The 285,035-nt window shown below is 42.5% G+C and overlaps 5 protein-coding genes across 16 annotated transcripts; 3 read left to right on the top strand and 2 right to left on the bottom strand.

Moving 5' to 3' along the window:
• Positions 1–2,492: 2,492 nt before the first annotated feature.
• Positions 2,493–20,527, top strand: YEATS4 (YEATS domain containing 4). The gene is made up of 7 exons (XM_041757460.1): positions 2,493–2,791; positions 5,806–5,925; positions 9,229–9,295; positions 9,429–9,523; positions 13,888–13,980; positions 14,071–14,158; positions 19,872–20,527. The coding sequence occupies exons 1-7, from the start codon at positions 2,741–2,743 to the stop codon at positions 20,039–20,041; spliced, it is 684 nt and encodes a 227-aa protein (XP_041613394.1). The 5' UTR covers positions 2,493–2,740; the 3' UTR covers positions 20,042–20,527.
• Positions 20,528–87,385: 66,858 nt separating this feature from the next.
• Positions 87,386–200,650, top strand: FRS2 (fibroblast growth factor receptor substrate 2). 8 transcript variants are annotated; one of them, XM_041754919.1, is made up of 10 exons: positions 87,386–87,515; positions 139,205–139,300; positions 140,213–140,255; positions 177,376–177,476; positions 184,924–185,018; positions 190,605–190,696; positions 191,941–192,127; positions 193,006–193,164; positions 193,551–193,714; positions 195,500–200,650. In XM_041754919.1, the coding sequence occupies exons 6-10, from the start codon at positions 190,631–190,633 to the stop codon at positions 196,448–196,450; spliced, it is 1,527 nt and encodes a 508-aa protein (XP_041610853.1). In that variant the 5' UTR covers positions 87,386–87,515; positions 139,205–139,300; positions 140,213–140,255; positions 177,376–177,476; positions 184,924–185,018; positions 190,605–190,630; the 3' UTR covers positions 196,451–200,650. The 8 variants fall into 8 exon arrangements, with proteins under 8 accessions (XP_041610853.1, XP_041610850.1, XP_041610851.1 ...); XM_041754916.1 differs by having other exon boundaries at positions 140,159–140,255; XM_041754917.1 differs by lacking the exon at positions 177,376–177,476.
• A 4,725-nt stretch (positions 200,651–205,375) lies between these two features.
• Positions 205,376–223,934, top strand: CCT2 (chaperonin containing TCP1 subunit 2). Its single transcript, XM_041756412.1, has 16 exons — positions 205,376–205,524; positions 206,687–206,761; positions 206,884–206,949; positions 207,953–208,064; positions 208,574–208,650; positions 208,766–208,878; positions 209,676–209,878; positions 211,475–211,575; positions 211,778–211,905; positions 214,377–214,480; positions 217,420–217,539; positions 217,931–218,059; positions 218,252–218,355; positions 218,637–218,736; positions 219,892–220,033; positions 223,650–223,934. The coding sequence occupies exons 1-16, from the start codon at positions 205,522–205,524 to the stop codon at positions 223,678–223,680; spliced, it is 1,608 nt and encodes a 535-aa protein (XP_041612346.1). The 5' UTR covers positions 205,376–205,521; the 3' UTR covers positions 223,681–223,934.
• Positions 223,935–228,308: 4,374 nt separating this feature from the next.
• On the bottom strand, positions 228,309–230,973 carry LRRC10 (leucine rich repeat containing 10). Its single transcript, XM_041754075.1, has one exon. It carries the CDS (start codon positions 230,943–230,945, stop codon positions 230,106–230,108), a length of 840 nt encoding a protein of 279 aa, XP_041610009.1. The 5' UTR covers positions 230,946–230,973; the 3' UTR covers positions 228,309–230,105.
• Positions 230,974–244,744: 13,771 nt separating this feature from the next.
• BEST3 (bestrophin 3) lies at positions 244,745–283,351 on the bottom strand. 5 transcript variants are annotated; one of them, XM_041754012.1, is made up of 10 exons: positions 283,179–283,351; positions 281,463–281,632; positions 278,239–278,333; positions 277,534–277,767; positions 265,504–265,658; positions 264,165–264,242; positions 263,920–264,072; positions 260,406–260,486; positions 258,752–258,903; positions 244,745–247,538 (listed from the first exon to the last, which is right to left on the bottom strand). In XM_041754012.1, the coding sequence occupies exons 2-10, from the start codon at positions 281,612–281,614 to the stop codon at positions 246,626–246,628; spliced, it is 2,013 nt and encodes a 670-aa protein (XP_041609946.1). In that variant the 5' UTR covers positions 281,615–281,632; positions 283,179–283,351; the 3' UTR covers positions 244,745–246,625. The 5 variants fall into 5 exon arrangements, with proteins under 5 accessions (XP_041609946.1, XP_041609951.1, XP_041609947.1 ...); XM_041754017.1 differs by having other exon boundaries at positions 281,463–281,558; positions 283,179–283,200; XM_041754013.1 differs by lacking the exon at positions 278,239–278,333 and having other exon boundaries at positions 277,534–277,679.
• Positions 283,352–285,035: the final 1,684 nt, after the last annotated feature.

Genomic DNA, 285,035 nt, shown 5'->3' with positions numbered 1-285,035 from the left:
TTAATATACAATATGATACATGTTCCAATCCATAGTTCGGCACTATGGGAACTAACCACCTGGAAATCAACTGCTAAAGAAACAAAAGAAAAACCAAGAGAATGGACACCTCAAAGGGAGGCAGTGGACAGCAGCATTCAAATCCTGCCAAGGAGTTAAATGAGTCAAGGGACAGTCGTTAATGTATTTACTAATAGAGAAGTCAGCAACTCTGGTCAGAGAGTCTTCAGTGAGCATGAAATTCAGAAGGTGATAGGGACACCTGGGGGGGCTCAGCAGTTGAGGGTCTGCCTTTGGCTCAGGGCGTGACCCCGGGGTTCTGGGATGAGTCCTGCATCGGATGGCTCCCTGCATGGAGCCTGCTTCTCCCTCTGCCTGTGTCTCTGCCTCTCTCTCTCTCTCTCTCTCTCTGTGTGTGTCTCTCATGAATAAATAAAATCTTTAAAAAAAAAAAAGTCATGGACCGAGGAGCATCTGGAAATAGATAGGAAATGTTGACAACCTTTTCAAGGTCGACTTTTGATGATAGCCCAAAAATAAGAGATATGCACAATCAAAAATGGTTTGTTGGTTTTTAACAAGAAAGATTTTTAAATTATTTAATACGGTGTAATATTAGCTTCAAGGATAGAATTCAGAGATTCCTCATGCAAGCGTCATACACACACATACCTGATACATATAGTACCCAGCACTCATCACAAGCGCCCTCCTTGACACCTATTACCTGTTTAACCCATGCTCTCACCTCCCCTCCTATAATCTTTAGTTCATTCTGAAGTTGAGAGTCTGTTTCCTGATTCGTGTCTCCCCACCCCCCATGCTTATCTGGTTTGTTTCTTAAATTCCACACATGAGTAAATTATATGGCATTGGTCTTTCTCTGACTTATCTCACTTGGCATAATACTCTAGCTCCATCGCAGTCGTGGCAAATGGCAAGATTTCATTCTTTTTTTTAAGGCTGAGTAATAGTCCACTGTGTGTGTATATATACCACATCTTTTTTTTTTTTTTCAAAGATTTATTTGAGAAAGAGAACAGGTGCACAAGCAGGAGGGGCAGAGGAAGGGAGAGGGAGACTCTGAAAGCAGACTCCCTGCTGAGCGTGGGGCCCAATGTGGGTCCTGAGCTGAGATGATGACCTGAGCCGAAATCAGGAGTCAGAGGCTTAAAGGACTGAGCCACTGCGGTGCACTGTACCACATCTTCCTTATCCACTTATCAGTTCACAGACATTCGGTCTCTTTTCCATCATTTGGTTACTTTTTTGTTTTTAAATATTTTATTCATGAGCGACAGAGAGAGAGAGAGAGAGAGAGAGAGAGAGAGAGAGAGGCAGAGACACAGGCAGAGAGAGAAGCAGGTTCCATGCAGGGAGCCTGATGTGGGACTCCATCCCTGGAACCTGGGTCACGACCTGGGCCCAAGGCAGGTGTTAAACCGCTGAGCCACCCAGGCTGCCCTCACGGGGCTACTATTGCTAACGCTGCTCTAAACAGCGGTATTTTTGTATCCTTTGGGTAATACCAAGTAGTGCAATTGCTAGATCTAGCATAGTAGGTTTTTTTTTTTTTTTTTTTAAGGAACCTTCATGCTGTTCTTAATGAGAAAGATTTAAACGTCATTCTTCTTATGGGAAAAAGCGCAACGTACAGGGAAAGCTGCAGGAAAGTGGATGGGAAAACACTGGGGAAACCGAAGCAGGCCCGGTGGTCTGTCTTCTGAGTGAGGTTCCCCGCGACGTCGTCCTCTAAAAGAGTGGGAGGGGGCAGCTCGGGTGGCTCAGCGGTTTAGCGCCGCCTTCGCCCAGGTCGTGACCCGGGATCCAGGAACCGAGTCCCGCATGGGGCTCCCTGCACGGAGCCTGCTTCTCCCTCTGCCTGTGTCTCTGCCTCTCTCTCTCTCTGTGTCTCTCATGGATAAATAAATAAAATCTTCAAAAAAAAAAAAGGAAAAAAAGGCGCGAGGGCTGACGTCATAGCCGGGCTTTGAGAGCCGGGGAGCCTAGCCCACAGGGGCCGGGCCGCAGCGACGAGCGCCCGGGGCATCTCAGGCTGCAGCCGACGCGCAGGCGCCTAGCGCGGCCCCGACCCCTGCGGGCGCAGCGAGGGAGCCCGGCGCCCTGTTCTGCGGCCTGCGGCACCGCCTCCGGGAAAGAGCAGGGAAAGGGAGAAGCCGGTAAATAACAAATCGGCGCTTCATGCACGGAGGGCTGGCTGAAAACGACGAAAAGCTGCAGGCGGGCCAGCCGGGTGGGCGAACTTGACCTCGGAATCGACCACGGACGAGCTCCGAAAGCCAACCTCTGGGTGGCTCTGTAGGCCCCGGGCCTGGGGGCGCGTCAGGACCACCGCCACGCCCCCTCCCGCCTCCAGCCACGCCCCGCCCCGGCCCCGCCCCGCCGGCTGGGCCACGGTCTGCGCCTGCGCACTCGCGCCGCCAGCTCCCTGCGCCTGCGCACTCGCTCCGCCTGCGCTCCTGCTTCCGTGGGGCTCTCAGCGCGCGGAGCTCCACGCGCTTCCGGGACGCCGCCTCCCGCCTCCCGCCGCCCGCCGCCCGCCGCCCGCCGCCCGCCGCCCGCCAGGACTTGGCCGCTCGTCGGCGCCGCGCCCTCGCTCCGCCAGGAACCAGCCGCCTGGGCCCCGCGCGGGAGGAGCGTGGCCTCTGACGGGAGCGGCGACCCCGCCGGCCCCGGTCTGTTTCCCTGGCGGCGGCGGCGGCTTCTTCCGTAGGACAATATGTTCAAGAGAATGGCCGAATTTGGGCCTGACTCCGGCGGGAGAGTGAAGGTCAGTGCCCGGCTCGCGCCGCCGTCCGCGTGGCTCTCGGGGCGGGGGTCCCGGTCGCGCCTCCTCGGCCGGGGCGTGAGCTGCGGCCCCCGGGCGGAGCGCGAGGCAGCGGCTGCGCGGGGGGGATGGGCAGTCAGTGGGGTTTGGGTTACGTTTCGGCTACGACTTGACCGGCTCTGCGCTCGCCTCGTCCCGCGGATGGCGTGACGGGGGGCGTGGACGTTGCTGATCCCGGCCCCGCGGCGGCCTCGCCAGGTGACCCCCCCGTGCGTGTGCAGGTGGGGCCTGAAGGGCGGGCGGGGGGCGGGGAGCGGGGTCAGAACCCGGGCCCCGCGGCCCTGCGGCCCCACGGCCGCCGCCGCCCTAGCATCAAGGCTCGGAGACGACGGTCACTACGGTTCCTTTTCTTTTGCAAGTTGGTCCACACGGACACATTAACTCTCCCACTTTCTTTAAGATTTTGTTTATTTATGCATGACAGAGAGGGAGAGGCCGAGACACGGAGGGAGAAGCAGGCTCCGTGCGGGGAGCCCGACGTGGGACTCAATCCCGGGACCCCGGGTCACGACCTGGGCCGAAGGCGGCGCCAAACCGCTGAGCCCCCCGGGCTGCCCACCCTCCCGCTTTCCTACATTGCCTGGCATGTTGTCGTTTTTTTTTTTTTAAAGACTTTTTTAAAAAAATTATTTATTTATTCATGAGAGACACACACAGAGAGGGGAGCGGGACAGAGACACTGGCAGAGGGAGAAGCAGGCTCCATGCAGGGAGTCCACGCAGGACTCGATCTCGGGACTCCAGGATCGAGAAGGAAGGCGCTAAACCGCTGAGCCCTCCAGGGATCCCCTGGCACGCTGGCTTTTAAGGCAAGACTGACTATCTGGTTCATGATGGAACAGCTGTGTTTACAACCCTTCTCTGATTTTCGACTTATTGCAGAAAAGGAAATTTCTCTTTAAAATGAAGGGAGGGGAATCCCCTGGTGGCTCAGCAGTTTAGCACCAAACCGCCTGCAGCCCAGGGCATGATCCTAGAGACCTGGGATCGAGTCCCACATACGATGTAGGGCTCCCTGCATGGAGCCTTCTCCCTCTGCCCGTGTCTCTGCCTCTCTCTATGTCTATCAGAATGAATGAATGAATCAATCAATCAATCCGGGGAAAAAAAAAAAAAGAAGAAGGGAGGGGGAAATCCCCTGGTGGCTCAGCGGTTTAGCAGCCCGGAGTGTGATCCTGAATACCCGGGATGAGTCCCACGTCGGGCTCCCTGCCTGGAGCCTGCTTCTTCCTCTGCCTCTCTCTCTCTGTTCTCTCATGAATAAATAAAATCTTAAAAAAAAAAATAAAAAGAAGGGAGCCCCGTTTGCACCAACCTCTGTACTCTCAGCTGTATACAACTGTATCATGCGTGGTGCTTTAATATCACCTGCAAAGTAGGAATTGTTGGAAAACTTAAGAAACTACCAACATTTAACATTTAGTACCAGGAACTTTGTAAGTATATCTTTTGTCCAAGCTTTGGGCAAGTCTTTGGACGAATAGGAAAGTGCTATTGAAAGCTTTTAAAAAAGTTAGCTTTGGAGAACTTAGAACTTTCTTTACTTGGGCCAGCCCCGGGGGCTCAGCAGTTTAGCGCCACCTGCAGCCCAGGGCATGATCCTGGAGACCCAGGATCCAGTCCCATGTCATTGGGCTCTCTGTATGGAGCCTGCTTCTCCGTCTGCCTGTCTCTGTCTCTCTCTCTCATAAATAAATAAAATATTTTTTTAAAAAAAACAACAAACTTTCTCTACTTGTAATCCTGTAAGGTTCAAAAAGTTAAGTCCAAAGTGATTTGAGAAAATTAGGCTTGGATTCCTCACACACGTTTCCACAAAAGAGTGCATGTCATGTAAAGCTTTAAAATTAAGGATTTACTAATTGTTCTTGATGATTGTTTTGTAGGCATCTTTTTCCAATTTCAACAAATTTCCTTTGCTGGGATTTGGCTGTTCAATTTAGAGAAATTTCCTTCAGCTAGAAAGTCTATTGACAGATGAACCCCTTTGCATCACTGAGGAAATCTGCAAGTTTTAGCAATACAGTAACAGCTGCAGCATCTGTAATCTGCGCCCCACGCCAGTGCTTCTTGTGCTCATTTTATTCAGGCGTTGAACCTGATGCCCCACCTGTCGCAGGCGTCAGAGTACATTTACTGAGATTATTTAAATTCTCATACAAACTGCTTGCCTTCTTCTGGACTATCTTGAGGCTAATAGAGATTGGATTTTTAATTATCCAGCTTTTCCATTTGTTCACTGCTTTTCCTCGCTTCTTATTAACTGTTGACTGCATTGGCACAGCTCTTTTCACATGTGGTCTATCTTGCTCTTTGACTTTCAGATACATTCTTACTGTTGAACATAGTTTCATGTGCAACAATTCAACCATTTCTCCTCACTTGAAACCTATCTCTCCTTTCCATAATAATATGGCAACAGTCAATACCTCTACCCTTAACCAGATGCGATGAGAAATATGTACCTACATCTTAGAACTTAACACATATGTAATAAATAAAAAAAATGTTTGTCCTAATTCTACCTAAAGTCCTTTCCCAGACAGCCTTTAGTATTTGTACTGTGCTTTGGAAAACACTGCCATAAGCTGGTAAATCAGGACATTGTTCCCATCAGGTGATGGCAGTCAAAATTGGCGGTCTTAATTCCGGAGGCTCACTTTAAAGTTTGTGAATAAAGAGCACTTAACCTTTCTTCAAAAAAAAAAAAAAATTTTACATGATTTAAATTTACATTTTCAAAGTGGGAACATTGTAATTAATCTGGTATTTAGTTACTTGTGTTAATATTAAATGATTATTATCTACAGTTGATTTTTTGAGAGAAATCCATGTTATAGGCAAACGCTAGGTATTTAGATTGCCTGCCATTCCTTAAAACAAGTTTTCAGAGCTCTTATTCTGTATATTTGGGTAATGATACAAAATTAATTGGTGTTGAAATTACTTTTCTTTTAGGGGGTTACTATCGTTAAGCCAATAGTTTATGGTAATGTTGCTCGATATTTTGGAAAGAAAAGAGAAGAGGATGGGCACACCCATCAGTGGACCGTGTATGTAAAACCATATAGGAATGAGGTAGGCACTTCTTTCTTCTATAACTTTTGAAACCACAGTTTGGTTTTGATTGAAGATAAATTGTAATATTTTATAGTCACTTTTAAGTTATGGTAACAAGAACCATGCTATAAGCAGAGTATATGTTCCAATCATGTATTAAGTTAGCCCAGTATTTAATCAGGTGTTTCAGGAAGAGTAGTTAACACTTTTTAGGAACAATTTTTTTTTTTAAAGATTTTATTTATTTATTCATGAGACACACACACACACACAGAGAGAGAGAGAGAGAGGGGGAGAGAGGGAGAGAGAGGCAGAGACACAGGCAGAGGGAGAAGCAGGCTCCATGCAGGGATCCCGATGCGGGACTCGATCCTGGGACTCCAGGATCACACCCTGGGCTGAAGGCAGGTGCTAAACCACTGAGCCACTCAGGTGTCCTGGAACAATTTGTTAATAAGACCATCAGAGGAGGTGAAAGACAAAACACTGTATAATCTGGCTGCTGGTAATTTTGTTTTGCTACTGAATCTCTAATGCCTGGAACATAGTCCATAGTAGGTATTCAGCAGATACTCATTGAATGAATATTTCTCAATATAAAACCCTTGAAAATTCACACAAAAACTTGTGTATGAATATTTGTAGCCGCGTTATTCATGATAGCCAAAAAAATGGAAACACCCCAAATATCTTTCAGCTGATGAATGGATAAATAAAATACAGCACATCCATACAATGGAATATTATTAGTAAAAGAAATAAAGTACTGATATATGCTACTACCACATGGAATAAATTTAGAAACATTATTGTAAGTGAAAGAAGCCAGACCAAAATCATATTGGATGATTCCATTTTTATAAAATGTCCAGAATAGGCAAATCCATAGACACAGAAAATAGATTAGTGGTTGCCAGTGGATGAGGCAGGGAGAGACTTAGAATTGAGTGCTGTTGGATGTGGGATTTCTTTTTGTGTGATAAAAATATTCTAAAATTGATTGTGGGGATGGCTGTACAATTCTGAATATACTAAAAAACCATTGAATAGTCATTATAAATGGGGGAATTGTGTGGTATGTGAATATCTTGATAAAGGTCTTATTTAAAACAATAACCCTTCAGTGACTACCTGTTGCCCTCAGGATAAAGTTAAAACTATCATATTTTAGGGGTGCCTGGCTCAGTCAGGCAGTCAGTAGAGCTTGTGACTCTTGATCTGGGTTTGTGAGTTCAAGCCCCATGTTGGGTATAGAGATGACTTAAAAATATAATCTTTAATTAAAAGAAGATTTTAGAAAGTCTGCCGTGGTCTTTCCTAATTCTGTCTGTATTCTTATCCTTTGCTGTGTTTGCCTCATCATTTCCGTATACTCTACATTCATTCCATCAATACTAGATTACTCTCTGTTTCCCAAAGGGACACTCTTAAATATCTTTATTCATTCCTTCCTACCTACTCCATTCTTAGTGTTTCTTTAGGTCTTAGCTTAAGTGTATTTCCCTTTGAGCTACTCTCTTGATCTCCAAAGATCTAGATTAGATGCCATTCCTGCAAATTTATACATATTGCCCTCCCTACACAGGTAACATTGAAATGCTGGTTTTCTTGTCAGCTCCCTACCCTAGGGATAAGAATCTGTTATTTACCATTGTAGCATCAGGTACCCAATATTGGTAGTCACTCATATTTGTAGAAAATAATGAATGTTTTCCCAAAGAGTCTTCAAACGTGCTTATGAAAATCTGCTGCAAAAAATGTTCATAATATAAAGTGATGAAAGCAAGTATCAGGATATCATTATATGACCTCAGTTTTTTAAAAATGTGGATAATAAGCACATAAAAAATGTCGTGAAAGCAAATAAAAAGATTAATGAACACTACTGTCAAGTGTGACTGATTCTGTTTTGCATGTTCTTATTTTTCTACAATGAATTTTTTTGAAAAAGCCACTTTTCCTAGGAGAATCCCTTTTGCGTGCCAGCACTAGTGAATATGCTCCTGTGCTTCAAAATAAAATTGAGGAGTTTTCTGTCTGATGGTTCTAGGTTGCTTAGTTTAGTTGACCTTAGCTTTGTATAATAGAATTTTGTTCTTTAAACTTGCTTAGTTCGGGATCCCTGGGTGGCGCAGTGGTTTGGCGCGCCTGCCTTTGGCCCGGGGCGCGATCCTGGAGACCCAGGATCGAATCCCACGTCGGGCTCCCGGTGCATGGAGCCTGCTGCTTCTCCCTCTGCCTATGTCTCTGCCCCCCCACCTCTCTCTCTGTGTGACTATCATAAATAAATTTTAAAAAATTAAAAAAAATAAACTTGCTTAGTTCTTAGATGTGCTTTAATTTATATGCTTGTTTCTATAAAGTATGTTGGAAATGTTTTTATAGAAAATAAAAATTAATCTTCCCATCTCTCTGCTCCTCCCCCCAATAACAAACAAACAAACAAACAAACAAACATAAATAAATAAATAAATAAAATCTTTGGGGCACCTCGGTAGCTTCGTTGGTTAAGCATCTGCCTTCAGCTCAGATCATGATCCCAGGGTCCTGGTGGGATCCATCAGGCTCCTTGCTTGGCAGGGAGTCTGCTTCTCCTTCTTCCTCTGCCTGCCACTCCCTCTGCTTGTTCTCTCTCTCTCTCTTTCTCCCTTTATCTCTGCCAAATAAATTTTAAAAAGAAAATCAAAATTAATTTAGAGCATTGTCTGTAGAGATATATAAAAGTAGGATTTGCAAAACAAGTGAATGAGTGGGTATATTCCCAAATGAGTTCTGAAAGAATTCAACTCAGGTGTCCTTTGTTTAAAGTAAATACCAAGGGCAGCCCTGGTGGTTTAGTGGTTTAGCGCCGCCTTTGGGCCAGGTTGTGATCCTAGAGACCCGGGATCGAGTCCCACGTCAGGCTCCCTGCACAGAGCCTGCTTCTCCCTCTGCCCCGACCCCTCTCTTTCTCTCTTTCTCTCTTTCTCACTCTGTGTCTCTCATGAATGAATAAAATAAAATCTTTAAAAAAAATAAAAAATAAATACCAAATCTGGGTATAACTCATGTTTTTTAGAAAATTAGGAGTCCAGTGGGGATTAAGGAGTGCACTTGTCATAGCAAGCACTGTGTAATGTGTGGAATTGTTGAATTACTATATTGTACACCGGAAACTATGAAATGTTAACTGTACATAAAAGTTTAAATAAAAGAAAATAAAATTAGATTCCATAAAATTTGAGGGAAAGTATATTTTATAAAATTAGGTACAATACTCAGTGTATTTTACTCCTATTTTTATTGTAGATGGCAGAACTAATTAATTCCTCTGTATTGTAGGATATGTCAGCATATGTGAAGAAAATCCAATTTAAATTACATGAGAGCTATGGCAATCCTTTAAGAGGTACAGTACAGTTTTTTGATTCATAATAGAAAATTTAACAAATTTAAAAAGATGTAGAAGACTGTATCAATTATTTATAATTTGTTTTTTTTTTATTTATAATTTGTTTTTTTTTGTTTTTTTTTCTCTTCAGTTGTTACTAAACCTCCATATGAAATTACTGAAACAGGATGGGGTGAATTCGAAATAATCATCAAAATATTTTTCATTGATCCTAATGAAAGACCTGTGAGTAATGATAATCTTTGCATAAAATAGATTTTTATAATTGTGAAAATGTTATATACTTAATGAATAGTTTGTTATGTGTTAACATTTTTTTTTTTTAAGATTTTATTTATTTATTCATAGAGAGAGAGGCAGAGACACAGGGAGAGGGAGAAGCAGGCTCCATGCAGGGAGCCCGATGTGGGACTTGATCCCGGGTCCCCAGGGTCACATCCCAGGCTTCAGGCAGCAGCAAACCACCGCGCCACCAGGGCTGGCCCTGTGTTAACATTTTTATTCAGATAAACTTTATGTAAGCTTTTAGCATGATGTATGTATCTTGCCATGAGTTAAGTAAGGTTTTTCATTTTTATGGGGAGTGCCTCTGGAAGCTCAGTTTTCAAGCATGGAAAGAAGGGACATAATGTGGACATTTCTCAGAAAGAAACCATGGAATCATGTGATTACTATAGCAAAAAAGCTTAAAATTCATTAATAATTATTTGGTTATCAGTAATAAGACTAATCCATTTGTTGTCTGGAATGAGAGTATCCAACTTTTTATATAAAAAAAACCCCTAGCAACAGTCTTTCTGCTTTTTCAAGTTGCTATCAGTACTAGCAGCTTTACTTTCTATTTTATTCATGAATTTTTATTTATAACCACTGATTTTTTTTTCATCTTTTGATCTCTTATTAGATTATTGCTTGGTAATGTAAAAAGTCCCTTAAAACTTTCACTTTGATCCCTTAGGAGTTTTGTGAGATTGATGCTATCATCTTAGAGATGAGGATTCTAAGGTTTGGGGATCAAGTCATATGCTCAAAAACACAAACTGTGGCAGAACTAGTTTTGATCCCAAGTTATTTGCATTCAGACCTCACATTCTTTCCATTACCCTTTCTTTTGCCTAAAACCACTCAACTTGTTCTGTTTGTAAACCCATAGGGTCACAACTCAGTTATGGCTCTCTCCTTCCACATTGTTATTGTTATTTAACTCTAGTTTCAGGTCATCACCATTAATTTTCATCTTGGTAGATTGAGTTCATTCCTTTAGCACCAAACATTTACACTTTAGTAATCAGGTTGCATTTTGAAAATTGTATGTGCTTCTAAAGGAGCTGTGACTTGGGCCTGTAGTTCAGAAAATTAGTTCTTAGTGGACTGCACCAAAGATATCAGAATTTTTTAAAAATTGAAACTATGGATCCCATCCCCTGGAGAGTCTGATTTAGTAGGTTGGATTGGGGCCAACACCCCGGGTGATTCTGGTGCACAGTAATATTTAGGACCAATAGATGGAGGCCACACTCTTCCTACATAGGAATTCAAAGTGAGAGTCTTATTTGGTCTTCTGTCTCCAGTAGAGAGACTATTGAGTTTTGTTAAGTGAAACATCCTATTCATATTTAGGGTAGTTCAAGTGGTAAGAAAGCTCTAGTTTATGTTAAGCTTCATTCAGTTTTTTACTGATAACTATTCATACATTTGTTTTTTTTTTTCTCCTAAATAACATTTATAATCATTTAACTATTTTCCATGTAATGAGGTTTCCAGATCTCCTATCTTCCTTTTGTCCTTCTAGAATACTCTCAACAGGGCACCTGGGTGACTCAGTTAAGTATCTGCCTTCGACCCAGGTCATGATCCTCAGGGTCCTGGGAGTGAGCCCCGCGTTGGGCTCCCTGCTCAGTGGGGAGCCTGCTTCTTGCTCTCCCTGTGCTGCTGCCCCTGCTTATGCTCTCTCACATTCTGTCAAATAAACAAAATCTTAAAAAAAAAAAAAAAAAAACTTTCAAAAGACATTATATTCTACCTGGCAAGAAATTATTAATGTCCATTATTTACCAATATACTATTCAAGGATACAGGGATGAGATACTGCTCTTGTCCTTAAAATAGTCTGTTAGGGAGAAAACACAGAAATACAGCAGATGTTGAGAGAGAAGAAAAATGTGCTACTGGGGCAGAAATTCTTTTTAACTTTGTGAGATTGCGTAGCCTTACCTGGCTGTCCTTCATCTGTCTTACCCACTACTCCCAGTTGGAAAATATACCTCTGAAAGAAGTCATTGTGTCATATAACTTCATTATGAAACCATTCTCAAAGTCCACTCTTGGAAAGAATGGTTATTGTACTTCTGCAGTAATTAATTTATTGAATACGTTTCCATACAGATCTACACAGGCCTAAATTTTATTACCCAAGAACTGGTGTCATATTCTTTTAGTACGATGATACCATTATACTTTAGTAATTGTTGGCTCTTTAAGTCATGAAGGCTTATTTAAAATATAAAAGAAAGACAAAAGTAATGTGTGATTTATTTCTGTTACCCAGCAACCTATTATATATATCAAACCATTCTAAAAGGAATGGTTATTCCTTAAAAAAAAAGAAAAGCTAAAATTGGGTTTTTATCCCTAGAAATATTTTCATGGCTAGCATAGGCATTTTCATTGCTCTGAGAATCTTCAAACACCTGTCAAAATTAGAGATATCTGTCTTTACATTTTTCATTGTCTTTATCTATATGAATGGCTTTAGGTGTCTGAATAATAAAATCAAGGAAGGACAGTTTTATCATAGTTTTAAGTTCTTAAATTGTAAAACTAAGATATGCACATGGTTTTAAAAAAGATTTTAAAAACAAAAAATAGAAGTCTCCTGTGTCAATTTCTTAGGGCTGCCATAACAAAGCATCATAAGCTGAGTGGCTAAAAACAACAGGTATCTCACAGTTCTGGACACTAGAAGTCCAAAATCAAGGTATTGATCATGCTCTCTCTGGAACCTCTAGGGAAGGATCCTTTCTTGCCTCTTCTAGTTCCTGGTAGCCACAGGTGTTTCTTGGCATTGGTGGCATAACTAAAATCTTTGCCTTCATTGTCACCTGGCTCCTCTTCCTCCTTGTCTCTGTGTCTCTTATGGGGACATCCGTCATGTTGGATTAGGGCCTAACCTGAGAACTCCCATCTTAAGTTGATTACATCTGTTTCAAAAGAAGGTCACATTTACTAGTACTGAGGGTTAGGGCTTCGGCATATCTTTTAGGGGGACACAGTTCAACCCATCACATCTTTATCCCATCTCTGGCCCCTTCCGTAGGAAAACTACAGTGATTGTTTTCAGTTTCTCTAGAAGTTACTCCCATGCATCTCATATATTTAAATCTCTGTGTTCAGATTTTTCAGTTTTCAATAGTACCTGTCATCATCTCCTCATGTGATGACAGATGATCCTTTTTCTTCATTGTTCCAGGCTTTTTTCATTTCACTGGAGGAATTTCTTTAGAAAGGATGCCTGAGAAATAAACCTTCAGAGCCATTGCTACCTGAAAATATCGTTATTTTTACCTCATACTTGATTGTTTGGGTAAAAAAGTCTAAATTTCACAGGGGGATATGCTCTCTTGTCTTTGAGTGATTGGAGAAAGGAAGGTTAACAGTCCCAGCCACCGCAAAGCATTCTTGACTTCTGTACTTGGCAGCGTTGGGCTTGAAGCCTCCCTGTCTCTGCTGGCTCCAACCTCTGCTGCTGTTTTCTCCCTTAACTTTTCATGTTGTGAATTTCTTTTTATCCACCTGTGTGGTCTTACCTCCTTTTTGTCTACTTGAGAAATTTGTCAGATTATCTTTAAGTATGGCGTAGGATACATGCTCCTTATAATTATTTTAGCTAACCGTTTGGAAAATTCTTTGAGGCCTCTGAATTGGTTTCTACACCTTCAACATCAACTCTACTGTTTTACTAGCCAAGTTTTATTTTGCTCAAGTAATCACGCATTGTGCTGCAAAGCTTTTCCTTTGATTTCGTGTTATACATGTTTTTATGTATTTTCAAGACCTGTTGCTTCTACCAAAGTGAATTAACATTGACTGACTTTTGTTTATTATGTTATAGACCACCAGAGAAAATATCTTGGCATCACTGAGCATTTTAGTATTGGTTATTTATTTTGAAAGTGTCAAATCTTTTCTCCCTCTGTAAATTTGTAAACTAATCTTCACAGAATAACTGTCAAAATTAATCTGATTTCACTTATGGAAGTGAAAAAATTCCCATCTTCATGATTTTCCAGCTTAGTTTCTATAGCTGTATTTCATGTTATTTTTCTACACAGTCTTTCTGTAGAGATGTTTTATAACATCCGTACCTACCCTCTTTAAAACACTCAGCTTTAGTAGATGTGGATGGATAATAATACCTAATAGAAAAACAGAAGTACAGAATTTGATTTGCCACACAGTAAGTTGTAGTTAAGATAATTCTGCATTTGACATGTTAACTAATTCTACTTTCTAATTCAGTTACAGAAATCATGATGTCTCACGGTGATGAAAACCATTGCACAGATGTGACATCTGTTTTTATTTCACAGGTAACCCTCTATCATTTATTAAAGTTGTTTCAGTCAGACACCAATGCAATGCTGGGAAAAAAGACAGTGGTTTCAGAGTTCTATGATGAAATGGTAAGAAGATTTTATAATGAGAATTTTAAAAGCATTTTAAGTTATAGAACTTTGAAGTTATTGGGCTATTTTTTCATTCTATCCCATTAGATATTTCAAGACCCAACAGCAATGATGCAACAATTGTTAACAACATCTCGCCAGCTAACATTAGGAGCCTATAAGCATGAAACAGAATGTAAGTGCCATGAATTCATAATTAATCCTAAAAAATGATGTATTCTATAATGGTGAAAAGATTATGATTAGTGACTATTATTGTTTTTCTAAGGATATGTAAAAGTAAATTTTTTAAGAGTTAAAAAATATACAGTATAGTACTGTAAATGTATTTTCTCTTCCTTTAACATTTTTTTCTAGCTTACTTTATTATACAGACTAAATATATATAATATTCAAAATATGTGTTAATTGATTCTTTGTCAGTAAGGCTTCCCGTCAACAGTAGTCTCTTAGTAGTGAAGTGTTTGGGAAGTTAAGTTATATACACAGTTTTGACTGTCACCGGGTTGGGTAAGGGAGAGTGGTCAGCACCCCTAAAGTCTGTGTTGTTCAAGGGTCAACTGTAATTGTGTTCTGCAAGGTTCTTCACACAGACTTTATGACCAAAGACTAGTAAACAGAAAATGGTTGAGTGACAGGTTAAGCAAGATTAACAAAAAGCTATCTTTAAATGTAATTAGGGAATAAAAGACAGTATTTCAGAGAATGTGAGAGGCTGTCTTTTACCTTTCTTTCTTTTTTTTTAAGATTTATTTATTTATTTATGAGAGAGAGAGAGAGAGAGAGAGAGAGAGAATGAGGCAGAGACACAGGCAGAGGGAGAAGCAGGCTCCATGCCGGGAGCCCAACGCAGGACTCGATCCCAGGACTCCAGGATCGCGCCCTGGGCCAAAGGCAGGCGCTAAGCCGCTGAGCCACCCAGGGATCCCCTGTCTTTTACCTTTCTGAAAGTACATATACTTTGTGAATAATTTAAAACATCCTTCTTAGGGGTTTCTATAGTAATACATATTTTTTTTCTTGTCTCTCTCCTACCTCACCCTAGCATCTGGCAAAGTGCCTTTCACTCAGTATGTGTTTGTTAATTGATATGGAGAGAGAGGGAGCAAAGGAATAAAAATTTTTACATAGTAAAACGCTCTAAACAAAGTCTAAAGGCAGACAAGCCACGAAAAAATATCGTACTCCTATCACAAATGACTAGTTTCTTTAAGGTATAAAGAGCTCCTACACATCAGTAAGAAATGCCGATAACTAAAAAGTTTCTGCACAGCAAAGGAAAGCACCACCAAAATGAAAAGGCAACATAATGGGAAAAAAACATAGTTATAGATTATATATCTGATAAGGGGTTAATATCCAAAACAAAGAACTCCACAACTCAGTAGCAAAAAAGAAGCAAATAATCCAGTTTAAAAATGAGCAAGTTTAAAAATGAGATCATTTTCCAAAGAAGACCTACAGATGGCCAACAGGTACATGAAAAGGTGCTCAGTATCACTAATCTTCAGAGAAATGCAACTTAAAATTAGAATGAGATATGACCTCACACCTAGAAAACGGCTATTATCTAAGGGACAAGAAATAAGTGTTGGCAAGGATGTAGAGAAAAGGAAACCCTGATGCACTGTTGGTAGGAATATAAATTGGTGCAGCCACTATGGAAAACAGCATGGAAATTCGAAAATTTCAAAAAATTAAAAACAGAACTACCATATGATTCAGTAATGCCACTTCTGGATATTTCTCTGAAGAAAACAAATATTAATTGAAAATTGAGGTGCTAATAGAGTCCCCCATTTTAATTGCAGCATTATTTACAATAGCCCAATATGAAAACAACCTAAGTGTCTATTGATGAACGAATAAAGAAAATGGGGTGTATACGCAACGGAATATTATTCAGCCGTAAAAAAGAAGGAAATCTTAACATTTGTGACAACATGGATGGACCTTGAGGGCATTATGCTAAGTGAAGTAAGTCAGAGAAAGACAAATGCCAAATGATCTTACTTCCATATGAAATATTAAAAAAAAAAAAAAAAAAAAAAAAAAACCACAGTGCCTAGGCAGCTCGGTCAGTTAAGCGCATCTGACTCTTAGTTTTTGGCTCAGGTCATGATCTCAGAGTTGAGATCAAGTATCACATTGGGCTTCACACTCAGCAGGGAGTCTGCTCCTCTCTCATCCTCTCCCCCTATTCACACAGGCATTCACACTCTTTTTTTTTTTTTTTTTTTTTTTTTTATTTATGATAGTCACACAGAGAGAAAGAGAGAGGCAGAGACACAGGCAGACGGAGAAGCAGGCTCCATGCACCGGGAGCCCGATGTGGGATTCGATCCCGGGTCTCCAGGATCACGCCCTGGGCCAAAGGCAGGCGCCAAACCGCTGCGCCACCCAGGGATCCCATACACTCTTTATCTAAAAATAAATAAATCTTAAAACAAGCTCATAGAGACCAGATTGGTGATTGTCAGAGGTGAGGGTGGGAGGTTGGTGAAATGGCTGAAAGGGGTCAAAAGGCACAAACTTCCAGTTATAAAATAAATAAGTCATGGGGATGTAACTAGTTAGCAATACTGTATCGCATATTGGAAAGTTGCTAAGAGATCTTAAAAGTTCTCATCACCAGAAAAAAAAATTTGTAACTGTGGTGATAGTGTTAACTAGACTTACTGTGATGATCATTTTGCAGTATATACAAATGTGGAATCATTATGTTGTACACCTGAAACTAATATGTCGGTTCTACCTCAATTTTTTAAAAAGTCAATGTGTTAGAAAAAATAGCAAAGGAAAGACAGACAATCCATAAAAAGGGAGAAATGTCTCTTCTAAACATAAAAAGATTGGTCAGCCTCAGTAGTAAAAATAGAATGCAAATTACTCTGAAATACCATTTTTAACCTTTTTGGGTAACTGAGACCAAGGAGTTGATGCAGTAGGGAAACAGACATACAATGCCAGTGGGATTGTAAATTAATAGAACCTTTAAGAGTCATCTGCCATTCCTTCAAAGTTACAAATACATATATCCTTCGACCCAACAGTTGTACTTGCAGGAGTTTATCCTACTAATGTGCTGATTTTCCCGCAAGTATACTGAAATAATTTTGCACAGCACACACATATAGCATTGTTTGTAAAAGAAAAAATGGAAATACTCAATGTACATCAAAGGGGACAGATTAATATCCATTAGGTGAGATCATCTGTAGCCATTAAAAGAATGAGACAGCTGTATGGTAGATACAGAATAGGCTTTTAGACATAAGCAAGATGCAGTGCAGTTTGTCGATAGTGTGATACCACTTGTTTTGGGGGCGAGAAGAAATCACACTTAGATGTGTGCTGGTCTGTGGACAAATTATTTCTGGAAAGATACCAAATATACCTAAAACTGATTGTCTCCAGGAAGAAACACTGGTGGGTGGGTGGGGCAGGAGTGAAAGGAGACATTTTTTTCATTATCTACACTTTTCAGTCTTTTAATTTTTGAGCCTTTAATTTCTGTTTCAAAAGCAATTTCAAAGTTAAAAGCAGTGAAAGAAATCACAAAGAAAAATAAGGATCATTTTGACAATATAAAATTGCATTATTGTATTTTAAAATGTATCGTAAAAAGAAAGTCACCAGCTGTATAAATATTGCATGTTTTTAATGTGCTAGATGCTTTACATTTATTACTTAATCCTCAGCCTCTGAGAAATACAGTTTTAACTGTACTAAATAGAAACCAGATTGAGGGAGACTTAGGAGATATCAGCGTTAGCTAATAAGGGGCCAAGGTTGTATTTGAACTAAAGTGTTTTTGATTTCAAAGGATTTTTGTCCCCCACCAAACCATGCTGCTTCGAGTTAGTGTTCATTTTATCAAAAGTACAACCGTGGGACGCGTGGGTGGCTCTGGTTGAGCGGCTGCCTTCGGCTCAGGGTGTGGTTGGAGCCCCAGGATTGAGTCTCACATCGGACTTGATCCCTGTGAGGAGCCTGCTTCTTCCCCTGCCTGTGTGTCTGCCTCTCTCTCTGTCTTTCTTGAAAATATAAAATCTTTAAAAAAAAAAAAAAAATACAACTGTGCTTTAATAGCAGCAGCAGTTACCTGAAATGTCCACAAGATGGAAATGCTAGACAAAAGTAGGCATTTTTCTTTGTAAAACAAAATGCTGCACTGTCCAAGTGGGGTATTTAAATAGGTGTATTCTATTTTGCAGGAATGATATTGTCTTTAGTAATTTGTTATATAACAGGCTTAGAAAGTTAAATATCATTTAGTGTTCCTCTACCATAATGGTAGTTAGGATGGCTTTTTATGTGCCTGACCGTATTCTAGATACTTTATATACATTAATTCGTTTAAAATTTTTGAATAAAGTTTTACATATGAACTTCTTACATAAAAGTTTACAGGTCTGCTTTCCTAAGATGCTAGCTGGTCATTAATACCAGTAGGAATCATTCCACAAACACCAAGAAAGTAGAAAAACTAAACTAAGGGCACATTATCTCCCAGAATTTCTGCAAAACCATTAAGACTAGTTTGGGGGAAAGAAATAGGTTGCAAAATAAACTAAATGAGACAATTAAAACTAGAAGTTAGGTGCACCTTGGTGGTCATTTGGCTAAACATTTACCTTTGGCTCGGGTCATGATCCCAGGATACTGGGATTGAGCTCTGCAGGAGCCCACATCCAGCTCCCGTGCTCAGTGGGGAGTCTACTTCTCCCCCGTCTCCCCCCCTCCCACACCCCTGCTCCTTGTCTTGTGCTCTTTGGCTCACTCTCTCTGGCAAATAAATAAAATCTTAAAAAAAAAAATCAGATAAAACTTCAGAGAGGTGTACTGTAGGCCTATGTTGGGAGGTTTTAAATAAAACCAGAAGTTAAAATTTTTAAAAAATATTTTTCACATAATATGAGGTGTTCATTATGGTCTCATTATAATATGCATCATTATAATGGGAAGTGGGCATAGAAATAACAACAGTGGCACAGCTAGTAAATGGTACAGCTGGAATTTAAACCTAGGTGGTTATTGCTAATCTTTTTCTTAAAAAGATAAGGGTTTGTTTTACTGGTGTGATTTTTTTTCTTTTTTTAACTAAGTTTTTTTTTTTTTTAAGATTTTTATTTATTTATGAGAGACACACACACACAGAGAGAGAGAGAGAGAGAGGCAAACAGACACAGGAAGAGGGAGAAGCACGTTCCATGCAGCGAGCCCCATGTGGGACTCCATCCCAGGCCTCTAAGATCACACCTTGGGCCAAAGGCAGGTGCTCAACCGCTGAGCCACCCAGGGATCCTCTACCGGTGTGATTCTTTTTTTTTTTTTTTAAGAGTTTTTTTGTTTGTTTGTTTTAATTCATTCATGAGAGAGACACAGAGAAAAGCAGGCTCCATTCAGGGAGCCCGATGTGGGACTCCATCCCAGGACTTCAGGATCATGCACTGGGCTGAAGGCGGTGCTAAACCGCTGCGCCACCAGGGCTGCCCTACCAGTGTGATTCGATGTAAGTTTTACCTGTACATATATTGAAGAGCGCTATTTAGTTAGCTCTTACTGGCTGGGTGTCTCTTGGATTGTATGCCACCTTATTTCCAAATTAACATGGGTATGGGGAGAAAAACTAGGACGTTATATCTTAACATCTTAATTGGGAAAGAAAATGTGAATGGCCATAATTTCAACCTTAGTTGTAGAAAACATCTTGGATTCTCTTGTAAGAGTTTAAACTTTCTACCCACTTCCCTGTGTTTAATGTGTCTTAAGTTTACATTTCATCATGGAAACTGACCTAAGGAAATGCCATATTTATTACTCTCTGACATACTTTAGACATGTGAGAAAAATGAAATAGTTCAATAAAAATATGTTTTCCTTAGTTGCAGAACTTGAAGTGAAAACCAGAGAAAAATTAGAAGCTGCGAAGAAAAAAACAAGCTTTGAAATTGCAGAGCTTAAGGAGAGATTAAAGGCAAGTCGTGAAACTATAAATTGTTTAAAAAATGAAATCAGGAAACTTGAAGAAGATGATCAGACAAAAGAGATATAAACAGTTCTAAGAGAACTTGCTAGTAAGCTAAACTGAAAATAAGATGGACTTTAAGGGAGAAATGGACTGCAGATGCCATGGTGTTTCTTAGAGAAACCGCACATGTAGTTGTTGGCCTCAGATTTCCCAGCAAGGGGATCAAAGGATTTGTACTTTTCAAGCAATCTTTAAGGTAAAATATATGTATGTAATAAGAAAGAATGCTGTATAGGCATTTTATCAACCCATTTTAGGGTAATTCTCATGTTAAGCACAATGTAAAAAATTTTTTTGCATTGTATGTATAACTTATCCTTTTGACAGGCATCACAATTTCATATTAACGTGTAAGTTGTACAAATTTTGTATTTTCCTGGTAGAATTAGTGGGTAAATTAACATGTATATTTAATTTTTAAAGTTCTTAACCTGTCCCCATCCTACCTCTTTTGTATCTGTTGTGCCCACTGCCCAGTAAGCACTCAATAAATGTAGTTTATAGATCTTGTGTCTGCCTCTTGATGTGTTTCTTCCTCTTTAAATAAGCACCTGTAACTCTCTCATTACAATTAATGTATCTCCATTGTATGGCAAAGATCATATTCTAAGTGTTGTTCTGCCTAAGTACCGCAGTGTCATTAGTTTTCACTTAGAAAATATATAATCTTTCATACATTTTCCAAAGATACATAGGAAGCAACTATGTATCAACTTCACATATGACCTCTGATTTCTCCACTTTCTCCTCAGCCTCCTGTTCAGGTCCACATAGTGAGCCCTGTACTTTTGGACTCATCTAATTGGAACATTTAGTAGTACTTACATCCACACGGGCTGATCTGTCTGGGAAACCTAGGAACAACAATAGGTAGGAAAGTATTTTGGAAAACATGTAACATTAATATTAGTTAATGGCAGCCATGCCTATATTTAATGTAAGAGTCTGTATTCTTTGTATAGTATTTAAGATCTACTCTAGCACTTAAAGTTAGTTTTTATCTATCTGTCCTATAGGTTAGTTACTTTGTGTACTTTGTTGCTTTATTTTTAAGTTGGTGCTTATAGGCATTATGAGGTTGTACAAAGGTCTCCGTAGTCTTAAAATTTCTGCCAGGCACTGTGGGATTGGAAGTGGCACTTCTGGTCGTGCCAGGCATCATTCATCTTTCCCCTACCTCCTATCCAGTGCCCACAGTATAGGGTGGGGTCTGGGGATTGACCAGAAAATCTAATGAGGGAGAAGTCCCATTCTACTTGAGGGACCCTGACATGGGAGATTATCCCTTCATTATTCTAGTCCAATTAAGCACCAAGAATGTTTTGGTTCATAGAGATAGGTCTGACTTTATGCATGGAGTCCAAAATAGATCATCATGGCTCAGTCTTGCTGCTCTATCAGCTCTTATTTCTGTGTGTCGTCTTTATGCAAACTTTCTAACTCAAGACCACCCAATTTTAAAATGGACAAAGGATTAAATAGACATTTCTCCAAGGAAATACAAATAGCCACTAAGCACATGAGATGCTCAGTATCATTAGTCATTAGGAAAATGCAAATCAGAACCACAATGAGATCCCACTTTTATCCCAACCAGGCATCTATAATTATAAACAAAACAAAAAAAATTGATGAGGATATGGAGAAATTGGAACCCTCATGCACTGCTGGTGGGAGTGTAAAAAAGTGCAGCCCAGTTAGGAAAATAGGCAGTTCCTCAAAACGTTAAGTTTGGTTATGCTAATGATCCAGTAATTCTGCTAGGTGTGTACCCGAGAGAAATGAAAACATGTTCGTGTAGAAACTTGTACATGAATGTTGATGACGGAATTGTGCACAGAAGCCAAATAGGAAACAACACCCAAATACCCATCAACTGATGAATGAATACATGTGGTGTATCCACACAACGGAATATTATTCGGCCAGAAGGAAATAAATACGGATTCAGCTGCATCATGAACGAACCTTAAGAACATGCTAAGTGATAGAAGTCAGACACAAAAGCCTCGTATTGTATGATTCCATTCGTATGAAATTGCCAGAATAGGCAAATCTGTAAAAACAGAAAGTTGATTAGTTGTTGCCAGGGGATGGGGAGAAGGGGATTTCTGTTTGGGGTGATAAAATGTTCTGGAATTAGTGATGATTGCACAATCTTGTGAATATACAGAAACAGTTGTACATTTTAAAAATAGTTTAAATGAACACTATAAATTTGATCTCAAAAATGTTTAAGCCTTTAAGTGGCAAATTTTGTTGAGAATTATACAAATTTTAAAAATATTCTATAAGATCTTTTTATTTCCCCATTCTTCTACAAGTGAAAGAGAATATTTCTTTGCCAAGGATTCATTCATTGAGCTAAAGGCTAAGAACAATTAAAAGAAGCACAACTGGGAATCCCAAGGTGGCTCAGCGGTTTAGCACCTGCCTTCGGCCCAGGGTGTGATCCTAGAATCCCCGCAGGGAGCCTGCTTCTCCCTCTGCCTGTGTCTCTGCCTCTCTGTGTCTTATGAATAAATAAATACAATCTTTTAAAAAAATAAAAAATAAAAGAAGCACAACTGGTTAGGCAGTTCACTTTTTAAAAGAATATCAAAGCACAAGTTTCATTTTTCTAAATAGTGTGGTAGATAGTGTTGCTATCCAAATTTTATACATAGGAGACTAAGGGACTATAACTAGGTGTCAACCAAAAATGTGACTCAGGTTAGTAATAGGCTTTCTGCCTCTATAATACTTAATTTTTATGTTCAGAGCATTGGCACTTTTAGTTATTGTTCATGCCTAAATCTTAAATTTCCTTTCTTTAACCAATTGGAGTAATTGAAGACAATCAGATAGGAACATCAGATGGCAAGAATGCAAAGCATTGAGATAAAAATCTTGCTAGCTATTAGTAATATTCAAGAAAATTCTGGTGTTAAGCTCTGTTGGATGGAATATTAAAGAATCTCTTGATCTGCTTTAGAATCTGGGGAATGTGAGATGGTAGAGGGAATAGGGCATATAGATGAAACAAGATTGGCCTTATGTTGATAATTTTTTAAGTTGAGCAACAGGAATTATTCTTTCTACTTTTATATATGTTTGAGATTTCCACAATAAAAATTTTTTAACATCAGATGGAAGAAACCACTAAAATTCCACTTTTCTTCTCCCAGAAGTCCATAACTGATAAAGAGTAAGTTATTTTAATCAGAATACACTCCCAGATGACAAGAGCTTCCAATTGCATAATTTACATGTTTACTTCTGTATTTTTTATTTTAATAATTCTAACAAATTCTTCACTGTTGATTGAATATGATGAAAGTCTGGAAGGATGAAGGTGCCTCGCTGGCTCGGTCAGTTTAGTGTCTGCCTCCTGATTTTGGTTCATCTTGTGATCTCAGGGTTATGATTTCCGGGTCATGAGATTGAGCCCTATGAGGGGCTCCGCACTGAAGGTATAGCCTGCTTAAGATTCTCTCCCAAACCTTAAGAATATGCAAATTTAAATAGCAGCTATTTCTCATCCATTTAGGATAACGTAAATGTTTCAGGTAAGTATTGATAAAGATACCGCTAATGATACAAAAGGATAGACCAGAAACATAGGCCATCTGGTAGATGGAGATGGGTAATATTTATTTTTCGTGTATCTGAAATTCAAATTTTACTAGACGTCCTATATTTTTACTTACTATTATCTGACAATTCTACATCTATCTCAGATAGGAAAGGTTTTCAAAAAACAAAAAAATAAGACTGCCCAGTGCTAGCAAGAGAGTGGGGAAACAGCTTACTCATACACTGATGAGATCATGAATTGGTTCAACATTTTGCGAGGACAATTTGGCATTAACTACTAAAATACTCTGAGTCAGAAATTTTATTCCTAAAATTTACATTTGTTTAATTTTATTGAAGTAAGTGATTAGACTTTTAAGAATAAATATATTGCTTAGGAACATTTATCCAAATATGCAAGATACATACAAGGATCGTCACTGTAGCATGTTTGCAATATCAAAAAAAAAAATTGTAAAGAAGGTAAATGGCATCAATAGGATCTGCATAAATTATGCTATAGTGATACAATGGATTCCTCTGTGGTTGTCAAAATGAATAAAGCAGATCTAGGGATGCCTGGCTGGCTCAGTCAGCCTGCGACTCTTGATCTTGGGATTATGATTTTGAGCCCCATGTTGGGTTGTAGAGATTACTTAAAAATCAAATTTTAAAAATGAATAAAGCAAAAAAGAAAGCAGTTCTCTATTATCTGACATGAAAAAATACCTGGATTATATGTGTTAGGGAGATAAAAGGCAGTTTGCAAAACTTTATAATTTTATTTTTTGTAAATAATATGTTAGAGTATGGAGAGAAAAATCGCTTGGAGGAGTTTTTACCAATCGTAATAGGAAGAGGAATTATAGGGACTGTCGCTATCTACATTGTATATGTGTATGTTCGAATTTTTGCATTAAGAAGTATATATTTCATTTAAGTGAAAGGGAATAACAAAATAGTTTAAATGAAAAGGAAAAAACAGATGTCTTGATTAACGGAACATTGCCTCCTGTGAGCCAGATCATTAAGAAGTGTCATGTGGCAGTTCAGAGAAATGAAACATGACTTGTGAATGATTCGAGAAGCTGAAGGACCAAGACTTCAGAAACTACTGGAGAGACTCAGGTAAGATCCTTGTCCTCTGTGCATCAACTAGTGAACTGGGATAAATAACATCATGATCATGATATAAAAATAGGTGGTTAAAAGTAGGGGTTTTATCTGTCTTCTGTCCCAACCTGGACTCTCTGGTCTGACTTTTTAATTATTTGTAGTTATTCTTAATTATTTGTAGCTATTTTTAAATTACTTTGTGTAATATGCCCCATGATATTCTTAATTCCGGGTAGCCTCTCCTCCCCACCCCAGCCTGTTTACTTTCCTACTTTTGCTGGCTACCCAGCCTGGCTTAACTGTTCTCTGTCCTCTACTAGGCTTCACTGCTCTTCAGTAATTCCTTAGTCTACCCTTAGTGAATTCATCATTGCTGTTTGAAAATTTCCAGTGAACTGAATCACTGCTCCCCTTATTCACTAAATAAGAGTCATAAAACTGGGAGTTTAGAGAACATCTAATTCAGTTCCCCCATTTGATGAGAGAATACGGTCTTGCAGAAATTAAATGACTTTCAAAGTCACACAATCTGTTGGGGCCAAAGGTAGAATTTGAATTCAGCATTTTCTAACTCAGCAGTCATCGTACTAGAGCATCAGAGTACAGCTCCATCAAGGCTTAGACAAAATTGTATGAATTGGCAGTCACCTTGGAAACTAGCTTTATAAGAATGAAGGAAGGATGTACTATCACTGATACTCAAAATCCCTATCATCAAAACTTTGGTTTATTCTCCTTCCAGCTAATCTGGTCAAATCATGATCTCAAAATTAATGAGAATTGTCATCCCTACTTGGTTTAATTACATGCATGAATTGAAACCACAAGTCTGTTTACTCTTATTGCGCACATCAGCAGATGACCTCAGTTCTTACATCACTGAGATCACTGATGCCATTCAAATTGACCCTGTTCATCTCCAGCCAGGCAAAGTTTTTCTTTGTTCCTACCAAATCGTGCTTTCTTTCATCGCCCTCATGTTCTTCCCATCTGTAGTTTTGATTCCAATCTATACTATCTACTATTGCAAATGTATAATTTGGGGGAAAATCATTTCACTTTCCTGAGCCTCAAGTTTGTTTTAGTGAATATGAATATACTGCCCACCTCATAGAATTCTGGTTAAGGGAAAACGAAATAGCATATGTCAAGGCACTTTGAATGATAGGAATAAAGAATAATGATTCTGTCAAGCTGTTTGTAAAAATTTTCAGCAAAATACTCACAAACCGAATCCAGCAACATAAAGAAAGGATTAAGTGATCTCATGATCAAGTGGGCTTTATACCAGGAATACAAGGTTGGCTCAACATGTGAAAACCAATCTGTGTTACAGGCTGTTATAGGTTGAATGGTGTCTCCTCAAAATTCTTATGTTGAAGTCCTAACTCCCAGTACTTCAGAATATGAGTATTGGAGATAGGGCCTAAATGGGATAATTAAGTTAAAAAGAGGTCATAGGGTGGGTCTTAATTCAATATGACTGGTTCCTTATAAAAATACTGGGAAGACCATATGAAGACACAGGGAGAAGATGGCCACCTGTCTACAAGTCACAGAGAGAGGCCCCAGAAGAAACCAACCCTGCTGACACTTTGCGATCAGACTTCCAGGTTCTGGAATTGTGAGAAAGATTTCTGTTGTTCAAGTCACCCAGCCTATGGTATTTGTTATGGCAGCCCTAGCAAACTTTTAATAAATACACCATATTAAAAGGATAAAGGACAAAAGCTACATGATCAAATTTATAGATGCAGAAAAAAATTTTGACAAAATCCAACACCCTCATGATAGAAATCCTCAGCATACTAGGAATACAAGGGAACTTCCTTAACCTGATAAAGGGTACTTCTGTGAAACTCATAGTGAACATTATGCATAATGGATGCTTTTCCCCTGACATCAGGAACAAGACAGGTATGTTTGCTTTGACCACATCTATTCAACATTGTGCTGGAGATTCTCGCCAGGGCAACTAGGCAAGAAAAAAAAGGCATCCAGATCACAAAGGATGATCTAATTAAATTATATCTATTTGCAGATAATATGATCTTGTACTTAGAAAAATCCTAAGAAACCTACACATACATAAACTACTAGAGCTAATAAATGGGTCTAGCAGGGTTGCAGGATGCAGGGTCAGTATACAAAAGTCAGTTATATTTCTCCACATGAGCAATGAACTTCAGTTCATTTGAAGATAAAGTTAAGAAAACAATTTTTTTATAACAGCATCAAAAAGATAAAATACTTAGGAATATGACACCTAAAGTTCAACCAAAGAAAAATAGTTAAATTGGGCTTCATCATTAGAAACTTTTATACTTCAAAGAACATTATCAAGAAAATGAAAAGACAGTTCACAGAATGGGGGAAAATATTTGCAATTCATACATTTGCTAGTATCCAGAACATAGAAGAACACTTACAACTCAATAATAAAAAGAACCAATTAAAAATTGGGCAAAAGATTTGAATAGACATTTCTCCCAAAGAAGAATTATAAGTAGACAATAAGCACATAAAGAAATATTCAACATCATTTGTTGTTAGGGAAATGCAAATCGGAACCATCGGGAGCCACCACTTCACTGGAATGACTGGTATGAAAGAGGCAGACAATAGCAAGTGTTTACAAGGATGTGGGGAAACTCATTGCTGGTGAGAATGTAAATCAGCAAGGCTGCCACTGAAAACAGTTTGGGAGTTCCATAAAAAATTACACCTAGGGGTTGCCTGCCTAGCTCAGTTGGTGGGCGTGTAGCTTTAGATTTCAGGGTCGTGAGTTCAAGCCCCCGGGGCGGGTGTAGAGATTGCTTAAATAAATAAACTTAAAAGAAAGTTAAACATAGAGTTACTATGTGACCCATCAATTCTACTTCTAGGTATATATCTAAGAGAATTGAAAACATATGTCCAAGCAAAAACTTGTACATGAATATTTGTAGCAGCATTATTCACCGCAGCCAAAAGTAGGATCATGCCAAGTGTCCGCCAGCTATTGAATGGGTAAATCAGAGGTGGTATGTCAGCACAGTGGATTATTCGGCAATAAAAGTGAATGAAATGCTATAATATATTACAGCATGAATAGACCTCCTAGACATGCTACGCGAACGATGCTGGGGCGCCTGGGTGCTCAGTCAGTTGAGCGTCCGATTTGATTTCGACTCGGGTCATGGTCTCAGTGTTGTGGGATCAAGCCCCATGTTGAACTCTGCGCTCAGCACACACAGTCTGCTTGTCCCTCTCCCCCTGCTCCTGCCCTCCCTGTCCCTCTTTCCATCTCTAAATAAGTAAACTCTTAAAAAAAAAAAATACCAGACACCAAAGGCCATACGTTGTAGCATTCCACATATATGTCAGGATAGGCAAATCCATGGAGATAGAAAGTGATAAGAGATTAGGGGCACCTGGCTGGCTCAGTAGAGCATTTGACTTCATCTTGGGGTCACGAGTCCAAGCCCCACATTTCAGCATAGAACTTTTTAAAATAATTTAAATTTAAAAAAAAAAAGTGATTTAGGGTTGCCAGGGATGGAGGTGGGGAGTAACTAGGTACAGAATTTCTTTCTGGGGTGATAAAAATGTCCTGGCACTGATAACAGTAATGGTTGATGACTTGTGAATACACTAAAAAGTCACTGACTTGTACACTTCGTGGTATGTGCCTTACGCTTCAATTTGAAAAAATAATTTTTTAAATGGTTAAGTGTCACCATTTACTGAACATTTTATGTCCCCAAACTCAGCTAAAGACAACCCAGTGAATATATATTATTATTCTCCCTTTAATGAGTAAGAAAACTGAAGTTCAAGGAGATGAAGAGCTTCGCCCGAGGACACATCCCAGGAAGCACTGGAGCTGAGCAGGCTCAAGTCTAAGTCCAAAGCCCCAGGCCTTAATCACCCCGGCACCAAGCCATCTTGATCCAAATCAATAGTTTTCGTCACATATCTGACAATCCCCGAATATTTATGTGTGTGTGTATAAACAACACTTCAATATCTATGCCATTCTATGTGTAGCATATAATACACATATAGCCACATAGGTAGGGGCGCCTGGCAGCTCGGTCAGGTGAGCAGCTGACTCTTGATTTCAGCTCAGATCGTGATCTCAGGGTTGTGAGGCTGAGCCCTGCCTTGGGCTCCACGCTGGGCTCCGTGCTGGGCATGGAGCCTGCTTAAGATTTTCTCCGTCCTCTCCCTTTGCCCCGCCTCACCCTCTCTAAAAAAAAAAAAAAAAAAAAAAAAAAGATAAGGTGTATCTATGGAGATATATATATCCCACAAATAAACAAAACCAACTCAATGGAAAAAGTGGGCAAAGAATATGACCAAGTAATTCACAGAAGAAAAAATACAGTTTTTAACAACCATTTGAGAAGATCTGGAAACTCACTAGCAATTAGGGAAATGCAAATTAATACAAGAGCATTTCTCATTCATTGTAACAACAAAATTTAAAGATTTCTAATCAGGGGATTCCGGTGTGGCTCAGCGGTTTGGCACCTGCCTTCAGCCCAGGGTGTGATCCTGGAGTCCTGGGATCGAGTCCCGCTTAAGGCTCCTTGTATGGGGCCTGCCTTCTGCCTGTGTCTCTATGCCTCTCTCTCTCTCTCTCTGTGTCTCTCATGAATAAATAAATAAAATATTTTAAAAATAAGATAAAGATTTCTAATAAGCAGCGTCACAAAATGAAGGGCAATTGGTACCCCTACACTGCTGGTGTGCATGAAGGTTAATAGCAATTTCATGTCCATCAGAATTTTATATTCATTTATTTATTTTTTTTAAAGATTTTATTAATTTATTAATGAGAGACACAGAGAGAGAGAGGGAGCCTGATGTGGGACTCGATCCCAGGTCTCCAGGATCAGCGCCTGGGCTGAAGGCAGTGCTAAACCGCTGAGCCACCCGGGCTGCCCCTATATTCATCATTTAATCAAATAATTTCACTGCTAGGCAACACTGTCATATGTACATGAGGTTGTTCACTGCTTGCTTGTAATAGTGAAAATTTGGATATAAATTACATACCTACCAATGGGGACACAATTTTCTGTGAATTCCTAAAAGTAATTAACAGGAGTTACCTTTGGAAGAAAGCGCGGAAATTGGAGCAGGTGTTGGGGAGGAGGAGTAAAGGGTTAACCAGACTTTTCCCCTAATGCATGAGAGTGTGACCCTTGGTTTCTCCGTGTGTGTCGCGGTAAAGGTGGTCCCTGATGGTCACTCCACCTGGAGACAGAACTATCAGCCCTGGTAGGAAGTCACCTCTTGGACTTGGTGAGGGCTGTGACTTGCAGAAATCCCTGGAAGCTCCCTGTGACGTTGTTGCGAGGGAGCTGGGCTCCTGCGGGGAGTGAGGCCCCTAAGCCCGCCCATCTAAGCTGCGTGCTCAGTGGCCTGCTGCAAGGCCTCCTGGGGTTCCTGGGCTGTGGCCTTCCGGGTGTCGAGTGGGGTGCAGAGCAGAGTTTGTGCACCAAGCGGTCACCGAGCCCAAGGTCTTCCCTGCTGGGCACAGTCAGGAGGGCCCTATGGCAGGTTGAAAATAAATGTATAAAGTCAAAAAAAAATTAGCTAACACGCACTCTCCAGTTCCGCCAGTAGCTTCATGCTGCTCCGTCCTCCGGCCTGTACCCTCTGCTCCCGCACCTGCGTCCCCGGGGAGACTTTCCTTTCCTTCAGGCCCACGCTTCCCCGCCCAGGCCAGCTCGCCTCCTCCCAGCGGCCCTAGTGTCTCGCGTCCTCTCTGCTGGTGTCTCATCCTGCTGCGAAGCCGTGACGCCCTTACCATCCTTCAGCTTTTCCTCACTCCGGGCAGAAGAGGGGTTGTCAGTCTGGTTTACCTTGGTAATTGTATGTAAAGCCTGGGGTGGTCAGCAAACAGTCACTGGCACTTCAGTGTCCAGTGTCGCTTTGCTTTCAGTACCTGCCTGACTCTGTGCTACACCGAGGCACGGTGCTGGTCGCAGATCTGGGCTCTTCCTTCGCCTTCTGCAGCCTGTCCCAGCATCGGGCACACGGTCCTGCCCGGCTGTGTCCCCGGATATCACAAGCACAAACAAGTCAGAAGTGCCAAAGGGAGTTTGGCCTAAAATGTGCAATTCCTGTGGGTCTAATTATGACCACTTTGTTCAGACTTAAGGCTTTAGGAAACTTAGGGGTGCCTGGCTGGGTTAGTGGTGGAGCACGTGACTGCCAACTTCACGGTCATGAGTTGGAGCCCTACGTGGGCTGTAGAGATTACTGCAAAAAAATAAACAAACTTAAAAAAAATAAAGGAAAATAAATAAATAAATAAATAAATAAATAAATAAATAAATAAGGGGCACCTGGGTGGCTCAGTCAGTTCAGCATCTGACTTTTGATTTCAGCTCAGGTCATGATCTCAGGATCGATTGTGGGATCGAGCCCCGTATCGGTCTCCACTCAGTGGCAGGTCTTGAGATTCTTTGCCTCTACCCACCCAGCTCATGTGGGCTCCCTCTCTCTTTCAAATAAATAAATCAACCTTTAAAAATAATAAATGAGAGGTAAAAAGACTCCAGGAAATTTGACAAGTTCACAGTATGCTTTTATTGAATTTGGTGATGAGAACTAAGCTATTTTTATATCTCTAAGAGCAACCTAAAGCCCTGCGATTGCCCTGTCTCATCTTGTAGGGTAGGAGCCTGCATTTGTTTTGCAAAAGGGCCGGACAGTATTTTCGGCCTCGTGAGGCTCTACGTCCTGTCCCCATTCCTCACTTCTGCTGCTGCAGCGTGGGAGCAGCCACGCCAACACGGATGAGCGCTGGGCCCTAATGAACATGTGTGGAATGACACGGGTTTGAACATCATGTTATTTCCACATCACAAAATATTTTCCTTTTTTTTTTTTTAACCATTAAGAATGTAAAGAAACATCCTTAGGTCACAGGCCACCCCGAAAACCGGCCGAGGCCCGATGCAGCCGCAGAGCCACAGTCTGCGGGTTGTTTCCAGGAATGGCCGAGAACAGCCCACCCCAGGAGGGGGCTCTGGGACCTGCCCTGTGAATTCAGAGCCCAGACCTCAGCTCGGGCCTTTGACGTCCCCAGCGGACTAGCTGAGCCCGGTCCCCGCACCGAAGGATGAAGCACAGGGACACGGGCTCCTCCCTTCTCTTCCACCCCACGGAGGCTTGTCACCTCTGCTCCGTGAGTGACCGCCGAACCTGAAATAACGAGGGCTTCCTTTCCTCACCTCCTCGACTATTGCATTTGGTTTCTTCCTTGGCTCGGACGCCCACATCATCTAACCTTGGGGTCATATCCAACTGGGCATTTTCAGGGTTTATCTTCTCTAACTGAACCAATCGCTTTCTTCTCCTTGAAACCTCTTCTCTCTTCTCTGCACTCCTCTCTCCACTGATTTTTTCTGTTTGTTTTTTCACCGGTCCTTTTGGCCAATTTCTCCTCATCTCCCTTAGCATTCCCTCTTCCCCTCTGCTTATCCTATAAATATATATATTTTTTAATTCTCCAGGGTTCTATCTTGAACCAGCATTTTTTTTTCTTACCTACCCATGGCTCCAAAAACTGTCTATGTTAATTGTCCTAAGCCTAGATTTCCAGCCCAAATTCCCATGCTGAACTCCGGACTGCACATTCATTTACCTCCAACACAAGGTAGAGGTAAATGTTTAGACTTTCTGTGGGCATCTCAATTGAACGTCTCCAAAACCTAAGTTCTTATCTTCTGTTCCAGTCTTTCCCCATCATGAATCCCCTACGTTGGTTGATGGCATCAGTACCAACCCAGTTTGCCACGTTGTCAACACTACCCAGGACCTCCCCGGCCGAGGCTCCTCTGGTGACAACTCCAGTCTCTGTTCACAGAGGTAAATCATGTGGCACCTCCCCCTGGCCAAAGATGATTGGATTTGGGTGGATACTTAACCCAATGTGGATCAATCAGATGATGTCCTGGGATTATCCTCAGCCGTTGTGGGTGCTTGAGCTAGAGCTGGTGCGGCTGTGTGCATGGAGCATAGAAAATTGGTCTACACACAGAGATGGAAGTCGATACTCAAGGAGAGGGGAGAGTAGAAGACGTGGCCCTGGAGGAAGTCATCTGGACTCTGCCTCCCCAACCCCCAGCTGCCCGAGCCTCGCCTGCAGGGCCGCCTGTGTCCTCGAATCACCACCCTCAGACCTAAAATATCTTGCCTCTATACATTCATAATCAATTACTATATTAAATTTTTTCTCTATTGAGTTATCTAACATGAAATTTGTGTTCCTGGCTGGACCCTGACTAATGTAAATTATCTTTGCAAATGAGCATAGAAGTTGACATCATTTATTTTAAGAGCTGCTTATGTTTCACTGTACAAATTTCCACCATTTATTTCATCATTTGGCTATTGATGAAAACTTGTTTCCAAGTTCTTTGCTACTACAGTTAGTGCTGTGATGAACATGTCCATGAACACGTTCTATGTGTTCCTATAGGACAAAGCAAAATTGCTGGAAGTAATATTGCTAGGTCCTAAAGGGGGAAGTATGGCTCTTTGTATTTTAATGATACTCCCCAAATTTCTCCCAAAAGTTTGCACCAATTTATACTATCAACCGTTGTGCGTTGGAATGCCTGTTTGCCCCCCTGGCCAACTCTTGGCTGATCTCATAGGTGAAAAGTAGTCCATTATTTCCATTGGCACTTCTTTGCGTCCTGAATGAGAATAAGTATCTTTTCATACATTTACTGGCCCTTTGTATTTCTTTTTCTGTGAACTGTCATATAACTGGTTTTATTTTTTGCTTTCCTTTCACTAAATATTGTATAACACGAACTTTATCTAGAATAATAATAAAACAACATCATCAATACAGAATGCATGTTGTTCCATTCTGACTATGCCATAATTATTCTTTTATTATTGGCTATTTAGATCGTTTCAATTTTTTTTCATAACACTTATAAATTTTTAGATAAGGAATTATCACGACGTGTGTGCGCGCACACGCGTGTGTGTGTGTGTGTGTGTGTGTTTAAGGCTTTTGATACACATCCCCAAGTTGCCCAATGAAAAGCTCATCCTAGTTTGCGTTCCCACCAGCAGACTATGAAGGTGTCCGCGTCCCCATACGGAAGTGTTCAGCCAAGAGGTAACTTCTGGAGTTTGTATCATGAACCGTGCATGCAAGATACTCGATCCCCTGTCCTGCGGCCCAACTAGTCAGTCTCCAGAATTGCAGGTTTGAGGCTTCTCAGATCTCCACCATGAGCAGTTTCCTTTATCCATCACCCTGGACTTGAAACTACAGACCAGGTGTTTTCAATATGTTCTCATTCGTCCCACAACTATTTACTGAGCATGTATTGTGCTGCGAGGCTTTTTCTTGTCCTGGAGGTCTCCCATCAAAAAGGGTGAGAGCCACCATTATGCATAATTAGAAATACCATGGGTTTAGAAAATGCTTGGGTTTTAGAGAAAGCCCAGTCATCGACTTGTGTGGATTTGGGCAGGATGCTTAATTTCTCTGAGCTTCAGTTTTTTCTTACATATAACTGAGATTATGAAACCAGTTTTAGAGGATTGCTTTAAAAGGTCCTGAGTCCCTGGCACATGAAGATGTTAGCATAGGAATTGAAAGTGTGGGCTCTTGGAATCCCTGGGTGGCTCAGCTGTTTAGCGCTTGCCTTCGGCCCAGGGCGTGATCCTGGAGTCCCGGGATCGAGTCCCACATCGGGCTCCCTGCATGGAGCCTGCTTCTCCCTCTGCCTGTGTCTCTGCCTCTCTGTCTCTCTGTGTCTCTCATGAATAAATAAATAAAATCTAAATAAAATAAAAATGTGGGCTCTGGAGTCGGGCTACACGGATTCAGTCGTGGCTCCATTGCTGACTGGCTTTGTGACCACAGGCAAGTTATATCACTTCTCTGTGCTTCTTTCCCCAATTTAATATGGGCATAAACATACCTCATACTGTTATCGAAAAGATCGAATGAGATGATACAGGTAAAGTACTTAGCCTAGTACCTAGGACCTAGCAAATACTCAAGTAATACAAGTTATTTTAAAACAGTTTTATTAAAAATAAATAAATAAAAAAATAAAATAAGTTTTATTGAAGTGCCCATTTACCCACAGGCATACTTCATTTTATTGTGCTTCAGTTTATTGCATTTCACAGATACTACATTCCTATAAATTGAAAGTTTAAGACGTTAGTGGAAGGAAGAAGCTGTAGATGTGGTGGAAATAGCAAGGGACTTAAGATTAGAACTGGAGCTTGGGGGCGCCTGGGTGGCTCATTGGCTGAGTGTCCATATCTTGATATCCGCTCCCGTCAGGATCTCAGGGTCATGAGATCGAGCCCAGCTCGATCTGGGCTCCATGCTCAGTAGGGAGTCTGCTTGGAATGCTCTCTTCCTCTCCCTCTGCCCCTCCCCCCACTCAAATAAATAAATAAATCCTTAAAAAAAAAAAAAGAAGTGGAGCCTGAAGATGGGATTGAGCTGCTGCAACCTCATGGTAAAATTGAACAAACGAAGAATCACTTTTTATGGATGAGCAAAGAAAGCAGTCTCTTGAAGGGGAATGAATCTACTCCTGGTAAAGGTGCCCTGAAGGTGGTTGAAATGACAACAAAGGATATAGATTATTAAATAAACCTGCTGATAAAGCAGAGGCAAGTTTTGAGAGGATGACTCCAATTCCAAAGAAGTTCTTTCAGCAAAATGCCGTCAAATGGCCTCACGTGCTACAGAGAAATCATTCATGGAAGGAAAAGTTGATTGACGCAGCAAACTTTGTTTTGATCTTATTTTAAGAAATTGCCACATACACCTCAACCTTCAGCAACCGCCACCCCCATCAGTCAGCAGCCACCACCGTGGAGGCAAGACCCTGTGCAAGAAAAAAGACTGCAACTCACTAGGAGCTCAGATGATGCTTAGTATTTTTTAGCAATATTTTAAAATTAAGGGGAAAAAATAAAATAAAATTAAGGTAGATACATTGATTTTCTTTAGACATAATGCTCTTGCACACTTGATAGTCTATAGTGTAAACATGACTTTTACATGCACTGGAAAACTAAAAAATTCATTTGATGTGCTTTATCGTGATAGTCACTTCATTGCGGTGGTCCGGAACCAAACCCACAGTATCCCCAAGCTTTGCCTGTAGTGTTGTGGCCTGAATTGTGTCCCCTCCCAAATTCCTGTGTCACAGTTGTAGCCCCTGGTATCTCAGAATAGAACCTGCATTTAGAGATTAGATCTTTCAAGTTGTAATTAAATTAAAAAAAGGCCATTCGAGTAGACCCTAATCCACTAATGACTGTTGTTCTTAATTAACTAGAGGACGTTTGGACACACGCATGGATGGAGTGAAGATGATGTGAAGATGAAGGGAGAAGATGACCACTTAGAGGCCATGGAGAGAGGCCGAGAGCAGATCCCTCCCTCACAGCCCTCAAAAGGGACCGACCCTGCCCACATCTTGCTCTCAGACTTCCAGGCTCCAAAACTGCGAGACGGTACATGGGTATCTTGTGTGTCGTTGCAGCTGCCCGGTCTATGGTGTTTTGTTACAGGGCCCCTAACAAACGAAAACACGTGCAGTAAAACTCACCCATTTGCCTGTAGAGTTCAATGATTTTTAGTAAATTAACAGAGTTCTGCAATCTAATTCTAGAACATTTTCTTCGCTCCTGGAAACCTTGCTGCCATGTGCATTCACTCCCCCTTCCCACCCCAGCCCCAGAAGACTACTGATTGTCTGTCTGTCTGACTTGTCCCTTCTGGTCATATACGTCATCTCCAACAATTAGGACATCTCCCATGCCATGAGTCCACACTTACCTTATCCAGGTTTTCTATCTGTTGAAACATCTTACATTGAGTTGGCACGAATGGCTCTATAACTTGCACACGGTAACGTTCCTGTTATAGTTCATCTGTAACGTAAGCAAGACAAAAAATATCACATGTTCTGCAGAAGAGTTGGAATGGAATTGAAGTATTCAGTCAAAATGACCATCATGATCATACATCACGAAAATAGGGCTTGTTTTTAGCAGTCGATGAGAAAAAAAACAGACGCTGAGGGAAAAATACTCTCTTGAGGTTGGGGAGCAGAGAGAGAGCCCACGATGGGCTGCTGCCAAGACCTGGATGGACACGCTACTCCGCAGAGCCACTCAGGCCCATCTGGGAGCCGAGGGGGCCGTCACCCAGGCCTACACGCGCGGGGCCAGGCCTACATGTGCAGCCCCCTGCGGCCCAGACACAGGCCTTTGTGCAGCACCCCCATGCTGGAAAGATCAGCTGGGATGAAATCCATCTAGGCCATTAAATGGAAACCACATACATGGAGAAGTCTTTGCTTTTCTCGCCTAGAGGAGTTGGCCCTTCTGCTCACCCTACCAACCCACAGTAACAACTGAAACTACATGGTAGGTGCACATCTGGGTGCCTATGAAACCGTTTATCCAAGACTATTTATTAAGTGCCTTCTGTGTGCCAGGTACCTTTCTAAGGGAATATGTCCATGAGCAAACAAAGGGCCCTGTGCAGGTGGCGCTGGCATTCTAGAGGACAAAGTTGGAAAATAAACACTGAACGTAGTAATAAGAAGTTAACAAAAGTGTGAAGTCGAAAGGTGTCAAGGTAAAAAGAGATTAAAGCGAGGGAAAAGGATTGGGAGCAGGAGGGGTGAGCATGGACAGGGTCGCAACTTTGTTTTTAAATTATTTTTCAAGCCCCTTGACCCATGTGTGATTGATATACAAAAAGCTGGACATATTAGATACCAACCTGATGAGTCTGGAGATGCATGTACGTCACCACTCTGTGTGCCTTAAACAGATCCATCACCTCCCAAAGTGGCCTCCTGCCCTCTTTATTAGTCTTTGCTTTTGTCATGAGATTGCAATTTTAAATAGGGTCATCTACGCAGACCTTATTGAGAAGGTGGTATTAGAGCAAGACAGAAAGGAGGGGATGGAGTTGGTTAGCAATTAGCTCTGGAAAACTCGGTGTGGGCAGCAGGAACAGCCAGGATACACTCTCCAAGCAAAAGCGATTCCTGGCATGTTCCAGGAGCACCGAGAGGCCACCGTGGCTGGAACCGAGTGATCAAGGGAGGAGCAGCCGGAGGTGAGGGACTCCAGCTTGTACAAGGACTCCAGCTGTTATTCCAGGTGAGATGGAAAACCAGAAGAGCAGTGTGATCGGACTTAAGTTCGGAAAGATCCCGGTGGATGAACCGGAGGAGAGCAAAGAGACGCTTTTAGGAGCATCGGTTAGGCGCCTATTTCAGAATCCAGGTAAGACACGATGGTGGTTGAGGTCAGGGGCGGTGGACACTATGTTTGCACAACCGGAGGTTCATTTATCCAGCAAATATTCATAGGCCCCGGGATCTGCGCTGGGATGCTGTGGCGACCAGCCTGGTGACAGTCCCTCCCCGGTTACTGCAGACGATGGTAACAGTTAACACAGAGAGGGGGCTTGCTGCAAGTCAGGTTGGCTTTAAAAGGTTACAGGGTATTTTCTCAGTGAACCTGGAGCTCCTCGTGAAACTCAGGTCCGCTCTTGTTCCCATTAAAGGCCAGGAATGTCCAGGTCTGAGGGCGCTGGTGAGTAGCACAACAGGCAAAGGCAAAGGTCCAGCGCGGCGGGTTGTGTTCCAGAATGCCGCCCTTAAAGGGGGCAGCTGCGACAGGGCTCTACTAGGATGATATGGGAGGGAGGGAGGACACCGAAGCTGAGGTTTAACGCTTTGCCAGGGTAAGGGTGGGTGTAGGGAGAGAAGGCAGGGGAGTGTTCCAGGTACAGGGAAGATCATGTAAAAAGACAGATCTAGAAGTGAGAAAGCAGGGCCTTGGAAGGGCTGAAAAAAAAAACAACCCAACATGTTGTTGGATCCCCAAATGCATGAGGAACAGGATATAGAACAAATCAGAAAAACAGGCAGGGAACGCAACTTTGGGTTGCGTCTTATATTCGTCTTTAATATTTTCTTCCTGGGGATCCCTGGGTGGCGCAGTGGTTTGGCGCTTGCCTTTGGCCCAGGGCGCGATCCTGGAGACCCGGGATCGAATCCCACGTCAGGCTCCCGGTGCATGGAGCCTGTTTCTCCCTCTGCCTATGTCTCAGCCTCTCTCTCTCTGTCTCGTGACTATCATAAATAAATAAAAATTAAAAAAAAAGAATCATTTAAAAAAATATATTTTCTTCCTGGGATCTCACATTGCAAATATATTAATTGAAAGGGAGAGGATCTGGGAGTCAGCAACGGCAGCCCAAGAAGCAGCTTGCCGTGGGGAGGCTAAGGGCCCCAGGCCCCCCTCTCCCCTCCGTCTAACCCAAATAAATGTACTAAGTAAAGCAATGAGCTAGTCATGCAAACACAGCTTCGGGAAAAGTCCTCTGCCTGCATTTCCATCTGACCCTTTCTGAGCCCCTGGTACAGACAAGCCTAACCCAAGGAACCCTGCTCAACCTTTTATCAGCTTTAACAAGAGTGATTTCACATCAATAAGCTTCGCTGTATCTATTCTATAAAACTGACATAATAGGGACGCCTGGGTGGCTCAGTGGTTGAGCGTCTGCCTTCGGCTCAGGGCGTGATCCCGGAGTCCTGGGATCGAGTCCCGCATCAGGCTCCCTGCATGGAGCCTGCTTCTCCCTCTGCCTGTGTCTCTGCCTCTCTCTCTCTCTATATATATATCTCATGAATAAATAAATAAAATCTTTAAAAAAAAACTGACATATTACCCATCTCGGGATTATCATCACTCTGAGCTCATGCATACAGATTGCATGTTTGACGCTTCCTGTTCATTTGCAAAGTTCACATATCTAAATAACAATTCCACTTTTTTGTTTTTGTTTTTTTTAAGATTTTATTTATTTATTCCTGAGAGACGCAGAGGGAGAGAAGCAGAGACACAGGCAGAGGGAGAAGCAGGCTCCCTGCAGGGAGCGCAAGGCGGGACTCGATCCCGAGTCCGCAGGGTCACACTTTGAGCCGAAGGTAGAGGCTCAACCACTGGGCCTCCCCGGTGCCCCCCAATTCCCTGTTCTGATACAGAGTGCGTTTTGATTATCCCACAAATTGGGTAAATGACTTAGCCTTAAGTGATACAGGAGTAAATGTTTAAGTTCCACAAATTCTATCCACTTTAGTCCAGAACTTTCTATGTATTTCAAAGTAAGCTGAGAATTTCTTGGCATGCGATGTCTAGAAGTAGGGGGATGCACTGATTTGTCAAGCAGAGAATCCCTGGGACTCCAGGGTAGGAGCTGGTCGAGCCCCCTGAAAAGTGCCCAGACTTTGTAACCAGACTAATGTGGGACGAACTGGGGCGCCGTGGTCGACTGTCCATCAGCGGCATCGGGAATGCATCCTCACTGCCTTGCCCCTACATGGCTTCTTTCTTGGGAGAAATGTTGCCATCAGTTGTTTCCTGAGACATCGATAACTTGGCGAGGAAGAAAGTCTTCCACAAGCCAGTGCAGTCATCAGGAGGCCACAACTCTGGGAAATCCCACTCAGATTCTTGTGGGACGCGGCCAGACATCTGCAGAGAGCATAAGCAGGGCGATGGGGAGCCCACCCGTGCGGGGTGGTGGCACGAGCTGTGGGGTCCCTGTGGAGCGGCAGCCCCCGGGGAGGGCTGTGGGCCTCGTGTGACAGGGCCATGGGGGGGGCCACATGCATGGAGAGCAGTGAGCCCTCCAACTTGCTCCCCACTTGGCCTTTGTACCCCTCTGTTCTAGTATTTCTTTCTTCTTCTTTTTTAAAGATTCCTTTGTCCATGAGGGAGACAGAGAGAGAGAGCAGGGAGGGGCAGAGGGAGAGGGAGAGAGAAATGTCAGCAGACCCCTCAGTGAGGTGGGAGCCTGACGCAGGGCTCGTCCCACGGCCCCGGGATCCTGAGCTGAGCTGAAACTGAGGGTCAGACGCTCAACCGGCTCCACCACCCGGGGCCCCTCTAGTGTTTCTAACTTAAGCTGTCAAGCGGGCCGAGGTCCAGTGTCCTCGGTGGCTCCAAATCAATATTTAGTCTCACGACAGCATTTGGGGTTGGTCGCGGGCCCACAGAGAGTGACAGTATCAAAGCGAGTATGGTCCCCGCAATGGGAGGGCTTGGCCCGTGTGCAGAAGCCGAGCGGCTGTGGGGTGGGGACCTGGGGCAAGAGTCGCACGGGGGAGGGCCCCTGGGGCACAGGTGCTGGGCAGGCCGGCACCGGGGCTCCCCGGGGCCCAGGCCCACGCAGCAGCACCCCAGGGTCCCGTGCGCCACCTAGAGGTGGCCTCTCGCAGTCCGGAGGGTCCCCGTGAGGATGGAGAAGCCTTGAAGAACACTTTTGGGAGTCAGGTCACATGTGTTCTCTAGCTGTCGCCTGGGCCTCAGCGCGCGGGGATCGCCAGGCCGCCGTTGGCCTCGCCTCTGGCCGGCAGCACAGAGAAGCTCTCCCGAGTTGGTTGTTTTTTTTAAGATTTATTTATTTATTATTCATAGAGACACGGGGTGGGGGGGCAGAGACGAAGGCCCAGGGAGCAGCAGGCCCCCCCGCAGGGAGCCTGACGCGGCCTCGATCCCGGGACCCGGGTCAGCCTGGGCTCAAGGCGGCGCTGAGCCGCTGCAGCTTGCGGGCGAGTTGCGGGCACCACGGGCCCAGAGCCTGGCCGGGGCGGGAGGGCAAAGGTCAGGCCGGGCCGGGCGTGGAGGCCCCCGGGGCTGCGACGCCGAGACCTGCAGGAGGCAGCTCACAGGGCCTGGGCGGTGTCTGGGCCTGAGCCCCCCCCACCCCCCGCGGGGCCGCCCCTTCCCTCCGACTCGGTGCCGAGGGCCAGGGCCACCGGGCAGGGCAGGGGGCCAGGGCACTGCCGAACCCATGGCAAAGGGTGGCTGTGCCCGGAGGCCGACCCCCGTGACAGAACCCCGCTTCCCCAGCCCGGCCGCAGCACGCTCCCTCCGGCCCGAGCCACCTGGGACCCGCCTCAGGATGAGGGGACAGTCACCTTGTGGGTCACCTTGGGTCACCTTGTGGGTCACCGTCCCCGTGCGGGGTGGTGGCACGAGCTGTGGGGTCCCTGTGGGGCGGCAGCCCCCGGGGAGGGCTGCGGGCCTCGTGTGACAGGGCCTGGTCGCTGGCCGCCCCCCGCAAGGCGCGACCCCAGATTGTCACAATAGGAAGGAAAGGCCATGACAGCTTTTGAAGCCATATGTCTCTTTAAAAAAACCAGTCATATTTAACGTTTCTGGCTTCTTTTGTTGTCTATCTCAGTCAAATAAAGCTGCGTGTTCTATTGAAGAAGCCAAAGGTCAAAGGCCAAAGACGGCATCCAGCGACCGCGTGGCATCAGGGAGGCCCGTGTCACCGTGACTCCAGCCGCGGCAGGTGGCAGTGCTGTTCGAGGCGTGTCCGGGGCACAGAAGGGCCCCAAACCCGAGCCGGTCCGGGACGGCAGGTAGCGTGCTTGCGATTTGGAGAAGGCACTTTTGACCAGTGCCCTGGCCTGGCCTCCATCCTGATCGCCAGCCCTCCACCCCTCTTTGTTGAATGTCAGTAATGAATAACGCTAGCCCAAAACATTTACCTGTCAACAGGGTATGTTCTGGAGAGAGTCAACTCCCAAGAATTAAGGGGACGTCAGCTAGTTTCCCCCACTGCTAAAGTCCATCCTTATGTGGGAGTCGACGCTCGCTTATTTGTTTCACACCAAACTAAAACCTGGACACATTTGGGCTCATCCCTCAGCCTGGCCACTCGACCACCGTCATCACCGCCAGTAAATCTGACGTACTGTTGACTTACACCGCACTCCCAGCATTTCTCCTGCCCCCCTCCGTCCTTTCTTCCTTTAGTGCCCAATTCAAGTGCCGCATCCGCTGAGCCGTCGCTTTCCTATTCCCAGTCGTCCCTCCATGAATGAACTCTTCCCCCACTTGGCATATTCCTCCGCTGCTCCTCCTACTTCACAGCCACGAGTTCGTGTGTCATTCTCGCCTGCTCCAGGGAGCACCCCGCCAGGGCAGGGGCCGTGCCTCATCCGTCTGCGGGCGCCAGCATACAAGGCTTGTCCAGATGTTTGTCGATTACAGGGATGCCATGTGCTGGGCACTCTGCTGGAGCAAAAGATGGAGAAGGAGTCAGTCCCTTTTCTCAGGGAGTGTACAACGTAGTGGGCCAGAGAAGACCTGGCCATAAATACAAGATTACATGTCACCGGTGGCATTAGCAGCGAGATATCTGAGATGGGACTCAAAGGATGTTGGGAGGACCTTCCAGACAATAGACCTGCGTCTGCAAGGGGAGAGAGCACGAGGTGTCTAAGTTGCCTGGTGCATTTCAGGTTGTCCAGGTGACATTCGGAAGGTGTCAGGAAATGATGGGAGGTCGGGTTGGAAGCCTTCAGATGGCCGAAGGTCCTAAGTTTGGGATTTTCTTCTTCCAATGATAGAGGACTACCAAAAGTCCCTGAAGCAGCGAGAATGGTGTGGGAGGGTGGACTGTCATTGTTTTGAGGCTTAGTATGTCATTGTTTTGAGGGTTGCTGAGAAGAATGTGGACAGGAATCTTGACCAATTTTAGGTCTCATTCTTTTAGCTACTGAATGTAGCTAGTAGAAAGACATTATCAGAGCATTGGTTTAGGAGGAGGATTATGTCAAGGTGCAAACAATGAGATCTGGATGAGGGGAAGGAGGTCAGTGAGGCCAGTTGGGAGGCCAGGGGTTTTGAGGGCCTAAAGAAATGCCTTAGAGGTCAAAGAAAGGAGTAAATTGATTTGCAGCCTGGGCCACTGTGAGAACGCCATCAACAGCCGGTCATCAACCTGTTTTGGTCAGGGGGAGGAGGGCAGAGGCAACACGACGAATTGCATTTCAGATGTATTCAGCCTCAAGGTGCTGGAAGCACATCCTGGAGGGTATTTCCAGCAGATCATGGGAGATGTGTGAAAAGGACAGGAGGAAGACAGGAAGATACATTTAGAGCCAGAGAAATCTGGAAGCTCTTCACGTGAAGGGATGAGTGGCGAAAGCCACATGACTCAGTGAGTCCATGGAAGTGAGTGGGGTCTTAGATAGAAAATTCCAGGGAAAGGTCTCATTTAGGGGCAGGAGGAAAACAGCCCACAAAACCCTCCAGTATTAGGGATCTAAGAGAACAGGAAGGTAAGGGGCTAAGGAAGCCAAGCTGGGTGTGGTTTCTAGAGCGGTGATAGATGCAGAGAGTTCACTCACAAAGAGGAGGGAGGAAGCACCCGTGGACCTGATAGCTGGAAAATAATTGGCAACTCTCAAGAGGGCACCTCCAGGTGAAAGATAGGAAGAAAACCAAAAGTCTAGCAGGGTATTGTAACCCCAAGTGTTTTTAAGGACCAGAGAGGGAACAGAAGTAAGCAAAGAGATGCGATGACCTGGTGACCACATGTCCCACCCGAGGTAGTGGCCATGCCCAGACCATTGTTGCCGTGGGGAAAGGGTGGCCCGGGACAGCCAGCTATCTGACCTTCAGAGAGAAAACTGAAATTCTTATATTTAAGTGAAATTTTCTGATCTTAATAATATTGTGAGAGTCAAATGAAGCACGTCTCTATGGTGTACCTGGTATTTGAGTCACCAGTACTAGCGCCCTCCACGAGGTTTGATGAGAGGAGAGCAATCTTCTGAGATATAACCAGTCTGCTCGGTGTTTTTCTTTTTCTTTTTTTTAAGATTTTATTTATTCATTCATGAGAGACCCAGGGAGAGAGGCAGAGACACAGGCAGAGGGAGAAGCGGGCTCCCTGCAGGGAGAGCCCGATGCGGGACTTGATCCCACAACCCTGGGATCTCGACCTGGGCCAAGGCAGATGCTCAGCCAACTGAGCCACCCAGGTGCCCTGGTCTGCTGGGTGTTTTAGAGCCTGGAGTGGTAGCAGGTATCAGAGAGCGGATGGATAATTCCGGAAGGAAAAGTCCAAGGGAGGAAGGGGAGGTCATGAGATCCATAGGAAGAAGAGATACCTTTTCCTTTCACAGATGAGGATGAAGAGGGTAAGAGAGAAGTGTTAAATACCAGGAATGAGATTTGGGGTAAATAAGGGAAGATTAAGGACTTTGAACTGAATGTCATCTGTGAACTCCAAGAGGTAGGCACTGAGATTTCCTGCTGAGAAAGAGGGAGGCAGGACAGCCCCTGGGCCGTGGGAGGGTGGGAGTGTTTGCAGTCGTCCCCAGGGTTAGGGTTCAACAAGTGATAAATCAAACAAAGATGTGATTGAGGTTGATAGCATACATCTATAGGGATTTTACCTTTAATTAAATAAATTATTTATTTATTTATTTATTTTTGGATTTTACCTTTAATCAGCACTTTTTAAGTGGCTCCTGCGTTCTGGGCAGCCAGGGACTTGTAGTCAAGTTAAGGAGCTAGATGAAGAAATAAGTAATCATCACAGACTGTAAATGTCACAGGGGGATGCAAACAGGGTGCTTTGGGGAAAAGAGAAAAATCCCAGAAGGCTTTCTGAGGAGGGAGGATTTACGTTTATGTTTGAAAAATAAGTTGTAATAGAGAATGAACTGGTGGTTACCAGAGGGTAGGTGGGTGGGAGGCATGGGTGAAACAGGTGATGGGGACTAAGGGGAGCACTTGTTTTTTGTTCTTTAAAGATGTTATTTATTCACGAGAGAGAGGCAGAGACACAGGCAGAGGGAGAAGTAGGCTCCATGCAGGGAGCCCAACGTGGGACTCAGTCCCGGGTCTCCAGGATCAGGCCCTGGGCCGAAGGCGGACACTCAAACGCTGAGCCACCCCGGCGTCCCTAAGGTGCCCTGTGCTAAGCCCTGGGTGAGGTATGGGTTGTTAGATCACTACGGCAGCACCCGGAACTGCTATAGCACTCTGTGCTAACAACACTGGAATTCAAATAAAAACTTAATAAAGAAAAAGAAATTGCAGTCGCTATGAAGGCAATGGTGAAAGTCAGAAGAGACACTACATCCAAGACATTAGAGGCAACGGCAGGCGTGGTGCAGTCTGGGATTCCAGCTAATTCCCTGCGTCTGAAACGGAGTGCCCTTGGCAGAGAGGGTGAAATGGAAGAGTTAACATGAAAAAACACGAATGCTCATGGGACTGGGACTTGCCCTACGGACAAGGAAAACCCATAGAAAGAGTTCAAGCCTGGCAGTGACCTCATCAGTTTGTTAGAAAGAACACACCGACTAGAACCAAGAGGGTGGAGGAGGAGGCCCGATTTGCTGGGCAGTTACGTACCCAGCCACAGACGACTCATCTCCGCTGAGTGGAGTTAATGGCAACAATCTTTTTTTTTTTTTTTTAATTTTTATTTATTTATGATAGTCACACAGAGAGAGAGAGAGAGAGAGAGAGAGAGAGAGAGAGAGGCAGAGAGGCAGAGACACAGGCAGAGGGAGAAGCAGGCTCCATGCACCGGGAGCCCGATGTGGGATTCGATCCCGGGTCTCCAGGATCGCGCCCTGAGCCAAAGGCAGGCGCCAAACTGCTGCGCCACCCAGGGATCCCTAATGGCAACAATCTTAATCTGTTTATCCACTGATTGATCCAGGGCTGGGACGTGCGGCCCACTTTAGGATCCTGGGGTAGAAGAGGCTGCGCCCGTAGCCTCTGGGAAAGTAGGCTTTGGTCAGTCGGCAGTACCTGAGAGGAGGGCCTCCCTTGTCCCCTTTCTTCCTGTCCTTCTGAACGTCCTGGGAAGCTGCAGGAATCGTTTGGAGGTTATGAGGCAAGGAGTCTAAGGATGAAGGCAACAGGTTGAAGATGGAAGAACCCAAGGCAGACCCTGGGCTCTTGGTGTTGGAAGAGCTCGTCAAGAGGATGTGACCCCCTGCTAGCCCACGCACCAGGGCCACGCGGTCAGGGCTTCTCGCCGTCTTCCCCGTCCTTGGAGCATACCATTCCAAGGGCACGCCATTCCAAGGGCACGACTCGAGAAAGTAATGTGGTGTTGAGACCACCTGTGGACCATGTAGAGATGACTTACGTAAATAAATTAATTAAAAGAAAAATCAAGTCCCGGTGTCTTGGCATTATATGAAGCTATAGTTAATCATGACGCCAAAGGTCTTGTTTTCTTCATCTGTGTGCCCCTGGCACAAAGGCTGGCAAATAGAAGATGCTCAAGAAATGTGTTGGAAGCGGAACTTTGAGGTACAGGCTTTAAATACCAGTAGAGAGTCCTGGCCCTCTTTCCTATGTTTCCCCGGATTTGCCTCACTGACCTCACGCTGCTCACTGGCATGGAGCCCTGACAGTGCTTATGTCCCCGCGTGGGAGCGTCCTAGGCACGGCCTCCATCAACCCAGCAAGAGCGTCCAGCCAGCCCACCCTGACCCTGGAGCCCCGACTGCTCCCACCACCTCCAGGCGCAGGGTAACGCTGGGCCTCACGCAAGCTCTGGCTCCCCAGGGGCTGCCCAGCAGGGCCTTGGGTTACGTGGCCCAGGACTGCAAGGGGCTCCTCACCCCGTCGGGTCCACTCTGACCAAAGAAAGCCAGGAGGTGAAGAGGAGCCGGGACATTAACCCTTCTCCCTTCCTCCCTGATGGAGCACCCTGGGCGCCAGGATCGCACATGGCACAACCAGCAACTCACCACGATTCTCATGGAGCCGTAGCTAATCCCCCAATGTACCCACTTTGTAGGTCTTGTTCTTCCGTCCCTGACTCTCTGCTCACTCCTCCTGCTCCGGGATTTCATCTCCTTCTTTCTGGTTATATTAGCATATACCCTTGCCTTGACTGTTATTTTTTAGCCTAAGACAAAGATTCTATTATTCAGTATAATTTTCATATCGCGTCTCTAAACCATACTGTGTATGTGTGAATGCCACATCGGTGGATCCTCCTGCACACCCAGGCAGCCAGGGGCGCCAAACAGCACAGGAGTCTTAAAACCCCTTTTTAAGGAAACCATTACCCATGGGAGGCATTTCTTAAAAATTAGTCTGTCCATTTTGTAGACATTCTTTTTTTTTTTTTTTTTTTGTAGACATTCTTAAAAGGACGGGGAAACAAAGCCTACAGGGCATCACGTTAATGCCTGTGATAAACAAATATTTAATTGTCCTTGATTTTAAACACAGAGTTGTCAGTTTGAGCTTGATAATCACTCCTTTAAAGTGGCATTTATGTCTCAAGGCATCAAGCTTGTGTTGACAAGTTTCTTGAAAGTTGGAAGAATAATTGAAAGATAAATAATTAACTTTTGCTTAATGTTTACCTTAATGCCATCCACTATCAACATAAACTACAGCAAGTGATCAGAGTATCTGAGCTATTTTCTTTTGACAAATGTGGAAGACTAGATTATTTTTTAATCATTATTCTGTTTATCACAGACATCTTTTTTGACACAGTTAAATGTGTTTTATACTGAATACACGGAGGAGTTATGTATAATTAATGGCAATATCCTCAGGGGAAAAATGAGGCTTCAATCTCAGTGGCAGCATAATCATCCTGAATTTATGGATGTAACTGTAGGGGTCTGGAATCATTAGCCAAAGTAAATGGAAAACATAATTTACAATAAAAGATATTAACCTACGTAATTTTATCTGAGATAACAAAGTCTGAAATTTTTAGCATATTGCTAAGCCACCCAGAACAGAAACACAGATACAAAGGAAAAAAGAATAAACACTGGGTCAGCTCCGGGAAGAACCCAACAAAGGAATTATACATAAGTTGAAAGAGACCTATCGAGAAAAAAAAAAAAGGAATACAATAAATCTGGCAAAGATTACATTCTTGGTAATTTGAATTTCAAATCACTCAAGCATACATTCTTTTTTTTTCCCCCAAGCATACATTCTTAAGAATAGAAAAGCCTTCAGAACTACCCTAGCTGAGATTGGAAAATAATAGCATTAATACTAAAATATGTACATATTAAACACACTCAACTCTCAGCCACCCGACTAATGGATGAGGGCACAGAGGGCCCAAAATCAAGCAGCAAATGTTTGTCAAATGCTAACTGCGCTGACCTGTCCGGAGACGGCCACCTGCACACTCCCAGCTGCGTTCCCTGGTCAAACTGGAAATTGCCGGCCTCGACTCCCACCTGCTTTATCACTGAGCTCAGCTAATCACCGGGCCCTCTGGAGGGGAGCAGGTGAGGGCAGACAGGCAGAGCATGGCCTAAGGTGCCCCCCGAATGTTGCCACCATCTCAGGACACTAAGGAAAGGCCCTCGCAATGACTTGGAAGCAATCACTGCTCTCCTTCAAAAAAGCAGTTTCCGACCCTCCATCTCCTGGCCACGATTGAATAACTGCACCTGGGATTAACCTTGAACAACTGGGAAACTGGACAACATATGGGAGACAACTGTTTTTTGGACTTTGGCCGACAGGTAGCGTGGGACTGGGACTGTGATCCCTTGAAGAGGGCCTCCCTCTAAGAGGCCATGGCTTTCTGCCTGGAGGCCTCTGCCTTGTGTGGACAAGCAAGGGGGGTCCCACGTAAAACACAATAGTCTTACTAAGTGGAGGTGACAAAGATCTGAATCCAGGAGGGCTGAAGCTGCTGGAAGTTTGCAGGCCAGAGCTGCAGAGAGAAGGACGCCACCTAGGAAAGGAGTTCCAGAAGTCCGCATGGGCTTCTTTGGAGTCCTGGCTGGGTGCAGTGAAGTTCCACGGTTTGGGTAGAGAGAGGCTGGGGAGCTGCGAACTATACAGCTCATGGGCTTGCACGGGGCCTGCTCAGGTTGTGACAGGGTGAGGTGGGAGTGGGGGTGTCCTCCTTGACCACCAGCAGTGTTCTACAGAACCCTGGAAAAGCCATGCTTCGGTAATGGTACTGAACTATTCCTGGAATATGAAGCTCACTTTATGTCCATCCTAAAAAGGCTGCAAAGCAAAGCCCCCAAAGGATCAAGAGCCCTTACTGCCCGGCATCCCAAAACATAGTTCTTAAAGGAAGACAGCAAAACCCACACAGACACTCAACAATGTAAAACCCACAATGTCCCAGCATCCAAGAAAATTTTACTAACTGTCAGGAAGCAGGAACATGTAACCTGTAACCAGAAGAAGAATCACCCAGAGAGGACCCGGAAATGATGAAGGTGGCGAGGATGAGCAGGCGAGAGCTTGAAGCGGCTCTCCTAACCGGGCTTGGCTACTTAAATGAAAACATGAACAAAGTGAGGCGAGGAATGGCAGGTGTTTTCAGAAAGTGCAGTTTCAACAGAGGAGTGGAGAGGGGTGCCAGGGACAGGGGACGGATGGGGAGCATGACACAAACGTGTCTATTCCAGAAGGGGAGCTGCAAAGACAGAAGATGGCAGCAAGGCCTATCAAAGGTTTGGATTCTTGTCTTTCCCTGGGGAAAAGAAAAAGAGAAGCTACAAATGAAAGCTAAAGAGAATTGTCAGAAAGAAGGAATTGTGTGAAGCTAATGGTTCCAGACAGCTTTGGGGAGAAAACTTTAATCTCTAAGGAGAAGAGGAATGATTTTTCCCTGAGATAATGGAAAGAAGCTGAATATAAGATAGAGACAGAAAGTTCAAGGGAATTAAGCAAAGCCTGGGTAATTAATGGAGTTTCGGTAAAGAGGAGGCAAAGTCATTTATGAGAGGCCATGGGATTGAGGAATCCAATGAGTAAAAAAAGAAAAAGAAAAAAATGAGAAGGAGGAGCCTGAATCAGAGAAAACGTAAGAAAGGAATAAAAGGACTACAAAGGGGGAGCCCCAAACAGCCCCATCTCCCCAAACGCTGTGAACTGAGTGGCCACCAGAGTTGGTAAGAAGGAAATAATAAAATGCGAAGGAGGAGGGTTTGAGTTCAAATATGTAAAAGGAAAATGATGTCCTGTTTTATTGTAGTATATCCTGACCCCAGTGAAAACTTTCTGGGAGGATAACGTTAAGGGGTCAGGATGGTGCAGACACTGCACTGGGCGAGAAGGGTGATGTGAGGTGCGAAGAAGGGTATGGGTAGGGGCGCCCGGGGGCTCAGCAGTTGAGGGTCCGCCTTGGGCCCAGGGCAGGACCCCAGGGTCCCGGGATATAGTCCCGCATCAGGCTCCCGCAGGGAACCTGCTTCTCCCTCTGTCTCTCTCTCTCTGTGTGTGTGTGTCTCTCGTGAATAAGTAAATAAAATCTTTATTTTTTTTTTTTTTAATGAGACAAGAAAAAAATAAGTAAAATAAAAATGAGACAAGAGTAGAATGGCTGTAATCTTCAGGCCACGAAACGTTACCGTGGAAAGTAGGTTCGTAAACTGGGATAATAAAAGCAAACCTAAGTGACGCTGGGCAGCAAGACAAGCCCCAGAGCTACGTTTCTGAGCTGCGTGTCGAGGTGGAAGCGTCAGGCTGGGAGTCAGAGGACGTGATGTTGGGTCTGGTCTCGCAGTGACCGTCTTCCTGGGCTACTTACCTCCTCTCGCCGGGTCTAGTTCCACGTATGTCAAATGGGCACAAGGCCAGAGACACCTACTATGGGTGAATCTGCACAAATCAGACGAGATAATCCGCAGAAACACTGTGTTCCTTGTTCAGTGCTGTGAAACCCAAGACACGTGTAGGCCTTTTTGGGGTCACCTGCGCAGCTCACAGTGATGCATCTTTCTCTGAGGTGCCTCCCCGTCCCGCAGGTGGATTTCCTGCATCATTCCTGCATGACCCTCGATGGTTGGACCAGGATCGAGCAAGCCATGCGAGGTAGGCCAATCGGATTATCCTGGGAACTCAGAATTGGGACCAAATCTATCCAATCTGAACTGATTATTTGAACAGAAGTGTAAACGATGGAGCAATGGGTGGGTCATCTGCTGCCTGCTGAGAGCAGGGAGATGGGAAGAAAGCCTGTCTAGAGAGAGGATGAAACTGATGGGCAGCGGGGAGCAGAGATAAGAGTGAGAGAGTGAGAGAGCGAGAGAGCGAGAGAGCGAGAGAGAGAGAGAGAGAGGCCTAACACTTCGGATAGCTGCACAGTTCTGGGTTCTTCTCTCCACCTGTCTGCTTCACTGGCCTGGGATTCTATATGTAAAACACTCCTGTGTCCTAGAAATAAAATCCTTTTTTTTTTTTTTTGTTAATATGGCTTGTGTGTTTTTCTGTACTTTTCAACTAAAGAATCTTAACTAAGGCAATATGGTAGGTTCAGTAGTGTCTGTCCCTCGATCCTACCCAAAATTCATGTCTACCCAGAACCTCCGAACGTGACCTTATTTGGAAATAGGATCTTTGCGTATGTAGCTAAGGTGAGGTTATCCTGGATTCCAATGGCTTTTAATCCAGTGGCTGGTGGTGTTCTTATAAGAAATGCACAGAGAGGAGGCCCTAAGAAGACGAAGGTAGGCAGACATTGGTGCTGTGCTGACAGAGGCAAAGGGATGCTTGAAGCCACCAGAAGTTTGAAGAGCCAAGAAGTCTTCCTTAGATCCTTTAGAGGGAGCGTGGCTCTCGTGACACCTTGATCTTGGGCTTCTGGCTTCCCAAGCAGTGAGAGAATCCATTTGTGTTGTTTTAAGCCGCCTAGCTCATGGTGCTTCATTACAGCAGCCCTAGAAAACCAACACAAGGAGCATTATAGGACAATCCACCCCAAAACTGCTGTTTTCAGGCTGTGCTGTCGTGGAAAGGGTGAGACTCTGTACCAGGGAGGGACCCTTGAAGCTCTCAAGGTCTTCTGGGCCCGCAGCCCCTTTCTGAGAAATAGGCCCTTCGTGGTTTGTTCTGCACAAAGTTGTTATATTTTTTTATCATGTGAAACCACTGCTACTCCTCCAGCCACACCTGACTGGAATCAAACTTTCCCAGGAATGAGCTAGTCAGAAGGAGGCCAAGAAGAATTTGGTGTCAAACTACCGGATAGGGCTCACTCTGCGTCAGACGGTGACAAGTCAACTCAACCAGGAAATACAAACCCTAACTAAACAAAGAGTAGGCAATATCCCAATCTATGCTGAGTTTTTGATATCTCCCCGAGCCTAGCGATACCCCTGTCTGGGAAGCTCTGTGACCAAGAAGGCTGCTACGGAGCAGAGGACACCCCGCGGTGCCCCAGGACTCCTAGCAACAAACTCCCATTATTAGAGAGCATCTGGGCGCGCATCCTGTTTCAACTTGTTCTACTCTGCTCGGGCTTCCATAATAAAATACTATAGGCTGGGTGGCTTAAACAACAAAACTTTATTTCTAATACTTCTGGAGGCTGGGAAACCTAAGGTCAAGGTGCTGGCCAGTTCAGTTCTTGATGAGAGTTCTCTTCCTGGCTTGCAGATGGCTGCCTCTTGCTGTGTCATCAAATAGTCTCTCCTCAGTGGGTGCACAGAGGGGAGTGGGAGAGAGAGAGAGGGAGAGGGAGAGGGAGAGAGGGAGAGGGAGAGGGAGAGGGAGAGGGAGAGGGAGATCTGTCTCTTCCTCTTCTTATAAAGCCACCGATCCAATCAGATTAGGACCCCAACCTTACGACCTCGTTTAATCTTATTAACTCCTAAAAGCCCTATCTCCAAATATAATCACATTGGGGGTTAGCCTTCAACCCTTCTCCCTAATACCCTGTTAGGATCTTTTCAGCAAACAACTGGCTCATTCGTGATTCTCATGCAGGGGTTACACTGAAAGATAATCTCAGATGATTTCTGTTGCCTCACCAAGATACAACGTGCTTCTAATTACATAAATGAGAACACACACACATACATATATACACACATATGAGTATACATTTATAGTATATATATTCATAACGTCCCACATGCCAGATGTTGTGCTAAGTGGTGTATGTAAAATATATATATATTTCATTTCATCCTCACAACAGTCTCATGAGGCAGGTCGTGTTATTATGTTCATTTAACAGTCTAGAAGATCAAGGCACAGGAAGGTTAAATAACTTGTCCAAGCTCATACAACTGGTATGTGCTAATCCTGGGACTCAACCCACACAATCTGGCCTCAGACTTCATGAATTAATAAGCCATAGTCCCAGCTATGAGAGACTGCTAGTATAGTGGCTGGAGTAAGGGAAGATTGAAATCAGAAAATTATGGGCAGCGTACTCCTTTGGGTGAATCGTCTCTCAGCCTTCTAGTCCCTATGGACTTTGATGGCCGTGGGGTAACTGGCCATACCAGAGGTAAACACAACTTGCCTTGGAATAAGACGTGCATGGCTCCACGTGTTTACTTTATCTATCTCTGCACATTGGGCAAGCCATCCAGTGTATGTGGAAAGGGATGCAAGATCTTTCTCATCACATTCTGTATGTACTGAGCAAAGAGCTGGTCGCTCTCAAGTTTTGTCCCCTGGGCAGAAAAGGAAGAAGATTGTGTTCCTTCCCCTTGCTCTTACTAATCAAGTGCTCCTGTGTGCTCCAACAAGACGTTCTTCTTAGTTGGATGAATGGATGTGTAGAGAGGCAAGAGGCCAGGACTTATGGGCTCAAGAATGTGTAAGATTTATTGGAGCTGCTGGTTAGAACACTGCTGTTTTCGTGAACTGGACCAAAATGCTCTCACACCAAGCTTGCACCAATAAAATAAATAGCCTCAGGTGTCTATCGACCTAAGAGGACCTGCCTGGAGTTGATATAATTGCCAAACCACTCACTGGGAACTTGACAGATGAATCCTTTAGCTTTCAATTCACGATGAGAATCTGCACCAGAAAATAAGACTAATCCTTTTTAAGGAGAAATACAAATTCCTATTTTCTTAATCTTTCATTCATTCAACAAATGTTTATTGAATGCCTACTACGTGATAGGCACTGTTCTTGGAGATTGAAGTAGATCGAGCAAAACAAAGATTCGTGCCCTCATGAAATGGGTATTCTAGTGGGGAGAGATAGATAATTAGCAATAGACATCATGAATAAGTAAGTTATATAGGGTATGCTAGGTTATCAGTGGTATGGGAAAAGAATGAAGAGCAAAAATAAGAGGAATTGAAACTGTTGGGGGCTGGTTGCAATTTTAAATAGAATAGTCAGGGTAGGCCGTGTTGAGAAGGCAACACTTGAGGAAGGACTTGAAGCAGGTGAAAGGACTGGCCAAGTAGATATCTGGGGTCACAGCACACCAGACAAGGGAAACAGCAACACTGGAGTGCTTGGTATGTTTGAAGAATCTCGGGAAGACAGGGTGGCTGGAGCAGTGGGGTGGGGTGGGGGTGGGGATTGTGGAAATCGGGAAAGGTAACAGGAACCTGCAGACCACTGGAGCGACCTCTACTTTTACACTGTAGGATTCCTATTCTGAATGATATGGGACCCTATTTAGAGGGTTTTGAGCAAGGAGTGAATTGTTCTTTCTTCTGTTGTAACCAGGTCTCCTTGACTGCTGTACCGCAAGCTGGGCGTGTGAGAGCAAGAGTATAGAAAGACGGAAACCAGATAGAATGCAACTTCGGTTATCAAGACAAGAGACAATGTCGGCATAAAGTAGGTTGTAATAGCAGAAGTGATGAAGAAGGAGTCAGATTTGGGGTCGCATTTGTGGGTAGAGCCAATTGGAGTTGCTACGGATTGGATATGGTGTGTAAGAAAGGAAAAAAAAAAACATATGAGTTAGATGAGTTAGATACCTATGACCATCAAGATGGAGAAAGGCTGCAAGTTGTTGGCGGTACAGATCTGAAGGGCAGGGGGAAGAACGTCTGGGCTGGAGTTATGGATGTGGGAGTTGTTGGCCTACAGATGGGGTGCAAAGCCAAAGGCTGAATGAGATCACTAAGGAAGGGCATGTGGATAGAGAAGAGGTCCGGGCTGAGCCTCTGAGCGTGCCAAAGGAGCAAGTTGCGGGGGGTGGGGGGGGAGACGAGGACTCAGCACAGGAAGGGCATCAAGATAGAGTAGTCTTCCTGAGGAAGGGGAGAAGGCTGGAGCGACGTTCTTGACCAGGCGAGAAGGGGTGCGGGCTGGTATGGGGGGCGGCTGGCCCTGGCCAGGAGCTTGGGGAGCCCTTCTGTCCTGACCCCACTCTCTGGCCCACCGAAGGCCCATCCGTATCCGGCGCTGTCTTCACACAGTGCAGGTAGTTCTTGCTGATGCCCTCCCCAAAGCAGTTGCCCGTTGGCCACTTGGTGAAGGGCAGTTCCATGAGCGGTCAGTGCTCCCCGGGCGCGTCACTCAGATCTCATTGTTGAACACGACGCATTTTCTGTCCTTCTGCTGAGATGGCCCAGGTCGGAGGAGCTAGAGTGGGAGCCCAAGGGCCCCACGACCGCGCCGGGAACACAACCAAGGTCTCTGGGGCCTGGTGGCTGTGCTGAGATTCCACAGACCGAGCACCCTAAGAACAGAAACGTGTGGCCTCCCGTGCTGGAAGCTAGAAGAGAGAAGTCAGGATGTCGGCAGTGTGGGCTCCTCCCGAGGCCGGGAGAGAGAATCGTTCCGGCTTCTCCTCGGGCATCTGGTGACTGGTTGGTGGTCTCCGGCATTCCTCCCTCACAGATGCGTCACCTTAAGCTTTATGTCCACACGGTGTCTCCCTGTGAGCTCATCTCTCTGTGTCTAGGCTTCCCCTTTTCATAGACACCAGTCGTATTGGATTAGAGGCTCACCCTACACCTGTATGAGCTCATCTTAACAAATTGTATCTGTAAGGACCCTATTTCCAAATAAGGTCACATGCTGAGGTATTGGCAGTGAGGACTTGGCCATGCGAGTTTGGGAGGGAGGGAGGGGGACACTCAATTCTACCTATGACAGTCTTCCAACGTCACATTTAGTGCCAGCCTCAATGGTAGAGATCAAGTGGTCGCAGATGAGGAGGGTTTGGGAACAGGGGGATCAAGGGCTTCTTCCTTGCGCAGCTCTCCGATGCCAGTCCTGTTGTTTGAGTCTGTCGTCTGTGATGCGACTCTGACGTGACTGTCTTGGCCTGTTTTAGAAAGCAGGACCTTGAAGAGTAAGAGGTAACAACTGAGAAGGTGAAGAGCGCGGGGATTTGTAGGAGTGGGTGTTCCTCTGAGGCAGTGGCCACGTGCATCGAGTACACGTTTGCCTTTTACCCAAACAACCAGAAGCACCCAGCGTCCTCGGGCATCCCTCCTGAGATTCTGATTCTGTGGGCCCCGAGCCAGGAACAGGCATTGTAGCACGCTGGAGGGTGATCCCGGTGCCCCCCACCCCGACACACCAGGGGGTCATGGTGTGACAATACTGGGGCACCAAGACCCTTAGGTTGGAGCCAGACCAGGCCTTGCCATCCAGACAGTGGGCAGCACTGGGGAACGCCTGCTCCCAGGGCTGCGAGGGCCAGAGGAGACCATCAAGGCCACCTCTTCAGGTGGCACACCCGCCCCGAGGGGGGGAAGCCAGGGCACCTGGAGGGCTATGGGCAGAGGGAGAAGCAAAAGCAGGACTTCGGTATAAGAGAATTGCAATGAATAAAATGAAGAGAGCAGAGAAATGTGAGCAGCTGCCCCTAAGCCAGGGTCTAGACCAGTCAATGTCTCCTTTCTCTTATCTTTTTAAAGATTTTTATTTATTTATTCATGAGAGACACAGAGAGAGAGAGAGAGAAGCAGAGACACAGGCAGAGGGAGCCTGACGTGGGCCTCGATCCCGGGGCTCCAGGATCAGGCCCTGGGCTGAAGGCGGCCCTAAACTGCTGGGCCACCCCAGCTGCCCAGTGTCTCCTTTCTCTTCACCAAGTCACCGAAGCTGTCACGCTTCAGAGCAGGCCACCTTCCTGCTTCTGGGGTTGCTCTGGGTTCCCCAAACAGGTACTTTGCCACGAGACCAAGGGCATGTCTGTTTTCGGTAGGTGGTTGTTGCGGTCCTCTGCTTCTCGCGGCACTGCCTTGTCCTCTGCATCCGGACACAGAATAAGAGCCCGAGGAAAACCCCGGAGTGTGTGATTGTGCGGGGAAGCCACCGGGATCTGCAGTGAAGTAGGGTTAGACTCTGCTAAGTGCGCTTCCTGAGAACCCTAAGTAGAAAGATCCGTGTCTGCATCATTTCTTTACTCTTCTTTCACCTTCTTGACCTCACTGAGTGTTCACAAGAACCCCAGAATACATATTACCCTCACTGGACAGATATTTTAAAGATGAAAATATGGGGCACTTGGGTGGCTCTGTCGTTGAGCATCTGCCTCTGGCCCAGGCAGTGACCCCAGGGTCCTGGGATCGAGTCCCGCATCCGGTTCCCTGCATGGAGCCTGCTTCTCCCTCCACCTGTGTCTCTGCCTCTCTTTCTGGGTCTGTCATGAACAAATAAATAAAATTTTTACAAAGAATAAAGATGAAAATATGACATGCCCTTTTTCTGCTTATAATCCTAAGTGAATCCTCATTGTTCACCCATTGGCTCCAGCCTGGGGGAAGTATGTTCCAAGGAAGTAACCTAAAAAGGGGGGGGCGGGCAATTCGTACAAGGGTGTCTGTAACAGCTTTATCCACGACATTAAAAACTGAGAACAAACCAAAACCCAGTCATGAAGGGCAAGGCTAAGCCAATCCTGTCTCCCAACCCGCTGGACCACTCTGTACCTGCTCCAGGTGCTAGGGCTGCGGCCTACCCGGCAGGAGGTGTGGGTGGGGCTCAGGGTCTGTGTCTACAGGTGCCCAATGTGCAACAGGTTTAATGAACAGCATGAGGAACAGCCTGATTTCAGGTCTGTGCACACGCTCAGGGCCAAGAGCAGGCGCCAAGGGGGGCGGTGGTCATGAAAGGTGGGGCGCCCCATGTGCCTCCCAGCTGCTGCTTAGGCCTGACCCGCACAGTTCTTTTTTCTTCCTTTTGTTTTTTTGGTTTTTTTTTTTAAAGATCGTATTTAATTATTCATGAGACACAGAGAGAGAGGGAGAGAGAGAGAGAGAGAGAGAGGCAGAGACCCAGGCAGAGGGAGAAGCAGGCTCCATGCAGGGAGCCCGGTGTGGGACTCGATCCCGCGACCCGGGGTCACGCCCTGAGCGGAGGCAGGTGCTCACCCGCTGAGCCCCCCAGGCGCCCCGACATACACATTATTTCGGTGGGGAAACCCATTTGTCCCCGAGGACCGTCACAGCATTTCATCCTGAGAAGAGAAAGCGAGACGCGGCGGGTAAAACCTCAAGGCCTCCCTGCGCAGGGGGCGCGCGGGGCAGGGGCGGCTCAGGGTGGGGTCGGCGGCGCCGACTTCGGGGACCCCCCGGGCGGGCTGCGTGTGCCCCACGCACACCCGAGCACTCGGCAGAGCTCACCCCGCGTCTGGCCAGTGGGGGGGGGACGAGGAGGGGGACGAGGAGGGGGGCGGGGGGCACAGGGCGGGGCAAGCGCGGTCCTCGTCCCGCCACCCAGGGGAGACCCGGTGACGCCGAGGCCGTGGGGGGGCAGGTGGGGGGGGGACCCGCTCGGACTCGATGACCCCGAGGGCGGGGGGGCCGGGGGGGTGAGCGCTCCTGCCCCGGTGGCCGCCCCGGGCCTGGCACGTGGGCCTCGCTCAATCCCACCATCTCCTGGCCTGACCCCGCCCTGGAAACACTCATGTGACCCTGGTTTGTGTCCGAAGATCAAGGCCATCACTTACAGGGAGGAATATGGGGGGGCGGGGGGCAATATTCCTGTTGGACAGTCCGCAAGTTCTGCTCCCGCAGGTGAGGCCAAGCCCAGGTCGGAGGCCGAGCGCCGGGGCCCTGGGAGCCTCCCCACCCCCATCGGCCCAGAGCCCCCAAGGCCTTTGGGCGTGTGCCCCCGTGCGGGCCCCAGCGCACGACCCCTTTCTTACCCTCCCCCCCTCCCCCTTGCGACAAAACACGGCCTCCGGCCCGGCCACCTTTACTCTCCAGCTGTCACAGCCCCCTCGGCCCTGGTGGCTCTGGGCGCGCCTGTGTCGCCCGCTGTCCCCATCAGGCCCGGGGACTCGCTCCTCCGCGGGGCTGCTCACCGCCCAGCACCTGGCGGTGCCCCAACAGGGCCGCTGACCCAACCGGCTCTTTCTCCACCTGCTCTAACAGCCTGGCCTGCCAGGGTCAGTTTTTGTTAAATAGAGGCAGGGAGATATCCATCAATCCAGAGAGAGAGAGAGAGAGAGAGAGAATCCTATTCCCGGACTATGACCTGTCCAAACGTTATACCCCCAAAAGCCAGCCTTAGGAACACTCGGGCCTTGGTGCTCTCACCCCCACGCACCTGCTCATCTGATCCTTCCATCCTGATTCCCTAGCCTCACCCTGTGCCCCGGCTTACACCCGCCTTACTCTGCCTCCTTACTTTGCTGACCAATGTGACCCCTTCCACGAGCACATTGATTTGGATTCTCCGAACCACTCCCCCCACCCGCACCGCCCTTTACCCACCTCAAGGCCCAGAAATGCTGAATCAGTCTGAATTCTTTTTTTTTTTTAATCATTTTTTTTTAATTTTTATTTTATTTATATATATGATAGGCACACAGTGAGAGAGAGAGAGAGAGAGGCAGAGACATAGGCAGAGGGAGAAGCAGGCTCCATGCACTGGGAGCCCGACGTGGGATTCGATCCTGGGTCTCCAGGATCACACCCTGGGCCAAAGGCAGGCGCAAAACCGCTGCGCCACCCAGGGATCCCTGAATCAGTCTGAGTTCTAACATGGACTGCAAGTGACTTGTATACATGCCAGCCCTGGAGAAGCTCTGCTGTATTTTTTATTTTTATTTTTTTTAAAGATTTTATTTTTTTTATTTGTTCATGAGAGACCCACAGAGAGAGAAGCTCTGCTTTAAATCTGTAGGTTCCGGGATCCCTGGGTGGCGCAACGGTTTGGCGCCTGCCTTTGGCCCAGGGCGAGATCCTGGAGACCCGGGATCGAATCCCACATCAGGCTCCCGGTGCATGGAGCCTGCTTCTTCCTCAGCCTGTGTCTCTGCCTCTCTCTCTCTCTCTGTGTGACTATCATAAATAAAAAAAAAAACAAAACAACAAAAAAAAACTGTAGGTTCCTTGCTCTCTTGTCTCCTGTCACTCTTAAGACATCAGCATCCACCGTACTAGTTTTCTATGGTTGCATATAAAATCACCTCAATTTATCGGCTTGAAGCAATACTTACTCTCTCACAGTTACTGGGCATCAGGAATCTGGGCAAGAATTTTTTTTATTTTATTTTTATTTTTATTTTTTTTAAATCTAATTTTGATGAGATATTGTAGTCTTTTCCTGTGGACTCCTATTAGATGCGTTTGTGGGTGGATCTCTGGGCAAGAATTTTTAATTTTCTTTTCTTTCTTTTAAGAGAGAGAGCTGGGTAAAGAGAGAATCTCTGAGGTGGAGGAGGAGGAGCAGAGGCAGGGGGAGAGAATCCCAAGCAAGCTTCTTGCCCGGCGCAGAGCCAGACATGGGCCTGGATCTTATGACCCTGACATCATGACCCGGGGGAGAAACCTAGAGTGGGATGCTTAACTGGCTGAGCCACCCGAGCACCCCTGGGCAAGACTCATCTGGACGTTCTGCTCAGGAACTCACACGGGGTGCAATGATGTGTCAGCTGGACTTCAGTCCTCCCAGGCTTGGCTGGGGAGGAGTCACTCCAAGCTCACTCATGTGGCCGTCGGGGGACTCATGTCTCCACAGGCCGTTGGATAGAGGCCTTCCTGAGTGCCTTGCCTGGTTGACCTCTCCACCGGGCCGCTCACAGCACAGCAGCTGGCTTCACATACAACAAACAAGTGAAAAAGCAAGGAAGGGCAAGTAGGACGGAAGCCAGAGTCTTTGTGACCAAATCTCAGAAGGGATAGCCCATTATTTTTCACCTTACATTATTTGTTAAAAGTAAGTCCGTAGGTCCAGGCTACAGTCAAAGGGAGAGAGTTAGACAAAGGCATGAGCAACAGGAGGGGGGTCTTCAGGGGCTGTCTCAGGGGCTGCCTACTACACCCACGTTCATTGTCATCTACTACCTTGGCTGACTTGTTTTCTACTCAGTTACACGTCTGGGTGGCCATACATGGAACCTCAACACCCCTGGGAGTTTGAGAATCTCCAAACTTCCCCCCACTGTGCTCTCTGTCTTTTTTTTTTTTTTTTTTTTTATGATAGTCACAGAGAGAGAGAGAGAGAGGCAGAGACATAGGCAGAGGGAGAAGCAGGCTCCATGCACCAGGAGCCTGACGTGGGATTCGATCCCAGGTCTCCAGGATCGCGCCCTGGGCCAAAGGCAGGCGCCAAACCACTGCGCCACCCAGGGATCCCTGTGCTCTCTGTCTTGACTACAACTTTTAATTCCCTCTACTTGCCCTACATCTTTACTCCCCTTACACCATCCTTGACGGCAAACATGATTTCCTATCCCTTTCCACCTTTCTCGTCCTCATGTACTAACACTCTTCCAGTCTCACTCAAAGCTCCATACGAGGTCGGGGGGAGGGGGGGAGGCTTCCAATGCAGCCAGTTATGTTTGGCCTTACTAAAAACCTAAAAGCACCCACACTCACCTATTTGACTTGTGGGATTGTCACACTTTCCCTTCTTCCACTTTAGGGCAAATCTAGGATTCTCTGCTTTTTCTTCCATTCCCAAGTTGATGAGCATCCCTGAGGGAAATCATAAAAACCACGCCAATTTGTCTCATTTATGAATGGATACTGTCTAACTTCATCTGGGTAACAACTCCCTGCAGGGCTGCATCTCTACAGAATTTACCCAGCATCACCTCCAGAACTTTCTCATTCTCCTCAAGTCCCCACACCCTCATTCACCAGCCTTGGTCTATCCTGAGCCTTCCTCTAGTGGAAGCCTATTCCCATTGGCTGTCTCCACTTTAGAATGCTCTCATCTCTTTACTCATTATTTTTTGTCCTCGTCTCAGAGGAATAGGTGCTGGTCTTCCCTTGTGGGTCTAAACTCTTCACATACCCCTACAATCCATTCTATCCCCCTTCTTGACTTCACTCCATCAGTTCTTCCCTGTCTGGATTGCCTCCTCCCCTTCAGCTTACAAACATGTCCACAGTAAAAGCGACCTTGACTCAGTTACTCCCCCAAGCTACAACTTCATCACTTTCTTTATTTCTACCTCTAATTTATTTTCAGTTTTATTATGATTTTCAAATATAAAGAAAAATAGAGGGGTGCTCGGCTGACTCAGTCAGAAGAACATGTGACTCTTGATCTCAGGGTTATAAGTTCAAGCCCCATGTTGGGTGTAGATATTACCTAAAAATAAAATCTTAAAAAAGAAAAAAGAAAAGTAGAGTATCATAATAGCTACCAATATACTTGCACCTTGATTGAACAATTGGCCATGTCTTCATCTTTCTTTTCATGAAATATTTTAAATTAAATTATAGACTTCATGACATTTCATTCCTACATACTTTAAAATGCATCCCTTAAAAACAATATCAGGGATGCCTGGAGGCTCAGTGGTTGAGCGCCTGCCTTCAGCTCAGGGTGTGACCCCGGGGTCCTGGGATCGAGTCCTGCGTCGGGGTCCCTGCATGGAGCCTGCTTCTCCCTCTGCCTGTGTCTCTGCCTCTCTCTGTGTCTCTCATGAATAAATAAATAAAATATTTTTAAAAACCCAATATCATTATTATAATTAGCAAAACTAATAATAATGCCTTCATATTATATGACAGACCATATTCATATTTTCTCAATGTTTTCAAAAAATGTGTTTTACAGCCTTTTTTTTCAAGCCAGGATTCAAATAAAAACCACACATTTCCATCGAAAGATGAAATGGATAAAGAAGATGTGGTTTATGTATACAATGGAATATTCCTCAGCCATTAGAAACGACAAATACCCACCATTTGCTTCAACGTGGATGGAACTGGAGGGTATTATGCTGAGTGCAGTAAGTCAATCGGAGAAGGACAAACAGTGTATGTTCTCATTCATTTGGGGAATATAAATAATAGTGAAAGGGAATATAAAGGAAGGGAAAAGAAATGTTGGGAAATATCAGGAAGGGAGACAGAACATAAAGATTCCTAACTCGGGGAAACGAACTAGGGGTGGTGGAAGGGGAGGAGGGCGGGTGTTGGAGGGGAATGGGTGACGGGCACTGAGGTGGACACTTGACGGGATGAGCACTGGGTGTTTTTCTGTATGTTGGTAAATTGAACACCAATAAAAATTAATTAAAAAAAAACAAACCACACATTTCTCAGGTTGTTGTATGGCTTAATTATCTTTTGATTTCAGTAGTACTCCCCACCCTCTTTTTTATGCCATTGAATTGTTGGGTTGGGCCCCTTGTCCCTAGCTTTGTCCCACCTTCTGGATTTGTCTGTTTCCTTTTTGGTGTCATTCAACATGTTTATCTACCCCTTTATTTCCTGTAAACTGGAGATGGAATATAAAGGCTGATTTCAATTTAAGTTAAACATTTTTGTCAGGAATATTCGTGGCTTATGTTATGTACTTTATATTGCGTCACATTTTAGACACATTACTTCTGACTGTCTCACTTTTAGTGATGCTAACATTTATTACTGGGTTAAGGAGGCCACAGCCAGATCTCCCCACTGTTAAATTACACTTGCAATCAGCAAATAATACATAGAGTGATATTTTAGTACCATTTTTGGCAAATCTGCCGATTGGAAACATCCTTTATTTTGTAAGAATGAGTAGTGTATCAGTCATGGTTCATTAGAGGAAACCGAAACCAATCTAGATTTTTTTTTTCATCAGAAAGATTTAATTCAACTAATGAGCTCCCAAATTCATTGGAAGAGCTTGGAAAGGAGGCGAGGCTAGGCCTCCAGGGGCTGAAACAGAATAAATTTAGTGCCTGTGTCCCAAGGCTCATGAAGCCACCATTGCCATGCTGCAGCTATATCTCTCGAATCTAGGACCTAGAATTTAGCAGAAAACCTCATTGTCTCCACATCCATGCTGGCCAGAAGCAATGGTCAAAGGAGCAAGAAGATGGCTTGCACCTAATTTCTACTTTCCAGGTCTAATGGAAGTGCATTTCATTTTTGGAACCTAATTCATATCCTGAAGACTAGATATAAAGGAGTCTGCTGGGGATCCCTGGGTGGCGCAGCGGTTTGGCGCCTGCCTTTGGTCCAGGGCGCGATCCTGGAGACCCGGGATCGAATCCCACATCAGGCTCCCGGTGCATGGAGCCTGCTTCTCCCTCCGCCTGTGTCTCTGCCCCTCTCTCTGTGACTATCATAAATAAATAAAAAATTAAAAAAAAAAAAAAAAAAGAAAGAGCAGGGTCTTTGGGATTAGACCTTTATAAAAAAAAAATAAATAAAGGAGTCTGCTTTTTTTTTTTTTTTAACTTTCCCACCAGCCTCTGCACACCAGTAGATATCATGGATTATCATGACACCTATTCACCATAGGGCAACGGCAGGAAAGGGGGTATACCTGGGACTTCTCAGGTTCTGCGGCAGCAACGAGAATCATTCTCGGCTCCCCTCCCTGGGCATGTTGCAGAGAAGATAAAGGCCAACAGTTACTGCTTCTCCATATGCCTTTCATCTGTGAAGATTCTGTTAATACCTCTCATCTTCTCTTGCTTCATTTTACATTCTGTTGTACTTAATGGTTGTAATTTTCAAATTCTCATTTTTATTAGAGTTTTGGGAGAAAAAGAAATAGCAACCTTTTCAGATCTACTAGATGATTCTCAAACTGTTCCATAGACACGTCTGAGTGATAGTCTAGGCTGTGTCCTCATGTGGAGGATTTGTGAGATGTACCAGCCTACCAGAATGCATGTATTAATCACTTTAATTTAATGTAAGCCCTGCCGATACCACCGTTTTTGTATTACCTCCTCATTTCTGTATACCACGTCACTCTAAACTTAATGGCGGGTAACAATGAACATCTCACAAACAACAAATATTATCTCACAGTTTCTGTGGGTCAGGAATCTGGTCTTCATGTTCTTGTTTGGCTCTAGTTCACTCATTTTCATTGCTATAAACTGCTCCATGGCTTGCGTGTACCAAATTTATGTATTTATCCTTCTATTAATGGACATTTGAGTCTCTAGTTTAGGGCCATTGTTAACAATGCTGACATGAAAAATCTCTTACATGTCACTCATAAAAAGACTTGTTAGCACAGACTTCTTGGCTTTATATCTAGGACTGCAACTGCTGGCTAATGGGTATGTGTGTTTCCAGTATTTACTAGGTATTTTCAAATCTCCGAAGTTGTACTAGCAGGTGCGTGAGAGTTTCTGATGCTCCTCATCCTTACCAATGCTTGGTATTGTAAGGCTTATAAAATTTTTGGCAGTCTGATGGTTAGGAAAAGATATCTGACCCTGTTTAACTCACTGATCCCTTGAGGTTGGGTCCCTTTTCTTATGTTTATTGATTATGTGTTTCTTCTGTGAGGTCATTGTTCATATCATTGGTCAACATTTCAGTTGGTTGTTTTTTGTGGGATTTCTTTTTTTTGAGAGAGAGAGTGTGCCCGAGAGAGAGAGAGAGAGAGAGAGAGGAGAGGAGGGACAGAGGGAGAGGGAGAGAGAGAGAGAGAACTCTAAGTAGGCTCCACACCCAGCACAGAGCCCCATGCGGGGCTCAATCTCATGTCCCTAAGATCACAACCTGAGCTGAAATCCAGAGTCAGATGCCCAACTGACTGAGCCACCCAGATGCCCCTCAGTTGGTCATTTTTATATTTCCTCTGACATGTGAGAGCACTTTATACATTCTGGATATTACCCATTGTTAGTTACACTGATTCTATCAACGAATATTTATTGAGCACATCGTGCACTTAGAGGATATAGCAGTGAACAAGACAGATCCAAAAAAAAAAAAGACAGATCCAAAAAAACCTCATAGTTCACAAGGCACACATTGTAGTGTAGGGAGAGAAACAATAAACACAATAAAAAAGCCAAGTTTATATGTACGTTAGATTTTACATACCCTGTTATAAATGCTATAGGCAGAAATGAAGCAGGGAAGAGGGATGGGGGTTGTGGGGAAAGGCTACAGCTTAAAATAGGGTGGTCAAGGAAGGCTTCACTGAGAGACTGACATTTGAGTAAAACCTGAGGAGGGTAGGGAAAGTGGCCTCTGAGGTATTTGGTGGAAGAGCATCTTAGAGAGAAGAGCAAGTGCAAGGGCCTTGAAGTTGGAGCATCAGTGGTCTGGGCAGGGAACAGCAAGGCGGCCAGTGTGGCCAAAGGCGAATGAAGAATATGAGTCACAAGAGATGAGGTTTGAGCTGTAAGGTGGGAAAGGTGCATGTGCAGAATGTAAAAGATGTCATAGACCATTGCAAGGACTTGACTTTTTCCTCTTAGTGAGGTGATAAGCCATTTGAGAAAAGGAAAGATTTGAGCAAAGAAGTGACACAATCTGACTGTTTATTTAAAGATTTTATTTCTTTCGAGTACTCTACACCCAATGTGGGGCTCAAACTCACAAACCCGAGGTCAAGAGTTGTGCGCTCAGCCAGCCAAGTACCCCGACTGACTGTTTTTTTTTTGTTTTTTTTTTTTTTTTAAATTTTTATTTATTTATGATAGTCACAGAGAGATAGAGAGAGGCAGAGACACAGGCAGAGGGAGAAGCAGGCTCCATGCACCGGGAGCCTGACGTGGGATTCGATCCCGGGTCTCCAGGATCGCGCCCTGGGCCAAAGGCAGGCGCCAAACCGCTGCGCCACCCAGGGATCCCCCGACTGACTGTTTTTTAAAAGGCCCACTGTAGGGTGCGCCAGCAGAAGAAAAGTGAGTGGCTTTCAAAATAATCTAGGTGGGGGATCCCTGGGTGGCTCAGTGGTTTAGCGCCTGCCTTTGGCCCAGGGCGCAATCCTGGAGTCCCAGGATCGAGTCCCACATCAGGCTCCTGGCATGGAGCCTGCTTCTCCCTCTGCCTGTATCTCTGCCAATCTCTCTCTGTCTATCATAAATAAATAAATAAATCTTAAAAAAATAATCTAAGTGGAAGATCATGGTGCTTGTGCTGAGGTGATACCGAGGTGGTAAAAAGTGATGAGAAAAAATGGAAAGATATCTTATGAGTAACTGTGACCCAGATGAGGTTGGGTAGTGTTTGTTGGGTAGTTATTGATTAATTTTTGTTTTTCTATTCTAGAAGAACTTTCTCAAGTGATGCTTAGGACCTGAGACTGTGGATGGAGAAAGGGTAACCAATCCTTTGGCGGGGATTGGTATGACGATAACAGTAAACAGACAAGAATGGTAATAGCATGGGCTAAGGTGGTACCAGTAAAGGTGGTGAGAAGTTTTCAGAATCTAAATCTATTTTAAAAGTAGAACTAATAGGATTTGTTGATAAATTGGTCATGGAATATAAGCAAAAGTGAGAAATCAGGGATGACTTTAGTTTTTTGTTTTTTTTTTAATCCTAGAAGGTTAGAGTTTTTATTAGTTAATAATGAAAACACTTCAAGAAGTTTTGGTAGAGAAGATTAGGAGCTCACTTTTGGATTTCTTGAGTTTCAATTGCCTTATCAACATTCAAGTGGAGGTGCCCCGTTGGCAACGGGACATATGAACCAGGCATTCAGGAGAATTTAAAGGGAGTTTTATTAGTCAATGTTGTTTAAGTAACAAACAACCCCCAAATCTCAGTGGATTAGAGTAACATTTATTTCTTGCTCTTGTTATATACATATGGGTGGCAGATTGATTACAGCTCCACTCTAGGCTGCGAGCCAGCTGTGTCTGATTCAAGCATATTCTAATTTGAGCCCTAAGCTGAAGAAACAGCCACTATCTGGCACATGCCACACTCGTGGCAAAGGGCAGAAGCAAGAGAGGCCAAACTAAACAATGCAATCCAATTTAAAGTTCCTCTTTGTATGTGGTGTACACATGCCTACCTTCTATTCCATTCCTTGGCCAAAGAAAGTCACATAGCCCAGCCCTGCAATGAGACAAAGATGTATATTGTGCACTGAAGAGGCATTTCAAGACAAATCCAAAAGTGCGGATGTACAATCTTCATAGAAAGGAAAGAGCAAATTGTTGTAAGCCATAATTCAATCTACCACAAAGTGAGTACAGACAGTGAAGAGAAGAAATCCAAAGACTGAGATATTTCAATGTTCAGAGGTCAGGGAGATAAGGAAAAACCAACAAAGGAGCCTGAGAAGGAGCAAAGAGTAAAGTAGGGAGAAAACTAGGCTGGAAGTCAAGTAAAGAAAGGGTCTCACGAAGGAAGGAGGGATCATCTGGGGCACACATTGCTAATAGGTCAAACAAGATGAGCACTGATGTTGACCAATAAATTTAGCCACGTGGAAATGTTTGGAGATCTTGACAAGAGAATTGATGACACAATTGTGTGGGGGCAAAAACTTGATGAGTGTGGATTCATGAAAGAGTGGGAGGAGAGAAGTTAGAGATAGGGTATAGCAGACTGCTCTTTCAAGGACTTCTGCTGAAAGGAGAAGGAAGGAAATGAAGGAGTAATTGGTGGGAAAAGTGAGGTCAGTGGTAATGGGTTTTTCTTAAAGATGGAATAAATAAAACCATAGTTCCATGATGATAAGAAAGCTCCAGTAGAGAGAGAAAAAGTGATAATGCCAGAGAGAAAGTAGACAAGTGCTGTACTGAGATTCCTAAATAGGCTGGAGGGGGTGAGGTCTGGTGTACAGCAGAGGACTGGTGTTCATAGAACCATAGACAGAGTCTGTTCATAGCATCAGGTGACAAGACTGAGCAAATGGACAGAAGTGCAGGTAGGTGAGTAGATGTGATGGTGGGAGCAGATGGTAATTCTCTTCTGATTGCTTCTGTTTTTCAGCTAAATAATGTACAAATCATCAGCTGAGACTGAGAATAGGGAGAAATTATCCCTATTTGAAAGACTTGAAGATTAGAAGAAAGTATGAGTAGTCTAAAAGACTGGGAGACTGCACCAGGGGAAGAATAATGATCGGTGGGTAGCATTAAGGGCCTACTTGAGGTAAGTGATAGCTGTGTGGGGTTGTTGTTTTTTTTCCTTTCCCACCCACAGTCAGCAGCAGAGGTGTGGGTGCAGAGTTAAGTGGAGAATTGGACTTATCCAGATAACAAACCGACAGAAAGTTAGATTTAACTAGAATTTATCATGTTAAAAAAAAAAAGTAAGAGGGACAAGGTAGTTTGAGATGCACACAAGGGGATGTGCATAATGGTTGATCATGGAATTTGAACAGGATAATAATGGAAGTAGAACATGGCACAGGAAAGAAACAATAAAATGGCGGAAGTTTCAATAGATTATAGGTCTTAATATATTTGAGAAATCGTTAGAGTCAGAAATAAGCTTAAGAAGTAGAAGGCCTCTGTCAGAGAGGGTGATGCTTGGTATTGACATTATGGAGGAGACTTAGTGATGGGCAATAAGAAGATCTAGAGCAGTATTGTTCAATAGAACTGCTGTGGGGTTGGGCCTCTTCGTGTCCACCGTCTAATATGGTTGCCTCTTGTGGCTACTGATCACCGAAAATGGGCCAACTAGGGAAATGAAATTTAAATTTTGTTTAAGTTTAAAATTAAAAGCAATTTGTGAAGCGAGTAGTTACCGGATTGAGCAGTGCAGTTCTGGAGTTGTGACCATGCTAGTGCATGGCTGAGCTGAGAGACAACATCCTTGGAGAAGAGGAGGCCAGACGCTCAGAGGCTAGATGGTTGAAAGGACCATATCAGGAAATGGCTATTGAAATCATCGAGAATTATGACAAGAAGAGCGTTGGGATGACAGCGAACTGGCAGCTAAAATCTTCAAGGAAAGACAGGTGTCTCAGGCTAGGAGGATGGATGGGTGTAAGAAGGTGCAAAGTGAGGGGTACAGTCAGATACCATGTCCATCCAAACAGAGGGTTTTAGGAAGGAAGGAGGGAAGTAGAAACATATTATGAGCAATGCAGTAAAAGGACACCTACCCCTTTGTCTACATCTGGTGGTATAATTCAGGCTTTGAAAATACGTTCTTTCGTTGTAAAGAGAAGCTTTTCGATGGTCTTATCACTTATTTATGGTGTGTTTGGTTGAATAAAAGTTTTCCTTCTTAAATTTGGAGGATGTATTCACTTTTTTAAAATGTATTCACTTTTTTGATGACTCTCATTTTTAAATCTTAATTAAGAAATCCTCCCCTACCCCAAGGTCATAAATATATTCTCTTAAATTTTCTTTTAAAAGTGTTATAGGCTTGCTTTTCACATTTAAGTTTTTAATTCCTGTTAAGCTTATTTTTATCTATGATATGAGAGAGAAAACTAATTTTTCCACGTAATCTATTTTCTGAAGTAACTCAATGAAGCTCACTCTGTCTTACGGTGTTACCACCATCATATCAATTCTGTAACAGCTTTTGAAATTGGCTCTTTATCACAGGTGATGTGTATTTTATTATAATGTGTATAGTCGTAGATTTATGCTGCTTAGCACTTTGTGTGTGTTTTAATTCTATAATTACTTGGTTATTATTTCTTCAAATATTATTTTCCCGCCATCCCTCCATTCTTCTGGAACTTATATTGAATGTAGGCTGGAGCCTCTCAATCTGTTTTTCATGTCTCCTAAATAACTGCTTTTTCTCTATCTACCCTAGCTAGCCCTTTGGCTGTCTGTGCTGCATTCCAGATAAATCTCTCAGCACTATCTTCCAATTCAGTTAAGTCACTCCTCAAACATATCTAGTCTAGAGTTTATCCCATCTATTAAGGTTTTAATGGCTATAAAAGTGTGTAAATTCAAATCCTCTTAAGTTGCTCCATTTTTATATCTGGATTTTTAAAATTTTTCTATATGCTCATTTTTATAACTTGTTATTAAAATTAATAGAAGTCATTCCTCGATTTATATTTTTAAACATCCTAAACACATTTATTTAAAAATAATTGTCAGATTGCTCTATACAACTGGAGTCAATCCACATGCCTATGGTTTACTATGACTATGTGTACTTTTCCCCTTAGCATTAGTGTTATTTCATTTGTTTTAGGATTTTGATTTTCAGACTCATTCTGAGCAAGAGGTTTTCTCTTGTCTGTGGTTCGCGTATTTTTTCCCATACTTCCTGTGCTCATTTCTCCTTACCCAGCAGTTCTGTGGCTGCTTCCACTCCAACTCTGTTCCCCCGATCCTACATCATGCCCTACAGTGCCATTTCAGGTCCCTGTAGTGCCTTTGGGCTCTCTGGGATGCTGCAGCTCCAGTCATGGAGAGCAGCCCACATGGCTTGGTTCCTAACTGCTGGGTCTTTGTCCTTCTCCCTTCCCAGGTCCACAGCTCTCCATGATGCCCCAGCTGCAGGAAGAGGCTTGGCATCAGCTTTAGCTTTTTAACTCTTATCGTAAGTGGGTGAACTGTAGATCTGGAAAAGATGGGGTGTATCCAAGTGTCATTCTCACCAGAAATCTGACAGTTTTATAATCTCATTATTTTAAAAAACCCAACTATGCACATATTTAATTGGCCTGGAATTTATTTTGATGTAGTTTGTTGTTTGTTTGTTTGTTTTTAAGATTTTGCTTATTTATATGGGAAAGAGAGCTAGAGCAGTGGGGAGGGGGGGAGCAGACTCCCCACTGAGCAGGGAGCCCAACACAGGACTCGATCCCAGGACCCCAGTGGGATCACGGCCTCACCAACTGAGCCATGCAGGTGCCCCTATTTTGATTCAGTTTTGAAGTTGGGCTCTAACTCTTCCTCTAAATAGCTAACCATTTGTCCTCCCATCATTCAGCAAATTACTTATTGAATTGCCAGTTTCTGGCCTTGCTATTTTATTTTATTAATATATATTTTTAAAGATTTTATGTATTTATTCATGAGAGAGAGAGGCAGAGACACAGCCAGAGGGAGAAGCAGGCTCCATGCAGGGAGCCCGACGCGGGACTCGATCCCAGGTCTCCAGGATCACACCCTGGGCTGAAGGCAGCGTTAAACTGCTGAGCCACCGGGCTGCCCTGCCCTTGCTATTTTAAAAATGGTCTCCAGGTCTGTTGTATTCTTTTTTTTGTTTGTTTTTTTGTTTTGTTGTTGTTGTTTTAGTCCTCATGTTCCCACTGTTACTGTCACTGTCACCTGCCGACTGTCCCTGAGGTTACTGCCACAGGCCCCCTGCCCCTGCTGGTCTTCAGTTCCTCCTACCTGGTGTGGTCAAAGTGACCTTTGTGCGACACAGAGCTGATCCCCACGTTACTCCCTGCGTGAATCCTTCCACCGACCGCCCTACTCCCTCAAGATGCAGTGAAAACGGTTTAATGAAGCTTTTGCCCTTATAACACCTTCCTTCTGCAGCTTCATCTCCTGCTGCTCATTCTGTCCACCCCCAGTCCCTCCTCCCACCCCTAAGGTAGTAGCCTCCCCAGTGCCCAAAGGTCTGCCTCACCTCCAGGCACTTGCTAGTCTTTGCCTGTGCCCTGCCCTGTGGATCCCTGATGACTGACACATCTACCCAGCAGGGGTTTCTGCAATGTCACGACCTCCAGGTAAGCCTTTTGTGATTGGCCTAGAGCCCAGATTAGGGGCTTCTCCCAAAGGAAACTTTCCGTTTCAGCGCTACCCAAGCAGACTTACAATGGCTTATTTGCTTCCCTTCTAGACTGTAAGCCACTTGAAGGAATCTGGAGTTCCACTTCTGAACCCCTTGCGGCCAATATGTAGTAAATGTCTACAAATTGTTCTTGAAATTGATGAAAATATATTGATAATATGGTTTATAACAGACCCCATGCTGAGCCATGAGGATGAAAGAGAAAACCAGAACGACAAGATCATTCCCCTCATAAGGCTCATACTCTAGCGAGAGGGACAGGCAATAAAACAAAACAAAATAAATAAGTAAAACCATTGCAGCTTGTGTTAGGAGCAATATGAACAGTCAGCTGGATAGGGAATAATAGAGGGTCCTACTTAGACGGGATGGCCAAGAAATTCTGCTTTGAGGAACTGACATTGAAGCTAAGAACCGAGGAATGAGAAGGAGCCAATCACGTGGAAAGCTGAAAGGAGAGCATGGCAAGCAGAAGGAAGGGCAAGTGCAAAGGTCCTGAAACAGATAAGAGCTTGGTGTGGTCTAGGAACTTGGGCTGTGGAGTCATAACAGATGGGATAAAGTTTATGACGTGAAGTCTGAGGCCTCGGGCAGGTAGCCAGATCATGCAAGGGTCTTTTAACCATAGCCAGGCATTTGGATTTGTTCTAATAGGCCATAAAATCATGGAAAGGTTTTAAGGGTTTTGAGGAAGAGAAAGTCATGCTTCAGTTACCTTTTAAGGGTTCACTCTGGCTATGTTGATAATGCAACGTCAGGAGGTCCCCACGGATGCAGAGGGGCTAGTTGGAAAGCCATTGCGGGGTCTAAGAGAGGGAGAAGGGTAGCCTGACCTGGCCTGGGCACAAGTAGAGATGGACACAAGTGGATTGGTTCAAGGTATATTTTGGAAGTAGAATGATTTGAACCTGCTGATGGGTAGACTGTGAAGGGTAGGGAAAGGGAGGAGGCTAGGATGTCAGCCAGGCTTCCAACCTGGGTGACTGAGCAACCTGGGTTATTTGCAGAGACAGGGACAACGGGGAGGAAGGGCTTGGCCGAGAGCGCAGGGAAATGAAACACTTTTGACTATGCTGAGTTTGAAATGTCCATGAGACAACACAGCAGAGAAGTCACATTAGCAGTGAGAGTATGTTGGGCACGTTGACCATCTGGAGCTGAGGTGCGAGGTCTAATCGTGGCACGGGCCTCAGCGCTGAGGCCTTAGGGCGCGGTTGAGCTCCCACAGACCAGTCTATGTGGAGAAGAGAAGGCTCTGTTTCGACTCTGGGTCAGTTACCGGGTGTCCCCTCTCCCCGGCCTCGTCATTGCACTGAGCTAGGGAATAAATGTATGTGTGTACAAATGCACAGAAATAATGTATTTGCGTACATACACTTGTGTGTACATGTATGTGTATATATGTATAAATACACCTTTACATCTTTCGTTCTTTCTTTTTTTTCTTTCTTTCCATTTATTTTTTTATTTATCTACCTATATTGAAAACGGTGAGTTCACACTGACATGTTCCATTCCAGTCCAGTATCGCAGGACTCATTCTAGCTTCCCCAGCCCACATTTCTACTACTCTCCTCCCACGATGAGGAACCTGCCTGTCATTAATCTCAGTGTTCTGCTGATTTGCCTGATGTCCCCATGTGTAGCTAATCTCCTGACACCTGTAGGCGGCCATCAGGCCACAGTACCCTCTTTGAGCAGGTCCTGTCCCTCATGAGGCTCTTCTGCCCCGGAAGAAAGTTCATTTTTTAAAAAATGTAAGTTCTACAGGTCTTATTTTTTTTTAAAGATTTTATTTATTTATTCATGATTTTATTTATTTATTCATGAGAGACACAAAGAGAGAGACAGAGACACAGGCGGAGAGAGAAGCAGGCTCCCCGTGGGTGAGCCTGATGCAGAACTCGATCCCAGGACCCCGGGATCATGACCTGAGGCAAAGGCAGATGCTCAGCCACTGAGCTACCCAGGAGACCTTCTCCATGTCTTATTATGTATAGCTTTTGGTATTTTATTTGTTTTGTTGGTGTTTTGAAAAGGCATTTTTAAGGAGTGACATTTCTTTTTTTTTTTTTTTAAGATTTTATTTATTTATTCATGAGAGACACACAGAGAGAGGCAGAGACACAGGTAGAGGGAGAAGCAGGCTCCATGCAGGGAGCCTGACATGGGACTCCATCCCAGGCCTCCAGGATTGCACCCTGGGCTGAAGGTGGCGCTAAACTGCTGAGCCACCAGGGCTGCCCCAAGAGTGACATTTCTAATTATTGCTTATATTTGAAAAGGCTACAATATACGAGTTTCATTTTTCATATTTGCCAGTTTGAAGTGAAAACACTGTTTTTTATTTCATTGCTTTTATTGGTTATTAGTAACACTGAACATTTTTGAAGTGTTTATTGGCCATTTCAATTTATGTTTCTGTGAATTGTGTGAATCCTTTGCTTATCCTATGGGAATTCTAGTGCCTTTTTTTTTGTTATATTTTTCCCAGATATTTTATTCTTTTTGATGCAGTTTCAAATGGGATTGTTTTCTTAATCTCTCTGTTACTTCATTATTAGTGTATGGAAACAACGGATTTCTGTTTATTAATTGTATAAAACTGCAACTTTACTGAATTCGTTTATTTGTTCTGATAGTTTTTTGGTGCATTCTTTTGGGTTTTCTATATAGTATCACGTCATCTGCAAATAGTGATGGTTTTTACTTCTTCCCTTCCAATTTGGAAGCCTTTTATTTCTTTTTCTTGTCTGATTGCTCTGGCTAGGACTTCCAGAACTATGTTGAATAAAAGTGGTAAGAGTGGACATCCTTGTCTTGGTCCTGATCTTAGAGGTTTTCCCCACTGAGTGTGATATTAGCTGTGGGAGTGTTTTCTTTTTTTAAAATCAGGTTTCCTGAGTTCTTTATAAATTCAGGAGAATGGTACTCCTTTACCTATCTAAGTTGTCACCATTATTTATTTTCCTCAGTTTTTTATTTGTCATTTGAATCTGTCTTGTTTTGATTTTTGACATGTGGAAATTTTCTTTTCTTTCTTTCTTTCTTTTTTTTTTTTTTTTTGTAGTTCAATTTACTGTTCTATAGTGACTCCTCCTTGCCTTAGTTTTAAGTTTAGAAAGAGACCTCCCCTATCCAGGGATTTAATAAACATACTTTTCCCTCCTCTTTCTCTCCTTCCTCCTCCTTCTCCCTCTCCCCCTTTTCTCCTCTGTCTCTGATTTCTTTTTTTTTTTAAGATTTATTTATTTATGGCAGACATAGAGAGAGAGAGAGAGAGAGAGGCAGAGACACAGGCAGAGGGAGAAGCAGGCTCCATGCACCAGGAGCCCAACGTGGGACTCGATCCCGGGACTCCAGGATCGCGCCCTGGGCCAAAGGCAGGCGCTAAACCGCTGAGCCACCCAGGGATCCCCTCTGCTTTCTTTTATGTTAGGGTTTGCCTTAAGGCCAGCTTTAAGTTAAAGGAGCCACTAAGCTAGCCCCAATCACTTTGGTCTCTTGGGGGTGGGGGGGTTGGCAGCGTCTTGTGGACCCAAGAAAAAAGTGGAATTGGGACAGATTTCTCCACAACACAACCCTCCCCTTTCCCTCCCATATAAGCAGTTCAGTGTTGAGCTCCCTAATAAGTGTGTGTATATCTGACAATTCATAAACTGCTGAAGTGAAAGGTGGCCTTTAAATATTCTGTATATAAATTTAGCCATTTATACAGAGAGAATGAAAAAAAAAATATGGCCTGATTCTGATCAGATGCTGCTTGTTTCTCCTTACACCATGGGGTTCTGTTCTATGTCATTTCCTTTGAAGTCAGTGGGAGCTCTGTGCAGGAGGGCACCGCGAACACCGGGCCCTATACATGAAGGTGAGAACTGCCATTACGATAAACTATTCGGCAGTGTGGTGGAGGGAACATTGGTTCCACACACTTGGTGGCTACCCTGCAGATCCCACTGTCTGTGAGAGCTTTGTTCAACTGGAGCAAACAAGAACTTTTTGAATTTTGACATACAAGGGCTCATTGAGCAGAGCATCCCCTGTTATGAGAGGAAGCACAGTGCTGGGCAGACATTGCAGTTTTCAGCCAGCACACTGAGGGCATTGCCCTCACATTCTCTCCATCTGTAAAGAGACTGTTTTCAGGGCCCCAAAATGGTTTTCTATAGATTGGGGAGATGGATAAATATTTTTACATGTTTGTACTCACGTATAATGAGGGGCAAACTACAGTCATGTCAAAGTAGCCAGGCCTTTTCAACGTGGAAAGAAAGAGTTCCTTGCCAATTTTAGCGGAGGGGCGTGTTGCTTGCTGGAAAGCAGGGCTCACAACAGCAACAGTGAGAGAGACTTTGATGTGGAGGTGATATTGGAAATCAAGAATCCTGTGCGTTCGCTTGCTGTCTCGGGAGCATTATTTTGTTAATAATTAGCCTGCAGAAACTCTCTCTTTTCCCCCCTTTCACAGTGAGTCATGGACCATGATTCAGGAAGCCGAGGCAAATGGTAGTTTGAGGTCAGTGTTCTACAGACGTCCGGATGAATAGAGGTCAGAGAACAAATTGATGGGTGACCATCAATTTATTTTTTTCCAGCCACCCCATCCCCTGACTCCGAAACAGGGCTGTCCCCTCACTGATTCCTTCATCATGCCATTCGGCTCCTGTCTCCAGGCCTTGCTTGCTGTACCGTACACCTGGCTTCACAGCCCCCCACTTCCTTTCAAGGCCCCCTCCCAGAGCAAGATGCTTGCACTTTGTATTTGTCATGTGTCCTACTGGATAGCCTTGGAGTGGAGCAGGCATTTTTTATTTACAATTTCGAATTCCTTTTGGGAAAGCTTATATCCACCCCTGAATATAGACTACCCTTTCTGTCCACAGGCCATCAGGCGGTTAGCACGGAGACGGTCTGTAAATCCCTGGGACCAGATGAGATGGCCAAGGGAGGAAATAATGTGGATAGGGAGAAGAGAGTATGGAGTTCTTGGACCCTCCAAAAGCAGGGGACCGGGCAGAAGAGAAAATATATCTGGGAGACCCCTTCACAGTAGTACACAAGCAGCAGCATCCTTCTTTGAAGCAATAGTTGTACTGTGACATAATAGACTATTCCAGAGTGTGGCTATGCCTTAATTTATATAAGCTGTCCTCTACCAACGCTCCTTAACTGTTCCTCCCACTCTCAGCTTATCCTTTACTCCAATCTTCATACTGCTTAGGTGAACCTGGGATGAATTTTAGTTTTTTGTGCCCAGATAAAAATGGCAAATGGAGTAAGAAAATAATATACATTTATATGATGAAACACAGTGCAGCTGCGATTTTTAAGAAGAAAATACTTACAAAATCATGTTAAGAAAGAATAATCCCAATTTATACACAAACACGCACACATGCGCACACACACAAACATACAAACAAATATGTGGCCAGGAGAAAAAAATGCCGCATATGATCCCATCAAAAGTGTAACATATTTCTGGCAGGTTTCCAGGTGGCTTTGATTTTATTTCTTATGCTTTTCTGTGTTTTGCAAATGTCTCTCGTGAAAAAAAAAAAAAGTTGTTGTTTTCTTTTTTTAAGTGTGCTTTAATTATGTTGCTTCATGGGAGGGAAACCAGCTTTGATTCTTTACTGCCTGAAAAGATAATGCCCACATATCTTAATTTAGTTGTCAGCACTCTTCAGACTGCAGGCCCAACCTGCTTACCCAAACTCTTTGTTCCAGTTAAAAGGATCTACTCAAGGTCTTCTGAATGTGCTCTGTGCTTTTCTACTCTTATGCCTTTTTGAAAGCTGGGATCCTTTTTATTTCTCTCTTTTCCCTGTAATTTCTACAATTCCTTGAAGACACTACTCAGGCTCCACCTCCTACTTGGTCCTAAGACCACGAATGAAGGAAGGGGTCTCCAAAGAGAAGAGGCTCGATCCCTCATTTAGCGTTTACCACCCCATGTTTTGCACGATTGTGGTTCCTCTTCTGTGCAGCTTCTCTCTCCAACTGGCATTTTGATTCTTAGAGGGCAGATGCTGTGACTAGAGTTCTTAGTATCCGCAGGCCCCCTGCCTCTTGTTCGCAGTACGTGTGTCATCGACACTTGCAGTAGTTCAGAGCAGAGGTTATTTCAAGGATATCCTAGGTCTCTATCCCTCCTTCTCTGATCTCGTTCTTTACATATGGGTTTGTATCTTCTAAGTGCATTGAGCTTATTGAAGGAGTCATGAAATTTCAGCAGTTAATTTACTGGAAGGGAAACACTCTAAATACTCATAGTTAGAAATTGCGGCTTAGGTATTCTTTCTTCCTTCACAAAAGGTCATTAATCTTCTCTTCGGGGAGTGTTCTCTTCTGACTGTCTTCTGAAGTACAAGTGTTGTTTTTACTTTTCTTCTTTCTTTACCACCACCCTCCCCAAGTCCCAGATACCGTCTCCATGTGTGCTCTACCTTAGTGGGTGAAATGCTTCCTGCCTCGGTAAAATCCAGCTTCTAAATGAGTTTCTGTTGGTTTGGAGAGAACTTGAAGATTCTGTGTTTGGCACCGTTTGATTTGATTTCCTTGGCGTCTCTCCACAGTCACCATTTAGAAAGCTCCTGGTCGGCAGGATTTCTCTCCATCATACACTCCGAGGAGATTAAAAAAGGATTGTATTACCTTGGCCTGAAAATGTGATGGAAAATGAAATTTGCTTTACCAAGAAAGAAAGCTTTTGCAACTCAAATTGTTCTAATAAGGCCCTTATACAGGGATCGTTCGTGGTGGAGTAAGATGACAGATATGGGAAAAGTTCCTTCTTATTTGGGTTGCCAGTAAGTAAATAGCACAATGTTTAAAATCACTCACACAGATAAAGTAAGTCGCAAAACAATATGATTATATTTATGTGCTGTAAAGTATAGGTATTTATATCCTTTATAAAGAAAGCTGGGATTAAGATCTTAAGAAAGGTCCTAGGCACTAAAGAGCTTATGGTGCATATGAAATAATATCCCTGTTATTTACTTTAAGATTAAAGCCATGCTAAAATTAAATAAGTATAAGGAAGTCCCAACAAATTCTGATTTTTAAAAAATCTATGCATTTGTAAAAATGTCAAGTTCTTTATCAGAAAGTTTGGGAGTCCTGGTTTGTTGGTGCCTTTTAAGAGCATACTTGATCTGCCTGTTGGGTAATTCTGTTTTGTTTACATGAATGTAAATGCACAGAAAAAGGTCCGGAAAGGGGAACACCAAATCATTCACAGTGGTTCCACCTGCAGAGAGGCTGCAGAATGGGGAGCATTGTGTTTTTCCATCTTACTCTATTTTTTCCCCTCATCTTCTCTATCCAAAATGTAGTCATTGATTTCATGTACAATTATTAAAGTAAACAAACATACTGGGAAAGTAAGATGCCTCACCTTTTCTTCTTTTTTTAATGATTTTATTTTTATTTATTTGAGAGAGAGAGAGAGCATGAGAGGGGGGAGCAACAGAGAGAGAGGGAGAAGCAGACTCCCCGCTGATCTGGGAGCCCATTATCCCATTTATCTGGACTCTGGGATCATGATCTAAGCCAAAGGCAGACGTTTAATTGATTGAACCACCCAGGTGCCTCTCTCTCTTTCTTTTTTTTTAATTTTTAAATTTGAGTGTAGTTGACATACAATGTTACATTAAGTCTGAGGCGTACAAAATAATGATTTGATAAGTCTATACATTAGGCTATGCTCACCACAAATGTAGCGACCATCTGTAACCATACGATGCTATTTAGTCTGACTTATCTCAGCATAATACCTTCAAGTTCCATCCATGTTGTTATAAATGACCCATTCTCATTCTTTTTTATAGCTGTGTAATATTCCACCCCATATAGGCATATATACGTACATATATATATATATATATATACACATATACCACATCCTCCTATCTTTATTTTGCTCTCAAATTTTAATATCAAATGCTTATGTTTGATAAATGTTCACATAATCTGGAGGGCAGCTCAGATCATCCTCCAAACTAAGTGTGTTGGTTTTTCTTTCTCATTCGACGGCAGGGTTAGACAGCTACCCCGTGTCAGTCCTTTGCAGATATTGCTGTTGTCACTGGCACCCCGGCCAGTCGGTGAGCTCTCACACCCTGCCAGGCATCGGTGCACAGCTCTCCGTGTACTCACCCACCGGTGGATCTCTCCCAATGGTCCCATGAGGCGGGCGTTACTGTCGCTGTCGCTTTGCGGTGGAAGGACTAGAGGCTGGAGAGATCCCACTCTCTCGTGCAAGCTGGACGGGACAGCTAGCAGGTGATGCAACCGAGACAGGCAGACTCTGGCCCACCGGCTTCACATTCTGCAAAGGGAAGAGGATGGGGGTGGTGCTCGTCTGCAGTTCAAGGTTTTTACTTCATTTCATAGGTGGCATATACACTTTTGCCTAATTGGGAGGTGAATAAGCATCTGGGTCTGGTTGATGTGTTGGTTGAAAATTACTATTATTATGAGGATGATTATTATAGTATTTAGTAATTATGCAGTGCTTTATACTTCAAAGAACAGTGCTTTATAATCATTTATTAGCTGTGTCTCACAACATCTCTATGGTACCAGATGTACTTCTTGTGCATATTTTGCAGAAAGAGAAATTGAGGCAGAGTAAGCTGGGCCACCGCTGCATAAGAAACAATGAAGGTGGAATGCAACCTCTTAATGTCTGGACATACTGAACAGCCCAACCTGGACAACAACAGCAGCTTAATTCTCAAAACCTTTTAAAGGGAGGTGTCGGCTCCAGTATTTTTTCCTCAATGTTTAATTAAAAATTAAACATAAAATATGCTAAACATTGATGGCCATTCCCTTTTAGAGCCTCCATTTTTGTACTTTTTTCTTTCATTTTTGAACTTTTAGTGCATTTCTGTCAATGTGACATTTTTGCTTGAATTCAACCTTGCTCTCTCCCATTTCTCCATGCGAGCACAATTTAACTGCAAATATTGGTTTCTGGTGTCAATATTGTATTCCTTCAAATTGCTGCCATTGTTTTTAAAAAGATACCTTTTGTTTGCTACATGCATAAGGCTGTTCATGATAACTTGCAATAAAAACAAACTGTGTAAGAATTACATGGAAATTAAAGGAAGTCTTAGATTTACACACTTTAAAATAGAAGATTATAAACATATCAACATGACTTGGGGTGGAAGCAAGAAAGAGATGAGAAGGTTCTGTGTAGGTTTATCACAGCACCTATTAAAAACCTGGAAGAGATACCATGCACTCTTCCATAAATCTGGTAATCTCAGTTGGGGGGGGGGCAGTCATGGCTCTAGCACATGGGAAAGGCTCAATGAATATTAATTTAGTGGTTAAGACCATGTCTGTGGAGACAGATTGCCTGTGTTCTGATCCTGGCTCCATTATTTACTAGAACTAGCTGTGTTTGTGTCTCTCTAGCCAGGGGGGTGGCTGGTGGAAAAAAGAAATGTTCATACTCCATTAAATTAGTTATCATTCACTTTATGCAAGTACTTGCTATTATTTGTCTTTTCAACTTCCAAGGCTGTTGACAATTAACATCGGCTACCATACCTTTAAAATGTTGGTGGCAATATTTATAATTTGATGTGTCTTTGTCTAGTTTGTTTAAAAATGGTACAACATGGTATCCCACAACTGTGTACCCTGAAAAACAATTTAAAATTGCCCCCAAATACATCACAATTAATAGTTAATGAGCACATGTAAAATCTACAATCTTCTATACCTGTTCCTTCAAAACCTCCATACCATCCCACACACCAGTCAGTGGCTCCAAATTCAGTGCCCACCATGAATATTTCACACGTAAGTGAGGCTGACTTATTGCACCACCTGAATAAGGAGCTGCATCTGAGCTAAAGACACTGACTCCTTGTGGGATGCACATCCAGTCTGCCAGAGTGTCTAAATTTTCAAGAGACACTAGAAATTGGGATTTTTTACTTTACGTGATATTTCTCAATTAAAATAATTTTCTTAAAGATTTTATTTTTATTTGATAGAGAGCGCAGAAGCAGGGGGAGCAGCAGAGGGAGAAGGAGAAGCAGGCTCTGATGTGGGACTCAATTCCAGGATCTGGAGATCGTGACTTGAGCTGAAAGCAGATGCTTAACCGACTGAGCCACCCAGGTGCCCCTCAATTTAAAATTTTTGACTCAATTTCTTTCTTTTTAATTTTTACTTCTCAATTTATTTCTAGTACAAAGGTCCGTGGGTCAAGTAACACATTTGAGGACCATTTATCAAATATCTGCCTATTATACTAGCACATACATAAAAGTACACTGTGCTGTTATATTATATATCATACTAGCACATACCGACAGGTCCATTTGTGCTGAGGCATGAATAAAAGGTGGGGAAGGCAAAATATGACAAAGTCTTTACAAAAGTCACAAGTCTAGTGGGGAGATAGGCAACAACGTCATAGAAGAGAGTGAAAAACGCTGTAGCAGAGTGTGGAACCCAGGACTTAGCCTGAGGACTTAAGTATTTGATCGGGCCTAGGTTGAAGCAGACAAAAAACAAAGAAGTCTATTATTTGAAAGCTTGGCAAACAGTGGACACCCAAGTAGATGGCTCTTTTGTTTCACAAAACACCTTAATGGATTTTTGGGGTGGGAGCTATGCATGGACAGGGCCCAGCCTTGCACAGTTCCAGGGGGACCAGTCCTATTGTGGCTTGTGCAATTGGCACCCCCTTGAGCACCATTCAGATTGTATTCTTTATGAATGGTACCCCCTGGATTTGTGCAACCTGGTGATTCTGTCAACAAAGATGGGCCTGGAGTCTGGCCTGAGAGGAGGATTGAGAGCTAAATCCTTCTACATAATAAAGAGGAATTTAAAATCTTTGCCTAGTGGGTGGAGGCAGAAGGGTGGAGGGGTGTCTGTAGTAGGGAGAAGAAAAGGGTTTGGAGGAAAGATCTCTAGGATGGGGGGGTGGGCAGCAATTTGGCAACAACCTAGAACCTATGAACCTGGTAAGAGATGCCCTGTGATTTTTAAAAGAGACACATAAAATCCTCTGTCATCTTTAACTTCAGGAGACACTGACGAATGAAGTCTAACAACTTTTTCTCTGGCATCAAGTATAGGCCTTTGAACCTTTTATGTATGAATCAGCAGATAACCAGGAAAGATTCGATGCTTGGGCTCACAGAGCAACACTGGTTAAATATACGATACTGTAATAACTTGCCTTTTTACTGTTTTTCTTCAAAAAGCTCAAAGTGCTTATACTTTTATTTCCTCATTTGTTCTAACATTCCAGTGTGGGAGGGGAAGATTTATGATAACATTATTTATAGAGGGAGAAATTGAAATAGAGATTAAGTCGCTTACTCAATGTTGCATAGTTTGGGTGGTGGAGCCCACACTGGAATTTGGTTCTCCAAGCTCCTGCCACAAAGTGGAGAGAGCATGAGTTTTGGAATTAGAGAAATCTTTGTTTGAACAATCCAGATTTCTGCCCCTTAATAAGAATGTGGCCTTAAGTCAATTATTTCACCTAGGTCTCAGTTTTTCTCTTCTGTAAAATTAAGACCATAAAACCTCATACTAGTGTAGTGAAGATTAATTTAGAAAATGCATGTAAAGCCCTGCCACAGAGTAGTTCCCGAATAAGATTAGTTCCACCCCTAACCCAGTATTATCTGGTTAGATTTCAGTACAGATTTTAAGTAATCAAAAAAGAATCCTCCATGAATACTCATTTCTTTCTCTAGCCTCATCTTCCACGGAGAGCAAAACACGAATAAAAATGCTTCAACAGGTCGTTGAATTCAATGGGAGAACTTCTGCTTCAGGAGAGTTTATTCCTGTTGGGATAATTAGAAGAAAGAGTTCCGTGGAAGACAAGATAGTAGAGTGCAGTGCTTCTAAAACTGGAGGAGGTATCAGAGTCACCTGCAAGGCCTGTTAAAACACAGATTGCTGGGCCGCACCCTAGAGTTTCTGATTCACAAGGTCTGGAGTGGGGCCTAATAATTTGTGTTGGTAACAAGTTTCCAGCATGATGTTGGTGTTGCCAGGGTAGGGAGTACACCCCGGAGAAGCACTAGCATGGTGAAGTGAAATTCGGGGGGTAGGGCCCAGCCAGCGATCTGTGCTTTAACAAGACTCTGGGTAATTCTGATGCACTTACCAGTTTGAAAACCACTGGCATAGTGATGCAAAGCATCTGAGGATTCAAATCCTGACTACACCGTTTACTAGTCAGACAACTGGGTTGGTTGACAGACCTCCAGCATATGTGAGTCCTGCGGGAGCCTGACAAGGTCGGGATTCCTCTCACTATCTCTCTAAGCTTCTCAGTGGAAAGTGAAGTTAGTGAGTCCTGCCTTCACACTGTGAGGCACGAAAGTCTGCTTAAATTTGGGTATTAGGGAAAAGTATTTACAAACACTTCTGCAATCACAAAAATAAAATAAACAAGGCAGTGTTGTAAATAAAGCCAAAGGCAAAGGCATTGTTTACATTTTAAATTCATAATAACGGGTTCTGAACCATTTCCATTTTCCTGCCTTTCTTAGTAGAAAATTTTAAAAAAACTTTTCCTTCCCCACAGTTTTAAGAGATGCTTGTAAATTTGTTTTGCAGATAGTATGCATGCTAAGAGGATCCCCCACCCTCCTTCCCATATCTGGCCTCTCATACAGAATCTGCCTCAGATGTGCCTTCCGGATTTTGTGGCTGAGGAGTTTCTCCCCCCCCCGCTTCCCTTCTTTCCTGGCTTGGCATCTGACCCTGTGGGTCCTCCTACTGTCCCAGCTCACAAGTGTCACAAGTGTCCAGGCTGGCCCCAGGACATTCTCTGGCTTACCTACCTTCATTTTTCCTATTGCAAAACCCTCTACTCTTTATTTCCTTAACCTTTTCTAGAGCCTATTGCTAACCCACAGTTTTCAAAACTGCCCCCCCCCCCCAGAGTGATCCACGGGAGGAGAAATTGTTCCCACTGATGGTGACCTAGGTTGACCAGTCCTACTTGGTACGGGGTACGCTCAAGCGTTTATCATTGTCATCTTGAATTCTTACGACAATCTAGAGGTGATTACACATCTATGCATATATATGCACACCTACATGCAAATGAGGAAACCCGGGCTTCAAGAAGTCAAGCAACTTGCTCCAGGTGAAAAAGTGAAAAGTCCATAGCAGGATGCAGGCAAGAAGATTCCAGAGTCTCCCGGCCCTTGGCTTCTGTTCAAATTCCAAGTGATGCTGAAATATGGGAACATAACCTGCCCTCTGCTCTTAAGCAAAGTCTTCAAACTCTTGTTAGGAGTAGATGTAAAGGGACACCTGGGTGGCTCAGTGGTTGAGCGTCTGCCTTTGGCTCAGGGCATGATCCTGGAGACCTGGGATCGAGTCCCACGTGGGGCTCCCTGCATGGAGCCTGCTTCTCCCTCTGCCTCTGTCTCTGCCTCTCTGTCTGTGTCTCTCATGAATAAATCAATAAAATCTTAAAAAAAAAAAAGGAGATGTAAAGATTCAATACGCACAACACAAGGTAAAATCGAGAGCCACTGTTTGTGGTATTGGGTTTGGTATCTTTGATCGGAGGAGGAAGGTACAGATAATGCAAGGTCCAGATGATAACCAGCACCTCCCAGGGTTCGGGGACGATGCACCGGGTTAGGCACCTGCAGCGCGTGACACGTAGTAAGCATCCAGCAGGGAGTTAACTATCATCATTTGGAAAGGACTGGAGAGGGACACCTGGTGGCCCAACAGTTGAGCCTCTGCCCTTGGCTCAGGGCGTGACCCCGGGGTCCCAGGTTCGAGTCCCACGTCGGGCTTCCTGCATGGAGCCTGCTTCTCCCTCTGCCTGTGTCTCTGCGTCTCTCCCTCTGCGTGTTTCTCATGAATAAATAAATAAAATCTAAAAAAGAAAAAAAGAAAGGAAAGGAGTCTGGAGGCCGGCTGTGTAAGCGTGCACGCCCGACCCCTGCACCCAAATGCTCCCATCCTCGGCCTCGTGGCGCGTGAAAATAGGCGGCTGCAGCGGACCAAGTGCGAAGCGCAGTAAGGGACGCAGGCGCCTCCCGGGGCTTCCGAGGGGCCTCGGCGTTGGAAAGGGTTAACGACCAGCCTGGGGGCGGGCTTAGCGCGCTCGGCCCCGCCCCGCCCGCAGGCCCCGCCCCGCGCCGACCGCAGGCCCCACCCCCCGCAGGCCCCGCCCCCGCCCCGCCCGGGAGGCGCTGGCAGCTCCGCGCGGGAGCAGTTCCGGTGCCAAGACTCGTCCCTCCCCCACTTCCCCGGAAGTGCTTCTCCCAGGCTCGGGCCGGAGAGAGGCCTTGCAGGCACAGCTGCCGAGCCTCGGTCGGCTCCGAGCAGGGGCTGGAGCCCGGGGTCCGCGGCCGCCCACCCGCTCCCGCCTCCTGCCAGCGCCCGGGCCGGCGGTGAGTGGCCGGGGGGGCGCCCCGGGACGGCGGCGGGGCGCGGCGGGGCTGGGCTGTCGGGCTCCGGGGAAGGGGCTCGTCGGCCGCCGGCGCCCCGGGCGAGTGCGGAGGGCGGGGCGGGGCCGGGGCGCGGGGTCCCGGGACCTGAGAGCGGGGCCGGGCCGGGCCTCGGCGCCCCGGGTCTCGGCGCCGCCTCCCGAGCGCGCTCGCCGCCGGCCCCGGGCTCGGCCTCGGGCTGCAGGTCCCGACGTTGGCGCCCTCGGGGGCGGCAGCCGGGGGTCCTCCGCGGCGCTGCTCGTCCACACCCGCCGGGGGAGCGACTCGGGACGGCGCCCCGGGGGCACCGGGTGTGCGGGCCCCGCAGCGCGCCTGCCCCGCTCCCCGCTCCCCGGAGAGCCTGCTCGGGCGGCCGCTGCAAGGCGTTGAGGAAGACAGCTTGCCGGAGGGAAATCAGTACTTAACTTCCCTTATTTTCTCCCAGACTTAAAAAAAAAAAAAAAAAAAAAAGAAAGAAAGAAAAAAGGAAAAAAAAGGGGGAAAAAAAAAGGGAAGCTGTTCTCTAATAGGCGCTCCTGATTGTTGTGGCCACCCCGGAGTCCCAGTGGGATGACGGCTTCAGCCTGGGTTATTGCACGAATTGACGGCCGGAGGTTGGAGAATCACGGTGCCCCCTCTTCCCTGAAGTTTGTATATCTTCATATATGTCTTTTTATTTTTTTAAAAGATTTTATTTATTTATTCATGAGAGACACACACACACACACACAGAGGCAGAGACCCAGGCAGTGGGGGCAGCAGGCTCCACGCAGGAAGCCCGACGTGGGGCTCGATCCCTGGTCCCCGGGGTCACGCCCTGGGCCGCAGGCAGGTGCTCACCCGTTGAGCCACCCGGGCTGCCCTATACCTTCGTATTTTTGGACCTGTCATTTTTCTTAACTTTCAAAGACAGTTTTTTCTTTCTTTCTTTGTTTTTTTTTTTTTTTCCTCAGTGGCTCCTTAGAGGTTCCAGTTGTGCTGCAATGCAGAGGTTGACACAGGTGGACAGAGGTGGTGTGTGTGTGTGTGTGTGTGTGTGTGTGTGTTAACCTGCATTTTGAGCTTTACCTCGGATAAATTGAGAATTTCCTAGAGGAGAAAACGATGCAGTAGGTAGGTAGTATTTTTTAGTGGACTTAGTTCTTAGGTACTAGACTGTGTGTGTGTGTGGGGGGCAGGGGGGAGGTTTGTATGCAACAAGGCTTTTCTGCATTTAATAGTGATTTTTCGGTGATGATGGCAAGAGAATGCAAATGCATTCACTGAGGGTTGTGACCGGCTGCAGATGACCATTGCATTTTTTTAATTTTTATTTTTTGCAATGTAAAGTGCACACAAACCGTTTATTGTGAAGCCACTGACCCTTTTCCTGCGCTTCTCACCTTGTGCTTATATTAAGATGTATACTGTAGTTTTTTTAGGTACTTATCTCATTCTCTCTCCTCCCACTGCTGAAAGGGGAGGTAATATCCTGCATTAGGGAAAAATAGACTGAAGTGGTGAGTTCAGTGAGCTCTCTTCCTGTGCAAAAGAAAAGTTATTTCAGTGTTGTTGATTTTTCAGCAGGCAGAGGGTGGCTGGCTTTTTAGAAATTCTTGTTTCTTTTATTCCTTTATTGATTGTGGTCAAAGGGTGGTTGATTTTTAAAGTCCCTGGTGGGGGAAAAAGTTAAATTAGATTTAGACATTGTAGATCCTTAGCCATTTGCAATGCTTGATTGTTTAGAGCTTACGGTTGGAATATTGGAATTGAGAAAACCTGCAAAAGGAGTCAAGTTAGATAGATCATGGATCCATAGTGCAAGTAGGATAGTATGATAGGTGTTTTGATAGTATGATAGGTGTTTTGAAGGAGAAATATTTAAAGAATTGTAAGAGCAGAAAAAGGCAGTTGGGGAATTTCAGGTGCCCTTAGGCTCTGTAAATTTCATTAGGTTCAGGTCCATTCGATAGATGTTGAATATTTGCATTGTAAATTTTATTGTATTATTGAAGTCAATGAGTACTGAATTTTTGCTATGTTAGGCATCAAGCTCTGTTATGCATGAATATACAGCCGTAACCATTAAAATTCATGTTTTGGCAATAATTTTCTAAGGTGTGTCAGAAATCATGAAGAGGTGAATTGTATTGCTTGGGCATATTAAAATTTTTTTTCTAATTAGAGGTGGGTGTTGTGTGTTTTATGGAAAGTACTGTTAGGCATTATAGGATACAAAGATGAAGCATTTGGTCTTTAGGAATTTGAAATCTAGAAGTCCTGAGATGTAAGATATTTACATAAAAGTATGTAAATACTGTGTGAGTGGGATGACCTAAAGTTTGGAGTTCTATGAAAGGAAAATGGGTTCATTTTTAACTGGAGTAAGCAGCTAAAAAGTAGAAAGTGGTGGAGATAAAAGAGCACTCTGAAGCTGTTGAGCACTTGGCATCACGCTTCATGCTGGTCACACTACGTACGTTTTCTAAGCTTCACAACGACATAAAAGCATCTTAATAAATAATGAGGGCAATGCTCAAGTATGTTAGGTAGCTGAGCCTCAGTTTGAATCCAGGTCTGCCTGGTGCCAAAGCCTGTGCATTTCCACTCCATCATGCTACTTCTCAATAAACTGGTAGCCTGAGTTTAACATTGCAGAGGGTGAGACTTTTCTGACACAAGAATTTAGGGGTCGGGAGTAGGTGGATGAAGACTTTTCAAATAAAGGGAGTGATGCAAGTGCAGGCATGGAGGTGGGAAAGTTCACTGTATACACAGAACAGTTAATGGACAGATTGCTTAGAATATAGGGTTCATTTTTGGAAATAAGAGTAGAGGTTTTGAAATTTTATTTTGGGGCTGGATTGAGGAATATATATATATATATATTTTAAGATTCTATTTATTTTTTAAAAAAAGATTTTATTTATTTATTCATGAGAGAGACAGAGAGAGAGAGAGAGAGGCAGAGACACAGAGGGAGAAGCAGGCTCCATGCGGGGAGCCTGATGTGGGACTCGATCCCAGGTCCCCAGGATCAGGCCTTGGGCTGAAGGCGGCGCTTAACCACTGAGCCACCGGGGCTGCCCAAGGAATATATTAAATGCTGTATTTAGGAGTTCAACATTTAGGAGGTACTGAGAAGCTACTAGGTCTCATAGTGTAGTGTGCAAAATGATTTGTTGTAGAAAGCCAGCTTTCAAGATAGTATACATACTGGGCAAGGGCAGTGGCATTGAGATGGGGTGGGTGGAGGAGGGATTGTTGGGGAAGGTTTAGAGAAACTGGAAGATGAAAATTATATTTTAAGTGTGGATGATGGTGATGGTGGTACTATTACTCGAAATATAGGCAGGGAGGTGCATAATGAGATCAGTTTTGAATACATTTTTTTTTTTTTTAATATAGTTGCAAAACCCTGGAAATGCCCAGAGGCTTTTGGAAATGTGGGTTTGTAGTTCATGAGAGAGGTCAGTGCGAGGCATGTATTAAACATGGGTGTAGAGAATAACACAAATAGATGTACTAGTTGAATCGGGGTAAGGAGATGAAAGAGCCGAGAGGGAGTTTACAAGGAAAGGGGAAAAAATGAACCTTTATTTTCGATGGCATCTGCTTAAAACAGAAGGAGAAGATAGTCTGTACTGTATTCTGCTCCCTCTCATTGCAGATTCAGATGGAGTACAAAAACTCTGATCATTGAAAATATAATGGGGAAATAAAACTTTCTTGCCATTGCTAGCAAGAATATTATGCTACGGTTTCATGGAGGATGAACTATTTCAGACTTACTTGTTCCAGGGTATTGGGCTCTAGTTACTTAAGAGCTGTTTGGTCGTTTCTTTTGAGCGTTTGTTGGCAAGTGATATGTGAGGATTTGGAAGCAGATCCCTGGTAGGTATTCTATTTATTTAAATTTATGACTTTCAATTTTGGTTTCAATAACAAAAGCCTTTGAATATTCAAATATAATTTTTGTCCCTCCTATTCCTACTGGCTGCTAATAGTGCATTTCATGGAAAACCGTAATCAGTTGCATATTTTTCTTCCAACTCTCTTTTATAAGTATTTCTGATTAACACAGATAGTTTTGTCTTTAATATTCTGATTATCCTAGAGGGCGGGAATGATAAGATACTTTCATCCGTTGTGTAATGATACATATATAAAAACTATATATTTTTATTTGGAAACTAAGTACTGTGGACTTAAGGAATTTCATGTAGTTTTCCGTTTGATATTTAAGTGTGGGGAACCTGTGTATTAATGTGTAAAAGATTTTTTAGTTTGCAGAATGAAGCTTAGAGCTGTAACTTTTTGAGGGCAAGTTTATTATTTTTAGACTGAGTTACCAGGCAAGTGTTTATTTACTTCTTGAGAGTTAATACATTCCTTTTGTTTTTGAGGAATATGTTTTTTACTATATTACAGGCACTTGGGAATGTCCTAAGAGTCCTGCGTCAGTCTCGGTGGAGGCAGGGGGTTTTGTGTGTGCTTTGTCTGGGCTGGTTGGCTTAGTTGCAGTGAGCCTGGTATTAATGAGGCAAAGGTCAGGAGTTCCATTTAGCTTCGGTCTGAGTGATGGCCAGGGAAGTACACCTCTAGCCAGCTGTCTTGGAAATTCCTCGGTTGTCATTGGTCACGAAGGTGACTGGATTAGGATGGATCTTTATACCACTGAAAGAATATTAGAGGAAACCTAGCATAATGGTTAGTAATTGTGACTCTGGAATTAGAGAGACCTGTGTCAAAATTCTTGGTCTGCAATGTTGGGAGAGTCCCTAAACCTCTCCAAGCCTCTATTTCCTCATTATTGAATAGGTTAATATTTGGTTTGGGCATGTCCTCCCGTTGTTTTCTTTTTCCAAGTGGGAGTTAGCTGCTTAGACCTGTGGTTCCCCAGTGCTGGACTATGGAGAGGTGTCAGCCCATGACAGTTTTCACTCTGTGAAAACTCTGTGAAAATGAGAATGGGTTAGCTTTTCATAAAGCTAAATCTATTGAATTTAAAAGATAATATTTTTTCCTAAAATTATCTTTTACCATTTTTGACGGAAGCATATTCTTTTATGAAATAATGATGGTAGCAATTGGTTGTTATTTTCTTTTTAAATGTTCTTGGCAAAATAAAAGTTGGCAACTCTGCTGGTCCCCCAGTTTTGTTTTTAAGATTACCTTTCTGTGAGATCTGAAAATCTTGACTTAAACAGAACCAGGGAATTGGGGGAGATTACTCATTCAATATATTATATATAGTCTGGTTTGGGGTACATTCTAACCCTTCTTTTGCCCTGTAGAGGCTGTATTGTGATTCTCACGACCACTGAATTTAATCTTGTCGGGTTTTACTTTAAGACTTTTAAGGAGCAGTTCAGATTATTTTCAGTTCAGACAAAGTTGCTTCAAATTATTTAAGTCTGTATTTCTCAACCAGAGTCCCAGGAGGAAACTGGTGAACTGTGGGGGCTGCCTGGGGGTGCTGCTGTAAGTCATTACTCTGTTGATTAGCCAACAAGATAAATAACTAGCCTTTGACATAGTGGAGTAGTAGAAATTGGCTTTCCTTTTCACCTCTTCTGCAGGGAAGCTAGAGCAAGAAAAGCTTTTTTTTTTTTTTAATTTAATATAGCAAGTAAACCTTGTACAAATATCAGTATTCAAAAATGCTTTCTAGAGAAAGAATAGTTCAGCACTTTGCATAATGGGTTATGTAAGTGGAGCCACAGAAGTCCTCCTGGGGACACAAACCAATTATTAGCATAAGCGCTATTGAAATTGCATTCAGTTGTCTAGATGAGAAGCATTTTGACTCCCCTCCGTGCACTTAGCTTTGGAGGGGTGGGTGTGGAAAATTTAAGGCGCATACCTAGCCTAAATGACTGTTAAATTAAGGCTTAACGTTTGTTTACTTTTAGTGTTTTTGGTTAGGTAATTTTCAAAATTGGGAGTGTTATAGAAATACTGAATATGTGTTAGAATGCCTAAAGCAAAATTTCAGATTAAGCTGAAATAGGTTAGGCCCTCTGTCTTTTAATTTTAAAGGAACCTGAAAGTTTGCTGCATTAGATAGTAAGGATGTTGTTGTTTTATAGTTTCGTTGTATACCATTATTTCTGGTAAATAAAAGACTCATACAGAATTCATTTATTTTAACAATGCTTACATTTTTCCTTCAAATTACTCCTATTGGCAGAAATGAATGGTATGCTCAGGAGTCTGGAGAGGTAGTCCAAAGTGTCCTGCTACAACTAGAAAATTTCACGACTCCTCTAGGGTTTTATTTTTAAAAATTCACACAAATTTCATGTTTTGCTATTTTATGTAGATGTAAACAGTATTATAAAGTACTGTCAACCAAAATTGGTGCCCTGAAGAAGGGGCAGTATGTTCATCCTATGGATTTTCATATCCCTATGACATGGCTAGTGGCACTGTGCTTAACTGTTTAATTTTGGCTCATTAAAAAAAAAAAAGCTGTGTTCTGATGGTTTTTGGTGGAACACAGGATGGTGGACAATTATTAACACTTTTACATGCGTTTAACAAACAGACTGTTTTAAATACTACCATGGAGCTGTAGTTTCTTTTTTTTTTTTTTTTTTAAGATTTTATTTATTTATTCATGAGAGACACAGAGAGAGAGGCAGAGACATAGGCAGAGGGAGAAGCAGGCTCCATGCAGGAAGCCCGATGTGGGACTTGATCCTGGAATCCAGGGATCATGCCCTGAGCCAAAGGCAGATGCTCAACTGATGAGCCACCCAGGCGTCCCGGAGCTGTAGTTTCATAGAAATAAAACGACTTTAAAAAGAGATTTAATCAATTTTAAGATGTTCATTTATATTTAAGATTATTGAATTATTATATTTCTATATTGATATAAAATATATTTAAATATAAAAATACAGCAGCAGTGTCTAATTGAACTTTCTTAATTATGGAAATGTTCTGTATCTGTGCTATTCAATATAGTTGCCCTTATATGGCTACCAAGCACTTAAATAAAATGTGTCTAGTGATACAGGGGAACTAAATTTTAAATTTTATTTGATTTTAATTAATTTAAATGTGAATAGCCCCAGTTGAGGCTAGTGACTACTGTGTAAGAAGCCCTCAAGGGCTGGTAAGACATGGAGAAGGGAGGTTAGAAACCTTCATACCACTGCTCAGCTCAGTTATAGGCAAAATTAGGCCCTTGATACATATTTCTTAATGAAATAGTATTTTTACTGTTTCCATTTTTTTTTAAGAATTTGTTTATTTATTTGAGAGAGAGAGTGTGTGAGAGAGCACATCAGAGAGCGCAAGCAGGGGGAGTGACAGAGGGAGAAGCAGGTTCCCTGCTCAGCAGGTAGCCTGATGGCGCTGAGCCCACGCCCTGGGATCATGACCTGAGCTGAAGGCAGACACTTCACTGACTGAGCCACCCAGGTGCCCCGTGTTCAATTTTTAAAAAAGATTTATTTACTTACTTGAGAGAGAGCAGAGCGAGTGTGCACGAATTGGGGGGAGGAGCAGAAGGAGAGGGAGAGAGAAAATAAGCAGACTGCACACTCTGTTGAACCCCTCTCACCACCCTGAGATCGCAGCCTGAGCCAAAAAGAGGTTTAACTGAGCACTCCACCGAGGTGCCCCCATTGTTCCGATTTTTAAGACCAAACTTTGTGAAGTGTTCTAGGTTTTTTAGAGAGTGATCACTAGTCTTGATTTTTTTTCTTCTGCATTGATTTTTAAATTTTACTTTTATTACAAAAGTGTACAGTATCCTGAATGTACAATTTAAATAATTATAAAATGAACTACCACTAACTGGCTTGAAAAATTGAACATTTTCAGTATCTTTGAAGTCCCTTTATACTCCTTACCACTTGTGTTCTTGGACACTGGACACGCTTCCTAAGAAACCACCATCTAAATTTTGTGTTAATCATTCCCTTTTCCTTTTAATTTTCATGAATTAAAGAAAATTTCATTTCCTTCTCTCTTCCAGTTTGGAAGTTAATGTAGTTTTATGTAGTTTTCCTTTATTTTAGTTTTTCCTGACTCCCAACAAATTAGATATTATTATGTTTTAAACATTGTTGCTTTAATTTGCTTCTACATTTACAAGTGTCTTTGCTCAACATTTTCATTTGCATCTTGGACCTCTTGTTTGGGATCTAATATCATTTTTTCTCTGCCTGAAATATATCCTATACAAGTTTCTTCAGTGAGGGTCTGTTGTTGGAAAACTTTTCATCTGTTTGAAAATATTTTTATCTAAATCCCATTCCCAAGATGGGCTTTTCTGAGTATACATTCTTTGTTATTTTTTTCTTTGCTCATTGTAGATTTTATCCCATTCTCTTCTGCCTTTTATTGCTGCTGAAAAATCTGTGATCCATCTAATTGTCATTCTTTTATGATGACTATATTTAGAATATTTAGAATCTGATTTCCATACTTTGATTTTGATATGTCTAGAAATTGATTTCTTTTTAATTATCATGCTTGGAATTCACTAGGCCATGGAATCTGACAGTTGGTGTCTTTTAACAGTTTTGGGGAACTTTTGGCCATTTTCTCCTCAAATTTTATCTTCCATGTATTTTATCTGGAACTTGTATTTGAGGTAGGTCTTCTTACTCTACCCACCATGCCTCTTAACCTGCCTTTCATTGTTGCCATTTCTTTATCTTTTGTGTGTTGTGTTCTGGATAGTTAGATAGATCTTTTCTTCCAGTTAGCTAATTCTTGCTTCAGCTATGTTCAACTAGGTTATTGAATTAAAAAATTTTTTCACTTTGTTTTAACTGTTATATTCATTTTTTAAATGATTTTATTTATTCATGAGAGACAGAGAGAGAGAGAGAGAGAGAGAGAGAGAGAGGCAGGTAGAGACACAGGCAGAGGAGAAGCAGGCTCCATGCCAGGAGCCCAATGTGGGACCCGATCCTGGGACTCCAGGATTGTGCCCTGGGCCAAAGGCAGGTGCCATACCGCTGAACCACCCAGGGATCCCTGTTACATTCATTTTTATAGTAAAATATACATAAGTAGAATTTACCGCTTGAAACTATTTTAAAGTGTTCAGTTCAGGGATGTTAAGTACATTCACTGTCACCACTGTCCATCCCCAGAACTTTTTTATCATTGCAAACTGAGATCTGTGCCCATTAAACAATAATTTCCCATTGCCCCGTGTTCCACCTAGCCCCTGGCAAGAACTATTTTGCTTTCTTTTTTAATGAATTTGACTATTCTATGTACCTCATATAAATGGATCATATAATATTTGTCCTTCTGTGTCTGGCTTATTCCATTTGCCAGACACAGGGTTCATCCATGTTGTAGCATGATGATTGAACTTTAAAAAATTTTATTTACTGTTTTTCATTGTTAGGAGTTTTATGTAGTTCCTTTTTAAGTCTGCTTTATCCTTATTATTTTTTGGTGGTCTTAACTTTTTCTTGTCATGTTCTTAAGCTATCTTTTATTTCTTAAAAACGTATTAAATATATTTATTTTGTACTTTGTCTCTGATAATCCTAATATCTGAAGTCTTTGCAGATATGATTCTGCTGTTTGTTTTGCTATGTTAATTTTTCAGTGTTTTTTCCCTTCATTTAAAAAAATTTAAATTCAATTAACATAATGTATTATTGGTTTCAGAGGTAAGGTTAGTGATTCATCAGTCTTGTGTAATACCCGGTGCACATTACATCAATGTGCTCTCCTTAATGTCCATTACCAGGTACCCCATCCCTTCACCCCCCTCCCCTCAGTTATTTTCCTGTGACTGAGTCTCTTATGGTTTGTCTCCCTCTTTGATATCGTCTTGTTTTATTTTTTCCTATTTTCCCCTATGATCCTCTGTTTTGTTTCTTAAATTCTACATATGAGGGAGATCATATGGTAATTGTCTTTCTCTGATGGACTTAACTTCGTTTAGCATATCTTCTAGTTGCATCCATGTTGTTGCAAATGACAAGATTTCTTTTTATTTTTTTTAAAGATTTTTATTTATTCATGAGAGACAGAGAGAGAGAGAGAGAGAGAGAGAGAGAGAGAGGCAGAGACACAGGCAGAGGGAGAAGCAGGCTCCCTGCAGGGAGCCCAATGTGGGACTTGATCTCTAGTCTCCAGGATCAGGCCCTGGGCTGAAGGCGGTGCTAAACCACTGAGCCACCTGGGCTGCCCTCTTTTTTTCTTGATGAAAAACTAAGTACAGTAATATACCTTACATTTGTATAGGGTTTTCTAGTTTGTCAAGCATTTTTATATATTATGATTTTATTTTGTAGTTCTGCAAAGACTCAGAGACATAGCTAATAAGAAGCTAATAAGCATTGGAATTCAAACTCTGGTTTTCTTAAGGTTCATTTTACTAGCTATATTTGCCTTTTAAGCATGGTCTGTGTCTTGTTCATTGTTACACTATCAGTATCTTGGACTTTTGAATGAATAACATAGACACATAGACATGAGTTGCTGTCTGACAACTGTCTTATAAGGTAGTAGTTCTACTGTAATTGTGTCATTTATGTATTTTATGTTTACATATACTATATAAAATGTATAATTATGTATTTGTAATCACCGAGAGCTTAGGGCTTGTGTGGAGGAGTTTTTGATGCTTGCATAACCCTAGTTAAGATTTTTCAGATCAAAAATTGGATGTATTCACATATAGCAAAGACAATTTGGTTTCCTTGAGAACATTAGATGATGAAGATTAATGAGGTGGATTTTCTGATACTAGTTCAATTCTTTTTCTCATTATTACACAAGTCTTTAAGACTTAGGTGATCAGAGGAAATGATTCGAGGTTTTCCTAAGGTCATTTTTTGTATTGATAAACTGGGATGTAGTAGTGTTGGTTAATGGAATCTTTTGACCTGGTGAATTGATGGAAGCTGGGCCCTATCCAGATTCATGCCTTTTATCTCTTACCTCTAAGCTTCTATCTCCCATTCTTGGTTAAAGCTAGAGGGACTTGGGTATTGAATCTTGACTAGAACATGAATTCACTCACTGAATCACTGAGTCAGTAAATAGTTCTTGGGAGCCTGGTAGGTATCAAGAACCATGCTAGGCATTGAGGTTAAAATGGAGAATTAGGATTGATGTGGTTGCCATCATGTAGCACAAACTAGAGGTCATGAACTATTATATCCTTTGTCTGTATTCGCCATTTATATATTTAAGTTGAATATATGTAAGAAAATCTTTATTATGTATTGAAACTTTTCTGGCAAGAGAGAATTCTGAGAGTTGTTGCTTAATGGAATATGTAAGTATAGGGTTTGAGATTCAGAAATACTCAGTTAAGCATATTCTGAAAATTGACTGATATTTTCATTTAAATTGAAGTCTTTTATTAAAGCCTTTTATTAAAGGCTGACCTAAATAAGTTATAGTTCAATCTAAAGACTGCTATTTGCCCCATATGTGGTTTTGTGAACAGTATGTAGTAGTGTCTTGGAAATTCTATATTTCATGGCTCATTTTACATTGCTTTATCTCCCACGACCTCAAAAAAAAAAAAAAGCATAATACATATGCAAGCACGTGCATTTTAAAAAAAATTTTATTTTGAGGGACAGACTCATAGGAAGTTGCAAAAATAACAAGTGTCCTATATATTCTTTGCTCAGTTTCCCCAAGTGTTATATAGTTGTCACACAAAATGAAAACCAGGAAGTTGATATTGGTATGTTACTGTTAACTAGACTACACACCATAGACAGATCTCACTATTTTTTAAAACCTGCATTTCTCTGTGTATGTGTATAGTTCTGCATAGTTTTGTATGACTACCATAATCAAGAATCGTTGCATCACCACAGAACTCCCTAGTGTTATCTCTGTATATTCACAACCCCACCCAACTAGTTTAGCCATTATGAGAATATTGTGTGAATGAAATAATACAGAATGTAATCTTTTGAGATACATAGTTTAAAAAAATATAATTTGTTTAAAAAATTTGTTTTAAAGATTTTATCTATTAAAAAAAAGATTTTATCTAATTTACTTGAGAGAGAGAGAGAGAGAGAGAGCGAGCAAGCACAGAGGGGACAGGAGAAGTAGACCCCCGCCAAGCAGGGAGCCTGACGCAGTGCTCCATCCCAGGCCCCTGAGATCAGACCCGAGCCTAAGGCAGACACTTAATCAACTGAGCCACCCAGGCGCTCCTAATTTGTTTTAATTCAAAAGTGAAATAAGATTTCAGTAATGTTAGACAATGGAAAAAGCATATTTTGAAGCCACCACTCTAATAGTCATCATTTTGGAGTTTTTTACAGCCTTTTTCATATGATGTTTTATATCATATTTTTAGTATATGCTCAATTGTGTTTGCTTTTCTTTTTTTTTTTTTATTTTTTTTTATTTTTATTTTTTATTTATTTATGATAGTCACACATAGAGAGAGAGAGAAGCAGAGACACAGGCAGAGGGAGAAGCAGGCTCCATGCACCGGGAGCCCGACGTGGGATTCGATCCCGGGTCTCCAGGATCGCGCCCTGGGCCAAAGGCAGGCGCCAAACCGCTGCGCCACCCAGGGATCCCTGTGTTTGCTTTTCTTAAACTTAGTGTTGTATTAAATATTTTCTGTTGCCATCATACTTAATTTTCACTCTTATAAGAAATATTGCAGAAAACACCTTTGAGCATATAGATTTCTTCATACTTTTAGTTATTTCCTTAGGGCAGATTCCCAGATGTGTGATATTGAGCCAAAGGATATGAAGGTTTATTAGTCTTGAAACATTTGGTCAAATTGCTTCTCAAGAGGATAGTATTGCTCGTACTGTTTCACTGTATCCTTCTTAGATTGGGTATTAGTGTTACTTCCCTGCCCGCCCCCCCCCCACCACGTAATAAGGTGAAAAAGGTACTTCATTGTTCTAATTTTAGAGTGCATTTCTTTATGTAACATTTTTTTTCCTTGAAGAGGAAAATTGATTGTAATGTCAGAATGACACGAGCTTTTAAAAATGTGATTTTTGCATTTAAGTAACTTAGAAAAGCATTTTATTATCTGTTAGTGTTCAACAGTTTTGAGCAAGAGGTTGAATCACCAGATCCTTCTCTTTACCTTAACTGTAACCTCCTTAGTTGGCAGGTTTGTTACCTGCCAAATGATTGCCAGTTTCTGCATTACTTCTCTCTGGTCTCCACCATCATCTCTTAGTTACTGTGGTCAGCCTGGATCCTGGATCTTTCCCGTCTGTTCCCTCATCAGAGAGTGGCTGCTCCCCCCATTGGTGCTGTACCAGCACATCATTAATTTTTCCTGTGTTCTTGTCAGCTTTAAGTGCAGGGTTTGTGCTGACTTTCCTGTGATGTTCTCCTTATGGTTAAGCCTAATCCTGGAGACTCTGTACAGTCTCTTGGGGCTTTCATTGCCATCACAGAGGTTATATGGCTGATAATGTATGGGGATACAAAAAAAATAACAGAATATAAGGAAATTGTATACTTTTTACTTTTCTTTTTTTTTTAATTTTTTTTAATTTTTATTTATTTATGATAGTCACAGAGAGAGAGAGAGAGAGGCAGAGATACAGGCAGAGGGAGAAGCAGGCTCCATGCACCGGGAGCCTGCCGTGGGATTCGATCCCGGGTCTCCAGGATCGCGCCCTGGGCCAAAGGCAGGCGCCAAACCGCTGTGCCACCCAGGGATCCCTTTTTTTTTTTTTTTTTTTTTTTTAATTTTTATTTATTTATGATAGTCACAGAGAGAGAGAGAGAGAGAGGCAGAGATACAGGCAGAGGGAGAAGCAGGCTCCATGCACCGGGAGCCTGACGACTTTTTACTTTTCTGTATGTTTTAGAAGACAGCAGCATTATATTCTTAGAGCAGTAGACCATCAAGGTAGTAAAAAACCCTTAATGTAAAACAAATTTTTAGTTGAATGTTACTAAGTGCCAGGCACTGTGCAAGTACTTTATTTAGTCTTCACAATTTTCCCATAAATTTTTGGGGTATCTAGATATGAAGATCTTATATATGATGGGGAGTAGATAATTGAGAATCACCAAAAAATGATACATTATTTGTAGTAGTAATTTGAATATACACTACATTCCTTTACCATTTCTTTCCCTCTACAGCATCAGTATTTTTCTTTGTGGATGGGTCCTTTGATTAGAAATCTGGATTATGGGGACGCCTGGATGGCTCAGCGGTTTGGCGCATGCCTTCGGCCCAGGGTGTGATCCTGGGGTCCTGGGATCGAGTTCCGGGTCGGGCTCCTTGCAAGGAGCTTGCTTCTCCCTCTGCCTGTGTCTCTGCCTCTCTCTCTGTCTCTCTCATGAATAAATAAATAAAATCTTAAAAAAAAAAAAAAAAAGAAATCTGGATTGTCTGGTGGTGCCAGAGTGGCATAGTTTGTTAAACGTCTAACTATTGGTTTTGGTTCAGGTCGTGATCTCGGGGTCCTGACATTGAGCCTCATGTTGTGCTTTGCGCTCCGTGTGGAGTCTGCTTGGGTTCTTCCCTTTCTCTCTCCTTCTCCCCACTCGTTCTTTTTCTCTAAAATAAATAAATAAATCTCAAAAAAAAAATCTGGATTGTCTTTTTAGCATAACCCATACCCCTAATCTGTTGGATATCATAACAACATCCCTTTCCTATAGAAGGAAGAGTTTTTTTTTAAATTTTTATTTATTTATGATAGTCACACACACAGAGAGAGAGAGAGAGAGGCAGGCTCCATGCGCTGGGAGCCCGACGTGGGATTCGATCCTGGGTCTCCAGGATCGCTCCCTGGGCCAAAGGCAGGCGCCAAACCGCTGCGCCACCCAGGGATCCCTAGAAGGGAGAATTTAAGACATTTTCAGTGTGTTTTAGAAAATCTTTCTACGGTTTTATGCTTTTTTCCCTTATTCTTTTAAGGCTGTTTTACATATGCCTAATTCCATAATAACTTTTTAAAGAATTAGCCTTTGAATCTTTCTGAACTTTTCAACATAATTTTCAGAGAAAACAACCCCTTTCACACTCATCATCTGTCAGAAACAGCTGGCTCTTGTTAAGCATCCAGCTCATTTGGTGAGAGCAGAAGGGTGGGGATGTATTAAGAAAGTGGTCTACTTAGAAGACTACCAGGTGCAAGCGGTCAGCCTGTGGTGGGCATCAGGGAGTGATTTATGGAGGGATTGGAGAGCTTTATTTCTGTAAGTTATGGTAAAGTAGAGGTCTAATTAAAAGAGTTTCTACTGAATTATTACTCTTATTTCCATCTTTGAGATGAGAAAGCTGAGGCTTCAGAGAATTGAGTAACATTTCTGAGGTCAGGCAGGTAATAAATGATAGCGTCTGGGATTTCTGTGTGGCATCTATATAGATTCAAATATTGCATGTCCTCATACCTACTGCCTTTCAGGTCATCTCATTTAGCCAGCTCAGTGAGGACTCTTGAATGAATGGTCTTCAGGCTTGGAGGTAGTGTTTTTGTTGTTCTTTCGCATCTCAGGTCCTAGGAGCATTTTGCATTTTAGTATTTCTTTTGTCCTAACTCTGTAAAAAATAAAAAAGGCTGAAGGGGGGGTGCAGTCTGGGTGGCTCAGCGGTTTAGTGCCTACTTTTGGCTCAGGGCGTGATCCTGGAGACCAGGGATCGAGTCCCACGTCGGGCTCCCTGCATGGAGCCTGCTTCTCCCTCTGCCTGTGTCTCTGCCTCTCTCTCTCTTTCTCTCTCTCTCTCTCATGGTTGAATAAATAAAAATCTTAAAAAAAAAAAAAAAAAAGAAAGGAAGAGTGCATTCCCAGGTGAAAACTAGGCTTATAGTCCTTTGTTTTATTTTATGTTGGATGTGCATACGTGAGAAATATGGCTAAAATCTTGCAGTCTTGTAACTCCTGAGGAAATTGTGAAATAAAAGACTTAATGGGGGAAAATGGAGTGAAGAACTTAGACATAAACTTTGCTCTTCCTCCTATTAAATTTCCTTCATAGTTTGGGATCTGACCAGTCATCTTTATCCATGTCACTACTTGTTATTTCATGAAGCATCGATTGGGGCATTAGGATTTAAAGAAAAAGATATTTTCTTGTAATGCATAGATGTCTTTCTGTGCTCAGCCAGAACACGTAAACCTTTTCCTGATAAATGTATTGTCAATATTTAGAGTCTGGTATTTTTAGTTTGCATTTTGCTTTTCTAGAACAGTTTTTTTTTTAAACCCACCCTAAAATACTCTCATTTCCATGAATTTTCAGATGCTAGAATCCAAAAAAGTTCTGCCACAAAATAAAGTACATGTATTACATAGTAAATCATTGGGTTTTCTATTTTTATCACTACGACCAGGGCTTCTGATCACTATGAGATAATTGGTGTTACCACATTGAGTTTTAATTCCAGCCCTTAGAAAAGAAATTTGATTATTTTAGTTAGCATAGAAAGCTGTATTTCAGATAGTGTATCAGACTATTAGGCTATTTTTAAATGTTGAAAATAGCTTAAAGAACTGTTTTACCTTAGGTGGTACTTGACTCAGAATTGGAACCATTGATATGGATTTAAATATTCATTTATGTAGTTGTTAATCCCTGACTTTGATATGATTATAATCAATAGTTTGATTAGCGGCACTTTTTTGCAGCAGTACTCTTTAATTGAGTATGTCAAGCACCTCAGACACTCGAGAACCATAATGAACAGTTTAGTAATAAACATAGAATAAAAATGAAAACTGTCAGTTGATAACATTCTTGTCCTTTCTCTTTGTAAATGTCAAGATATGTAAACTCCACATAATAGTGCTGGCACATTTTACCTCCTGTTTTCTTAAGTATATCCTTATTTCATGAGTTTGTTGTTTGCGTTAGTCAGAATATTTGAATCTGGCAAAGGAATGTATGGATTCTTTGATATGCCAGCTAGCATCTTTCATTTACTAGATGTATTCTAGACCTTGTTAGACTAATTGGTTATGACAAACCTTTGTGCTATTTAGTTAGATTTTTTGTTTTGTTTTAAACAGATCATCAAGTCTGTAAATTTAGAATGGTACATAGCAGTATAGCTGTGTGCGTAGATGCAAGTCAGTGTTAACAAGAGACCCAATACAAGGATTTTTTTATTTTATAAAAAATAAATTTGATCCTCTGCCTAAATATTACCGTGTTATTTACTTTACCTCCCTTCAAGATTATTTTTTCTAGTTTTCTGGTCTTATAATTGAACGGTCAGATTGTAATAAACTTTTGAAGCAGAGGAGGAAGAGGGCATCAGATTAGTATTAGCAGCTGTTGTATTATTTGTTCTTTTCATCTAGTAGCAAAACCAAAAATCCTGTTAAGTAGCAATATTTAAAAATTAGCTTTAGAGTTTGAACTGTTTCTTTTAATTACCAAGGGACTATACTGTGTTCAATGTTACTTGGCATTTAAGAGAGAAAATCACTGGGTGGCTCAGCGGTTGAGCCTGTGCCTTTGGCTCAGGGCCTGATCCTGGATTCCCAGGATCGAGTCCCATGTCGAGCTCCCTGCAGGGAGCCTGCTTCTCCCTCTGCCTGTGTCTCTGCCTCTCTCTCTGTATCTCTCATGAATAAATAAATAAAATAAAATAAAAAGAGAGATAAAAAGAAAATTGTATCTTAAAAGTTTGTTATTTTGCCATTTGAAACTTATTGCCCATGACTTTGTCCTTACCCTTCCCCCTGTTTTTTTTTTTTTTTAACTGCCTTTTTGGATTCAATGCTTTTGGCACTTAGATTCTTTACTGATACTTTTGGTGCATGTAGCCATTTGAGATCTAGACCCTAGGAATTCCAGCCAGATAGTTTTTTGTTCTTTTGGTAAAGCACAGTTTCAAAGAGTGCTGACAAAATTATATGGCAACCAGTTTTATTTCTGTAATCAAGGTTGCTTTGCGTAAGATAAATTCTTCACCTATTTCTTCATCTATTATACTTTGTTTTGACTGATGCAGAGTTGCTGAAGCTGTACATATGCTCACTAGGGAGGAAATGGGAAACCCTCTGCTCTGGTGCCTTGGTTATTGGGCAAGCTGCGTGGGCCTAGATTCTCGGTCCTAGTGGACGTTGCCTGCAGATGAGGAAGTAAAGCTACTGATGCATCAGAGGTCGGGGAGAACGGTCTAGATTCCTTAGCAAACTTTTAACTTATTTTTTTAAAAAAGATTTACTTATTTGTTTGAGAGTGAGTGCAAGCAAGCACGCGTGCGCATGAGGGTGCAGGGGAGGGGCAGAGGGGGAGGGAGAGACTCTCAGATGGACTTCGTGCTGACCTTGGAACCCGTCGTCCTTGTCACACGTCTCCATCTCAGGACTCTGCGGTCTGACCTGAGCTGAGACACAGTCAGCGGAGCCACCCAGGTGTCCTTTATTCATGTTTAACAACACGGGCAATATGAGTACATGGTCCAAAATGTAAAGGTACAAAAGGATTTCTTGTGAAAAGCAAGTCTCTTACCTTTCTAATAGGTCCCCTCCTTGAGACAGTTGTTTTTGTAGCAGGTTTTCTACATTGACAACCATATCCACTATTTTTATGAGCTGTGTCGTATCCACTGTATTAGATATACTATAAATTCCCTTTGGTTTATGTGAAGCTTGTTTCCTATCTTTTCTTTTATAAATAATGTGGTAGTGAGTATTGTATGTATATTTCACTCCTGTGCAAATATATTAGTACTTTAAATTTTAGCCGTGAAATTTCTTTGCCAGTACTATATATATGTGTGTGTGTGTGTGTGTGTATATGCGTTAAATTTTTTGATATGTAGTGACAAATTGTTCTTGTATTCAACTCTAAAGTTAGAATATTAGTTTTATAAGGCAGTGTCTTGAAAAGTATGATCACCAATTTGTTGTATGTTGTTTGTAACTAGATTTATTTTCCTTATTTTTATAATAAGAGGGATGCAGATGGATTGCTTGAAGATACTGCACAAGACATTTGCTTGTTTACTTTATCCAAATGTATTGTTTTAATTACTAGTAGTCATTTTAATTTTTCTCTGTTATGTATGTAGGTAGCCTCTATCTTGTAAATGTATTGTTTAAAAAGGGTTCTGACAAGGGGCTGGCTGTAGGAGAAATGAGTTGAAAAAAAGGAATTTGGAATTAGGAGCCTATTTTTCTAGTTAGTCATATAAAAATGGTGTTTAGGTTACTAGGTCAAGCCATGAAAAAATGATGTAACCCCTTATATCACAATGCTCAAAACACCCTTTATATCACTGGTGGAAATTCATCCATCCTACTGCATCCCTACCTTAGGGAGCTGGGCTGTGATTTCTATTACCTGGGGCTGGAGAGTAGGGGGTTAGAGCGGGTGATGCCTGAGGAACTGAATGCCTGGAGAGGGCAATGAATGAGTTGGCTGTAAAAGAATGAGAAACAGAAATGGAATGAATAAAAGGTCGTTTATTTCTTCCTTTTGTTGCTACCTGGCAGTGCTGGGACAGGGTAAGGGAGGGAGCAGGGAAGTGAGACCGATAGGATTTTCTTTCCTTTACCTTCTTAGTAACTTGCCTCTTTTATTAGTCCCATTCAGGAGATCCTGATACCTGGGAGTCAGATGAGTTGAGATGAATTAAGGCTTGTTGGAGGTGATGGAGAGGGATGAAGAGTAAAAATGTCTGTAGGTGTCAGAAGGTTTATAGAGTTTGAGGATAGGGAAGTGGATAGGATGAATTTCTAGTGATAAGACCAAGACAAATGCTCATCTATAAAGCATTTATAGCTCTTTTGTTGTTGTTATTGTTAAAGCTTTTTTTTTCTTTTTCTTTTTCTTTTCTTTTTTTTTTTTTTTTTTTTTGAGGCAAGTCGTAAGCAGTGTTGAGGGCATTTTAAGCGTTTTCAGGGAGAGGACATTGACATCTTGGCTTCTTGTGGATTTTTTTAAAGGGTACTCTAACCATTCCTCCCTGAAGAGAAGACACACAAAGGCTCTGACTTAAGAGAATGTTGTATTGTATCCCAGTTAGTTTAAAGGTATCTGAGCTGGTCTCACTTGAAGTGGTAGCAATAATTCTCTATTTGGTTCCATGGTGGAGCAAAACAGTTGACTATACAACCGTTGTCCTTCAGACATGTCTAAATTTCTCAGTCTATTTATGAGCATCAACAAACACTTTGTGCATACTTCTGCCATGGGTTGAATGCGTCTATTTTCCTTTAATTTAGCTTAAAACTAGTAATGGAATTCCTGAGGTTTGAGAGGAATAGTGTTGGCAAGCTTAGTTTTGAAACTAAAGGCAAATTAAGATACCAAGCAAAACAGGAGACTATTACTTTAGAAAGGGATCTTAAAACTCTGCTGACATTTGCAAACCCAGTGTCTTATATTTATATAAGCTTTAGATAGGAACTGCTATTTTTCTAAAATTGTTGGTTTAAAAATAATTGTTACATTTGTGCATTTTAAAAGTTGCTTCTAACACACTTTGGGTATGCTGGAGTTCAGCCTTTTCAGCAAAGTAGTCAGACATTTGGGCATCAGCCCTTTTGGTCTCACTCTGTCTCAGACCATTTAAGATAATTAAGATGGATTGTGGATGTTAGGAATTTGATAAGCTTCCATTAAAATCTAATGTGGTTTTAAAAATTGCTTAAAGTGGCCTTTGAATATGTTAAAATATGCTACCATCATATGAATTATGAAATTTAGCTGAGTATTGCTAAAATGACAAATGATAGCACTTGTCATTTTGATGTTTGTTCTTTATGTACTGTTTCATTGCCTTTGGAAGATATTAGCTACAGGTACTCTGAAGGATTATACTAATTAAAGCTGGGCCTGATCCCTGGGTGGCGCAGCGGTTTGGCGCCTGCCTTTGGCCCAGGGCGCGATCTTGGAGACCCGGGATCGAATCCCACGTCGGGCTCCCGGTGCATGGAGCCTGCTTCTCCCTCTGCCTGTGTCTCTGCCTCTCTCTCTATCTCTCTGTGACTATCATAAATAAGTACAAAAAAAAAAAAATTTAAAGCTGGGCCTTTCCCTGATTAAATCTATTTAATTCTAACTTTTGTGTGCATGCCATTAGTATTCATTTGTGGCTCAGTCTTTATGCAAATTTTGCCTATCAATCCCTGAGCTTTTTTTGAGTGCTTATCCTGTGTTAAATCTATCTGTGTATTTTGTTTTGTTAGGCATCTCATACTATTTTTAAATTTCTCCAGTACAAGAATTATGTTTTTGTATATTCTTTGGCCGTTCCCACAATGCAATGCAATGAATGCCTTCTTGTGGGGTAGACACTTAGAACTTAGTTGCCTGCTTGGCCACTTAATAGATACTTACCCAAAGCTTACTTTGTTCTAGAGGCTGACGATACAAAGGTAAGGACTCTGCCTTCAAGTTGCTTAGACTTTGATAGGAGATTCAAAAAATAATTATAGTACCTTGCATTCATATTTTGAAATTATATTTGAGAGGGCCACAGCTCTACCTCTGATACAAGTTTTTCTACTCTTTCTAAAGAATAGAAGCTAACATTTTTAGGTGTCTGAAGGGCTCTGTGTCAGTTTATCTCCCTAAATCCTTTGGCACAAGCATGATACCCATTTTAAACATGAGGAAACTGTCTTATAGAGGTTGTATAATTTGCTGAAGGTCACTTAGCTAGTAAGTTGTAGAGTTGGGATTCTAACAGCATTCTTTCATTTTTAGCAGAATTTCTTTCTTTCCTCTTTTTTTCCCCTTTCTTTTTTATACCAGGATTTCTTAACTCTAGCACTGTTGACATTTAGGGTAGTGGTTCTTTGTTGTTAAGGATTGTCGTGTGCATTGAGGGATGTTTAGCAGCCTGGGCCAGTACTAGGGTAAAGCGAGGAGGCACCTAACGCAGAAAATTTAAGGATTCATTCAATCTCAGGATTTTCAAAATGCTTACCTGCATTTAACTCTCACTTCTGAGAAAGTTCTCCCACACCTGCCTGTGGCTTCTAGTTTTTGATTCAGTATTCTCTGGTAATGATACTAGAACTTAAGGCCCCTAGGCATTAAGATGTTCCTTGGGAGCCGAAGAACAGTATGAGAGGAGCTTTTTGCATCCTTGTTTCCCACCCAGAACACATACTTTTGGGCAAAAGTGACTATTAAGAAATAGCATTAAAAAAGCACTAAGGGGATCCCTGGGTGGCGCAGCGGTTTGGCGCCTGCCTTTGGCCGAGGGCGCGGTCCTGGAGACCCGGGATCGAGTCCCACGTCGGGCTCCCGGTGCATGGAGCCTGCTTTTCCCTCTGCCTGTGTCTCTGCCCCTCTCTCTCTCTCTCTCTCTCTCTCTCTCTCTGACTATCATAAATAAATAAAAAATTAAAAAAAACCACTAAGTATATACCTTCTAAATATTACAGAGTTTAGAACTTTGAGGTGATATGCTGTAAAACAAAGATACCAGTTGCTTCAAATTAATGAAGACCTACCTAGAGCAAAAACTAAACATTGTATATATTCAGCTTAATTTACTTTGTGCTTTGTGGTCTAGCACTTTCCTGCTAGTGTTGATTTTATACCATTAGAAATTCCATTAATTATTTTCTCATATCTCTGCTAAAATATATTTTTGTTGTATGGATACCTTTTGATTAACTGGACTGTAGTTTGCATGGTAAACTCAATCTAGGTTGTTGGTGTAGTTCTCTAGAATGGAATCTTTCAAAAATTGAGTATATATTAAAGACCTGAATTTTAGGAATATTGAGAAATAGCACCCACAAAATTATTAATAGCATCAGATTTGGAGTCTCTAATAGTTTTAACTTATATTTAACTTTCTGATAAAGCATTCATATTTGACTTGTAATAGTACTGTTTTTCTCTTTTATGTTGGTAGAGTTGGGGCTAGTTTATAGTAGTTCCTGAAAAGCTAGGGGAGTAGAAATTCTTATTATTATAGACAATAGAGAGCCACTATTAAAGGCTGTTAAATAGAAGAGTGATTTAGTAAAGGTAACTTTTAAGGAATATTATTCTCACAACTATATATAATATATTGGGCAGCAACCTTCACAAAGGTCAGTTTAGAGGCTGGCAAGAGGACATATTGAGAGTCTGAACTAGGATGCTTGAATAGGAATGGAGAAATGAAGCTCGATGGGAATATTTTGTAGAATATTTAAAATCAAGAAGATTATAAAAATACAGTAAATGTATAAAATGCAGAAAAATGTGAAGAAGATGGTACCTATTTTTATTTCTATTATTTAGAAATAGAACCACTTTAAATATTCTTAGGCATTCCTTTTTAGTTCTGTTTCTTCTTATGTCCTCCTGCATGCCCCTCACCCCAATTTTTGGAGAAAGAGTCCACAAGGTCAGATTCTCTTCTCATAGATTATGAAGTTTTTAAAGAAAATGGCTTTCTAAGATGACATAATTTTATTCATATAAATATGAATGGGCAAAGGAGCCCAATAGGTGTTAGAATGAATGAATTCATAACTGCTGGAATTCAGTGAATAGACAAAGAGAATGCCTAGATTTTGAGATCGTGTGAATAGAGGTAAAGGGGAATTTGGTTAGCTTTTGATGGTGAAGTTGGAAGTGGTGTTGGTAGTGATAGAGTGATCCAGAAGAGAATGGGTTTTATTATTGAATCAATGTGCTGGCATATCTTAAACTGAAATCTGGAGCTTAGTTGAATGTTTGAGGTGATCGCAGTGACAAAATGTGGAGAAAGAACTGAGTTTAGAAAATAGCCACAGTTCTGGTCAGAACAGTGTTTCTGATGTCCGTTTTTTGAGGAGCACTCCAAAATGCAATTATTTCCTTACTGTTGTTCTTTAAGTGACTCTTTTACTTAAATTTATTTTAAAGGGAAACATTATATCGGTACTAAAAATGGCAAACAAAACAAAAAACAAAAAAAATAAATAAAAATGGCAAACAAATGTAGCTTGCTTTAAACAGTTGGCAGTGGAAAAATGAGAGTGATGACACCAAAGATAATGGTATTAAATTTTAGCTAGGTACCATTGGGTGTTAAATCCTCTGAGTTTAACTCAAAAAAACAAATGAAATGAAAAAAATAAAACAGTAAGATTTTGTAATTAAAGGCCTGAGGGCTTGCTTGACAAGCTAATAACTTTCCCATGAAATTATTCATTGTTATGTGTATGCCACCTACCGTAGTGTATATCTCATGCTTTCAGAAACACTGAGCTGTGGTAGAGAAAGTGGAATCTGTCTGCTGTGGAAACAGAGCAGCTAGTGGTCAGACAGATGAGAACCAGGAAAGAGCAATGATGTCCTGGAAGTCTTAGGGAGTTTCAGAAAGGTATATGTGATGCTGTTGAAACATCAAGGAAAGGTTTTTGGTAACTTGTTCATCAAGATGTGGTGTTGTCTATTTAATGCACCCCAAGAAGTTTCTGCGTTCTGGTGATTCTGATATATTTGGATTCAGCCAATTCCCATTGACAGATATGTAGAGATTAATAAAATATTTTCTTGTTGTGTTAGCAAGTTTTATCTGGGGTATATATAAATAGTGAACAAAAATGTGGAGAAGGAACAAGACAGTCATGAGGGAAATACATCCATGGCTTTCAAATAAGTAACTGTTAGAATGTAATTTTGGTCATGTTGTTATGCTTATGACAGGGATTTTAGCAGGACTAGGTACTTCAATAGTAATGATTCAGTAAATGGAATTTGTAGATCCAGGAATAAACATGAATTAGGCTGCCATATATATAGATGAATACATAACACACATACCTGTACACACACTTGTGCATGCACACGATTATGGTTTCCCTAAACAAGCATTCCCCTCTCCTCTTTTTGGATCCCATTTTGAGGAAATTTGATTGTGTATCTTCATAGGGATAGGGAATAATTTTGAGGAATAGTTATTATTACCATTTTTTAAGATTTTATTTATTTATTTGGTGGGGGAAGAAAGTGCGAATGTACAAGCAGGGGAAGTAGAAGAGGGAGAAACAGGCTCCCTGGTGACCCTGAGCAGAGAACCTGACCCAGGACTCTATCCTAGGACCCTGGGATCATAACTTGAGCCAAAGGCAGATGCTTAACCAACTGAGCCACCCAGGTGCCCCAGGAGTAGTTATTATGTAGAGGTTTTATCTCTGAGTCATACTCCAAGGTATGAACCAACACTGGTCCCAGATGTGAAGTTCTTTTACTTTTGGTGGTTTGGTGAAATTAGTATCTTAACAGTTTACTTTGATTTGTGTTGTCCTGAAAATGAAAATTTGTCCTTGAACTCTGAATAAATTTTGGAAATTTTTTTGAATTTATAGTGCTAAAATCATTCTGTGGCTTATCCATAATGATGCTTTGTTGTTTTCTGCATTATAACATTTATTTTAAAGAATATCTAAGTAGAATAGGTGCTTTCCACACTTTATTTCAAACTGAATTTAGGTGGTCCTGATTTAAGATCACCTTTTTAAATTTAAGAAAGACTTATTATTTAGGAATTTAAGAAAATTCATTAAATTGATACATATGGTGAGCCTTAGTCCCTCACCCCCTTTTTAAAGAATGAGATGAAATATAGACAAAATACATAGTGGTAGTTGCCAGACCCCCCAAGCCCTATAACATACCTGAAGTGTAGCTTTGCCTCACCTAACCACCATTTATAACAGTGGTTCTGTTGATGACTCTTAAGCAACCAAGCAAGAAGTCATTTTTTTTTTTTTTTAAGAAGTCATTTTTTTGGAATGTACTTTGTTTGAGTTGGGAAGTGCTATAGAAGTAATTGATTCTGGCAGAAACATATGTTAAAGGAGAATTGGGTATCTCTTTTGCCATTATCTGCTCTGGAAAGTGCCCGAGTCTGAAGTCTGTATCTAGTGGAAGTATGATTACTAAGATACTTCTTTTGTGTTGTAGTAGAGCCTTTAAACTTAGTTTAAACTTATTTTGAGCAACATTCGATTTGTTACAACAACAAAGAAGCCAGATGGAAATGTGATCCACTGTGTAGAAATACGCTCTACTGCTCATCTGGAGATTTTTCTGGTTCTGAGTTTCTTCAAGCATGTTAGGATTCTTCAGCTCTGGCTCTGCACAGTGTGAGGTGGTTGTGTGGAAAGAGGCAAGGGCTTGAACTGGCCCCAGTCAACTGAAAGTAAATTCCTCAGTAATATTATGTTGAGATTTCATTATCATATTGTTTACTAAAATGGCATTCTATTATATTGATATATTTACCAGGCTACAAACATTCTTTAATGGATTGCATCAGTTTAGGCATCTGTAAAAGCGTATGTGAAACAATTATGTATGGAGAAACACATATCTGTTTTGTATTAAAGGGAAATTATTTACTAAGATGGACTTTGCTGGGTGCAGCATGTCCAGTTGATAATGTAATTATTTCAGTTTCTTAGAATAAAAAACCTCATAAAGAACACAGCGCATTGTGAATTTTGTTGTGGACAACCCATTCAGGATACACTTATTGCTTGCCTATGTGCTAGGCATTTTTTAAGGTGCTGGGTATGCACCAGAGAATAAGAGATATATCCCTGTTCTGATGGGGCTTTTATGCTAGTGAATGAAACATTCAGCAAACAAATGAATATATGTGATCTGGTAATATGATAAATATGAAGGAAGTGAAAGCAGGGCAGTTTCCAGTTGCCAAGTGTGTTCCTCATTATGATTAGCCTTCTTTAGTTTTCAGGCAAATTGATGTTCTGTGTCAGACCTCCCTGTTGTGGTGGTGCTGTTGGTAAAAGGAAACCTGCCGCGTACTACACCCATGCCCTCCAAGGAGTCCCTGTATTCAGTTTCTGTTGCTGTGTAACAAATTGCTGCAAACTCATTTATTGGCTCTCAGGTCATGTATGTCAGAAGTCTGGGTGCAGTGTGGCTGGATTGTCTGTTCAGGGTATCACAAAGCCAAAATCAAGTTGTCCTATGGGCTGGGTTCTTGTGTAGAAGATCTTCCAAAGCTCATTTGCAAAGCTCAAGTTGTTGGCAGGACTCGTTTCTTTGCAGTTGTGGGACTGAGATCCCATCTGCTTGCTGGTTGTTAAGTAGGAGCCACGCTTAGCTCATACAGTTTGCCATAGGGCTCTTTCCATCTTCAAAGCCAGCTACGGAGGATATCCCTCCTGGCTAGTCTGTCTTGCCCTCCGATCTCCCAGGCTTCTCTTGTCTTATTTCTAGACCTAGACTTAAAAGGGTTTATGTGGTTAGCTCCAGCCCACCTGGATGATCACTTACTTAAAAGTCAGCTTTTTAAGGGAGTGAGCTTAACTGTTTCATAGAAATGAGATCGCCAAGGGCTTTTTTGTACCCCCAAAATGAAAAATGGTATTAGTTAAATGTTCTTACAAATTTTTAAAGATTTTAATTAATTAATTTTAGGGAGAGAGAGAATGTGAGTGGAGGGCAGGGGGATCAGCACAGAGGGAGTGGGAGAGAATCTCAAGCAGACTCTGTGGAGCTCAGTGCAGGGCTTGATTTCATGACCCTGAGATCCTGAGCTGAAATCAAAAGTCAGACACTTAACCAGCTGAGCCACGAGGCGCCCCTTTACAGGTTTTTAAAAAAGAGCTTTTAAAGGAATTTGAAGCATAGATCTGGGAGACTGAAATGAGACTTTATTTGGAAGACTGCAGTGAGAATATATTTAGGAAGACTAATGAAACAAAGTATAATTTACAGAGGAAAAGAACTTGTCTACTATATTAGCAATTGCATCCCATTTCAAAAAAATTTTTCGGGTAGAAAAATTCCTATAATGTAATAATGTCTTTTCTGTTTAATACATATTAATAAAACTTTAAAAACACACACATAACTTTTCCTTCACCATCAGAGTAGAGTCATAGAGTCTGACATGAGTAAATGAACAACCAGTTCCAATTCCACGCTTCCTAAGTTGGTCACAATTGTGCATCTGGTTGTAGAAATCTTCTAATTCTTAACATGTTTCCACTTCCCATTCCTAAGAAGTACTGCATGTCATATGGTACCTGATATTACCAATGAGAAAATGGAAGCAAAGGAAGTGTCAACCTTCCTTTGCAGTAAATGGTTTCTGGCTTTTGTGTTGGGAGTATATTTCTGTGGGAACATTCCTCTGCTTTCAGTGGTGGGAAAGTAGGATTCACTGTGTAGCTAACCTTGGAAAACTAATTCCATGAAATGAAGGATACATATAATATAAATTAATCTGTTTAACAGGGTTTAATAATTGCTAAGATTGTATTCTCATACTAGGGAAAAATTCACATCTATTGAATCAATGAACAGTATGTCCCATAAGTTTTAATTTATATTTTAAAATACACAGGTGGTCTTAGTTACATATAAACAAGAATACCACTTAAAAGACTTGTAGTGGAGCATAAAAGTTTTATTAGACATGGAGCAGTGTTCCTGCTAGTAACTCAACATTTTGAGGACAGATAGCATCCCATTTCCAATTTGAGATTGGGTACAAAAATATCCTTGGGCTGAGAATAGGCATAGTAAATTGTACCAACAAAAACCTTTTGTATATTTGTAGTGGAGGGAAAGTCTTCATTGCGTACGCATGGAAAAATGTGATATATGCTCTTTATGCTTTAGATGGGACCTCATATTTTCTTTTCTTTTTAAAAGATTTTATTTATTTATTTGAGAGAGAGAGAGCACAAGTAGGGGGAGTGGCAGAGGGAAGGGGAGAAGCAGGCTCCTCGCTGAGCAGGGAGCCCAATGCAGGGCTTGATCCCAGGATCCTGACCTAAGCCCAAGGCAGGTGCTTAACAGACTGAGCCACAAAGGCGCCCCAAGGGACCTCATATTTTCTAATGATTAGAAATTAATGTACCATTAATTTTCAAAGCAAATTTCAAAAAATGTTTCTGTATATGAATTCCTTGTTTGTTTGCTTTTCTGTTATTTTCATCTTTGGTTAATTAGAACCTCTTCCCCTTCTGTTTAATTTTTCTCTTCTCATCATACATTCTTCAATTAATGCTTTTGTACTACTTTAACCTAAAATTTTCTCCCGTGTTCAGTGAAGTTGTCTTCAGATGTCTTTTATTTTCACCCTAACACTGTTTGAGTTGGCTTTTAAGACATGCTTATTTTGCATAAATTTCTCCTCATGGAGAAGAGTCACATCTAGCATTAACACTTCTGGGAATTGTTTCAAAATTTAGTTTATTGTCTTAATGTTAATAAGACTTGCAGAAGTCTGGTTTTTGGTCCTATATTCCAAAGAATATATTTGATTTTGTTGTTTTAATTGGGTTGTATAACATTTGGTTTGCTCTCAGATCCTTCATAAAATTAAAATGAACTTTTAGTTCTCTTTCTAGTTTACCCAGTATTTTAGAATGGTACTACAAATATAATTATGCTAATAAATTTGGGAAGTGCACATATGTATTCTTTCTGGGAAATTATTTTAATAAGATAGAGTACTATTAATAACAAACATATTTAATAAATGCTAATATTATACATTATTAAATATATTTAATAATGTTAATACTATACTCAGCTATTAGCTAAAACTTTGTGGTGGCAGCAATTAAAAATTTTATTTTTACAATTAAAAATGTAATTTTTAATAAGATATGGAAGTTTATATAAAGTTTTTTATACTTACAGTGAAATATAACTAAGGTAAAATTGTGTCTAACTGTGTCCATTATGGACTATTTTGTTGGTCAGATATTAAACTAGTCTAATACATGATCATTGAAACAGACTAATAATTTGATACATAATAGTCTGTGTTCTATGTATGTGGGTGTGCATGGCACAAGAACTGATATATTTTCAAAAAATTAAAAATAATAAATTCCTGAGAGACTTATATATAGTAATTTAGTGATTGTTACTATTCATTATTGAGTTTGCAAATATGATTGGTAAAACACTGATCTCAGTTTCTGCTTTGTTCTTGACACCCACTACAGTTATTTCCTTATTGATAGAATACAGATAATAAAATGTTAGATTTTCTTTAAAGATTTATTTATTTATTTGAGAGACCCAGCACCAGCACAAAGTGTGAGCGAGGGGAGTAAGAGGGACAAGCAGACTCCCAGCTCAGGGCAGAGCCCGATGTGCAGAGGGTGGGGTAGCGCCCAGGGAGAGAAAGTCTTAAGTGGACTCTTCCTTGAGCACAGAGCCTCCAATCTCACGACCCTGATATTACAACTGAAGCCCAAACCAAGATGCTTAACCGACTGCACCACCTAGATGCCTCAGTAATGTTAAAGGTTAACCTAAGACAGATGTTACTTAGGAAGATGAGTACTAAAAATCACACAATATATACAGAGTAAGTAGAAATAATCCACCACTACATGACTGCTTAGTGGAGCAAGTAAGAACATAGATTTTAGAGTCAGATTACCTGAATTTGAATCCTGGCTCTACCACTTAGCTGAGTGACTTGGGTAAGTGATTTAATATAGGATCTTCGTGCTTCAGTGTCTCCATCTGTAAGGTGGGAATATCATACCTATGTCATAAGGTTATTAGGAAGACAAATTGTAAAGTGCTCAGAGTAGTTAGTGATACAAATAATAAACACTATATAAATGTTGGTTAAATAAGTAAGATTTTAAGTTATAGTTTATGGGACAACTCATCTGTCATTTACCAGAAATCTAGGATCCTCCAGTCTCTTCATATTGCAGCTTCAGATGTTTGCCAGTTCCTAAGACTTATTGCTACCACCATCAATTCTGCTTCTCTATTTCTGTATTTCTATTTCTTTTACTTCTGCTGCACTTCTCTTTGTCTCCTTTTTTCTGCTGCTGTATCGTCATCGTTGTCATCGTAGTCGTCATCGTCATCATCATCATCATCTCTGCTAAGTTAGGGTAGTTTCCAGAGGTGCCATTGGAGGCAACATGGCAAGTTGAAATGCTAGAAGGAGGTCACTCAATTAAGAAGTAGTAAAGTGGCAGATCTGGGCTTAAGACATTGGTCCCCCACTGCAGGTCCCTTGCCGTTTGTACTGTGCCATCACTGCTCTTAGAGTGCTGAAGGCTGTCCTTAGTGGTTTTGTGGCTCTAGTCACGACTTCTTTTCCCTGCTTCTCCTGGGCGCACGTGAACACACATGAAAATATTGGAAGAAAACTTAATCACACCCTTCGTATACGAAGTAAATGGGATCACTTACTTCAGTGCTGGCTTTCTGTGGAAGCAGGAAGGAGCACCTGGCTATCGCTCGGGGCGTTGCAGGAGGGAATGGAATGGGGAAGCATGAGGATCTTTTGCTTCTGCCTATGAGGAAACAGAAGGAAGTGAGAGGATGTAAGGGTCTATGACTCCTACCTGCTGGATCAATGAGTGTTTTTCAGTTTGTGATGACTATTTTTTTAAGATTTTATTTATTTATTTGTTTATTTGTTTATTTATTTGAGAGAGAGCGAGAGTGAGAGCGCACACCAGCACAAGCAAGGGGAGGAGCAGGGGGGAAGAAGAGGGACAAGCAGACTCCCAGCTCAGTTCGGAGCCCTAAGTGAGGCTTGATCTCACAACCCTGAGATCATGACCTGAGTCCAAACCAAGAGTCTGGATGATCAACTGAGCCACCCAGGCGCCCCTGTGATGAATATTAATCTAGTTTGGAATACACTAGTAAGAATGGATACTATTCATAGATTTGGAAAAGCTGATAAGATCTTCTTAACTTAGAGAAGGAAAAAATTTAGGTGAAAAAGTAATACTATAATTTCTGAGCAAGTTTATAAGTTTGTGACTAACCATATGGTATTAAAACTTGTAAAAAAAAAACTTGTGCACTTTCGTGAATGTGATTATTTTACAGTGTTTCATTTAGGTATATTAAGCATTTTTCTTTTTCTTTTTTTAAAATTTATTTATTTTTTTTAGTAATCGCTATACCCACTGTGGGGCTGGAACTCATGACCCCAAGATCAAAAGTTGCATGCTCTATGACTGAGCCAACCAGGTTCCCCTTCTTTGATTTTTATTTTATTTTATTTATTTTTTAAAACAGTTTTTTGTTTAAAGATTTTATTTATTCATGAGAGAGACAGAGAGAGAGAGGCAGAGACACAGGCGGAGGAGAAGCAGGCTCCATGCAGGGAGCCCCATGTGGAACTCAATCCAGGACTCCAGGATCATGCCCTGAGCCAAAGGCAGACGCCCAACCACTGAGCTACCCAGGGATCCCCCTTCTTTGATTTTTAATCCCTACTTATATTGCTGTCAGCTTACAACCAAACTAATTTAGATTAAAACATCGAAAAAAATCTGTATATGAATTCTTGAAACCATGACTTTAGCTCTGAAATTTGCTGCCTGAGCATCATCCTCCCTTTCTCTGACCATTAGAATGGCCTGTTGTCTAGAGGACACACTGGAATGATAGTAGCATATCTTAGTTCATTGGAAAGACCATGGTTCTGGTCATAAAAGTTTCATGGTCTTAAGTGAGATCTGTTTGACTAGTGCATATTACATCAGATTTACTAAAAAATGGGTGTTGTTTCTTTTTTTACAGTGGCTATAGCATTCTAATGCTTTTGATTGTTATAGGAGATTGAGGTTGATAATGAAGTCAATCCAGTACTTAACATGTAAAGTTGTATGCAGTATAATGGATATATTTTATGCCTGGGAATCAGGAAATCTCATCTGTCCTTATATAGTTTTGTGCCCAAACAAAGGTCTCTTTATGGAAATGTGATTATAACACTCTTATTTTTCCTCAAATAATGGAATAAGGCTAATCAAAATAATGTGAACATTTACTGATACACAAGATATGTGGTTGTTGGTTAAGTTTATTTTTTCTCTGTGGCTAATTTTCCTTCTGTTTATTACTTCATTTATTTTCTTTTTTCTAGGTCAGATTACTTTTTAGAAATTTTGCAAACATTTGCCTTCAGTATGTCATTATGAAAAAATTTTAGTATACAGCAAAATCTAGATAGACATTGATCTTTTCAAGTTTCTTCAAATACTTTTCTACTTGGGACCCAAGTAGAAATGCCTCTTTCCTTTTTCAAGGCAACTATTTTAATCTTCTCTAAATTTATAATTATCATTTATATTTTATAGTTTATTTTTTTAAAAGATTTTTATTTATTCATTAAAGACACAGAGAGAGGCAGAGACACAGGCAGAGGGAGAAGCAGGCTCCCTGCAGGGAGCCCGATGTGAGACTCAATCCCTGGTCCCCAGGATCACGCCCTGAGCTGACGGCAGATGCTCAACTGCTGAGCCACCCAGGTGGCCCTATATTTCATGGTTTATTTATTTCATAGTTTAAAACTCAGTAGTTTCACTCTTTTATATCGTTCATGAACTGTTTGCATATGGTAGTCTTGGCCAGCCCCACCACACACTTCACACCTCTTCTGTATTGCTAAATTTCAAACTCCTTGAGTGCAGGAGTCTTGTCTCACATACATTTCTCCCTTTCGTGTTTCCTAACATGTGGGCACTCATTGATAAATAATTAGGTTTTCTTTGGTTGCTGTATCTCTGACTCTGTTTCTTTTTTCATTCTACGGGTTTTTAATGTAAATAATATAACCTGCAATAGCCCTCCTTCATCTGTGGGGGACACGTTCAAGGATGCTTGGTACCACAGATAGTACCAAACCCTATTCACTGTTTTTTCCTATACATACAAACCTATGAAAAAGTTTAATTCATAACATAAACACAGTAAGAGGCTAACAACAATAACAAGTAGAACTACATCAGTATAGTGTAATAAAAGTTATGTGAATGTGGTTTCTCTCAAAATATCATACCTATTCTATACTCACCCTTCTTGTGATGATGTAAGATGATAAAACGACTACCTGGTGAGATGAAGTAAAGTGAGTGACATAGGCATTGTGATGTAGCATTAGGCTAACTCGACCATCTGACACTGTCAGAAGGTGGATCATTGTGTCTGGACTGCCATTGGCTGTGGGTAATTGAAACCATGGAAAAGGGGACTGGGATTACTGTATATGATTTTAAGGCTCTTACGCCTTTGTAGTAGTGGTTTATATTTGTAAATTTGTTATGTGGTCACTACATGACATTGAGCAATTATATGTTTTAAATCAGCATAGTCCATTAGTACTACTGGAAAGGGACACCAAGTCTCAGTTTTTTATATGAAAAGAGCATTAATTTAAAAGATTAATAGATTCTGATGTAGTTGCTCATGGTTTTTATCTTGTGCTTTGCAGCGTTTTCTTTTTCTGGAATGAGGTTCTTGGTTTTGACTGTGTAGAAGAAATATGTTAATTAGATTATATTTAGTTGGTGAGTTTGTACCCACAAGAATGTGACTTTTAAAAAGTTGCAAGTTGCTACAGTTCTTGCAGATAAGATTGTTTCCTGTTTTCTTTTGCATATTTAGTACTTTGTATATTTTTCCATGAGGTAGCCTTTCAGTTTGTCTGTTTGTATTGTTTGACATTCAGACTTAAATATAAATTAAACACTACCATCACTGGTGCTTACAAATACTAGCCATTGAAAATGTCAAAATTTGGATTTGACCCAAGAGTTACAAATAATACAAGCTTTTGTATAAATATATCCAAATATATATTCTTAGGGGGAAAGGAATAAATAAAACACTGTGTTTATGGAGTAGTTTTAAACAGTTAGGCTTTAGAATTGCTACATACCCAAAGTATTTCTCCAGTGAATTACATACTGTATCAGTTCACGAATTGTGTTATAAGGAAGGTATTTAATACCTAACTGGACCTCACTACTACGGAAAATTCAGTAGAATTAACAGAAATCAAAATAATAGTTTGAAGAAATGATGTATACTCAATTGAGACCATTTTAGATCTTTTTAAGAGGACAAAACCTAAAAAAAAAAAAAAAGGACAAAACCTGTTTTACCTTTTTAAAGTTTTACTTAAAAATTAAAGTGATATTTGTATACATGTAGTTTTAAAAGTCGAGTAATATTTCAAAGCTTATAAAAATAGCAGTTGCCTCTCTTTTTACCTCTCATTCCCAATCTTTAGAGGCAATTAGTTTCAGTTGTTTTAGCTATTCGTTTTGATACTTGCCTTTATTTTTCTAAGTCACTTCTGTTTTGTGTTGGCTTTTCATTTTAGACAGTAGTTCATTTTAGTAGTAGTTCATTTTGACTTCCTTCTAAGAAAAATGAGGATTAGTCATCGTAATTAAATCTACTGCCTGCAAACATTTACATAAACTTCCTTTTCTGTCATAATTCCTTTTATAGGATATCGGATATTTTGGGTAAATTCTTTATTTAGTATTTAAATTTATATGACTATGTGAATATTTTTCACAGCTGAGTCAGAAATTCACTAGGATTGCATTTCTTTTATTGTCCAACTTATTGTTTTCTCAAATAGTTATCCTGAGTTTGAACTTTTATGTACGTTGTGCCTATTATTAATCCATTTGCAATTATCTGACACGTCTGAGATGCTTTCAATATGGTTGGATACATCAGGCAATCTCTCAGTTCCATTTTCTTCTTGGAGACTCCCCTGATATCCTATATAGAGTGCAAATTTTCACATAATTCTTCCTGTTTTTCAGTAAGGAATTTTGTTTTCAGTTGTGGCTTGTGTTCTGAGATCAGGGTCTCCGCTGCATTTTCTCCAAAGATGCATCTCTAAACTTTCTTTCATCAGGGATGAGGAGAAGATTGGTTTTGGGGAGGAGGCCACTTAAGTGAAGTTTCAGTATATCATCTCATTTCTAGCCCTGTGCTGCATTTTTGTTCTCATCAAGCTTCCAATATCTGAATTTCTCCAGCATGGATCCATTTACTTCTCTTTTTTATTGTGATAATATGATAAAATATACTTAACATAAAATTTTCCATTTTAACCATTTTCAGTTCAGTGGTGTTAAGTACATTCACATCGCTGTTTAACAATCACCACTGTCCGTCAATCTTCAGAACTTTTGCATCGGCTCAGACTGAAGCTGTACCTACCAAACTCTGACTCTGTGTCTTTTTCCACCACAGCCCCTAGAACCATTCTACTTTCTATCAGCTTCTCCATGGCTTCTTCTTGGGTCTAGGTTTCAGTTTTCTTGGTCTTGTTAATTTAGTTACCACTTTTCTCCCTTTCTAGCTTCTAGAACATTATTAACTTCTCTCATTTGCTGTTGTATCTTTCCTCATTCTCTTTATTCTTATGGGTTTTATGCTTGTAAAAATTCTGACCTTTAAAGTGAGGATTCAGGAAGGCGTCAAGGTCACTCTTGTTTAACTGAAAGTCTGCTCATCCCCTTACATTCCTTATTATCATGTTTAAAATTCAGTTGTTTTCTTTTTTGTTTTTTGTTTTTGTTGTTGTTTTCTTTTAAAAGACCAACATAGGGCTTAAACTCATGACTCTGAGATCAAGATCTGAGCTGAGATCAAGAGTCAGATGTTTAACCGACTGAACTACCAGGTGCCCCAGTGTTTGTATTGTCTTTTTTTTCTTTTTTTTAATTAGGAATTTAGATGCAGGTGTGCCAGACAACTAAAGGCAGGTAACTATATTGGCTATCAAATTAGGATTTATAGATGTTCTCCTTTGTTCTCCCTGGTTCCTGTTGTGTTGACTGGTTTTGATTCTTCACACTTACTACAATTTCCTCTTCCCTCTCCCTAGCAAACCCAGGATGGTGCCACCATGCTAAGACATACTCTGTGCTGCTGCGGCAGTTTCATGGCAGTGAGAACCTGGTCCTTCCTTGGGGAGTGATTTTAGGAGGTAGACTGTTACCTAGAAATTTCTGTAAAAGTCTGTTATTCAAAGTGTAGTTGAGGTATTTTCTTGTCTGTGCAGTTTCTCTGAGTGCTCTTGGCAGAATTAATTACTCCTTCTGGGCCGTAACACCTGTCAATAATTTTATTTTATTCTAACTACATTAGATCTACACTAGATAACTTCATTATGTGATCTGTCTCCTTTCTTTCTTAAACCTATGGTTCCACAAGGTTTGGAGAGTGCTCCCATGTTCTAATACAGTTTGGGGTCCATAATAAGTAATAAATTATTTACTAAATGAAAAATAATCCAACTGATTGAATATTCTACTTTCTGGCAAGTATATTGTCGTCACACCTTTTATCACCAGTGTCCACTGAAAGCTATGCCAGGACCTGTTAAGTGCTTTTTGTTTATTGCTGAAGGTTAATTCTGTGTGGTGCTTAAGAGATGTGGTAAGAATGCCTGGGTTCAGATAAATAAGCAAGTTTCTTAACCTTAAACTAGCTTTAGTTTTTTTTTTTTTAACCTGTAAAATAGAGATAATATCTACCAGGTAAGTTGTGAGGATTACATTAATACTTTTCTAGTGCTAGATCCATGCCTGGCACTTGTTTTATAGTGAAGCTCCTTTTCATCGTTATGGGGAAATTACCTACTATAATATCATTAGACTCTGATGATAATACATGTTGATTTTTGATAGAAAATCAAAGTAAAATGACAAATCTAGTTACTATTAAAATATTTAGTTCTTTGAACTTTGTATACAAACATGTTCTGAAATGATCTCCATGGACAATAACAGATTATGACATTTAGATAATTAAGCTGGGAGAAATAGTGCCCTCCATGTGTTATATACCTGTTAAAATTCTGTATTCCTTAAATATAATCTAAGATCCCCAGATTCTTTTAAAAAGAAATACATTAGACAGCAGTTTCAATATTCATGTTCTTTCCTTCCTAAGGAGAGTTTTAGGCAGCTCATTGGTGACTTTGATATCTGGCATGCTTGTTGTCTTCCAATATCCCCCTTCCAAGACTATGCCAAAGTCAAGAGCGCCTTCCTTCATTCAGTTAGTGGTTATAGAAAACTTGCTTATGCATCTACGTGTTGTGGATGCAAGTGAGAATAAGGCATAATTGTTTTTCTCAAGGAACCATCATGTCTTCGTCATTTCAGTAATATTAAAATCAGATGTTTTGGCAGAATGTACTCACACTCTTTGACCCAGAATTCCATTTACAATACTTTATAAGTGGAATAAAAATGTGCACAGAAATTTATGTACAAGATGTTCATTAAAAAATTATAAAAGCAGTAAAAAAGATATGAATTTTGGTACATCTATTATATTTTCCAGGCTTTCAATTAAAAACACGATATTACTTAAATCATTAAAATTGTATGTAAAAAAATCTGTTCTGGTCACATTATGTGGGTGGATGGGTAGAGGGTTAGGTCAGTTGTTGAATTCCATGATCCATTAAGAGGAGTAGTAAGGTGCTCAGGTCTGTGTGTGGAGCCCCAGTCCCACCACTTGCTCCACGTAAGACTCTGGCAGGTTCGTTCTTTAAAGTTCTATAAACTTCGGCGGTTTTTCCCCCTATCTATTACAGCCTTCGCTGTAACGAGTCCACTTTGCTTTAGGTGTCTCTTCCCCCGTCCCCCTGCCTCCCTCCCGTCGTGGACAGCTTTTACTGCTTCTGTTACATTGACCCCCCCCACCACAGGCTGGGATTTCAACACATAAACAGTTAAACACCTATAACAGCATAAGCCACGCGGTACAAGCGGGAGGGTTCTCCAGAGGCAGAAGACACCGAGAGCAATACCTCTTGTCAGCCTTCCTCTTTTGTACTTGGGACACACGCAGACGTCACGGAAACAAACAAGCCCCACCCAGTGTATCCCTTGTCAAATAACTGAGCAACCTTAGTTCTCGAACAATAAATTCCTTCAGTAAAAAAAAAAAAAAAAAAAAATAATAATAATAGTAGTAGTTATGAAGTTTGTTGTGAGGATTAAATGAAACACTCTATGTATCCTAAAAAAACAAACAGAAACTCAGATTTTAGGGCTCTTACTGTTTTTCTTTACATTCAGTCCTTTCCTTAATGGTTTTTCTCCATGATCTTCCTCCAAATCATTCTAAGTCAGGAATGGCAATGTTTTGTTTGGTCTGACAACTTCCATTGCTTTGTAATAGCCATCTAGAGGTTTCTGAGGCCTCTGTCAAGCTCTGTAAAGCTGTCACCTGTTACCTCTGTCAGCCACTTTCAAAGGAGAGGAAGTAGCAGTACTGCATATGTGCCTTGGGTTTGCCAGCCTTGCTTTAAACCTTCTTTGTCTCTTTATACACATAGTCACTCTCTTTTCTCTTTTGGGTTTTAGGTATTTTTTGTTTTTGTATCCTATTTTGATAGGAGTTTGTTAGCTCTCATCTGCCTCCTTTTGAAAGCATTTTGATTGTTACTGTTATTGTTTGATTGCATAAATTACTCCTCATAATAGAGTAGTAATCCAGAGATAGCCTTAGGTCCCCTTTAGTCCTGTTTTTTCTAGGCCTCTTGAAATACAAATACAGCTAGCTTGTAAGGCTGACTTGAACACGCTTCATTTATTTTTTTTCAACATGTCTCATTTAAAAAAGAGTTAGGTTCTATGTGAACTTTTTCTTACTCCCTAAGTAGAAAGCCCCTACTATGTTTAGCTTTAACCAAGTGCAAAGGAACTTGACTGTAAGGGATTATGGCCCTCTTTTAGGGCACGTGGATGATAGCCAGGAAAATTTTGATGTTGTTAAATGGTTTAAGTTTGAATTTATGTTGTATAGGTATAAGTCATGCAATAAATTATAACTAATAAATTATAACTTGATTAATGAAATATCCCTTAGCACATAGGCAAAAATGATTTCGTTTTTTTTTTTTTTTTTTTTTTTAATTTTTATTTATTTATTATAGTCACACAGAGAGAGAGAGAGAGGCAGAGACATAGGCAGAGGGAGAAGCAGGCTCCATGCACCGGGAGCCCGACGTGGGATTCGATCCCGGGTCTCCAGGATCGCGCCCCGGGCCAAAGGCAGGCGCCAAACCGCTGCGCCACCCAGGGATCCCTGCGCCACCCAGGGATCCCTGATTTCGTTTTATAACACATCTTGGAAGTTATATAGAAGTGAAATTATGGATACTATAAAAAGTCTTTATTTTTTAAAATTTTATTTATTTATTCATCACACACACACACACACACACACACACACACACACACACACACACAGAGGCAGAGGGAGAAGCAGGCTCCCTGCAGGGAGCCCGACGTGGGACTCGATCCCGGGTCTCCAGGACCATGCCCTGGGTTGAAGGCGGTGCTAAACCGCTGAGCCACCCGGGCTGCCCAGTCTTTACTTTTCTTGATGACTTTTTCTACATTGATAAGTCTAGGCTATTTATAAAGTATTATAAATCAGACTTTTATTTATATTAAAAAAGTATTAACAGTTGGATTTTGAAATCACTTGCTTTTAGTGTTTTTTCGTAATTTTTAAATCCAAGAATTAATACCATATGTTGTTCAATTAACTTTATTTTTGACTCAGTTTGAAGGACAAGCTGAAGATGTTTTAATGATATTACTCAGCTGGAAATCAGAAGACAAGTTCCCCGTTTAACGCGTATGGCCTCAGCTACATCTGTCCTATAACTTTTGTCCGCTAATGCATGATTGTCATGAACCCTAGAAGTTGATGGCCTTTTTTCTTACCCCACAAACCTCTGTCAAAATTTAGGGTTTTTTCCACTGAATTTTTTGGATACATTAGGCATATATTAGATGTCAGTATGCATTTTTAAATGCTTATTTTTTCTAAATTTTAATAAAAGACTGTCACTTTTTTTTTTAAGATTTATTTATTTATTTATACATGATAGAGAGAGAAAGAGAGGCAGAGACACAGGCAGAGGGAGAAGCAGGCTCCATGCAGGGATCCCGACTCGGGACTCGATCCCGAGTCTCCAGGATTGCGCCCTGGGCCAAAGGCAGGGGCTAAACTGCTGAGCCACCCAGGGATCCCCGACTATCACTTTTTTAACAAGCTATATTTGATTTTGTTTAGATTGTTCTTCTAGTCATTAAAGCCTAGTTTTAACTCTATATGGTAACTGGCTCCGAGATTGAAAACGAAGCAAAACAAAACACATTTAGTCCCCCAGTTTCACTCTCCCTACAAACCTTGTATCACATTTATATTGACAAGTAATAAAATTAACATGTTTGAGTTTTGACATTCTAAACAGTGGAAAAAGCATTATTGAACTTTAACATAGCTCTGCAGAGAAATCTGGCAGAGGAAAAGGAGTGTGTTTTATATATTGAAAAATCAGCCTGTGGCAATCAGGCACTTACTTGCTCTGCACTGTTTTAACAGAGAATTGAATAGTTTTGTTAAATACAGATATTTTACCTAGTTGTTTGTTAAAACAAAAGAAGGAATATTTAAGGCCTTTTGATGATCGGTTTTATACTTCTGACCTTAAAATGACCCCTAAAAGGAAGAGGGAGTCCCTTGGTTGTAGAACCTCCAGTCAATAGCTCCTGCCAGGAAGAAAGCTGTTGAGAATAGATACAAGGTGGTTTAGGCATTTTAGAAAAATCTCTTGTCACCTCAGTGATAGTTGCTCCTTCCTTGCATATAGGCATTTTCATGTGTCAGTGCTTATTATTGACTATATTCCTTTGAAATCAGTCTAAAATTGATTAGTTATTTCTCATCTTCTAAATTAGGAAAATCGATTATCTAAAATTTATAAAACTAAGATTTCCAGGACCTTAGAGGATAAATCAGTCAGTTGAAAGTGAACAGTACTTTTGTGTCTCTGGAGAGATTTAAAATAGTCTTTTTTTTTTCCCTTGTGGGGGTGGGACAAGTGAAGATGGATATTACCCTCACCTGATTTGTCAGTAAGAATTCTTGGTGGCCGGAAAAACCAATTCAGACACATCGCGTATTTTAAAAGGATACTGACTGGAGCTCGGGGGCTCATCAGATCGTTGCTCCAGGGTTAGAGCACACTGTTCAGGGCTAAGCGGTCAGAAACAATGCCCCAAATCACATTGCACAATGATTCCCAGGAGGATGCTGGTAGCTCCAGAGACAGACTGACAGACGCCACAGCCTGCCCCAGGGACACAGCCCGCTCTGGGTGACTCTAAGTGCTGCCACCTCTGCCCTGGACTTGACCCTGCTGCACTTACCCATCGTTAATGTGGGAGAGAGCAGTCGCTTTTGGTCTCTCTCTCGCCTGCCCACTGGTTGCCCCTGTCTGGGCTGGGCCTGTGTGTTTGGCAGAGCGGTGCCCTTCACGTACAGATGGGCCGTGTGCGGAAGGCTTGAGCTTTTGAAATCATAGACTAGGGAGGGGGCTTACATTCTCACATTTAAGATGCTGACCTTCTGAAATCATAAGTTAGGGAAGTTGCCAGACTTAAGGGGAGGTGCAAATGCTCGGCAGACCAAAAAAAAAAAAAAAAAAAAAAGATGAACATTCACCACATCCAGAGTTTTATATGTAATGTGTTGAGCCCTCACTGTGTGACAGTCACCATGCTAAAGGTGTCCTGCAAGTACTATCGCAGATCATCCTCGCAGCATCAGACATGAATAGGCCAAGAGAGATCGCACAGTTAGTTCAGAGCTGTGATTCCAAAGCCTGTGCTTATAACCTCTGTATTAAACTGACTCTAAAAAATTCCCTGCCCTCCCTCCTGATACATGTAGCTCAAAAATCTTGTAAATAAATCCGTTAGGTTGATTATTCAGTTTATTAAAATCTTATGCATGGCATATATGTACTTAGGCATTTTAAAGGAAGTTGAAAATCTGTGGCCTTAATTTTCTCTATTTTCAACTGACTGAATAATTTGATTCTTTTTCTGAATTGTAATTTCTCATTTTGTGACTTTGCCACAGGCTACAGCCTGATATAGTGCTTTCTTTCTTAATATCAGTCTTGGAAGCTGGTTACTGAGTGTAAGGGAGACAGATGGACAAGAAGGAGAGGGGACATAGGGTGACCAGGACTGAGGCCGGAAGGGAGAAACATCACACACACACACACACACACACACACACACATACACACACATACACACACCAGGGAGACACAGACAAGTACATATGGAAGGAATGAGAGGGATGGGGATGACATGACACACATATTATCTTATAAGCAGCATTCTTTGTGTTGTTACTTGTAATGGCAGCTTGAAAAACAGTGAAACTCTCCCCTTCCTCTGCTTTAGGAAAGTCCTCAAGGCCCCCTCCCCGTTTTTAGGTTGGATTCAGTGCTTCTCTAGAGTAAACAGTAAGTTTTAAGCCTCTGTACCACTTTGCATTTTATTTTATTTTATTTTATTTTATTTTATTTTATTTTATTTTATTTTATTTTATATTTTTTACCACTTTGCATTTTAAATTGACTTATGTGCCTCTTTTTTAAAGCCAAAAAAATATGATATCTAGGAGTAATAAACAGGAGCTGTTATTTAACTTGGGATCGATCCAGCTTGGTTTGGGGGGAAGAATCATAGAGAGAAACTCCCATAGTTACTATGATGTCAGCCAAGCTAGAGTATTTCTTCATAAACCACAGCTCTTGTTAATTATTGCTTTAGCACAAGTCTGTCTGTCCTGCAGATTTTTCTGTGCCACCAAAATAGAGCTTTATAATGTTATTTTATTCACTTGTGCCTTTGGGACTAAATGGGCAGCTATAATTTTTATGAAAGTGAGTATATCAAGTGCCCTTCTGCATACATGTTCTTGTAGGCAGTCTAAATGTGGGTTGGGTGCTAGAGAAATACATGATGTAAGGTAAATGTCCGTGAAATTAAAAGTGATTTTTGTCGTCTTTACATATTACATTTTTAATACTGAATATACTATGTTTTTTGTCCTTACCTCCATCTGATCTTTCTTAGGATATAAATTTTAATTTGTGAACTCTTACTTTCCTATGAATTTCTTGTTTTGTTCAATGCTGGCTGTATACAAAGGATTTTTGATAAATGAAATTGATGTTACTTACTCAGCCATTCTACTACTTTGAGATTTATGCCTCTTTTATTAACAGTTAATAGTGGGCCAGCAATCCTCAAGTGGGCAGTAGTCCTTTTATTAAGCTACAAGGTTGAAAATATAATGTTGGAATAGAGACGAGTTTCTTATCTTTATGGACATTAGCTAATGGTGAGTTTAATTAGTCATCCTTTAAGGAATGTCCTGCTGGGCCAGCACAGTGATCCCTCCAGCCAGACTCTCCTAAAGAGTGCAGCAAGGAGACAGGTTACTTACTGGAATCCTGTCATTCTTAAAGGACATGTAGACCATTTCTAATTTCCCTTTAACATATACATATTATACTCAGAATTCATGCATTCTTTTGAGCTCTTCAGCATGGCAGTCCGTTCTGATCATGTTATGTATGCATTAAGCTAAAATTATTAATTATTACTTATAGATTTGTTGGAATGGGTAGCTCTGGGGGAAAATACCATTTATAACATGAACTTAGTTCTTCTTTGCTCAGAAGCTGTTTCCATTTCTTCACCTATAAAATATAAAATGATTTCACAGTTTTTTTTTCCCCTGCTACTCTCAAAATCTGTTCCACTATTTCTAATATGGCCCATTTATGAGACTTGTCTTTCTCACCCTTCTTCCTAGCATTTTTCTCCCTACATGCCGTTTAAATATAGAATATTAAGCAAGTTCTTCATGTATCATGAGGGAGGTACAAGTTATGGAGGGTCACTGAATTCCTTTGAATTATCTGATGGCTGTAACTAAAAGTTCTGTGGATTTTTAGGAGAAACGCTATTTAATAGCTGTGGTTCAAAGAAAACAGGTACAGCTTGTATTGAGTGCTTCAAGATACAGATTTATTGAAGGTCCTTTCATGCGGCCTGAATTCTGCTTTTTAATTCACTAGAAGCTAGTTGAAGACATTGATCTTTCTTTTGTCCCTTGCACAATACCCATCATGAGAAATTCTCTTAAAAGAGTTTAGTTTCGGAAAAATATGTCTCTAATATATTGCTGAAAAATATTTAGAACCCACCAGAACTACTAAAGAATGAAGATGGTATTTTCTTCCTAACAGATAAAGGAAGAATTTAGAAAAAAATTATAACTCTTCTTGGTTGACTTCTATTTTTGAAGTTCTGGGTTACCGCATAGAAAAGGGCTGAAGTGAGCATTCTAAAAATTGTTTCCACTTTTGAGGACATTAATAGAGTTGGGTGACAGTTCCTGGGACATATATGTAGGATGACCGCATCTTCAAGAAGAGGCTATCAAATACTGAGGTCTCTGGTATTCAAATAACTCAGCTCCCTGAAATAAATAGTATCAAAGGTAAACCTGCTTTAATCTCCATAGTGACTATTTTATTGTGTATAGTATTAAAATTTATGAAAAACAGTAAAGCCACAGACTCTGTGACATTTAGATTGGTATAAATTTCCTTGTTAAGTATCATCTTGAAGACCCAGAAGAAGAAAATTAACTCTGGAAATACTTACCTTGATATTCTACAATCAGCATGTTAAAGTGTCATATTGTTTCTTACTAAGAAATATATTTTGTATCATGGCCAGCTTGTGTGTAGCATGTTTGTATACAAAACAAAAATTGTAAAAAATAAACAGTTTTTCATACTGTATGTGTGTGTGCCAGGGGAAGGAAAGGAAGGAGAGAGAGAAAGAGACAAACATTAATTATAGGGAAGGATCGTATGTATGATAAATTTTTTTTTTTTTTAATTTTTATTTACTTATGATAGTCACAGAGAGAGACAGAGAGGCAGAGACACAGGCAGAGGGAGAAGCAGGCTCCATGCACCAGGAGCCCGATGTGGGACTCGATCCCGGGTCTCCAGGATTGTGCCCTGGGCCAAAGGCAGGCGCCAAACCGCTGCGCCACCCAGGGATCCCCTGTATGATAAATTTTTAAGAAACAATACTCTATGCTATACACTTCCATTTTGTTAAAAAAACAAAATAGCAAATGCTGTAGGTGATGCCCCCAACATTGACTTCAAAACCATAAGGCTATGCCTTTATCCTTATTTAGTCTTAATGGTAGGTCTGCACATAAAGTATTTTGTCATGGAGAAACAAACACTAAAATCCTAAAGTTTATTTATTTTTTTTTTTTTTAAAATTTTTTGTTAACTTTTATTTATTTATGATAGTCACAGAGAGAGAGAGAGAGAGGCAGAGACATAGGCAGAGGGAGAAGCAGGCTCCATGCACTGGGAGCCCGATGTGGGATTCGATCCCGGGTCTCCAGGATCGCGCCCTGGGCCAAAGGCAGGCGCTAAACCGCTGCGCCACCCAGGGATCCCTAAAATCCTAAAGTTTAAAAAACGATAGTGTTATTTATAATTGGTATTCTGGGGGGATGGAAGTGTGCCCTACCCTTCGTCATTCCTAACTATCAGTGCAATGAATTAAAATTGAGGGAGATTTTTTTTTAAGCATCAATTTATGCTTATAATTCCCAGGACACAATCAAGAATTTAGAAGACCACCATATGTATTTAGGCCTTTGGAAACTTTATTTTTTTTATTTTTTATTTTTTTTCTTTGGAAACTTTAAATCATCAATCTGCTGAGTCTCTTCTCTGTAAAAGAATCCATTATTTAAATGGCATGATTTTTAGTCAGTGGGGATAATTTATTCCAAGGAATTTTCCCTTTCTCCAAATAACTAGGACACTTGTGAAGCAAGGCTGTCTTTTCTGGGTGATGTATCTTAATTGTAATTGTCTTCTTACTTTACAATAGGTATGTTACTTTTATTGTGTGCATCTAATAAAAATCAAGTTTACCTTTCTGAAAAAATATTTCTACAAAATACTTTCTGACTAATGGACTCATTAAAAATTAGATTCTGTTCAGTATAAAGAACTGAGTCCAGTAAGTATTATCCCATGGAATCAGGAACTAAGGTGTTTCATGTGAGAGAATTTTCTAGAAAAAGAAAATTAAGAATCGTAACTCAATTTTGTTGTAAATTTAAGAAGTTAATAGGATACTTTAATATATGTATTTGTATACATCTGTATATCTATATCTATGTCAAGAGTGAGATAACTATTTCAAACATCCAGAAAAGTATAGAAACCATTTTGATAAACACCTGTGTACTCCGTCTATTAAATCTTAACGCTTTTTCCCTGACTTCTCAGAGTAGATGGAATAGCCATCAGTGACTTAGAAGTGATATAGGAAATCATCGTGAAAGCATACTAGTTAGCGAGCTCTGGTATGCCTAGCTTACCAGTTCCCTTAGACCTCAACACACCATATTTTTCTGATTCATCTTTTAAATGTCATAGGTTTCTTATTAATATATAACAGTGAACCTTCCCCTTTTGTCCTCTTATCTAAAGCAGCTTTGGAAGAATGGAACACATTTCTTAAATGAGCTGCCTGGACTTACATGTTACTCCTAGGGCAGATGTGTTTGTGACTGATCATTTCTTTCCAGTTTACTGCAGATTATAATAGTGAAAAGGAAGACGGATTTTGTATTGTGGAGCTGTTTCTGGTTTGGACAAGTTACTTGACCACTCTGTGTGCTTTATTAATACCTTTCCCATAGAGAAGTTATGAGAATTAGGTGAACTAATGTAAATAAACTGGCACACAGAAGTTGCTCAAGAAGTGGGTACCTGAGTCATTCAGTCCGTTGAGCGTCCAACTCTTGATTTCAGCTCAGGTTGTGATTTCAGGGTCCATGGGATCGAGCCCAGCATGGAGCCTGCTTGTGATTCTCTCTCCCTCTCTCTCTGTCCCTGTTCCCCCCATCCCCTCACTTTGTGTGCACAGATTTTCTCTTTCTCTCTCTCAAAAAAAAGTTGCTCAAGAAAGGTTACTTTAATATCACAAGCCTTCTTTGAAGTGGTTGAGCTTGCTAAAGTCTGATTTCTAAATGAGTGGGGGGTATTTCTGCACAAAAATACTCAAGACTTGTATTACCTCCCCCAACAAAGCAGATTTTAACATTAAATTTCATCATCCAACCCTTAGTTCCCCTGCTGATTGTTTTCTTATACTGTTGGTTTATTTTTGTCCCTAAGGTCTGATAGGCACATAACAAGTGCTTTGTGAACCTTAAACTAAGTGAAAATAGATTGTTCAGATGAAAGGTATGTGGATAAGTCAGTTTTGGGGCAATTCTAGAGATCTCTTGCCAGAACTGGTATCTTTGTTTTGGTCTTCAGAGACTATTAAATGTGATCACTGAGTCATACTTGCTGTTTTCTCTGTCCCCTGGCTATCTCTCTTAAGACTCTGAAGCTTGCCAGCCACAGGATGTTTAAAAGGCAGAGTAGGCTTTAGCCCAGGGGAGTTTGTTTATTTAAAGAAAAATAATTAAGTTCAAACATCCCTACCATGTCATAGCTAGTCTAGTCATGTTAGAGTTCGTGAGTTCTTTTGATTCTTTCTGGTGGTCATGGTGCCTAAAGGTAACAAATTTGAAAGCAAATTTAAACTTTTCCCGAGAATACTTGGAACTTTATAATGTAAACCCAAAGAGAAGTCCCTAAAGGAATGGGAGGAAAGGGCCATTTATTTTGCAGGTTGTTGTTTTTTAATGGGACTCATTTAATTCAAATCCTTTAGCACCCCTTCCTAGAGTTATAGTACAGATGATTTAAAAACAAAACCACAACCAAAAATAAAGAAAAAAAAAAGAAGCACTGTGGTGGCTATATCTTTATTAATTCTTTGAAGTTGGGACCATAAGAATCTTTTAAAGAATGTTTTATAAGGGGAGACATCTGGGTGTCTCAGTGGTTGAGCATCTGCCTTTGGCTCAGTTGTGATCCTGGGGTCCTGAGTTTGAGCCCTGCATCAGGCTCCCTGAGGGAAGCCTGCTTCTCCCTCAGCCTGTGTCTCTGCCTCTCTCTCTCTGTCTCTCATGAATAAATAAATAAATAAAATCTTAAAAAAAAAAAAGAATCTTTTAAAAGGGACTGTAGAGTTAGTTCTATAGATGTTTAGACACAAAGATACGGTGATTGGTGACTTACATATTTCAGATGATTATCATCTCCAAAATATTTCTTCTTACATATTCTCTGCCAGATAAGAAAATCTGAGGCAGATATTTTGGGCTTGCCAGTGGTACAAGGAATCTCATGATGAGATAACTTGTAAAAACCAAGTCCTAGAGGAAATGGAGGAGGAATAAGAGATAGCTGGTGTTCCAGGCAGAGGGAAAGACAAGTCCTGAGGCCCTGAAGTGAGAATGTGCTTGAAGTGTTTAAGGAAAGGAAAGAGGCCAGTGTGGCTGGGATGGAGTGAACAAGGGAGAGAGTGGTAGGAGATGACATTCCAGAGATGTGGGAGGGAAGTAATAGATCATGGTCCTTATGGCCTTTGTGAGGGATTTTGTCTTTGAGACTAGTGAGATGGGCTCAAGTATAGAGGCTTTGAGTGGAAGAATGGAATGATGTGACAAATTTGACTGACTTAATGAGGTGAGCAAAGGGAGAGGCTGAGAGATCAGATAGGGACCTTGCACTCAGGTGCTGTGGACGGTCGTGGTCAAAGTGTTAAAAGTGGTAACATTATGGTTGTCTTTTGAAACTGGAGCTCCTAGGATGGGCCCTGAATGGGTAGTGATGAATATTTCTGCATATAGTGTTGGATTGACCCATTTTTTAATGATATTAAGGTTAATCACTGGGTTCAAATTTTGTTTACTTGATTTATCCATTATAAAGTTTCCCATTAGTCTTTTACGTAATGGTTTTAGCAACCACTGATCATTTTTTAGAACCAGTATTTCATTAGATGTTACAAAGTGATGATTTTCTGATTTTTATCATTCCTTCTACATTTATAATTTGGAGTCCTATAAAAAAGAGTTTTCACCTACTGACTGCTTGGCTACTCAAGGGTATTTTCCATATAAGAAAGCCAGAATAAGGGATCCCTGGGTGGCTTGGCGGTGTAGTGCCTGCCTTGGGCCAATGGCATGATCCTGGAGTCCTGGGATCAAGTCCCGTGTTGGGCTCCCTGCATGGAGCCTGCTTCTCTCTCTGTCTGTGTCTCTGCCTCTCTCTCTTTCTGTGTCTCTCATGAATAAATAAATAAAATCTTAAAAAAAAAAAAGCCAGAATAAGTGCTTGATTCTTTCTCTTTATCAACTTTCAGAATAATAAGTTAGTGCTATAGCAACCACAAGGGATGGCCATGATTTTTAAAAGTATATTTAAGTTTCACTGGCGCCTGGGTGGCTCAGCCAGTTTAGTATCTGACTCTTGGTTTCATTCAGGTCTTAATCTCATGGGTCATGGGATCGAACGTTGGGCTCAACGCTCAGTGGGAGTTTGCTTGGCTATTCTTTCCCTCTGCCCCTTCCTCCACTTGCATGCTGTCTCTCTCTAATAAATAAGTCCTTTTTTTTTGTTAAGATTTTATTTATTTATGAGAGACACAGAGAGAGGCAGAGACATAGGCAGAGGAGAAGCAGGCTCCCTGCAGGGATCCTGATGTGGGACTCGATCCCTGAACTGGGATCACACCCTGAGCCAAAGGCAGACGCTCAACCACTGAGCCACCTAGGCATCCCAAATAAATGAATCTTTAAGAGAAAAAAATATATTTAATGTTTGAATCAGTGGGAGTCATTACCATTTTAATGTTCAATATGTCATTTGATGTTCGTTGATCTTAAAACATGTCTCTAACATAAAAACTGCAAAACAAGGTCTGAGAATTCTAACTTCCATCCCTGTCCCTTACATTCTGTTTTCTCTTTTCTCTGTAGATAACCATTTAAAAATGCTTTCTTTTTTTTTTTTAACTTTTTTTTTAAAATGCTTTCAATTTATCCTTAACGTTGTTTTTTCTCTTACGAAAGAAAAAAACCCCAAGACTGTATTTATATTTGTAGTCTTCCCATTTTTCTTTTTTAAACAAAAGAGTAGCATCATATGGAATACTAATTCAGGTATAGCAAGGGAAATAGAGAGCTACTACTGGTCTCCTTGAACGTTGTTCTTGAGAACTGTCAACTTTTTATTCCATGTAAAAGAGTTTCTTGTGTTCCTAGCTTTCTCCACAACAAGCAGCTAAAAGAACATACATGTTAAATAAAAATAACCTACTTGCAACATTTAGCAGTATTTAGCAAGATTGCATATCTAGCAATTACCCTTTTGGGAGTTTTCCCCAAAGATTGCAACAATAAAATTTCAGTGATATATGCCTTTGTTCTGTTCCTTGAAGACTGATACCACAATTTGTCTTTAAATTATGGGCCGAGTTTACTGGGGAAAAAACAATAATGGTGATGTAGTTGGCATTCATATCAATGGTGTATGTGTGGAAGAGATGGCATTATGAGACTTTGCCATTTTGAAATAGTACCAGGTTAAATATTTCATCAATTAAGATTATATCACTCATCAATTTATTTGTTCTTTCAATAAATATTAACTGGGTGCTTCTTGTGTGGCAGTCATTGTCTTAAGTGCTCAAAAGATACCAGTGAATAAAACCAATAAAAATCTCCTCTGGAGCTTACTTTCTCTAGGCCATGAGGGCGGGAGAAGAGACAATCAGGAATAATCAATTTATTGTTTTCAAATAATAAGAGTTTTGGGGCTCCTCTTCTACATCTCCCTCTTTTCTTTTTCCGGTCTGTAAAAGGCAATCTTAGGAATTGCAAGACCCTGGTGGGTGGAAGGCATTGAGGACTAAAGGATTTATAGATCTTTATACTCAGTATGTGTAACATAACTGTATTATTCTGGTCCTGTGGGATGATAGCCTATTTTCCATCTCTCTCACCTCATCCTCAGCCCTGTTAATGTTTTTTTATTAAAAGGTTACTCAGGAAATTTTTTGATAGTTCCTTTTATAGACACTAAAATTTAGAAAATTGTCCTTAAAGATTTTATGTTTTTCTTACATTCTTAATGACTACATCTTTATTTCAGAAATGACCATTAAGAAGTAGATGCCCTGATGCAAAAGTGATGAAACAGTCAATTTGTCATAAAGTAAGATGCAGCTGTGGCTTTTCAACCAGATTAGTAAGTGTGGCCAAAATTTTTTTAAACTTTATACTTATTTTATCTATTTTGAAAAACGTTTAACAAAAAGTATAGTGGACATTTTCTTAAGTGTCAACTTGTATTTCTGTTTTTACTTTGGATTGTAGTACAAATTAGAGCATGTAGCTCTAGAAAATGTATGTCTGTGCTGTACTTTTTAAGAACTATAAAGATAATATTATAAAATCATAACTTGAGAGGAAATATATGAAAAAGAGTCACCGTAATACCACTATCCAAATATAGCTACTTTTTAAATTTTGGGACATTTGTTTTCCTTCCCAGTCTCTGTTCTATACATTTTTTTAAAATCATTTTGATTATAGTGTTGTGAAGAATATGCTTCTTTTATATCTTTTAAAATTAAATTTGTTTCAGATGTTTCTCCCTGTGAATAGAAATGTACTCTTCAGTACAGGGTTTCTTATTGGGGTAATGAAAATGTTCTGGAATAATGTGGTGGTTGGTAAAGGCTACGCAATTTTGTGAATATAGTAAAAACCACTGAATTTTACACTTTAAAAGGATGAATTTTATGACCTATGGATTATACCTAAAAACCTCCAGGATATCAAATCTTGGTAAGAGTAAAACCAAATTGAGTACTGATAGAATATGAAAATGTGCCAAGACATCATTATGTACCTAGAAGAAATGATTTGATAGCCAGTAGAATAGTGTTTTTGTAATAATAAAAATAATACATTTTATAAATACTTTAATAAAAATATTAAAATACTTTGATTATTAGAGCCATTTGACTCTTATGTTTTGATAATACCAAATGTCATGATACTATGTACTGTATCAACGTTTTGTTAACTTTTTATTTTTCAGAGACTTCCTGTTTTGAAACTAATATTTCAACTTTTCTACCTGGCGTTTTTTTAGGAACAGAATTGTATCTATTTTTCTCAGAAGAGAATTCCACAAGGTAAGAAATTGTTAATATAGTAATAAATCAGATGTAGTTGAATATAGGTTTAGTTGCACTTGGGTGTTTTAAATTCTTTTCCCTGTATTTATTTCATATCTTTTCTTGATTATTATAGGATTATCACAAATTTGTTAGCTCCTCCTATACTACCTCAGAATTTGCAAAGTACATTATATTTGAAGTTAAGATTAAAAGAGTGCGATAAAAGTAGTCACCTTTGGAACTCAAATACTGCTTTTCATGGCATCCTTATTCCTAGCATTATTAAGGAACTTATTCCTAGCATTCTTAGGATCAGGTTTGTCCATTTTAGGAGAACAGTTCTCTTCTTCCCTTGGGGCCCATCCAACTTTTACTTCAGTGGACATTACCTAAATGACTTGGGGCAGTAGAGGAGTCCTAGAAGTTCTATTAGGGGCTTTAAGTTAAGGGAGATGACTTACCTACGTTTCCACCTATGGAAAAGTATATAACTCCTACATATAGGTTAAAAAGTGGAATACTTTCTATTAAGTAGATAATGAAATATTTAGTAACATTTGGTATTTAAAAAATCCTAAATGATCATCTTTACAATGAATTTTAAATCATCATTGATTTAGATTGTTATACTTTTTGGACTTCTGAAAGGTGAAATGTTAAGTGGAGTAGATAGTAAAATCACCTGTTGGTGTCCTTATTACTCTACACCAGGAACTTAAAATCAATTGCTCAGTCTTAAGAGGTTACATTGTTTAAATTTTCTCAGGAACTCTTTGATATAGGTAGTAGTGATCACTGCAGTTGAGTATAATTTGCCAACTGGAAAATGTTTATAAAGTGAATTATTTAGATTAGTAACTCTCATTTCTTATCCTTTTTGTTGAGGGGAACATGTACTCTCAAACACAACATTCCCACCTAGTTTTGAAATTGCCACAGATTTATTACTCAGGTCAGTTTTATCTTGATAACTAAAAACAAAGGGTTAAAATAAAGAGACCCATTGGTTTGTGGGGGCAGGGGGTGGGGTCGAGAAAGCAATGCCTCAGTAGTTTTCACTTTCAAGTTTCTTGTGAAGCTTTTCCCCTATACTTTTCTTCTGTTGGTAGAGGGTTAAGGGAGGGAGTCCTAGAACATGTGTTGTAGCACTATCTGAAACCTCCAGGGTGCTACTCAAAGGCAATAGTACTTCAGGAGAAATCCAGATCATTCTTTCCTAGACTATCATGCTTAAATGGAAAACAGAAATTTCAAATGATTTAATCTTAGTGAACTTGATTTTGTTACATACACCTTTGTCCCTGTTCTTTTGGCAAATGAAGTTTGAATTCTTAAACATTAATACAATATTTGATACAATGGTGATGGATCATAGTGTCTGGTACCCCTAGGGCCATCCTGTAAGTGTTCAGCAAATATTTTTATAAAAGCCCAGATATTTTCATACGTTTTTTAAAGTAGGAAATAACCAAAACAATATTATTCATATTTATATACTATCATCCTCCTATACAGTCAAAGATATTAAAAGGACAATGACAACTTTAATAAAAATTATTGTTAACTCTACTAGCAAATGATTGAAATGATAAATTTTATGTTAGATACTTTACCACAATTTAAAAAATTGTTTAAATTTTTGAGCAACTCTGTTTTTATGAAGGAAGATGGCTGTGCTTGAAGTATCAGTTTTTAACCTTAAGTACAGAAATATTGAGTTAACAATATTCTTCAGTGTGTGTCATACTCATTATCATTGGTTCATTAAAGGACTGTTTTTCTGTTTTCCTTTATAACGAGTTCCCATATAAGTGACCTTTTAATATGTTTATTATTTATCCTTTTATGTCTTATAAAAGTTTTTATTATTTCATATATTTTAGTTATATGTTAGGTCTTAGTCCAGTTCTTGTAGTCCCCTTCACCTGCCTCCCTCTTCCATAAGGAAGATTTCTAAGATCTGGCCACATTGCTGAGTGTTCCTCTAATTTGGTTTGTCCAACTGGTACATTGTATTTTTGATTATTTATTAGAATGAAACTGTTAACTGTAAAATTCCTTAAATGTATAAGGATCATTAAATAAGCATTTAAGAAAAGGCCAATTTGTGTTCATTTTCTTAATATTAGAATTGAACCTAAAGAATGGAATTAGATGCTATGGAAGATTAGAGGAAATATAAACATCTGTTTCAAAGGCTAAGAGTCTGTTAAAACAAAGGAAAGAATTGTGGGCCCTAACAAAAACATGTGTTTTTCTTCTACAAACAGTGTGTTAAATGCTCAGGTCTCAGTGTTAGCCCACAAAAGCTTAATAGTTCAAAGATACCAGTAATATTTTGGAACTTCTCTGTTACCTATTACCTATTAATCTCTACATTGTATTTTCTGTGAATTCCCATTACTGAATCTAATACAGGGTAGGAACAGGACAAATCCAAGTTTTTAAATTTGGGATGCAGAAATACAATTTCATCCATAGTAACATTATCAGTGAAAGCAACTTTTTTTGGATCCCCTGACTAGAAAAACTATAGAGAGAGGGAACTGTAGAAGCTCCAAGTACATGGTGATGCTATGCCTTGCAGTAATGAAGAGAAAAGAGAGTAGAATGTTCCTAGGAGAGAACAGAGTGATCCTCAACTTTAGAAGAAGGATAATGACAGCCTTGAACAGATCAGGGAAGGGCTTCCATCAGACAGAAAAAGCTAAAGGTACCTTGTGAGGAGCAGTTTGTGTGAGAGGAAGATCTTAGGGCCGCTTAGTTCTGGGGGCTAGAAGAAAATGTGTTACTGATTCAGTAATGGAATGGAAAGGGGTAAGGGAATTTGTATTTGCTAAAAGTGAAGCCAATCCTGAGGCATTTTGAAAGAAGTAATTATTTATATGTCATCACTTAAGTATTTATAAGATCTTTGGTGGGGGGGATCCCTGGGTGGCGCAGCGGTTTGGCGCCTGCCTTTGGCCCAGGGCGCGATCCTGGAGACCCAGGATCGAATCCCACGTCAGGCTCCCGGTGCATGGAGCCTGCTTCTCCCTCTGCCTATGTCTCTGCCTCTCTCTCTCTCTCTCTCTCTATGACTATCATAAATAAAAAATAATAATAATAATAAAAATAAAATAAAATAAAATAAAATAAAATAAAAAGATCTTTGGTGGGAAGACGAGCAACTCTTCAAGTTGATATTGAGTTAGTATCCCATGCATTGTTGAATACTCCCCACACTCTCTTAAAAATAACAGTTCAGAGAATTAGTATCAGGTAACATAGTCCCTTTTTCTAGTTTCATTAGTTTCTGAGTATTTTATATGGCATAGTAATTTCATTATTCTCACTTTGTTATATTGAGAGATGGCATAAGTAAAACAGATACTCTCTTTTTACAAATGATGAAACTGAAGTAGAGTGAACTTTAGGTTCTTTTTACTAATCCTACTGCTACCCTATCAACTGATATCTTGCTCTATATAGTAGATTTAATTTCTGGTTTTAGCTTAAAAGAAGTGTTTCTAACCTGAAGAACCTCATACCCTAAAGCTCCTAACTCTGGGAAATGAACTAGGGGTGGTGGAAGGGGAGGTGGGCAGGGGGTGGGGGTGACTGGGTGATGGGCACGAAGGGGGCACTTGATGGGATGAGCATTGGGTGTTATTCTATATGTTGGCAAATTGAACACCAATAAAAAATAAATTTATATAAAAAAAAGAAACAGCAGCTAATGCTGGAATCTTTGATCTATAAAAAAAAAGTTTTAAAAGCACACGTATACAAAAATATAACCAGTGAATAATTATTGATAGTCACTTAACCTTAAGGTTTACTAAAATAGCATTTAATAAATTTGAATTTTGTGCACTGTCATATAGAACATTGTTTCAAAAATATTTCCAATTTGGGGCAACTGGGTGGCTCAGTAGGTTAAGTGCCTAACTTCAGCTCTGGTTGTGATCTCAGGATCCTGGGATTCAGCCCCATGTGGGACTTCTGCTCAGCGGGGAGTCTACTTGTCCCACTCCTTTTGCCCCTCCCCCAACTCATGAAATAAATAAATAAATAAATAGATAGATAGATAAATAAAATCTTTAAAAAATATTACCAATTTAGAACAAATACCATAAATTTAGATATTTTTAAGTTTAGAACATGCCTCTTTACTTAAGGATTAGGTGTCTAGTTTTGATGGATAGGAGAAATAGAATCCCCAATTTGTGGGAATGGAACGAGCAGTTTGATCTCACATATTTCAGAATATAGTAATCCTCTCCCCTCAGATCATTTGCTTGTAGTATGAAAATCAGGAAAACTATTATAAACCTGCATCTTTTCTCCAGAGTGACTTAATTTGGTTCAGGCCCAGCTTTAGTGGTGTAAATACAGATCAAGTTTGGTTTTGAATAATCCAGTTTTATCCTGGGGCGTTCTAGGTCTGGAGTGTCTTTGGATATACTAACCATTTGTTTTCAATACCTCGTTGACATTTGATCCTTTAGAAAGATTGTGAGAGATTTCACATGTAGGTGGTGGGATAAAGGAACACAGATTGACTCATAGTCTATTGAGTAGATTGGAGTTATAGGACTTTGAAGTTTAGCTATGTTTTTGTTATTCAAAAATAGGCTATGGTGTTAAAAAGACAGGTCTTCTGATTCTGATTTCTTATTGTGTATTAAGACTTCAAATGTAATTTAAGTAAATTGGAACTTTAAAAAATGTGGATAGCTTTATCTTTTTATAAAAGAATACAGTTATTTCAGATACCTTTTTGTTTCATGTTCAGTCTTCTTTAGAATTCCATATGAGCTGCCTTTTTTTTTAACCACTTGCTTTCAGATTTAAAAAAAGAAAAACAAAACCAAAAAACCAAAAACTCAGAATAGGTTGAAACTTGACACAAATTGCTGCCACAGAACAAAAGTGCTGATCAAGTTAAATCAACCCCTGTAATGTGTATTGAAAGGAAAACCTCTCCTCTCTCCCCCAGTTTGAAGAACAAGCATTTTTCCTGCCAAGAAGGGCTGACTTTAAATGGACCAGCTGTCCATATTAGGAGCATTGGGTTGCTAAGGTGACCATGGCTGTTTGGAGAAGAATGCAGCTGAGAGGGCAAGTTCTTGATGTGTGAGCTGAGGGAAGGAATGTGGTGTGATTGTGCATCATTCCTCCTAATCACATGCTCACAAAGTGCTGTGTGGGCAGCATGTAGAAACTACAAATCTGAGTGCTAGAGCTTGTGTGTGGTTAAAAATCATTCTGTTTTCATGTGAGCCAGAGGCTTACAGTTTAGGTTGAAAACATCTACCTTCTATGTATGTGTGTGTTTTGGGTGAAAAGGGGGGTGTTTTGATGGTAGATATATTGGGAATGAATTTATTTTACATAGTGGACACATACTGTATTGTAAAACAAAAATTATCTTGGGATGAATGTTCTTTCCAGCTCACCCCTTTCAGTCATATATACAGTGTTATTAGTTGCCCAAGTGAATGATGTGTTCCTTGTAATTATATCTAGGGCACGTTTAATTTCAGATTTATTTGAAAGTCCTAAGAATATGTTATCTATTTGGTCCATTCTCCTCTGAAATTTCTTTATAGCTCTTACTCTTCCCAAGGAGATCTTACCTTAATACATTGTGTTTCTTCCCTGAAGCATCCGAAGATAGGTTGGGCATTTGCTAAAAAAATATGATTCAGGGAATGGTGGGAAGTGTCAAATTAACAAGCCCACTTACCTGAAAAACTATTTAGACTTTACCATGGACACGATTGCTAGTATTTGAAATGAGATATTAGCCACATGCGTTGATATAGACACCTACAGAATGAACCATGAGGTTTTTTGTTTTTTGTTTTTATCCTTGCTTACAAATGTTGGCAATAACTTGTTGATCTTAAATGAGAGCATAAATATGTATCTTTTAAGATGTGAAGTCACTGGACATTACAGCTCTTTATTACATTAGCATCATATTCTTAATCATAGTATACTTGCTTTGACACATTTGCTGTTTGATTAGTTTATAAAATATAGAGGGAAATTTAAAAATTAAAGTAATTTGATTATTGATTCAGTTGGTTATTCTCATGGTATACCTTGATAAGTTTTGATGGCATTCTCTATCAGCTGAAAGCTTTATGGTTTTGCCTCTCACATTTAATCCTGAGGTCTCCTAGTAATTGATTTTTATGAGAGGTGTGGGATAGGAATTCACTCTTCCCATATGGGTAATTGGTTATCCCAGCACTGTTTATTAAAATTGTTCTTCATTTCTTCCCTGCTTTGCAAAATTTCCTACATCATCAACTTTTCATATATAGATAGTTTTATTTCTGTACTTTCTTTTCTGTACCATTGGTCTTTTGTCTATCTCTGAATCATTATTGTACTATCATAGATAACTCAGATACTCAAAGTTTTGTTTCTTGTCTTGTTCATGACCTCAAAAATATGCTTTCAAATTTTACCATTTAAAGTGATATTTGTAATTTTTTAAAAAGATGGTGTTTACCAAACTAAGGAAGTTTCTTTCTATTCTTACCTGGCTAGGACTTTTATTTATTTCTTCATTTTAAATCAATAGATGTTGAACTGTATTGAAAGCCTTTTGTTTAACTTCAGCAATGATTAAAATTTTTTCTCCTTAATTTGTTAATGTAGTCAATTACGTTGATTTTCAGTATCAACTACATTGATAGTTTTAGGTTAACTAAGCATTCCTGGGATAAACCTAATTTAGTCATGTATGGATTATCTTTTTTATAAATTATTGGATCTAGTTTGCTTACACTTTATTTAGGATTCTTACAGTAGTGTTCATGAGTCAGATTGACTTTTAATTTTCCATTCTCATGTAATCCTGGTTGGATTTTTATCATATCTCTCATTTTAAATGTTAATTGTGGTAAAATATACCTATTATAAAGTTTAATAATCTTACCCATTTATAAGTGTATGATTTAGTAGTGTTAAGTATATTCACATTGGTTGCGCAACTAATCTCCAGAACTTTTCATCTTGCAAAACTGAAACTCTATACCCATTAAACACTCTTCATCTCTCCCTCCCCATTGCCCTGGCAACCACCATCCTACTTTCTATTTTTATGAGTTTGACTACTGTGGATACCTCATAGAAGTGAAATCATACTGTATTTATCTTTTTTGTGCCTGGCTTTTCATTTAGCATAATGTTGTAGTATGTATCAAAATTTCCTTTTTAAGGCTGAATAATATACCACTGTGTGTTATAAACATTTTGTTATCCACTCATCTGTTAGTGGACAAGTATGTTGCTTCCACCTTCTGGCTATTGTGAATAATGCTGCTATGAAAATGTATGTACAGATAGCTCTTCTACACCCTTCTTTTAATTCCGTTGAATATAGACCCAGAAGTGGTATTGCTGTTAATGTGGTAATTCTATTTTTAATTTTTTGAGAATTAAAAATAGTCCTGTTTTTCATAGCAGCTACACCATTTAGGTTCCTACCAGCAGTACAGAAGAGTTCCAATTTCTCCATATACTTGCCAACCCTTTTTTTTTTTTTTTTAAGATTTATTTATTTGAGAGAGAGAAAGCACACACATGTGCAAGGGAAGGGCAGGGAGGGAGGGAGAGAAACAGGCTTCCTGCTGAGAGCAGAGCCTGGTGTGGGGTTCGGGGCTCAACCTCAGGACCCGGAGATTACAACCTGAGCTGAAATCAAGAGTCAGATAGATGCTGAATCAACTGAACCACCGAGGCACCCCTATTTTCTGTTTTTTGTTGTTGTTGTTAGCCATCCTAGTGGTTGTGAAGTAATGTCTCATTGTAGTTTTGATTTGCATTTCCTTAATAACTAGTGATGATGAGGATCTTTTCATATGCTTGTTAGCCATTGGTGTATTTTCTCTGGAGAAAAGTTTGTTCAAGTCCTTTGCCCATTGATCAGGTTACTTGTGTAGTTGTTACTGTTGCTGAGTTACATAGGAGTCCTTTATATGTTCTGGATATTGACACCCTTATCAGATATATGATTTGCAAAGATTTTCTTCTATTCCATAGGTTGCCTTTTCAGGCTATTAATTGTTTCCTGTGGTGCATGAAGTTTTTACTTTTGATGTAGTTCAGTTTAACTGTTTTTTACTTTTGTTGCCTGTGGTTTTGGTGTCATAGCCAAGAAATTATTGTTAAATTCAATGTCGTGAAGCTTGACCCCTAATTTTTTTTTAATATATATTTTTTTAATTTTTATTTATTTATGATAGTCACAGAGAGAGAGAGGGGGGGGCAGAGATATAGACAGAGGGAGAAGCAGGCTCCATGTGCCGGGAGCCCGACGTGGGATTCGATCCCGGGTCTCCAGGATCGCGCCCTGGGCCAAAGGCAGGCGCCAAACCGCTGCGCCACCCAGGGATCCCTGACCCCTAATTTTTTTCTTAGAGTATTATAATTTTAGGTCTTATATTTAGGACTTTATTTTGAGTTAATTTTTGTATAAAATGTAAGGGTTAAGTTCATTCTTTTGCATGTGTATATCTAGTTTTCTCAGCACTATTTTGTTGAAACAACTGTCTTTTCCTCCATTGAATGGTATTGGCATTCCTTATCCTGGTTGGATTTTGATATGAATTAGAAAATGTTTTTCTTTTTTACTATTCTCTAGAATAATTTGTTTAATTGTAATTATTTGTAGTTCCTTCACTTTTTGGTGAAACATCTTAAATCTGTCTGGGTTTGATGATTTTTTTAGTGGAAAGATTTTAAACTGTAACTTTGATTTTTAAAAATTATTTTTCTGTTTAGAATCTCTATTTCTTATTTTTAGATGCTTAATTGATTTATTTGCCCTTTAAAAGCTGATATATAGGGACACCTGGGTAGGGTAGCTCAGGGGTTGAATGTCTGCCTTTGGCAAGTCCCACATCAGGCTCCCTGCATGGAGCCTGCTTCTCTCTCTCTGCTTGTGTCTCTGCCTCTCTTTCTCTGTGTCTCTCATGAATAAGTAAATAAAATCTTGAAAAAAATAAAAAAGAAAAACTGATATATAGTTCATATATAAAATTCACCCCTTTGAAGTATAAAATTCATTTTTTTAATATTCCCAATATTGTTTAATCTATGTAATATGTGACCTTTATTGTCTAGGATCTTTTACTTAGTGTAATATTTTCAAAGTTTATTCTAATTGTAGCTAGTATCAGTATATCTTTCCTTTTTTGGCAGAATATTATTACATTGTGTGGATAAACTACATTTTGTTTATGCATTAATCAGTTGTCACACATTTGGATTGTTTTCATTTTTTGGCTATTATGAATAATATGAATCTCTGTATACAAATTTTTGCCTATACAGATTTTTCAGTTATTTCGTTATGTATTTAGGAATAGAATTACTGGGCTCATATTGTATGCTATACTTAACCTTTATAGCATCTGCCAAACTGTTTTCCAAAGCAGTTGTGCCACTTTACAGCCCCACAAGTAGTGTATGAGGGTTCTAGTTTCTCCACATCCTTGCCAACACTTGCTATTGTCTGTCATTTTGATTATAGTCATCCTAATGGGTGTGAAGTGGGATCTGTGGTTTTGAGGTGCATTTTCCCAATGACTAGTTTTGTTGAGTATCTTTTCATATGCTTTTTGGCCACTTGTATAACTTCTTTGGAGAAATATATATTCAGAGCTTTTGTCTATTTTAAAATTGAGTTGTCTTTTTATAGCTGTAGGAATTCTGTATATCTTTGGATATTAGACTTTTTTTTTTTTAAGATTTTGTTTATTTAATCTTGAGAGACAGAGAGAGAGGCAGAGACGTCGGCAGAGGGACATGCAAGATCCCTTTCTTTCCACATCGAATTATCTAGACTCCCTTTTTGAAAATCAATTGACCATAAATGTATGGATTTATTTCTGGATTCTCAATTCTATTTCGTTTGATCTATATTTCTCTTTTGGCCAGTACCACACTTGGTGTTTTGATGCTTGATGACAGTTGCTTTATGGTAAGTTTTGAATTGGAAAGTGTGAGTTCTAAATCTTTTTGAATCATTTTTAATAGATTGTATTTGATATATAGTATTTTTGGCTTTTTTTTATTAAAAAATAACTTTTATTTGCCTAATGAATTATTTAAAAATATATTCTTAATTTCAAAATATTTAACTTTTAAATATAATTTTTATGATAGTGTTCCAAGTTGGTTTCATTATGGAACCAAAGTTAACATACTAACCTTAAGACCTAACACATGGCTAGTTTTCATGAATGTTCCATATGCATTTGGAAAGAATGTTTAGTACAGTGCTACATATATGTTCATGAACATGTTAACTGTTCTAGTCACATCTTTCATGGTTTGCCTATGTTTTGTTTGGATTTGGGTTTGGTTTTATTTTGGGACTCCCTGTCAGTTTCTCTGCTGAGAAAGGCATATTGATGCCTCTCACCTGATGGTAGGTTTAGCAGTTTCTCTACTAGATATGTTAATTTTTGTTTTATGTATTTTTGTGTCCATACTGTTAAGTACTTATATTTTGAATTGTCTGTCTTAAATCAAATTTTCTGTCATTATGAAAGGCTGTATCCAAAACTTATTTGCCTTATAGTTTTTTGTGCCTGGCTATTTTCTTGGATTAATATCTGTTCTAGCTTTCTTTTGGGTAATAGTATTTTTCATCCTTTGGCTTTTCATTGGTCCTATAATTTAGTTTATCTTATAAACAGGGTATGGTAAATTTAGTTTTTGTTCTGAATGACAATATTTTTTACTGGAATTTTAAATACCGGTAGATTTAGATTTAGATTTATTTTTGCCTTGTGATCTATTTGTCCTACCTTTCCTTCCTATTCCAGTCTTTTGTTTGGAGTTATGTGTTTGAAGCCTTCATATAGGTGTGTTTTCTCATTTCAGTCCCCCTAATACCTTGCACACATGCAGTCTTGTTTGTAAGTTAATACTTATTCTTTCAGTGGTTACTCTAGCTTTTTTAAGATGTCCTTTTTAAAAGGAAGAGTTTAAATCAGTATCTTTAACCTATTCCAGAATAATGTAATAAATGCCCTGATTGTCCTCCTTCCAAAAATGTATAACATCATTGTCTATTATATTAGTTTTAACATATTTATCTCTTGCATACATAAAATTTTTTTAGATAAATTATTGTTTTAGGTAGTTGATCTTTGTTTACATGTGTTTACTATTTTCTTGGTTCATTATCTGAGACCTTCCATGTGAAATAATTTTTTTCTACCTGAAGTACATCCTTTAGAAATTGTTTTAATGAAAAGCTTTTGGTGAAGTTGGTTGGGAGTGTTTTTGTTTATCTAACGATGTCTATTTTATCGGTATTCTTGAAAGATAATTTCACTGTGTATTGAATTCTGTTTTCTCATCACATTATTTTGGTGTTTTGACTGCCACTGTTGCTGTTGAGAAATAAAATTGCCCTTCCTTTGTAAGTAATCTTTTATTTGACTGTTTTTTTTTTAAATTTTTTCCCCTCCCTTGATGTTCCATAGTTTTATAGAATGTATTGAAGTTATTTTTTTACTTTATTATTTTATTTTAATATTTGTAATTTTACTTGGGATTCCTTGAACTTCCTGGATCTGAAAATGCCTTTGAATAATTATGTTAAATTCTTGATCTTTTTACCTTTCTGAATAATGCCTATTATTTTCCTTATTTTTTTCTTCTGTAACATTTTTCACTTCAGTGGACAGTCTTTCTTCAGATCTTAAGTACTTCTTATGTGGACTTTGGCAGAGGTCATGGGGCAGCATCTGCAGGTCTGAATTAGGGTATTTAAAATCCCATGTTTGGTCCTTCCATGCATTGTGAGACTAATTCTTGACTTTCTTGTGAATGGTACAACTCACACAGTGACGTATGGTTATACATATAGTTTGGGGACTTTGGAAATGTCTTTGATGCCTCTACTTTGTTTCCGAAGATGACTTTTTTTTTTTAAAGATTTTATTTATTTATTCATAGAGATACACACACACACACACACACACACACACACACACACACACAGAGAGAGAGAGGCAGAGATACAGGCAGAAGGAGAAGCAGGCTCCATAGGGAGCTCGATGTGGGACTCGATCCTGGATCCCTGGGATCACGCCCTGGACTGAAGGTGGCACTAAACTGCTCAGCCACCGGGGCTGCCCAAAGATGAACTTCTTAATGACGTCCTTTGCATACATTGGGTGCGGTTAAGTGCAGCAAATAGGCTGTATAGGGCTGCAGCCTTTTTTTGACATAATCATTGTACCTCCTTTTCATGGTCATCTTGGAAACATGGGCTCTATAACTCTGATGACTTATGTTAGGCCTTCTTAATCTATTTACCATGTTTCTCACCCCTTTTTATCTTTTTCCTTCTTCACAAATTCATTTAAGAGCGGACTTTTGGTCATAAATTCTTACAAGATATTTTTTTTTTCTACCTTCTACCAGCACCAAGCTCAAGCAGGCAAGTTTGCTTGTTCTCACCTTCTGCTAAGTAGGTTTTCTGTTCATTCAGCTCTACTTTGCAGGTGTAGCCTTTTGGATTTTTAGCTACATGCAAAGTTCTTTTATTACATTTCCCATACTAGGGAGTCTCAGGGTATACAGCCTATCTCCAGTACTGTAGTTTTCAAAGTAGCGTTATGAGGTAACCTGAAAGTCAAGAGCTACCTTCCATAGTTTTTCTGTACATTTGTGCCAAATTAGGAAATTTAAAAATATTAAAGAAATATTTATACAGCATTCTAGATTTAGGCAATAAATCCAGTCTGGGCATCTAACCTACTATGTTGCCAGAAATGGAAATCCTTGATGCATTTCAAATAAATACACATTTTAGGTAAGGTTTATGTAAGAAATAGGGCATAGAATTCCCACCAGCAGGCTTCCATTAAAAAAAGTTCTTAATTCTAAGTTTGGATAATTCATTCCTTTTTTAATGTTCAAGCTAAAATAAAATGTTTAAAGTACACACACACACACACACACACACAGACACACACAATTTTATGATTTAATCACTTGGGTCTGTTTTAAAATTGGACAAGCTGAGTTTTATTGAACTTAATTAAGATCTGTGGCAGTGGAAACAGTACTGCTTCCTTTGGGTAGAGGGCCCTTATGTGAGTAGTAACAAGATAGGGAAAAAGGTGGTTATACCGGTATTCTGAGTAATAGTCAAAGAATAGTTATAGCATACACCACCCCTTTAGGGCAGATGATTAATAGTAAGTCAGGGGCAACATTATAGGCCACCTTTGTCTTACAAACTGATTGTTATGAGAGGTTTGCTACACTGTTGAACCGGTTGTGTAGGGGCATGGTAAGCATGACCGCATTTAGTATGAAACATAAAAACTTGATTAGGATTTTGACTCTAATTTTTTTCTTTTGGAAAAAGTGATATTGGTAGCACCTCATTCCTGCAGAGGCTTCCTCATTCTGGGAGTACTACAGCTTCATTTTTCCTTGAGGCCAGGAAGCTTGTCCTTTTAGGTTACTTGGATCTCCTAAAACAGCCTTAAAGCTTTGCTTTTCTGTTGAGAGAAACCTCTGAAAAGATTTATCTTCTCTGAATTTATTAATATTAATGCAGTTTTTTCTTCTTTTGTTTATTAACATGGACAATTATTTTGGTTTTTCTAATATTAAACCTACCTTGGACGTTGTTTGCTAGTATTTAAGAATTTTGCACTAATATTTATGAACGACAGCCTGTAATTTTCTTTTGTTGTGCTGCGCTTGATATAAAGGTTATTACAAGTCTCAAAATGAGTCAGGGAGAGTATCTTTATTTTCAGGAATATGTTGTGTAAAATTCTTTTTTTCTTTTTTTAAATTTTATTTATTTATTCACGAGAGACACACAGAGAAGGCAGAGACATAGGCAGAAACAGGCTCCCCGTAGGGTGCCCAATGCAGGACTTGATCCCAGGATCCTGGGATCACGACCTGAGTCAAAGGCAAACACTCAACCACTGAGCCACCCAGGTGCTCACAAAATTATTTCTTAATTGCATGTTTGAGAGAATCTGTGAAGCTATCTAGGCCTAGAATTTCCTTATGAGAGGATTTTACAATTCTTGATTGAATATTTTAAGATTTTAAGACTATTCATATTTTTGTTTCCTCTTGAATTAAACAAGTTAATTTTTTCTAGGAATTTGTTTCATCTAAAATCTCTAATTTTTTGGTATGATACTGTTTGTAATATGATCTTATCATTGGAATATCTAATTTTGAGCAGTTTTCAAACTGTTCTGTAGAACTACACAGGTCCCTGAGATCAAGATGATCTGGGAGGTCAAAACTATTTTCACAATACAGATTTTTTTTTTCTTTTCCACTATGTTGACATTTGCAGTGATGCTGTAAAAGCAATGGTGAATAAAACTGCTAATACCTTAACACAAATTAAGGCAGTGGCACCAAACTGATGTATTACATTTTTCATTGCCATACATTCATAGAGTTTTTTTTTTTTTTAATCTAGTTTTATTTAAGAATGTACTTGATGTGGGATGCTTGGGCGGCTCAGTCGGTTAACTGACTACCTTCTGCTCAGGTGAGGATCACAGGGTCTAGGATCAAGCCCTGCATTGGGCTCCCGGTTGGGTGAGGAATCTGCCTTTCCCTCTCCCTCTCCCTCTGTCCCTTCCCCCTTCTTGTGTGCGCTTTTTCTCTGTCGAATAAATAAATAAAATCTTAAAAAAAAGAATGTCCTTGATGAAGCAATAAAAGTACTAATTTCATTAGATCTTGATTCTGAGTACTTGCCCTGTATACTGAAGCATGACAAATCATCCTCAGAAAAAGTACTTGCTCAGCTGAGATATGAGCTGGACTAGCTGATTTTATCTGTACCCATTCCTTTTTTTTTTTCCTTGAAAAAACAGGAGAGGCAAACTTCCATTATTTGAACTTATGTATTTGACATTCATTTTTCTCAAAAAGGAACCAAGTGAACCCAACACTTCAAGAAAAACATCTGTATTTGTACCCAGTCATTAAAAATAAATAAATAAAACTTTCCAGTAAAATTTAGAATTTTGGAAAACTTGTACCTAATACCGTGAGCTTGACAGCTTCTCAGATACTTAAAGGCTTTTCTTGTGAGGTGTGTAATGATATTAAAGAATGTGATTTTCTTTTTCTTCATCTTGTATTCTGAACTCTGTCAATTTGGAACACTTGCATGATTCAATATTTTCCAGATGACCAACATGTAATGATACTACTTGCATTCAGAATGCAAGATAAACCAATGGAGTTTAATGTAATAGAACATGAAAAGTTCTTTGATGGGGTTTTAGAATCCACAGTGTATCTAGCCTCCAGGAAACTGCCATTTGTTGAGTTCAGGTGTGGTATCAGGAATATCAACAGTTATTTGAAATAATTATTAAAATATTCTCTTTCCCAACTATATATCTGTGTGAGGCTAGATTTTCTTCGTATACTTACATACTTTAACCAAAACAACAAATTGCAGAATCAGTCTTAAAAATCCGGTTGTCTTAAAGATCATAGGGGAAGAGAGGAAAAAATAAACCAAGATGAAATCAGAGAGGGAGACAAACCATAAGAGACTTTTAATCATAGAAAACAAACTGAGGGTTGCTGGAGGGGGGCGGGGGGAACTGAGTGATGGACATCAAGGGGGGCATGTGATATAATGAGCACTGGGTATTATATAAGACTGATGAATCACTTAGCTCTACCTCCGAAACCAGTAATACGTTATATTTTAATTAATTGAATTTAAAAAAAGAATCTAGTCTTCTATAAAGTCAGATATTACAGATATTTGCAAAAATATAATATTTATCTTATCAAGTTTTTTGGAAAATAAATTTTTAAACAGGTTTTTTCATATAGGTATTATTTATAGTAACACATAATGGGCTTATCCTTTTAAATAAATTAATAAATGTTTTAAACATTTCTCACATTTAACTTATAATTTGAGAAATATCAATAGATAATAACCCAGTTAAAATTATTCGAAAAATTTCTCAGGGTTCCTGGCTGGCTCAGTCCGTTAAGAGTCTGCCTTCAGCTCAGGTCATGATCTAAGGGTCCTGGGATCAAGCACCGCATTGGGCTCCCTGCTCAGGGAGGAGCCTGCTTCTCCTTCTCCCTCTGCCCCTCCCCCTGTTTGTGCTCTCTCTCTCTCTTTCTCTCTCTCTCAAATAAATAAAATCTTTAAAAACTTATAAAAATATGTAAGTAAATTTTTTTAAAGTGTAAAGGGGTCCCTGACACCAAAAAGTTGCTAAACTGCTTGCTGACCTACAGAAGTCATGATTACATTTCATATTTATTTCTGACATACATCTGTCCCCCTTTCCTTTTAAAAAAAAGTGGGGGGACATGTCCTGGTTTTTATTTTTTAAAAAATTTTAAATATTTTTAAAAATTCAGTCTCCTTTATGGTTTCCAGCTTACTTTCAAAACAAATCTATAAAATGATGATAAATACATTAATAATTGCATTAACTAATTTTAACACTCCATAGGCCTAGTACAGTCCATGCATGACTGTATTTCTATATCTTATTCTACAAATTACCCCAAAATAACATAAAATCAGTTAAAAATAGGCCCTCCTGGAAGCAGTGACATCCCAGTAGCAAGAACACACCTGGTTCTCAGATTTTGGTTTCTAATACAATTATCTAGTAGAAGAAACCAGGGCTCCTTGGAAAATGGCTGATTCAAGGACTGAGGCAAGAAATATGGGAGATCGGCCTAGAGCATCTTAAAGTGCCAAAAAGTGCTTTTAAACAAACTGAAAGTGATGAGACTATGTCAAAGGGACATAGGAGGCAACTGAAAGAACTCCCAGTGGTCAAAGGTGGAATAATGTAAGCAAGAAAATAAGTGTAAAAGTAGTATTGAATTCTAATGCAGAGTATATACCCATGGCTCCGTGTGGTATAAATACATTGTTGAATAAATAAATGGTGAAGAGACAAATCTCCTGTGCAAAAGAACTCCAAATAATTTATGTTGGTACTCCATCTTCAACCCCACTCTTTGAGCATGGTCTCTGCATAATGACTTCCTTTTAAAGAGTCCACTAATGAAAGGAGATTGGGAAGAGTAATTTTATAGTGGAGAAATCTGATAAAAACTACCTAAGCCAGGTCAATAGTGATAAGTCATATGGATAGTTCCAAAGATATGCTGTAATGAAAATGGCACTTTATCCCTGTGGTCTTCCTCCCTAAAACCCATGACCCCAGTCTGATTATGAGAAAATCACCAGAGAAATTGCAGTAGAAGGACATTCTACAAAATACTTGACCAGTATTCCCCCAGACTGTCAGGGTTTCAAAAAAAGAAGGAAAATCTGAAACACTGTAGCCAAAAGGAGCCTAAGGGGCTATAACTAAATGTAATATGGTATCCTGAATAGGATTCTGCAACAAAACATATTGTGTGAAAACTTTGAAAAAAGTATAGATTTGATTTGATTTTTTTTTTTAAGATTTTATTTATTCATGAGATAGAGGGAGAGAACAGGCAGAGACACGGGCATAGGGAGAAGCAGGCTCCATGCAGGGAGCCCAATGTGGGATTCGATCCTGGGACTCCAGGATTATGCCCTGGGCCGAAGGCAGGCGCTAAACCACTGAGCCCCCCAGGGATCCCTGATTTGATTTTTTAAAAGTTTTTATTCATTCATTCATGAGAGAGACAGAGAGAGAGTCAAAGACCTATGGAAAGGGAAAAGCAGGCTCCCTGCAAGGGAGATTCCAGGAGATTCGATTCCAGGACCCCAGGATCAGGACCTGAGCCAATGGCAGACACTCAACCACCGAGCTACCCACGTGCCCCAAAAGTATGGATTTTAGTTAATAATTATATATCTGTATTAGTTTATTAATGTGCCATACTAATGTAAGATGTTATTAAAATGTAACACCAGCTGTGGAGTCAGTATATGGGAATTCTGTACTATTATCAGTTTTTCTCTAAATCTGAAACTGTTTTTAAAAGTAAAGTCTATTTAAAAAACAAAACACTGAGTCCCTGAAGTATGTTTTTAAACCCAGAAATCACATACTTAGCAACTTTTACCAGATATTTGCTCATATTCCACTCTTAAATACATTTACTCCTGGACCAACCTAAGTTTTTAAAAATCTAGTAAAAGAGCAATTTGCTTGAGGGTGTTGCATAATTGATTCTTATAAACAGGCCCAACATTTATTTATTTATTTATTTTTTTAAAATTTTTTTTTTTTTTTAATTTTTATTTATTTATGATAGTCACAGAGAGAGAGAGAGAGAGGCAGAGACACAGGCAGAGGGAGAAGCAGGCTCCATGCACCGGGAGCCTGACGTGGGATTCGATCCCGGGTCTCCAGGATCGCGCCCTGGGCCAAAGGCAGGCGCCAAACCGCTGCGCCACCCAGGGATCCCTAGGCCCAACATTTATTATTTTGTATTTAATGCCAACTTTTGGCCTACTCACAAATGGTAAAAAGTTGTATTTATTGATCTTAAATCCTTTTCAGGATCATTTTGAATTTTTTATCTTTAAATCAAATTTTTTATTTAAAATATTGACCATTTCGGGACACCTGGGTGGCTCAGCGGTTGAGTGGCTGCCTTCGCCTCGGGACATGATCCCAGTGGAGTTCTAGGATCCAGTCCCGTGTTGGGGTCCTGTATGGAGCCTGCTTCTCCTCCCTCTGCCTGTGTCTGCCTCTCTGTGTGTCTCATGAATAAATAAATAAAATCTTTTTTAAAAAAAACATTGACCATTTCTTAGAATGTATAATTTGTTACTTGAAAATCCTTTCTTATTTTTTGATATAATCTTACCACATTTTTTTGGTAAAGATTTATTCATTTGAGAGGGAGAAAGTATGTCCACAGGCATGCACGAGCTGGGAGGTGGCACAGAAGAGAAGGGAGAGGGAGAGAATCTCAAGCAGACTCCCTGCTGAATGTGGACCCCTCTGCAGGGCTTGATCTTACGACTCTGAGATCATGACTTGAGCTGAAATCAAGAGTTAGGTCACCCAACCAACTGAGCTGCCAAGGGATCTCAGTCTTACCACATTCTTAATTTTTTTGAGTATAGGTAACACACAATGTTACCTTAGTTTAATCTTAACACATTTTTAATAATTTAAAGAAAGGTATTGGTTTCAAACAGTGAGTAACTGATTTCTCTATTTTTCAGAATAAATTTGCCTTGGGGGGGATCCCTGGGTGGCTCAGCGGTTTAGCGCCTGCCAGGCTCAGGGCATGATCCTGGAGTCCTGGGATCGGTCCCGCATCGGGCTCCTTGCAAGGACCCTGCTTATCTCTACCTGTGTCTCTGCCTCTCTCTCTCTCTCTCTCTCTCTCTCTCTCTGTGTGTGTGTGTGTGTCTCTCATGAATAAATAAATAAAATCTTAAAAAAAAAAATTTGCCTTGGGTACTTGAATGGTGATTTGGTTATCTTTTTATTACTAAAGCTAGTGTCATTGGGACTGTATATCGGGAAAACAGCATTTATTGCCTCTAACCCACCTATTTTATTGTTGAGGGGAGAAGGTGGGAAGCATATACTGGATATTTTCCCCTACTAACAGACAACAACAACAACAAAAAAAGTAAAAACTAACAGACATACTTAGTTTTGACAAAATAAACATTAATTTGTAGCATTTTAATTAAAAACTGAAAATGTGCATGCTAACAAATCCAATCTTATTAAACAGTTGCAACTGTGATGAAGACGAACAAAGCCTTATTTTATTAACTTTACTTTTGGTTTATTTGTAGATGGAATGGAAAAAGAAAAAAGATGATCTCTTTTGTCCTTTGAATTTTTTTTAAAGAATTTATTTATTTGAGAGAGAGAGACAGAGCACAAAGAGGAGGAGAGGCAGAGGGAGAACCAGACTCCCTGTTGAGCTGGGAGCCTGATGTAGGGCTTGATTCTGGGACCTGGAGATCACAACCTGAGCCGAAGGCAGATGCTCAGCCATCTGAGCCACCCAGGTGCCCAGATTTTTTTGAGTCAACTAGTGTAAAGAAAGAAAATATTTGAAGAAGCTAACTAATATTAATAGCTAAATCATTCCAGTGGCCTGTGGTATTCCAAACTCATGCTTTCCATTTGCATAATCATACTCCTCTTTTTTTTTTTTTTTAAGATTTTATTTATTTATTCATGAGAGACACAGAGATAGAGAAGAGAGGCAGAGACACAGGCAGAGGGAGAAGCAGGCTCTATGCAGGGAGCCTGATGTGGGACTCGATCCCTGGTCTCCAGGATCACGCCCTGGGCTGAAGAGCGGCGCTAAACCGCTGAGCCACCGGGGCTGCCCCATACTCCTCTTTTAGCAGAAATATCTTCCAAATAATAAGACCAAAAAACCCCCCCAAAATTAGACCAAAGATACTGGTATAGAATGGTGTATAGCAGGTAATTCAGGTGTTATTCAAAGAAAATACCAATTTAATATTAGGCATCTTTTAAAGTTAAAAATTACAAGAGCTTAGGGAAAGGTTTAGAATAAGAAATCTAATATAAATAGAAGTTTCAATCCAAGAAATCTGTTCATCTTCACCTAGGCCTATGCCAAGACTGTAGAACTTCAAGGAATGACATAGCTTGGTAGAAATAATACAACTTGGCAACTGAGTGGCCCAGTTAGACTCTTGAGGTATCACATCTGGTATAATTACAATCCAAATGACAGTCTTTGAATCTATGTATTATGAAAAGGAGGACATCTGGTGCCAGTTAAGTCTTGTAAGTATACTTGCTCACTTAGAAGCCATGTGATAACATGGCTTCTAAGATAAATTTTGTGACACCATATGCTAAATTTTAAAGCATTTTTCATGAAATAACTCAGTGTTCAGACCAATCTAAGTAATAAATTTTGACCTCCATTTAAAAAGATAATCTTAATAAATAACTATTAAGTAACATGTTAATTAGTAAAAAGGTAGGATTATTTGGTTGTAGTTTTATTTGATATGTTTTTATGTTGAAGAAATTCAGGGGGGATCCCTGGGTGGCTCAGCGGTTTGGCGCCTGCCTTTGGCCCAGGGCGCGATCCTGGTGTCCCGGGATCTAGTCCCACATCGGGATTCCCTAAATAGAGCCTGTTTCTCCCACTGCCTGTGTCTCTGCCCGCCACCCTCCCCCCCCCCCCATAAATAAATAAATCTTAAAAAAAAAAAAAAAGAAATTCAGGGGCTAAGTATGTTGTAATTTTGAAACATTATCTAGTACTTATTCATTCATTCAACTGAAACTTACTGAGCACTTAGTATAGACAGTGGGGCTATAGCAGTGAAGAAAACAAACAAACAAACAAACAAAAAAAAACAAAAAAAAGTCTTTGCCCTCTATGGAGTTTACATTTTGTGATGTCTATGGAGGAGAGAAACAGGGAATCCAAAAATAAGTCAACATGTTACCATGCTAGTTGGTAATAAGTCATTTGAGAGTAATATAGCAGTATAAGAAGAGAAAGGGGAAAAAGAGGGCCATTGTGGGGTAGAGGTTTATCTGTTTTATAAAAGGTGCTCAGGAAAGTGCCCAATAGTAAGTGAGGAAGCAAGAGTATCTGGAGAAGAATGTTTCAGATTGGACAAAGGTTGCAAATGCCCTGAAGTAGGAGCATGCTTAGTGTCTTCAGAAACAGCCAGGAGGCCAGTGTGGCTGGAACACAGGTACCTGAGATCAGATGTGGAGCTGGAAGGGCAGGAAACAGTATTAAAATATTTAGGATCTTGTAGTCCAGGCCATTAGAAAGTCTCTAATTTTATGCTTTCAGGGAGAATAGAAGGAGACATGCAAGATTTTGTCTGGAAAAGTTGTGGACAGCTTTGAAATGGGCAAAAAATGATAAGCAGGTTTTTATCTTGCTCATCCATTGGATTTACTGCCGTCTCATTTTCTTTGAGTTACTTTGGAATTCTATAATTTGTAGAAAACTGTTAAAAAATGTGCACAAATCTTAGTCATAGGAATGCAAATTAATTGTGACCAGTAGAATACAATTTATTATTGCCCTGTGAATATACCCATTTTACATCTATTTGTAAATTCACACCAGAATTCCCTATTATTTGAGGGTGTGTGGTTCTTAGAATTTTTCTTTGAATCTGTTGTAACATTTTAATGACTCCCTTATTAGTTAATGACTTAAATAATATCTTGGACATATGTTTATTTTACGTTGTGTGTGGGTCATGATTTTTTTTTATCATTAAAAAAATTCAGTAACACTTTTTGATAGAAATAATCTGGTTGCTCCGTTCAGAGAAGACTGGAGCAGGGCAAGAGCAGAGGCAGAGATTAATGAGAAGCCTATTGCAAAAATTCAGACAAATGATGGTAACTTGAACCAGAGAATTAGTGGTAGGAATGCTAAGCAGTGGTTGAAATTGGTATGTATTTTTTAAAAGATTTTATTTATTTAGTCATGAGAAACAGAGAGAGAGAGAGATTGAGAGAGAGAGACAGAGACACAGGCAGAGGGAGAAGCAGGCTCCATGCAGGGAGCCCGACGTGGGACTTGATCCTGGCTCCCCAGGATCAGGCCCTGGGCCAAAGGCGGCACTAAACCGCCGAGCCACCTGGGCTGCCCAAAATTGGTATGTATTTTGAAGGTAGATCTATCTGAAAGGATGAATAGATGGAGGTATATTTTGAAGAGAGATCTGAAAAGATTGATAGATTGCATAGTGAGAGAGTGAGGTGTCAAGGATGACTATAAGATTTGGAGGTACTGGGATCCCTGGGTGGCACAGCGGTTTAGCGCCTGCCTTTGGCCCAGGGTGCGATCCTGGAGACCTGGGATCGAATCCCACGTCGGGCTCCCGGTGCATGGAGCCTGCTTCTCCCTCTGCCTGTGTCTCTGCCTCTCTCTCTCTCTCTCTCTCTCTCTCTCTGTGTATGACTATCATAAATAAATAAAAAATGTAAAAAAAAAAAGATTTGGAGGTACTAATCATAATAAAATTTAGCAAAGTTAAAGAGATCTTTTTCCTAAAAATTAGTAAAAAAAAATCATTTTCCCTTTTAATTATTTTTAGGTTGGTAGTTTTTGTTTTCTATTCTTAGGAATTTAGTTGGTTTGAGTAAGAAATGTAAAAGCTCGTTACCATGGCTCTTTTCTCATAAGGTATTTTCTCCAGTGGTTAGAGTGCAACATATAATTACTATATTGAAAATATAGTAGCAACTTGTATCAGTCAAGGTTCTGGCAAGAAATAGGACTAGGACAAGTGTAATAGAAAAGAAGTCAGTGAAGGGATTATTTGCAAAGTGTAGGCAGGTTAAAGGAAACCAGCAAGTAACGATGACCAGGTTAGCTAGCGATAGCAAGAAGCTGTTACCGCTTCTGGATCTGAACGGGACAGTGGAGGGAATGATTGATTACTTGAAGCAACAAAGGCCATACTTACGGGAGAAGATTGCCTGATAGGAGCCGTCAGAAAAGCTTTAGTAGGGACTGGAGCCACAGCCAGCCTGGTCTCTTGGCATTCCATGCAGCTCAGGCTTCTAGCGAACAGAGCAGAGTGGCTCTGGAGGGTCAAATGGAAAATAGCCAAAATTGCAAATAACTTTTAAACTCTACCATAAAAATAATGAAACAAATTGATGTGCTTGAGCTTTAAAAAGAAGAATTACTTTTTTAGTAGTAGTCATAAAAACTCAGTTGAGTAGGTTTTAATGACATTAAACTAAACAAGATTATTACAGCTAAAAATCAAACATAAAATTTGGTTAAGACTTAAAAGTTTTTTTTTTTTTTGAAGATTTTGTTTTTTAAAATAATCTACACTCAGCATGGGGCTTGAACTACAACCTCAAGATCAAGAATCACATGTTCCATCTACTGAGTCAGTCAAGAGCACCTGAAAAGCTTTTTTTTTAATTGATGTAAAATTGCTATATATTAGTTTCAGGTATCCAACATAATTTAATATTTGTATATACCACAAAGTTATCACCATAATGAGTCTAGTTTCCATCTGTTATGTGTTATTATGGTGTATCATTTTGATTGATTTGCAGATTGATCCTGATGCATGATCCATTTACTGTATTGTTGAATTCGGTTTGCTAGTATTTTGTGGAGGATTTTTGCATCTGTGTTCATTACAGATCTTGGCCTGTAACTTCTTTTTTTTTTTTTTTTTTTTTTGTAACTTCCTTTTTGTGTGGTGTCTTCAGTTTTAGTACGTCATAATGTTGGCCTTGTAAATGAGATTGGAAGCATTCCCTCCTCTTCAGCTTTGTGGAGAGAATACGTTATTAAACGTAAAATGATACATTATTAAGTATTCTTTGAATGCTTGGTAAAGTTTACCACTGAAGTCCGGTTCTGTACTTTTGTTTGTTGGGAGGTTTTCTATTAATGATTCAGTCTTCTTACTAGTAATAATTGGTCTATTCAGATTTTATTTCTTTTTGATTTAGTCTTGGAAGTGTGTTTCTAAATTATCCATTTCTTCTTTGTCCAATTTGTTGGATTATAATTGTTCATAGTAGTGTCTTATGATCTTTTGTATTTCTGTGGTATCAGTTGTAACTTCTCTTTTATTTCTGATTCTTATTTGAGCCTTTTTCCTGGCAAGTCTAGGTTAAATTTTGTTTATATTTCCAAAGAACTAGCTCTTAGTTTCATTGATCTTTTGTTTGTTTGTTTGTTTGTTTGTTTTAGTCTCTCATTTATTTGCACTCTGATCGTTATTATTTCCTTCCTTCTACTAATTTTGAGCTTTGTTCTTTTTTTTTTTTTCTAGTCCCTTTAAGTATAAAATTAGATTGATCTTTCTCCTCTTTCTTGAGGTAGGCCTGTGTCATTATGAACTTTCCTACTAGAACTGCTTTTGCTACATCCCATAGATTTTTGGATGGTTGAATTTCCATTTTCATTTGTCTCAAGGTATTTTTCTTTAATTGTCTTTTTAATATCTTCATTGGCCCTTGGTTCAACAACATGTTTAATTGTCACACATTTGCAATTTTTCTAGTTTTCTTCTTAACTAATTTCTAGTTTCATACCATTGTGGTTGAGAAAGATGCTTTTTATTTCAGTCCTCTTAAGTTTTTAAAAATATTTTATTTATTTATTTGAAAGAGAGGGAGTGCACACAAGAGGGGGGTGAGCAAAGGGAGAAGCAGACTCCCCACTGAGCATGGGGCCCGAGGTGGGCCTTGACTCCAGGACCCCGAGATCATGACCTGAGTGAAGGCAGACACTTAATTGACTGAGCCACCCAGGTACTCCTCAGCACCTCAGTCTTCTTAAATTTGTTAAGATTTGTTTGGTGGCCCAAGATATGATTTATCCTGGAGAATGTTCCCTGTGTACTTGAGAAGAAGCTATATTCTGCTGCTTTTGATTAGATTGTTCTGTATGTATCTATTAAGTCCATCTAGTCTAATGTGTCATTTAAATAAGTATTTCCTTTATTTTCTGTCTAGATTATCTATCCACTGATATAAAATTCTCTGCTATTACTGTATTGCTATCAATTTTTGTCTTTAGGTAATATTTTCTCTATATATTTAGGTGCTCCTTTGGTAATGAATAAATATTTACATGTCTTATATTCTCAAATTGATCTCTTTATTATTATGTAATATCATTGTCTTTTATTACACTTTTTGTCTGATAGGAGTATGGCTATACCAGCCTTCTTTCTATTTCTATGTACATGGAATGTCTTTTTTCCATCCCTTCACTGTCAGTCTCTGTATGCCTTTAGATCTGAAGTGAGTCTCTTGTAGGCAACATATAGATGAGTCCTTAAAAAAAAAAAAATCTATCAGTCATTCTTTGTCTGATGATTGGAGAATTTAGTTTACTTACATTTAAAGTAATTATTGGTAGATATGTCTTTATTGCCATTTTATTCATTGTTTCCTGGCTGTTTTTGTAGTTCTTCTTTCTTCTTCTCTTATTCTCTCTTCCCTTGTGTTTTGATGCCTTTCTTTAGTGTTGTGCTTAGGGTTTTTTTTCATTATCTTTTGTGGCTCTGTTATAGTTTTTTGCTTTGTGGTTACCATGTGGTTCATATAGAACAGCCTGTATATTTAACAGCCTATTTTAAGCTGACGGCAAGCTTAAATTTAAATGCATTCTAAGAGCTCTAGACTTTTGCTTCTCCCTTCCCACATTTTATGTTTTTGATGTCATATTTTACATCTTTTTATTTGGTGTGTTCCTTAACAAATTATCATAGTTGTAATTAATTTCTACTTTTGTCTTCTTCATTCTAGCTTACAAGTAGTTATATTTTCACCTTTACCAGTGACATTTTTACTTTGTGTTTTCTTATTAGTTGCTCTTTTCGTACTCTTTTCCCGGCTTTAACTTTTGACATTTTAATTATAATCTGTCTTGGTCTGGACCCTTTGGGTTCATCTTAGTTGGAACTCTCTGTGCCTTCTACACCTGGATGTCTGTTTCCTTATCCAAGCTAGGGAAACTTTCAGCCATTATTTCTTCAAATAAGTTTTCTGCCCCTTTCTCTTTCTCTCTTCTCCTTTTGGAACCTTTGTAATACAAATGTTGGTTTGCTTGATTTTTTTCTTATCAGTCCCGTAAGCTGTCCTCACTTTGAATTGATTGATTGGTTGATTGATTGATTGTTGCTCTGTTTGGGTTTGTTCCGCTGCTCTGTTTGGGTTTGTTCCGCTGCTCTGTCTTCCAGGTTGCTGATCCTTTCTTCTGCTTCATCTAGTCTGCTGTTGAACCCTTCCAGTGTGTATTACATTTCATTATATTCTTCAGCTTGGTGACTTCTGTCTGGTACTTTCTTATATTTTCCATCTCTTTGGTAAAGTTTTCACTGGTTCATCCATTCTTTTGATTGGTGAACTTCTTTATGACCATTACTTTGATCTCTTTATTAGGTAAATTATCTTATCTCTGTTTTATTAAGGTCTTTCCTGGGATCCCTGGGTGGCACAGCGGTTTGGCGCTTGTCTTTGGCCCAGGGCGCGATCCTGGAGACCTGGGATCGAATCCCACATCAGGCTCCCGGTGCATGGAGCCTGCTTCTCCCTCTGCCTGTCTCTGCCTCTCTCTCTCTCTCTCTGTGACTATCATAAATAAATAAAAATTAAAAAAAAAATTTTTATTAAGGTCTTTCCTGGGGTTTTTATCTTGTTCTTTCATTTGGAACATATTCCTCTGTTTCCTCATTTTGCATATCTTTCTGCATGTTTCTATGTAGTAGATAAATCACCTATCTCTCTCAGTCTTGAAGGAATGGCCTTGTATAGATGATGAACTTATTGTTCAACCGTGCTCTAGCTCTTGGTTGTTTTTGAAACTTTTGTGATTTTCTGAGTAGTCTGATTTACTCTCGATAGGTCCTAGTTGATGAAGATGTCCCAAGACCTGCCAGTGTTCCAGAGGGAGTGATCTCAGTCAGTACCTGGTTTCAGGCCCATTGGAAGCCAGATTCTCAGGCTTTTGAAGTATGAGAATATATATAGTCTTGAGGTATTTGTAGTCATAAACCCTGCTGACTTCCAGACTAGCAGATCTGGAGGTGTCCCATGGGCCACACTTGCAAAAATCAGGGCTTCAGAGGAGTCTGAAAGCTCATTTCTAGGAATGACCAGCAATGCGTGGTACAACCCACGGAGGGTACACAGATGGTTTCTCCCTGCTTATGTTCCCTGAAAGCACCTCTGTAACCCCTGTGGCAAACCTGAATCCTGTCCCTCCTGGTACTGAGGTTATGTTTCTGTTTGCTGTCTGTGCAGTGCCTTGGGTGCAGCAACCTGCCTAGAACTGTCTTTCTGATTTTTATAGTCCTGTGGAGTCCCTTTGGCTCCCAGGGCCAGGTGATCAAGGGACATCCCCTGTGTGGACTGTGCTTACCCATGGGCTTTAGTGAGACTGCTAGAGAGTGCCAAGGGCAGAACAAGCCTATAGTTGTAGCAAGGCAAGAAGCCTTGGGGGTGGGGCATGCCCATGGCTTTGGCAGGCCTGTGTCTGCATGTGCCTGCCTGCAATGGTAACGTAGAGGGAGAATGTGCCACAAGAATGGCATTTGCTGGGATCTCTCTCCACAGAGAAACTCCCAACTGGTCCTTGCTTCTCTAGCAGATACTTTAAGATTAGTGAATAAATCTCCTCCACATACAATCCAGTTACCTCTCAAACTGCTGCATTTGTACTGGATTTAGGGATAAGTGGTAAGACAAGGGATAAGATCCCCACAGCTCCCCAGGTTCCCTAGACATAAACCCTATTGGTTTCCAGAGCCAGATATTTGTGGGGACTTGTCTCTCTGGTGAAGGCCCCAAGATTAGAGTGCCTGAAGTTGGGCACAGACTTTTCACTCCGTGGGGAGAGGCTCCAAACTATGAGATTGCTCCTTATTGTGGGTGGTTGTGGTGGGGGTTGAGAAGGTATGTGGCCACTGTATGTGGCCCTTTTATCCCTTTTGGAGGGAGTTGAGAAGGTAAGGGCCACTGTATGTGGTTCTTTTATCCCTTTTGGAGGGAGCTGTTCCAGATAGCTAGTTTTTAGTTTTTTAGTGGGAATTTTTTCATATATAGCTGTAGATTTGGTATGTCCATGGGAGGAAGTAAGTTCAGGGTCTTCCTATGCATTCTCTTGGACCACTTCCTAGAAATTTTTATATCATATTTAATGTTTTCCTTTGGGGTGCCTGGGTGGCAGGTGGTTAAGCATCTGCTTTAGCTCAGGTCATGATCCTGAGGTCCTGGGATCAAGCCCCACATAGAGCCCCATGTCAGGCTCCTGGCTCAGCAGGGAGCCTACTTCTCCCTTTCCCTCTGCCCCTTCCCCTACTTGTGCTCTCACTCTCTCTCAAATAAATTAAAATCTTAAAAGAAAAATATTTTACTTTAGACTCACAAGGTTAAAAACACATTTTATTGGGGGCACGTGGGTAGCTCAGTTGGTTAAGCTTCTGACTCTTGATTTTGGTTCAAGTCATGATTTCAGGGTGGTGAGATTGAGCCCCACATCAGGCTCCACATTCAGCAGGGAGTCTGCTTGAGATTCTCTCTCTCCCTCTCCCTCTATCCCTCCCCTCTGCTCATGTGTGTGTGCTCTCTCTCTCTCTAAAATAAATCCATCTTTATAAAAAAGGCCTTTATTTTTTATGTGTTTTACTTAGAATTAATTGAATATGATTTTTAAAAATTCAAAGAACCATTATATTTCTTTTTTTTTTTAAATTTTTTATTTATTTATGATAGTCACAGAGAGAGAGAGAGAGGCAGAGACACAGGCGGAGGGAGAAGCAGGCTCCATGCACCGGGAGCCTGATGTGGGATTCGATCCCAGGTCTCCAGGATCGCGCCCTGGGCCAAAGGCAGGCGCCAAACCGCTGTGCCACCCAGGGATCCCGATATATTTCTAAATATTTAAGAGCTTTTTTTGTTGTATCTTTCCCTTTGTCCTTTTAATGCAAGTGTTTAAGATTTAGTTTAGTCCTAGAAAATTACTTCAACTGAAAAAAGGTAGGGGCATCTAGGTGGTTTAGTCGGTTAAACCTCTGCCTTCAGCTCAGGTGATGATCCCAGGGTGCTTGGATTGAGTCCCGCAGGGGATTCCCTGCTCAGCGGGGAGTCTCCTTCTCCCTTTCCTTTTGTTCCTCCTCCCCTGTTCGTTTGCTCTAAATAAATAAATACATAAATGAATACATAAATAAAAAATATGTTTTTAAAGATTTTATTTATTTCTTCATGAGAGACACACAGAGAGACATACGTGAGAGAGAGAGGCAGAGACACAGGCAGAGGGAGAAGCAGGCTCCATGCAGGGAGCCCGACGTGGGACTCGATCCCAGGTCCCCAGGATCACGCCCTGGACTGAAGGTGGCACTAAACCGCTGAGCCACTGGGGCTGCCTCATAAATAAAATCTTAAAAAAGGTCAAAGTCATCTCATCAACTTCAGACTAGTAGTGGGACATTGTTAGTGACTGGGAACTCGTTTCTTTTTAGAAGATGAAGTCTGTTTTATTCTCACAGACTTCTGGGGTTTGGTCCAGTTTCTGTTTTCAGGAGCAAGGAGCAAGTTAATTCTATTATTCCATGAAGCAGAAAGAAATTTGATGACAGCTGACTCTTTTTGCTCTGCTTTTCCTTACTGCTAAATAACTCTTTTCTTCAAACTAACTTTCCCTGGTTTCTGCAGTCTTACCAATTAGACACTGTTTCTTATCCCATCTCACCTTGAATCATTCTGTTCCCTAGGCTTTTGTGATGGCACAGTCTTGAAGATTTTCTTTTGGGTTCTTGGACGGTGCCTGTCCAGTCTCTTTTGTGGACTTCCCCTTCCTCTGAAGTTCTCTTAAATACTGGTATTTGAGTTTCTGTAGGTCTTACTTCTCATTGGGCACTCTCATCTTGTCTCATACCTTGCATCCATAAGTTGATGACCTAGATTTATATCTCCAACTCAGATCTTTTTCCCACCTCCGTACCTGTATTTCTGTTTGCCTGTTGCCTATTCCCAGATGGATATCTCAAAGGCATCACAATGCATTCAAAACTGGGCTTACCTGCTTCTCTAAGCCTTGTGTCCTTCCTGTGTTGCCCAGCCCAGCTCAGTAAATGTACATTCCTTGAGTCTTGCTTTCTTTCCAGTTTAATCAGTCATCAAGTATTATTAATGCTAACTTTTATGTTTTGCTCTAATCCATCTTCCTCCATTTTCATTGTTTACTACCCTAATTCAGACCCACCCCACAATTTTTATGACTGCAACAGCCTCCAAACCTGTAATAACTATAAGAAGTTGTTGTTGGTGGTGTTTTTAAACTTACCTATGAGGAAACATAGATTCAGAGAGGTTAAATATGAATTCAGATTTCTGTTGCCCTAAAACCCCATGATATTTTCATTCTGTCATGCTGCCTACTGGCATTATCAGAGATTGATACTGCCTTCTGCTGGAGGTGTTTAGAATGCTAAAAACAAGACCTTTCATTTTAGATTCTGATATGGCATACTAAAATATATTAAGACAGAAGAGCTGTTGTAGGCCATTTATCAACTATATGAGAATTAAAATCTTGCCTTAGCTGCATTATGCCTTACATATCGCAGGATTCATAGTTTCAGAGATTTCACATTTGTAATTTGCATGTAGAAAATATTTAAGACTTTGACAAGAATGTTACACATACCTAATTAAATGAGACTAATATTCTTTGTAGCTAACTGTTGAATTAAGTTCACAGATTTCTTTTTGAAAAAGTAAAGTAGATAGCTTTTCAGCCAGTACTGGTGGAAAAAATATTGTGAAAGTGAGACAGGGTAAAACATCTTAGAAATTCTCACTGTTTTCTATAGACATTTGTTTTCTCCACATTTGCCTTTAAAAAAAGAAATATTCTCACCATTGCTTTAAAATTATATTTTATCTAAGTTGTGCTAAAAGGGAATATCCCCAGTCATTGTAGCTGTACTTTTGAAGATAGTTCTTCAGAATTACCTTGACCTTGGATGATTGATATCCTGAGGTTAAGATCAAGGTAAAACTAAAGGAAAACAAACTATAAAACAGTACATACTGTTTTTGTTAAAAGTGGTAGACAGGGAAAGTATTCTAAATTTGGCTTTTAGTAAAACTTCAATTAATTTTTTCACTTCATTTCTCCACTTGAAGAATGAAGAAAATAGTTCCCAGCAGTCTACACTGAAAGATTTCTCTAGACAAATATTTATCAAGACTCAAAAGAACACTGGGTTTTGTACTCTCTGAAATCCTGTCACTTGATGGTAACTATCTTCTAGCATCTGAGAAGGAGCAGAGAAAAAAAATTTTTTTTTAAAGATTTTATTTATTTATTCATGAGAGACACACACAGAAAGAGAGAGGCAGAGGCACAGGCAGAGGAAGAAGCAGGCTCCATGCAGGGAGCTCGACGCGGGACTCAATCCCGGGACTCCAGGATCATGCCCTGGACCGAAGGGAGGCACTAAACCGCTGAGCCACCCAGGGATCCCCGAAAACAAATTTTCTTAACATAATTCCCTTCATATTATTTGTAATGAGTTGATAGTTTTCATTGACTGTATAATATACTTCATTGATTCTAAGAGACTTTTTCCAATTTTATTTATAGAAATTTAGGTGTACTTACAATCATTGTGTAAGTACAATCATGTCTTAGTTCAACTGGCAACTTCTTTTCTTACTGGTGTATAAATTATTAGCCTTAAAATCAGTTGTGTCTTAGCTTTGATGAAAAACAATGTGTATCTCCATTGGTATTCAAAGTAATAACAACAGCAGTCATACATTGTTATTGTGGCCTCAATACCTGAGGATCACTTTTGGTCACCTTTATTTTCTTAAACGTAACTATGACTAGAAAGTAAGCACATAAGCCTTTTGATGCTTAAAATTGCTGTAATGAAGCTCATGAAGTAAATATCACATATTTTAACATAAAATATTACATTGTCTGAGTACAGGGCTGTATTTTGCACCTATTCTTAATAGGTTTAGTTGTCTCATTATAGAGTTCACAAGAATTCAAGAGTAAAAAAGAATGCACATACATGTTTAAATGACAGTTCTAGGACCTGCTGTACTATCAATTGAGAATAAGGGTGACCATAAAAAAATAATTTAAAAACTTTAAAAAAAATGACACAAAACCCAGAACTGGCCATATAGTGCTATTTCAGTAGGGACAGACAGCCTGATACAAATAAATCACCCTGATTACAGCTTGGAAGAAATTCTGTCAAAATGTGGTCTCTCTGATTCCACTGGCACTTCCTCTAAGGGACAAAATGTATTTTATTTTTTCATTTTTGAGTGAGAAACATTTGTTATTGATTAATTTCCCCCTCTTATTGCTTATTAGAGTTTTAGAACATATTTTGCCCTGAAAATATCTGAATAATAACTTTTGTGATACCTTTCAGATATTCTGAAATAAGGTTTCAGATATTTCAGATATCTGAAATAGAGACCCCGTGTTCTCTAGATCCTGATCATCCTGGAGTGACATTTTTAGGCCTTAGGGCTAAGAATTGAGCACAGGTTGTAAGAAGGTGCTAGAGAAGAAAAAAGAGGAGAAATACCTAAAGAGCATAACATGGTACTAAAAATGTTCCAAAAGCTTTCAGTGGGCAGTTGTGCACCAGATGTCCAACTGCATTTCTATTATTTTTTTAAAGAATTTATTTATTTAATCTCTGTTCCACCAACTGAGCTAATCAGGCACGCCCAACTGCATTATCTTTGTAATAAACCCAAGCTATGTATCTCCACAAAGTCTTAGTATTACAGGAGCCTTTCAGGACATTGCCCTAAGACATGAATTCTGAGCATAACTTTGCTGGCTGTGAGCACCTTTAGCCTCAAAGTGGATGTTAAGTTCTGTGTATTGGCAGGTTTCCAGCATTTACTAATTAGGTTATGCCTACTTAAATACTCCTGGCAATTTCCCTTGGCCACTGCATTCTTCACACTCTGCCCTAACCTGTTTTGTATGCAGTCTGCCTTTGGGCTCTGCTCAGACATTTATAGCTTTTCTTTCAAAAGAAGTTTTTAATAAAGTATTGATTTGTATATTCTTTAGCTAATAATTTATTGTTGATTATAAAAGCAGTTTATACTGTAGAAAATATAAAGAGAAAAATTTGCTCTTCATCCTGCCAGTGGTGAACCAATGTTAATATTTTAGTGTGTTTTAGTCTAGTCTCTTTTTCTGGGTATATGTATTGTGTGTAGGGGTGGGAAAGAGAAAAATAAGTGTGAATGTTATTTTTAAAAATGAGAAGCCTCTTATATTTGCTACTGGGCACAGAGAGTAATTTTTAATGTAAGCTTTTTGTTTTCAGAACAATTTTAGAGTCATAGAAAAGTTGGAACGATAGTACAGAAATTTTCCTGTGCCCTTTACCTGGCCTTCCCTAATGCGAATCTTATGTAACTATGGTACATATTTCCAAACTAAGAAATTAACACTGGCATAATACTATGGACTACAGATTTTATTTGGATTACCCTAGTTTATCCACTGATGTCCCTTTTCTGTTCCAGAATCCAATCCAGGATACCATATTGCATTTTATAAGAATAGTTTTCTTCTTTGTTTCTGCTTAACTTTATACCACAAACATTTTTTTTTTGTCATTAAGTGTTCGTTAACAGTGCTTATTAATGGCCCCATAAAAGTTCATCAAATGGATAGATGTACTCTGATGTAAATATTTCTGGTTACCTTTGTGTGTTGGGTGGCATTTGTGAGGTTGAGGAGTGTTAAGAAACACACATATCAACCATTTTTATTAGTGGTGTCCTTCAATCAGGTAATTTTAATGCTAGGTTATAACAGTAATTTTTTAATGCATTGCTTCAAAAGTAGAAAATAATCACGTTTATTTTCCTTTGAGAATATGTTTAAGAGCATTTGAGATTGAGTTAAATGCTGAAACTGATGAGCTATTCATGAAGCAATTTGTTTTGAGGGTTATTTAGAGTTGCTTGGCATTTGCCTAACCTTACTTTAGGCAGATTGTGTGTACACTTTATATACGTGTGCCAATATTTAGCCTTTTGAATATGAATCTAGTACTAGCATGATACCCACCTGTGTTTGGTAATACAGATTTATGATATATTCTACTTGTATACTTAAATATTCAGTTTTGAAAATTACCACTTTATTTCCTTCTCTGATATCCTTCATTAATGTTTATTTAGTTCTAGGATAAGTATATAATAGAAAAAGCAAAGATACCTATAGAGATTTTTTTTTTTAAGATTTTATTTATTCATGAGAGACACAGAGAGAGAGAGGCAGAGACACAGGCAGAGAGAGAAGCAGGTTCCATGCAGGGAGCCCAACGTGGGACTCTATCCTGGGTCCCCAGGATCAGGCCCTGGGCTGAAGGTGTCGCTAAACCGCTGAGCCACCCGGGCTGCCCCTATAGAGATTTTCTTGCATGTCTTGTATTATTTTTGTGGATATTTACAGCTTGATTGATACTGAATGTGTTTCATATTTAACATGAAGTTTGAAGTTAGAGTGGCTTGTGTTTACTGTTTTGTTGTTTTACAGAATTAAGCCAGATGCTTATTAAGAACTATTTGGTGTACCTACTAAGCAAAATATAAATTCATACTTAGATTTTACTGCTGTTGCTCAGTTTGATAAAACCTCATAGGTTAAATATTTATTATGTTAGAGTTCAGTCTGGGCTAGTGGACTATTGTCTATTAGGAAACTTATAAACTAGAGGTTTATTATGAGGATTAAGCAATCATTTGTTAATTTGACACAGTTGTAGGAGTTAACATATAGAAATGCCTGAGCTGAAGAATATGAACATGGAATTCTAATATGCAGTTAATACAGAAAATTGAATGCACCATCTCCATAAGATTAAATATATTTATTTCAATTTTCAGAGTTCATGATAAATGTTTTCTGGAGAATGCCTGTACTTTCTTACTGCTATCTTACATGTCTTCTTTCTGTGGTGCAGGCTATGGGTTTTTAGTGGAGTGAGTTACGTGATCTGTCACATAGAATGTTCATCACTTTGATGTTGCTGGAGGGCAGTATTTGATTTCCTTGTACATATTTTTATATCACAACATAAAGTACTGAACTAAGAGTTTCTTTGAGAGTTCCCAAGGTTGATGATATTTTTTTCCTATGATTGAAGGTGCTGGGATTGTTGCCCATTGGGGCTAATTACATTATTGAGTTAGCTAAGGCAGAGTGACTCATCTGCTGGGTTTGCACATCTGTAGTTGTCTTTTTATTTCTTAGGTCAGAGATATGGACACTCAGACTTAATTGTATAAATTTCATCACCAGTGTTTCTAGGTACAAATATATTTCAAGGTTATAGATGACTCCAGGATTGAATTATGACCAGTATAATTAAGGTAGAGTGGTGTTTTATATCATCTTCTATTTTAATTTCTCTTGTTTTATTTTTAGCAAGGCATTTCAGTACCATTTTCGAGTATTTGCTAAGTGCACACATATAATTGTTGATAGGTAGATAAATGGTAAAGATAAAACTATATAGATTATTTCATTTCATTCTTAAAGCCAAAATGTATGATTGAAAGGAATTTCTTCAAATTCAATGTGAAATATGAGGTTAAAGTGGATAACTTTTTTTTAGGTCTGGAAGGAGTAGCTGAGATTTAGATCAGCATCTGTTAGTGACACTCATTGCAGGCAGGTCCAAATGCTGTTGGGAGAATGCTTATGTTTATAGATAGGTGCTGTGACTGATAGGTTAGGCTTTGGGCATCATAGACTGTAAAATACCATTAATTGTATTCTTAGGAATTAAAAGTTCTCCTTGTATGGATCCTAGATTCTTTTCCTCTATAGGACAGTATTGTGGTAAGACATTAGTGGCATCTTTAAGATTATAGGGGAGAATGGGAATTGTGGAAGTGCAAACTGGCCCTTCATGAAATGGCATGAGCCTGTCTTCCTACCTATCTCTTAATATTTTCCCATGCATACCCTGCATTCCAGCTGTAAGGAATTACTTGCTGTGTCTGGAGCAGGCCGTGTCCTTTTATGCTTCTGTGCTTTTGCATGTACTCTTCTTGATCTGGGTTGCCTTTGCCCTCGCAAACTCCCCTCAGTCTTTTAGGACTTGACTTAGAGGTTACCTTTCTCAGGAGGCTTCCTGTCATTTGTCTTTCCTTCTGCTGTGAAATAGATGTTCTGATTACACTGGCCTTTGGGCTTGTAACCCAACCATGTTTTCATTTTCTTGTCTGCCTCTCTCACTAAACAGTAAATTCCTTGATATCAGGGAATATGTGTGTTTCTTATTTCTAGCATTTAACTCAGTGCCTGGCAAAGAGAGTTGGTGCTCAGAAAATGCTTGTTGAATACTTCAGTGTGAAGATGGAGAAGTGAATGAACTCAATTTTTTATTCTTTTATTCTCTCAATATTGATAACTTTACAAATCATTGTTATGTACTAAGTAATTTTTGCTGGCTTAAGTAAAACAGCTATATCTGAAATAAGGAAATGTTACTTTGCTAATATTTTAGATTTATCCACAGGAAAATGAATTGATAACAGTTTAAATATACATAAGTATGTGCTTAATTTTTCTTGATCATGCTGGTTTTACTTATCTCTTACAGAGAAAACAGAAATGAGAGGAATCTGGTTTAAATTGCAGTACCAGGAATTTAGATTAGACATAAAGAGTTTCCAGAAAATAAAGTACCAGATATTGAAGTGTGTAAGTAATGTAATTGATTTTTTGAAGAGTTTAAAAAGGAGGGTGGTGGTTAGATGGTTATGAATTGCAAAGTGACTCACCAACATAGTCCCTAGTAAAAGAAGAAACCTTAAGGAAGAAACATCTACTTAGAAATATGCAGATACTACCATATTCATGGATAGATGCTTAAAAGATAGTTGGGTACTTTTTTGGTTTTGTGTGTTTGTGTTTGGTTCTGATTTTCAGCTAACACGGAAACAATGTTGCAGGTTACTCTACACAGAAAAAGGCTCTGGTTTTGGTGACTAGCAGACTATACAGATAAATCTCTTCCCTTAGCTTGTTTTTTGTTTGTTTCTTAATTCTTCCTCAGGATAGGGCAGCCCGGGTGGCTCAGCGGAAACCCATGTGGGGTTTCCTCCCACAGGCCTTCAGCCCAGGGTGTGATCCTAGAAACTGGGGATCAAGTCCCATGTCGGGCTCCCTGCATGGAGCCTGCTTCTTCCTCTGCCTGTGTCTCTGCCTCTCTCTGTGTGCGTCTCTAATAAATAAATAAAATCTTTTAAAAAAAAATTCTTCCTTAGGATAATATACATAATACAAAATCCTTAGCAATGCTAAGAGTAAGCAGAAAACGAACACATACCAATAGCCAGTCAAGACCGTTGACTTAAAAGAACAAGGTTTTTAAATGTCATTCTCCTGATTGTTTTAATGTGATTGATTGTGGCAGTGAGCTGGGCCCCAAATTTAGAGTTACATTGCTGTGCTTCTAACTATAGAGATTCTGTCCTGACTACATTTGAACAGAACTACTGTAGTAGGAGCCAAGTTCACCCTCAGTGCTAGTGAACTGAAAGAGCAAATATACCTTCCTAAGCACCAAATTTATAATCACACTCATGAATAGAGTTCAGTGTTCTCCTTGCTTGTCATTCTGCAAGAATCATATTGGAATAATTTAAGACAGCTTTACTAAATTTATTAATGTAACTCTTGTTATGAGGATAGTGCTTAAGTTTTAGGCTTCTGTGCTTATAGTGCAAAAGACTCCTTTGTAATACAAGAGACAGGATTTTACCTGTAGCAGTGATATAATAATTCCTTGTCTTTTTAAATGCTATATATTTTTCTAAATGTTTTGATAACTAGAATTTATTTGGTTTTTACCATAACTCTGTGAACTCTAGGTATCCTAATCTTGTAAATGAGGGCATTTAGGCACAGAAAGGTTGACTGACCGCCATCTAAAACATTGTTTTAAGATAAATTATTGTTATTATTTCAGTGGCTAACATTTACTAATTGTTTACTATTTACAAGGCACTGTTTTAAGCTTTTTATATATATTAATTAATAAGAGCTTGGGCTTTGGAGTCAGATTTGGATTTAATTCAGCTCTTCCTCTGATCAGCTCTTGACCTTGGGAAAGTAACCTAATTTCTTCAAGCCTTGGTTTCCTCATTTGGAACACAGAAATAATGATAGTACCTACCACATAGGGTGGTTTTACAGATTGACATAATCCAACTGAATCTATGTCTAGTGTACAGTGAAGGCTTTAAAATCAGCTTGCTATTGAAAAATAAGATGTTAATAGATAATATTTAGTATAATTTTTAGCTTCTTGATAATTTTCCTGGTAAATCATTGTATTCTTCTTGATTATGGAGTCGTGGTTGATCTGATATAGGATGCCTATTTTACAAAGTAAGATCCATGTTACAACAAAATTATAACTCCATACAATGTCTATAACTACCTCTTTCCTCTCATTACCTCCAAATCAGCCTTCTGCTAGTGGGGAGAAACCAAAGACAGTTAAGAAGTCATGGATAGTCTCTAACGCATTCGTGTTTCAGAGTCAAATGCAGGACACCAATGGTCCACTGGATTATGTTCATTCTAGGAGTGCTGTGATATATCAGGTATTTGGAATTCAGAATGAGTTTTTGTATAGAAAGCATCCTTTTGAGTGAGGCGCATAAAGTCTTTCAATCTCTGATACAACTGACATGCTGAATATGTGCATTGAAAAACAGTAGAAGCTAGAAGAAACTTCACAGTACTTTGGCAGTGCTGATAATCAAGAAATTAAAATGATAAAACTGAATATATATTGATACTCAAAAAGTATAGGGGAATAGGAAGCATCAGTAATCCATCTCCCCACCTAGGCAACAACTGCCTAGGCAGAATCTTGCATGACTGTTTGGTACTCTAGACTTATTGAAGACTTGCATCTACCAGAAGGCCTGGACACAAATTGTGATTAATTTCAATCAATCTCAGCTCTAGGCACAGCTACCCATCTTTTCCTCCCAGCCCTGTGCAGCTTACACACAGCTAGCCTTAGAGAGCCAAGATAGGCAAAAAAGATCGTCTTTCCGAATGTCAGGGATTTGTGCTTGGGTCACTGATTGCTACTTCTGATCACAGAGGTGCACACAAGAAGTGGTAGCCACCCATTGTTGTACCTTCCCCCACTGTTGCAAATCCCTTCTCTCCATCTAAAGTGACTTCTAGGACATCTAAAGGGCTAGCACCTTCTTCTGCCCCATTCATTTTTCTCTTTTTCCCCTTTTGGGAAACAGACATTAAGGACTACAACATTCAAAAACAACTGCATATACAGGGAAAATTCAGAGGTGACCACATATCCCCAGGAAAAGGCCTAGGGAAGATCTGAAAAGACAAGACCTTACGTTTGTTTACATGTCAGACTGACTGTTAACACAGAGACAGCCTACAACAATTAAAAAAAAAAATTAAAATAGTGACAAAAAACAGCAAAGGGAAGAAGGAGAAGGAGAGAATCTGATTGCGAGATTTATCGCATTCTTAGATTAAAATGTCCATTTATAACAAAAAAATCATAAAACAGACAAATAAAGTATGGTCCATTAAAATAAACAGAAATTGCCCCTCAAAAAATCCTGATGATGACATATTACAGAAAGATGAGAACAGTGGTCTTAAAGATGCTCAGAGAACTAAAGGAAAACGTGGAAAACAATAAAGAGAAATCAAATAGAAATTCTGGAGCTGAAAAGTACAATAACTAAAATGAAAACTTCAGTAGATTCAAAGGTAGATGTGAGTAGGCACAACAAAAAGTCAGCAAACATGAAGACAGGACAATGGAAATTACCAAGTTTGAGGAATAGAAAGAAAACAGACTGAAGAAAAATGAACAGTCTGAGAGACCTGGGGGACACAGTGAAGTGGAACAACATACATACTATGGGAGTGCTAGGAGGAGAAGTGAGAAAGGAGCAGAGAGTTTTTGAAGAAATATCCCAATTTCCCAAATTTGATGAAAGACACAAATATAAACATCCAAGGAGCTCTTTGCACTCTAAATAAGATGAACTCTGTCTTTAGTTTAGGTCATGGTCCCAGGGGCCTGGGATCGAGCCCTGCTCAGTGGGAAGACTGTTTCTCCCTCTCCCTCTACCATACTGCCTGCTTGTTCTCTCTTTCTCTCTCTAATAAATAAATGAAACCTTAAAAAAAAAAAGCTACAGACCAATATTCCTTATTTTTTTTGTAAGATTTTATTTTTAAGTAATCTCTCCACCCACATGGGGCTCAAACTTAATAGCCGAGATCGAGCCACATGCTCCACTGACTGAGCCAGCCAGATGTTCTCTAATATCTCTTATGAGTTTTGATGCAAACATCCTCAGTAAAATACCAGCAAAGCAAATCCAGCCACATATTAAAAAGATTATATACCATGACAAAGCGGGATTTATTTTTGGAATGCAAGGGTGGTACAACATAGAAAAGTCAAGCAATGTAATACACCACATTCATGAAATGAAGGAAAAACTCCACATGATCTCAGTTGATGCAGAAAAGGCATTTGAAAAAATTCAATATTTTTTTGTCATAGGAACGTTAAAAAGACGAGGAATAGAAGGAAACTGTCTCAACATAATAAAAGCCATCTATGAAAAATCCACAGTGATCACACTCAGTAGTGAAAGACTGAAAGCTTTTCCTCTAGGATCGGAAAAAGGCAAGGATGCTGCTTTCATTACTTTTACTCAACATAGTACTGGAAGTTCTAGCCAGAGCAGCTAGGCAAGAAAGAGAAATAAAAGGCATCCGCACTGTAAAGGAAGAAGTAAAATTATCTGTTTGCAGGTGATATGATCTTATATGTACTGAAAGATTCTACAAAAAAAATTTTTTTAAACTAATAAACGAATTCATCAAAGTAGTAGTTTACAAAGTCAGTATGCAAAAATTAGTTACACTTCTCTACACTAACAATGAATAACTGAAAGCAGATTACAAAAAACTGTTCCGTTTACAGTAGCATCACAAAGAATAAAATACTTTGTAGGACTTAAGTTAACCACGGGGTGAATGACTTGTACAATAAAATCTGCAAAACGTTGCTGAAAGAAATTAAAGAAGACATAACTAAATGCACGCCATGTTCATGGATTAGATGTAATATTGTTAAAATGTTGGTGCTATTCAAAGAGCTCTGCAGATTCAATGCAACCCCTATCAAAATCCCAATGATGTTTTTTTCAAAAATAGAAAAACCTATCCTAAAATTTATGTAGAATCTCAAGAGAACCCCTAAAAGCCAAAACATTTTTTTTCCAAAACAAAAAAAGAATAGCAAAACTAGATGACTCACACTTCCAGATTTCAAAATTTACTACAAAGCCACAGTAATCAAAACAGTATGGTACTGGCATAAAGACAGGCTTACAGGCCAGTGGAATAGAAGAATAGAGAATCCAGAAACAAACCCTCACATATGTGGTCAACTAAATTTTGACACAAGTGCCAATTCCATTCAATGGTGAAAGGGCAATTTTTGTAACAAATGGTGCTGGGGAAACTGGATATCCATATGTGAAAGAATGAACTTGGACCCTCCCCTAACACATAAAAATTAACTCAAAATGGATCAAAGACCTAAATATAACATGTAAAACAATACAGTTCCTACAAGAAAACATTAAACAGAAGCTTCACAACTTTGGATTTGGCAGTGCTTTCCTGGGTATGACACCAGAAGCCTAGGCAACAAATAAAAAATAGACAAATTGGACTTTACAAAAAATAAAAATTTCTGTACATTAAAAAACACTATTCAACAGACTGAAAATAGCAGTCCACAGATTGGGAGAAAATATTTGCGAACCATACATTTGATAAGGGATAATATCCAGAATATATAGAGAACTTCTCAAAGTCCAAAACAAAAGAATATCCCAACTCAAAAATGGGCCAAGGACTTGAATAGACATTTCTCAAAGGAGATATATGAATGATTAATAGGCACATGAAAAGATGCTCAAGATCATTAATTATTAGGGAAATGCAAATCAAAGCTACATTAAGATACCACCTCATACCCATTATGATGGTGAATACCAACAAACAAAAACAGAAAGCATGTTGGTGAGAATGTGGAAAAATTGAATTCTTCTGCACTGCTCATGGGAATATAAATGATGCAGCTGCTGTGTAAAACAGTATGGCAGTTCCTCAAAAAAAAATTGAATTAACCATGTGTTCAGCAATATCATTTCTGGATCTATATTCAAGAGAATTGAAAGCAGGATCTCAAAGAGATATTTGTATATTCATGTTCACAGCTGCATCATTACAGTAGCCAAAAGATGAATAAATGTCCATCAGTAGATGAATGGATAAGCAAAATTTGGTGTGTGTGTGTGTGTGTATGTGCATATACACACACATACATAAATGGAAAACTGTTCAACCTTTAAGAGGAAATTTTGATACCTGTTACAACATGGATGAGCTTTTAAAGACATTATGCCTAGTGAAATAAGGCAGGCACAAAAAGGTAAATACTGTATAATCCCATTTATATGAGTGAGGTACCTAGAATAGTCAAACTCATAAAAACAGAAAGTAGAATGGTGGTTGCCAGGATTAGCTGGGAGGGGAAATGAGGCGGCTAATGGGTACAGAGTTTCAATTTTGTAAAATTAAGTTCTGGATGGTGATTGCACAACAGTATTTGAATATATTTAACACAGCTGAACTGTGTGCTTAAAAATAGGTAGGATGGTAAATTTTATGTCTTTTACTTAAAGAAAATTAGGAAAAGAGAAAAAGTCTAAAGATGGGACAATAAAAAGTTTTCTGAGATTTTGTTGATTGCTTTTTAATATTTTCAAGAGCTGTGTAGGTTGGTACACTGATTCTTTAATGTTTCATTTCAAAACTTAGGACTTCTCCTTGTTTTAGGGTTATGGAAGGATCACTCTCACGTCTTTTAATAATATTTACTATGACTATTCCAGGATGGGAGTTGTGAGATGCTTATAAATGGAGTGAATAAAAAGAAGAAGAGAGATTTTCCTGAGTTAACTGGCTAGCTAACATCTCTCAGAAGAGAGAGATGAATAAACAATACATATTCATTGAAGAGAAACAATTTTATGTTGGAATCAGCTAGATTATTTTATGAGCCAAAGACAAAGCATAATATATATTAAGCTTCTGGAGGAAGGAAAAGTATGCTAAGGCAGAGGCACTGGGTTGCTGCTCACTCTAGAATGGGGTGTAGTAGCAGCTTTTGGGGGGTGCAAGGGACCACCTGGCCAGACTGCTTATTTAGTATTGGTTTGGAGTCCAGAATTGAAAATTTTGTTTGCCTGTGGGTTCATGATTTGGAAATGTTCGTTTTGGATATCAGTCGTTTGTTAACTCTAGTTAATGCATAGATTAAAACGGGACTATTTGCAAACCGCAACACCTGATACAGTGCAGTTACTCAGTAAATGTTAGTGCCCGTCTTTGACTTTGACTTTTTCTGTGTTGTGAAAAGGGAATAGATGGGCCAGAAATTCTCCAAAAGTATATGGAAACCTCTTGAAACCCTAGATTATAATTTATTGGTATAAGGTATATCATTATCCTGTGTCAGTATGGCATGCTCGTTTATATCAACTGTTTTCTGATGCCTGACTCCTGATTTGGTTCTGGAGGGGTCTTGTAGATTAGCAGGGGACCACAGGTGGACTTCTAGAGAGTCTGTTCTTGGGAGGAGCAATGGTGAGGTTTAAGAAAAGTGACTGGAGGTGGAGAATTAGCCTGCTGCTGGGTGAGATTAGAACTGGAAAGGAACTCCGGAGGTGGTTTAGTCTGACGTTACATTTTCTGGCTGAGGAGATAGAGAAGTGATTTGTCCCATGTGGTAGCTCTAGTGGAGAAGCCAGAGTCAACGGCTTCTGAACGTTCTGATATCCAAGAATCATAGACTATAGCATTTTTACCTGTGAATGATAACCTTTACATGCCATATTCATCTTAAAATAAATCTTATATATTAATCAAGTTTTCTTATATTTTTGAGTTTATTGAAATAGGTAACTGAACTAACAGTGCTACCAAAATTCTCATAAGGAAAATCCTTGTTTTAAGAGAAATAAGAAATTCTTGTCTTTTTTGTTTCTAGGTTAAGTCAGCAAACAAAGAAAACATGGTATTTTGAAGTATGATTAAACTCCTGATGCTGCAGAAGAGGCTAAGAATATTAATGGCCAGATCTAGGTAAGTTGAGGTTTACACTTTAGGGGAAAAATAAAGAAAAAAATTTTAAGTTCACAAATTATATTCTTTTAAACAAGAGATTTTTAGTTAGGTTTTCTTGAATGCAATCATGTTGCCTTCTGACTTGCTGTCACCCTCAAAGAATAAGGACACATGGCTTTAATTAAACTAAGGCAGTGTTTACGAATTTAAAAATATTCAGCCAACTTGCTGCGGTATTACTCTTCCCAAACAGCAGCTCCCTTCTGTTCTCACATGTACCCTCGGTTACTTCCCTATGTCACTTTCTGAGGGAGCATGGTGATGTTTCTGCTGAGTTACGGATTTAGTTGGTAAGATGGTGAAGGCCTATGGTTTCTCAAGTGTTTACAGTATTAGTGCACGTTATTAGGTCTTACACAACTCAGAGGTGGTTTTCAAATACTAATCTGGTGGTCATAGCTGCAGAATATTTAGTATCTTGCCTTTCCCCTTGCCTAGGAGTTTGTGGTTCAGGAGGAGGATTCAGTGATGTGGATGAGGCCACATTAAAAAGTCTCCTTCTGGGGATCCCAGGATGGCTCAGCAGTTTAGCGCCTGCCTTTGGTCCAGGGCATGATCCCGGAGTTCCGGGATCGAGTTCCACATAGGACTCCCTGCATGGATCCTGCTTCTCCCTCTGCCTGTGTCTCTGCCTCTCTCTCTCTCTCTCTCTCTGTCTCATGAATAAATAAATAAAATCTTAAAAAAAAAAAAAAAAGTCTCCTTCTGGGCTGGAAGATTGACCATAGCTTCCCATTCTTCCGGCTGTTTCAGTCTCTCGTTCCTACTAAACCGATTCTTCAACCTTACAGAGGCCTCCTGTTCCTTTTTGCCTCATTTCCCCGCCATTTCATCAGGCCTCTCCTCTTTATTTCTGTCCTGACCAGACCTGATGATCCATCCCTTCAAACCCCCATATTGCCAATGTCCTTTAATTACTTTGTCCCCTTATCCTCTGACCCTGGGTCACTTGAACGATCTACCCTCTGAACTGCTGAGTGCTGCTGCAAAAACAGCATCATCTTCCTCTCTAGCCTCTGCTGAGCTCTCAGGGCCGCCTCCTTAATCAGCCTGCTACCTTTCTTGGGAAGACCCTCAGGGAATAATCCTACCATTTCTACAAGTTCTCATTCTGCAAACTTGCCTTCTATTTCACAGAGGAAATTTAGGATGACAGATGTTACCTGCTTTAGCTTCTCTACTATGCTCCACCCATCTTTATTTTCTTCCATCTCTTGTCAGAGGACAAACTTCTCATTCTGAGCCCTGTAATTCCTCTTCTCCAGTCTCTCCTTCTGTCTTAATCCATCATGTAGCACATTTTTTCCTTTTGTTTTTTCTTAAAAATTTTAACCTTTCTTGACCTACTGATCACAAACCTACACAAATCTATGTCATCTAAAAACAAATAACTTTTTGAAACCATGTCTGTCTATACCATAGTACTCTGTCCTTTCCCTTCTGAACCTGTTCTTGAAAGAGCAGTTTCCATTCTCTGGGGGCCTACTTCCTTATCTTCTGTTTGTTCACTTGAGTTTGGTTTCGGCCTCCAACAGCCTGCTTCCACCATGAATGGCACCCTCCTTCTTGACACTTTCTTTTTTCAGTTGGTACGATTTTGGTTATTTTTTTCCTCCTCCACGTCTTCCCTATACTCCAGTACTTCATATTTCCTAGAATTGGAATTGAAACTCCCCAGAATTTCAACTGTAGACCCTGCTTTGTGCTGTCCTTGGGCAGTGTTTTCTGTTTTATGGCTCAAATACCATGTGTATATCAATATTTTTCCTCCTTCCTCAAATCCATGCTCTTGTATTTTACTCTCTTTGCATATCTCCATTTGGTTGTTCTCTAGAATCTCAGCTTACCAAGTCTAAAACTGAATTAGCCACCATCACTTACTCTTGAAGACTGCCATGGTGTTTTCTGTCCCAGGCAGTGGAACCGGCACCCTTCATCTGCCACACTGGAAATTGCCCCTTCCTTCCTGTCTGCCTAGCCAACTACTCCATGCTGCTGACTCGTCTCCCTGAATGTCTTAAAAATTCATCTTTTTTGACTTTATTCCTACTATTGCCATTCTGGTTTTAGGTCTGTAGCATATTTCATTTTTCCATCTTCTCAAACTGGTTTTTCTTCTCTGCACTGAACTGCCACTGAAATTTATTCTGCGGGGGAAGTATTTAAAATGAAGTCCCGAGCACCTCACTTTTCTGCTTCAAATTCTTCCCTGGCTTTCCATCATGTGTAAGATAAAATTTATTCTCCTTTAGTATGGCAAACAAGGCTTTGGGGTCACATATTAGGCTTTTCACTAATTGCTGTTGCCCTGAATTGAAACATTCAGTGCAGACAGCTTTCAAGTAGGTGCACCGCTATCCATATATCCCTGACAACACAGGAGGTGCTGTCCTAACAGGTAGCCCGTGAAGGTGGCAAGTAGAAGAATGATTTTCTAGGGGTGCCTGGCCCGCTCAGTTGGTGGAGTGTGTGGCTCTTGATCTCGGAGTTGTGAGTTCAAGCCCCATGTTGGGTATAGAGATTACTTAAAAAAATCTTTAAAACAAAACAGAAAAAGAAGACTGATTCTTTACTCCTTTTGAGAAATAGTTTAAGAACAGTCCTTTGAGGCACCACCTTTTGAGGCAGAAGCTATACTTAGCTCTTTATGTTCAGGAGCAAGTCAATGGTGAAGATGGATGTGTAATTTCAAGAAGACTTTGTTTCTGTCATTTGTCCCTCTACTTAAAAAAATGTTTTGAATATTCTTTTGCCTCTTTCTCATCCCATATTTTATTAAGTATTTTCAGACATTCCTTGTTTTCTTGCACTTTGCTTTATTGTGCTTTGCAAATACTGTGATTTTTACAAATTGAAAGTTTGTGGCAACTGTGCTTTGAGCGAGTCTGTCAACACTGTTTCTCCAACAGCATTTACTCACTTTGTGTCTCTGTGTCACATTTTGGTAATTCTCACAATATTTTAAACTTTTTCACTATTCTTTTTTTTTTTTTTTAATTTTTTAATTTATTTATGATAGTCACAGAGAGAGAGAGAGAGGGCAGAGACACAGGCAGAGGGAGAAGCAGGCTCCATGCACCGGAAGCCCGACGTGGGATTCGATCCCGGATCTCCAGGATTGCGCCCTGGGCCAAAGGCAGGCGCCAAACCGCTGCGCCACCCAGGGATCCCAACTTTTTCATTACTATTTTGTTAAGATGATCTGGGATCAGTGACAATGACTTACTGAGAGCTTAGATGATGGTTAGCATTTTTAGCAATAAAGTATTTTTTAATTGAGGTACATACATTGTTTTGTAAGACACATTGCTGTTGCTTAGACTTGGTAAGCATCACTTTTATATGCACTGGGAAAACAAAAAATTGATCTGACTCACTTTATTGCAACACTTGCTTTTTTGCAGTGGTCTGGAAGCAAACCTGCAATATCTCCAATGTATTAATTTTTTTAAATACAACATTTATGGGCCATGGGGTATGTCAGGTGGTATGCTTTGTGCCCTAGGAAATTGAGAAGGTTCCTATCTTCAGGGAAATCACAGTGAAGTGAATGTCGAGACAAATACGTATTACAATAGGATATGTATTGCCATGGTAGAGTCATGTCATCTGACTGTGAAGACACTGGATGCCATCTAGCTTCCAAGTTAGTTGGGGTGCCAGATGGCTACCTCATTGTTCAGGTCCCTTTACGTGGTTTGGCCCCAGCTGGTGTCACAGCCTACCCTGTACTCCAGTCATATCGGACACCCCACTTCCTTCTGAATGCAGTGCTACCTTTCCTGATGTTTCCTGACCTTTGTTTTCTTTGTACTCTTATCTGTCTCAAGTATCTACTTCTATTTTTTGCCCAGTGCACTGTTTCTTTTCACCTTTTTGAATATCAGCTCCAGCAAAGCTTCCTGCCCTGCTAACCCGGAAAGTTATGTGCTCCCTTTTCTGTGCCCACAGAACTCTTCTCATATTTTCATATAAGGTTTAATCGTAATACGTTATTTGTGTACATCTCTGTCTCTCCTTTTAGATTCCTGACTCTTCAGAGGTACCTACTGTGACTCAGTCATCTTTATGCCATGTTATTTAACTGGCACATTACCCAGAGTGAACTAGCAATACGAATCTTAATTAACTTTACTATTTTATTTATCACTTCTTTTGATTTGTGCAGTAGTATACTTTTTCATCTGCTTAATACTTAGACCTGCCAGCATTCTTTCCCTTTGCTTATTTAGTACAGTTCAGTTCATTCAGCTCCCAAGAGACGTAGAGCACCTACTGTGTGGAAGGTAATATGTTAGGCCTGGGGAATGCAGAGCTGAATGAGGTCTGTCCCTGCTTGAGAAGGAGCTTACAGTGGAGGGAGAATGATAGTTGAATAAACAGATGATCTATCACAGTTTCAACTGAGTAAACAATGTGAAGAATGCTGTGGTACTGGGAAGCCCAGGGTGCCTTGTGGGATACATAAGAAGTGTAACTCTCCCAGTTGCTTGGAATCAGAGAGGTTTCCCTGAAGGATCTGTACCCTTGGATCTTGAGGGGCAAGGAGCAGCATGGGACAGTGTGGGAGGACAAGCTGCTCTGGGGGAACCGTCCAGTGTTTTGGTAGGGCCTGAAGCAGAGTCAGAGAATTCAGACTAGATCTACAGCCTGGTTCGAGATTATGAAGAATCTCACACCATGCTGACAAGCTTCGAATTTTTTCCTGAAGGTAGCAAAGAACCACTGAGGAGTTTTAGGCAAGTTTTATCAGATTTATGGTTTTTAATATTTAGTAGCTTTTTGCCCCTCCTTCCCTTCCCCTTTTCCAAATACTGTCACGTTCATTCTGATTCTTTCCCTTTTTGGTAAGTGATGTTTTGAATTTTTCCTTTGTTTGTTCATGTGGAGTTTTCCTGAATACTTACTGTCACCTATGACCTATTTCTAAACTTGTGTGGGAACGAGGGATTAGACAGGCATGCTCTGTCCATTTTGCCAGTATTCTCTACATTAAGTTACTCCTTGATTGTTGGGTTGTTTTTTTCTCCTAATGAACTATTCCAAATTTGTTTTTGTGTCTTATTTTGCCTGATGAGGTACATAAAGGATACACTACAGGGAGTAATAAGAATCAAAATGCCTTCCGGCCTTGAAGTCCAGCATCCCTTTGGAACTGCATTAAGAGAGGGAGATGAAATTTCTGATAAACCATTAAGGATTAATTCTATGAATGACTTTATTTAAATAGTGCTACATACGAGATGAGACCTTAGTTGGTTTGGTTCTTTTAAAAGATAACCTAAAAATAGGCAGACCTTTGCAAATTAAACTGAAAATTTGAAATTTCTGTGACGTTGACCTCACAAAATTATTTTCCTTGTCACTGAGCAAAATTTACCAGCTGAATGTGTGAAATCTAGCTCAGTCCTGTACCTTCTTGGGCCTAATTTTCCTCATGAAAATAATGCAGGACTTGTGTTAGGTGATTTCTTAAGTCTTTTTCTGTTTTATGGTTTTTGTATCCTACATTTAATAATTTTTTCCAAATTATCTTTCATGTAGCGCTCACATGGTCTTCTGAAGAAGCCATGGGTAGCTGTTGTAGCTGTCCAGATAAAGACACTGTCCCAGATAACCATCGGAACAAGTTTAAGGTTAGTAAAACTGGTTGAGTTTATATCTCTCACTGCCTAGTTGGATGTTCTTTTTCTTCACATGATATATCATACTTCCTCACTTTTATCTCTAGACGCTTCTATTTCTCTTTGTGTCCACTCTGCCTTTTCTTGTTTTAACAAATGTTGACAATATGTTCCTGCTTACGTAATGGAATCCTCTTTTGCTCTCCCTTTGGTCCTCTATATCCAATTAGCCATATAGTTCTAGTATTTTTTTTTTAATGCCATTCTATAGGTGCCTCTTCAATCTGGTCACCACCTCCCAGTCATTGCTTCATACCTGGATAATTTCTTAGCTGAACTGTACCTTGAGTCAGTCACCTTTGTGATCCATCTTGCAGTTGACATCGTATTAATCTTACTCTTTCATCATTCTAAAACTTCCGGTGTTCTGTTGCCTAGAGCACAGATGCTCCGTTTCTTACCTATCCACAGCCATTTAGTGTCTCTCATAGTCTGACCTCAGATTATTATAAATCATAGCCTCTGGGTCACACATATCTAGGTGTAAGTCGACAGCCTGTTGCTTTGTATGCTTTGTAGCTTTGTGACCTTGGGCAGGTTGTGTTGTCACTATGTGTTTGTTCCAGTTTTGTGCACTACAGTGGTTACCTGTGGTTTAGGATTGTTAAAAGGATTAAATGGGAAAAATATGTGGAAAGCCCTCTGCCAGTCCCAGTTCTAAGTGTTACCTAATACTCATAGTCTCTGGCCATTTGCAGAAACTCAGTAGTACGAGTCCTCCCCTTCTGTGAACTCTGTGCCAGTCTTGTCTTGGTCTCTGAAACATACCTTCTTCATCGTTGCTGCAGCACTGCATCTCCAGATAGGCCCTATAACCCCTGACCCCACCAGTTCTCTCCGGGGGCTCAGCCACAGTCTCTCCTCTTCTCATGTGCAGGCTTCTCCAGCCACCCTACCTGCATCTTGCAGCCTCTATTGCACCCATTCGTCAATTGCTCACATATAGCTTCGTGTTGTTGACTTCATATTTGTATATCTTACATCCTCACTGGGAGTGTGAGCTTCTTGTGGACAGAACCAGGTATCACACTGCTGCATAGTCCAAGCCTTACACACACCTTGGTTGATGAAAGAACTAACAAAGGAGCGAATAACTGAACCAAATCAGCAACAGTGCATGTTACTAATTGGTGAATTATATGTATGTTTGTCAAGTGGGAACATTAGGTAAGCTCTAATTAAATGTTCTTTTTTAGGTCATTAATGTGGATGATGATGGGAATGAGTTAGGTTCTGGCATAATGGAACTTACAGACACAGAACTGATTTTATACACTCGCAAACGTGACTCGGTAAAATGGCACTACCTCTGCCTTCGACGCTATGGCTATGATTCAAATCTCTTTTCTTTTGAAAGTGGCCGGAGATGTCAAACTGGACAAGGTAGGTAGAGCGAGCCTTTAATTTTTTTTTTCTTCAAACATTAGCACATTTGAAAACTGATCTTTCAGTTTTTTCACAGACATTTAAATTAATACTTTGCTTTTCTCCTGATAGAAAAAAAAAATCCCCAAATTAGTAGATCATTAAGAAAGAGATATGTAAACTATATATTCATTTACCAGGCATTTATCAAGTACATTTTCTATGCCTAGAATTTTGACTCCTCCTATTAACTTTAAGCTTTTCAGTATATGATTAGCTCCAGTACATTGGGTATGTATCTGTATTGTTATAACTTTTTGGGGAAAGAACCTAACCTTTGGACTCTTTATTGTTAAAGCTTTTTGTATCTTTATTGTTACAATTTTTTGGGGAAAACACTTAACCTTTGGACTCAAACAGAACTTGGTTTGGCTTTTTGCTACCTACTGCTTGAAAGGCGGGGGCAAGTTACATGCTCTCTGTAGAACATCAGGTATCTTCTCTATCAGAGAGGAATGCGAATCCCTACTTTTTAATTAAAAAAGGTAAGGATTGTAAACCATGGAGCAGGGGACTGTCAAATGGTAAAGGATCACCTTGCTAATGGTGATTTGGGCTCCCCCTGCTGTTGAACAGCAGACCAAAGTAAGTGTTGAGATCTCATTTTCGTCTGCCTTGTTTTGGGCCATCTTTCTTTAGACGTATGAAAATTATTCCGTGAATTTCCTTTTGGGTTTATGTTTTGAAACCGAGAATACCATTAATTTATCAGACATTTATAAAAGGCCTTCCTGTCAGTGCATAAAATGCTTTACGGTTTTGTTCTTTGACAGGTATTTCTTGTAGCTTTTTTAAAACTGTAGCTACCATTTACCCCTTCTCTTTTATATTTGCAGGAATCTTTGCCTTTAAGTGTGCCCGTGCAGAAGAATTATTTAACATGTTGCAAGAGATTATGCAAAATAATAGTATAAATGTGGTGGAAGAGCCAGTTGTAGAAAGGAATAATCATCAGACAGAATTGGAAGTCCCCAGAACACCTCGAACACCTACAAGTAAGTGCCAGTTTTCCCTCTTGTATTTTGAATAATAGACATTTAAAAACTATGAATTATGGATATTTAATCTGTAACATTTTAGAAATCACCATTGGCTAACATAAATGTAATGGTTGTTTTTTTAAAAAAAAAAACTGTGAGAGCTATAATTATAAGCACTTTTAATATTTTAAGTAGGAAAACGTTACAAGTTCCCTATTAGCTAAAGGGTGAATGGAAAGTTGGAGTGGAAGGGGAGTGTCGTTTGTGCTCTGGTTTCTCTTGTCTTACCAGAAGCACTTTGCTTACTCCTCTCAGTGCAGATTCCATTCTCTTTCATTTTTATCTCTCTGTCTTGTCCCCATATTTTACTTTTCTTCTTTAACCAATAAACTATAACTCAGCTCCAGGGTTTGCTGCTCAGAATTTACCTAATGGATATCCCCGATATCCCTCATTTGGAGATGCTTCATCCCATCCCTCAAGCAGACATCCTTCTGTGGGAAGTGCACGCCTGCCTTCAGTAGGTGAAGAATCTACACATCCTTTGCTTGTAGCGGAGGAGCAAGTAAGCATATACGACTGTCTAATGGGATAATGGATTGTGTGGAGTTAAAGCGTTACTGTGCTGATACATGAAAATTGTAGTCTGTCTGAATTTTAACTTTCATTATTTGTTTATGACTTATAGTGAAGAATCAGAGGAAACAGCATATATTTTCTAACATATGCAAAATAGGTGTAGCATCACAATAGTCTGGGCTCACAGGAAAGGGTTATCTATAAATAAATACAGATATAACTAAATAGTTCCTGTTATGAGACGCCTGGGTGGCTCAGTGGTTTGGCGCCTGCCTTCGGTCCAGGGTGTGATCCTGGAGTCCTGGGATCCAGTCCCATATTGGGCTCCCTGCAGGGTGCCTGCTTCTCCCTCTGCCTGTGTCTCTGCCCCTCTCTCTCTCTGTGTCTCTCGTGAATAGATAAATAAATAAATCTTTAAAAAAAAATAGTTCCTGTTATAATAATCTCCAATGGATTTGGAAGTTATACTGCTTTTTATATTAGTGGATTACTAGCAGGAAGGTAGATTTTTGTTGTCAGTGTTTTTATGAAGCTATTTGATGATTCTGACTTGTATTTTTCATTGGTGGAATGAAGTTATTGGCTGAACATTGTCTATATATTAGTTATTCTTTTGTAAACCAAAGGTCACATATCATGAAGTTTTTTACTATTTTAATCTGTTTCTTTGTGTTCTTTACATGATAAATGAATTTTTAAGTTAGTTACTATAATTACACCTCCCTCAGATTTTGCATTTTATTTTTTAATTTTTTCAAATTTTATGTATAGTCTTCTAAATTTTTTTTTAAATTTAAATTTAAATTTTTTTTATTTTAGAGAAAGAGAATGGCAGGGGGCAGTGTGAAGGGAGGAGAGAATCCCAAGCAGATTCCCTCCCCTCCTCCCCCATGAATGCAGAGCCTGATGTGGTGCTCAATCCCACGACCACAAGATCATGACCTTAGCCAAAAATCAAGAGTTGATGCTTAACCGACTGAGCCACCAAGGGGCCCCTAATCTTCCAAACATTTTTAAGTTGTTTTTCCCCCAAAATACCATTGACCCTTTCTAAACAGTGATGATTTCTGAGTAGGTGGTATTTATTTTTATATCAATGCATTTTATAGAACTTTTATTAAATCTAGTAGGGTTTAATCTTTTTATTTGATCACATTATCTGCAAATCATGATAAATTTGTCTCCTTTTTATTTATTTATTTTTTATTTATTTTTTATTTATGATAGTCACACACACACACAGAGAGAGAGAGAGAGAGAGAGGCAGAGACATAGGCAGAGGGAGAAGCAGGCTCCATGCACCAGGAGCCTGATGTGGGATTCGATCCTGGGTCTCCAGGATCGCGCCCTGGGCCAAAGGCAGGCGCCAGACCGCTGCGCCACCCAGGGATCCCAATATGTCTCCTTTTTAAAATACTCTTACTATTCCTTATTTCTGAATCATGTTTTAATGCATTGATGAAAATTTCCAAAACAACATGAAAATGCTAATCTCAATTCATTCCTGATTTTTTTTTAACAGAGTGCTTTTCGTGTATCAAATACAATGTCATGTGTTATATTAGAGTAGTTATTCTTTTATCAAGTGAAGAAGATCTTTCTACATTCTTCCCCTCTCCCCACCTTTTCCTTAGTGAAAACTGGGTACACAAGCCTCGAAGGGAGAGTATAGTGAGAGAGAAAGTTAATCGATTAAGTTAACTGATATGATCAGCCTTTTTTGGTTTTTGTTTTAGGCAAGTTATTGATTCACTTTCCTGTTTTGTTTTAGGTACATACCTATGTCAACACTACAGGAGTGCAAGAAGAGCGGAAAAACCGCACAAGTGTGCATGTCCCATTGGAGGCGAGGATTTCTAATGCTGAAAGCAACACACCAAAAGAAGAACCAAGTAGTATTGAGGACAGGGACCCTCAGATTCTTCTTGAACCCGAAGGAGTCAAATTTGTCTTAGGACCAACCCCTGTTCAAAAGCAGTTGATGGAAAAAGAGAAACTGGAGCAACTTGGAAGAGACCAAGTCAGTGGAAGCGGTGCCAATAGCACAGAATGGGACACTGGATATGACAGTGATGAGCGAAGAGATGCACCCTCTGTTAACAAACTGGTGTATGAAAATATAAATGGGTTATCTATCCCTAGTGCCTCAGGGGTCAGGAGAGGTCGTCTGACATCCAGCAGTACCTCAGATACCCAGAATATCAACAACTCAGCTCAGAGAAGAACTGCATTATTAAACTATGAAAATTTACCATCTTTGCCTCCTGTCTGGGAAGCCCGCAAGCTTAGTAGGGATGAAGATGACAATTTAGGACCAAAGACCCCATCTCTAAATGGCTACCATAATAATCTAGATCCAATGCATAACTATGTAAATACAGAGAATGTAACAGTGCCGGCAAGTGCTCACAAAATAGAATATTCGAGGCGTCGGGACTGTACACCAACAGTCTTTAACTTTGATATCAGACGCCCAAGTTTAGAACACAGGCAGCTCAATTACATACAGGTTGACTTGGAAGGTGGCAGTGACTCTGACAACCCTCAGACTCCAAAAACGCCTACCACTCCCCTTCCACAGACCCCTACCAGGCGCACAGAGCTGTACGCTGTGATAGACATCGAGAGAACTGCTGCTATGTCAAATCTGCAGAAAGCACTGCCACGAGACGACGGTACGTCTAGGAAGACCAGACATAATAGTACTGACCTGCCCATGTGAGCCTGGAAAGCGGTACATTGTTTGCACCTTTGTGAAGTTTCAAAAAATGAAGATGCAAGTGCTTCATTTTCATTTCTAAACACTAACTCCTTTTATAGACTGATAAGATTTTTTTTCTGACTATTTCATGTGCTTCTTTAACTAAAGGGAATTAACATTAGAGCAGGTACTCATTAAAGAACACTAATTTCAGTACATACTACTCATTACTGTACAGCAGCATTCCCATTTTCACAGTGCCTATTTAAAATGAGAGTTGAAGTGAGTGACATGCTGGTTGATTGTTATCAATATTCCGGACTTATGCATATCATTCATGTCTAAGTCGTGGTTGGCGTTTAAAACATTTTATAAAGCCTCTTGATCATGTGCATTGCTAACAGATAACTCTAGGCTTTGAAAGTAATATTTGTAGACTCACTATTCATGGTATATGGCCTCCAGCATGTAACATGAGGAATCCTTTATTTCATTAATTGTAGGCTTTTTGCCTTGAGCCAAAACATATGTAAAGGAAATAGAAGTACCACACCTCCTTGTATACCAGTCAGTTCCTTTGCCTTCTACGTTACTAGAAAGAGTCCTGTGCCCATGAATAGGGTTTGTTCTCGGTGTGTCGAAAGGCAGGAAGGAGTCAAAATTTTCTCTTTACTCATCTCATGATGTCATTTGAAGGGCAGGCCCAGATAATATCTTAATCAGAATTACACTAGACTCCAGAATCAGTCTCAGGTCACTTTACCCAAAAACATTTGGAAATCTGAACCAGGATCTCTTGAAAGTTGCTCTCCCATAGATTATGAACAATAACATTGTTTCCTGGAGGCATCTGGGCCATTAGATTGCCATTTACCTTCAGTTTTTTCCTTTGGTGTTTGGGATGTCTTATTCTGTTGCTTACTGTCTTTTTCAATTTAAAATGTTTGAGTTTGTATATAGTTTTGAAATTGGACTACATGTTCGTTGTTGTTTAGTTTGCATTTCTGTCGAATTGTGGTTTTGAAGGTTCGTTTGGAACTTACTGTTATTCTGTAACAGGGTTGCCCTTGTCCAGTATTTATTTATATGCTGTTTACTTTTCAAGTTGATAAAAACATTCGCGCAATTTGAAATTTCACTCGTGTCCATAGGTGATCTCTTTAACAGTTGAGGGAAAAAAAAAAAAAAAGAAGCTACTTTTCACATGCAAAGTTCCCTAAAGGTGTACTGTGTTTTCTCTGTGGGCACTCTCCCCAGCACTTTAGCAGCGATTCCCTCATCACACGGCTGCAGTTGTTCTTTGCCCGCAGTGGTGTTCCGCCCCCCCTGCTGTCCTTTCACTCATAGATGGATCTTCGGTTATCCCTTGATTTCAGTAGAATGTTAGGATTGTGGCCAGCATAGCAGGTACAGTGGAAGTCTTACAGCAATGAGATTGTGTTATAATTTAGGATTTAAAATGAATTGAAGTTTATATAAACCGAAGAGAGTCCGTATGTCGTAACTCTCGGAAAGTCAAGAATGTTCCAGTTTCTCAAAACACTAGGGAAGACAAGAGACGGCAGAGCGGAATGGTTAGGTTACTGTTTTCTCTAAATGTTGAGGAAGTTTGAGATCATGATTTGGATCTATCGTCCAGATGTAACTAAGGTCTCAGTCATAGAGCACCCAACCTGACCAGTGAATAACCTGATTAATTATAGGACAGTGAGTGGATTAGCAGAAGAGAGTGGGACCATTATAAAGAAAATAAATTATTAAAGCTTGTCGTTATTATTTTCAGTGCCATTGGTTTATGTGCATAGCAGAATTTTCTTTCTTTCTTCTTCTTTTTTATTTTTCTGTGAACCTGGTGCTTACTAAAGTGTTCACTGTGCTCTAAGGAGAGAACATTGGTATTGGTGTGCAGTTTCCATTTTTAACGTATTGTTCCATTTATGCTTTCCTCTGAGTAGATTGCTAATCGTGCCAAATTTATGTGATGGTTTTTGTAACGTGGAATAAGAATTATAATGGAACCAGTACATGTGGTTTTCTCCAAAACAAGCAGTCAAGACAGGACCTCCAGATGAAAGGGCTGACCTACTGATTCATTTTGGAGGTCGGATACTTTATTTTCTTTCTTTTCCTCACCATTTTCATTTTCCTCCGGATTCTAATTAGTTCTTATATATTTTAGGTAGCTCCAATATAATCATTGCAGTTTATGCTTTAAATACTGTGTGCTTTAAAAATGAAAATGGGACCAATTTGTCTGCTAAGAATTTGATTTTAGATACTATGAGTATTAGGAAGATGTATACAACTGGTGTTTATTTCTAGATGTCTCTGGAAATCACCTGTGTTCCTATTTAATAAAAAGTAATGTAGAACACTACTTGTCCTTTGCAGTAGTCTAGTCACGGGCATTAAGCTCTGTCCTGGAAGAATGTACCTGTTACGAGGTGCATCGTAGAATGAGATATTTTATTGGGTATAATTGTGGCCATATGTTTCAGATTTTTCTGAGACAGACCTAATTTTAGATATTTTGTTCTGTTGATGGACCATGTGACCCCACTTTCTGGTTTTGGAAATATAATCATTGTCCATATGCTTTCCCCCCATTAGAGTCCTCTTTTATCCATACAGGTGATAACAGTCCTTTTTATCCCACATCAGAGGTTGGAAACTGATATGGGTATTACCTGTGTTTTTTCTTCATGTATTTTGTTTCCCAGTTTCATCTTCCTTTAAAAAATGAAAATATGGTGCCTTCCCTCCCTCCAGGAAGATTGGCAAATAGTTCCTTTTATTTACTGCTGCTGTGGAGTGATGAGATATGCACTTTACTCTTGAAGACTCAGCAAAAAGCTTTTCACTTCCCAGTATATCCAGAATAGATCACATTTGGGACTTATGAAAATTTGCCAAGCAATCTTTGTTTTTATAGATATTAATGTTGACCCCACAGTTCAATGTTATAAGTCAAGCTAGTGTTTGTTTATCCCTCCCCTCTCAGAAAAAATCTGTGGCACAACATATAAAAATGTACCTCAATAATGTTCTATTAAAAATGGGACAGGGGCCTTATGTTTTCATAATTTCCCAATAATGTGCCACCATATTTTGCCTCAAGGTAAAGGTTTTAACAAGCTAAAAAGTACTTCCCACCTCCCCCTGTGCTGTTCCTAACCCATAATGCCCAAGTGTTTTGTGCAATGTGTAGTGTGTGTGTGTAAATATATATATGTGTATAAGTGTATATGCATATATATATATATCTCCTTGAAATAGACATACCATCAGAGACAACATTCAGAAGTAACTGATGTATTGACATCTTATTCATATTTCTGATATGTGAGGTATATGGTACTAATTACCTTTCCCTTTTGTTTGCCAAATTTGAATAAAGGCATTGGTACGAAATTAATAGAATGTATAGAAAATGTTTTTGGCTTGAAAATCTAACATATTTTATGACATACCACAATATACTCTGCCCATACCAGCACCCTATCTATCCTGTTCTTTACATCCCTATTCCCCATTCCTACTTCCTCATTTTTTGGGGGTATAACACAATTCTTTTGTAGCATCAATACAACTGCAATTCTATGACAATTGGACAATAATAGCATGGAAACGGACTGGTATTAATAGTACAGTAGTCACCGGTGTGCCACATTTGCATTAGTAAATGCAAAATATACATTTTATAAAGGAAAAATTTTGTGTTATGTTTTTATTTTCATTACATTGTATAATATTGTAAGATTATTGTATGTCCTAATTTGCATTATAAATGTTTTTTTCCTACAGTAAAGGCATAAATATAGCAACTTTGTATAAAGGTAGCTTATTAGATTTTTAATTTTTTCTTTTATAAAATATTGTCTAACAGTGGGACTACCATTGCCAAATTGTATATGAAATAGGAATTTTATCCCCTATGGTTAATTTCTTTTATAAACATTCCATATTTCTCTAATAAAAGACATAAGTGATACTGTACTATGCATAAATTGTATATTAATGCTGTTTCATATCAGCATTTTAAATTTTGGTTTGCATTTTTAATACTGGCAAAATTTACCACTGTTGATTAAAACCTTGTTGTATATGTAACAACATCTTTTGCCCTCTATCCCTTCCTACCCTTTGTTCTCTGTTTCTCCCTATCAGTGCCAACTTCATACATTTTGTAGCATGGCAATAAAATATAACTTTTACACTGAGGCCAAGTGTGGCTTTTTGGAGGACGTGGAGCTGGGAGGATTGCCCTCTAGTCATTCTTTGCATATGACTTTTTGCCATATAAACCGTATCTCCAGGCATGAGAAGTTTTCTCATATATGATGTAAACATGCTTTTAAGGACAAGTGTGAATGTGCTTTTAAGCTTAATTTTTGTCATAACAAATAAGAACTAATTTTTTATCTTTGGAAAAGTCAGAGTTCTTGAAGTACAATCAAACCTTTATTAACTGGAGTACTTAAAGAATAAGCTAATAATTGAATTTAGTTCAACAAGGGCTAAGCAACACATTTTTAAAATCCTTATTTATTGTAGAGTATTAGTATACTGTCCTAAAGATTATATGTAAAATATGGTTTAATCTTAGATGATTTAGGATCTTGCAATGCCTTACTGTTGTCATTCTGGCATAAATTTTCATAATGAGGTACTCAAGTTGATACTGGAAGCTGAGCTGACTATACACTGACCTTAAGCATTCATGAAAAACTGCTTTGTTGAATAAAATCTGATCAGAATTCTTATGGTTACTTTCCCCTTATTGCCGAAAGTAGATTGCAATAAAACCCCAATAAAAGTTTGGTTGGATACCTATTTAAAGTTTTCCTGTATTTCTATGTCATACATTTCTTAAGACTTTACGGTAAGAGGTTTTGTTTCTTAGTCCCATACCAGTGCTTCCATTTTCAAGTGATCATATGGTGGGCTAAGGATCATGTGTCATCAAAGTGAAAGGAAACTATAAGTAGTTGACAGACTCTTCACGGCTTTATCTATGCAGTCATCCTAGCAGTTCTCAGCTTTGGGACTCCAGACCTGTTTTTAAATCACAGTGTGACAGTACAAAGCCTATTTAGTAGATACAGCTCAAGATGGAGATCACTTAGACAACGAAGGGGTAGACAAATCCACCTGTACCTGGCTGCTTTACTATATACTAGACAACCATGGACCCATAAATCGGTGAAGATGTGGCAGGGACATCACCTTGGGAAATTTGAGCATTTGGTTTCAGAAAGTAAAAACTTCTTTGGATTATTTCTGTGTTTTTCTTTTGGTTCCTTTGAAGACAGCTCTTCACATTTTTTTCTTATTTAACGAATGAGCACCAACGAGGCTCTCTGCTCCTAATAAAGATGGCAATCCTTGTGCTCAAAAGGATTGGTAGTTTAGCTCTTCTAATGGGGGCAGTGCCCTTCTTCCCTGCCCCTCCCTCCAAAGAACTAAGCCCTGAGACAAACTGTATGTAATAAATTCTTCTGATACCTCTAGAATGGTACTAAGCTATATACTGTAGGAGAATTGAAAAAATTGTTACTCCAATTCGTAATAACATAATAATATAAAGGCACACAAAAAGGAAGGGCGTCAAACTCAGTCTAAGTAAGATTTTCGAGAAAAGCCTAGAGGTAATCCCTAAGGTGTTTCATGAGAGTCTTCATAGATTTAGAGGACGTTCAGAGGAAAGGTTGTCTTAGGGAGAAGGAGTAAAGTTCAAGGCACAGTTGTAAATAACTATACATAGACCATGATTGTCCAGTGGTGGCAAGGGGTTCCATATGACTGGAGCAGAGACTGCAAAGGCAGGGTAGGGGACAGAAAAGGGGGAAGAGGGTACCTGGGTGGCTTGGTGATTGAGTGTCTGCCTTCAGCTCAGGGCATGATCCCGGGGTCCTGGGCTCGAGTCCTGCCTCAGGTTCCCCGCAGGGAGCCTGCTTCTCCCTCTGCCTCTGTCTCTGCCTCTCTCTGTGTCTCTCATGAATAAATAAATAAAATATTTTAAATAAAAGGAGGAAGAAATGAGGGTACATATGTGTAGAACACTGAAGAATTTTTGTTTTCTCTGAGAATTCGGAGGATTTTAAACAATGGAGAAACAATAGATTGCTCTGACATCAACATGAGGAACACTGGAGGATGTGATGTTTTAATGAAGCAGGGAGACTGATTCAGGCTCTTACAAAAATGGAAGCAAACTGGATAAATGCCTCTTCAAAGGCATTGTTGAAAGAGTATTTAGGTTAGTTATCCAGTGCAACAAACCACCCTAAAACAGAGTGGCTTAAAGCAACAAATTGTTATTTCTCCCATTGCTATGGATCAGGGTGGGCAGACCTATGGAACACATCCAAAGTTAGAAAACTAGTCAACTAGAAGAGCTGAAATCCAAACCCATGCAGCCTGGATCCAGAAGCTGAGCATTTAACCCCTGGGGTACAAGGGTTTCCTACCCTTGTAGGAGGTAGGAAAGGAGGAAGAGTCAAAAACACATGCAAAGAGGAAAGGACAAATTGCTGAGAGTCCCCAGATAGGTGGTCCCCTCCTGGTTGTCCCTGGCTTAGCTCCACAGGTGGCAAGGCCTGCCTCTCAGTCCCCCATCCAAAGGCCCCTGACAATCTCCCCCCCCAACTTCTCTAAAGCCCAGAAGGGAGGGGGCATTGATTGCTGTCTCCATCACCCAGTCTCAGGCCAAAGGAAGTCTCAGGCCTGCCAGAGGACCTAATAATGTTCAGGTAAGTGATTTGGCTCACCATAAAAACAGACCCTTTGGGGCGGCCCAGGTGGCTCAGTGGTTTAGCGCCACCTTCAGTACAGGGCCTGATCCTGGAGGCCCGGGATCGAGTCCCATGTCAGACTCCCTGCATGGAGCCTGCTTCTCCCTCTGCCTGTGTCTCTGCCTCCCCCTCCCTCTCTCTGTGTCTCTCATATGAATAAATAAATAAAATTTAAAAAAAAGACCTTTTTAATATTGTGCAGGCCTCTCAGCTTCTCATTGAGATTCTTCTCATCCCAGACTTGGGATCTGCCCATTCAAGTGCATTTCCTGCAAGAAGAGCACGTTTAAAAAAAAAAAACTGTTGGTAGAAGTAAAATAATTTATGTCCAATCTGAAGACCCCTTTTCATGGTGGACCTTGAGAATAATGTAAAGCATGGTCAGCAAATTTTTCCTGTAAAGGATCAGATAATAACTATTTTAGGCTTTTGGGCTAGACAGTGTGTCACAGCCACTCTGCCACTGTATAATTCTGGGTCACACTGCACAGCATAAAAATGAATGGGTAGGGACAGCTGGCTGGCTCAGTTGCAAAAGCATGTGACTACTGATGTCAGGGTCATGAGTTCTAGCCCCACACTGGGTGCAAGATTACTAAAAAAACAACAACAAAAAGGTAAAAACCCCAAAACTTTAAAAATATGTATATTAAACAAAATGGGTATGCTTATGTTCCAACCAAGCTTTATGGACACCACAATACAAATTTCATATGATATCAGCATGCCACGAAATAGTCTTCTTTCTTTCCTCCATCATTTAAAAATGAAAAAACCCATTCTTAACTCTCCAGCCGTAAAAAATCAGGTGGCAGGTCGGATTTGGTTTCCTCCCCAGAGCCCGTCAATCCCAGACGTAAACTATTCTTAAAGTTTATCTCCAGAGTTAAAAACAATTAAAAATGGGAAACACCCACCAGTGTTAGCAACTGCAGGTAAGTCCAAGCACTTGCTAAGTGATCCATTCATCAGTTGGTAAAAGACAACTAATAGATTTTTTTAAAGCACAAACATTTTACTGCAAGCATCCTGGCCGGCTAACTTCAAATAGAAAATTTTGTCTTTTATTTTAATTTATTTTTTTGAAAATTTTGGTTTTTATTTTTATTTTTTGAAAGTTTTGTTTTTAATAATAAAACTGAAATATATGGGATCGACCTTTGTCTGTACCAACACATCATGTAAGAGTTTATTAGTCGTCTCTAGTAGTGGAGGGGAGAAAAGGAGCAAAATGTAAGCCCTGAAAATGAGCAAGCCGGGCACAGATCTCCACCAGCCTTCACAAGACTGTGTCCTAAACAATGTCCCATTAAAAACCGCTTTTTAAAATGCAATAAAAGGAGCGTACGTTCAGAAACCATAAGCAAGTGAGAAAATGTTGGGAAGAAAAATTTTTTCTTTTGGAAGACTTCCGGCTTCATTTTATACTACTTTGGCATGGGCTGTATTTATTTTCAAAATGGCTTTGTTTTTGTTTTTCTTGGCAAGTTTTATTGTGAGTTTTCTAATTATGAAGCAAAATCTCTTTTCTCCAATATGCTTTATGTGATAGTATTTAAAATTGATGTGAGTAAAAAAAAAAAAAAAAAATTGATGTGAGTTATTATGTCAAAAACTGACCTATTAAAGAAGTAATTGGCCTTTCTGAGCTGATTTTTCCATCTTTTGTAATTATCTTTATTAAAAAATTGTACTTGGAAAAAAAAGGAGTATAAGTCTTCCTCGTCACTCAATAAATAACAATTAAAATTAAAACAGCAATAAAAATATTCAGTAATATAAGGTAACCCCCCCCAAAAAAATAAAACACCTGTCAAACTGCACAGCTTGCACAAGCTGAATGTGGTTGCTTCTGGGGAATTATTTTTTCGTTGTTAGTCTCTAACGCTCGAAAAGCTGTGCATCTGTGATATTTTTAAGGCAAATTTTTAAAGATGAAATTGGGGGGAGGGGCGGAAAGCTCCGTTGCTATGGCAACGTGAGGCTCGGCGTCCCCTTTGTTTGCCGAGGGCTCCACCCCTGACGTCGGCCCCGCCCCTAGTGGGCGGTGCCGCAGGGGACGGACCGTGAGCCGAAGCCCCGCCCCCTCCCGGTGTGACGTGCTACGTTTCCGACGCCGTCCTCCTCTCCCGACGGCTCCCCCGCCCTGGCCCAGAGGGCGGCGCCAGGCGGCAGCGGCGCGCGCCGGCCGGGCCCGCCCCCTGCGGTTGAGCGTGTGCCGTCATTTCCGGCTTCTCTTCCCTCCGGTCCCAGGCGTGAGCCTTGAGGGGCGAGCGCGTGTGCCGAAGCCGCGGAACCATGGTGAGTCTGGCCCCGCGGCCCTGCCCAAGCCCCGCCGCCGCCGCCGCCCCCCGCCCCCCGCCGCCCCTCGCGTCCGCCCTCCCGTCGCCGCAGGCTCCTCGTGTCCGTCCCGCGAGGCCGCCCGCCGCGCATGGCGCGGGCCGCCGGCCGAGCCCTCCGTCGCTCCCGGCGCGGGGGGTGGCGGTGCGGGCCTCGGTGCCGCGTCTCGGGCGGGCTCGGCTGCTCCCAGGTTCCAACGCCCCGGGCTCAGCCCGCGCGGAGAAGCTTCTAGTGCCCGGGGCGGGCTGGCGCGGCAGGCCCCGCCCTCCGGGGCGGGGCGGGGCGTGGAACCGCGGGCGCAGATGGAGGCCCCTGCCTACCTCGGCCTCAAAGCCACCTTAATCCTTTTTTTTTTTTTTTAAAGATTTATTTATTTATTCATGATACACACAGAGAGGGGCGGAGAAGCAGGCTCCACGCAGGAGCCCGACCTGGGCCTCGATCCCGTGACCCCGGGGTCACGCCCTGGGCTCAAGGCAGGCGCCAAACCGCTGAGCCACCCAGGGATCCCCAAGCCTTTTTTTATTTTTTTTTATTTTTTTTTTTATTTATTTATGATAGTCAGAGAGAGAGAGAGGCAGAGGGAGAAGCAGGCTCCATGCACCGGGAGCCCGATGTGGGATTCGATCCCGGGTCTCCAGGATCGCGCACTGGGCCAAAGGCAGGCGCCAAACCGCTGCGCCACCCAGGGATCCCCCCCAAGCCTTTTTTAAAAAAAAAGATTTTATTTATTGATTAAAGCAGAGACACAGGCGGATGGAGAAGCAGGCTCCACGCGGAGAGCCCGACGCGGGACTCGACCCCAGGGTCACGGCCCGGGCCTCAGGTGGTGCTAGGGCTGCCCCGTGTTCAGCCTGCACAGCCCTCCTCCGCGCTGTGATGTTTACCCGGAGAGGGAGCGCCCGCAGATTCCCTCGTTCACACAGCTTTGCAGCCCCGCGTCCCCACTTCCGCAGACCTCCGCCCCTGGGTGATGCACAACATCATTTGCTGGGAGAAGTGCCGTGAACTGACCTCCTCTTAAATGCCTACACGTATTTCTAGCAGGAATGCGTCACTGTATATACACGTTAAATATTGGTATTCAAGCTGATTGTTGATTTTTTTTTTCTTCTTCTTTCAGGCGTCGCTTTCCCTCGCACCTGTGAACATCTTCAAAGCTGGAGCTGATGAAGAGAGAGCGGAGACGGCTCGGCTGGTAAGCCGCCTTCTCCCATTCTCTAAAAGCCTTGCTGTTGCACTTTAGGAATTTTCAGACTGTAAGATTGATTTTTACTTTTAATTTCTCTCTTTTTTTTCTTTTTTTTTAAATTACTCCAGTCGTCTTTTATTGGTGCCATTGCTATTGGAGACTTGGTGAAGAGCACCCTAGGACCTAAGGGCATGGTAAGGACAACAAGGAATCCGTATGGTTCAATGCTGCTTGAGACGCATTGTTGGAAATCTAGTTAAGAACTCCCTCTCTGGGGATTTTTTTTTTTTTTTTTTTTTAGGATTTTATTTATTCATTAGAGAGGCAGAGACACAGGCAGAGGGAGAAGCAGGCTCCATGCAGGGAGCCTCATGTGGGACTTGATCCCAGGACTTCAGGATCATGCCTTGAGCTAAAGGCAGATGCTTAGCCTCTGAGCTACCCAGGCATCCCTCTGGGGATGCTTTTTAAACTTCAAAATTAACTTTTATATATGTTAAGACATGGATAGGTTCTCTTTCCTAAAAATTAGAACAGTACTGATACAACTAAAGCCCCTTAGACCACCATCTTCAGTCCCTTCTCCAGTGACAACCATTCTTCTATCTGGATGTAAATATTCCCAATAGATTTAGGTACCTATTATGTGTTTTGTTACATGTATTCTTTAAAGATACTACTTTGTGTACTTTTTCTGTAGGTTTTTTAAAAAAAATATTTATTCATGAGAGAGAGAGAGAGGCAGAGACACAGGCAGAGGGAGAAGCAGCCCCCACGCAGGGAGCCCAACGTGGGACTCAATCCCAGGTCTCCAGGATCAGGTTCTAGGCTGAAGGTGGCGCTCAGCTGCTGAGCCACCGGGGCTGCCCCTTTTCTGTAGGTTTTAAGAAAATCCTTTTTAGTATAGATAATCTGTATTTTCTATTTATTAAACCACATTGAGGGACACTTAGTTTGTTTCCATTGTTTTTGCTATTGCGGTGCTGAAACAACCTGGTTAATGTCTCCTTGTTTGAGTGTTTTTGGGGACAAACACCAGGGTTTGCTTACAGAGTGTATGCACTTGAAAAATTTGGATTTTTGCCAAATTGCCATCCAGAGTATTTACACGTTAGCAGAATATGAGAGTACTGATTGACTCGTACATTCTTCCAGATGTGTTTGTATCTTAACTTGAATCAAATCTGTTCCTTTTAGGATAAAATTCTGCTAAGCAGTGGACGAGATGCTTCCCTTATGGTAACTAATGATGGTGCAACTATTCTAAAAAACATCGGTGTGGACAATCCAGCAGCTAAAGTTTTAGTTGGTAAGTCTGAAAGTGATAAAGTTTTTTTACCATTTTTAAAACACATTTTTTTAAATTTATTTTTTAAAAGATTTTATTTATTTACTCATGAGAGACAGGGAGAGAGGCAGAGGGAGAAGCAGGCTCCATGCACGGAGCCGGATATGGGACTCGATCCCAGGATCCCCGGATCACGCCCTGAGCCGAAGGCAGGTGCTAAACCGCTGAGCCACCTGGGCGCCCCTGAAATGATTTTTAACTAGGCTTTATTGACTACTTTCAGTTAATTGATGTCCAATTTTTAATTACTACCATTAGTAAACTAAAATTTTCTGAAGTGCCATGCAATTAATAATAAAACATTTCTAGGCTGAGAATCTCTAAAGGGTTTGTCCAGTGAGGAAACCTAGATAAGTGAGATTGAGGTTAGTAGTCAATATGTTTGGAGAATTAGGTAAGCTATGGAGAAGTAATTCAGAATGCATTTATATCAAATATAAATGAGTTACGAACTAGTTTCTTACTTTTAGATATGTCAAGGGTTCAAGATGATGAAGTTGGTGATGGTACTACCTCTGTTACTGTGCTAGCAGCAGAATTACTAAGGGTAAGGGTATCTGAGCAACTTTAACCTCATTTTACTGTTTTTTGCTCTTGTATCAGAAGTAGTTGAGTTCTTTCTGTGTGTTTTCTATTGAATGTTTTCCACTGTTTATTAACAGGAAGCAGAAACTTTGATTGCAAAAAAGATTCACCCACAGACCATCATTGCGGGTTGGAGAGAAGCCACAAAGGCAGCAAGACAGGCTCTGTTGAATTCTGCAGTTGATCATGGGTCAGTATACCAAAATAATACTGTTTTAAAGTTTTAACATTTTTTTCAAAATGATGCTTGATGCAGGAAGTTTGGAGAATAGTGAAGAGCATACAGAAACATGACCCTGTTGTCTCATCCTGTCCCAATAACAAAACATCCCCACATTACACTCCAGAATGTAAATTCACAAAAAACAAAACACAGAGTCATTGTGTAGAGGGTTTTTTAGCTTCTAACTTAATTGAATAATAAGCATATTTCTGAATGTTAATATTTTCTTCAATATTTTAACAGGTAAACATTTGATTATAGTGTAATTTATCTATCTAGAGTTGGAGATCTGTATTTTGATAAATTTAAGATTTACGATAACAGTTGTGACAAACCTCTTAACCAGAAAAATGTTTCAGGAAGTGTAATTGTTGGGTCCAAATGTATATGTGTATTTTAAGACATTTTTATTTACAAATAATTCTCTAGAAAACCTTTATTTTTCACTCTCGATAATCTGTATAGCATCTGTATAGCAATACTCATTTATCCATGTTCTTGAAGCATTTGGTATTATTTTGTCTGCTTGTGTTTCTATTTTGGTGTGCTGCCAGATTGGTGGGGAAGGTGTAGTATCCTTTAATTGTGCGTTTCTTGATTGCTGGTGAACTTTAATTCTTTGCCAAAGCTTAGAGCCCTGACTGAGGTGAAATTATCTTTTGACAAGTATTTGGATGAATTTTGAAAAGAAAAATAGGACTGATATCTTTGGAGAAGCATTTTAGAAACAGGCATGAGTCTTTTTTCTTTTTTTTTTCTTTTAGTTCTGACGAAGTTAAATTCCGTCAAGATTTAATGAACATTGCGGGAACAACATTGTCCTCAAAACTTCTTACTCATCACAAAGACCACTTTACTCAGTTAGCCGTAGAAGCTGTTCTCAGACTGAAAGGCTCTGGTAATCTGGAGGCAATTCATGTCATCAAGAAGCTAGGAGGAAGTCTGGCAGATTCCTATTTAGATGAAGGTATGTGTGTGTTGAATATGGGAAAACAGGCTTTCGTCAGGTGTTGAAGGATAAATAGTGAATCTTTTTAGCTTGTTCGGACTAGTGACACTTTACAAAGCCAGAAAAGTCTTGAAGGGTACAAATCATATTGCAACTGTTTTTGTCTTTTTAATCCACTTCTCATACTTAACTGTGTGCTTCATTTCACACCATGCCAGCATTTCTTTGATAATCTCAAAGGTTTCACTTTATACCTTGAAGTTCTTGCAGTCTCTAGTAAAGAAATTACAGTTTTAATAAAAGCTATCCTGAAATGGCACTTTTTCCAGGAAGTTTGTGTAAGTCGTATCATTTAGCTGGTAGGTATTGAAGTTTTAGTTCTTGTTTTCTTAAAAAGTAATAAATGTTTTAGCAACTACAATTTCCTTAGTAATAACATATTTTGTTCTTAGAGTATGAATTTTTCAAAATTCCTTTAATTTAAATTCAGTTAGCTAATGTAGTACACCATTAGTTTCATTTGCAGTGTTCAATAATTTATCAGTTGCATATGACATGTAGCGCCTATCGTATCACGTGCCTTGCTCAATGCCCATCACCCAGCTACCCCATCCCCCTACCCCGAAACATCTTTATGTTGTATATAATTTACCAAATGTGTAAGCATTCTCTTCTATAGAGGAGAAACAGCTTTACCAGTGATTTGTCTCCAAATCTTACTGTATGTTATTTGTCTCTATTTCAAGGGAGTAACAATTCTGAAAATACTCTTGTTGAATTTATATGCAAGGGCTGTGTAGCATTTTTAATAGGGGCTAAGGGTGAGGAAAGGTAATGAAAACAGGATAGCTACCATTTTTGAGTGTTCTGTACAAGTATTCTAATACAAATTTTGCTTAAAATGTCGTTTATTCCTCATGGTATCGATTCCAGTGATTGAGAATTAGGTTCATCTGAATAGAGCAGAAAACTCAAGATGGTAATGGCTTAAAAAGGTGAAAGTTATGTGTGCATCTAAAGGAAGCCTGGAAAGAGAATTCCAAATCACAGGCCCATAGACTGGAGACTAGAATCTTTGCCAGTGGTGATAACTCTTGTTTTACACATGAATAGCTAAGGTTAATTTGTCCAAGGTTGCACACATAGAGCCTGTAAGCAGCATGGACATGATTGGGGCTAGGTTTGTCTGACTCCATTGTACATGCATTTTTTTCTTTTCTTTTTTTAAATTTTATCACCAGCCTCAGTTCTTTAAAAAGTTTAGTAATCTCTAGCAATACCTTGTTTTCCTGAATCTTCACCATTTTTCTTTTGGGTTGGTTTTAAGCTAATGAAAGTGGACTTAGTAGCTTTATATTACAATCCACAACTGCATATTTTGTTACATGTGAAACAAGTTTCAAAATACTATGTTTATTCTTAATATTTGTGCTGTGCCCTTAAGATTTCTACCTGCTAAATTGATTTTTATGATCACTTGCTTTAGTGAAAAGCTTTATAGGTTCTAGGAGTTTGGGAATTGGGCTTAAATGTGTTCTTTGAAAGAGTAATTTAATAAAGCAGACATAAAGATTTATCAACATATTTTTGAAGTATTACAACACTCTATTGTAGGCTTTCTGTTGGATAAAAAAATTGGAGTAAATCAACCAAAACGAATTGAAAATGCTAAAATTCTCATTGCAAATACTGGTATGGATACAGACAAAATAAAGGTACGTTCACTATGTTTCTTGGAATTCTAATTATTAGCTGCTTTATAAACTCAGGCTCAAAATGAGTTGGCTAAAAATACCTAGACATATATGAATGTATTCACATATGTCGTTTTAGTGTATTTACATAAAAATGTTTTTGCTGTGGGACTCTTAAAAGTAAAGAAAGTGATCCTACTGTTTATGCTTTTCTTTGTCTTAGATATTTGGTTCCAGAGTAAGAGTTGATTCTACAGCAAAGGTTGCTGAAATAGAACATGCCGAAAAGGAAAAAATGAAGGAGAAAGTTGAACGTATTCTTAAGCATGGGATAAATTGCTTTATTAACAGGTCTGTATGCGCTTTTGCTAACAATATTTGTAATAATCTAATAAATGGTTTTTGTCTACACAGACTTAAGGAAATACTTCATATTGAATTAGTGACATGTTATTAGGAACTGGTGTTTTTTTTTTCAAATAGAATTTTATAATGGCATTTGCGTCACAATGATGGTACTGTTTTATGTTAATATACTTAATAAGGTTTGTTACATTAATAAGTTTTCTGCTCTGGCAGTTATATTTTAGTCTTGGGCTATAGTATACATATAGTAGTAGATTTTTTTTTTTTTGAAACTTTCTTTTTTTCCCAAAGATTTTATTTACTTATTAGAGACAGAGGCAGAGACACAGGCAGAGAGGGAGAAGCAGGTTCCACGCAGGGAGCCCAATGTGAGACTCGCTCCCTGGACCCAGGGATCATGACCTGAGCCACCCAGATGTCCCTGGTGAAGAGATTGAATTCCATATTAAGTGGTGGGAGTTTGAAGTAGCCAAAAACCAATACCAAAGGAATAAAACAAGAATGAAGAGATGAAAAGTAATAGTTTTAGGTCTTTTTTTTTTTGTATGAAAGTATGTGTAAACTGTGAATTTTTAATTGTTAGTATCTAAAGTGTCTGTAGATTTTTGTTTTTCCTCAGAGGCAATAGAAAAGTTTTTTCAGGGATCCCTGGGTGGCGCAGTGGTTTGGCGCCTGCCTTTGGCCCAGGGCGCGATCCTGGAGACCCGGGATCGAATCCCACATCAGGCTCCCGGTGCATGGAGCCTGCTTCTCCCTCTGCCTATGTCTCTGCCTCTCTCTCTCTCTCTCTGTGACTATCATAAATAAATTTAAAAAATTAAAAGAAAAAAAAAAAAAAAAAGAAAAGTTTTTTCAGTAAAACTAGAAAAGACTATAAAAAGTCATGACTCTTAAAAAAAAAAAAAAGTCATGACTCTATCCACTCCAGTGGTCTGAGGCAGCATAACACGGAATCCGTGTCCAGGAGGTAGGCACTCACTCACAGCTTTCTTCCATGCCTCTCTGGCCAGCTTCCTTCCATCTTTGAGTCCTTGATATTACGGGACCACATACCCAGGATCCAACGGTAGTGAGTGCCACCTCGCGGTAGGGTCTAGAGTGGGCAGTAGAGGAGTCTGGTACTCACCATGTCGCCCTTTTGCTCCAGAAGCCCAGGCTGGAGTTTGGGTAGAAAGACTTCTAATTGCTTCCAGGTTCAGGCGGCCTGAACCCACTGCTTTGAACTATTTGCTCATTCCTACCTCAGGGTCTCTGTCTAATTTTCTCTACTTAAATCCTTTGGATTGTTTTAAATGGTGAAAAGACCAAGAGGAACAGCATGTTCCTAGCAATAAAATGGCAGTGGTAACTTTGGCAGTTAATATTTGATGGAAAATCAAATATTTGCAGGGAGGGGCAAAGAGAATCCTAAGCAGGCTGCATGCCCAGTGTGGAGCCTGATGTGGGGCTCTATCCCACGGCCATGAAATCAGGACCTGAGCTGAAATCAAGAGTTGGGGGCTTAACTGAGCCAACCAGAGGAGACCCTTACACTGATTATTTGTTTAAAAAATTTTTTTAAGTTCTAAACTTCTAAATGTGTCCTTTTTACTCCTATTATAAAAATAACATGCTCATTTTGGGAGATAAAAAAGTATAAAAAAGGAACAATCTGAGGTCTAACCTTCCTGAAATTTTTATTAAGCCGACTTGTGTGTGTATGTGTGGTTTCTAATTCCAGTTTTTCACTTAGTTGTGAACATAGGACTTTATAACTTGCCTTTTTTTTTTTTTTTTGACTTAACAAACAGTATAAATTTTTACTTAAAATATCAAGCTTTCGGGATCCCTGGGTGGCGCAGCGGTTTGGCGCCTGCCTTTGGCCCAGGGCGCGATCCTGGAGACCCGGGATCGAATCCCACGTCAGGCTCCCGGTGCATGGAGCCTGCTTCTCCCTCCGCCTGTGTCTCTGCCTCTCTCTCTCTCTCTCTGTGACTATCATAAATAAATAAAAAAAAAAATTAAAAAAAAAAATAATAAAAATAAAATATCAAGCTTTCATAATTGGTAAATTGTGATTTGCACAAACACATTCCTGATAGACATTGAGTCATTGGCAGGTTTTGCTGTTGATTGTAAAAATTTTCATACATCCCTTCATTAAAGATTTTTAACATCTAAATTCATTTTCTTGCTGTAGAGCCTCCGAAGTGGAATTAAAGCATGTGAGCATTGATAGGTTTTTGATGGATTTCTGTTACGTTGCTTTTCAGGATTACGGTCCGGTTTATCCTGTCAATAGCAATATAAAAAAACTATCTGTTTGCAGTGCTATTGTAGTTAAGTTATATAATTTATGAATTACTGCATAGGGAAGATAGGGGATTTCTAATTTGTATTTCCTTATTGGTAAGGAAAAAATGGTCCCGTGTTTTTTAGCCTTGTGAAGTAACAATTTTGAACATTTTTATTTATAGGCAGTTAATTTACAATTACCCTGAACAGCTCTTTGGTGCTGCTGGTGTTATGGCTATCGAACATGCAGATTTTGCAGGTGTGGAACGCCTAGCTCTTGTTACAGGTAGGAGAAAAAAGACATTAATTTCGAACATTAATCACTCTTGGATTTATTGAATGTTAATATATGTAATTTACACTGTTCAGAGTACAAAGACATACTTTTTAAGGAACTTGAGAATATCTTCATTATTCTCAGAAACAGTTTTTGACATACTTAGATAACCAAATTATCTGCCATGTTTGCTATAGCTATAGGTACCTTTTTGTTGCATTGTTTTAAAGATAATAGGTCTTTTCTCACAAATGCACAGACCAGTGTTCTACCCCTAGTCTAAAACTAAACCTTAAAAACTAAGTTTTATCTAGTTTATTCTTTGTTTATTTCCAGTGCTAAGTCTCAAATGCTTTGTGCCCTTTGCAGTAGTAAGTTATAATAGTAACGTTTACTGAACACTTGACTGTGTCAGAGAGTGTGGGTCCAGTGCTTAAACATTATTTCTGTTAACTTTTTTAAATTTGTGGAAGTAATGTTGAACTACGTGTGAAACAATCCAGCAATGAATAATGAAAAGTTAGTATAGCGTGATACACTCCAATAGAGGTATGAGTTTGAAAATCCCAGTTGTGTAGAATAGAAATTTGTTTAAAAGTAAGATAATGTCTGACATCAAAATGACAACGAGCAACTTGTTAACTTTTTATTGTAGTAATAGTTTTTTAAATAACCACTAAGTAGCCCTTGAAAGACTACATTTTGCAGCCTTTATTTTCTAATTTTCAAGGCTTTGAAAATGAATGGGTTGGAAAGTTGGTTTGGGATTCTGCAATGAGAATTAAGAAGAGGGTTTTGAGATATAAAATCAGTTTTCCAGTGCCATGAGTATTAGAAGTATGCTAATTATTATTAAGGGTAGAATTGGTTTCATCTCAGAGTAACTTATTAATCCACTCTTAATATTTTGAGAAGTGTGGTCTTCTTACCTAAAAAGAGATGTTTTTCCTTTAATTACTTTGAAGAGAGGTTACTTTAATTAAAGTTCTTTAAGAGCCATTACGGGGGGGGGGGGGGGGGGGGGGGGGGGGGGGGGGGGGCAGCCTGGGTGGCTCAGTGGTTTAGCGCCGCCTTCAGTCCAGGGCGTGATCCTGGAGAACTGGGATCGAGTCCCACATTTCTCACTCTGCCTGTGTCTCTGCCTCTCTCTTTCTCTGTAACTCTCATGAATAAATAAATAAAATCTAAAACAAAACAAAAAATTAATGTACTTCGAGTTTTTTTTTTTTTAAGATTTTATTTTTATTTATTTATTCATGATTGAGAGAAGCAGGCTCCCTGCAGGGGAGGGGGCCCAGTGTGGGACTCGATCCCTGAAATCCAGGACCATGACCTGAGCTGAGGGCAGACACTCAACCACTGAGCCACCCAGGCATCCCCATATCTCTCTTCTCCGGTGCAGAATTATCTCTAAGAGCCATTATATATCTATCACTTGCTTAAGGTGATAAAATTTACGGGGTAATTTCTCCTTTAAGGCAAAAAATTAAAAGATACGACATAAATAAACGTTAATGATAGCACATTCATGGGATAAGTTTGATATCGACTTGATACATTGCCACATACACTCAGAAGAAAATTCACTGCACGAAGCACAACCAAATGCAACGTTAACCCTGTGGTTCCTCCCATTCTTAACTTGTGTGTTGTCAAGATGTGTGAAGTTGGCTCTCGTAATGTCTAGAAATATTTTCTCAGATGTGGCTAAGTGAAAATTCTCATCAACCAAATTAGTCTCATTTTGGGGGTGTGGTGTCCCAAATATCTTGCGTCTCACATCTAGAACACATAGCAGGCTCAGGTGTAGACCAGTCAAGCTTCAGCTGTACAGATGAGTATAAATCAGCTGAGTTGGAAAGATCTGAGTCCTTTTAATAAATTTTCTGTAAATTAGATGTCAAGTATCAGTAATTCAGACTTAACAGTAAGGAGTATGAAAAGGGTTGGTTGTTGATGATAGAGGGAATCTGCTTTATTAAAAGAGTAATAAACTTAGAGAAAAGTATTTTAAGATGGAAACAACTTTTGCAGTTAAAACCAGAAAAGGAAATGGCTGAACCTTTCAGTTTACACCATGGAAGATGGAAGGAAAATAGGAATAGAAATAAGACGCAGTAAAATATATTTAGTTTTTGTTTTGAAAGATTTTATTTATTTGAGAGAGAGTACATGGGAGAGGAGCTGCTGAGGGAGAGGGACAAGCAGACTCCACACTTGAGTGTGAGTGCGAGCCTGACACACCACTCTGTCTCATGACCCTGAGATCATAACCTGAGCCAAAAGCAAGAGTTGGAGGCTTAACCGACTGAGCCACACAGGCGCCCCAAGATACATTTACTTTTTTGACACCTCATGAGGTTTGCTCTGGGAAATTCTTAATATAGGTCTCCCCTTTTTCTAAGTCTTACAGGGGCTTTCTGAGATTTCACTTGATGATTAGCAGGTTTCTGATACTCTAAGCAGTTTCTAATGTCTACATCTGTTGACGTAATGAACTAGTCGAATACTTTCTATTTTGGGAAATTGAATCATAAGGGTACTGGTCGTCTAGACCAGATTCAACAGAGAATCTGAATTTAAATTCAGGCTTAACAGTAAATGTTAAAATCCCAGTTTAACTTTATGGAAATAGAGTATGCACAGGTAAGTCTGAAAACAGGGTACTTGGATTTGAATCCCAGCTTCACCGTATTTTTGTTTGAGCTATGTAGCCTTGAATGAGAAGCTAAGTATCTCTTTGCCTCAATTTTATTATTTCGTATCGGGTAATAACATCTCTCATGAGAGTTTTTGTATAAAGATTAGTCAATTTATGTGAAGTGCTTAAAAGAGTGCTTGGTATATAGTAAGCAGTCAACTTAAATGTGTTCATTAGTTCTTGTTAGAAAACAACTTTTAAACATGTGCGTTTAATTCGTTTAATTAACATATGTTCATGTTCATAGGTGGTGAAATTGCCTCTACCTTTGACCACCCAGAACTAGTGAAGCTTGGAAGTTGCAAGCTTATTGAGGAAGTCATGATTGGAGAAGATAAACTTATCCACTTTTCTGGGGTAGCCCTTGGTAAGTGATTATGTAGTTCCTGATTTAGGTTCCTAAATCTTTGATAGGCTCAATTGAATTTAAAAGAAATAGTTATTATGTTTAGTAGAATGTGATGTGTCTTAATTCTTGAGAAGCATAGGATGCATGTTAATTTCAGTCTCTTGAGGTCAGATTCATGTTAACCTTGCCTTTGTGAACAGTGTATATTCAACGTGATTGTTTTATAGATAATTTAGAATTACTGTGAACATGGATTATTAGCAAAAAAGAATGTATAACAGCAGAGGACATGTTCATTTTTAAATCAAGTAGTAATCATAACCAGTATCTGCATAAATAGAAGACAAACTCTTACTGTTATGTAACTAAGTATTCACGGTGACCTAAGAATATTATTTTTTAACTTCAGGTGAAGCTTGTACCATTGTTCTGCGTGGTGCCACTCAACAGATTTTAGATGAAGCAGAAAGATCTCTGCATGATGCTCTTTGTGTTCTTGCCCAAACTGTGAAGGATTCTAGAACAGTGTATGGAGGAGGTAAGTGTTTTAAAAGTATTAAACCATGTTTTATAAAGACAGTGAATGTTTTGGCTATAATGATATGATATATATATAGTGCATTTATACTTAATTTTAAAATATTTTACACGTTTGAAGGAAAATCAGTAATTGAGTTTGTTGGAGATAACTAAACATCATATTTTACTGGAATTTCATTTTAATCTGAAGGCTGTTCTGAGATGCTGATGGCTCATGCTGTGACACAGCTTGCCAGTAGAACACCAGGCAAAGAAGCTGTTGCTATGGAGTCTTATGCTAAAGCACTGAGAATGGTAAGTCGATAAAGAGATCTGAATTTATAAATTTTGTGAGTGTTGATGGTTTTTTAAATGAATACATTTTTATGTCTTGGACACATTTGTGTTTTTGGCTTTAAGAAAAAACTGGTTCACACTGCTTAAATTTGATTCTGTAGTTTATCTTTATGATGAGTAGTAATTACAAAGGGAACAATTTTACGTTGCATATAAATGTATGATTTTTAAAAGTCCTAGGTGGAAGTAAATGAACTCTTAGAGTATAATGGTTACCGTTTGTCTTTTTCACTTTATAGCTGCCAACTATCATAGCTGATAACGCAGGCTACGACAGTGCAGACCTGGTGGCCCAGCTGCGAGCTGCCCACAGTGAAGGCAACACAACTGCTGGCCTGGGTAAGAAGTCGGTTAGAACCCTGTAATAAGTAAGGGTAATAACTCTTTACCAATTTTTTTTTTTTAAGATGAATTCTGGTAACCATAGAGAAGATTCCTGTGGTGCTTGCCTCTGTAACCATTACATATCTTAGGAGAATGTTTAACTTTCTATTTTCAGCACTCAGAAGTGTTCTTCATAAGGGATTATAGAGTTAGTTAGAAGACTTGTAATTAGTTTACTATGTGGTGGCTAGGATTTAAATACATAAATAGTACTAATATCCTGAAATAAATGTAAACTTTGTTAAGTTTCTTAGAGTATAATCAACATTAAATCCTAATCTCACTGGGAAACTTATTAAGAGATGAGACATTCTTGAGTGCAGATCTTTTTTTTTTTTTTTTCAGATCTTTGATACATAGATAAAAGTGGCCAAAGAGGTAGATTTAATAATTCAAATAGAAAAATTTCCCAGTCAACTGTCCAAGACATAGGAGCAGTCATAGAGGATAGATAATTCTGCACCGTAGAAGAGAGAGCTAATAAATAATATCTGTCAAAAAGTCAAGTATTGCATTCTCCGAAAAGGAAAAGTAGATGGCTTTTGAATTCTCTTCCAGTTCTTAAGAATCCGTGGTAATTAGTGATGAGCGCATTTTTTGCAGTAATTTTATATATACGCGTGTACATGTATACACACATACACGCATGTATATAGATAAAAACAGGGGACAGCTGGGTGGCTCGGGGGTTGGGCACCTGCCTTCTGCCCAGGGCGTGATACTGGATTCCCGGGATTGAGTCCCGCATCAGGCTCCCTGCATAGGGCCTGCTTTCTCTGCCTATGTCTCTGCCTCTCTCCCTCTTTGTCTCTCATGAATAAATAAATAAAAATTAAAAAAAATAAAACAGGTGATTGGGTTTTCTGTGTAAAATTTCCATTACCTGACCTAGTTGTCTTCCATTAATACAGATGATCCAATAATTGACATTTTCATTTTCTAAAAGGCTTGAGTTAGGTTGATGAAATTTCTCTAACAAATTGAGTAGTGTGGTCTTGTAATCTCATTTTTCATAACAAGATTAATTTTATTTGTTGTATATCATTAGGGATATTTTGGTTAAATTTAGTTAAAACTGTAGTTGTTTAGTAAATTACTTTCTCTCTTCAGATATGAAGGAAGGTACCATCGGAGATATGGCAGTACTGGGTATAACAGAAAGTTTCCAAGTGAAGCGACAAGTTCTTTTGAGTGCAGCTGAAGCAGCAGAGGTGATTCTGCGTGTGGACAACATTATCAAAGCAGCACCAAGGTATTGTAGCATTTTAATGAACAGTTTTTAGGAAGCAACAAATAGATGATTGTATTTGTTAATTGTAGTTGATAGAAAAAGGCATTTCTGCGTAGCTAGCATGTTATGCATGTTATTTAAAATACGTAGTCACAACTCTTAGATTTAAGGCAGAAAAGCTTAGGAGGAGAGAGCTATGGGTGATATAGAGGAGCTCACAGGATTGAAAGGTCACACATCAAGAGCCAGGCTTGAAAAGGTCAAAACCAGATTGGGAGTGAAGGGCTGTAGTAGTAAGAACAAATGTCTTTTTACCAGGCTGAGTCTGTAGGCTCCATGCTGGGAGCCGGATGCGGGACTTGATCCCGGGACTCCAGGATCACGCCTTGGGCCAAAGGCAGGCGCTAAACCGCTGAGCCACCCAGGATCCCCACAGTTAATAATTTTAATTGTTCTTACTAGTAGTTATTAAAAATGTTAATTTTGCCTGTTCAGTGGCCGTGGTTCAGGGATATGGGTGGGGAGGACGGTGGCTTGTACCAGTAGATACAGGTAAGGTTGGTGAGAAGAGTTGGTAAAAGATTTTGAAGTAGAGCCAGCGAAGTTTGATTATGGTTTGGATATAAGGTGTGAGAGAAAGGGAATGAAGGCTCATCCAAGGTTTTTCTTGGAGAAGTGAGAATTTCTCTTATCTCAGATGCAGAAGACTTTGGGAAGGAGGGTGGGGGTGTCAGACTTGGACATTTGAGCTTTCCATTGTGAAAGCAGTTGGGTAGTTGAATCTGTAGTTTAGGAGAGAAGTTTGAGGTGTGATTGCTAAGTTTAGGAGTTGTCAGCCTACATGTGGCATCCAAAGTCGTGAGACTGATTGTGTCCCCAAGGGAGGGAATGTAGCTAAAGGAAGAAAGCGGTTTTAAGCACTGAACACTTGAGAGCTCCAGTAGTAAGTTTAGGAAGATTCAGAGCAACTGGCAGAGGACACTAAAAAGGAACTTAAAAGTATGGATAAAGGATAATTATTAAAACTGGGTAATGGATACATGGGGATTCTTTATACAATCTCTATGTTTGAAATTTTCCATAATACAGAATTTGAAAGGTTGGGGGTGTGGGTGCCATTGAGGTAGGAGGAAGACCAGGAAATGTGTGTCTCAAAAGCCAAATGAAAAAGTGCTTAGGGGTGGGGAGTGATCACCACGGTGATAAGAATAAGTAAGATAAAGCCTGAAAATTGACCTTAAAGATTGATTTAGCAAAAAGAGGCCATTGGTATTTTTAACAAGCAGTTTTGTGGAGTGGAGGGGACAAGTCTAAATTAGGTTCAACAGAGGCCAGGAGAAGAATTGGAGGAATGTATGTATAAACTGCTTTCTCGGGGAGTCTCTTGTGAATGGGAGCTAGAAGATATGGGTCTCTACAGTGAGCATTCAGTGCTGTCGGTGGGAGTGATCTCTGGGGGTGATGGATGCAGGAGGCGGGAGCAGCCCGCTGAGTGGCTGTGAGGAGGAATGGGAGAACAAGAGGAGGGCTTGGTTTTAGATGGGAGCACGGAGAGTTCGTTTCTGGAACAGGAGAGTAGGAGGAGCACTATGATATTGCACCTTAAATGGACTCTGTCACAAGGATTCTCTGTGGGGAACCCGGTAACGCCCACTTCAGTGGCTTTCTTCCTGTGAATGGCAGCTATTCTGTTAATATTAGAAGAAGGAAAGAGGAGAAAATAGCGATTTAGACATGGAGAGAAAAGGGGAAATGGTATTTAAATCTACTGTGGTATAGTGGAAGGAAAACTGGGCTGAAAAATCTGAAGATTCTCTGGTCCTGGTACTGTGATAGGGTAGGGTAATGAGTGCTCGTGTTTTGGAATGGAACATTGGTGAGGGAAGGAGAAGTTGAGAGTTTTCTTGGAATTATGCCAGCAAGTTGGTTAAGTATGGTTGTTTCCTCTTGTTTGTTTGGGGTTTTTTTTAAGATTTTAAAATATTTATTCATGAGAGACAGGGAGGCAGAGACAACAGGCAGAGGGAGAAACAGGCTCCTTGTGGGGAACCTGATATCAGGACTCGATCCCAGGACCCTGGGATCACAACCGGAGCCAAAGGCAGATGCTCAACTGCTAAGCCACCCAGGTGCCCCGTATCCTGTCTTTAAGCAAAATGATAGCAAAAGGAAACTGGTCTATCAGGTTTTCTGGGTTGGCAGCAAGGTCTGCCACCCACTCATCATTGCAGTGACTTGGTACCCTCAGCCACATTTGAAGTACACACGATAATACCTCGTTTGAGCTGATGTCACTGTATGTATGTATGTATGTATGTATGTATTTATTTATTTATTTATATTTTGTTTTGTTTATTTATTCATGAGAGACAGAGACACAGGCAGAGGGAGAAGCAGGCTCCTTGGGTGGAGCCTGATGCAGGACTCGATCCCAGGACTCTAGGATCACGCACTGGGCAGAAGGCAGGCGCTAAACCGCTGAGCCACCCAGGCATCCCAGCTGTCACTGTTTTAGTGGTTTAAGTCTTTATTAAATTTGGTAGATGCTGTCAGTAATTTGCAGTAAAGAAACATTGAGTAATTGTGTTTAACTCCACCTTCTCAAATATACTGGACTCTGGGGACTCTTCATATTTTACCTCCAGGGGACTCGTTTTCCCGGAGTTGACCTGTGACAGCTGCTGGAGAACTTTTTCTGTTACCGATGTTTTTCAGCGTCCTGTAGTCATCCCATAAAACTTCCAGGGTTAAAGATCTTTTAAGGTTTTTAAAATGTTTATTCATGAGAGACACAAAGAGAGGGGCAGAGGAAGAAGCAGGCTCCCTGCAAGGAACCCGATGCGAAACTCGATCCCAGACCCTGGGATCACGCCCTGAGCTGCAGGCAGACAGACGCTCAACCACTGAGCCACTCGGGTGTCCTGAAGATCTTTCTCTATATGGTCCCAGTATGCTGCTCTTTGGATCTGTTTGTATGCTTTTTCTGCTTCTCTAAAATGATTGTTGTACTTGCCTCTAGAAGCAGTGCTTACATAGGCACTAAGTAAAAAAATTCTCTAGTACACCTGCCATGCCGCCTTCTTGAGAGATTCATTATTTTCTCACCAGAGAATAAAAGTTTAAAATCTAAGATGTATGTGAAAGGCATTGTCGATATACTTGAGTGAGTTGTCTGACCCTTTTCTAGCTTATTTGCTGGCATTTGTTTTCATTCGTTTAGGATAGTGATCCAGAGATGTTCATCTAGATGCCCAAAGCCTTGTCATTTTACAACTTCTGGTTAAGAGTAAACTGTCTTTGTCTTTGATTTAGTAAAATGACTAACACATTAATTGAAAACATGAATTAGCCTTTTTTGGGAAGAACGTGTATTTGTTAAATATGTTTAGAGAAGTTGAGAATTGTTAAATATCTATAGGTCTTCACATTCCACAGATTTTGTAATGGCTTCTTACTAATAGAGTAATAATTGAGGGATGTTAGTTACGAGGTAGAAACATCCTTGTTATAGGGAATCGGTTTTAATGGTTTCAGGATTCCAGATGGGTTTGTATTTAATGTAAACCTTTGGTTACAATCCTGCTTTTCAGTTTTACCATTGCGTTTTTCTTAAGTGTCTGTTTTGTAATACTTGCAGGAAACGTGTCCCTGATCACCACCCCTGTTAAACATTCCCATGTGCTGTTGAGCTCTGGACCAGTTAGTTCATAGCAAAGTTGTGTTTGAAAGACTTCGCCCTCTCAAAGAAGACTGTGGAATCGAAGTTTATCTGTGGCTCTTATATCCTTAAGTTTGGACGTATAACTGACCTTCTATTTTAACATGGGTCTAATTTATTTGCTGTTTCATTTTCCATAAGATTCAGATGATTTAAAAGTTTGTTTCTCATACTGTGCATCAAAATAAAAATTTGAACAATTAATTGTTCTTAGTGGTTTGTATCATTTCTTTTTTTGGGGGGGGGTTGTATCATTTCTAATTATTTAATGGGAACAAAGGATTATACTCTATGGAGTTGTTTGGTTTAACTAATGATTGACCTTTATATGTTTTTGAAATAACGATCTTGTCCAGTCCAAGTTAGATGTGATAAATACAGGTTACTCTCTTGGTTTGTAATTGTATATAACCTTTGTTAGTGTTTAATTTTGTTTAGTAAAAGTATCTTAAAGTTTTAGTTCTCCATTTTGGGTAGTCTAAATACTGTTCTCTTACATAGAAGAAAATAATTATGGATTCTGTTCAAGTTTGAAGGGGTCCTGTTTTAATTTTTTTTTTTTTTAATTTTTATTTATTAATGATAGTCACACAGAGAGAGAGGCAGAGACATAGGCAGAGGGAGAAGCAGGCTCCATGCACCGGAGCCCGACATGGGATTCGATCCCGGGTCTCCAGGATCACACCCTGGGCCAAAGGCAGGTGCCAAACTGCTACGCCACCCAGGGATCCCAGGGGTCCTGTTTTAAAAGTCGTTTGTTACAAGCTGCTTCTCAAGCATCTTTGATGCTTTAAAAAGGCAATATTCTCTTAAAGAAAATGGATGTGGTTAGATTTAAGCATTGTTGATTGTTGTGTTAGGGTTTATTGTTTTTGGCAAATGGATTCGAGAGTGATAAAGATAGGCATGTAAAGTTAATGGCTTAAAGGTGAATTTAGATTCGGAGATTATTCATCAGTGTATAGGAGAATGCCCAAGAAACGAGAGAAAGCCCAGTAATAGGTTGGTTGAGGTTTTATAAGGTACCTCTGCTACCTTAATGGGGAGACATTTTATTCCCATAGAGCAAAAAGGGTTTCTAAGAAACATGGATAAAACGACCTGTTTGGTTGTGTTTGTTTTTCTAAGGTAGGCGCCACATGGGGCTTGAACCCATGACCTTAAGATCAAGAAGCCGCATGCTCTACCAGCCGAGTCAGCCAGGCACCCCCATCCTGTTTTGTTTTTGTCTGAAAAGTTTGTCTCAACATTGTAATATAACTTTGGTAGAAGCTGTTAAAACTGGGGAAACTTGGTTTTCTTTGCGATACTAGTATATGTCCTCCAACATTCACATAAAGGAGAAACTTCCTGAGATGATCAAAAAGAATTGTACTGAATTTTTGTAAAGTACTTTATCACATCACAACATCCGTTTTCATCCCCACACCTGAGATGGAACAGGTGAACTTGTCATGACCAAGAAAACTTATAAAGGTTTCAGTAGAAGTGGGTTTGAACATCTGTCCTGAGTACTAAATAGCTGGAGTAAGATCTTACTTACAAGGAGTAAGATCTTACTTACAGGGATGCTTGAGCATGTTCTCTCCAGTGATCTTAAGTAAGCGTTCATCTAAAAAGAAGTAGAGACATGGCATCTTCATTGTCACATCCAAGATACTCCCTTCTTTGAATTCATATCCTTTGAAGCCCTTATTACGCTGTTGCCGTAAACCTAGACTATCTCAAGTTCACAAATTTTTAATGTCCAAATGTAAATACCAAGCTAGGCCTCATTCCTATAACAGTTTTAGAATAGAGTTCCTTATAACTCAGAAATCGTAGGTACGGAAGCAGCGAGTTTTTCACAAAACTTTTGTGCCATGGAATTAGAGGTTTAGAGTGTGTGTTAACAGTAGCTACATGAAAGATTGTGTGCTTAGGATCTTTATTCTAGGTGGCCTTCAGTTTTTCTTTGAAGGAAAATCTGTATCCTGTTTCTTCTCCTTTTCCTGTCCTCAAGCCAGGATCCATTCTTTGGCTGCTCGGAGGCCATCGGCCCATTTTTCTCGCGGACTACCTCTCAGCTGCCTGTGGTGGAACTGCAGGGGCAGTGGCAGGATCTGGGGTAGGGAATTGGTATCCCTCCTTCCTGCTTGTGTTGTCTCTGGAAATGGCTGCACCCCTGTGAGACCTGTCACTAGACTTTGACAGTCCCTTTTTTCATGCCTTTTAGCTCTTATTAGATTAGGGTGACATTTCTGTTCCCTGTTCCTCTAACCTCATGGTGATGACTGCTGCTATCTGGTTGTCTGGGTACTATCTTGATTCCCTACCCCCACCTCCCCAGTCTTATCTAGTAATAGGTCCTCTGTTAAGGTCTCTCCTTATGAACTGTGGGATGAATGCATTTTCCTGCCAGGACCTTGACTGATAAAGGTCAACAGAATACTCTTGTGCAGAGTCCTTTTCTAAAGTCTGCCTTGTTTTGTACCTACTCCAGTGTATTAGAACATCAACAGAAATGTAAAGAGGACTTTTTTTTTTTTTTTTTTTTACTTTTTAAAATCAGAATTACTATGGAACATTTCATTTCATATTGTGAAAATGAACAAGAACAAACAAGTTCGGGTTTTTCTTTCTTTCCTTTTCTTTCTCAGTAGGCTCATTGCCTGGCGTGGAGCCCAGTGCTCAACCCTGAGATCATGAGTCAGATGCTTAACCAACTGAGCCACCCAGGCGCCCATCAGATTTATTATTTATTTGGGGGAGCAGATTTATTTTTAAATTGAGCAGCACCTAACACCTCTTTCAAAGGGGTATTAAAACGATTATATGAATTGATTTACACAAGACCTGAAGGCAGTACCTGACCAATAGTGGTGTTCATAAGTGTCAGTCTGTCCCCTAACCCTGTGGGCTCAGTGCATGATCACATCTCCAAAAATCCGATAACCTGGTAGTATTGTAGTAGACAACTGATGATCCAAAGGTAAATTTCTGCTTCCTGTTCTCTTCTCCAGAAGTAGTCCAGAAAGGAAGAAAAGCCTGTAAACTTAATTTTTTCAATAGCATTAATACCCTTTCTATGGTGGTGAGATTACAAGGTATATATATATATATATATATACAGTGACAAAGGGGTAGAAAGTCCTGTCTAGCAGACACACAGCCATGTCTTTAGTCCTGTGACTCTTGCCTCTCATGGTACAGGAGTTTACTGTCAAGGAACAGTCTCACATTTTCAAGTACTTTGGTGATTTTGCAGATTCTAAAGTAATGTAGGAAAAGGGCAAAGTATTTTCATTTAGAAATTAAAAAATAAATCCTTGGTAATCATGTTGGTATGTTTTCCCTAAGGATAAGCCAGAAACATTTCTCACTGCATTGTTGTTCTAGTTCTTCAAGACCATAGATGCTGAAAATTTTACCAAGACAGAAAAGGCCTTTTTGTCCCATTGTCCTCATATTTTTGCCTTCAGGCAAGGAGTTCTGCTTGTGAATAGAAGTACTGTGCTGCATGGTACAATACTTAGTAAAGGAACATGTTACATAAATATTAGCTGTCACTTGCCAGGCACTGTTCTTTGCAAATTTTGCACAGTAATTTGATTAATCCTTACAGTGCCCTTGGAGGTGGAAATTTACGATTTTACTGAGGAATAACAAGGAAACTGAGGTGCAGAGATGATAAATGACCAGTTAATGGCAAAGCTGGGATTTGAACTCCCATAGTTAGGAAGGCTCAGCCATCATACTACACTGCTTCTAAGTTACTGTATAGTTGATAACGTGCTTTTAGCTAAAATTTGTAGTTGATTTTTAGGGCATAAGCCCACTTTTTTTTTTTTTTTCCAGATTTATTTATTTTAGATAGGGGCAGAGGGAGAAAGAATCTTTAAGCAGAACCTTGCTGAGCGCAGAGCCCTGGCATGAGGCTCTATCTCAACCCATGAGATCATGACCTGAGCTGAAACCAAGAGCTGGATGCTCAACTGATTGAGCCACCCAGGCGCCACCCCGCTATTTTAAATGTGAAATTGCAAACTGTTAGTGATGTTCCTTTTTTTTTTTTTTTTTTTTAAGTAGGCTCCAATGCAAAGCTTGAACTCACTACCCTGAGATCAAGACCTACGCTGAGATTAAGAGTAGGACTTAACCAATTGAGCCACCCAGGCACCCCCACGATGTTGCATTTTGGGACAAAAGAAAACTTGGTTCATTTCCATAAAATCCATGTTACAGATTTTAGTGCCTGGGTGGCTCAGTGAGATGGGTGTCCAACTGTTGGTTTCCACTAAATTTGTGATCTCAGGATTGTGTTGGGCTCCACACTCATCAGGGAATCTGCTTAGGATTCTCTTTTCTGCCCCTCCCGCCTCATGCGTGTGTATGCGAATGCTCTCTTTCAAATCTTAAAAAATTGGAAAGAGATTTTTCTCTGCTGCATCACATTTTGGGTTTCAGTGCTTCATTTCCCCCATTTTTAACTTTCTGTCAATTTCAGGAAAATGGGGTTTTTCAAATGTTAATATGCTTTACATGGTTACTTAATAAAACATTGAAATCCTATAGTGAAAATATTTTTGGATAGCAGAGTCAGTGGTGAACACTTTATTGTTTGAGATGTTTGTTCCATATTATTTTAGAAAATCCCTTGACTATGTGCCAAATGTTTATAATTTGACATTTGATTCAGACCACTTAGCTTAGTTGGCTTCACTCTGTTTCATGGCTGTAGCTTATCGGTGTGTGGGAAAAGGTGGACCCGTTATTAATCTTGGGAGGAGGAAAACAGGGTCAAAAAAAGTCCGATCCATCTATAAAGCTGAGTGTAGATACAGCTCAGAAGGCAGTTCTGTTGGCATAAGGTTCCTAGCATCAACCGAGTGCAGTTTCTTTCCAGGCTTGCGAAAAGAACCTATAAATCCTGGCTGCCTAATGGGAATCTGGAGTCATTACTAAAGGAGTTAACTATTTGACAGCCTATTACATCCATGATTAAAGGGATCTGTTGGCAGTCTAATCGCTGGGTTGCAGATACTCCACAGACTGGGAGGTAGCAGTAGAGATTCTGATAAGGAACTGTTTCTTCCTCTGGTTTAGCAAGAAGTATTTATAGTAGGAAAGCATACAAAAATAGTCTGCTTACATTATCATTTTAGAACCAAACTTTGCTGGATTAAGATGCTTTTATGGCAAAAGTAACTAAAAGCTACGCACACACACAAAATAAATAAAAGCTACACACACATTGTTTTAGTTATGGTGACATGTTTTGTGTCCCTGGCGGAAAGGTCCAAGATCATAAAGGACTGTATTACTAAATCACCCGCCGACAGCAGTATCTTGAAGGTTGATATATTTGTGGAAAGAGGAAAAGGTCGTTAATTTACACATTTAAAAACATGGCCAAAATATCTAAGCTCTACACTGACCATCAAAAGACCCAATCTACGAAAATCAAACCAAATCACAACAAAGGTTGGGAGGCTTGAGGCTGGAGGCAGAAGCGCCCTGTGTACACCACAACCCGCAACTCCGATTTCCAGACACTCGTTTCAAGTAGACCTTTTTCACCTACTACCTTTATCCTAATACGGTTCTGGAAGTGTGGTTTCCCTACACGAAGGGATTCAGCTCAGCTCGGCTTCGTTAACGTGAAGGAGGGGCCTCTGCTCTATGGAGGCAGGCAGGTCACAGCAGGTTTGATCATAGCGGGACCATGCTGCCACTGAGGCCTTCTGCTTTCTGCAGGCCACCTGGCATTGTAGGAACAGTAAGCAGTGGAGGGCAGACCTCGGGTCAGGCCCTGGAGGGAGAGCAAGCTAAATCCGCACGCGCCTCTGGCAAGTGGCAAGTGGCAGCCCGACCACCAGGAGGCCTTTTCATCAGGGTCTTCTCCACGGTCACTGAACGGCCGGGGAGAAGCTCCGTCAGCCTGACTGTACAGGCGTCCTTCGTACGTGGCCTGAATTGGTAATACTTTCAGATCACATTTGGCCATTCATAGAAACCCAGTATAACCCGCAGAGGGGCTGGAGCTGGGCCACCAGAACTCCAGTGAATCTCTAATAAATACCTTCTTTGAGGAGTTCATGAGCTTCGTGACCTGCCGCTTCTGGACAGCGGAGGACAAGACGTCCCAGGCCTTCTTGCTCTTCAGTGTCCCATGATACCTGTTTGGCCAGGCCGACTTTCTTGTAGAGAAGTTCTGCTCCCCATAGCACACAGCTGTTGCTCACAAACGTCCACTCCTTGGTGCAGTTGAGGCCTTTCCTCCGTCCCCGCTGTCAGAGTCCCCCCGCGGCCCAGAGCAAGCCCCTGCGCCCCACATGGAGGTCTCGGGAAGGTGCCTGGACCTCCGTCCTTGGCCTTGACCCACACGGAAGCCTGTCAGGAGCTGGGAGGAAGCAGCAGAGATGGCAGGACAGGTGCCTCTCCCTCCTGGCTGTCCTCCTGGGTCAAGGCATAGCGTCTGGCCTTCCTGGGGTCGGGCTCCGGTGTCTCCTCGGCCCACCTCCCCACGCGGCGTACACCTTTGGCCACCTTGGGCGCGTTCCTGCAAGGGTTGTGGTCGTAGATGACCAGCTTCAAGCCGGACAGGTGGGCTAGGCTGGGGAAGTGACGGATGCTGTTCCTGTCCACGTCGATGACCTCCAGGAAGGGCATGTGCAGCAGCACGGCGGGGAAGTCGGTGAGCAGGTTGCCCGAGAGCCAGATGGTCCGCAGCTCCCGCAGGCGCTGCAGCCGGCCCGGCAGGCCGCGCAGGCCGTTGGAGCCGGCGTGCAGGGTCCTGAGGACCGCCAGCTCGCACACCACGTCGGGCAGCCGGCCCAGGCAGTTGGCCTCGATCCACAGGGTGCGGAGGCTCTGCAGCCGGCTCAGCTCGGCGGGCAGGCCGCAGAGCTTGTTGTTGCCCAGGTAGAGGATGCAGAGCTGCTGCAGCGTACACACTGCTTGCGGCAGAGCCTTGAAGTCATTGAAATCCAGGGCCAGGATCTGCAGGTTCTGCAGCTGCGCCAGCTCAGGGGGCAGGCTGCTGAGGCGGTTGTCGCTCAGGTAGAGCTTGGCCAGCTCCCGGAAGGAGCACACGTGCGCCGGGAGACGGCGGAGCTGCCGGCCGCTCAGGTCCACCGTCCTGTCGGGTGGCATGTCCCGCGGGTCTCTGGCCCCGGAGCCCCGGCAGCAGTCGGCGGGGACGCAGGCCGCCAGGGCCCTGAGGGCGTCGCCCATGGCCGCCCGCGCTGAGGCCCACCCTCCTCTCCCGTTATAACCGGGCGGCTCCCGTCAGCACCGCGGGGTGCTCGTGACAGCCGCCTGAGTGCTGGGTGACAGGCGCGACACGCGGGCCGGGCCGCCCAGGCCAGCCTCACGTACTCGCTCTCAGGGACCTGAGCCCCAGCCGCCTTTATCTACATTTTTTTTTTTTTTGGACTGTTCCTTTCAAGCTGAAAATAGCACCACTCTTTTTTTCCAACGATAAACCATTTGGCCGATACGTGAAGGTGTGACGGAGGAAAGCGGCCTGTTCCCCAGGGCTGAGTACTGTGCCCACGCTCACGCGTATCCCCCAGCCTTTGTGCCCCCAAGTCACCAGTTTATCTTAAAAAATTCGTTTACCCCGCTGGGGAGTCTAACCTTTATAACGTATGGATGTATTTTTGTGTGTTTGCAGGTATCTACGCAATTATGTTAACCACCCGTGTTCCGTTATGCGGAGGCACCGTAAGTGTAAACAGCCTCCGCTGGGGCCCTGGGAGCCTGCAGCTCTGCTCGTACAGGCGGAGCGAGCACCCCGCCACCGCGGGCCTGAGCACGTGCGGGCCCTCACGCGTGTCTCGGGGTCACGGACACGCATCTTTCAGGGGCTTTCCCTTGATAGCGCCCTTCCTCCCCCGTGGATCTGAAGCAGTGCACGTGCTCAGCCAGGGAATAGTTTTCCACAGTTTCACAGTTTGCCTTTTGACAAAGGACAAGGAGAAAAGCAGGAGAGAGGAGAGGGACGCCAGGCTCCTGAAGGATGTATTTCTACGGTGCGTCTGCGCGGAGACTGGGGTAGTGGCCAACCGAAGGTTTGTGCTCCTCTTCCACAGTGTCGAGCTGTAGGGAGCAGCTGTAGGAAATGTCCGGCCCCGACATTTCCTGGTGCCAGCCTCGGGCACAAGGGTCCTTGCCAGCGGGATGTGGGCACAAGTGACACGCGTCTCCTCTAGGCCTGGCTCATGTAGAACCAAGCTCGCCTTCCTCCACTCCCACCCCGTCTGCCTGCTGGATGGCAACACCACAGGGTGACCTTAGAAGCCCCCGTGTGGAAGTCACACGTTGAAGCCGGCAGGGCCTCGGTCACCCCGGACCCCGAATAGGCGCCAGGATCGGAACACGTCCCCTGTTATCACCAACTGGATTTAGATAGATGAGAAATAAACCTCACTCCGGTTAAGGCACCCAGCTCTGAGAGCGTCTGTATCTGTCGCAGTATCTTAATATGAATAAATAGAGCAGTTGTTGAAAATAAGTAGGTAAATCTACACCGACCGATATGCAAAGATATTCAGGGTAAATGAATGAAATCGGGGGGCGGGGAGGCACGAGTCCATCTGTGAAAGAAATAGGTACAGATCCCTGTATATATGCGTAAAAGCTCTCAGAGACATAACTCTGGGGAGTCTTTGCCCGAAGGTTTGGAGGAGATAGGAATCCTGACCTTTCCGTCCTTCTGCAGGTGCCCTCTTGGACTGTTTGAATGGCTTTTTTCTAAGTTACGTTTATTTTTTTAAAGATTTTTAAATATTTATCCATGAGAGACACAGGCAGAGGAAAAGCAGGTGCCACTCAGGGAGCCCGACGTGGGACTGGATCCTGGGTCTCCAGGATCACGCCCTGGGCTGAAGGAGGTGCTAAGCCACTGAGCCACCCAGGCTGCCCTAAATTACATTGATTTTATTTATTTATTTATTTATTTATTTATTTATTTATTTATTTATTTATTTATTTATTTATATTACATTGATTTTAAACCTGTTTTAAAACAGTCCATCAGCCTGCCTGCCATTCGGCTGGTTGGGGGTTGCTGGGGGAGCCTGGGCCACGGTCGCCTCCTGCAGGGCCTCTACTGCTCAGGTGCTCGTGGGAGACTGAGCGGAGCCCAGAAGGGCACCCGGGCACCCCGGTGAGTGGCCGCTGTGCCGGGCTGCACGCGAGGCAGGTGGTGCAGGCCCGCTGCCCGGCTTCCCTCCCGGTCCCCGCCACCGGCGGGACGTCCTTGGGCTTCCTGCGCTTCGGAGGTCAAAGGCTGTTCTCTCGGGCCTCCTTGCCTTGTGGATTCGGCCTCTAGTAACCAGCGCCCCGGGGCCTGGGCTTTGCCTCCGTATTCACCCGGGGCCCCGGTGACCACAGCTGGTCCTCAGGCAGCTGCCTGGTTGTGCCTGGAAAGACCGAGAACTCTGACCGCTGCCGGTTAGTGTTTGTAACTGATTTGCTAGGTGCTAAGCACTGCGCCAGGTGCTCTGCGTGTACCGGCTCTTCTCAGAACACCTGCCATGTAAATCTCTTTTTTCTAGCATGTACTTACTTAGAGTGTGTGCGAGCAGGGGACATGGAGCCCGTTGGGGCTCGATCCACGACCCTGAGATCGTGACCTGAGCCAAGATCAGGAGCCGCAGGCCCATTGAGCCACCTAGGCGCCCCTCAGATGGGTTTCCTCCCCAGGTCCCAGGTGAGAACCCCGAGGCTCCAGGACGTGCCGAGCACCCACCACGCTGTAGGTGGGGGCAGCCTGAGGCTAACAGGACACACAGGTGACCTCGTGGAGCACACGATGCCACAGGGCAGCGGCGGCTGCCAGGGACCTCGAGGGCCTGGGGCTGGGCGCGGGTGCGGGCGGCAGGGACCTGGGGGCTCCGTGCCATGTCTAGGCCCACGTGACCCCCCAATTCACTGGGAAGACCACTTGGTCTCTAGCCGCAAACGTTCGTGACTCTAACAGGCATCACGGGACCCCTGTGACCTCCATGGACCCCCGCCCAGGTTCGGGGCTCAGTCGGGCTAAGGACTAAAATTGGGGAGACAGCTGTGAAAAGCCACAGAGAGTGACCGCCGGGGGTGGGGACACAGCCTGTCCCCGCCAGCTGCTGGTTCCAGGGGCACCCCTGCCTGCCCCTCGGGGCCCGGGGGTGGGAGCTGGGGGCCTCGGCAGCCCACATCCACCGCCTCCTCGCTGCTCCCACCGCTCTGGACCGCTGCACCCTCGTCGTGCCTGCTACCTGGGTTCCCTCGCGGTTCCCCCCACCACCTGTGGCCGCGCAGCCCCACCTCGTGCCCTCCACCCCCTGCCCACCCTGTGCCCTCCACCTCCCATCATGCCCTCCACACCCCCTGCCCTCCACCGCCCCCCCCCCCGTGCCCTCCAGCCCCCACCCTGCCCTCCACCCGCCCCTGTGCCCTGGGCAAGTACCCGCTTAAGAGTCTCTCTCCCCCTCCCCCTGTGCACACGTGTGCTCTCCTCTCAATCAATCAGTTCAATAAATAAATACATAAGATCTTTAAATAATACAATCTGTAGGTCTTGGAGCAAGTGCAAGGCCAGGCCAGGAACAGAGGCCTCTCCTTCCTACTCCACCGCAGCACCACGACGTCGAGGTCTTGTCATGCATGTATCACCTGGTGTTGCGGTCACTGTTCCAGGAAACTGAGTCTCTCCTACCCTTTTCACTAAGTCCTACAAAGAGCTAAGTGTCGGGGTCTTTGTACTGGAATCTCTCCCCTCAGCCCTGAAATGTTCCCTGGAAGCAAAGTGTGTGTGTGTGTGTGTGTGTGTGTGTGTACATGTAAATGCATGTGCTCATCTGTGTGTGTACATGCATATTCGTGTGTGTGGTGTTTATGTGTAGTGTATGCACGTGTGTGTACACAATATGGGTATTTGCATGTATGTGTGTGCTCTGTGCGTGTGTGTGCATATCTGCATACGTGCATATATCTGCATGCGTGCATGTGTACCTGTGTCTGTGTGGTGTGCATATCTGCATCTTTGTGTGTGTGACATGCATGTGTGTGCTGTGTGTGCATATCTGCATGTGTACGTGCGTGGTGTGCATGCGTGTGTACATGTGTGCACGTGTACCTGTGTGTGGTGTGCATGGGTGTGCTGTGTGTGCATATATGCATCTGTGCATGTGTATGTGTGCACATCTGCATGTGTGCAGGTGTACCTGTGTGTGCTGTGTGCAGGTGTACCTGTGTGTGCTGTGTGCATGTGTACCTGTGTGTGCTGTGTGGTGTGTGTGCACATCTGCATGTGAGTATGTGTACGTGTTTGGCGTGCGTGTGTGTGGCGGGCATGTGTGTGCGGTGTTCGTGCGCCTGTCTCCACCGCAGAGCCACCCGGGCGCCCCGAGGTTACCGCTGCTCTGTGGGAGTGCCAGGGCGCAGGGCGCTGCGTCCTCTGGGGGGGAGCCTGCCCCCCCCCTCCGCCCGGGGCCGCCCCTCTGCGCTTCCCCCAGCCCGCCCAGACCTCCCGTCTCCCGCCGCCAGCGCTCGGCCTTGCCTTGCGGGCCTTTGGGGCTCTGGGGGGGTCGGACCCTCCGCTAACTCGGCCCCGGGGTGAGACCCGGAAGCCGTGGGGGGCTCGGGGCTGACGCGGGCCCGCGACGCCGGGGACCAGTTGGGCTGCTGGGCTCTCTGGGCCACTGGAGCCGAGACGCGGGAGCGGGGAGACGGGGGCGGGGGGGCGCACGTCGGGCCCGAGGGCGCGGGAGAGTCCAGGCGCAAACGACCTTCCCGTCGGGGCTGGATCGCGCGGCGCGGAGTCGGGCCGGGAAGGACTTCGCCTCCCGCCTCAGTCCAGCTCCGCTCTGGGTAACCAGCGCCCCCGCCACCCCGCGCCCCCGCTACCCCGCGCCCCCTCCACCCAGCGCGCACCCGCTACCCCGCGCCCCCTCCACCCAGCGCACCCCTCCACCCCGCGCCCCCTCCACCCAGCGCACCCCTCCACCCAGCGCACCCGCCACCCCGCACCCCCCTCCACCCAGCGCACCTGCCACCCCCGCGCCCCCCTCCACCCAGCGCACCCCGCTACCCCCGCGCCCCCTCCACCCAGCGCACCCCGCTACCCCCCGCGCCCCCCCTAGCCACCCAGCGCCCCCCCCACCCAGCGCACCCGCCACCCCGCGCCCCCCTCCACCCCGCGCACCGCTCCCCCGCCCCTCCACCCCGCGCCCACCGCCCCCGCGCCCCCTCCACCCACGCGCACACCGCACCCCCCCCGCGCCCCCTCCACCCAGCGCACACCCGCCCACCCCCCCCCCCCCTCCACCCCAGCGCCCCTCTCCACCCAGCGCACCCCCCACCCCCGCGCCCCCTCCACCCAGCGCACCCTCCACCCAGCGCACCCCTCCACCCAGGCACCCCCCCCCCGCCCCCCCTCCACCCAGCGCACCTGCCACCCCGCGCCCCCCTCCACCCAGCGCACCCCGCTACCCACCCCGCGCCCCCTCCACCCAGCGCGCCCCCCCTCCACCCAGCGCACCCCGCTACCCGCCGCCCCCCCCACCCAGCGCCCCCTCCACCCAGCGCACCCGCCACCCCCGCGCCCCCCTCCACCCCGCGCACCCCGCTACCCCACCCGCCACCCCGCGCCCCCTCCACCCAGCGCGCACACGAAACCGCTACACCCCGCCCCCCTCCACCCAGCGCACACCCGCTACCCCGCGCCCCCTCCACCCAGCGCCCCCCTCCACCCAGCGCCCCTCTCCACCCAGCGCACCCCGCTACCCCGCGCCCCCTCCACCCAGCGCACCCCTCCACCCAGCGCACCCCTCCACCCAGGGCACCCGCCACCCCGCACCCCCCTCCACCCAGCGCACCTGCCACCCCCGCGCCCCCCTCCACCCAGCACACCCCGCTACCCCGCGCCCCCTCCACCCAGCGCGCCCCCCTCCACCCAGCGCACCCCGCTACCCCGCGCCCCCTCCACCCAGCGCGCCCCCCTCCACCCAGCGCACCCCGCTACCCCGCGCCCCCTCCACCCAGCGCGCCCCCCTCCACCCAGCGCACCCCGCTACCCCCCGCGCCCCCTCCACCCAGCGCACCCCTCCACCCAGCGCACCCCTCCACCCAGCGCACCTGCCACCCCGCGCCCCCCTCCACCCAGCGCACCCCGCTACCCCGCGCCCCCTCCACCCAGCGCGCCCCCCTCCACCCAGCGCACCCCGCTACCCCGCGCCCCCTCCACCCAGCGCCCCCCTCCACCCAGCGCACCCGCCACCCCCGCGCCCCCCTCCACCCCGCGCACCCGCTACCCCGCGCCCCCTCCACCCAGCGCGCACCCGCTACCCCGCGCCCCCTCCACCCAGCGCACACCACCGCTACCCCGCGCCCCCTCCACCCAGCGCCCCCCTCCACCCAGCGCCCCTCTCACCCAGCGCACCCCGCTACCCCGCGCCCCCTCCACCCAGCGCACCCCTCCACCCAGCGCACCCCTCCACCCAGGGCACCCGCCACCCCGCACCCCCCTCCACCCAGCGCACCTGCCACCCCGCGCCCCCCTCCACCCAGCGCACCCCGCTACCCCGCGCCCCCTCCACCCAGCGCGCCCCCCTCCACCCAGCGCACCCCGCTACCCCGCGCCCCCTCCACCCAGCGCGCCCCCCTCCACCCAGCGCACCCCGCTACCCCGCGCCCCCTCCACCCAGCGCGTCCCCCCTCCCCCAGCGCACCCCGCTACCCCGCGCTCCCCACCACCCAGCGCACCCCTCCACCAAGCGCACCCCTCCACCCAGCGCACCTGCCACCCCTCTCCCTCCCTCCACCCAGCGCACACCCCGCTACCCCCGCGCCCCCTCCACCCACCGCCCCCCTCCACCCAGCCCCCCGCTACCATACCCCCGCGCCCCCTCCACCCAGCCAGCCCCCTCCACCCACGCACCCCACCCAACCCCCCCGCGCCCCCCTCCAATCCGCGCACCGCTACCCCTCGCACCCCTCCCACCCAGCGCGCGGACTCCGCTACCCCCGCCCCCTCCACCAGCGCACACCCGCTAACCCTCGCGCACCTCCTCCACCCTGCGCCCCCTCCACCCAAGCGCCCCTCTCCACCCAAGCGCACCCCGCTAAACCCCCGCGCCCCCCCTCCACCCAGCGCACACCCACCACCCAGCGCACCGCCTCCACCCAGGCACCCGCCACCACCGCACCCCCCTCCACCCCACGCACCTGCCACCCCGCGCCCCCCTCCACCCAGCGACACCCCGCGAACCCCGCGCCCCCTCCACCCACGCGCCCCCCTCCACCCAGCGCAGCCCCGCTACCCCGCGCCCCCTCCACCCAGCGCCCCCCTCCACCCAGCGCACCCGCCACCCCGCGCCCCCCTCCACCCAGCGCACCTGCCACCCCGCGCCCCCCTCCACCCAGCGCACCCCGCTACCCCGCGCCCCCTCCACCCAGCGCGAACCCCTCCACCCAGCGCACCCGCGCCGCCGCGCGTTGGGGCGAGGACGTTACAGGCGACAGGTGGAGCTGACCCGGCGGAGTCGCCCGACCCGTGAGCCCAGCACGCGGTGCAGGTGACCCGACGCCGCCGCGCTACCCCCTTGCGACGTGGCCCCGTGGAGTCACCGGGTCAGGGGGGCTGGGGACCACCGTCGGGTTCAGCGGAGGGCGCCCCTGTGAGCGCTACTCGCATCCACGCTGGACCCATCCAGCGCGACGGTCGCAGGGACCGCTCTGTCCCCGGGGGCTCGGCGGGTCTCGGGGTGCGCGGGGGTGGGGAGGGAAGGCTGCGCCCCGGCTCCCCGCGGGGTCCGCTCCCACGCGCCCGCAGCCCGGGACACACTGACAGGGAGACTTCAGGCTGGGGGCCCTGGCTCGTTGGGCAGCCCGTCCTGTCCCCACGGTGGCTGCTGCCACCCCATCGGGCCCTTCTGCCTGTGCCCCCTGAGGCGCAGCCCACGAGGGGGGCCCTGGACGGCCCGCAGGGGGGGCAGCGGGGCACGGTGGGGGCAGCAGGTGTTTGCAGGGGCCGGGCCGGCGGCCTTGGCTGTCCTTGGTCCAGGCCCAGGCTGCAGCGGACGGGGGGACCCCCTCCCTCGGGCTTGCCCCACTGGGTCTAGCCTGGGACACGCGGCTTCAGGGTGTCTGCCGGGTGCCAGCAAGAGGGGGCCACCAGGGGGTCACGGCCAGGACGCCCTGACAACGCATGGACGCCGGGGCAGCTGCACCCCACGAGGCTTACCCACTCTGCGGCCCCCCTAGCCTCGGGAGGGGGGCCCCAGACTCACCTTCCTGGGGCCTCAAAGGGGGGTAAATCAGTTGGTACCTGCTGCTTGGGCCTGTTTGTTGTTAAAGTGTTAACAGGGGGCAGCCCTTGGGCATCTGGGCATGACCCGGGGTCCCCGCAGGCACCTGCTCCTCCCTCTGCCCGCGTCTCTCTCTCTCTGGGTCTCTCACGAATAAATACACAAAATCTTTAAACAATAAATAACTGAAAGGGAAACATATTGCTGGATCCGTAGGTAAAGAACCACCGCCTGGAGTCCGAGGGTCCCCCCCAATGCACCAGCTTCTCCGGTCTGCTCCCGAGACCCCGTTGGGTCCCCACAGTCCAGGAGCTGGGAGGGGGGCACGCCTGGTGCAACGGGGGGCTCCCAACACCCTGTTTCAGCTCCCCGCAGCCATCCTACTTCTTCAGCCTGATTCTTTGGGAACCCGAGCCCCCCTCCCCCCATCCCCCTGCGCTCCCGGGAAGCGGTGCGGGGAAGAGGCCCAGAGGGGAGGTGCAGGTGTTGGGGTGGGAGGGTGGAAGTGGGGGGCGTGGGGTGGGGGTGGGGGGATGGGTCTGTGTCTCCCACCCAAGGCCCAGCAGTCGCCAGCCACCTGCTGCGGGGACAGCTGCCCTAGGTGTTCTAGAAGCCCAAGTGGGCTGTCTCGGGGCACCGGGCTCCCCTGCCCCCTAGAACAAGGGCCGCCGCTTGTGGAGCTCGGTCCCCACTCAGGTGGATGTGCACTGTCCTCTCCTGACAAGCCTGCGGGGCCTGAACCGTCACCCGATTCTGGGCGGGAGCGGGACAGTTCCCAGTCCTCGGTCACTGAGCTGGGGGCAGGCCTGGGTCACTGCCTGGGGCCCCCCAGAGGGTCCCCGCTAACCTCTGCCGGCGTGAGGTGGCCGTGAGTCCCCAGGGCTCACCCCCACTGCCGCGCTGAGGGCCGTGCCCTTGGCTGCACCGCCCGAGGCCCGCGCTGAGGTCCCACTGCCACCCTGGGTCCCCGGGGGGAGGTGGACACGGGCGGCCGAGGGCTGCAGGGCCTGGGGCGAAGAGCCTGGGCCCATAGATCCTGGGTGTCCAAGTAACGGCCTGTGCTGTGCCGAGGGAATGGGAAGTGTCACCTAAGAATGGAAATCCTTAAAAAATTTTTTTTTAATTTACTTATTTATGAGACCCAGAGAGAGAGGCAGAGACTCAGGCAGAGGGAGAAGCAGTTCCCACACAGGGAGCCCCATGCGGGACTTGATCCCAGGACCCCGGGGTCACGCCCTGGGCTGAAGGCAGGCTCTCAACTTCTGAGCCCCCCAGACGTCCCTAAGAACAGAAAATTCCCGAAGAGAAAAACCTTTGAGCATATCCTTCAGTGAAAAATTTATGCTATGCCTAGACTTCACTTAGGAAAAAGACATGGCAAGGAGACAAAAAAAAAAGGATGGAAAGGAAGCGTGTTAAGATGCGAACAGTAGTTTTCACAGGGGCGATTTGTTTTTCTTTCCAATTTCTCCAAAATAATGTGTTTACTTTTACAATGAAAACCACACGTGTTTAAATTCTCCATCCCCTGTGGGGTGGCTTATGTCTCTCTTGAGGCCCTGGAAGGGGACCACCTGGAGCAGGCCGGCCTCCTCCTCCTCCTCCTCAGAGAAAATCATGTCGCTGACCTCACCGACTTCCTCATTTGTTAAAAGGGGAAAACAGTAGCACAGGGGCCGTGGTAGGAGTGAGCACCAAGTGGGGTGACCTGGGCAAGTGTGGCTCGTGGTGCATGTGCAGGGCAGGGGTAGGCCTGTGACCATGAGTTGGCTCCTGCTGTTTATTCCTTACCCAACCCCCCGCACCCCTGTGCAGCTTCAGCACCCAGAGCAGGAGCTGACGTTGCGCCCTGCACTCCGGTGCTTGCACAGGTGCGGCCACGGCCCCTCCGGCCCCCCACGGGCTGCCCACGGCTGCGACGCTTTAGGAAAGCCACTGGCCCCTGCCCCTGGGTGACTATACAACACCCCGGGCAGCCACCGGCCAGGGCCCTGGGGGCGGGGACGGTGAAGCGGGGGGCCCTGGACGGCGGCAGCAGCAGAGGTCAGGTGGCGGCCTGGGGTCCGCGGACCCAAGCCAGGGACTCAGGCCTCTGGGACCTCGCCGGAGGGGCGGCGCTCCTGCCCTGGCGCTTGCCTTGCCGGTGCTTCCGGTCCCCCATCCCCCCTGCTGGGCTGGCAGGGGAGCCGCTGGGGTTCAGCTCCAGGGAGGGAGTGGGCGGGGTGGTAATTGCCACTGAGGGTGTGGGACGGAGGGACGCGTTGGGCACTTTCTCAGGACCCTTCGGGAAGCCCCGCCAGGTGCTGCACATCCGTGGAATGCCCTCGAGGCCCTCGAGGGTCACCCTGTGTGCAGGGGCCACATGGTTGGGGAAGTGCAGCGTTGTCCACGGAGGCGAGGGGGGCTCAGGGGCAGTGCCCAGTTCTCCGGGGCTGACCTACCGGTGGCCCCTTTCCGTGGGCAGGTGCTGATGGCCCGCGGCCCAAGCGCCCACGGATCTGGGGCACTGGGTGCACCTGCTCTCCAGCCCCGAGTCCTCTCGTCTCTCCTCACTAGTCTCCCTGATGCTGCTGTCACTTGAAGCTGCTGGCCGAGGTCAGGGTCCCGAGGTCAGAGTCCTGACTGGGTGCTTGGGGCCGCTCGGTGGTCGGGAGATCCATGGGGCGCCCGGTAGGATGGCTAGCAACGCCCCGACTCCACTCACCACATGCCAGTGTGACCATCCGGACACCCCCAGACATGGCCCGGCATCTCCTGGGTGCAGCGTTGCCTCCAGCTGAGGACCAGTCGCCTGGACGGAGAAGCTGAGGGGACACACTAGCATTTCTGTACAGAATCTATTTTTCTTTCCTTTTTAAAAAAAGATTTTATTTATTTATTCATGAGAGACCCAGAGAGAGAGGCAGAGACCCACGCAGAGGGAGAAGCAGGCTCCGTGCAGGGAGCCCCATATGGGATTTGATCCCGGGCCCCGGGGGTCACGACCTGAGCCAAAGGCAGGTGCTCAACCGCTGAGCCTCCCAGGCGTCCCTGTTCAGAATCTATTTCAGCAATGTTCTTACCTGTTCCAGGATACAAGGTGCAGCATCCCCTTTGCTGACTCTGTTAGGTGAACATTTAAAACTAGAGGCTCAATAAATAAATAAAGTAATTAATTAAAAATAAAAATAAAACTAGAGGCTCTGAGAAGGTGGTTCCAGGCCACCATCTGGCCAAACCTACCCGTGGCAAAGAGGCTGGGGCCTATTTCCTGAATTAATTCAGAAACAAAACAACAGGACACAAAGCTAGAGCCCTCGGCCCGGGTTAACTGAGTAATTAGGGCCAACGTGGTTGTCGTGCCTCTACTTTCCTGGGAAGTTGCTTCCGTCTTTCATTGGCCTTTGCTGAGACCTGCTGGGCAGAGGTGTGAAGGGGGGTTGGAAACAGGTGGTGTTTGCTGGGGTCACCTGTCTCGAGCTGTGCCAGGCGGCTGGGACCCTTCTCCTGGGTTTTGTATGACTCGCATTGAGAGGACAAGCCTGGCATCCTCGAAATGCTTCTTTTGACTCAGTGGCCATTTCGGTGGGAACGACTGTCCTAAATGTTAGGGCTCACAGAGCTAAGGAAAGGAGAACGTGTTTGAAGGGACTGAGGCTCTCCATGAGATAGCGGCGTGAGATGACGTGAGGGAAAGCCTTGCTTGTCGCTGTTAACCCCGGCACTTCAGAAACTGTTGTGGGTCATGCACGTGATGAGTTGAGGGAAGGGCGCGTGGAATCAGATCCGAATCTGACTCTTGGGAGGGTTTTTTTTTTTTTTTTAAAGATTTCATTTATTTATCCATGAGAGACACACAGAGGGAGGCAGAGACACAGGCAGAGGGAGAAGCAGGTTCCATGCAGGGAGCCCGATGCGGGACTTGATTCCAGGACCCCGGGGTCATGCCCTGGGCCGAAGGCAGGGGCTCAACCGCTGAGCCATCCAGGTGCCCCTAGTTAGGAGCTTTTACGGTTGTGGTGTTTATTCCAAAATTACCTGGTAGAGGAGCAGGTGTGGGGAGAGTAGGTGCCCTAAGGTCCTCTAACTTCAACCCAGGGGTGCTAAATCCTCTAGGATTACAGTGAGAAGGACAGGGGCAGTTAATTGTTTGCAAGTTCCCCACTGTGATTACGGGGATGGGTGCGTCTACTGGGCCGGGGAGGCACTGTCACTGTGGGGGTGAGGCCCGGGCTTTGTAGGGTGAAGGAAAGATAGAAATGCCTGAGACAGGAAGATGGGAGAGACCCAGGGAAGCGTATGAAAGGAAAAAAAAATAGGGACGCCTGGGGGCCTCAACGATTGAACATCTGCCTTTGGCTCAGGTCTTGATCCCCGGAGTTCTGGGATCGAGTCCCGCATCACACTCACCGCAAGGAGCCCGCTTCTCCCTCTGCCTCTCTCTGTGTCTCTCATGAATAAATAAAATCTTGAAAAGCAAAGAGGAGAAATACACTTCTCTAAGAGTTCCTTCTAGTGAGAAGCTGAGGGGTTTATTTAGGATTTAGTTGGTATGTAAAACTGCAACCACCTCCCCAGCAGTAACGACTTTTACTTCTCTTTGTTCCCAAGGTTCTAAGACTGTACAGATCCCACAATTTCTCCCTTGCCAGCACGCGGACGTTCCAGGGTCCTGGGTCCCCAGGCCCCGCCTGCCCCCTCCGCTGCTCACAGGGGCCCAGGTGCAGGAAGGGCCCGCTCCCCAGGGGAGGCAGAGTCAGAGGACGAGCCTCCGGGGTGCTCGGTGCGGCTGCCCGAGCTCAAGGCTCAGGGCTAGGGGGTACCTGGAGGCAAGAAGAGGAGAACGCGGCTGGAGGGGGAGACGCTGAAAGACAGGATGTGGGAGTCTTTAAATACCAGGTAAATTTTACATTTCTCCATTTAAAATGTTTCCGGGGCAGCCCGGGTGGCTCAGCGGTTTAGCTTGGTCTTCAGCCCAGGGTGTGACCCCCGAGTCTGGGGATCGAGTCCCATTCGGGCTCCCTGCATGGAGCCTGCTTCTCCCTCTCTCTGGGTCTCTGCCTCTCTCTCTCTGTGTCTTTTATGAATAAGTAAATAAAATCTTTAATAGAATAAAAAAAAGTGCTTTCAGTGGCGGTGGGCCCCGAAGTACAGGGACAGTGGGAGGGCAGAGAGCAGCCTTCTTCGGTGTGGTGTGTGAGAGGGCTGGTCACCCCCAAATCCTTGGACGACGGAGCCGTTCACGGGCCCTCCGCTTGGCTGAGCTGCGGGCGGGCATCAGGCACAGCCAGCTCCAGGGGCAGGAGAGGGCAGCCGGGGCCTGGGCCTCATGGCCCTCCCGGGCCAGGGGCTGGGGGTCGGGGTGGCATCTAAGGTGCAGCTGGGGCTGCCGTGGGGTGGACCCAGCGGCCAGCTGATCATTCATGCGGGGGCTGGAAGTTTCTGGCGTGGGCAGTGGCTCACTCGCATTTATGGCTGATCCCAACCACGTGGGGCTGAGAGAGTCACTGTTCAGTGTCCGGTGCAAGGAGGGAATGGGAGGCCCCTCAGAGTCTGATGAAACATTGAGGCAACTAAGTAATTCTCTGGACAAAGGAATTACGAACAAAAATTGATTATATTTTGAAAGCAGCTGCGTAGAAACGTATTTGAATTTGAGCGACAGGTAAAGCCAGAGAGAGGAGACTAGAGGGGCTTGAGTGGAGACAGCCAAGTACAGGAGCCTCCGGGCGGGGGGCGGGGGGGGGGGCTGACTCAGCTGTGCGGCATCAGGGTGCGACCACACAGTCTCTACCTAATGCTTTGGGAGCTTCGGTCCCTCCCCAGGTGCTGCCACTCTGGACCCCACAGACAACCATCCGCATGCAGTATTTCTTCCAGTATTTCCCAGCTACCGTCCCTGTCCCGGCTGCCGCGCAGCGTGCGTGGCCCAGCTGGGCACCGTGTCTTGTAAAGATGTGCTGATTGTGGCCCTGCGTGTTGGGAGAGGTGGGGGACGAGGAAGAGGGACGGGTCCTGCTGACTTCTCTACCGTCAGGGGAACGAAGGGGACCGCGTGGGCCTCCCGGGTATACTCAGGGCCCTGCCCTGGGCTCTGTGCTGAGTGCAAGGTCGGCCTGAGAGTCTCTCCCCCTCCCTCTACCCCTCGCTCCTCTCTCATAAATGAATGAATAAATAAAATCCTTTTTTTTTTTTTTTTCTTAAGACCAGCAGGGAGGACTCAGGGCCTGCCAAGGCTGGAGACGCTCAGGCCTGGCTTCCTTGGGGCATCCTCCAGTTTGTGGGCACACGGCTGCAGGGTCGGGGCCTTCCCCGTGGCACAACTCGGGGAGGGAGGGAGGGCCCGGGGTAAGAAGGTGGTTCTCGAGGCGGGTGGACCCAGCTCTGGACCCGAGCTCCACCACCTTCTGGCTGTGTGACTGTAAGTCACAGCACCTCACTTTTCCAAAGGCCCTACTTTCCTCATCTTGAAAGTGGCGAGAACGGTGCCCTGGCCCATGGGGTCCTGGGGGGATGAGTGAGCTTCTCCGTGAACCGCACACGTGCCTGCTTGGGCCCATGAGCACTCGATAAACGGTAGCGATTGGAGTCACTTTATTTAAGTCCCGCGTGGTGATGATAGAGGTGGCAAGAGCCGCCCTCCTGGGACATGGCCTCTGTGCACAAAGTCGGGGCCCTGACCCACCACTGCCCCAACAGCTCCTTGGAGGGAGCTGGTCCCTGTCCTGTCCCTGTCGTGCAGTCCCAGACCCCCTTCACCTCCCAGCTCCAATGTCTGACCCCACACCAACAACCTGGCAGCCGCGGTAACCGGTCCTTGTTGTGACACGACTGGGATTTCTGCTCAGGAGTCCGAGTGAAACACACTCTGGCCTTGTTATTCTTTGGTTCCCTGGCATTCGGTTAGGCAGGTTCCTTGTCCTCTTGGCTTCTGATGTCTCCAGGGTTCGAGACCAGGGGGTGGATGGAGAAAGGATGGCGATGTCTGCCATCAGCGCTCCCAGGCCCCTTCCCGCGGGAGGCCTGGGGGTGTCAGGCTGGACCTGCGGACACCCGCGATTGCCCCGTGGGAGTTTGCAAACTGTGGCGGGAAGTAAGCAGCGGGGAACACGAGTACCACCTGGCAGGTGGAGTCGAAGCGGGAGACCAGGGGGTGAGAGGATAGAAAAAAACAGAGAAAAAGAAACTGAAGGGAGACGACAGTTGTGACGCTGATGAAGCTTAAGAATCAGGAAGTGGTGATAGTTCTAAAAGGTGCTATTGGTTAGAAAGCCTCAAAGAGTGGCTGTTAGGAAGGGGCAACGCGTCTCCCTCTCTATGACTGAGGAGCGGGAGGAAAGAGAAAAAGTGGGGAGGAGAGCGTCCTCTGTCTCCCTCTAGGCCAAACTGGGGGGCCGGGCTGTGGTCTACATGGCCCCTTCCAAATCTACAGCTGTCTGAGCTGCAAGTCACGCGGACACTATTGGGACTCCTTGGTTGAGCCATGCCTCCGGGGGGAGGGTCGCCTGGCAAGGCGCCACGTGCACGTGTTTGGGGTTCCCGGTTCTAGCAGCCCATCCCATGGGTCAGCTCTGTAACGCACTGACCGGTCCCCACGTGTATGTCCTGGAACTGAGGCTGAACTCCGGGGAAGGCGAGAGCCTAGGGCTGGAACTGGGTTCTGGGCCTTTCCGGGAGCCCCTCGGGTGATGCCCCCCCAGCTTGCTCGTTGTCAAAGTCGATGATGTCCGTTTCCTTGGCGTCCAGGCTTTCGATGAAGTGGGGCACGTCGGGGGAGGCGCGGGAGCCCCCCGTGGCCTTGACTCCGCGGGTCTCCGATAACGCCTCGGTGGCAAGTGAGAGGACGGGCTCGGAGCTGGGGGGCTTGGGGCCGTGGCCCGCGGGGGCGGCCTGGCTGGACACGGGGAGGCTCCACCGTTTGGGGAACCTGTCATCGCTCGGGTCTTTGCCAGAGGCAGACATGAGGATGCTCCTTTGGTCTCTGGCTGGAGTCGCTGGGGGCCCCGGGTCCCCAGGAGGGGGGGTCCCTGTCCCTGTGGGGAACGGATCCCAGGCCCCGGGCGCCTGCTGCCGGCCAGTCCCGCTCGGCTCAACCCCCGTAAAGTCCGCGCTCTGGAGGGAGGCCGTGGAGCCCAGTGCCTCGGGCCCTGTGACCAGCACCTCGGGGAGCTGCGGCATCTTGCTGGGGGACACCCGCACGCTGGCCTGCGGGCTCAGGCTCTGCGGGGTGCTGGCTTCCCTGATGGTGGACAGCTCCCCCAGGCTGCAGTGCAGCGGGGCGCCCCCTGGGGAGCAGGGCTGCCGGGCGCCCGTGGCGCGGCGCGGGCCCGTCGGGGGCACCTCCAGCAGGTCCCCGGCCGGGCTGGCGTCGCCGCTGGACGGCAAGAACATGGAGCTGTCGCTGGCCTGCCGGCCGTAGCTCCTCCTCCTGGGACCGGCCGGGTGCTCGTGGGCGCTCAGGAACCTCTTGACCCTCCTGATCACCGAGCGGCGCTGGCCGTGCTTCTCGAAGCTCCAGAGCCACTCGTCGCCGGGGAGCTCGGTCGCCGACAGCCTGAAACACAGACACGGTGCAGCCCCGGCGGTTCCGGAGGCTTGCGTCACAGGGCCAGGAGGGAGGGGATCGAGGGTCCCAGCCCCTGGGGCCCGGGCCCTTTCATAAACTGTTAACGATTATTGGGGACCCCGAAGAGGTTTCTTTCTGTGGGTTACACCTATTGCTATTTACTGTATTAGAAATAGTGCAGGGATGTTCAACGACAACCACGGCCCACACATGCAGGATGTGCACGCACATAGCCCGTGGGTTAAGTGATGACCTCTCACGTGGCACGTGACAGGCCCACTGCATACTCGGGAAAGAAAGAGGGTGAAAAAGGTAAAAATCCTTTTAGTGTTGTTACAAAGATAGCTTTGATCTGGAGGACTTCAGTCTGGGCGGGGAGGTGGGGGGGGGGGGTCGTCTTGGTTTTCAGGGATTTCCAGCGGGTCCCGGACCGCACTTTGACAATCACCCATCTAGAGATGCGGACGTTAAGACAAAAGAAAAGAAAACAAAACAAAAAGAAAGAAAACAAAAGGCACGATGTGTGTTCCTTCTCCCTCATGACCGATGACCAGGAACTCAGGCCGTGAACTGAGGGTCCGTAAAACCCCCCCAGAGCAACGGATCGAAGCCGAATTCAAGGTTGTTCGAAGCTGAATTCAAGGTCGTGCAAAAAGCAGCTGCCATTCACTTAAGTTTACTTAAGTGCCTCCCACGTATCACCTCCCTGAATTATCACATTCATCTGGTGACCAGGTACTATTAGGATTTTCACTTTACAGATGAAGAAACTGAGGCCCAGGGAGATTCCTGAAGGCCGCAGTGTAGCCCGTGGGGCCAGAACTCAGAAATCTGACTCCAAAGCCTTTGTTCTTTTGATTATTATTATTATTATTGTTTTTTTAAAGCCTTTGCTCTTAATGCCTTTTATACGAAGTCTGCTACCTGGTGTCAGGCGCCAGGTAGAGATTCCTGAGTAGGACAGTCCCTGCCACTCCCCTGGGGCTAAGGAAGGAGAAGGGTGAACCCTGTGGACAATCCTCTCCGTGGAGGGGGGCCTGTGGCCTCCAGCGTGGCCGGCTCCCCCTGCTGAAGTGTGCTGGCTTTGGTAATGTTGACCTGTCAACATCTGAGGCGACGACAACCCACCTTGCCCTTTGGACTCTTCTCCTGCAAGGCGGAGATAAATAAAACGGGTGGCGGTGTCGGTGGCGGGTGGCAGCGGGACAGCAGTGAGGCCTGCAGGCCGCGCAGGTGCCTGCTAGCTCTGGGCCGTTAGGGTCCTACTGAGGTTAGAGAGGAGCCACTTCCTTAAACTGCAAGTGCTCCCAGGGCTCTGGGAGCCAAGGTCACCTGTCCACCGTTGGGGAGGACACCCGTGGGGATGACACACTTGTGGGCCACCGCTGCTGGAGGGGAAGAGGCCGGAACAGAGGGTGCTGGGGTACCCCGAAGGTGCAGAGTGAGTGGCTACGGGAGGGTGGCGGCTTGAGGTGGCCAACGGGCCTCCGACCTCAACCTGGGGCTGCTAAGCTGAAGCCCTGGCAGGGCCCTCGGCTGTCCCCCGCACCCATGACCCCCCCGCCAGCTGTGACTGTTATACTCTGGCTTGGGCAGTGCAGGCCCCAACCTCAGCACCACCCCCTCCGGACCCCAGGGACTTCGTGGGTCCTGCCTCCAGACACCGGGGCAGCCGCAAGCTCCTCGTTCACGGCTGTCGCCCCGCTCCACCGCCCTGGGAATTGGGGTGCACCGGGCAAGCTCACTGTCTAGGGCGAGCCTCTGGCCTGCATTTGCTGCGATCTTGACTTTTTCTTTGGGATTTGTCTTCCTTGACTCTTTCTAAACCACACACCCGTGTTAAGAGTGATACAATCCTCCAGGAAACGTGTTTGTACTATCCTTTGTGGCCCTTTGGGCAGCCCTAAGGGTTGGTAAACCCCAAGGACAAAATGCCCTCCCTGTGCATTGATGTGATGGATGCGTAGACCCGATGGGGGTGAGAGGGTTCAGTCCCTGTGCCACAGAGGAGAGAAAACCAGCCCCGTTGCAGAGAGCAAGCTGAAAAAAGGGCAAGGCTCTGGCTGATTGATTAGTGATCAATAAGCTTCTGGCTTATTGATTCCCCACTGGACACATGAGGCAGGGCTGCCAATGAGAGCCCACCGCACCTTCCTGCCTCGTGAGCCTGTGCTGCGGACGTGGAGATTTACCCACTTACCCAGCTAAATCCATTGAGCACCTGCTGCGAATAAATTCGCTGCCTCAGCTCTGCATAGCACAGTGTAAAAGGAGGGAGAAGGCATGTCCCTGAGCAGCTACATTTGGGGCAAAGTAAGTCTTTGGGGCAGCTATGGACTATCTTTGTGAGTGGAGGGCGGAACTAGACTCGTGCTATTTGGTAGTGCAAGGTGGGCAAGCCACAGGTCGGGCAACTTTGAGGACCCCTGTCATCCCTGGGAAGGCTTTGGGGTTAGGAACACGGCGTGGGAACTTCCCATGCCTGTTGGTGAGAAAGACCCATGAGCAGGTCCTTGGGGGAATGCTTGGCGGCCTCGCTCTGGGGGCCCGAGGTGGGGAAGGAAGCCCTCCCTTCGCCTGTTGGTGCCATCAAAGAGCAGTAGCGAGGAACCTGGCGACCTTTCATCCAAATATTTCCAAGAGGGGACGTCCGTTCCCCGTATAGGATCCCCAGCTCCTTTCTCCCATAGTCAGGCTTCCCAACGCGACAGCGGAAACCGTGGTCTAAGAACAAAATGGTTTGAAGCTGAGAGTACACGGAAGCCAGCACTGGTGGCCAAGTCCTCCATCCTCCTGGACCTCAAGCCTTGGGACGATGAGACAGACATGGCCCAGCTGGAGGCCTGCGTGTGCTCCACCCAGTTAGACGGGCTGGCCTGGGGGGCTCCACGCTGGTGGCGGTGGGCTATGGCATCCGCAAGCTGCAGATCCAGTGTGTGGTGGGCGACGACAAGGTGGGGACAGACCTGCTGGAGGAGGAGGAGATCACCAGGATTGAGGAGCACGTGCAGAGTGTGGACATGGCTGCTTTCAACGAGATCTGAGCCCCAGCCCTGGCCCTGGGTGTGTGAGGCTCTGTAGCCAGTAAATACAGATTTCCAAAAAAAAAAAAAAAAAAAATCAGAGATTCTTCAGGTCCCAGTGGGGAGGCTTGGATGTACCTTTTAGGTCCTTTTAGACCTTCGTCTCTTCCTCATTTGGTTTTTCCAAGTGTATAGGGTCAGGACAGTTCTGAGGCCCCAATACAGCACGGCTTAGAAGGCCTCGAAACACTCACAGCAGAAACATTATACGTTGAGGGTAATCGCACTTGGTATATTGCTGCATGTTAGAGAAGGTCGGATGAGGGCTTAGGTTCCGGGACTCGTTGGGCAGGTAATCAGAGCCCCGAGGACGCTTGTGGAAAGGGCCATGGAGACATTAGTGTCCAGAAGATGGAATTTGAGAATTGCCTCTGTGGTGAGGAGCATGATTTATTTTGGGAGCTTCGCAGAACCAGGATTCCTGCTGGGTGGCCTGCGGGGACCCCCTTACCCTCCCTGTGACTCGAGAAGCTATGGCCACGGTGCTCCCTGCACCCGCCCCGCAGGTTCACGAGGAGACCCAGGGCGGACGAGCTTCGAAGGGTGCACGGCACGGAAAGGACTGTGCACAACTGGCAGGTTCCCGGAGGGGACCTCCGAGGCACTGCGGCCTTGTCACACCTGCTGGAGGGAACGAGAGTGTCTGCCCGAAGGTCACTCCCTTTTTTCCTCCAAGAGAGGACACCCCAGAGGGGAGGACGCAGCAGTCATTTCACGGGTAGCCGGGGGCTCAGAGTCCTTGGACAGGAAGCAGGAGGCCGGGAGACACTGGGTCCTCCTGGAGAAGGAGGTGGGACCCCCCGGGGGGTTCCCCTGCCCTTGCAGACGTTGCCAAATCCTGCAGCAGCCCTGAGTGCACAACTGTAAAGCATCCATACGGAAGCCACGAGGGGAAGGGGGCTGGTCCCAAAGGGGTGGAGGTGGTGGTGGTGGGGGACACAAAGAAGAGGTTCCGGGAAGCCCGGCAGGCCGCTGGGTGCAGGCCGAGCCTGGGGGGGCGCCTGTGCTTCTCCTGCAGGTCACCCCGCAGCTGCCAGCATGGGATGTGCTCTTGCCTCAATCTCAGCTGTTGAAAAGACCAACAACTCACATTTTCAAAATACCCGTGGAGCGCCCGGGACAGGGTCAGTCCCACCGGGTCCCCTGCCAGGGACAGACCTCTGGGGCCACCAGCGGCCGTGGTTCTATTAAGGACTCGAGAAAAATGCTCGGGCTGCTTGTCCCCTCCTGCTGCCGTAGGAGAGGCAGGGGATGGGGCTGCTGGAGGCGACAGCGACCCTCGGAAGCCTTGGGCCGAATGACTCAGAAAGACCAAAGCAGCCCTGAGGACTCAGGACGCTTGACGCAGGTTTTGTCCAACAAGTGTGTGTTTGCTTTAACAAACCTCGCGTGCGCGGTCGTGTAAATACGCGCTTCAGAAGACGGAAGGATGAGCGTGGAGGATGCTTGCCTTTCTGTCTTGGGGCCGCTTGTGTGTTTTCTTACCCCCCAGGTTTACTGACCTCTGAGGGACGTAGAACATTTGGAAGCTCAACGGGCTCAGGCTGAAGACCTGATGCACCTGCGCGTCGCGCAGCCTTAGCCAACGTCCTCACCTCGTGCGGTCGTCGTTTTTGTGGCTGTGGCTGCATCACGTTTAAAGTGGTCATTTGACAACTTGAATTCAACGGATTTTGGGTCATGTCAACAGGATGTCAATGAGGAATTTGGGGACTTGATGTCTGCTATGGTGAGTTCCACTTCTCACGGTGGATTTGTTGTCTCCAAACGGCTCAGAGCCTGCCAGCTGCCTTGGTGGGAGCTGATGATGATTCGCCAGAAAAGTCTATCAGAGCCGGAGCAGCACGCGGGGAGGGGTGCGTATTCGTGGCAATGCAAAATGCCCTCTCCCGACCCATGAGAGGCCAGGCCTGGCATTAATGACCTTCTGTGCCACAGAACCTTGTCAAAGCGGGAGCCCAGGACTTATGGGAAAGGCCAGTCCCACACTGAGCTGGGAGGTGCGGGGCCACGCGGGGAGGGAAATTGGGTGGACGGAGGTTGTGTCCACCCAGCGCTGCTCCCATCTCCCTTGCTGGGGGCGCAGTTTCCAGAGGTGGAGCGTCGTGGGAGGCCTGCGGAGCCCGGGGAGGTGACACTCAGCTGGCCACGCTCTCCTGCTTCTCTGCCGGCTCGGCGCAAGGCTTGCCCACGCCACAATAGGTTGTGGTCCAAAGCAGGGTTTCAAAAAATAGAAAACAACAACAGAAACCAAAGTGGGGTTTCACTTGGTGAGAAGTCCCCACGTTTTTCTACTGCTGTATTCTATGAGTTTTGCTAGAAAAGGAAAATTAAGTCCTCTATCCCTCTCACGTCTTTGAGAAGGTGGAAACTGAGTGCCAGTGGTGAACCTATGCCGACACGTCAAAGAATCCTCAGGAAGTTTCTAAAATTACCGACGTGATGCACCTTCCTCTCCTTGGGAGACTCCATCTCTCCTTCCTTTCTGGTGCATTAAGTGAAAATCAATGTTCCCAGAACACATTTTCGTTGAAGTTAGTGATTCAGAAATTGAGATATTTTTGGTCGTATACAACCAAGCATGCAATAGTGACTGTGTATTTTTTAGTAAAGCTAAAATATTTGAATATAGTCAGCTAAGAAAGGATTACGGACTAAAACACCCACCTAGAAGTGTACTTAACCACAATTTAATAAAGTTTTAGCTTCTTAAATGTATATTTTGGTATATTCAGACCTGTATCACTAAGAATACTTTTTTTTTTCACTAAGAATACTCTGTGCTGGATAATCCTAGTGCTTCGCACACTCGGACATACGTACACTTGCAAAAAAGTAATTGTGTTATCTCTACACATTCTTAGAACCTTGGGAATAAAGACAGAGAAGTAAAAGTCGTTACTTCTGGGGAGATGGTTGCAGTTTTACATACCAACTAAATCCTAAATAAACCCCTCAGCTCCTCACGAGAAGGAACTCTTAGAGAAGTTTGTGTATTTCTCCTCTTTTCTTTCCATGATTTTATTTATTTATCCATGAGGGACACACAGAGAGAGGCAGAGACACAGGCAGAGGGAGAAGCAGGCTCCCTGCAGGGAGCCCCATGTAGGACTTGATCCCGGGACCCCGGGGTCACACCCTGAGCCAAAGGCAGATGCTCAACTGCTGAGCCCCCTGGCGTCCCTATTTCTCCTCGCTTCTAAGTGCATCCTGAGCTGACTTCATAGACCCAGGACCTAAGGTCACTGTGAACGTGAGGCAGTGGTGACCTGTCTGAATCCTGGCAGAAAGCCCACGGCAGCAGCATTCTTCATGGGCGCTGCAGCCAGCCCCTCAGGGCTCACAGGCTGAGCGCAAGCACAGGCCCATGCTACACAGTCAAATGATCCATTTCATAAGCAGCTCCAGCCTCTCTCCTCCAGGATTTGGGATCCTCCAGCTGTTATGGATAGGTATCGCATTAGGGTTTTCCCAATGCCTTTAAGGGATTATTGCTTCTTTACTCGTGGTGGTTTTGAGTTTCAAGACAGGATTAAAGGGAGTTATGAGACATCAGGTCTTTAATTTCCATGGGTTCCATTCTGCAGGGACTTATAAATTTGTGCTAATGGATAATTCCAAGTATTCAAAAAAGAATTAGGATTTTGGAGTGACTCATGGTGGTATAATGTGAAAAGCATCGTTCCTCCCGCTAGTGGCAGGCTAGGCCTGGATCTTATTTTTCGTAGGTTGTAAAAGGAAATTTATTTTCAGCAACGCTGGCTTGAGTGTAAGCATTCTAGGTTTGTTCTGGTAAAGCTCGGTTTATTGGGCATAAGTGTTTAGTAGTGCCCAGGGAAGACCCATTTGCATTTCAGGGCTTGGGCGTGTTTTCCTTATATGTATCTCGTAGACAATTCTTCCTACGGTCGTTTGAGGGTGTTCTCTTCAATTTGATTAATGGTGTCTCCATGGACAAGATAATGACAAGATGCCTAAATTAAGACAGCAGATCACCGCAATGTATCCTTTAAATATCTTATAATTTTATATGTCAACTCTACTTCAATAATGCTGAAATTAAAAAAAAAAAACCTGGTACTCCAAATACACTATCATTTCTTGCTGTTTTGGCTCATATTGGCTTGGAATTTACCCTCTGCTGAATCCCCTTATTCCTCTCTGTGTGCTAGCTCCTAATTTATTCTTAAAGATGCACATTAGACTTCTCAGCTCCTAGGCTGGTTGAAGTGTGTCCCTTCATTGTGTTCCCATAAGACCGAGTATTTCTCTATTGCTTAGTTTACCACACCAGATCATAACATTTCTCTTCATTATGTCTGTGAGCTTATGAGGTATTTGGTTTTGATTTTGGTTTTTCATCTCTACGTAGCATTTGGCATAGAACCCACCATATACCAGGCCCCGAAAGCATATTTTGCCTGAATAAATGGATGAGTTCATTCCCTATGTCAAGATACAATGAAAATCATGATATTGGAAATTTGTACTTGAGATTTAAAAAAATGGGGAAAAGTTTACTTTATTTCGCTAGTGCACAGTTGGTAAATGTGTAGAAAATAGAGCAATATTTTCAACATGTTCTTGAATACAGAGAAGGGAGGAATTGTCTCTAAGGAATTTCCTTTTTTATGTGGAAATGAGCAGTGTGCTGAATGTGAAGAAAACTAGGAGGCAGAGTGATTTCTCAGGTTGCCCCTGGATAGTACTTTTGCTCAGTTATTGAAGGGCATCACCTTGATTTTTAGAATTTCTGGGTCATGGGAGTTGTGATCATAAGCTTGAAACACTGATCTGAAAAGATAAGGGAAATTTGATTTTGAATTACATATGCTGGGAACATACATCCTAAATAGAGTAAGAAAATAAAAGACTCATCCAGGAAATGATTTTATGTGCACTTCGAGCAGCCAACACTTGTCTGAAATGTTTGCAGCCATACCATTTTGGCACCTGGTCTTTATTCACATGCAAAGAGCTCATTGGCTCAGTCATCATCAATAAAATCACCTGTGCTACAATAATCCTTACTTTTCCCTTTCCCTTTCCCTGAGCCTCAGTCAGTTGGCTCTTTGATATTGACCCTGTATTCGGTGAGTGAATAATACAGTGCCTGGGGAATTATCTTTTGTGATTTTAGAGGACATCTACTGCTTTGTCAGCCTAATGAACCCATTCGTCCTTTCCTGGTAATAGCACTCTCATTTTCCTAAGACATCATCTACTCCGTATGGTTGGTTGGGGCTGACTACACCATTGGTCCAAAGATGGACACGTGAACCAGCCTTGGCTCATCAAAACGTCATGTCTCCCTGTTGATAGTGATTGGTTCAAGAATGGGTATGTTAGCCAAGTCTAGCCAATTAATTCATTAGTTTAAAGAGTTGGAAAAGAGATATACTCTTTCCATAGGATTTGCTGAGAAGATAGGCTGTAGGCCTAAAGCTTCTGGCTGCCATCTTGCCATCTCGCCATCTTGCCATTGGGAGGGAAGAGCCTGCCTGAAGACTGAGCCAGTGGAGAGAAAAGCCGAACAGAGACACAGGGCAATAGTGAGTCCCTGGCGACATTCTTTGAGCCTCTGGATCCAGCCAGACCCAAAGCAAGGCTAGTCTCCAGATGTGGCCCAAGAAACCCCTTTTTGCTTATGCTAGCTGGAGTTGGTTTTCATCACGGGCAACCAGAAACAACTTGTCTACTAGCACAGTCCTGGAAAGAATCGACAGTGATGGATCAAAGAGGGCATTTCTGTGAATTCTCCAAAAGCCTGTGTCCCTAGAGCGACTCTTCCTGGGTTGTGAGGCTCCCCTTGAATGGTCCTCACTCATACAGGAAATCAAGATCAAGTGAGCTTTTGCCCAATTGTTTTTCTGATCAGCTGGTTCTAGAGGAGTCCAGTTAATGCCGCCCCGATGGACGCTGGCCTTTGCCTGTACCTGTTCCCATCGTGCCAGCAAATGGGCGGTCTTAATTTGAAGAATTCTGACACTTTGCTGCATTCTTAAAGATCCTATCTCCTAATTTTCTCTCCCGCATTTTATTTTGTGTCCTGGAGTTCCCAGAACTAGCTTAATACAAAAAATAACTTAGACTTGTTTCATCTTTCTACACCTTACTCTGACATCCATAAGAGATTTACACAAGCCAACAATGGCAATGCTCCATGGTTCCACCTGGAGTGTTTTTATGTTTACAATCTCTAATCTTCTCGATACTTATCTTGGGGTAGCTCTTTTCTTTGAGGTCTTGTGAATTCCTAATCTGAGTTTCTATATTTAGAAATAGGAGAAATACAGATTTTAATACTTCCTAAAGAACCTGGACACACAAGACTGTAAAATTATAACGATTGGGATGAATGTGCAGATCAAGATAAAAATCTTGAGACCAGAAAAAAAAAAAAACATTTTAACCGTTCTGCAAAAACAATTAAATGGACAATAGAAATGAAACCCACAGGCTCTTACGGCCTAAATAGCGTCATCGCAACGATTTCCCAGTCGCTACCCAATGTGCTGGTTTCTTTTCTCTTACAAATTAGGTCTTAAAATAATTTGTATTAATCAGTGATGGGAATGGAGTGATCCAAAAAGAAACTCACAGAAGAACATCTGTTAATTTTCAAAATCCAGAAAGTCTTCAAAATCCCTGACAGTGCCCCTGCGGGATGTATTACAAAATGCTGAGAAGTGCAAACGACAGTGAATTGCTATTGATGGAGACTGAGCAACCAACCGGGGAAGGGATGAGCACCCCGGGCTGGAGGAAGTGCTGGACCGCAGAGTCTAGGCTTAGCAGGTCCTCTCAAGCAGGCAAGCCTGGCAGGGGGTGTGGGGTGTGGGAAGAGGTGGGGGGGAGGGGGGAGGTGGGGGAGGTGGGGTTGGGGGGGTAGGGGGGTGGGGAGTGCGACCCCCTCCAGGGTGTGCTTTGAGGGCAACACTGCAAATCTCTCAGCTCCTAAATCCTCTCATCATTTGGCACAACACCTGAAATTCTACTTGTCACGTTTCCCTTTGGATCTCGAAAGGCTTTCAGCCTCAGAGGCCTCTTTGGAGGAGAAGTGCCACAAACCATTGTGAGTTAGGATTAAGAGACATTCAGCCAAGGGTAAAGCCTTGTAGGAGCAGCGTTGATGCTCCATGTCCTGATGGTGGGGAGAGAGGAGGGTTGACTGCTGGGGGGGACAGGAAAGGATCCCAGGTGGCACTACAGGAGGGAACCCGTCTCACGAATCTGCCAAGAGCTGGCCTCAAAGACTAGCAAACATAGTTTTGCCAAAAGTCATAAGGAAAATCCTGCAAAAGTGTTTTGTGCTTTTTCTACAATTTTTAGAGGGGTTTCTTCTGATTTTTCTAAATTTGTCCACAGTCGTCTCTTTAAGTTACTTGGAAACTGTGACATCTGCCTTCAGCAAACATACTTAAACTTCCCCCACATTCACACATTTCTCCAAAATCAAATACATTATCAGATTTAATAAAATTATTCCAGAACTGTGCATGATTTCCTTCAGGCCGCAGCCCATTTATTTAAAGCTAAGTACACAGGGACAGATTGTTATGGTAAAACTGTAGAACAGAGACTGACTTGTCTACCAAACATAGTTGAATTAAATCTTAGAGAAAACTTTTGATAAAACTTATCTCATTCCTTAAGATTTGCTTGTCTCCATGCGGTCTAACCCAGTGCCTGCACGTGCTATACGCTCAATAAATACTTGTTAAAAATATACTTAGTTTTGATAGTCATGATTAAATGACTCTATAATCGAATAGCTAAACTACTTTTCAAATTGGAAGGAAAAAAGGGGATACTTTCATAATGATTAGGAAAGTTTTCCGTGGCATAAAAACAAAATAAAGTGCAAAGTATCCCCAAATACACACACACACACACACACACAAGCACACATGCCACATTTAAACCAGAAACTATAGTCTTTTCACTCTCAAACTTGGGCATATTAATTATATCTGAACATTTGAAAAGGCTAGCCTTCTAAGATATTAATCATTGAGAGTTATCGTGAAAGTAAACTCAAGATTGGGGCATAAAAAGATCAGAACAGAGTCCTACTTATTTTCCAAACATTGATGATTTTTTAAAAAATGCACTTACCCCATTTCGACTGTTGACCCCAGGAATGAGGGTATGCAGTAGTCAGCAGCTGCCAGGGTATAAGGCGGTCGAGCAGCAGAATCATCCCAGTAAATGTCCTTCTTCATCTTGGGTAAGCTCATGTGCATTTCATCCACAGCCAAAAGAGAGACCTAAAATCATCATTTTACTGTTAGACGAATTTGGATATGAATTGTATAAAGAAAGAGGGGCCCCTTGGGCAGGGGGTGGATGGGATTTGCAGTAGGATAGAACAGTCTGCAAGAGTAAAAATACAAATGTCTATTGTTCATATTTGCTCTAACCAGGGCTGCCACGGAGAGTTGTACATGTTGTATACTGCACAAGAGGGCTTGGCAATGGAGGTGACAGCACTTGGCTATAAAACTGCCCAGACTTGGTTTAGCAACCACTGGCCCGGAGTGGACCTGGCTACATTTTGCCTAGAGGCAGGAGTGACACCTTCTACTTCCTTCCTCAAAGTCCCCGTGTTGTCTAATGTCTGTCCCGACTGCAACCTCATCGTCCCAGATCTTACAGGAGTCAGGGATTCTCAATATCCCATTCCGTTGATTCCATAAACACACTTGATATCATTTCTTACGTGCCCTGACTTTTTGTTTGTTTGGGGGGAAGCACATCGGCAAGTCTCCGCTTCTTGGGCTGTAGAGTGGTCTCCCTTCTTGACCTTGACATGCTGATTGGTGAATAAATGATTACTCTTCTGCAAATCCAATTTCTACAAAGAGCGAGCGGCCTAGCCATTATGCTCCCTCCCTGGTAGACTGAGTTGGGGGAGGTTTGGGGCCACGGCCTCGGGAGCTGTGTGTTGAGACCCTCTGGACTGAGTGTGTGGCCAAACCCGGTATAAACTGGCGATCCTGGCAGCGGGCATGGAGATCCTGGCGGGCGGCTGCCCAAGAAAGGCCTGGAAGTTCCCTTGCCTACCTGACCTGCCACCCACCAGTCTGGGTGGCCTGTCCCTGAGTTCCCTCTCTGCCAGCTCTCCATGTATGGGGCCAGTTTGTGAACCAACTGGTGAAACGTGTGAGACCGGTTAGGAGCTGGGTAAAACATGAAATTCTTTCCCAGCCTGTGGGGGAAGAGAATGGTCTCAGGAGAGAGTCCTGCCTGAAAGGAAAATTCTCTCATGCTGGTTCCTCATGGAAAACCTCTCTGGGGCAATGCTTTGGGGTCAGGGTCCTGGGGTCTGTTCAGTTCAGTGCAGGGAGATGTGAGATAGGGGCTTGTGTGGCCCATGCTCCCGGTGGCCCGCAGGCCCCTGCAGGACAGGCAACTGGGGACGCCGGCCAGATCACGCCTGGCTGCCCTCCACGCCCCTGCTAGCCTCCCATGGGCGGCCACAGAGAACAGATGACAGACTGAGTGCGAATATCGCCCTGCAGTAAGATGGAAGAGGCTGTGTCAAGCTAATAAAGAAACAAAGAATACGGGCTTGAAATTCTCTTTAAAAGGGGCTACATTTCCCTGCAACTGAGACCCAGGACCTGGGAGGTTCCAGAAGGACGTGAGACAACACAGTGCAAAGCCAAGCCTCTTCTGTTTGCAGCTAAAGCTCTCAGGTGCGTTCGCAACACAAGCGGTTCATTATTAAATTATTAATGCTTGTACAGGAGAGAGAAGCTGCTCTAACCTGCAGGTTTCTGTCAATGCACCAGTTGGTTTCAAAATCATCATCGTCTTCTCCAAAAGGGTTGATGAGCTGCTCGGCCACCTGTAGTCGAGGACAGAGAATGAGTCAGTCGTGATGCTCATGAAGACTGAGTGCGGGCCGGAGGGGGCGAAGGTGGTGCCCTTTGCCACGTTCATAATGTGAGCCCAGGGGGGAGTGGGTTACCCCACGGACACGGATGCTTATCCGCAGGCGAGGCCCTAGGCTCAGGCTCCAGTGAGGCACCTGCCGGGGCCTGCTCTCCCGTAGGTCTGGCATACAGACCCCCTCCAGGGGAAGCCCTGTGCCATTAGAGCCCAGCAAGTGACGTTCAGGTTCAAATCGAACCGGTGCGGGCTAAGGGGCATGACAAGGTGCAAGGTGCTGGGCATGTCCAGGCTCCGGGCCTGCGATCTTCGGGAAACTACAAGCACCCAGGGGATGAGCCGAAATGCGACCACGGGGAATGTACGACAGCGAAGAAAGAGTTAAAGCGCGATTAAAGAAAATAATACAAGGCTTATCCACAATTCCTGGATGTAACCACGAAATGCAGGAGTCGGAGAGCTAGAGAGTCACAAAGCTGGAGTTTGCCTCACTTTGTTCTACGCTAAAGGGTTTGCTATTGTCTGGTGAGTCAGTTTTCCCACTGGGAAAAGCTTAGGTAGCTTCTTTTTTTTTAAATTTAATTTAATTAATTTATTATTTTTTTAAGGTAGCTTCTTAGCGCATTTTTTCCACATATTTTCTAATAGTTGATCAACAGGACACGAGCTTACCACGTTCTGGAATTGGGTAGCCTTGTTGAGAGATTTATATGCCAAATAGGACTCCCCTGTTATTCTCCTTTTGAAATAATCCCTTTGAGGGGTGCCTGGGCTCAGCTGGTTGAGCATCGACTCTTGGTTTCGGCTCAGGTCATGATCTTGTGGTCATGAGATCGGGCCCCACATGGGGCTCTGCGCTCAGCACAGAGTCTGCTTAGGATTCTCTCTCTCCCTCGAAGTCCTTCTGTCCCTCCCCACTGCTCACAGTCTCCCTCCCTCCCTCTCTCTCTCTCTCTCAAATAAATAAATCTTTTAAAAAGTAAATAATCCCTTTGATTTTAATTATTTTGTGTGTGTGTGAGAGAGAGAAAGAGAGCAAGATTTTACATTGGGTCTAGATGGGAAAAACAAGTGTACAAAATAAGGACGCCATTGATTGCTTGAGTTTCTATATTCTCAGGCTTTGTGGTAGAAAGTCTACATATTTAATTTTTAGGATTTAAGTCTAACCACTAACCACTTAGAGCAGTTGCTCTCAACCTTGGATGAAGAACCAAATCACCTGGGGAGCTTTAAAAGTGTGCGGTCCCTCCCTCAGAGATTCTGATTTACTGGGTGAAGCTCCAGGAGGCTTGAGTGCGAGGCTGGAGTTGAGGAGCACCCCCGTGGAGAGGTGCATCTCCCTTAGTCTAAGGGACAAACCTGGGCAGACCCTGAGTCCCGGGCAAGGCAGCCTCACAGCTTGTCCACATCCAAGCCCTTCACTGTAACGTCCAGGGCCTAGCCACCCTTTCTTGCCTGGGGTTTTTCCTTAAATGGGCCACTGGATAGGCCCTAAAAATATTTTTGTGATATCCAGGATTTCACTTTGATGGGGTCAGTCCTGCATATAGGATTAGAGTCTATACTTACCTCCCCAAGTGATACATTTCTGGATGGACTCTCTGAAAAAATATCCTTCACTTTCTTGGACGCTCTCATTTCCAGCAAATAACTAATATACTGTTTATAATATTAAAATGGTTCTTTTACACTTTGAAAAAAAATTTGTAAATATTAGAATGGGCAAGATAGAATAGTTGCTTGGAAAGTGAGAGATAATCCGCCGGGTGGGAAAATACTCTCCTTTTAGGGTCGTCTATCTCTTAAAGGAGCTAAGATTGTATTTTCATATTTTCCCTTTCAAAATATTTTATAAAGAAAAATAATGTTAATATTTTAGAGCTCAACTCAGGGGACAAGACCATGAATGACCAGAAATATTGAGCATTTGGCCAGCGTGGTGATTTTCTGTTTATAAGGCTAGAGTCTAGTTTTTTCCCTCTAATGGGAGATGAGAGCTATTAGTCTCTCTTGCTATTTCTCTGTCTTAAGTGGGTAAAAATAATCGAGAATCACCGTCACCGGCTGCCAATGTCTTTGCCATTTATAAAGGACGTCCCTTAAAAGCTTCTTGAAAGGCCAACATGTTTACTTTTCTTGGTTAAGAGTCAAACCGATGAAAGTCAAGACAATGTTGTGGAGAATTTTGCCACAGCCTGGAAGGCCGCCCCAGAGCACAGCCCCATGTGGCTGGCTGGAAGGTCAAACGTTTGAAAATTGGATTTTTTTCAAGTCATCCTCAAACTGTCATTAGATTTTGATTACCTTCATGGAGCCCTTGTCTTGGCGTGTGTGCACTTCTCTTTAGGAAGTTCACAGAAGCGATGGAGGACTCAGGTTTTGGGGCACCCAGGGAGGGGTGGGGGGCACCTGGAGATGCTGGGGACCTGTCCTTCTTGTGCTCTGACCTGTTTTTCATTTCCCGGCAAACCAAATGTCGTCAGAAATCCTGGTGTTTCTGGTTTTGATTCTGATGAATCATCTTCGGAGTCTCAGTTCTGGTTTTGAAAGTGGGTTGCATTTAATGTGACACAGCTGGTGGGATTTCAGAGACTCGTAGCTAACCTCAGAGTTAAGCAGAACCAAGATAATAATATAATACGGGGCGCCTGGGGCAGGGGGCTCAGTCGGGTGAACGGCGGCCTCAGGCTCAGGTCAGGATCCCAGGGTCCCAGGATCGAGCCCCACGTCGGGCTCCCTGCTCAACGGGACGTCTGCCTCGGCTGCCCCCAGCCCCCCAGCTTGTGATCTCTGTCTCTCTCTCCCTGTCTCTCTCTCAAATAAATAAATAAATAAAATCTTGAAAAAACAATAATATAATACTAATGCTTAAGTCTAATATACAAGGCTTATTTTTTTTTTAAGATTTTATTTATTTGAGAGACAGAGCAGGAACCTGATGCAGGGCTCGATCCCAGGACCCCGGGATCATGACCTGAGCCGAAGGCGGCTGCTTCACTGACTGAGCCTCCTCAGGCGCCCCCCAACGCATCTTAGTCTCTCCCTTTTACTCTGCCTCGTTGCCTATTGTGGCATAAAATATCAAGGCAGTTACAGTTATTACTTTAATTACATTATTTTAATCCTCACGCAAGCACACAAGGACTTAAAACATCAGTGGCCATAAAAGTGTGTTCTTGCAATCTCTTGGCTTCATGCTGTAACACGGCGCTCACCACGGCTCTTGAATCCCTAGTTTAACAGTAATGACCTCCCTGGGCGCTTAACTGTTACCTCTACCTGTGACCAGCTCATGCAGAGTGACTCGGCCAAGGCCCGTCGCCGAGTGTAGAGCCTGATGGAGGTTGCGGACCGGGCCTTGGGCACCAAGACCATGGCCTACCTACCTTGAGCCATCCTGCGTAGAAGAAGAACTGTAGGAGGGTGAAGATTGGAATGTAAAGATCCAAGTCGTGCCCCGCGTAGCCTTTGGTGGGATCCAGAAACTGGCGTCCGATCAAGCAGGCGAAGAAGAACGTGTAGACGGCCAGCGTGACAACCTGCAGTGGAGACAAGCCCGAGTGAGGGCCTGGCCCCCCAGGCACCCGGGTGCACAGGTAGCAAGGAGAACCACGTGCAAGGTGTGTGATACCTGGGTGTAAACCAGTGGAATCCCGACCCAGTCGTAGCCAAATAAAAGGCTGCACCAAGAGCGGTATTTGTTCATCTCCTACGCCAGAAACAGATAAAACACGGTTTACTAAAATGATGGGGGTGCCAGTGAATTCTTCCTGGGGTTTGTCACCGTGTCTTCTATGAATTTGTCTGTGGAGAGGCAGAGACAGACTCTGGAAGGCTGGTAGTCGGTTCTGAAGGCGAGTCCAGGGGCAAAATTCGGAAAATGACAATCAGCATCTTCAGCAACGCAAAAAAGGTTGACGACGGTTGGACATTTTTTAAAATATTAAAGTAAATCTGGACTTTATGGAACTATCCCCTACTCTGCTAAAGCCACAATTTCCAACGTGTATACTGGCCCCAGGTTGTGATGGGAAGGCTCGGGTTAATAGGTTAAATAAGTCATTTCTACCCATTTTGGTACATTTTTGTGGAGAGCCCACTTTTGTTTGTTTCTCTACTTCTTTGGAAAACACGCTTGCTATAGATTTTAGAAAAAAAAGTTTTACATCCTGCACCCACCCCCCAAAATGAGGACTTACTGTTATTCTTGAGACAACCCTTATATTGATAGGAAATTTCTCTGTTGGGAGCAGAAAGGACTCGAACCCATTGATTCTTCCTTCGTCGCGCCTAAGTTACTACGCAAGACTGGGCAAGAGAGTTCACGCTAGATCGGGCGTTGTTTTTCTGTGATTCGCTCCCTTGGCCTAGTTCAGGCAGGAGGTTGTCACGTATCAAACGTTTGAAAATTGGATTTTTTCAAGTCCTCCTCGATGCCTTGAAAGATACGACATATCTTTCCGGCCCTTCCATAAATGTGTTTCTCAGATGAACTCAGGGGTTATTTCGTTTAATGAAACCATAATCTTGTTTCCTGGCGTACCTGACAAGTTGGCTTTACCTCAGGAAATTCCAGATGGGGAGAGCTGACCGGGGGGGTTTATCTTTACTCCAGAGTTTTATTCCAGGACCTGAGAGCCAGGGATGGTGACTAGGCCGTGTGGGCACCAGATCGTTCCGAACTCCTGGCAGCTCCTGCTAATCAGTGAAGGGACACTTTCCTACAGAGCCTCGTACGAGGCTGATTCCGTTTGGCCAGAGGTCCTACGCAACCACTACCGGTCCACCTGACTTCAAACCTGTGCATCATCCCTGTTCCGCACGTTGAGGGTTCTGATACTAGCCCCGTCTTCCCGGTTCCTTTGGAACCAGAAATGGACGAAGCAGACTTGTCCTGTCTGACCTGTGATGTCCAGACCCCTGTCGGTGTCTGACTGGCATCTTATACCGATGTCTTGCGACATACTCACAGTCATCAACGATTGCAGATCAACGCTGTCTCTGATTCTACCCTCCTTCCGGGCTTTAGCTGCAAGATTTCCAAACCAGATGAATGGGACCCAATATTTCAGGTGAGGAGATTTGAGATGGTCAAATAATTTTCTTTCATCAGCTGTCATAAACCCTTGAGCACAAAATAAGAGTAGCGCAATTATGCAGAATGAGTTTAGCACTGATGCCATGCGTATTTTCGGGGTTGCTACATGAGCATACAGTGGGGGTCAATTAAAAATAGATAAAATGAAAAAAAAATAGATAAAATGAAAAAAAAATAGATAAAATGAAGGTTGTTGCCCTCAAGTAGCTTATACTTGTTTTTTTAATAATAAATTTATTTTTTATTAAGTAGCTTATACTTGTATTAGAGATAAGGAACGTGTGTGGGGGTGCACATGCAAGTTAGGTAACAGTAATACATAAGGCAAGGCCTGTTGGCAATCCCTCATAGGGTGGCCAGGAGGAAGTAAGCTGACATTAAATGGGGACTAGAACATCTGGGGAGGGACACCCAGGGGCCCTAGTGGGTGGGCATCCGCCTTTGGCTCAGATCACTATCCTGGGGTCCCGGGATCGAGTCCCGCATCGTGCTCCCTGCATGGAGCCTGCTTCTCCCTCTGCCTGTGTCTCTGCCTCTCTCTCTCTGGGTCTCTCATGAATAAATAAATAAATAATCTTAAAAAAAATAACATCTGGGGAAGGTTTCCTTTTTAGGTTCGGGTTGATTCATCTAAAATTGAGAGAAAGAATACTTAGAAATATTAGGATTCAAAGAACAAAAGGTGTCACCTTTGCATTTAGTGCAAACTCTAATAAGTTTGCACTAAATGCAAAGCACTGAGTGTAGCGCGGAAAGCACGGATCACGTACTTCTCCCAACCCTCACTCCCTTCTGGGTCCTGGCTCGGCGGGTCCCGTGGAGCCTCCCGTATGCTCTCTCCTCCTTCCCTGGGGGTTTCTCCCTTTCAAAGCTCCGCCAACAGGGCCCCTGTCACCTGACATCATAGCGATGTCCTACATAAAGTTTTCTCCTGCCAAGAGCATCTGGAAGGGCGAAGCGCATGCAAAGTGCACGGTGCCCGCAGCAAGTCATGGCAGGATGAAGCGTTACAATCCTTGTGTGTGTGTGTGTGGGGGGGTGCATATGACCTGGCTTGTCTGAGCCTGGGGTGACCGGTCGTGGGTGTCCCAGGTGGGAAAGAGAGATGATGACCTCTGCCTCCCCGGGATGCCACGGACCAGGCCCAGTGGGGACCCTCACTCAGCACAGACTCAGTCCTCGGTAGGCCCCCCGCTACCACGTTAACTGCTCACCCCACCTCCCAAGCTGCACGCCACGGCAGAGAAGAGATGGGAACCGGGGGGCAGGAGAAAGAGAGCAGCAGGTTCATTTAATTGACATTTACTGAGCATCTACTATGTGCCAAGGCTTGTTCACACAAATACGTACTTTTAGAAAATTAAGTTTTTTTGGGGGGAAGGGGCAGAGGGACAGAGAGAGGGTCTCAAGCAGACTCCCCAGGTGGGGTCCCCCTACCCTGAGGTCACGACCTGAGCCAAGATCAGGGGCTGATACTTAACCCATTGAGCCCCTCAGGAGCTCCTCGAGTATGTACTTTAAACCTTTGCGGTTTACACTGGACTATTTTTATTTATTTATTTAAGATTTTTAAAATTTATTCGTGAGAGACATGCAGAGAGAGAGAGAAGCAGGCTCCATGCAGGAAGCCCGACGCGGGACTTGATCCCAGGTCTCCAAGATCACGCCCCAGGCTGAAGGTGGCACCAAACCGCTGAGCCACCCGGGCTGCCCCTATTTTATTTTTTTTAAAGTTTGATTGAATCATTCAAATGGTATAGAAATCCAAAAGAATAATAATAAGAAAAGTCAGTCTCATTTTCCCAGCCACACGTTTTCCTCCCTGAAGGAATCACTGAGACCAGTTTCCTGCGTATCTTTCAGGGGAAACATCACACGGGCTTAAGTTTTAGGAGCACAAGTGACTTTATACCACATATGGATCTGACATTGTTCCTATTTTCTGGTTGTATCTTGGAGACCCTTTTTTGTTAATACACACAGAGCAGCACCATTGTTCCCAATGCCTGCCTCTTAGTTAATCATATACAATTTTTTATGTACATAGTCCTCTTTTGAATAGACATTTGTTTTTAATTTTTTTGCTGTTAAAAATAACGATGCCATGATGACCCTTGTACCTATTCCCTTGACCATTTCGGTGGACTTTGCAATATTAATTATGATTTAATACCTGTAATTTAATACATGTTTTCTGAACTAAAGCTTTTTTTTTTCTAAAACTGAGGTTAGACGTTAATTTTGAATTAACTTTTGAGTATTGGGAATTTGATTATTATGATGTTCTAACACATTCATTTTTATTTGGTTTTTTAAAGATTTTGTTGGTTTGAGAGAGACAGAGATTGTGAGAGAAAGAGAGAGAGAGAGAGAGAGAGAGCGCACCAGAAGAGGGAAGGGGGAGGGTCAGAGGTGGAGAAACAGACTCCCCGCTGAGTGGGGAGCTGGGCTGGGGGCTGGATCCTGCGACCCTGGGATCACGGCCTGAGCCAAAGGCAAACGCTTAACTGACTGAGCCACCCAGGGGCCCCAATTCTAACACATTCCGATGAAAATCAACTTGTGACCCGATGTCACACAGTTTATATCCTTAACTACCTGCCATCAGTTTCCGGATCTAATTATTCTGCTTTAAGTATCCCCCCTTCTCGCCACGTAGACTGAGCTTAATTTCACAGGCGCTACCATAACGGAAACAGAGTTACAGGAGGAGTGAGACGAGCTCATTTTGAGAGTCACCGATTCATGGAGCTTTGGGGATCCTAGATCTAGGCCAGTGTTTTTGAGAACAAGGTCCCCCGTACGGGTCCCTGAGTCTCGTGTGACCCGCATGACATGGAGAGAGGGCTAGGCGCCACCCTCACCTACTGAGCCAGACCCAGTGGGGCTGGGGTTCTCAGCGAAGGCCTGCACCTCAGCGTCTCCTGTGGGTGCTTTTCGAAAATACCTTGGCCTCGTCCCCAGAGATTCTGACTCAGTGGGTCTGGAGTGAGTCCGGGGGTCAGCAGTCGTTGGACTCGTCCTGAGTGATCCAGTGGAGTTGGGCCAGGCAGTGACACGTGTGCCACGCTCTGCGGGCAATTCGGACACACGGCAAGGTTTGAGAATCACTGCCCGCCCCAGGAAGGCTCTCTTTATTCAGTATGTGAAGCACACAGAGTATCAACTACAAAACCACTATTTACCATTTTAGATAATGCTCAGGTTATTTATATTAGCCTCGAAGGGTCCTGCGCACGGCCGGGGAGTTGGGCTTCTCTGGTTGGCAAGAACAACAACGAACCCCGATCCTCTCTTCTCATTTCTCAGTGCATCTCAAAGTGGTTGCATGATCCAGATTATCTGCTTTATTTCTTTTTCTCTCTTTCTTTTTCAAGACTTACAGAGCACGATGAGGCCTCTTACAAGAAGTTAACAGACCTGACCTGGGACACCTGGGTGGCTCGGTGGTTAAGCACCTGCCTTTGGCTCAGGGCGTGATCCTGGAATCCCGGGATTGAGTCCCACATCGGGCTCCCTGCGTGGAGCCTGCTTCTCCCTCTGCCTGTGTCTCTGCCTCTCTCTGTGTCTCTCATGAATAAATAAATAAGATTTAAAAAATTAAAAAAAAAAAACCCCTCTCATTAAAAAAAAAAAGACATGACCTGTCTTGGTTCTGTACTTAAAGATTCATGGCAGTAGTTCAACCTTTACCTGGAGGCCTATTTTCAGACATTTCATATCAATTGGCTGGCGGTTATATTTTTGGGATTTATACCGCAGTTTCCAAAAATTACCCCATTTCTATACTGGCTGCAATCTCTGTCCTCTAACCAAAGAATAAATTTACCTCTGGTTATTTTTTATTCAGGAGGAGGGATCATATTGTGCTGGCAAGCTCTTTCTTGGCTTCTTAGTAGAACGCAAATATGCAGACTGAGGGGTTACCCAGGGTGTGCACTAAAGCCAGGGTCAGCGCTTTCCCAGGTAGCACACCCACCACTTGGAAGGGGCCGTGTGGAGCAAGGAAAGCTGATGATTTTTAGCCTGGAGGTGTGAGTACTTTGCTAGGCTCTGCGAAGGACGCGTGACAAACCAGACTTTGATGTGTCCTCCAAGAGTGCACGGACATGGTGATTTTTGCTGTGACCCCCCGCCCCAATGTGTGTGTGGGGGTCACACACATTATCTGAACTAACCCTGTCTTTGGAGATCAAGTCATTGGTCAACTACAAGGAAACCTATAGATGCTTGGTTAAATCAGTTGCCATGGAACGCCGTGCTTGTTTGTTATGGAATGGAATGGAAATGGAAATGGAAATGGAAATGGAAATGGAATGCTCTCCTTATCAGTACTTGAGGCCACTGTAACCAGAGGGATGATCTTCAGAACAGGGTCATTATCCTCATCTCTAGGACTAGGTGAGCCCCCGGCACGGATTCGCCACAGTTTGGTGGCACCGTCAGGTGGCAGGTCCTCACACAACCCTGGGACCTTGACACGACGGCCTTGAAGCCATGCTCCCTTGGGCCCTACCCACACCCCAGACCTTGCTATTTGAGCCTGCTGTTACATCTGCCCAGAGCTTCTCTTGCTCTCTGAGTTTGGCCCCGCTCAGCAATTTACATCCTGCTTATCCCAAGAAACCCCCTTAATATTTCAAATCAGAGTAAAACAAGCACACGCGCGCGCGCGCACACACACACACACACGTTTTTACTTGTGACTTGCACTGTGATTGGATGGAGCAGGTCCTGCTGCGTTAAGGCAAAATGTTATTGCCCTCAAGCCAAAGGCATAATGAAGTGCACTGATAAACAATATTTCAGTCTTTATAGATTTTGTCTGCTGCACAGGTGGGTCTCTTTTGCCTCCATGGAAGCTGAGTGTGCAAATGAGACTCTATCGGCCGAGGAACTAAAAGCTCTGTATCTCAGAACTTGCAGGCAGAATGGGTTTATTGCCAGTTCTTTCTGAAAGAGAAAGTTGTGCGTTCAGCATCTGAGCCCTTCTCTGAGATGTGACTTTTCCAGGAAGAGTGCAATGCTCTTGGCTCATTTTCATCTCTGTCCTGTACTTTATTTTTTTTTTTTTCTGTCCTGTACTTTCAAAATGAATGGAATGAAGCCACCAGATTCAAGTACTGCTCCCCTTTGAACTCAGTGGTAGAGGCTTAGAAATCCTTGTCCCCAGGAAAAATCAAAAGGAGGTACGAGAGATTGAGGGAGAGAGATGGAATCACATTATGGAAGCACCGCGCAGAGCAGTATGTCAAGCTTTTTTTTTTTTTTTTTTTACCATGAACCACAATAAGATACACGTGGTTCCCAGAACAATTATTGGTTCTCCCACCTGGTGCTCTCTCTGATATTTTCTGATTGGTTCTGTTCTAGTCTATGCTGGTTGCAAGCCATTAATATGACTTAAGAACCCACTAATGAGGTACAATCCACAGTCTGAAAAGCTCGAAATAGGATATGGCTGAGCAAAATCAGTTTCTGGGATAGCCATGCTGAGCAGAGGCGGAGAGCCTCCTCCAGTTCCCCGAGACAGGTACGACACCTCAACTGTGCCATAGCCCTGGCCCCTGCCTTCTACATGTGACACAGGAAGCATCCCCCAACCCCTGCTCTTAACCCCCACCTGGCCCCAGAGTTTCATTTGCCCCGAGATGAGGTTGGAGGAGTTAATAGATGGGTCCGGTCCAGTGGTTCCTAGACTCCGCTGTCCATCAGAGTGGTCGGGGGAGCTTTTAAAACTCCTGGTGCCCAGGTTGTGTCCAACCCCTGTGGATTCCCAGTGCCTGGGGTGGGAGCCGGACATCAGTAGTTCTCAAAGATCCCCAGTGATTTCAACTTGCAACAAAATTTAGGAACATCTGCCCCAGTGCACAGAACTGCACAGCGAGCTGGCCATTTTAGCCTTCTGGGCCTGGGCCGGCACCCTGCAGCGCTTCCCGGGGGTTGTTTAAAATGAGGAATCTTAGGTTCTAAGCCCCAGATAGTCTGATTCCACCATCGCCCAGGAACGTGCAGTTGGAATTCAAAGTACCCTTGGCTCGTGGATGTAGTCTGTGCTACTTTGAGAAACGTTGAGAGGATGCCTTGATTTACCTTTTGGAACTGCATGGAAATTTCAAACCCTGACCAGCTGAGACCACCCCACCCCACATCCGGCATTAACGCAAGCAGGTCTGGTTCGGCCGAGCGCGTCCTCTCCTGTGTACAGGTGTGCGCGGGCGAGTCAGGTGTCACTCCCAGGACAACATTCTACTTGCTCTGGGCACACGATGGGAGGCTAGGGGGGGAGCTGACTCTGCCTATAAGAGCTTGGCCAACGGGGAACCCTGGCACAGCCGTGAACACTACTGTGCCCTCGTCACCTCCGTCATGCAGAGTGGCTGCAGCCTTTGCAGAGCCCGAGAGGACCGTGCCTCCAAGACCTCGAGCCACAGAGCACAGGCCAGGAGGCCTTCCTGGGCCACATCCACGGGAGGCTACTTAGTGAAAGGGGATCGCGGGTTACAGGACCTCAGGAGGCGGCGGGGCCTACAGCCCGGGCATCACCTAAAGGGAGAGCTTGGGTCCCAACGGCCACTTGACCACTGTTTTAATGTCAGTTAACCCTAAGCGTTGCTAAAAATCCCAATGGGATCTCTTCAGACTCTCTCATTATAGAAGAAGCTCAAGGAACTTCATGATCAGATTCCAGGGCTATAAGAAAACTGAATACTGCTCTTTCTTCAAATTGTGCTGTTCTCTCTCTCTCTCTTTTTGAGTAGGCTCCACTCTGGAGTCCAACGTGGGGCTTGAACTCACGACCCTGACATCAAGACCTAAGCTGAGATCAAGAGTCAGACATTTAACTGACTGAACCACTCAGGTGCCCCAAATTTTACTGTTTCCTAATCACTCTCATGGGCTACCAGGCACAGAAGGAAATGCTTTTAGGGGGTCCCTGGGTGGCTCAGTGGTTGAGTGTCTGCCTTCGGCCCAGGGCATGGTCCTGGGGTCCTGGGATTGAGTCCTACGTCGGGCTCCCTGCATGGAGCCTGCTTCTCCCTCTGCCTGTGTCTCTGCCTCTCTCTCTCTCTCTCTCTCTCGAATAAATAAATAAATAAAATATTAAACAAAAAAAGGAAGGAAATGATTTTAGAGAAAGAGAAATGCGATGTAAGGATACAAAGTTCAGCTGTAAATATATTTGTGCCTGACTCCGAAAATGATCCATGTGAGAAAAGATTTGTAGCATTTTTTACTGACTCATAAAATCCCCATCCATTAGGGGACCCTATGTACTTAGGGACCCCATCCATTCCCGCTGATAGCTGTGTTCCTGGGCTCCGCACGGTGCCTGGCATGTGAGCCCCCCTCACAGATCTTTGTTGAATAAGCACACGCGTGACACACTTAGCGACAGCTTTAGTAATGTTTCTTTGAAAGGAATGTAATGTCCCATTACTGATTTTGTGCTTCTCGTGGGTAACTTTGAAGAGAAATCCTTTTTTTTCCCTGATCACTGTGAAACACCCGATAAAATGTTTTGATTCAGTCTCACTCTGTAAAGCAAACACCCAATTATGGCCATGGCTTGAATTGGTGAAGGTCCGGAATTGTGCACCCAACTGGATTTAGGACGAGGGACACGGCCCAGGGCCTGCGGTTGGAATGCCTGGAATTTCCCAGGGCAGCTTTGTAGCCAGTAGGCGAAGTGTTAGAGACGCTTCTGCTACAGCTCCTCTGGCGAATAACTGATAAGAGACCAGTTTAGGGAATTTTCAGCACACTAGGCCGCGTTTTGCACCAGATCGTTATTTCTATTTTCATTTGAGCAGAAACAAAACTATTTAATCTCTAATTTGAGAAATTTAGCCTGTAACATCAAAGCATATATACTACCCCGAGAGCATGCATTTGGTCCCTTGAATGATCCAGACGACTGTAACTCATCTGTCCGACTTAGAAGCAAGGCAAGTTCAAGGACCAGCAGGGGAGTGACCCAGCCATCTGGTTCCCACCAGGGGACTGCCAACCCTGTCAGAAGGAGCTGCTGTTCCTCGCTCTGTCTGCCCTCCCTCAGCGCCCCCAGCCTGTCCTGAACCTTTGGGGCACAGACCCTTCCCAAGCGAGGCCTACAGGGGACAGGGACATTCTCATTGCCTTAAAGGCCACGGTTTCTCAATGTGGTCCAGGGACCCCCTGCCTCAAGGTGTCCACCCGGGATCTACTGAGTCACAATCCCTGACCTCTTGCGATCTGCATCCTTACTTAGCAGTATCGATTTTCCACACTAGCTACCGTGCCTTGGGGTTTGAGAAGCCGTCCTTTTGCTTTTTTTTTTCTTAATTTTTTATTTATGCATGAGAGAGAGAGAGAGGCAGAGACACAGGCAGAGGGAGAAGCAGGCTCCATGCAGGGAGCCTGACACGGGACTCGATCCCGGGTCTCCAAGTTTAGGCCCTGGACTGAAGGCAGGTGCTACATCCCTGAGCCACCCGGGCTGCCCTTGAAGCCATCCTTTCTCCGAAGGGCGATTGCATGTCGGAGAGTCACCTGACCTGGAGTAGGTCCTCGGGTCCCCAGCAGGACCCGGCCCACGCTCTCCTCCCTGCCGCAGAGCAGGAGCCTGGAGCAGGTGCCTAGGTGTCAGCGGGCCTCGGTCCATCCCCGCTGTAAGGGCACGGCCCCAGGTGGGGACGGGGGCCTGGGGATGGATGGCCCGGGAGCAGTGGGGGACCCAGTCCTGGGTGCACGGGAGCACCCAGGCCTGGGGTCCGCGGCCGCTCTGCTGTCCTCCCACTTCTCGCAGGGCCCAAACCTTGCCGTCTACACCCCTTCCTGATGCTCCTTGCCTACTACTACTGACTTTCCCGGTGGACGCCAAAGCCTTTACCCCTGGGGTGACGGAAAGGGTTTGATCAAGCTCCGCAGGGGAGCCTGGCGCCCTCCACCTTCAGGGCGTAAACCCAGGCACAGGAGCGGGTTGAAAGGCAGAAGGCCCAGGCCTTACAGCCAATGGTCTGGTCCAGCAGGTGTGAGCCAGGGCCCGGGAAGACGCATTTTAAATAAACAACCTGGGGCACCCAGGTGGTTCAGCCGTTGGGCATCTGTCTTGGGCTCAGGTTGTGACCCCGGGGTCCTGGGATCGAGTCCCACATCAGGCTCCCCACAGGAAACCTGCTTCTCCCTCTGCCTGGGTCTCCGCCGTCTCTCTCTGTGTCTCTCATGAATAAAATTTTAAAATCTTAGGAAAAAAAAAAAAAGCAACTCAAGCTTTTCAAGATGTAAGGGGCCTGGGGTCTGCAGAAACCTTGAGACGCACTGGTTTAAATGCCCAAGGAGTGAACATTTCCAGATTCACTTGCAACGGTCGGGGATGGTGGTGGTGGGGAGAGCAGTAGTTCAATATTCCAAGTGCCTTGGAAAGGGGCTCAGGGTAAACACAAGTAGAAAACAGACATTTGCACAAGTTTGACAAGGATAAGCCTCGGTATTATGAAAAGTATGCCTCAAGGAAATGACATCCCACCGGCCCCGCAGAACTGAGGACAGCTTAGCCCTCTTGGAACTCCGCTCTGAGCAGAGCCCCGAGGCCTCTGCACCCTCCCCACCCTCTCCATCCTCCCCATCCTCCCCATCCTCCCCATCCCCATCCTCTCCACCCTCCCCATCCTCTCCACCCTCCCATCCTCTCCACCCTCCCATCCTCTCCATCCTCCCCATCCTCTGCATCCTCCGCATCCCCACCTTCCTGGCTTCCTCCCTCTGCGCTTTGAGTGTGAAGGTGATGCTGGAAGGGCAGTTGGGCCTGGCAGCCTGATTCCCGTCGGCATGCCCTCTCCTCTCCCCAGGGATGCGTCAGCACTAGAGAAACACCACCTTTATTCACCCAAATTAACTTGCATTCTCACTCATCAATTTGGAGCAGGTCAAACCCTTCCTGCTGGTTTTTAGGACTTCCTTCGGAGGTGGAAATTTTTACTGCACTTGAAAGTTCAGGACATTAGAAAATTCAGTTATCAAGTGGCATTTCCAACCAGGTCATTCGGAAGTAGTATTCAGCTTTTAAATTTGGAAGTGGCAGGATGATTTTTTTTTTTTAAGTCTCTACTGGTTTTGCATCATAATAAACCTGTGTGTTTGCCGGGCTATTTGTACCCTTCATCTGAATCCTTGGCCTACTCCTCGGACCATGCTGGCTTCTCACATCTTCTTCTGTACCCCAACACCATCTTCTACTCTCCTCCTTCCTTACTTCCACCCTGACTTTCACAACTTCCTGGTCACAGCAGATCAAGAAGACCTGGGATGTCACATCAAAGGAGCCTTCTAAAGTGACCAAAAAGTGACATCATGCCCATGTGCTGCATGATTTCATTATTACCCACAAGATTTCATTACTGCTGTGTGCCAAGTACTGCTCTGAACGCTATGCAGGTGTTAATTTATTTAGTCCTCCCTACAAGCCTGTGAGGTGTAGGAGTGTATTATGTTTTATTACCGTATTATAAATTATTACCAGTTCATTTTATGGATGAGGAAACTGAAGCATGGAGAGGGTAACCAATTCACATAGGTCATGTGGATTATAAGTGGTGGAGGAAGGATCTGAACTCCTACTCTGCTCTTAGTCACTACCTACATCGTTTACGTAAGAAGGCAAAACTAGATCAAGCCAAAGCCAAGCCAAAACTTCCAAAAGAGGCCCCCTGATACTAATCTTTAAAACAAAATCTGTTTTCAAGGACATATGGGAAAAGGAGACTGTATTCAATGCAAAAGCAGATTTTATATTGCCTGTCTGCTCACGAACACATCCAGCAAACTCTCAGATCTACTAACAACAACCCAGCACAACAACCAGTTTTTATTCAGTGCCTTCCAACGATGATCTCATTTAATCCTTACCCCATTGAAGGCTGGTTTAACAGCTTCTATCCTAAATGTTAACACACCAGAGAGAGCCACCCTTCCAACATGATATATTCTCAGCATACTGTGTCCATCAGTCCAGGCAAAACAATTGCATCTATTTTTTTTAAGATTTTCCTTTTTTAAGTCATCTCCATACCCAACCTGGGGCTTGAACTCACAACCCGGTGATCGGGAGTTGCATCCTCTACAGGCTGCACCAGCCAGGTGCCCCCAACTCCATCTACTTTGAGGAGTAACAGAAGCAAAAGATCTACACTGCCTAGATGAAAACCCACATTGCTGGTTCCTTCTAGAATCCGCTTATGTTTTGGGAAAAGCGTTGACTTAGGAGTTCCAAACCTGAGTTATAATTCTGGCTCTTCCATTAATTAGCTGTTGATCCAGGGCAGGTCTCAACCTCTCTGAATCTATTTCCTACCTTTCTCATGGGTTGTTTTCTTTTTTTTTTTTTTGAGGTCCAAATATAATATTTATGAGAATGGATAAACTATACAGTGCTAGAAAAGGTTGGATAGTATTAAAGATGGTTCTAATAAATATGCTAATTATTATTACAGTATATTTACCTAAAGTGACTCTCCGCCACTTAATTTGAAATTGACTGCTTACCACTTCCCCTCCTTCCTCCCCACCCCCCCAGGTAAACTTCTCAAGAGCAGTAACTATGTGTTATTCATTTTTGCCTCTTAAGACTGTTTCTGGGGCCCCTGGGTGGCTCAGGGCGTGACCCCAGGGTCCTGGGATCGAGTCCCACATCAGGCTCCCCACAGGGAGCCTGCTTCTCCCTCTGCCTGTGTCTCTGCCTCTCTTTCTATGTCTCTCATAAATGAATAAATAAAATCTTTTTTAAAAAAGATTGTTTTTGGCACATAGTAGGTAATCAATAAACGTTTTTTGAATGAATAAATAAAGGACAATTTCAGAGGAATTTTGAAGGTTCCCATGTAGGTTGAGAGGAGTCCATGGAGGGAAAAGCCATTCACAATACCTGCTTCAACCACATGGTCCATGGTGGGGAACCTTTTGTACACAGCGGTGCTCACAGAGCGGAAGATGAGCAGAGACGTGAGGTTGACGTAGCGCATCAGGGTCCTTCTGAGCAGACGCCCATGCTCGTCCCTCCCGTGAACACTGCTGGAGATGAGAAACATCAGCCTGTCGGGCCAGGGCAGATTCACAAACTGGTTCCACCACCGGTTCACTACCAGAGTCACATAAAACCCTGTAAAATAACACAAAGCTGTAAAGCAATTTCTTACAGCAGTTGTTGACACTGATGCTTTTAGCAGAATTTCAGCCTTTTTTTAGGGACTGGGGTGTAAAAATATGTTGTTATCCGTATCTTATGATTTTTGCCCTCCAAATAAATAAATAAATAAATAAGGATTTTGTGCCTGGCAATGCCATAGCACCCAGTAAGTGGGTGTTAGGGGTCAAATAGTGACAGCAGAAATGGACAGTTAGTGAAGAGAAAGCTTGGTTGTCCAATAGCAAATTATTACCTCAAACTGGTTTGGTGTTAATTTAGCGAAAGCAGCCCTGAAGGCAAGCTTTGTGGATGATTCTGGTTCTATTGCAAGCAGTGGCTTTTCAGGCATGCCTCTCAGCTTGGAAACACTCCCATGCAGAGTCATCGGTGTCATCCTAATGGAGACAACTGTGTGGCTGCATTCTGCGTGTGACCTATACTTACCAAGCACAAAGGTTACTGGAATTTGTTCAGCATATCTGTCACAGTAAATTGATAATTTTTCAAAGTAACGTTTTTGGGCTCCTGTAAGTAACAATCTGGAGCAAAAATAAAATGCACAGCCCTTTATGATATTATACTTCTGCACCTGCTTTGCAAGTGATATTCAGTGCAAACAATTAAGCACAAATAATTGTAAATTTTTTTTAAGGAGCAATAATGTATATTCCTACCTAAGCTGATGTATCTCAAAAGCTTTTTAATTGCTGAATGTTTCAAGTACCAATGTTTTTAGGACATGAATGTTATTGGCCATTAGACAGTGGGGTTTATTAACTTTTATTCTTAAATACTTAATATTTTAAACTTTTATATGATGAATGCATTGGATTTAGAGCAAAATACCTCATTAAAGAGTCCAACTTTCTAGTATTCATCAGGTAGGCTTAAAAAAAAGGTGTCTTGATTAAGTGAATTACAGTTATTAAGTTAATTACTAAATAATAACCCCAAATTTGGCATTTTGATCTTGCTTTCCCCTGAATTAGCATATTCTTGATTATATGTGTTATACTTCAAGGGATGGTTATAACTATTTTAAAGCCTACCATTGCTTAAAATATAAAATAATAGACGTAACAACTAGAGGTAAGCATTTTTATTGCTATATTTGGTGGGTTTGTATTTGTATAATATAAATATAAACATTTATATTACAGATCTGACCAAAACCCATCGTCTGGTATTGTTAGACATAAATTCATTTAATGAAACTATTATCGATATTGATGTTACAGGGAGAGGATTCAGAGTCAGAAGAAATATCTCAAGGCAGGTTAATGGTAATGGTCAAGATCTAGAGAGAGGAGCAACACAGATGAGTTTGCATTAAAGAAAGAGAACAGCTGTTCCAGGGGAGGAAGAAATCCCTTGGAAATCTGTTATAACCTGTCAAAGGCCTGAGTCAGTAAAACTTTGGTAAAGGGAGCGGAGGGATAAGGGGTAACAGGGCACCGCCAGCCAGGTTGCAGATGAAGAGCTGGTGCTGACAAAGACTTTGGGGTGCAGGGTGGGCTTGTGGTTCCTGCCTCAGCTTTGGAGGAGGCGTCAGGAATTCTGAAGTCAGGAGCTGGTTGCACAGGCCTTGCAAGGTCAGGCCAATGACAAGTCACAGCCAGAGCAGTTTTGGATACTCAACTAGAAATGGTCAAAGAGGATTTAAATGTGGAAAGCACAGACCATAAGGTCAGACAAAGCCAGATCTGGATCCCAGATCTGCCACTTAACAGATGTGGACTTGGGACATACGTTTAAATATCTCTGAGCCTCAGTTTTCTCTTTTGTAAATGGGGCTAATAATACCTATGTGTTATGAATGTTACAAGGATTATAGAATTTATTATATATAAAACCACTTCACATGTGGCATCACAATTAATCGATAATAAAGTTGTTGCCATTATTAATGATCGGCCAAAGGAAAAAATACTGAGCTAATAGTTACATAGAAAGTTTACAAGCTAGAAAGTACTAGAATGATGATTTTTTCAAACTCAACTGAAAATAAAAAGAGATATAATCAAAGTAGTGAAATCTGGCTTGGTCTTAGGATTTTTGCTAAGTATAATTATTTGCTTATAAGAGAATTTTAAAAGTTAGGATCATTGGTACACATGAGAATGACACTATGTCAATATTTTTCTACAGCTATATTTGGCTTTCTTGAGACATTCAGCCTATAGTTCTTGGTATACCTTCAACCAGGATTAATTATCTATTTTAACAAGATTTTTATAGTTGGACTTTAAAAAAAATGAAGAATGACTTGCACAACTGATCATTGTTACAAATGTAAGCACTCTTCAGTCTTTAGAAAAAATACATGCGCACAATTTTGTGGGGTATAAATAAGATAGTGGAGCAAAAGTTGAGGCCCCACGAGCATTTCTGGCTACGGTACAGCTGCTCCAAGTGCTATTCTATCCTAAGCAGCGGTAGCAGCAATAAACTCACATTAGTAAAAATAAACTAATGAGACAATTATTCTGAAACGTCACGTGTCTTCTGCCATTTCATATTCTGAAGGATTAAGTGGCACAGAAATAAATTGTCAAAATGATATTGCATTTACAAGACACATCTGAAAAATTACTAGGGGTTCGTAAATAAAACTTTCCCTTTACAGATATTTTGATATGCAGCAAAATAGCTGTTCCTATTCTACTTTTGATAATTATCAGCTGGCCAGATTACTACCCTCTTCCTCAGAAGGAGTCCTGGTGCTGCAAAGAAGAAGGTAGGTAAGAGAAATGATAACACAAATTTGTTCATCTGTATGCAGGAAAGAACAAACTGAAGTTCATAGAAAAGGTGGAAATACAGCCTCAAAAACCTTTAGCTTTTTAAAGTTTTAACTTCCCCCAAAGTAGAAATATATGCAATCAGTTTTAATAAAAAAAAAAAAAAAAACTCATAAAGCTGCTCTTTTGTACTATGGATCAAATTTTATTAAGACTATAATTTTAGGCATGAAAGTATTTCTTGAACATGATTTTGTTCAAATTTTCTGTTAATCTGACAGGCATAGTTTGTAATGTTATAAAGAATAAACATCTTGTGAATATAACATGCCCCGAACTCAGAAGATATAAACAAAATAAATTAGGTTTCAGGCCTTTATTCAGTTGAGGTTTTGGCAAGATTGGCAGGCGCCATCCAGGATAAGATCTTGTCATTTCAGGCAAAAGGAAGGAAAATTGCCTGATATACATCGTTCAGGAGCATGTGAATTATGCAGGTAGTTGCTATAAGCTGTCAAATCGCACATTGAAGTGATCAGTGACATAGCTGGGAGAGGCACGGACGGAAGGTTATTTGTCTGTGGCCTTTGTCATTCAAAATCATCCCTGAGCGAGGATTTAAGTATCAATCTTCCTTTTTACGCCTCTAGCAAAGTTCTGGCAGCGTGACCAAGCCTCATCGTGATCCATTAACGTGGGGCTAGAATGAGAGCCACCGGGATATGATAGTCAGAGTCCACTTCACGTCCCAAGCACGGCTAGGTGTGGATTAGAATACCTTGTCCTGGGTTGAAGGTAAGAGAGGATCATGCAAAGGAGGAGGTTGCATAATGCAAAAGTCAGCAGCAACCAAAGACTTGGATTTTTGAGACTGTATTCTTACATGATATTTGATGGCCAGATAAGGAGACATGCAAAGGAAGGTACCTGTACACCAAACTTATGGCCGTGTAAAAAACAGCAAAGACAATAAATTCCCTGTACAGTAGTTTGTAGATGCTCCCTCTCCACTTGAGGAGTAACCTATGAAATCCAAAAAAAGTCGCATTTGCTACTTTACTGGAGTACGTGACAGTCATCTTGGGGAGCTTTTTTTTCTAGAAGAGCAAGAAGACAAAACACAAGTAAAAAGCAATGTGTAAGACTGAGCGTAAGTCTATGTGTCAAAGAAACCCAAGCCACTAACCAGTTAGCCACCTCCTCATTCTGCCTTTCTCTGTTTAAGCAATTTAGGATTTGAAGATAAGCACATCTCCACGCGAAATCTTTTAGTAGAAAAGGGGAGGAGAGTAGCCTCTGGGAAGAGTGATATTAGAACTTGCCTTAATGTCTACATATTATTTTCAGGTTTTGTAGTCATCACTCGGTAACATTTGAATGGATAAGTATGATACAGGAACTGTATGTGTGGCATCACCTGTCATGTATTTTCTTAACGCGTGGGAAGATTGAGGGTATCGATATGCTTTATTAGTGGACATTTTCCAAACACTAACCAAACTTAACTGCTTGGGTCTTTATTTGCTCAAGTATGTAAAGAAGTATTTGTTTCACCCTTAAATTTCCTAAGGGGGGACTTAATGGCTCTCTTCTTAGAAATCAGGAGATATTGTTGGAAAGAATCAAGCCTCTTGTGGGAATTTAATTCCTGGGTCCCCTGGCGGCTTTAGTTGGATGTAGGTATCTCTGTGGTGGAGCTTCACCTGCCCGGTTAGCACTTTGTACACTTTTTGAAAAGTAGGGCCGCAGTGGTGCACTTGCCCCCTGAACAGTCGTGTACAAAATACTTAGGGGAGGGGAGGTTCACTTTCTGTTTGGAGCTGACCAAAATGTGGCCATTATTTAGGGCTCTTTCTACTTGGGTCTGGTCCCTAGATGTGAGTCGGATGAGAACTGGACCCCAATGCCTCGCTCCAGGGAGTTCCCTGCAATTCCATTGCTTTTCAACAAGACAGCAAACATTCAGGTTCTGAGATGGCCCTGAACTAACCTTCGCTTGAAAGTCCTGCACCACTGCTCTCTAACGTGGAGCATAGACAGACAATGAAAGTTCTTTGCAATCTTTTTTGTTTCCAAAGGATCTATAAGGAGTCTTACCAAGCTGCTTAGATGGAAATTATGGAGGTTTTCGGTGGAATTGGGCTAGACAGAGGAACCAGATCCTCTAGCATGTTTCTTACATGGAGTAGCCTGCCACGCACATTTTATCTAAACAAGAAAATTTCCTGTCTTTATTCAGAGGTGGGAAAACAATCCAATTCTAATTCGCCTAGTTTCCCTAGAGAAATAAGACGCTGGCACCATATACTCACAAACTTAAGACTTCAACGTCACGGATTTTAGTAAAGAAGCCGGGGCCTGTTGGCATGAGTAAGTGGCATTACGAGAGGACGGGAAACCAGTTTCATTTTTCCATCTTTACCTTGTCTGTCTGTCTAATGTGAGTGCAGCCAGATTTGGGGAAGAGGGACATTAGAAATGAAGCCCACTTCATAACTTGCTCTCCTGGGCAGCACCGTTTTAGGTAACAGTCCTCAACTCTCTGCAACGGGTCGCCCCGCTATTCAGCCTGAAGAAAAGTTAAGGTCACATAGAGCAGAGGTCAGAGTGAGAATGCATAGGGTACACTCCTTGTGCACTAACCTATTTCTTGGGTTGGGAGGCTCCGGCAGGAAAGAAAATCTTCACATTTCAGGCTCCCCCTGAAGAGGTGCCTTCAGCTCGGGGTTGCGCTCGGCTTCACGCTTGGCTCACGCACGGTCAGATTTGCTTTCCTTCCCTGGCCACCGAGAAGGCCCAGAGCGTGACAAGCACAGGAGTTCAACGTCTTTCCGCTTGTGAAGGCCTGTTTATGCCAATTTGCCCACTGATGACAGTTATAGCTGGGAACAAACAGAAGCAACAGCTGCTGATGTAGCTTTTCTCTACTCTATAATTATAACTCCACCTGCCGCCCCAAAGTACCCCTTTGAATGAGAAGTCGGAGGTGACGTGAAGGAGGTTGGGCCCTTGAAGTCTGTTATTTTCATTTTGATTTGACCCTGGGATCCAGGGACAAGGATCCATTTTTCCCCCAAAGTGTTCCTTCTGAAGAGGCTTCACTGGCCAAAAAGGGGCATCAGGACAGTCTGTGTGTGCTCACGATGAAGAGTGAGTTGTTGTGAGGCCATAAACTGGGGTAGGGGAGAATATAAACGAGATTGTCACTCGTTTGAAAGGGAATTGAGAATGTGACCAGCATGCTGTGTGTGTGTGCGTGTGCGTGCGTGCGTGCGTGTGCATATTTTAGAAGAGCATAGAAAATAATTATGTGTGATGGCTTAGCCAGTGGAAAATAACACACGGATTCATTACGTTTGTTATCCTTCCATGGTGAGCTCAGAAATTTTTTTAATAATTCAAAACGACTTCCATAGTTTCCGTCTTCAAAGAGAGAGTTCATTGGCATTCGTTAAGTAATGAAGTAAATCACTTCAGGGCCAATTTAGGGCCTTTGCAACCCTCTCAAGTAGTGTGTGCACCAAGCATTGCAACTGCAGCTTACCTGAAATGACTACAAAAAACATATTTTTGTGAGAAAAGAATTAAATGCTTATTCTAAAATTGAGAAATATACATTCAAAAGGGTTTTGTTGTTGTTGTTGCTGTTTTTTACAGAATTTTAGGTTTTCTATGCATTTGCCTGGTTTCTTTATCAAACTGTAAGTACCCCAAAGCAAAGACAGAGGGTGGGTGTCTGATTTCGTGACCCCATTCCTGTTCATAGTTCCAGAATGAAGCCCTGTGTATAATGGATATTCAATATGCATCTGTTGCTTGGTTATCATCTTACCTGTCACTGTGATGCTTCCCTCAGTACATTTGGGGAGAATTTGTGAACATTTTAAAAGCACATATATAATGCTGCCCCTTTTACATTTGGTTGCCATGACGAGTGGTTGGAGAGACCCGATGTTGCATTTATAAGGGTTTGCAAGACTGACCAACGTTATAGAGTTTGAGCGAATCTAAGTTCAAGTGCTTGTGAGACAGAGACATGGGAGGTGTTTTGGAAAATTTTGTGTCTCCTACTGGACGCGTGGAGGCCTGATTCCCAGCAGCATGACTGTGTGGCCAGCTCGGTGGGGCCCTGTTGGCTGGTCTCACTTTTAAGCACACTTGATGATGTTCATGTTTCCCATCAGGCTGTTTTGAGGAATGACTAATTCATGGTCAAGATCGCATTCTAAATGCAAGTTAGTCACTAATGATTGGACTCAATGAAAAAACTCTCCTTATTGAGCTCTGAGTGTGGTGCTATTTTTAATATGTCCCAAAGATGCCTTTAAGAAATCAACTCATTAGAAGGGACAAGTCACTGTAGCTTATTTCAAAACATCCAACAAACACCAAATTGTGCAGTTAACTGTTCACATGACTTTTTGAAAAAAGCTTTAAAGTTTCTTGTTTACAATGGATATTTTTCCAGATTCTGAAAGTAACATATGTTTATTAAAAGAA

Source organism: Vulpes lagopus, chromosome 5, assembly GCF_018345385.1.
Source record: "Vulpes lagopus strain Blue_001 chromosome 5, ASM1834538v1, whole genome shotgun sequence".
NCBI lineage: Eukaryota > Metazoa > Chordata > Mammalia > Carnivora > Canidae > Vulpes > Vulpes lagopus.
Note: the sequence above shows the minus strand (reverse complement) of the source record. Positions and strands in the feature narration are given on the sequence as shown.

Excerpts from the sequence above, each read along its gene's own strand:
- BEST3 (XM_041754012.1), bottom strand. The coding sequence starts at position 281,614 with ATGACTGTCACGTACTCCAGTAAAGTAGCAAATGCGACTTTTTTTGGA. Across the intron at positions 278,334-281,462 it reads GCCATAAGTTTGGTGTACAG|ATTGTTACTTACAGGAGCCC; the intron begins GTACCTTCCTTT and ends TTTTTGCTCCAG. Across the intron at positions 260,487-263,919 it reads TCTACGCAGGATGGCTCAAG|GTGGCCGAGCAGCTCATCAA; the intron begins GTAGGTAGGCCA and ends CCTCGACTACAG.
- CCT2 (XM_041756412.1), top strand. Across the intron at positions 211,906-214,376 it reads ATAAATTGCTTTATTAACAG|GCAGTTAATTTACAATTACC; the intron begins GTCTGTATGCGC and ends TTTTATTTATAG. Across the intron at positions 218,060-218,251 it reads TAGAACAGTGTATGGAGGAG|GCTGTTCTGAGATGCTGATG; the intron begins GTAAGTGTTTTA and ends TTTAATCTGAAG.
- YEATS4 (XM_041757460.1), top strand. The coding sequence starts at position 2,741 with ATGTTCAAGAGAATGGCCGAATTTGGGCCTGACTCCGGCGGGAGAGTG. Across the intron at positions 9,296-9,428 it reads CTATGGCAATCCTTTAAGAG|TTGTTACTAAACCTCCATAT; the intron begins GTACAGTACAGT and ends TTTTCTCTTCAG. Across the intron at positions 14,159-19,871 it reads CTATAAGCATGAAACAGAAT|TTGCAGAACTTGAAGTGAAA; the intron begins GTAAGTGCCATG and ends TGTTTTCCTTAG.
- FRS2 (XM_041754917.1), top strand. The coding sequence starts at position 190,631 with ATGGGTAGCTGTTGTAGCTGTCCAGATAAAGACACTGTCCCAGATAAC. Across the intron at positions 190,697-191,940 it reads ACCATCGGAACAAGTTTAAG|GTCATTAATGTGGATGATGA; the intron begins GTTAGTAAAACT and ends GTTCTTTTTTAG. Across the intron at positions 192,128-193,005 it reads GAGATGTCAAACTGGACAAG|GAATCTTTGCCTTTAAGTGT; the intron begins GTAGGTAGAGCG and ends TTATATTTGCAG.
- LRRC10 (XM_041754075.1), bottom strand. The coding sequence starts at position 230,945 with ATGGGCGACGCCCTCAGGGCCCTGGCGGCCTGCGTCCCCGCCGACTGC.